Source organism: Schistocerca piceifrons, chromosome 7, assembly GCF_021461385.2.
Source record: "Schistocerca piceifrons isolate TAMUIC-IGC-003096 chromosome 7, iqSchPice1.1, whole genome shotgun sequence".
Taxonomy (NCBI): Eukaryota; Metazoa; Arthropoda; class Insecta; order Orthoptera; family Acrididae; genus Schistocerca; species Schistocerca piceifrons.
The window spans coordinates 413470624-413758981 of NC_060144.1; the positions used below are offsets into that span (position 1 = coordinate 413470624).

The window sequence follows — 288358 nt, forward strand, 5'->3', positions numbered from 1 at the left end:
TGACAGAAGTGCAACCCTTCCGCAAATTGCTGCAGATTTCGATGTTGGGTCATCAGCAAGTTTCAGCGTGCGAACCATTCAATGAAAAAGCATCGATATGGGCTTCCTGAGCCGAAGGGTCTCTCGTGTACCCTTGATTACTTTGTAATGTTGTGGGCCGTGTGCAGTTGGAGTAATATGGGAGCCCTGATACGTCTAGATGCGACTCTGGCAGGTGACACGTCCGATCGTCTGCATCCGTTCATATCCATCGTGCATTCCGACGGACTTGGGCAATGCGACACCCCACACGTCCAGAATTGCTACAGAGTGGCTCCAGGAACAGTCTTCTGAGTTTAAACACTTCCGCTGGCCGCCAAACTTCCCAGGCCTGAACATTATTGAGCATATCTGGGATTCCTTGCAAAATGCTATTCAGAAGAGATCTCAACCCTCTCGTACTTTTTACGTATTTATAGACAGCCCCGCCGGAGTCATTGTGTCAGTTCCCCCCCAGCACTACTTCAGACATTAGTCCAGTCCAGTCCATGCCACGTCGTGTTGAGGCAGTTCTGCGTCTTCGCGGGGGCACCACACGATATTAGCCAGGTGTATCAGTTTCTTTGGCTCTTCAGTGTGTGTTTTGATACTCGCAAACTCAGACATCAAAAACTACAGGTTACTTCCCGTTGACCTAAAATCATGAAATTTGCCAAGACTCAATATTTCATACTACAACCAAAGAAAAAATCCGAAAATTGTGAATTTGTAGTTATATCAAACGGAAAAGTTTTTGTAATTTTTTATCTGATTGTCTCGTCCGTGCCGGCCGGGGTGGCCGTGCGGTTCTAGGTGCTACAGTCTGGAACCGCGAGACCGCTACGGTCGCAGGTTCGAATCCTGCATTGGGCATGGATGTGTGTGATGTCCTTAGGTTAGTTAGGTTTAAGTAGTTCTAAGTTCTAGGAGACTGATGACCTCAGAAGTTGAGTCCCATAGTGCTCAGAGCCATTTGAACCATTTGTCTCGTCCGTCTGTTAAGATCCCTTTTTCTCCGGCACTGTTAGGCGTATCAAATTGAATTTTGTCACATACTAAGATGTATGATCCCGTGGCAGTATAATAATTGTTAGCTTCCAAGTCAATACAGTCAAAAGATAGGACCGTTTATGTCACATATTTTGATACTCGCAAACTTACTCATAAAAAAAATGTAATGTACTTTCTGTTGGTCTAGAATCATGAAATTTGGCAAAAAGCAAGGTTTCACAGTACAAGTAAAGGAAAAAATCCGAAGATTGTGAAATTGTGATTATAGCATACGAAAAAAAGTTTTGTCACTTCTTATCAGACTGTCCGTGTGTTACGCCCCTAATTTTCTCAAGAACGAGTAGCCATATCAAGGTGAAATTTGTAACATAATGAGGTCTACAGTCCTTTGGCTGTGCAAATTGTTTAGCTTCTACGTCAGTGCAGTCAAAAGATAGGTTATACATTTTGATACTAGTCAACTCACTCATTAAAACCTATGGGTTACTTTCCCTTGACGTAGAATCATTAAGTTTGACAAGAAGGAAGGTACACAGTACACATAAAGGAGAAACATCAGAAAATTAATTTGTAATTATACCACACGAAAAAATATTTCTATTGTGGGATCATGACCCACTCGTCTAACATAGGGTGCCTAGGAAGCTGTTTTCTCGGACAGCTAGACAACATTCAAGCAAATCTTATTAACGGAGTTTATAACAGTAAAATGAATTCACGAAACTTAGCGGATGTATAATGAGGTGTCGCAAGCAAATGGCGACATTCAAATAATCAATGTCCTTCGATACATGCAATTTCCATGTAAGCAAAACATAAATCACGATTAGAGAGTTAGGATGACGGCTCGTCTTCTAATGCGGCTCATCTTCTAGTGCTGTCGAGGCTAGCTGGAGCGGCGTATAGAGGCCGCTCCTGTCGTGGTGTCGTCCTAGTCAGCGCTCTAGTGGCTGATGTCTCACAGCCCTCTCTGCGGTTACGTTCCACGCCGACGCGCCGGCGCTTGATGTTATGCCGGAACATATTTTGTCATTTGTTATCCGACTTCAAACTTGAAACTGAAACAGTCTCGAAAGTCTTGGGATCACCGGGACCGATATCTTGCCAATATCAGTGTCGATAAGACGAAAATCGTCGAGATCGATTCCCGCATTTGATTAACTGCCTATAAACATAATTACGTGTATGGAATCCTCAATGCTCGAGTCCTATTTGCGTCTGGCCAGTTTTTGTACTTTGGTCGGCCTCGGCTAATATAGCGGTGCGGCGTAATTCAATGTGGCGCCTAACTTAACGGTAGCTACCTTCTACCGTGCGTACGGTTCTCACCAGCGTATGCTTTGCCGATTGGCAGGGATCTGGGAGACGCCTGGTTTGCGAAGGCTTTGATCATACTTCATTGAACCTAGTAGTGTCAGGGACCAAGGCGTGGGCAAAATTTATATTTAACATTATGTAGCTCCACATTCCTTCTGACTTGTCTGGAGGTATTGCCTACAGACAAGATGCACGCTAGTCGATTTGTGCTCCTCCTTTTGTTCTTGTTGTTGTCTTGTTCGATATTTGAGGGAGATAAACTTCCAGTTTTCAGTAGAACTATAGAATTTGTTAATAGGAAAACAGTGTTTCGCAATTTCGAAAACGGCGTCTCGACCTAACGGTTGGATGTGACTGGAAGAGCGGCTGCCTCAACGATGTTTCTTAACTTTCTCAAATGACTGTCTGTGCCAAGACTTGTCCGTTTGACCGATGCGAAACGCATCGCTAATGCCACTCGTACAGAAAGTGTGCCGTGGCTGACAAGACATTCCCTATCCATCGTGTGACCAGATTTTACCTTTTTTACTGCGATTTGCCCAAAAAAATCGAAAAAAGAAAGACTGTGGTATAACATCCCGTCGACATCGAGGTCATTAGAGACTGAACGCAAGCTTTGATGGAAAGTAGCTCAGTCATGTTCTACAAAAAGTAACCATCCCAGCATCTGCCTTAAGCGATTTACGGAAACTACGAGAAATCTACATCGGCGTGCCAGGATGCGAATTCGAAGCCCCGCCCATTCGAATACGAGTCCACCGCCACGCCACTGTTCCACCCGTCCTCGTTCGGGAAAAAATTTAAAAAAAAATCGTTAACGATCCAACCCGTTGTCTAGAAACGTCAATGATAGACCAGCCGTGCGTCGTTCTGTAGTCATTAAAATCAGAAGCAGGGTTTACGGTTACCACCTTTGGCAAGTCAAAAGTGGGGACACTTCAAACGAAAGGTGCAATTCCTATTAACATTCGTCAGTTGTTATCCTCTCACCAAAGCTGAACTACAAATACTATGTTTGAAACTTAAAATAAGTGAAAGTGTTTATGCATCGGTGAAAATCAAGGGCACTGTGATGTACAGATGTTTGGAATATAATATCCGTAGTAACTGTAAAATACTATCACTAAAAGTCACGAACTGTTTCACGTCAATTGAAGATGCATCATCAGATGATCTGTACAAAAATCAGTAAAATAAATTTACAAATAATTCTTAACAATAGTCTGAAGAATAAAGTGATACTTAAAATAATATCACGCTGCAATACTTTAAGAGCACTCACAGATTCTTTTCAATTGCCCACTTTCAATATTTTTATAAATGGGACTCAATCTTTTCTGTACTGTGCTACACACGTTTTAGTAGTTTAGCACATATACAGCCGCTCCCCGCCCCACCCTCCACCCCTTCTGTAACGACGGTTTTGCTTCCGTCGCCTCTGACGACGGTACCTGTAAACATCTTCCGCATTACAGAGCGGCCAGTACCACCTTGCCATCGGTTGCTCAAAGGTCATCTTCCTGCTCCTGCCTTACCTTAGTTAAGGTTCTTCTCGTTAAATGGGTTCACACATTGAAACTGTCAAGGCCCAGTACTAGTCTACGGCTTTGTTTTGTCTTCTCGGTTTTAATCCAGGTTTTTCCCTATACATTCTGTTATCCCCTTCATTTTAACTATGGACTACAGCTTTTACTGCGCTATGTTTCTATAAATTGACTTGAATGATGGGGAGTGGCTCTAAGGCAGTTTACCTTTCCGCTACGACTTGCTAAAAAAATCTCTGTGAGTACTCTTCACGTACTGCTATATGATACTGTTTCTGAGTATCCCTTCATTCTTCAGACCATTAAGAATCCTTTGTAAAAAAAAAAAAAAAAAAAAAAAAAAATAATAATAATAATAATAATAATAATTTTTGTACAGATCCCCTTATGATGCGTCTTCAAATGACGCAAAGCCGGTCTTGACTTTTATTAAAAGTATTTTAGACCCAGTGCGGATCATTTCATTCAAAATGTGGAAATTTCCGCCGGCCGGTGTGGCCGAGCGGTTCTAGGCGCTTCAGTCTGGAACCGCGCGACCGCTACGGTCGCAGGTTCGAATCCTGCCTCGGGCATGGATGTGTGTGATGTCCTTAGGTTAGTTAGGTTTAAGTAGTTGTAAGTTCTAGGGGACTGATGACTTCAGCTGTTAAGTCCCATAGTGCTCACAGCCATTTTTTGGAAGTTTGCCTGTGGTTGACCGGAGTTTAAATTAACGTGGACTTATAGACGTACTTGTTGGCTAGTGTAACGGTCCGAATACCATTAATTTTTTTTTAAAGTAAACTTTGCCATCCCTTCATTGCCACCTTTACTTAATCAACACACACCATCCGAACAGGTGTCCGCAGCTCGTGGTCTAGTGGCTAGCGTTGCTGCCTCTGGATCACGGGGCTCCGGGTTAGATTCCCGGCCGGGTTGGAGATTTTCTCTGCCCGGGGTCTGGGTGTTTGTGTTATCATCATCATCATCATCATCATTCATGACAGCAGACTGGACTGTGTACAAAAATTGGACTGTGTAAAAACTGGGACTTTATATGGGCGCTGATGACCCCGCAGTTGAGCGCCTGACAAACCAATCATCATCATCATCCGAACACGCCTTGAAGGCCCAACGATACCGCCCGGCCGCCGTGTCATCCACAGTCCTTAGGCGTCACCGATGCGGATAAAGAGGGGCATGTGGTCAGCACACCACTCTCGCGGCCGTTGTCAGTTTTCGTGACCGGTGCCGCTACTTCTCAATCAAGTAACTCCTTTATTGGCCTCACAAGGGCTGAGTGCACCCCGCTTGCCAACAGCAGTCGGGAGACCGGACGGTAATCCACCCAAGTTCAGAAGATAATATACTTTGAACTGTTTATCCTCTAACCATTAGTTACGAAATTAGCTAATAATTTTCACTTTTTTCTTTCGTTTTCATTCTTACTGTCATAATTGTCGTCACTATGCTCACTGTCACTATTAATTGCATTTCCACTTAATCTACTGAACATGTTAAATGTGCACCAGACTTCGGGAAACCTGAAAATCAACGTAATATTAGTAATTTTTTGCTCTTTATGAACAGTAAAAGTACGAAACATTTAAATATTCCTTCATTCTCTCAGTCCATAAATGGAATTGTCTCTTCAACACTTATGAAAAAGAGGCGGTGAAATAATCGACTTTCAAATCCATTCTTTTGTTGCTTCCGTCGCTAATGACCTCTTTCTCGGTGGAACGTTAAACCTAAATCTTCCTTCCTTCTTTTTGTTTGTCTCTCGTGAATGTTACACTTAAGAATATGAAAATTAAAAGTTACGCAGCTTGATATAAAAAAGTGAAACTGTAAAAATAAACCAGAAAAGTAGGGACTTCAGGGTGTTCCGTAATCCTCGTGCAAAGAACGGCACGGCTATAGAAAAGTAGGGACGATCCCTACAAAAACTGGACGAGTGGCGTTATGACCGGACGAAACTACAATCGTCCGGCCAAAACTCTCCGTTCTTTGATTGCTCTGGGAGATGGCTCGTCTGAACTACAACAGATGAATTATTAGTCACTTTATTACATGAATTATAATAAGTTTTGCTTAATTTGATTCAATCCTTTGCCAGAGGATGTCTTCATAATTTAAAACTGTCATTGCCTGCTAAAGTATCACTTGATGCACAAATTAACAAACTTTTCTCTTGAAGCGCGGTGTTCAACATTTACAAAGTACGTTTTCGTCTGAGACTTGAATAACTCTTTAATTCTACCTAATGATGTTTATTGCTTCAGCCGACGTCACGAACTGGGGAAGAGCGCTTTTTTTTCCTTCATTGTATTTTAAAACCTTGTACAAAAGGGAGTCCGGCAGCGGCCTGTCTACGCCGCTCTTCGGCCACAGAAAACCAGAGAACAGATAACATGTAGACAGATTTACAGAAAATATGAATATGAAAAAACAGGTGACACACACAATGATAATAACGAAGACGTTCGAACAGAAGACACTGAATTGCATAGGCAAGTGCAACCGAACACGAAGGCACAATGAGTACATTGTCGAATGGTGGAGGACACTGAAGAGACACAATTGCACTGGAACGGAGGAACACTGCACAGAAAACATTGACGATGATCTTCGACGCACTGTACATACTATTGCACGAAAAAATGGGGGTGTGGCTGAGGGAATAGGGGAGGGTAGGAGGGAGGTGGAAAGGACGCCAGTGGGAGATAAGAAGTGATGGGGAGAGGAGGGTAGGGTTGTGTGTGGAAGCCGGGGGGGGGGGGGGAGGGGAAAGGAAGTTAGGAGGGAGAGAAGGGAAAGAGGGGGCCCTGGAGGAAAAATTCATGAGGAGGAAGAGGAGGATCAAATCTGGAAGGAGGGGTAGATGGAGGGGACGAGGGCATCATCCGAAAGGTGGAGTTGACGGAAGCCACCTTGGGCAAGGGTATGGAGGGTGGTAAGATGGAGAGCAGGTGGGATGCAGGAGTACGGGAGATACAAGCGGGTGAGGGGGATCAAGTTTACGAGGCGGAGCGCATGACGTTCCAGGATTTGAAGGGACTTGTAGTAGCTAGGAGGAGCGGAGATCCAGGCGGGATGGGCATAACAAAGGATGGGCGGATGAGGGATTTAGGGAGAGCGCTTCCATGCTCGGCTCTATATTGACCTCTGTGAGGGCGTGGCTTCTTCAGCTTCTTCCATTCGTCGTCGCGGATTACCAGCGAGACATCGCTAATGTCTGTAATATCGACGTGTGTTGCCGACACCGATGTGGCACCGAGACCTCTGGACGGGGGCCACAGGTTGCAATGTAGCTGGGATACATTTGGCGATTACCCTGAGTGTCCAGGTTCTCGTGAAAATATGTAAGGCAAGGCTGTTGCCTAGCGTCGTTATAAAGAATATGGGACGTCTATTCTAAGGCCGCTATTAGCCGAGGGACTCTAGTGACACCATTCGTGACGTCAAGGGTGTCGGCGCTAGCTGTCAGAGGTTCCGGTGCGTTGTGTGTTGCGGGCAGTGGCCGAAGGCTATTAGCCGACGGCAATCAGCGCCGCCACTGATCCACTACCTGCCGGGCCTAACAGCTACGTCCATTTGGAGTGACTAGGCATTGAGGTATATGTAGCCCATTAGCCGTGGGCAGGTAGTGTCACCACCTCTCACCCGAAGTAACTACGCGCTTGACTCGAGCACGTGCTGTCAGCCCAAGTCCTTCAGTAACGTGTTGCTACAGTACAGTGAACACAGTTTTTGTTGCATTCCGTTACAGCATTGATATTTATGGAATATTCCTTCGGTTCTCGTAGGAACAGAGACTTACTAAAAACTTGAATACACAGTAGTAATGTTCCACAATAATATTTAACAGTTCGTTAGGAACTGGCTTTCGACTTCTTAGGCCATCGTCAGATAACTTAATACTACACAAATAGTCCACACAGCTTCAGCGAGAATTCGTAGCTGTTCACAGATTGTTGTACACAGATATGTGACATTTTATGAGTATATCGATACAAAACATAAGCATAAAATGCTCAAAGAGACTCGTAACAAATAAATCTTGTATTACAGTATATTCAAATATTAAAACCATGTGAATGAGTATGCCAATTATGTCATAAAAGTGAGTAATGGTACAGGCTACAACGTCCTTTGGGCAAACTGGTGAATGTGACGAACAGCTTTTTACTCTAGGAATTCTGTTGTCCACTTTCTGTTCAACAGTAATGATAAGATTCCACCTTTAGAACAGAGTGGAATTTATAGATTTTCCTGCAGTCTGTGTGGCAAATTATATGTTGGTCAGTCAGGTAGCGCTTTAACTACTAGACTCGCAGCATGAAAGGAGTTGGAGAGGAAAACAAAGATTCCACCTATGCTGAACATGCTTTGAACGAATGTCTTTCAAATTATATGAAATGTGGTGATCTCCGTAGACGAACTACAGACAGAAAACTGACATTACTCGAAATTCTAGCCTGACCCGATTCTTAATGACCATAGTTCCATTACTCACCTTGACTAAAGAAGCAGCAGCCAGTTGTTATTTCTTTCACCATTAGATTATGCTTGTTATAACTGCTCCACGCCCACATTTCGTAGACTGCCTTCTTTCCCGATTATTTTTTCCCGCTGTGAATGGTTTTCGGAAACACTTTTCTACAAACCGCCTTGTAACCCGATAACTGACTTTCCAGGGAACTTAGATGAACACTACAATAAAGTAGGCATCCCAGAGGACATTTTAAGCCAACATTTAAAAAAATCCATTTTCTAAATTTTCAAAGAGAACTACCCCTCTAACGCACAGCTGGTTGGTGGTTGATTCGGGGGAGGGGACCAAACAGCGAGATCATCGATCACATCGGATTAGGGAAGGAAGTCGGCCGTGTCCTTTCAAAGGAACCCCGCCATTTGCCTGAACCGATTTAGGGAAATCACGGAAAACATAAATCAGGATGGTCGGACGCTGGTTTGAACTGTCGTCCTCCCGAATGCGAGTCCAAGTGTGCTAACCACTGCGCCACCACTCTTGGCGCTCAAGTGGGATTTGTGTGCTAATCGTCATCTAACGCGCTCAAAACAATCAGATGTTTCACGAAAAACTGCTGCAGCTACGGCTTCAGCCACACGGAGAACCGGCTCTCTAGGAGTCCGTCGATGTCTCGCACACCAAACGCTCGAACTTCTTCCACAAAAAGAAATCCATAGAATGTCAGCGACATCTGCAAAACAATATTCATCACACGATAGCTTAAACGCCGTCTATGAACATCACTAGCGTCAAAACCTTCAAGGTCCCCCAGCGAGGGAAAAAAAATGTCCCCTCTAAATACTCTAAAATTTTGTATATCTAGTTCTTTTTTTTGCATCCTGTGTACCGAAGGGTATGAAGGTAATAATGAAACAGAGGTGGGCGGGAAATGTAGCTAGGCAAATGAATCATAGCTGGATCTTTACTAAATTCCAAGTGGTAATCAAAAATCGGGACGACGACGTGTTGGGAGATGGGTTTATCATACTAACAAATATATCTACATCTACGTGATTAATCTGCTATTCACAATAAAGTGCCTGGCAGGTTCAATGAACCACCTTCAAGCTGTCTCTCTACCGTTCCACTCTCGAACGGCACGCAGGAAAAACGAGCATTTAAATTTTTCTGTGCGAGCCCTGATTTCTCTTATTTTATCGTGATGATCATTTCTCCCTATGTAGGTGGGTGGCAACAGAATGTTTTCGCAATCGGAGGAGAAAACTGGTGACTGAAATTTCATGAGAAGATCCCGTCGCAACGAAAAACACGTTTGTTTTAATGATTGCCACTCCAATTCACTTATAATGTCTGTGACACTATCTCCCCCATTTCACGATAATACAAAACGAGCTGCCCTTCTTTGTACTTTTTCGATGTCATCCGTCAGTCCCACCTGTTGCGGATCCCACACCGCACAGTAATACTCCAGAATAGGGCGGACAAGCGTAGTGTAAGCAGTCTCTTTGGTAGACCCGTTGCACCTTCTAAGTGTTCTGCCAATGAATCGCAGTCTTTGGTTTGCTCTACACACATTATCTATGTGATCGTTCCAATTTAGGTTATTTGTAATTGTAATCCCTAAGTATTTAATTGATTTTACAGCCCTCAGATTTGTGTGACTTATCGCGTAATCGAAATTTAGCTGAATAACTTCACACTTTTCTTCATTCAGGGTCAATTGCCACTTTTCGCACCATGCAGATATCTTATCTAAATCATTTTGGAAGTCGGTTTGATCATCTGATGACTTTACAAGACGGTAAATGACAGCATCATCTGCAAACAATCTAAGACGGCTACTCAGATTGTCTCCTACGTCGTTCATATAGATCAGAAACAATAGAGGGCCTATAACACTTCCTTGGGGAACGCCGGATATTACTTCTATTTGACTCGATGACTTTCCGTCTATTACTATCTATCTATATAGTACCAATATGGGTGCGTACCGCTATAGTTGTAGAGGAGGCCTTTGTTTAGCAGTGGATATTTCTAGACTGGCGAGGTTGTCGACTTATTATTATTATTATTATTATAGTATTGAAGTTCTTGGGCTAGTAGAAGTGACGAGAGTAGCACCTGGAGTTCAGTGTAAAACCAGTCTAAAGATTGTTAAAAAAATCATGGTCACGTCTTTTTTTATTTATCCTGGTAGAACAAAGGCAAAGAGAGTATAGAGCAGAACGTAGAGGACAGTCTTTGTAACGGGTCGTTCTTAGCAAGGACAGTGGATGCACATTTAAACGCAAAATCAGCTGTCACGCAAGACTGCTGACGTCGAAGGTCTCATAAAGAGATTCAGCTGCGCGTCCGCAGTCGCCGTAGCATAAAAGAGAGTCTGAAGGTTTAAGCCAGCGGCGGCAGCAGCAGCACGGATGGGTGTCCAAGCTGCCAGTGAGACTGCCGACTTGGGGACGCGATTGGCGACGTCTTCTGGATTCTTTGGCACGGCCGCTCATCGTGACGCACCCGTCCAGCTGTTTAAGGATACTCTAGACTCCGAGCGGAGATCAGAGAACAGATGCATACCGAAACTTAACTGTCTACGGCATCCTTAAAGGTTATCGTCAAGAACATCTCACTTCCAGTCAACTCTGTGACAACTCTGCAGGACATTTGGCTATGATAGAAATAGATTTTCGACGAGAAACATTTGCTCTTAACCGACTATGCTAATTATTTGCAGTTGTAATTCTTTGGGGTACTATGGGGTTCAGCCTTCTGGCACGAAGTACGCAGATACTGTCTAAATCGCGTGATTTATTTATTCTGGCAAGACAAGGACCATTTGTCCTGGTATTCTACACACACCTTGAGAAAAAACAAGACGCTATAAGGTCAAATCAGGTAGGGAACGTTGAATGGAACATGATTTTCCAAATGACCGTAGATTGAAAATGCACCGTTGGGGAGTCACGTCCATAAAACAATAACTAATCAGCAACGGATGCCTGGAAGTCTGTACGGTGAGCGAATGTTTTTGACTGTGTCTAGCAGTGTGTTATCATAACACGTCGGAATTTGTGAGAATATACGCCAATCATTTCTTCGACAGTGTCAACTCTGCAGCGATGTTGCAACCAGGAACTTCGAGGATTTACTGTAAAACATTGTGATTCGTGATAAAGCATTTCAATTTCAGTTTTCTTTTTCACCATTGTCATAGTCCGCACTCACAGATCTACTGTACTTGTGAGAACACAGTTTCATTCGCCTTCTCTGTACATTAGCAAAAATCAAAACACGTGTATTTTAGATTTCATTACTAATAATATTGCACCTTACAGCACCACATATGGACTGTCATACTGTACTTTTTTCTGCAGTATACCCTATTACCTCAACAAATAAACTGCAGTGAGGTGCTATATATTCTCCAATCTCTAGACCTCGAAGGGGAAAGCTGGTAGTCCTCCTGAATGTTCAAAATGGCTCTGAGCACTATGGGACTTAACTTCTGAGGCCATCAGTCCCCTAGGACTTAGAATTACTTAAAACTAACTAACGTAAGGACATCACACACACCCTCCCCCGAGGCAGGATTCGAACCTGCGACCGTAGCGGTCGCGCGGTTCCAGACTGTTGCGCGTAGAACCGCTCGGCCACCCCGGCCGGCCTCCTGAATGTGATGACAGTATTTTATGCTCAGTTTAGCTACTCGTCCAAAGATACACCTTAGTTCTTCATCGTTATCTGACACGTTATTGGGATACTGTCGAAAGTTGTCTCCCATATTACGGTAATGCAAAATATGAGCAACCCCTAACAGAATTCTCATAGCTGAAGTAGAAACCTCATCTGCATGATTACTATCCATCCCACACATGTAGCGTTGCGTTATCCGGGGTCTAGTCCACTAGTCCAGAAGCTGCAAGAATGTGCCACAAATCGGCGTTAGCCTCGCTAGTTGGTATTTACGCAGAGCTGGTTCAGGATCAGAATCGATCCGTGCACGACAGAGCATGCAAATAAGGAGTGAAGAGTTTAGGATAGCCCTCTGCCTAGCGGTCATTTGTAAACCTATCGGAAGAACGGGCGTACTGTAGCTATTCTTCACTACCTGGTCAAAACGTAAACATCACATATTTCCTCCAGCCCAAGTAGATTGAGCAAACTGGTTGGTTCTTTTCCATTAGGTGTTGTCTAGGATCGGCCTTAGAAGTCTTATAAAACACGATTTGTTCGTGATTTCTGGATACGATGAGTACCAATTGTGGGGTGGCCACTTATATCCTTTCTATTCATGGCATATCGTCGAAATTTTTACCAAATGTTCTCAAGATGATGATGTTGAGGAACCCTATAGAAACATTTTTCGATATCATTATCTTTCACCGAGACTCAGAGGTTCAAAGTCACCGTACTTAGGCACGTAAAATATGCACGCAATATCCGGTCAAATGCGTCTGTATAGTTTTCACAGACTTAGTGAACACATTTTAAGGGTTCTGGAGTCATCGCAAGTGTTCTGAGGTCACCAACTATGTTTTTAGTCGCGATTTTTTCACCAATAAAACTTTGTCATGCGCTTTCTCTGTGTAATGGGAACTTCACGCCTATACAGGCTGTCTTGACCCTGAAATTATCTGTTGGTTCCACCTGTCGGCGTGAGCGCCCTATAAAAAAAATATTTTTATCGTACGAAATTCTTTGTAATTGTAAATCAAACACCGCATTTTTTTTATACTGTTGGTGTAGCCTAAGAATGTTGTGTATTTTTGTGTAAAGTAGCGTAAAGTGATCTTTCAGTAGATGGGAGACGATTTGTTTTAATTTTTACTGTGTGTACTTATTTGTTTGTGTGTAAAAGTATGTAAATGTGTGAAGTATATAAATATAGTGTCAAAAGTTTACTGATCTACAGAATTCGTTTTATGCAAGCAGTACACCTTTCTGTAACAGGGAAAAGAAGGGAACCAGCTGAAAAATGCTCCTGTCGGAGCATAAAAAAGGCGAATATGCTTCTCTTTAAAAGGCTCTTACAGAAAATGGGGAACCAGCTCCCTCCGTCCTCATTCCACCATCTTTCTTGCCAAAAAGTTTAGCGTGGAAACATATTCGCGCTTTTTTTCTGCTGGCAGAGAGATAGTGACAGAGTGAGAGAGAGAGAGAGAGAGAGAGAGAGAGAGAGAGAGAGAGAGAGATGAAGACAATAGCAGTGGGGACCAGAGACTTGAGATAGTGGTGGTCAGTGAGAGACAGTGGCTGGAGAGGGGAAAGAAGTGGATGGAGAAAGAAACGGATGGAGGGAGATCGAAGCAGTGGGAGCGAAAGAGAGAAGATACAGTGGATATGAAAAAGAGATGCGTGTAGACCCTTCATATGCTTGGCGTTTCTGGACCTGCCCCCCCTCCCCTCCCCAGAATATGTTCGCATGCAAAAATTTTTGATGTCGAAGGCGGAATGAGGACTATCTGAGTCTTTTAAAGAGGAAAATATTCGCCTTTTTTGTGCTCCGACAAGAGCATTTTTCAGCCAGGCGCCAGTTGCCACAGTCAACTGCAAATTAGGTCAGCGGCCAGTAATGTGACAAGTGATTAGTTTTCATTGTTTGCCTTGTTTCTCTCGGCTGCACGAGTGCCCCACACTAGATGTGAAAGTACGCAGAAACATTAGATTGTTACTACCCTGCTAAGCAAACCCAATATTGCACGCTAGCGGGTAGCGTGTGAACGTATCCGGAACGGAAACGCCCACCTATTGCTGCCGCAGTCATATTGTGTGCGCAGACAACATCGCCCCCTTCCGTGATTGAGGTATAGTTTCGAGAGAAAACCAAAAACGAAAACTGAGCGCAGTGATTAGAAGTTCGGAAAAAGCAGCACTCTGGGGGAATGAAAAATTATTGAAAAAACCGGAAACAAATCAGAAGCACTTATTTACTTGGTCCATAGGAGGCCCAAGTCGAATAAAGAAAACAATAATAAATCAATAGCGTAATATTTTTGTCTGTGTTGATGGCACAGTGTTGTCATCATCGTCATCTCGCTACTGCACAGGATGACTCACGGCTTTACGGGAGCAATGACATGAACAATGTGATACCCATCTCTTTTATACACTGCGGCCTTCGGCGTCGCCGAACTGAAGCGCAAAACACTCCTTTTTTGTGCGAACTGAATGTGTTTCGCGCTGCTCTGAATGGATGTATCAGGATCTGCAAGCGGTGCAGCGATTTCTCGACTGAATTTTTGTTCGGTTAGGAACGGAGTTGATTTATGACTCTTGCAGAAAGGCGAACAACTACTCCGCCCGAAGCTGCAGTTGTTAATGAGGTAATCGTGATCCCCCCAATAGCGAGCTGTTGTCAGCGAAAACATTTCCATTACTTAATGAGCAACTAAATTATATTTGAAAGTGTAACTATCGTGCTCATTACGGTCTTTGTTGCGTCTTCGTGTTGTCTACGTGTAGCGACTGGAAGAATCTGTATTTCATACTTTGTAATCTGTACCGTGAATCAGTATCTTTCATCCGTGGTCACTCAGGGTGAAAAAGCACACAAACTAAGAATGTAGTGGCAGTGTAAAACACATCATTGAGACATTTTATCTCATACTTGAGCTTGCAGTACTTTTTGTCTGCAATTTTCAGTACAAAGCCGCTTCCTTCGCAAAGAAGTGAATCATATCCGGATACAGAACGCTGCAGCCGGTAGACTCATTTTTACGTCTGTCGTGTCAAACGCGTTCGTTCTATTATAATGTATCATACTGACTAGCGATACTATGGAATAGATCTTGGTACCGATTTTTCTTAAAACAAGTGTTGAGAACGCGAATTTAATATGATTTGACGTAAAACTTTCAACCACAGTGGCGTAAACTTTGTTTGGGCTGCGACGTCACTGTTTTCTGTCACAGCGCTCTTAAATTTCAGCAGGGGAAATTTTGGTAGAGCATCAACAAAATAACGCTCCGTTGTGCTTTATTTTCAAATCAGATGGGATAGGTTTAATTACTTCAGTACACGATAGGTAGTGTAGTACCTGACAACAAAATTGAACAATGCTTGTATAAAGTGTTTGCGGACAGCTTTCCAGGACAAATTAGAGAATAAAAAAAACTATGGTTTCTACGACTGCCTGCGTCGTTTCTGCCATTGAATATCGTCGAAGAATCCAGTTGTCATTCTTGTTGCCGCGACAGGAAACCAAATATATTTTACAGTTGCAGAAGCGTGTACTGTTACGGAGTAAAGTGAAGCACCGACACGCCAGCCAGGAACGAAAGAGAAGAGATGGCTGTGAGAAGACGCCGGCCGACCCCTCTCCAAGACGACCGTCCGATTGGTCGCGGCCCAGTTGAATTGCAACTTCAAGATTAGCGAGTTCCACAGCAGTATCAACACTAGTCATTTCGCTTGTACTGTCTAAGTAGCACAGACGTGTGATTGTTTATACTGAAGACGACTGCTTATTTTGTATGTCGCTCTTTGCTTGCGACACTTCTGTGTAACTGTCTCTCTTCATTTTGTAATAAAACTCATTAATACGATTTGCTTGAATATTGTCTAGCGAACCGAGTACGCATTCCTAGACACCCCCTATTTGACGACGAGCATGGAGACATAATATACAGACATAATATACAGATGTATATCGCTCGGGGCTGTCCACAAGGCCGGCCGCGGTGGTCTCGCGGTTCTAGGCGCGCAGTCCGGAAACGCGCGACTGCTACGGTCGCAGGTTCGAATCCTGCCTCGGGCATGGATGTGTGTGATGTCCTTAGGTTAGTTAGGTTTAACTAGTTCTAAGTTCTAGGGGACTGATGACCTAAGATGTTAAGTCCCATAGTGCTCAGAGCCATTTGAACCATTTGTCCACAAGGTTACATTTCACCTATTATTCTTGTCTCTCAACATTTTCTTATGTAGATGGAGGAAAATGTCTCACTAGCAAAGAATACTATTTCCCTTACAGAAACCCTAGTGAACGTCTCACATTGAAGCTTCAGTTTTAATCGACGATGTTTCGTTGCTGTAACCATGGGAAAGGTGTTGAAGGAGGATCTCCCGCCAGATGTTTCTGTCTGTGAGGAGGGAGGGGAGGAGGAGTGGTGTAACTCGTGGCCCCCCTTCTCATATGTCCAACACTACTACACAATCCACCTTATGTTGCGTGGTAGAGGGTACTTTCTGTACCACTGCAACTCCCCACCCCCATTTCCTGTTAAGAGTCGAGCAGTTGAGATGGTCTGCAGGGAGAACGATCGTTAGCAAGCCACCATTTAAGTTCGGCTCTAATTTAACCTTGTGGTCTTTTCGGTAGGTATGCGAAGGATGGTCCGCAGCTCGTGGTCTTGGGGTAGCGTTCTCGCTTCCCGCGCACGGGGTCCCGGGTTCGATTCCCGGCGGTATCAGGGATTTTCCCTGTCTCGAGATGACTGGGTGTTGTTGTGTCATCTTCATCGTCATCATTCATCCCCATTACGGTCGGAGAAAGTCAAAGGCAAACCACCTCCACTAGGAGCTTTGCCTAGTTGGCGGTGCGGTTCTCCCGCATCGTCCCCCTACGCTCCTCGGGATCATCATGCGAAGGATGGATATATAAACTGATTCGTCTATGAACGTACTCTCTCTGAATTTTAACAGTAAACCACATCTCGGTGCATAACGCCTCTGTTGTAAAGTCTGCCACTGGAGTTGGATGAGCCTTTTCGTGACTAAACGAACCTATGCGGAAACATTCTGCTCTTCTTGATATCTTCTCTATTTCCTCTGTCAGTTCTATCTGGTAAGGATCCCAGAGCGACAGCAATACTCAAGTAGCGGGCAAACAAGGGTTTTGTGTAGTACCTGCTTCGCAGATGGACTACGCTATCTCAACATTCTTCCAATGTCAACATCTATCTGTACATACACACTCCGCAAGATTGCAGTCAACTGCAAATGCCTGTTCTCTAATGTTACTCAACTGTGTTTCGTCAAAAGAACGTCTTTCTTGCAGAGATTCCCATTTGATTTCATGAAGCTTATCCAGAACACTCGCGTTTTGATTGTACCTACTGGTAAAAAATCTAGTAGGACACTTCTGAACTGCTTCGATGTCTTCGATCGCAGTCCAGCATCTGCCTTTCCTGCGATAAGTTTTATTTTATCATCCTACTTTTCATCGCACTATACACATACTTTCAAGTATTGAATGGATGTGGCATTTTCCAGTGGATGGAAATTGAGAAATCATACAACAACGGATCTTTTTGCCTATTTGTGCGCGATAGGTACATTACACTTGTTTGAGGGCCAGTTACCAATCCCTGAACCTGTGTTGCTCGTCCTGCATTTCGCTACCTTTTTATAACCTTGCAACTTCTCTGTATACGATAATACCATTCGCAGACATCCTCATGGACTTTCGGCGTTATCCACTACGCTATTATGATATATTCTGAAAAACTTGTAAGGATGTCTTAGAAAGAAGAAATGGATACGTTGCGCCGTTTCCGAGTTAATTAGCACTCACGTTAACCAATCATGCCGTTGCGCGCGCAAATTCAAGCGACCCACCATAGAAAACATGCTCTTCGTTTGGTTTCCTAAAATCTAACAAGAGAGCGATGCAAATATTGGACATTGGATGGTTGTAAGGATCAAACAAGAGCCAAAGGCTGAGCAGTCCCGTGTGCTATCATCTACGCTGAAACAACGGGTGATACTGTGATAGTAATTGTATCTGGCGAGCCGTTTGAATTTGCGCGCACTCTGACCTCATTAGTTATCTTCAGTGCTAATTGACTCGGGAACAGCGCAACTATCGAATTTTTTTCTTAACGTGTATTTCTCAGAGCAACCTACCCTCCAACACTCTAACAAGGTTTCCGGACTGTTTCTTGGCGCTCGTATGTACTCCAGGGCCTAAGTCTTGACGTGGTAGGGGGGGGGGGGGGGTCGTAATCAATGATCCAGACGACCAATGCGGGACAGTCTACTTCCAATAGCTGGTCTTTTGGTAAGAGGTGAGAGGGAGTATGGTTGGAAGAGACTTAACCTCACAGAAGACAGCATACAGGACAGGGAAAATTTCAAGCTGATAAACATTACTGCAGTGTTCTTGTAACTTCTCCTTTGGGAGTGTATATCCAAAGCTCGTTTTACGTCTGAGGATTTCTCTGATACTAACATATCTCTTAGTATATCATTGTGAAATCCTTCTACTGTTTTTCTGGGCGTTGAGAGCTAATAAGTTCGTCATTAAGTACCAAAATACTACAGTCATTGTTCATTCACTAGCGGGATTCGCAGAGCCCCGTCCCCGTACCCTCACAATGTGTCGCCCAACAGTGGTGAGATGCAGGGTTTATTTTGAGATAACCTGTTCTCGGCTGCGGCCGCAGTACACTATCGCCAAGCTCGCAAGCGGCGCTCGCCGTGCTGATTGTGCGAGCATTTTGCGGCTGACGCCTGGGCTCGTGTAGCGGGCCAGGCGCGGCTGCCGGCGCCGTCCGCGCGTTGCTTGCCGATGAGCTGACTACGTCGTCACGCGGGTTGCCTGCACCACTGGCACTCCATGTCCTCGCCTGCGAGCGCCAGCCCATGTCGGTAGCCGGCAACAGTTTCACTCAAAAACGTACGTACCGGTCGCGGTCTTGCACATCGAAGCAGAGAGCATCCACGTGCACGAGTGAATCACATCGTTAGCAAGTCTCTATGCGAGCTCCTTCCGAGCAAGTAATGTCATTCACATCTACTATGGACTACGTTATGAGGATATAATTAGATAATACATAATTTTGCGCAAATCGTGAAGTTTGATTACATCTATTACTCGCGTCGATGGTCATCAGGTGCAAGGCGTCTTTTACGTGGTTATTATTAATGGAAAGCATTGGTGATTTAGTGCAGCATCACGTGACGCGCCCAAGAGGTTAGGTTGTGACTTCTACTGTTAACAGTTAAATATATTAGCCACAAAACTTATAGATGTGACATAGCAGTTGGTCTAAAGACAGTAAAGGTCTTTATATGACAAGAAGTGAAGTGTGTGTGCGCTGCATTCTTCCTCTTAAATTTGCACATGTTTCTCAGTGTACAGCAGTTACAAAACCATTGTTGTTATATAGCAAAGAAGGTACATAATTTTTTCGCCACAAGGTTGAAAACCAAAAGAGTTTATCCAGGGCGGTCAGAAATTGTCTGAAAAGCTTGTCAGGGTGTTGGGTTGGTTGTGTTGAGAAATCGTTGTTAAAAAAAAAAAATCGGTACGCTGCGCACTGTTTCCGAATTAATTAGCATTGAAGTTGGCCAATCAGGCCATTGCGTACGCAAATTGAAGAGGCCCGCCAGATACAATTAGTGCCAGGTGATCTCACAGCGCAGGTGATAGGGCACGACACTACTCATCCTGTGGCTCGGGTTCACTCCTTACCACCGTCCTATGTCCCATTTTTGTATCGCTCTCTTGTTCGGTTTGAGGAAACCAAACGAAGAACCTATTTGGCGACACCGTCTCTGGCAGGCAGCTTGTATTCGAGCGCGCGACGGCCTAATTGGCTATCTTCAATGCTAATTAATTCGGAAACGGTTCAACTTACCGAATTTTTACTTGACAATTATTTTCCAGCACAACCTACCCTGCAATACTTACAAACTTTTCAGGCTGTTTCTGACCACCTTGTCTAACAAAGTCAAGGAAAACATATATACATTTCTTGTGTTATTTTGGCACAGTGAGAAGGAGAATATTTTATGTGTATTTAACAACAGCAGTAACTGATTAGACTACTTCTACTGTTAAAAATGTCTGTTAATGCAATGAAATGGAATATGTAGTCCATAAAGCCATGTTTCATGTCAACACAATTTCTAACAGTGCCGTTGTATTATGCTCATAAGTAGGTTAATCAATTCCTACTGTTATTAAATTTATGTAAAACCCCACCTTTTAACTGTGCTTTAACTATACAACACTTGTACATGCATGTCTTAATGAAGTACAGGGGGTGTTGTTCCGCCTGTCCGGAAGTTCTTTCGATTTTACTTCACTTTGGCGACTTGTGGGCCGTTAACTCACTCTAGCAATCCTGCCGCGGAAAGGGGACCTATAGCTTAAAGTGGAAACCAAACCACTTGTCATTCCTGACATATGTTCACATCACTGAGAGGTGAAGGCTAGCGTAAAGGCAGACTGAAGAACCCCCTTTCTGATCGGAGACTACCAAATCCGACAAGTTTGCTATGGTTCTGTTATGTAAACTCTTTGGTTTTAGACTATGGAGAGAGAGAGAGAAAGAGAGAGAGAGAGAGAGAGAGAAAGAAAGAAAGAAAAAAAAGGAACTTCTTTGCTACATAACAACATTTTGAGACTGATGTATTATGAGTTTAGGCGCATTTCAGCGGCAGAATGTAGCACACTTACTGCACTTCTTAATAACTCTAGACCATCTTTTATGTCACATCAATAAATTTTGTACTAATTCGCTTTATTATTAACAATTCAAGTTACAACTGAACCTCTCGGTTACCTCATATGTTGCTGCATGAATTCTCCAAGGCTTACTCAATAGACACGGGTTCCCAGGTAGATGCCGTGTTTCTTGACTTCCGCAAGGCGTTCGATACAGTTCCCCACAGTCGTTTAATGAACAAAGTAAGAGCATATGGACTATCAGACCAATTGTGTGATTGGATTGAAGAGTTCCTAGATAACAGAATGCAGCATGTCATTCTCAATGGAGAGAAGTCTTCCGAAGTAAGAGTGATTTCAGGTGTGCCTCAGGGGACTGTCGTAGGGCCGTTGCTGTTCACAATATACGTAAATAACCTTTTGGATAACATCGGAAGTTCACTGAGGCTTTTTGCGGATGATGCTGTGGTATATCGAGAGGTTGTAACTATGGAAAATTGTACCGAAATGCAGGAGGATCTGCTACGAATTGACGCATGGTGCAGGTAATGGCAATTGAATCTCAATGTAGACGATGTAATGTGCTGCGAATACATAGAAGGAAAGATCCCTTATCATTTAGCTACATTATAGCACGTCAGCAACTGGAAGCAGTTAATTCCATAAATTATCTGGGAGTAGGCATTAGGAGTGATTTAAAATGGAATGATAATATAAAGTTGATCGTCGGTAAAGCAGATGCCAGACTGAGATTCATTGGAAGAATCCTAAGGAAATGCAATCCAAAAACAAAGGAAGTAGGTTACAGTACACTTGTTCGCCCACTGCTTGAATACTGCTCACCGGTGTGGGATCCTTACCAGATAGGGTTGATAGAAGAGATAGAGAAGATCGAACGGAGAGCAGCGCGCTTCGTTACAGGATCATTTAGTAATCGCGAAAGCGTTACGGAGATGATAGATAAACTCCAGTGGAAGACTCTGCATGAGAGACGCTCAGTAGCTCGGTACGGGCTTTATAACGACCATGTAAAAGAAATCTTCAATTTGGTACTGGTAATTAGCGATCGAAACGTGCTGTGAATGGAATAAAACTTCATGACTAACGGGGAATTGTGTGTTTTTTCAGAACAACAGCATGTACCCGCGGGATGTGGTTAGAGTGGTGTAGCATCTACCACGCGGACTTGTACGATGTACGACTGCGCCCTCCATTCACAAGCGGAATCTGGACAGATTACGGCCGTCCTTATACTGAATCGTTCTTATCGTCTCTGGTGCTTGAAGGGCGAATGAAAAAGTGAGAAGGAACACTACTCAACACTTCGGCAGCAGCATGCATACTGTATTGACCTAGCCTATACCGGACCGCTAGACGTCAGGATAGGTGGTAGAGATGGTGAGGGAGAGAGCAGACTTACGCCAGGAAGTACAGTGAGGCAGTGGTAGTATTTGGCAAATGCCGCAGCCGCTACCCAACAGTTAAACGCGTCTCGCCGGAGCTCAATGAGTCAGTCAGCAGGCAAGTAGTCAGCCGTTATTCACCATCAACGGTGGGTCGTGGTTTCTCTGGAACTCCGCGTCATTCTCTGGTTCAAGATGCAGACAGAATAGGGGCACTAATGAACGCCTTCGAGCTCCTGAGCTCGATTATTTATACTCTTATAGCTGCGCTTCTGACGTAGTAGTAGTGGAGATCTACGAGTAAATTTGCTTCGTATTACCAGTCCTGTCAGCTTTTCCTAGCTTTCTTTGCCCCGAGTACGTGATGCTAGGCCAGGTTAAATTTGCAACGTGTGAGTTTCTCGGTAGCAAGCAAGTGCCCGAGTTAAAATATTACTTCCCTCTTCGTCATACCGTATTAGCTGCACCATGCGCTCGACCGTTGACCGATATCGCAAACCGCCGTCTGCCCGGAGTCTTTTGTCGCAAAGTTCACCGTCCAGTGGCGTAACTGACTAGAACATCGGCCAGACTGACGTCTACCGTCTCGCTGCGGTAGGAAAAAAACTTTAAAAATTCGCATTCGTCCGCCGAACTTTCCCGGGGCGCTGCAATACATAAGGCTCTGTGCAATGATTGACGAAGGGTATTTCTAACCAATACTGTCGACATTGTCCCTGCCTATTCGCATATAGAATGGGCTGAAATGTCTATATGACTGTGCAGAACAGTTGCAATGTTTTCCTTGAGTATCAGTTTTTTTACAGTTAGGCAAGAGGATTTCGATGGAACAATGTCACATTTCTTCCAGAGGTTCTCATTTACGTCTGTCTGTGGGCTTCACCGACGTATTACGACCCAGAAGTTAATCAGACCGAGCGAGGTGGCGCAGTGGCTAGCACACTGGACTCGCATTCGGGAGGACGACGGTTCAATCCCGCGTCCGGCCATCCTGAGTTAGGTTTTCCGTGATTTACCTAAATCGCTCCAGGCAAATGCCGGGATGGTTCTTTTGTAAGGCCATGGCCGACTTCCTTCGCCATCCTTCCCTAATCCGATGAGACGGATGACCTCGCTGTCTGGTCTCCTCCACCAAAACAACCCAACCCAAAAGTTAACCACTAATGCTATAATCAGATACTGTCTATTTTTTTCTGTTAATTATGTGCATTATGCTGCGTTCATCCACATCCAGAACTGCAGTTCATTACATGAAATGGAAATTCCGTCAAATTATTTGTGCATTTCCTGAAGATCACTGACGCTAGCGTCACTGCACTCGCGGTTGGGAAGAGGGCGGTTCGAATCCTTCTCCGGTCATCGATAACTGTTTTCCGCGGTTGAGACGGAATTCCTTTCGATCCTTCCACTGTGCGATAACGTTTTCTGTTATGATCGCGTTGTCGACGGGACATTAACCGCCAATCTGCCTTCCTTCCAGGATTGCAAGTATCCGCCCACAATACTTTCCTGCAGTCTACACCAGTGAACAATCTGAGAGTGCCATTGCCCGTATTTGATAAATTGTTTGTGTGTGTTTAGAATATAAATGCTGCTCCTATACTTCCTTGGCCCACATCCGATGTTAATTTCGTATCTGTTTTACATACTCCGTCCAGTATAACATACTGCAGTCGATGAGACTGTCTGAATCTTGTAGGGATGTATGAAACCAACTGCAGTTGACATCCTATCAGATAGTTAGAATAGTCCCCCCCCCCCTCCACATTCTCCCCCCCCCCCCTTCCCCATTAGAAGGGCCGTTGCTGACGATGCAGAGAGGGTGAAGCAGATCAGTGCTCGCCGTCAACCCCCATATTATTATCAATCTGCAGCAGATTGAAATCGAAAAGTAGCTTCATCGTTTTCACGTCAACCAGTGGAGAGAGCACCAGGGTTTAACCACGTCACCAGATGGAAGAGTAAGCGGCCGCCAGATATCCCTGCAAAGGAAACGATATGCCCTTCCCTGTCCGCTCAATCGTCTTAGGCTGGGCGTTATCTCGCTTGCAAGAGCAACATGCAAAAATGGTGCAACCTTCCAGCTGATGGAGACATGTCCTGCGACTGCGGAACAACTCAAGATCCGGGCCACTTGCTCGTGTGGCGTCTTCTGGAACAACCTTGAACAACACAGAACTAAATCGAGGCACATAACAAGGCCACTGGAGTTGCGGCGTCCTGGAAATGCTGACCAACACGGAAATGAAATGAATGACATACTGAATCCTGCTTGCGAGAGGTAGTCATAAAGTTTAAACTATCGCGTCGCAAAAATAAAGTTTGGTGTTTTTTTTTTTTTTTTTTTTTTTTTTTTTTTTTTTTTTTTTTTTTTTTCAGCTGCATGTCTATAGCCGTGGAACATGTTGAAGACCCTGCACCATAGTACCGTAGCACGCCTCTAGTAGAAGAGTTAAATAAAATGGCGCAGCCCATCTCCATTCTATCAATGGGCTGTGAAAATTGGTTTTGACTTGTCTGTCGCGGGTATTTCATTGTGTACCAGGACTGCAGACGTGTACGTGCAATAAAAGAAAATTATTTTTTGTATCCCGCCTGGAAGGCGACGCGTGTGTCTGCTCCTGAAAACTGAAGGGTAGGCCGAATGTAGGAAGCTAGGAGTAGCAGGTGAGGTAGAACTCTCGGTACTGCAGTGTGAATTTAAGTCACCTTTACTTTAGCAAGAAGATGAATACATAACTTTGCACTGAGGAACACGTAGGTGCGAAGCCGGATGTCTCAAGCTCACAGAAGTAAACAAGTAAAATCTGTAGTGGCTCGCCCACTATGCAATAGAAACTATGTTGCTTGGTAGTCTACTCGGAAGCAAATGGGCTGAATCTGGCGCGGCGCTCGTAGAGCTTCACAGCGCCGGCTAGAGGGCGCTGTCGTCGGTGTCGTAGTGCCAACCTACGAACTTGCACCTTACGCCGTGGCATCGTAGCTATTGATACCACATTATTAGCTGAGTAACTTTTATTTTTCGACTTCGTAAACCGGAGTGTTGTCTGGTATGTACGAGGGGCGTTCAGTAAGTAATGAAACTACTTTTTTCCATGAAAGTAGGTTGGTTTTATTCAGGATTCCAGTACAACGCATTACTGCCTACTCTTTTGTCTACAAAACCCTGTTTTTTAACACAATCTCCGTTCAATGCGATGACCTTACACACCATTACTCGGACGGCCTGTATGCGCGCATGGAACCACTCTGCAGATCGTCATCGGAGCCAACGTCTTGTTGCATCAGTAACCTGCCCATCATCCATGTACTGCTTACCGCAGAGTGCATCCTTCACTGAGCCACACACATCGAAGTCGGAATGTGCGAGATCCGGGTTGTAGGGTGGATGACGAAGAAACGTCCAACGAAGTTTTGCGAACTCCCCTCAGGTGCATAGACTTGAGTGACGTCTTGCGTTGTCATGGAGAAGGAGAGGTTTTTTTCTCTTTTTGTGGCAACGAACACGCTGAAGTCGTTTCCTCAATTTTCTGACGGAAGCAACATACACTTCACAGTTGACCGAGAGGGAGAACATCAAACAGTATAACCGCTTAAGGTCCAAAAATCCCGTCGCCATGACTTTACCGACTGAGGGTGCAGCTTTGAGCTTTTTCTTCGGAGGAAAGTTCGTGTGGCGCCACTCCATGGATTGCCGTTTTGTTTCCATCTCGAAGTGATGAACCCGAGTTTCATCGCCTGTGACACGATATTCGACAAAAAATTGCCATGATTAGTCTCGTAACGCGCAAACGATTCCGCACAGATGGTCCTTCGTTGTTCTTTATGGTCTACCGTTAGGCGCCGAGGCACCCAGCAGGTACGCACCTCTGACTAACCCCAACTGGTGGACGAATGTTTCAACACTACCAACAGAGACGTCCAGTTTAGTAGCGATATGTTTGATTGTGATCCGTCGATCACCTCGAATGAGTGTGTCCTGTCGTTCCAACATCGTAAGAATGAGAGGTGAGTGCGGCCGGCCGGCCAGTACGCGGAACATCGGAATGGTTTGCGCGACCCTTGTTGCGTCGATGAAAGTCGCCTCGCCCAACGACTCATCGTGTTTTTGTTCACTGCCAGGTCTCCGTAGACGTTATACAAGCGCCTATGAATATCTACGATGCTCTTGTTTTCCGTCAAAAATTTTAGTGACAGATCTCTACGTGGAACGCACCTAGTTTACAAGACACCATTCTGAAGAGTACGTATAGCACCGTCTCATATCGTAACTTCATAAAACTATAGGGGCAATATTTCACGACGTCCTCTAACAAATTCTGATTTTTTTCAACCGAAATTGGTCGGGAAAAAATGTGTTGCATTACGTATTGAACACCCCTCGTATATATAGCTGCAGAATGTCAGTACGAGAGTGTTGCAATAATACTGAAAATCTGTACATTGAGTTGACATATTACATACATATATTACTATCTTTCGCGTAAAATAACAAGTGTTCTCGAACAAGATTTCAAAACACGTTGGGCAGACGTCTCCACCTTCCCCCTCCTCTTCCCAAATCTTCAATATCTCGGGAATAGGAGAACACTGATTATCCCTCCAATGTACAGTTCTTTGCACTCGGGCATTCAGCGGCTGAAGCAATGTGGGACGAGTAACAGACAACCAGTGCGCGGGAAAGTTTAAGAGCTGCTGAGCAACACCAAACTCCAGGGATACGCTCGTCATACTTGATCCTTTCTCTAGTATCCAGATGATTCTTCTCCGTGTGCAGTCATCTAGATGTTGTCTCCGGGCACCCTGTATTGACCGCCACTATCATAGTGCAGCGCCACAGCTCCGTGAAACACACACACACACACACACACACACACACACACACACACACACACTCCCGCGCGCGCCTTTTCCCGTTCCGTCAACTGCTTCGTGCTGCAGGGCCAGCCCCTTTTGGCGCTATAATCGCCCTGACCTCATGCAATGTAATGTCCAACTTTTTGCGCATGTCTGGGAGACCTCTGCTCCCGCACTTTTTCACTTCCTTCGAGTAGTTAATGTTAGAAGGTGCAACAAGTCTACCAAAGAGACTGCTTACACTACGCTTGTCTGCCCTATTCTGGAGTACTGCTGTGCGGTGTGGGATCCGCATCAGGTGGGACTGACGGATGACATCGAAGAAGTACAAAGAAGGGCAGCTCGTTTTGTATTATTGCGAAATAGGGGAGATAGTGTCACAGACATGATACGTGAATTGGAGTGGCAATCATTAAAACAAAGGCGTTTTTCGTTGCAACAGGATCTTCTCATGAAATTTCAATCACCAGTTTTCTCCTCCGATTACGAAAACCTTCTGTTGGCACCCACCTACATAGGGAGAAATGATCATCACGATAAAATAAATCAGGGCTCGCACAGAAAAATTTAAGTGCTCGTTTTTCCCGCGTGCCGTTCGAGAGTGGAACGGTAGAGAGACAGCATGAAGGTGGTTCATTGAATCCGCTGCCAGGCACTTTATTGTGAATAGCAGAGTAATCACGTAGATGCAGGTGTTATCTTACATCATCTATCCCGTCCGCAAGTTTCACAGAGCAGTGTACATTGGTTTCTCTAACTACTTGACCGAGCGAGTTGGCGCAGTGGTTCGAGACTGGACTCGCATTCGGGAGGACAACGGTTCAATCCCGCGTCCGGCCATCCTGATTTAGGTTTTCCGTGATTTCCCTAAATCGCTTCAGGCAAATGCCGGGATGGTTCCTTTCAAAGGGCACGGCCGACTTCCTTCCCCATCCTTCCCTAATCCGATGAGACCGATGACCTCGATGTCTGGTCTCCCTCCCCAAAAACAACCAACCAACAACAGCATCTAACTACTTGTCTGTGGTTTGTGGCTTTCTGCCTGTCCCTTTCTAATATCATTTATCATGGCAACTGCAATAATTGTAGTACGAAATGTCTGCACGGTCAGCGGACAGAAATTGCAACACTCAGGACAGCTGACACATCTACATCTAACCACATTTACTTCTAAACTCTGAAAACCACTGTGAAGAGCAGGACAGAGGGTACTTCTTATTCCACCAGTTACTAGGGCTTCTTCCAGTTCATTCATGTACGGAGGGTCGGAAGAACTACTGCTTAAATGTGTCTGTAACGTGATCCGTGCAGGAGCAATACGTAGCGACGTAGAGGGTTATATATGTTCAGACTCCTCACTCGAAGCTGGTTCTCGTAGCTTTGTAAGTAGGCTTCCACAGAATAACTTGCATCTACTGTCAGGTGTCTGCCAACTCATCCAATACCATCACACACACACTCACGGGTCAAGCGAACCAGTGACCATATTACCCTTCTCTAAGTACTATGTTCCCCTTGCTAGTCCTCTTTAGGAGGTCTTTCGTCATCGGGCCAAGGGGATACAGCGATCTGTATTATTTGTAATTTTTTTGCTTAATAAACATCTCTTCAAAATAACAGCACTACGAGGTGATTATTAATATTTACCACCATCCCTCTGACTTTCGGCCAGAGAGGCTATGACATAGGCAGACCTCAGCATTGGTATGTGTTTACTTTTGATCTTTATCGCTGTTCCGATACCTCAACTTTCTTCTTGTTTTTTATATACAAGTTTCCCTAAATCAGACCTGTAAACAGCGCCCTTGCAGCACAGGACGAGGCCGCGACTGCCGCCGGACGCTGCGGCTCCTCAGGAATGCCCTTCGCCGGAAGTCTGCCGCGTGTCCCCAGACGTCTGCCGCAGCCCCTCCCCCTGCTCTTCCATCACCCTGCGCACCGGCCGCGCTCTTGAATTATGCATCGCAAATAGGCGCCAGGGCCGCCGCCCCCACGTCCAGTGGCTTAATCTATGCATGCAGGTCCCACTACAAATTGTGCGATTATGTTGGCAATGTACGGCGCTGCCACTGCAAGGATTAGGTACTCATGCAGTGGTTGTTATTTGAATAATAAACTGTGAAGTGTTACCGACGAATGTCAATGTTCGTATTTGGACATGGTTCGTGTTTACCACAGCACTGTTTTGGTCGGCGCTATCATAGCACAGTACGTTAAAGTGCCTGCCGTCTGTAATGTTACTGACCCAGAGCTTAAGATGAGACGACTGGTATATATTGCACAATACTGGCCATTAAAATTGCTACACCAAGAAGAAATGTAGACAAACGGGTATTCATTGGACAGATATATTATACTAGAACGAACATGTAATTATATTTTCACACAATTTGGGTGCATAGATCCTGAGAAATCAGTACCCAGAACAACCACCTCCGGCCGTAATAACGGCCTTGATACGACTGGGCATTGAGTCACATAGAGCTTGGATGGCGTGCACAGGTACAGCTTCAACACGATACCACAGCTAATCAAGAGTAGTGACTGGCGTATTGTGACGAGCCAGTTGCTCGGCCACCATTGACCAGACGTTTTCAGTTGTTGAGAGATCTGGAGAATTTGCTGGCCAGGGCAGCAGTCGAACATTTTCTGTGTCCAGAAAGGCCCGTACAGGACCTCTGCAACATGCGTTCGCGCATTATCCTGCTGAAATGTAGCGTTTCGCAGGGATCGAAGGAAGGGTAGAGCCACGGGTCGTAACACATCTGAAATGTAACGTCCACTGTTCAAAGTGCCGTCAATGCGAACAAGAGGTGATCGAAACGTGTAACCAATGGCACCCCATACCATCACGCCGGCTGATACGCCAGTATGGCGATAACGAATACACGCTTCGAGTGTGCGTTCGCCGCGATGTCGCCAAACGCGGATGCGACCATCATGATGCTGTAAACAGAACCTGGATTCATCCGAAAAAATGACGTTTTGCCATTCGTTCACCCAGGTTCGTCGTTGACTACACCATCGCAGGCGCTCTGTCTGTGATGCAGCTTCAAGGGTAACCGCAGCCACGGTCTCCGAGCTGATAGCCCATGCTGCTGAAAACGTCGTCGAACTGTTCGTGCAGATGGTTCTTGTCTTGCAAACGTCCCCATCTGTTGACTCAGGGAACGAGACGTGGCTGCACGATCCGTTACAGCTATACTGATAAGATGCCTGTCATCTCGACTGCTAGTGATACGAGGCCGTTGGGATCCAGCACGGCGTTCTGTATTACTCTCCTGAACCCACCGATTCCATATTCTGCTAACAATCATTGGATCTCGTCCAACGCTAGCAGCAGTGTCGCCATACGATAAACCGCAATCGCGATAGGCTACAATCCGACCTTTATCAAAGTCAGAAACGTGATGGTACGCATTTCTCCTCCTTACACGAGGCATCACAACAACGTTTCACCAGGCAACGCCGGTCAACTGCTGTTTGTGTATGAGAAATCGGTTGGAAACTTTCCTCATGTCAGCACGTTGTAGGTGTCGCCATCGGCGCCAACCTTGTGTGAATGCTCTGAAAAGCTAATCATTTGCATATCACAGCATCATCTTCCTGTCGGTTAAATTTCGGGTCTGTAGCACGTCATCTTCGTGGTGTAGCAATTTTAATGGCCAGTAGTGTGTGTTTTCCAACATTCTTACCGACTTTGTAAGTAATTATGTTTATCAAATGAAATCTCGTTATGCCTTGCACTTTGTTATCGATACGTCGTTGGTTTGTTTTCACCTTGTAATCTCTATAGTAAAAATCAATAAATAACAATAACTTTCAAGAAGTTACGACAGGGGAGCCCAGTATACATTACATCTGATCAAAAGTATCCGGATACCTATTAATGGAAACTAATATGATGTGAGTCCATTCTTCGTCTTTATGATGGCTTGAACTCTGCCGAGGTGTCTGAATGTCTATGGAGGAATGACGGTCCATTCTTCCTCAAGAGCCGAAGCCAGAAGAGGTATTTATGTTGGACTCTGGGGTCTGGAGCTAAGCGCGGTTCTAAGTCGTCTCAAAGGTTTTCCATTGGCTTCAAGTTCAGGACTCGGAGAAGCCAGCCCATTTCAGGAATGTCGCTGTCTTCTAACCATTGCCTCACCGTTACTGCTTTATGACAAGGGCATTGTTATGATACAATCATCGTCTTCGATCTTCTCTACTGTACGCAGTACACTGTGCTGTAAAATACTTTCATATATTTCCGGATTTTACGTTTTCGTAAGTGCATTCAGAGGATCACGGTGTAACCACAAAACCGCCCCCATATCGTAAAGTAACAACACTTGTTCGTACTTCACTGTTGGTAATACATATGACGACAGGTAATGTTCTCAGGCATTTGCCAAACCCAAACCCTTCCATCGGATTGTGACCGAGCGAGGTGGCGCAGTGGTTAGCACACTGGAGTCGGGTTCGGGAGGGCGACGATTGTGTGATTTCCCTAAATCGCTTCAGGCAGATGTGAGGAATCCGTCTAATGACTTCGTAGTCGATCGGATGTTAAACTCTAATATATATATATATATATATATATATATATATATATATATATCGAATTGTCACAGGGTACAGCGTGTTTCATCACTCCAAATTTCTCGATTCCAGTCAGCCACTGTCCAGTGGTGACGCTCTCTGCACTTAGCAGTGACTACAGGAACTTATGGCTTATGAGGAGCTGCTCGTCCACCTTACCACACGGCTCTTTTTAACTCCTTACTCACAACCATTGTGATAACCGGCCAGCTGGTAGAACTTCGGAACTTACACTGATTCCTTTCATTGATGTGATTTTTTTACAAACACCATCTGCAATGCTCGGCCGTCCCTGTCCATCAGTACACAAGGTCTACCTGTTCTTTGTATATTGTGGTTCTTTCGCGTTTCCTCTTCACAGTCAGATCACCAACAGTCGACTTGGGCAGCTTTACAACGCTTGAAATATCGTTGATGGATATGTTACTCGGGTGACATCCAATGACTAATCTACGTTCAAAGTCGCCGAAATCCTCTGACTGATACATTCTACTGTGTTGTTTCTCTACTGACAATATCTGCCCCCCCCCCCCCCCCGCCTCCTTTTTTATATTGGTGGGATCGCCTCTCGTGTCAAGTAACGGCCAATTCCATGTTACATAGTCCGAATATTTTATATCAGATAGTATATTTCTTCTCGTCTGTATCGTTTATAGCCCCTCGTTGACCTCCATCTAAAGGTACATCGTATTCAGTGAATAAAAGTATTGTATTCAGGCAGTCTTATAACTACTGAGCTATGGGAAACGTTCAATAAGTTATGCAACACACATTTTACGGCCAATTTCGATTTAAAAAATGCGAAATTTGTTGTGGGACATCGTGGAATACTCCCGCTTCAGCTCCTATAGTTTCATGAAGTTCGGACAGGTGGTTGCGCTATACGTATACCGAGGTGCGTTCCAAGCAGAGCTGTCACTGAGTGTTTTTTGGCGGAAGACCAGAGCATCGCAGATATTTATACACGCCTGGAGAATGTATACGGAGACCTGGCAGTGAGCAAAAGCACGGTGAGCCGTTGGACGAGGCGTCTTTCATCATCACAAGGCAGCGCAAACCTGTCCGATGTCTCGCGTGCCGGCCGGTCGCACTCACAATCCTCTAATGTTGGAACGTGCGGACAGTCTCATTCGCAGTGATCGACGGATCACAATCAAATATCTCGCAACTCAATTGGACGTCTCTGTTGGTAATGCTGATACACTCGTCCACCAATACTCAAAGGTGTGTGCCCGCTGGATTCCTCGCCGCCTGGCAGACCACCATAAAGAGCAACGAAGATGATGATCGGCTTTTGGGGCGCTGAATTGCGTGGTCATCAGCACCAGTACATAGTCCCAATTTTTACGCATTCCAATTTTTTCACACTCCAGTCTAGTCACTGTCACGAAATCATGATGATTATGACAACACAAACCCCCAGTCCCCGGGCAGAGAAAAAGAGCAACGAAGGACCACCTGTGCGGGATTGCTTGCGCGTCACGAGACTGATCGTGACAATTCTTTGTCGAACATCGTCACAAGCGATGAAACATTGTTTCATCACTTCGAACTGAAAATAAAACAGCAATCCATGGAGTGGCGCCACGCCATCTTTCCCCCGAAAAAAAAGCTCAAAGCCGCACCGTCATCCGGTAAAGCCATGGCGGCCGCCTTCTGGGGCTCAGAAGCGGTTATTCTGTTTGATATGCTCTCTTTCATGGTGCACCTATGGTATCTGAAGTGTATTTTGCAGCCCTTAGGAAACCGAAAAAACGACTAGAGCATGTTCGTCACCACAAAAATGTAAACGGACTTCTCTTTTCGGGAGCAACTCACAAAACTTCATTGGCCTGTTCTTTCTAATCCAACCTACGACTCGGGTTTCGAACCTTTCGATGCAACCGTTTGGCCCTATGAAGGATGTACTCCACGGGCAGTAGCACATGGAAGATAGTGAGGTTACTGACGCAGCATGGCGTTGGTTTCGATGTCGACCATGCGGGCTTAAAAGTCGTCACATTAAACTGATATTATGTTGGAAAATAGGATTTTACAGCCATAATAGTGGGGAATAATTAGGTGCATTGTAACCCTGAATAAATCAATCTGCTTTCAGTAAAAGAAATGATTTTCATTACTCATTGAACGCCCCTGTATAACGTAATTGACGTGATCCTCGTTGCCTAAAATGCTGCGCTCAAGTTGGCAGTATTAGGATATTGCCATCTTGCGGCTATTCGCAGTAATAACAGTTCTAGCAGGAGCAGTGAAAAGAGGGGAGAGTCGACCGTGAGCAGAGCAAGACGGCGGGACCGCCGGTTCTCGGGACTGCATGCGGCCCATGTCCGCCAGGAGGCACGCGCGCGCCGCAGTTCTGCTGGCAGGGCACGCTGCGGCCGCGACAGCTGAACCAGCCCACTGGAGGCCGCGATTCCGGGAAAACACGGGCAGGGCTAACGCTGCTTTGAACGAGATGACCACAAGGCGCCTGCGGCCTATTTACAAGACCATCCAGAAATACTCAGTCAAAAAATGTTCTCTCTTCATTAAGCAATATGGCGAGCTCTTGCTTGCAACTGCGCCACAAAGATACTGTCACGGTCGCCAAATCTTCTGTTCTCCACAGATTTAAATTTAATTAAAGCAACTGTCATATTACGCTAGTTCTTTGATGCAAGGGTGGACAAAAATATGGAAACACCACAAACGCAACAAATTATCATACCTAACACAGTGTAGGAAACCTTTGGCATTCAAATAGGCTTCCAGTCGTTTCGGAAATGATAAATACAAGGGCATATTATGCCGTTCTTCCTCCAAAAGAGTGGCAAGTTCAGGCAACGATGATGAAGGGGGTGGCGATCACGCACTCTTTGTCTCCAAAGTAGATCACAAAGGCTCAGTAATTGTGATATATGATTTGTGGTGCGAGGGGAGATGTGAAAATTCATCCTCGTGCTCACAAAACCAGTCTTGCACGACGTGAGCTGTGCGAACAATGCCCCTGTCTTCTTGAAATACAGCATCACCATTGGGGAACAGACTGGGATGGACTCGGTCAGCCAAAATAGCCATATAATCCTTCGGGGCAATTTACGTTGCAGAATAACCTTGGCACCCATGGAATACCACGAGATTGCTGTCCACTTTATCACCGAACCGCCGCCATGCTCCACTCTTGGCACGTAAACTCGGCCAGAAGTTGAAAGCAGTGTGAAACAAGACTCATCCGACCAGACGACAGTCTTCTGTTTCCCCACAGTCCAGGTTTTATGACTTCGGCACCACGTCTTTTGCGGGCGAATGCTCTATCGACAGTGCTGTCCAACTCCGCAGCTCGTGGTCTTGCGGTAGCGTTCTCGCTTCCCACGCACGGGGTCGCGGGGGTTCGATTCCCGGCGGGGTCAGGGATTTTCTCTGCCTCGTGATGACTGGGTGTTGTGTGTCTTTCATCATCATTGACTCGCAAGTCGCCGAAGTGGCGTCAGCTGGAAAGGACTTGGAATTTCTGCGGCCGAACACCCCGCATGGGGTCTTCCGGCCAACAATGCCGTACGATAATTTCATGTCAGTGCTGTCCAAGCAAGACTCACGACCCGCCCTCACAGTTCTTCACGATCCGCCCTCACAGTTCTACATGCACCAGTATCTCCTCTCCTACCTTCCAAATTTCACACTTCACCTGCATACCTTGCGGGAATAGCACTCCTGAAAGAAAGGATATTGTGGAGAGATGGCATAGCCACAGCCCGCAGGAAGATAATTTATTCTGGAAGCAGTCCCCCCAGACTGTAGCTAAAAAGGAGGCCACACAGCAGCCGGATTTTTGTAATTTCATATATTTGTAGTACGTGAAGTTCTTATCTTAAAAATCAATATCCCAAAGCAGTTCGACGCAACTCTCAAGAATTCTCGAGCAAATCGACTTTGAAGTTTCCTGGGCGTCTTTATTTCACTCAATTTAGCACAATATTTTGATTGGCTGGATTGCTCTGTAGTAGAATGCTTCCCTCTTAAATGAGTGTTCCTGGTTAGATTCCTGGCTGACACAAATTTTTAAACAAAGGTGCATGTTCTGCGAACATTTCCGTGAAGCGTAACATACAGATAAAAAAAAGGGTAGCGCTCAAGATTGGTAATCGTTGGTTCGAGTCTCGTTCCGGTCACCATTTTTTTCTTTCAATTAAAATACCCTACAGCTTTTATATACAAAATTCATCAAATATATGGTAACTATCACATATCTAATTATTGTTTTTTATAAAAAAATCATGTGAGTTGAAGGGAAACGCGATTAAAGTGCAGCATATGTACGGTGTGTTCGATGCCGTGAAAACTGTTTTTCATGTTTTTACGATGCCTATCACTGTTGTTCCTGTGAGACTGCATCTATGGTACCAAACGACGAACGCAGGGCGAACAAAGAAGATTTTTGGTCCAAAAATTTGTAAGTTTTTAAATGTAAACAATCTTTATTGACAATCTATAAAAAATCTTTAACTAATAATTTATATATGCAATGACAACTGAAATTTTGCATGAGATATGTAATCAGAAATAAGACGACGTACATTTTTCATATAGAATAATTATATGCACATTAATTAGCATATATTTCATAAATTTTATATTTAAATGACATAGTTATTCGAAATGAACAGAAATAGCCCATTGACGGACTGCGGAAACGAGAGCACACACCAAGTCAATCTGTTCTTGAGGAATAGGCAGTCGATCTGTGCCGTGCAAATCCGCAGTCTCATTCCGATCGCGCGAAACGCCTTGACCCACCGTGGAAAATTTGGAAATTTGTGGTAAGTTCCTATGGGACCAAACGCCGAGGTCATCGGTCCCTAGGCTTACACACTACTTAATCTAAGTTAAACTAATTTACGCTAAGGACAACAAACATCCATGCCCGAGGGAGGACTCGAGCCTCCGACGGGGGGGAGCCACGCGAACCGTGGCAAGGCACCTTAAACCGCGCGGCTGGACCATCGTGCAACTCTCCTATACGGTAGTGCATTCTACCCACAGGCTTCATGTAATGCTCGATAACGTTCTGATGCGTTTTTGCCTCGGACAACCTCGATATTAATCCACGAACGTTGATCACCTTTTGAAAGCATGCTTAAGAGAAGTGAAAGTGCCACTCTTCACTTCATCACAACAGAGCCGCAACATTCTCAACTGGATGCCCCTCAAATGTACGCTACAGTGCCACTTGACCGCTGCGAATGTCTGAACTTTGTTGCCACCACTTTTACAGTCCTCGTACAGCAGGAAGCTAGGATAACGTGAGGCTATTCTTCCAATTTCAGACTTCCAATCCCTTTGCAAACGCGATTGATAGTATTAAAGCATTTAACTCGCATGTGTTGCTGAGCGATCAGCGTGCTGGTTTGCTGTAAGCAGGACCCGGGTTCGAGTCCTGACATTTGTGTTACGGGTCTGTAACAGTGTGCACTTGTCCTCGTAACGACCACCTTCACCAACTGGGATATACTTCAGCTATTTTAATGAGTCGAAACAACGCCCCGGGAGTAGACAACATTCCATTAGAACTACTGATGGCCTTGGGAGAGCCAGTCCTGACAAAACTCTTACCATCTGGTGAGCAAGATATATGAGAGAGGCGAAATACCCACAGACTTCAAGAAGAATATAATTATTCCAATCCCAAAGAAAGCAGGTGTTGACAGATGTGAAAATTACCGAACTATCAGTTTAATAAGTCACAGCTGCAAAATACTAACGCGAATTCTTTACAGACGAATGGAAAAACTGGTAGAAGCGGACCTCGGGGAAGATCAGTTTGGATTCCGTAGAAATGTTGGAACACGTGAGGCAATACTAACCTTACGACTTATCTTAGAAGAAAGATTAAGAAAAGGCAAACCTACGTTTCTAGCATTTGTAGACTTAGAGAAAGCTTTTGACAACGTTAACTGGAATACTCTCTTTCAAATTCTGAAGGTGGCAGGGGTAAAATACAGGGAGCGAAAGGCTATTTACAATTTGTACAGAAACCAGATGGCAGTTATAAGAGTCGAGGGGCACGAAAGGGAAGCAGTGGTTGGGAAAGGAGTGAGACAGGGTTGTAGCCTCTCCCCGATGTTATTCAATCTGTATATTGAGCAAGCAGTAAAGGAAACAAAAGAAAAATTCGGAGTAGGTATTAAAATTGATGGAGAAGAAGTAAAAACTTTGAGGTTTGCCGATGACATTGTAATTCTGTCAGAGACAGCAAAGGACTTGGAAGAGCAGTTGAATGGAATGGACAGTGTCTTGAAAGGAGGATATAAGATGAACATCAACAAAAGCAAAACGAGGATAATGGAATGTAGTCAAATTAAATCGGGTGATGCTGAGGGGATTAGATTAGGAAATGAGACACTTAAAGTAGTAAAGGAGTTTTGCTGTTTGGGGAGCAAAATAACTGATGATGGTCGAAGTAGAGAGGATATAAAATGTAGACTGGCAATGGCAAGGAAATCGTTTCTGAAGAAGAGAAAATTGTTAACATCGAGTATAGATTTAAGTGTCAGGAAGTCGTTTCTGAAAGTATTTGTATGGCGTGTAGCCATGTATGGAAGTGAAACATGGACGATAACCAGTTTGGACAAGAAGAGAATAGAAGCTTCCGAAATGTGGTGCTACAGAAGAATGCTGAAGATAAGGTGGGTAGATCACGTAACTAATGAGGAGGTATTGAATAGGATTGGGGAGAAGAGAAGTTTGTGGCGCAACTTGACTAGAAGAAGGGATCGGTTGGTAGGACATGTTTTGAGGCATCAAGGGATCACAAATTTAGCATTGGAGGGCAGCGTGGAGGGTAAAAATCGTAGAGGGAGACCAAGAGATCAATACACTAAGCAGATTCAGAAGGATGTAGGTTGCAGTAGGTACTGGGAGATGAAGCAGCTTGCACAGGATAGGGTAGCATGGAGAGCTGCATCAAACCAGTCTCAGGACTGAAGACCACAACAACAACAACAACAACAACAACATTTTAATGTACGTGAGTCCTCTTCTTTGTCATACGGGATGATTTTACGAGATGACTCGGTTCAAGCAGAAAACAATTTCCGACAGTGAGTACACCTTTTGGACGCTAAGGGGAAGGGCTAGAAATCTTTGCTCGGAAGACATTTACGCTCCACTGCAGAAAAGGGATAACATTTTGTTTAAAGAACCCACCCCGCCAATTGCTTGACGGTTTTTAGAAAAACCTACACTAGGCTTACTTTTTGTGTAAGTGGATCTAGTAGGCTAATGCAGTGTGTCTAAGGCAAGCTATTGAGACCCACCTTGTCGGTCGCCGTGAATCATCCTGCTGGAATGCGCGGACGTGCAACTATTCCTCGTAGGCTCTGACACATGCTTACAGATGTTCCTGGACAAACAGCTACGCCTTTAATGTTCCATTGTGGACGAGAACATAGCACATTATAGTACGCCCCCCCCCCCCCACACACACACACACTCTCTAAGGTGATACATTATTCACATTATGAGAGTATTACCTTCCAAGAACAATCAGGCAAAATATTAGTTCGTTCTACATACAGCGATGGGCAAATCAGACAAAATAAAGTTCATACCGAGGGCACTGACAATCGTTTTCTCAAAGCACCACCTACATCTACACCTACTCTCCGCAAGCCACCTCATTGTATATGGTGGAGGGTACTTTGTGTAACATTGTCATTTCCCACCACTACCAACAACACCACCCTCCCAAGCCGCACCTCCTCCCTTATCCTGTTAAAGGTGCGAATGATAGTAAGTTTCAGCATGAGCTCAGTCTCTCTAATTTTATCTTCATGTTCTTTTCGTAAGTTATACGCAGGTGGAGTCAATACATTGTCCAACCACATTAATGTGAACACCTCTCAAAGGCTGAATAACCACCTTTCGCTGCGCGGGCCGCTTTGAGACGTGCAGGAAGAGTGCCATTGAGTTTCTAGAAGTTACCGACAGGCATGTCCAGCAAAGCCGACTCCAGTGTTATGGCCAGCTGCGCTAGGTTTCCCGGTTCAGGATTCATGGGCGAATAGCCCCATAGAGATGTTCCCACAGATCCTCGACTGGGCTTAAATCCGGGGAGTTTGGTGTCCAGGGTAGCTTGTGAATTCATCTGGGTGCTCTTCGAACCACGCACGTACAACGCGAGCTGTGTGACACGTTGGACCGGCCGCTGTGGACGAGCGGTTCTAGGCGCTTCAGTCCGGAGCCGCGCTGCTGCTACGGTTGCAGGTTCGAATCCTGCCTTCGGTATGGATGTGTGTGATGTCCTTAGGTTAGTTAGGTTTACGTCTAAGTCTGAGTCTAAATCTAAGTCTAGGGCACTGATGATCTCAGGTGTTAAGTCCCATAGTGCTTAGAGTCATTCGAACCATATGTGTGATACGTTGCATTGTCCTGCTGGCAGATGCCATAGCGCCGAGGAGAAACGAACTGCATTTAAGTGTCCCCACGGCTAAATGCATATTTGTGTTGATCCATCGTGGCTTCCAGAATGACAGATCACCCAGGGCATGCCACAAAAACATTCGCCAGACCATAACGCTCCTACCTCCTGTCTGAACCCTCCCGACGATTTTTGCAGGCTGTCGGCCGTCTGTCCGGTGGAGCATGAAACGTGATGAATCTCAGAAGGCCACCTATCACCACTCAATGGACGTCCAGTCGCGGTACTGCTGTGCAAATTCCAGCCTTTGTCGCTGCTGTTGTCAGCATGGGTGGATGAACCAGGAGCCCGCTGCGGAGACCTATTTGCAGCAACATTCGCTGAACGGTCGCTGAGGAGAGACTGTTGGTAGGCTCTTGGTTCATCTGGGCGGTCAGTTGCTCAACAGTTGCGTGTCTATTTGCCCTTACACGTCTCCGCAGCCTTCGTTTACTCCTGTTATCTATGGGCCGTGGTGCACCACAGGTGCCTCTTTGCCGGTTTTGGACAGCGCCATTTTGCCATGCACAGTATAGTTTAACCACGGCAGCACGCGAATAATTTACAAACTTAACCGTTTCAGAAGTGCTTCCACAACCTCCTCCCGATATCTCGGCGAGAGGAGGTCATTTTGGCCAGGTTGCGGATTGGGTATTGGCTGTTTAGCCACCGCTACCTGCTATCCGGTGACCCCGCCTCGCAGTGCCCTTGTGGTCATTGACAGTGCGCCATGTTTTATTGTCGTGTCCCCGTTTTAATCGATCTCGTGTTGTCTTGTCTCTGCCATCTACCTTACAGAAAATTTTAGCTGATGACGCTCGAGCAGCTGCTCGTGTTCTTCGTTTTATTACTTTGACGGACTTGTCCAAAGACATCTAACTCTTTTAATTATTTTATCTGCGTCTTTGTAAGAACTTTCTGGTGTGTGCCCCCCCCCCCCCCCCCCGCCCCCTTGAGTTTTACCAGATTATATGTGCACTTACATTTGTGACTGGGCGCTAATGACCTTAATAGTCGAGCGGCCTAAAACCCCACAAAAACAAAACAAAAAAAGTGCTTCCGCCTTTGGCCTGAAAGCCGATGATCATGGACGTCAGACAATCGCTTTACGACAACGATTGCACTGTTTTCCGCGTCTTCCTAACACTTTACATGTTGTCCACTGGTAGTGCTACCACCTGCCGTCTGAAAGTGGTTATTGCACGTTGACGTCGTAGGCGGCGGTCACAATAGTGTGACTGGACCGTGTATACTGGATTATTTTCTAGGAAGGTGCGCTCCCTGAATTTTAACAGTAAACAACGCCATGATGTACACCACCTGTATTGTAGGGTGTGCCACTGGCGTTGAGCAATCTCCCCGTGGATCTCCGTCTGTTGTCTGCCTTTTCTACGATGTGTTTTATGTTGTCGTTCCACTTTAATTCTTTCCGCACGCATATCCCCACATATTTAATTGACGAGACCGTTTCCAGTGTTGGAAAATCGTGGAATCATACAGTAACGGATCTGTCCATCTACTTATACGCCATCTACATCTACATGGTTACTCTGCAATTCACACTTAAGTGCCTGACAGAGGGTTCATCGAACCATTCCTACTTCTCTACCATTCCTCTCTCGAATTGCGCGTGGGGAAAAGGAACACCTAAATCTGTCCGTTCCGGTTCTGATTTCTCTTATTTTATTATGATGATCATTTCTCCCTACGTAGGTGGGTGTCAACAAAATATTTACGCAATCAGAAGAGAAAGTTGGTGATTAAAATTTCGGAAATAGATCTCGCCCCAAAGAAAACCGCCTTTGTTTCAGTGACTGCCACCCCAACTCGCGTATCATATGAGTGACACTCTCACCCCTATTGTGCGGTAACACAAAACGAGCTGCCCTTCTTTGTACTTTTTGTATGTCCTCCGTCAATCCTACCTGGTAAGGATCCCATACCGCGCAGCAATATTCCAGCAGAGGACGGACAAATGTAAGGTAGGCTGCCTCTTTAGTAGGTTTGTCGCATCTTCTAAGTGTTCTGCCAACAAAGAGCCGTCTTTGTTTCGCCTTCCCCACAATATTATCTATGTAGTCTTTCCAATTTAAGTTGCTCGTGATTGTGATTCCTAGGTATTTAGTTCAATTGACAGCCCTTAGATTTGTGCGATTTATCGTATACCCAAAATTTATAGGATTTCTTTTAGTTCAAATGGTTCAAATGGCTCTGAGCACTATGGGACTTAACATCTATGGTCATCAGTCCCCTAGAACTTAGAACTACTTAAACCTAACTAACCTAAGGACAGCACACAACACCCAGCCATCACGAGGCAGAGAAAATCCCTGACCCCGCCGGGAATCGAACCCGGGAACCGATTTCTTTTAGTACCCATGTGGATGACCTCGCACTTTTCTTTGTTTAGTGCTAATTACCACTTTTCGCACCATAGAGAAATTCTCTCTAGATCATTTTGTAATTGGAAATGATCGTCTGATGATTTTACTAGACGGTAAAATACAACGTAATCTGCAAACAATCTAAGGGGCTGTTCAGATTATCACCTAGATCATTTGTATAAATCAGGAACAGCAGAGGGCCTATGACACTACCTTGCATTTGTTTGTGCTGAGAGTCAAATGCAGATCACTGCAACAAACGTGGACCCTCTACACTTATTCCCGCAGTTGGATATTGCTGTCTAGCGTTGCGATTTCTCTGCATGTAAGAATAGCCGCGAAAGCAGCCGAAAAAATGAGTAAATTGTAATGGTACAGGAAGTACCCTACGCCTCACACCTTAAGGCAGCTTGCTGAATGTAGAAGTGTAAGTGTACCAAAACGTAAACCCATCAGGTGCTCAGACTGTGATGAATATTATGTTCCGCAGGGGACAAAGAACTGTAAAAAGGCAGACTTCGTGTATATCTCGTTCCGGAATGCGTGCAGTGCGTTTGTTATTGTGACTCACGGTGCCAGGTCGCCAGACTGACGATAGCGCGAGGCAGTAAAGCAGCAAGCAGCTACCGGAATGCAGGTGTGTAAATCTCCGTCCCGGAGACTGCGCCGCGCCGCGCTCCGAGAGTCAAGCCGCACCGTCAAAGAACGGTCGCTGCTCCCAGGCCCTTAGCCGCTATCGATGCCGTCGGCTCAGAACCGCACTCCAGCGTCTCTTCTACACGATGATTTACGGCGGACTCTTGCGGAAAGACGTATTTCGTTATCACATCTACTGAGGTGAGAAGTTACAGCATGAGGGGAAAGAAAGCAATGCGACGATACGATATCAGTGATCTCACTCGACTTAGCACTCGAACGCTTTATGTTTCTTGCAAAACGACCTTCCTGTCCCTCTCCAGCGCACCAGTACACACACACACACACACACACACACACACACACACACACACAATATTCAACCGACGTCACAAGTCTACTGGGTGACTCAAACCTTTTGGGTCAAATTGAAACAGGTGATAGTGAGTCCACAACAGATTGTAGAGGCTGTTTCACAATTTTTTACACACTTCTAGAGTGTATAGAGGGGACTTAATATATCAATTTCCACATATAAACCCATGTCGGTAAACGCCATTTAACGATTTCAAAGTTATAGGCGCCGGCGCCTGGCAATGTAGTTACGGATAAATGTATCAATACGAAGAAAGGGTCTCTCGACCGAAACGAACAGTCGAAAGTTATAAGCGAAAATCATTCTAATACCTCTGACAGTGGAGTACATATACCGGTACTGTTGTTGCTAAGAACGTAGGGTATGCAACTTCCAGAGTTGGCAGTATGGACAAAGACAAGAAAGAATATCTAGTAAACCTGGCCTCTAAAATTCATACCTGAGGAGCTATGAGCGCTTGTTCATCTACATCTACACTCCGCAAGCCACCTGACGGTGTGTGGCGGAGGGTACATTAAGTACCTCTATCGGTTCTCCCTTCTATTCCAGTCTCGTACTGTTTGTGGAAAGAAAGATTGCCACCTGACGGTGTGTGGCGGAGGGTACCTTGAGTATCTCTATCGGCTCTTCCTTCTATTCCAGTCTCGTACTGTTTGTGGAAAGAATGATTGTCGGTATGCCTCTGTGTGGACTCTAATCTCTCTGATTTTATCCTCATGGCCTCTTCACGAGATATACGTAGGAGGGAGCAATATACTGCTTGACTCCTCGGTGAAGGTTGTTCTCGAAACTTCAACAAAAGCCCGTACCGAGCTATTGAGCGTCTCTCCCGCAGAGTCTTCCACTGGAGTTCATCTATCATCTCCGTAACGCTTTCGCGATTACTAAATGATCCTGTAACGAAGCGCGCTGCTCTCCGTTGGATCTTCTCTATCTCTTCTATCAACCCTATCTGGTACGGTCCTACACTGGTGAGCAGTATTCAAGCAGTGGGCGAACAAGGGTACTGTAACCTACTTCCTTTGTTTTCGGATTGCATTTCCGTAGGATTCTTCCAATGAGTCTCAGTCTGGCATCTGCTTCACCGACGATCAACTTTATATGAGCATTCCATTTTAAATCACTCCTAATGCGTACTCCCAGATAATTTATGGAATTAACTGCTTCCAGTTGCTGAACTGCTATATTGTAGCTAAATAAGGGATCTTTCTTTCTATGCATTCGCAGCACATTACACTGGTCTACATTGAGATTCAATTGCCCTTCCCTGCACCATGCGTCAATTCGCTGCAGTCCTCCTGCATTCCAGTACAATTTTTCATAGTTACAACCTCTCGATATACCACAGCATCATCCGCTAAAAGCCTCAGTGAACTTCCGATGTCATCCACAAGGTCGTTTATGTATATTGTGAATAGTAACGCTCCTACAACACTCCCCTGCGGCACACCTGAAATCATTCTCACTTCGGAAGACTTCTTTCTATTGAGAATGACATGCTGCGTTCTGTTATCTCGGAACTCTTGAATCCAATCACACAATTGGTCTGATAGTCCATATGCTCTTACTTTGTTCATTAAATGACTGTGGGGAACTGTATCAAACGCCTTGCGGAAGTCAAGAAACACGGCATCTACCTGGGAACCCGTGTCTATGGCCCTCTGAGTCTCGTTGACGAATAGCGCGAGCTGGGTTTCACACGATCGTCTTTTTCGAAACCCATGCTGATTCCTACTGAGTATATTTCTAGTCTCCAGAAAAGCCATTATACTCGAACATAATATGTTTTCCAAAATTCTACAACTGATCGACGTTAGAGATATAGGTCTATAGTTCTGCACATCTGTTCGACGTCCCTTCTTGAAAACGGGGACGACCTGTGCCATTTTCCAATCCTTTGGAACGCTACGCTCTTCTAGAGACCTACGGTACCCCGCTGCAAGAAGGGGGGCAAGGTCCTTCGCGTACTCTGTGTAAAATTGAACTGGTATCCCACCAGGTCCAGAGGCCTTTCCTCTTCTGAGCGATTTTAATTGTTTTTCTATCCCTCTGTCGTCGATTTCCATATCTACCATTTTGTCATCTGTGCGACAATCTAGAGAAGGAATTACAGTGCAGTCTCCCTCTGTGAAACAGCTTTGGAAAAAGACATTTAGTAATTAGGCCTTTAGTCTGTCATCCTCTGTTTCAGTGCCGTTTTGGTCACAGAGTGTCTGGACATTTTGTTTTGATCCACCTACCGCTTTGACATAAGACCAAAATTTCTTAGGATTTTCTGCCAAGTCAGTACATAGAACTTTACTTTCGAATTCATTGAACGCCTCTCGCATAGCCCTCCTCACACTACATTTCGCTTCGCGTAATTTTTGTTTGTCTGCAAGGCTTTGGCTATGTTTATGTTTGCTGTGAAGTTCCCTTTGCTTCCTCAGCAGGTTTCTAACTCGGTTGTTGTACCACGGTGGCCCTTTTCCATCTCTTACGATCTTGCTTGGCACATACACATCTAACGCATATTGTACGATGTTTTTGAACTTTGTCCACTGATCCTCAACTCTATCTGTACTTGAGACAAAACTTTTGTGTTGACCCGACAGGTACTCTGAAATCTGCTTTTTATCACTTTCGCTAAACAGAAAAACTTCCTACCTTTTTTAATCTTCGCTACTATGAAATACATCTCCGTTGAACAAGTTCTAATAGCTCTTAAGGTGTGTTTTAGAACCCATGTTTACTGGACTTTTTTTGTTGTTTTGGTCCATACTACCACCTGTGAAAGTTGCCTGCCCAACATTCTTAGCAATAACAGTACCGGTACATGTATTCCACTGTCAAAAGGTATCAAAATGGTTTTCACTTACAACTTTTGATTCGTTCGTTTCCGGTACACGGACTCTTATCTTAAATTGATACATGTATCCTTCGTCAGTCGAATCAACAAACCTGGTTGATTTTTCATAAGCTTGTATTTTGTTCTGTGGGCTACGATGCGGGACTGGTGAAAGGCTTCCGGAAGACGAACACGGCATCAACCTGGTCCGGTATCTACTGCCTTCTGGGACTCGCGGAAGAACAGAGCGGGATATCACACGATCGTCACTAGTGGAATCTGCGTTGATTCCGACAGAGCAGATTTTTGGCCTCCAGCACAAAAACTGTGACGTCACAGAATCACCCTGTATGTGCATTAATTTACAGGCGCCGGTGCCTATAACTTTGACGCTTTGTAGCGTCGTCGGATGACGTTTCTGGACATAGATTCCTGTGACAAAGTTGATCTATTAAGTCCCTTCCACAACACCTAGAAGCTTGTATAATGATTTGTGAAACACCCTGTATACTAAGACAGGGAACCAATGATCGGAGACATACCCAGAGAACACCGCGTAACAGCAACGCAGCTCATAGGAATTGTTCAAAGCGTCAACTGCCAGGTCAGACATGTAGTACACAACTTAGTTCTTAGTATGTGTGTCACGTGGCGGCCGCGTGCATTGTATCGCCACATTAACCTGTGCCGCACGCACACCACTATCCTTGGTGTCAGTTATCCATTGCATCGGACATCTTGTGATGTGCCCATGGTGAGATGTGTTATTGTGTACAGTGGATGACACGTAGCCAAAGATGGAACGAGAGTTGGCAGACATGCATTTAATTTACGGTGCGGCAGGACGTTAGTGCCCGTAAAGCAGCAGGAATCTACAAATCGTTCAGATGGCTCTGAGCACTATGGGACTTAACTACTGAGGTCATCAGTCCCCTAGAACTTAGAACTACTTAAACCTAACTAACCTAAGGACATCACACACATCCATGCCTGAGGCAGGATTCGAGCCTGCGACCGTAGCGGTCGCGCGGTTCCAGACTGTAGCGCCTAGAACAGCTCGGCCATTCCGGCCGACTCCGATGTTGCAACAGGTTGACGTCAGATAGTATACACTGATGAGTCAAAACATTATGACCATCTGCTTAGTAGCCTGTTTATCCGTCTTTGGAACTAAATACGTCACTGATTCTGCATATCAGAGATCAGATAGTTGGTTGGTAGGTTTTTGGAGTTATGTGGTATCTGCTGTCTACGTACAGGTAATGTAATTCGCGTAAGTAACGAGCGTCGATTTTCGTATGCGATGACGGGATCCAGATAGGTTTCGTAGGATTTGCATCAGACGAATTTGCTCGCCGAGGTATCAACATGAGTTCCCTATAATGCTCGTCAGACCAATGTAGCGCGGTTTTGACTCCGAGAAACGGACAATCATATTGCTGAAAGATGACATCGCCGTCGCAGAAGACATCAATCATGAACGGATGCAGGTGGTCCTCAGCTGTCACTGTGTCTTCGATTACTACCACAGGTCCCGTGCAAGCGCAGAGGAATGTCTCCCATAGCGTAATACTGCTCCCACCCGCCTGCGTCCGTGTCGCGCTGCACGTTTCGAGCCGCCGTTCACGGCGATGATGGCGTTGGTGGAAACGACCATCGACCCAGACTAGCAAAAATGTGATTCACACAAAGAGCCGACTCGTTTCCATGATCGACGGTCGAATCCCGATGGTCCCGTGCTCGTCCGCAGCTCGTGGTCTCGCGGTTGCGTTCTCGCTTCCCAAGCACGGTATCCCGGGTTCGATGCTCAGCGGGATCAGGGATTTTCACGTGCCTCGAGATGACTGGGTGTTTGTGTTGTCCTCATCATTTCATCATCATCCAGGAAAGTGGCAAAATTGGGCTGAGCAAAGGTTGGGGAATTGTACGGGTGCTGATCACCGCGCAGTTGAGCGCCCCACAAACCAAACATCATCATAGATCCCGTGCCCAATGAAATAGTAACTGACGATGTCGTTGGGACAACATGTGAACACGTGGTCAACCGTGGAGCAATACACGACGAACGGTGTGGTCCGAAACCCTTGTGCGTGCACCAACATTGTTCTCTTTCGGCAGAGATGCCACATATCACCATCTACCCTACTTTAGAGAGCAGACAAGCCTCTGAATCCCTTGTTCTGTGAAGAGTCGTGAACGTCCAACCATTTAGAGCCTAGCGATAGTTAACTCTCCTTCTTACCTTTTTCCACGCAAGCTCACGAAAGTAGCACGTGGACATTCGACCAGCTTCGCCATTCTCGTGATACTTGTTCACAGGCTTTGCGTAATAATAATTCACCCCTTGTCAAAGTCTCTTATCTCAACAGACTTACCCATTTGCAGCCCATATCTTCAATAGGGTGATCCCCCACTCGTGTCTGCTCCGCATAAATACTTTTGTTACCGCTTCCCGTGTCCGCAACGCTACCAGATGGCATCCAAGGTCGCGGTGGGCAGTGGTCATAATGTTTTGGCTTATCAGTGTATAAATACTGTCTCATAAAAGATATCGGACATCCCTATATAATGCGGAATTGACCATTAGATGTCACGAAATATGAACCCGACTGTGCAAAAGTAGACAGGGTGGAGTGGGAGGATTATTGTGGTGTTAGCAGAAAAGCGGTAACAGCAGAATGGGGTCGGTCAGAGTGGTTAGTGGCTTCGAATGTGGACTGGTCACTGAAATGTCAGTTGAGTAACTAATCCATGCGGGACATTTCAAGCCTTCTAAAAGAAGCTGTCCAAGTCGATGAAGCTGTCCAAGTCGACCATTGGTGGTGTGATTGTGAAATGGAAACGTGAAGGGACAACCACAGTTAAGCCAAGACCTCCTGTACTGATCGACAAGGACCGTCGATCAAGGTACTTGTAAAAAATCACCTGAAATCAGTGAAAGGAATCACTCGTGAGTTCCAAACTGTTACTAGCGGTCAAGCTAACATGATGACTTAGCAAAACGGGGTACAGTGGTTGAGCAGGTCCTCATAAGCCACACATTTCTATAGTCAATGATAACTAAGGTGGCGTAAACATCGGCGACAATGGATAGTGGATGTCAGGAAACGAGTGGAATCACGCTGTTCCCTGCGGCAATCCGATGGTTGGTTTTTGGGTTCGGCGAATGTGCTTAACAAAACCTAAATACGGAAGAATATGAATACATTTTACAGCGTTGTGTTCTGCGTACTGTAGAGCTAACAATGGTTTGTGGACAATGACATTCCTGAAACGGAATGGATTCCCCGAGCCCCAACCATGAACCGAACACCTTTGGGACGAATTAGAATGTTGACTTCGCTCCAAACCCCAGAGTGCAGCATCACTACTTTCTGTGGTTTCGGCTCTTATGGAAGAATGGGCTGCCATTCGTCCAGAGATATTCAGACACCGCTTTGAAAGTGTCCCCAGCGTAGTTCAAGCAGTCATAGAGGCGAAGGATGGACACCCCTCATATTAATGTCCACTAATGGCTGTTCGGCACTTCTAGTCAGACTGTGGTTTCGAACATTTTCCCGACGAACTTTTTTGTAAAGGGAATGACCTGCGCATTTTTCCTACCATCTGGAACGCTTTGTTCCTCCACCGGCATATATCGCCTGGTCAGAGCTACGAGCTTTTACGATCCCGTCGACGATGAGATCGTCAAGGGCTGCGAAGCGACTTTGGCTGCAGCTTCCGAAGCTTGTATCAGCAGGCATACAAAAGGAGACCGGAAGGACGTGCCTGTGTTGTGGCGTGATCTGGTATGGCGAGAGTGCGATGGGTCAGGGCGGAAAGACAGCTGTGTCGCTTCCTGCAGGGCAGGGCCACGCGACAGCTGCGCTGGTGTAGTCCTAGCCAGGTGTGCAGGCACGAGCCGACACGTGCGAGAGGCGCAGGGGCTGTGCGGCTGGGAATAGCAGCCCCCCAAGTCCAGGTGCGCCGTTCCGGCTGCTACTGCCGGATTCTGAGGCCAGACGTCAGGTCCGCACTGCTCTGCAACGGAAGGAACCGCCGAGACAGCTGGAGCGGAACAAACAACAGCAGCGGCAGCGGTGTAGGCACTGCTGTTTGAATCCTCATTCTGGGGGAAATGTTTAACGTATTGTAGCTCTGGAAATTCTGTGTCACTGGTGGGAGGATAAAGATACAATTGCTAATAGGCTGCAGCGGCGGCGGCGACCTTTCATTCTATGATGAAATTTGATTATTGTAAGCACACAGTATGAAGAAATGTGGTAGACTATTGGAAGCATACAGGACAAAAAAGCAGCCAGAATACCGCGTAACCCGCTCCAGCCTTGATAACGACTTCATGAGTTCGGAGAGGAAGTGAGTCGACAAGTTTCCTCTGGTATTCAGTATCCACCGGAAGCCAGATTACGGTTACGTTGATTGCTAAGTTTCGCCCGCTCCTCCGGATAGTTCCAGACATTTCCTGTAGGACCAAGGTCGGGTGATTCAGAGGGCCAGGAGGTAAGACAGGATGCCTGGTTCGTAAAACCAGAAACGTATGCGTGCAGCCCAACGAACACAGCTGTTGTCATCTTGGAAGACCAGTGCGTTCGCAGCATACGTATCTTCAGTATGTACACTGATGAGCCAAACCGTTATAACCACGTACTTAAAAGCGTGTTGGTCCACTTCTGGAACGCAATTCAACCGTGATTCTGCGTGCCATAGATTAGACAGGTTTTCAGAGGTTTGTGCCATCAGATGCCTAAGTACAGCTTACACACTTCAGGTAATTTACGGGCGGCTTGATTGTGGGCGCGGAGCTGGCACCCGACAGCGTCTCAGCTGGGTTTCATCGGATTCAAATACGCAGAATTTGATGGCAAATACATCAACGTGATTTCACTATCAGGCTCCTCAGCCCATTGCAGCACGATTCTGGTCTTGTGACACGGACAGCTATCCTGCTGGAAGATGCCATCGCTGTTGACGAAGACATCAGGCACAACTGGTTACAGGTGGTCCCTGATAATATTCACGTAGTCCATAGCTGTCATGGCGCCTTTCTATTACTACCGCAGGTCCCATGGAAGCCCAGGTGAATGCACCCCTTAACATGATAGTGCACGCACCGGCCCTCGTCCGTGGCGCGCTACATGTTTCGAGGAGCCGTTCGCTCGGTTGGTTGTTTTTGGGGAAGGGGACCAAACAGCGAGGTCATCGGTTAAGGGAATGATGGAGAAGGAAGTCGGCCGTGCCCTTACAAAGGAACCATCCCGGCATTTGCCTGAAGCGTTTTAGGGAAATCACGGAAAACCTAAATCAGGATGGCCGGACGCGGGATTGAACCGTCGTCCTCTCGAATACGAGTACAGTGTGCTAACCATTGTGCCACCTCGCTCGGGTGTTCGCCTAGATGACGGTGTGTCTGGACACGGACTTCGACCTGGTATAACAATAAACTCGATTCATCAGACCAGGCGACACGATTCGAATGATTTACGGTCCAATCTCGATGATCCTGTGCCCACTGTACTCATAATTGACGATGTTGTTGGGCCCTCTGCTGTGGAACACCATGTTCAACACTGTGCACTGTACAGTGTGCTCCAAAACACTCGTGCCTGCGCCAACACTGTACTGTGTTCTGTGATGAGGTATGGACGTCCAACGTCTTGTTGCCTACTCGTGGTTTCAGCATTCTTCAACCAGTTTCCACATATGCTCACGACAGTAGCACGCCAACAGCCGACCAGCTTCGCCGTTTCTGAATTGCTCGCCCCCCCCCCCCGGCACTGAGCCACAATATTCTGGCTTTTGTCAAAGTCGCTTAAGTCGGCGGATTTCCGCATTTGCGCCCACGTATCGTCGCTATAATGATGCCCTATTGGTCCATAATCCGCGTAACGTGTCCTCAGCGCCACCAGGCAGCATACAACCTCGTGGTGCGCAGTAGTCATAATGTTCTGGCTCATCGTCTGTACTTCGCAAGTCACTTTACAGTGTATGGTGGAGGGTACTTTGTGTACCACTGTCACTTCCTCTTTTTCCAGTTGCAGTTTTGAATTGTTTGCGGGAAGAATGATTGCCGGTAAACCTCCGTGTGGGCTCCAAGCTCTCACGTTTTACGTGCTTGCTGTTTTCGCAAGATATACTTACGCCGACGGAATAAGCTAGGCTCGCTGCACACGAGCGATAACAACCGCGCGTTTTCGCAGCGAGATCGCGGTGTCAAAAATTGTTTGAATGCAAACACGGCGACATCGCAGCGAACTAGTTTGTTCGCGTTGGTAGCTGCGCAGTCAGCGCGATTCCAGGCCGGGTCGGAGAATTTTTCCTCTCGAGGACTGGGTGTCGTGTTGTACTTACTTCCGTATCGTCTCATAAATGACACTCCGCTGTTGAGATGGGCTCGTCCCGGAAGAAGAAAAAGGAAGAAAAAAACGGTGAACTAGACTGCAGCAAACCATTATGACGTAGACAGAAGAAAGCAGGCAGTGTTTGCTTATTTCCATATTGGATGTATTAAAAAACGCAACAGGTTTTGGACTGACTCATTGGTTAGTTCACGTCTGCCGAAAGGAGCGTTCGTGACACTACACATAGATTTAAAAGAAGATGAAAGTAAGTTCTTCATTTTCGAATGAATTTACAGTCGTATGGTGAATTAACAATAGAACAGCAGCTGTAGTGTTAACTGTTCATATTTTCCAGATATCTGGGTAGTGGCCACACTCTGATTTGCAGTGTCAGTATAGAATCGGTCACACAACACTGTGTAAAATAGTAAGGATATTTTGTGAAGTTGTGTGGGAAGTCTTGCACAAAGAGTGCGTACCCAAATTCACACACAAGACGCCAGAAAAGTGTCAGGGGATTTGAAAAGCGTTTTATGTGACCTTGAGAATGAAATACTGTTAACCTGAGAAGGAAGTTATCTTAGTAACACAACAAATGTTTTCATTATTACTTTATAGACTGGCACAGTAGCATGGCTAGACGAATGTATCTAAATCCGGCCATTATCAATCGCACTGAACACTGAATCAATTATTTCCGAACTTGAAAGGCTGTTCAGTTTATATCACAGCTGAAATGTGTGTAGTTATGTATTTTGTGGCTGCAATACAATAAAGCATTGATTACCTTTCCTAAAGACAAACTGATCGTCATCTAACACACGCTCAATTTTCTTTTCCATTCTTGTGTACATTATTCTTGTGAGCAACTTGGATGCATAAGGTGTTAAGCTGATTGTACGATAATTCTCGCACTTGTCAGATCTTGCAGTCTTCGGAATTGTGTGGATGATTTTTTTCTCGAAAGTCAGATGGTATGTCGCCAGACTGCATACCAACGTGAATAGTCCTTTTGTTCCCACTTCCCCCAGTGACTTTAGGAATTCCGATGGAATGTTATCTATCCCTTCTGCCTCATTTGATCTCAAGTCCTCCAAAGATCTCTTAAATTCTGATTTTAATACCGGATCCCCGATCTCTTCTAAATCGACTCCTGTTACTTCTATTACATTAGACAAATCCTCGTCCTCATAGAGGCCGTAAGTGTACACTTTCCTCCTATCCGTTCTCTTCGTTGCATTTAACAGTGGAATTCCCATTGCACTCGTAATGTTACAACCCTTGCTTTTAATTTCACCGAAGATTGTTTTGATTCTCTTATATGCTGACTCATTCCTCCCGACAATCATTTGTTTTTCAATTTTCTTCACATTTTTCATGCGGCCGTTTCGTCTTAGCTTCCCTGCACTTCCTATTTATTTAATTCCTCAGTGACTTGTATTTCTGTATTCCTGAATTTCCCTGAACTTTTTTTTTACTTCCTTCTTTCACCGATCAACTGAAGTATTTATTCTGTTACCCATGGTCTCTTCGCAGTTACCTTCTTTGTACCTATCATTTTCTTTCCAACTTCTGTGATTGCTCTTTTTAGAGATGTCCATTTCTCTTCAACTGTACTGCCTACTGGCCTATTCTATATTGCTGTATCTACAGCCTTAGATAACTTCAAGCGTATCTGGCCATTCCTTGGTACTTAAGTATACCACTTCGTTGTTTAGGAACGTACGCTTTCGAAATTTTAACAGTAAAGTGCACAGTGAAGCACGTGCGTCTCTTGCGGCTTCCGCCGCTGGAGTTGGCTGAACATCTAAAAAAGGCGCGTGGACACTAGGCCAACGAACGACGGAGACTGGATTCGGCAGAACGTTGGTCGCCAATACATTGGCGATGGGCTTCTTGCGCACACCAAAGGAAGAGTTTGGGGCCAAGGGATTCGGCCATGTGGAATCGCACTTGGCTCTGATAATTTGCCATCGTCGCTCCCGTTTTGCTATTGTTATAAAGTACCATTTTAATTATAGTTTCGGTTTTAAACTGATTTTTTAATGTGTTTTAAGTGGTTGGCTTTTCCTCTTTTATTTCTATGGTCGGCCAACCACCGTCACACTCTGTGTGATTTTAGTTCGTTTTGTCTGGTCTTTGTCTCAATTTCTCTTGTTCTGTGTCGTCTGTGCTCTATTCTGTTAATCGTTTTTATTCTTTGTGGGTGTTTTTAGTACTTGGAAAAAGGGACCGATGACCGTAGCAGTCTGGTCCCTTTAATCCCACAAACCAACCAACCACCCATTATAGTTTCACCGGCCGATATTATGAGGAGAGAAAAGGATTTAGCAATCGTCGCATGTGCAGCAATTGTTTTGCTGCAAAGAGCTGATCTGAAGAAGAAGAAGAAGAAGAAGAAGAAGAAGAAGAAGAAGAAGAAGAAGAAACGACGTTGTTGTACGACCTCTATTTTTTAAAGAAATAGGAAGCAGTGCGATGGGACGACGTCTACCTTAAAGCTGAACTGGAATACGAATTAGTTCATAATTTTTTCCTAATGAAGGCTACAGGTTTCGACTTTTTATTGAGTTGTGTAGGCCCTAAAATTTCTAAAGGCAGCACTTCTTGTAGGAGAGCTGTACGTGCAGCAGAAGCTTAATTGTCACACCCAGATTTGTTTGTTTCCTTTTGTCTAGGTGAAAAAAGTCAATAAAGACATTTTCCTTTCACACCTGAGCTGTCTCCGTCCAAGCGTCTAGACTCTTCAGTTTGTTTTTATAATCGCAGGAGCCCGTAAATATTCCCGTTCACGATAAAACTTGTCAGCTTTAATGCTCTCTCCACATTCCACTCCATACTCCAATATTTTTAAACACAGTAAATACACACCCTTAGCGAGAGCTGATATTGCTTGCAGGGGAAACAGCGACTGTTGAAATTAACTGCGTTCGCTCTTTAATTTAACAGATAACTACTGTGCCTCAGACTATAAGTGCCAGACTTGCTGATGATGCTCTTCTGTTACATTAAGGAGCAAAACCGTCAGTAAAACATACCAAGTGCGAAACAGAGTGAAAATCTCATTCTGGATACCAAGTGCGACTTGTGGCTTTCCTGAAATAGAAAAATACACGCCTGTTGTAGAGACCCAACAAATCGTTACTGAACAAGTGAACATTCGACCTGGCGTCCACACCAGGAGAGGGGTCCCAACGCCAACCACCAACGCTTTGATGTTACCGCCAGCAGATCGAACCGACTCAAGGCCGCCCGTGCACACTAGTCAATTCTCTGCCAACGAAGCGGTTGGGTGACGTTCATTGGCCTTGTGTGTCCGTGCCTTTAAATGAACCTCCAACCAAACGCACTGTTCTTCTACGGGTCTTCTCTGTTTCCTCTTACAATCCTTACTGGTACGAATACCAGACTGACGAGAAACATTCCAGTATTGGCCGAACAACGGTTTTGCAAGGTACCTCCTTTGCAGTTGAAATACACTTCCTGAGGTTTCTTCCGATGAATGTCTGGCACCTGCCTTACCTGCAATTTCTTATATGTGATCGTTCCAACTTAAATCGCCCCGTAAGCAATTCCTAGATATTTAATGGATGTGAGTGCTGTCGGCATTGTTCTGCAATCGTTTAACCTTAGAATAATAGATCTTTCTGCCTATTTATGTTACGAGTCAACTGCCAAGCCCTGCACTAAGGTTGACCCCCTGTAGGTCTTTCTACAGTTCAATGCAATTTTCTAGCTTAGAAGCGGAAAAGAGAAGGCAAAACGTCGTCACCAAGAATATTGAAATAAACATCGGAGAGGGGGGCGGCATGTTCACGGTAATCTGAATGAGTGGATCCAAGTCATGATAGGTAAAACACCCCGAAATATCACCCGCTGCTGTTGTCTTTCGAAAAGGGAATGACTACTTCTCTTTCAAATATCACCTCAGTAACTCTCATATTGATGAGAGGGTCCCTGAGGCAGGGGTCCTCCGTATTGTCACAGAGGCGGTTGAATGTTTTGGACAGGTGTGAATTGTTTCGCGAAGGAGGAAGGACGTGCCTGCCGAACGCTTCAGCGCATTGCTTATGCAGCGCGCGGTGTCTGGCGGCTGCTAGCAGTCTGCAATCAGCTCGGACACGGTGACCTCCGCGCTGTGGTTGGACGCAGGCTGTTGTGTGCTGACGACGTCGGGTTTTGCAGGCGTCACGCCACGGGCTCCCTTTGTAGCGTCGAATTAAGTGCCTCGATCGTGGGACTCCTTTTTGTTGCGAAACTCGTTTTATTACTTCGCTGGTCGGACACTTAAGTAGCCGCCGGAATAGGCTATCACAAGTCAGGCTATGGGCGCCTTTAAAGCCAATGCAAACAGCTGAGTCAGGCCCAAGGAGCCGATTTGTGGGACCTGAGGATTCCCCCTGCTGCAGTCATTGACCCATAGCTTTATCATCAGGGTATATAAAAAGAGCTTCGTCTCCTCAGCTGCTAACCCCACCCCACCACAGCTGCTACCGCTCCACGGCCCTCCTCTTACATTTTTCCGTATATATATTATAAAAGTGTGTGTGTGTGTGTGTGTGTGTGTGTGTGTGTGTGTGTGTGTGTGTGTGTGTGTGTGTGTGTGTGTGTACTAAACCATTGGATCGATTTCAAAACTTGATGTACATTTATCTTACTGTCAAACGCCAGTCACTGTGGAAGTAAGAACTACCTGCCTATCAAACAGGTGGGGGTGAAAAAGAAGCGTAGTACGCGACCCGGGAATTCCCAGACTTCATTTACACAGTATTTGAGAAGGAGAAAGCTTAGTGACTTGCAAAAAAAAAAAAAAAAAAAAAAAAAAAAAAAACTCCACACACAGTTTCTACGTTAATGTCATGTAATCACTCTCCATCCAATCCAGATAACTATAGCTGTAATAACCGCGTAATTATCAGTGTAAGATCGAAAGAAATGCCTACCATAGTTGAGACTTTTTGGTAGGGAGATGTTATCTTGGATGGAGAGTCATCGTCATATGTAGAAGGAACTTCGGGTGTACTCCAGGGAAGTGTGTTGGGACCCTTACTGTTTATGTTGTGTATTAACGACCTGGCAGACAATATTAACAGTTGCTTCAGACATTTTGCAGATGATGCATTTGTCTGAAATGAAGTACTATCTGAAAGGAAGTGCATAAAACTTAAGTCAGATATTGATAAGACTTCGAAGTGGTGCAAAGGTTAGCAACTTGCTTTAAACGTTCAGAAATGTAAAATTCTGCTCTTAATAAAGCGAAAAAAATAGTACCTAAGTATCACTGAGTCACTGTTGGAATCGACCAACTATAGAAATACCTGGGTGTAACACTGTCCAGTGGTATGAAATAGAATGATCACATAGGCACAGTTGTGGGTGAAGCAGGTGTTAGACTTCGGTTTATTGGTAGAATAATGGGGAAGTGCAATCAGTCTAAACGGGAGATTGCTTACAAAACACTAGTGCGACCATTTCCAGAATATGCTCTAGTGTGTTGGACTAACGGGGGATATTGAACGTTTACAGAGAAGGGCAGCACGAATGGTCACGGGTTCATTTGATCTGTGGGAGAGTATCACAGAGAAACTGAAGGAACTAAACTGTAAGGCTCCTGAAGATAGATGTAAACTATCCTGAGAAAGTCTGTTAACAAAGTTTCAAGAGTTGGCTTCAGATGATAATTCTAGGAATATACTACAGTCCCCTACGCATCGCTCACATAGGGATCGTGAGGATAAGAATAATTACTGCACGCACAGAGGCATTCAAATAATCATTCTTCCCGCGCTCCATACCAGAATGCAGCGGAAAGAAACACTAATATGGTACATTGACAAGTACCCTCTGCCATGCACCTCACGGTGGTTTGCAGAGTATAGGTGTAGTTATAGATGACCATGGAGATTTGCTCCTCAGTTAGGTTCTTGGGAACCAGAGGTGTAAAACAAAGTAAAATAAAAAGATACCAAAAGAAGAAGTCCTAAACATCCTCCGAAATTGTTTCGGTAGAGTTCTTGTTCACCCTTTTATACCCTTGTTCCGTTGATACTATAACCGTTCATAGCTTCTTAAAGCATGAACCTTCCTGATAGATTACCACAAGTGTCAAACAGGGGGTGGACCAGGTTCTTTATCAGTCGTGGCCAATACTGTTAGTTTACGAGCTATCCACGCACACGGCGCGGTTTGATTCATAGCTTCTGTCTGCGAGTATTGTATATCTCTTACTCTCCATTATTACGAAACATCTCCTACACGGCAAAAATCCAGAAAGTTCCACAACAGCGACCACCCCGCTCCGATGATGATGATGATGATGATGATGATGATGATGATGATGATTGGTTTGTGGGGCGCTAAACTGCGCGGTCATAAGTGCCCGTAGGAAGTCTCAGTTTTTACATCATTTTTTTTCACATTCCAAACTGGTCACTGTCACAAATGATGATGATGATGATGATGATGATGATGATGAAATGACGAGGACAGCACAAACACCCAGTCCCCTGGCAAAGAAAATCCCCAACTCGGCCGGGAATCTAACCCGGTACCCCGTGATCCAGAGGCAGCAGCGCTAGCCACTAGACCGCTTCAAAGAGGAAAGATTTGTAGGAAATTACTATTTGCACTCTTTGCGAACTGCATGCCGAGAAGAATACTGGAATGCTTCCTACACGGATGCCAGTGCCATATGGTCCCCTACGAGGCCCCGCTGGCTAACGTCTCCACTGCAGTGGGACGGGAGAAGATACGCAGAACAGAAATCTTCCGAAGCTCGTTGTGTTGGCAGCGGTACGTGAACTTCAAGACAGCTTATTAGGTTCAAATGGCTCTGAGCACTATGGGACTTAACATCTGAGGTCATCAGTCCCCTAGAGCTTAGAACTACTTAAACCTAACTAACCTAAGGACATAACACAAGTCCATGGCCGAGGCAGGATTCGAACCTGCGACCGTAGCGGTCGCGCGGTTCCAGGCTGAAGCGTCTATAACCGCTCGTCCACTGCGGCCGGCCAGCTTATTAGGCCTCTGGGTGAAATCACAGTTACCACGCCGGGAGAAGCCGATTCGTTAGGCCCAAGCTGTTTACTACTGAAAACACTGCCAGCAAAAGAACCACGAAAAAAAAAAACTGTTGCCCCTTCGTCGTATTCTGACATGAAGTCCTGTACAGAGAAAGAGTAAAGCAAAATAATTTAGTTCAGAGCTACGCAAAGCATATTTCTCAGAAATCTATAGAAACTTGTGAGATTTATTATAGTAGTAAAACCGCTATTGTCGGAGTTTCAACGACACTTTTTTAACAATATTCTTCACTTCACCTATGTTCACATCGAAACTTCGCAAGCCATCTGACAGCGTGTGGCGGATATACTTCTGGTGTCAATAACTGATCCCCCCTTTCGTGTTCCACTGGCGGGTAGACGTTGGAAGAATCATTTTTGGTAAACCTATACATTAGCTTCAATTTCTCGAATTTTCTCGTTGTGGTTATTTCGCGAGACATATGTGGGAGGAAGTAATATGTTGTTCCACTCATCCCAGAGAGTACTCTCTCGTAGTTTCAATAGTTAACCGCTGCGTGATGCACAACTCCTCTCTTGTATCGTCTGCCACTGGAGTTTTTTGAGCGCCTCTGTAACGCTTTCGACCAGACTAAAAACATCCCATGACGAAACGCGCCGCTCTTCGTTGACTTCTCCCTCTCCCTCTCCCTCTCCCTCTCCCTCTCCCTCTCCCTCTCCCTCTCCCTCTCCCTCTCCCTCTCCCTCTCCCTCTCCCTCTCCCTCTCCCTCTCCCTCTCCCTCTCCCTCTCATCTGTCCTACATGGGAAGCGTCCCAGATTAATGAACAATATTCAAGAACCGGTCGATAAGTGCCTTGTAACCCACTTCTTTAGTGGATGAATGACATTTCCTTAAGATTCTTCCTACAAATCTGTGTGGCATATGATTTGTCTACTGCTTGCTTTATGTGGTCATTCCACTTAAGGTCGCTCCTGATAGACACCCTTCGATATTTTACGGTGGTTACCGTTTCCAGTAGTTTGTCACCAATAGTGTGGTAGTACAGTAGTGGATTTCTTCTCCTATGTACGCGCAATATGTTACATTAACTTACATTCATGGTGAACTGCCAGTCCGTGTACCATTCATCAGTCCTCTGTAGGTAAAATTTCGAGGGAAAGACCGACTCCAGTCGCAATCGGGCATCGAAAAAAATCAGTCATGAAAGTTGAAAATTTTTTGAGCCGGACCGAGACTCGAACCCGTACCTCCCGCTTAACGCGAGCGGTTACCTTAACCACGTCGGACATCCAAACATGTTTCCCGTCCGAACCAAATTCTTAACTTGTTACTCGCGAGTAGCGCGCACTGCCCAATGACCTACTTACTCTCTGCGAGTCCTGTGTTCCCGAAAGAGGCACGGACCCTGTTGTGCATTCGCATTGAAGTATCGAGGCTGTCTCGCATACAGATATACTGTATAGTACGTCTGTTTGGTCCTTCTGCATATCGTTATTGTCTTCTAGCGTCGCTACCTTCATATAGGCAACCACATCGTTTGCGAACAACCTTAAAGAGCTTGTGACGCAGTCTACTAGATCATTTATATTTCATTATTAACAGTAAAAAACGGTCCTGTCACACTTCCCTGCGGTATGCCCGAAATTACCTTTACGTCTATCGATTTTGTTCCGTTAAAAGCGACATGTTGAGTTTGTCTGCAAGAAACTCTTGAATCAACCTGCGAATCTGGTCAGACACTCGGTAAGCTCGCATTTTTTTGCTAAGTCCATGTCGTTGCTTCGTTCCCGCCAGTAGATATCACGAGGCGAGCTGTGCGTTGTTCGTAACAGACCTCAGTGGATCTCCGTAAACAGGATCTGATGATAGTAGCAGGCGAAACGACGTAATAAATAAAGAACTACATTAGCGATCGAGACGGTTTTATTCAAAAAATGTTCACTATGGTTGCGGAGTGACACGGAAAATTTATATGCTTTATTAACGTCATTTAGAGGAAACTACATTTTAGCTGTGAGGCATCTGTCTACAGCGCGTGCGAAAACCGAGGCGGCAGCGGCACTGGATGGCTCGCGACCTTCCTCAGGCCGGGAGGCCAAGGATGGGAACGGAGGCATTCCTGGCCGCCGCCACACGGCGGGTAACAACAGGTGCGGCGAACGCACGCAGGCTGGCGAAAGCGGGGCTCAGGTGGCGTGAATTCCGTACCAGCGCTGGAGGCGGCGGCTCTCCTGTCTTCTGGCCAGCGACGCACTGAAATAAACTGCCCAGTTTTGCACCACCTTCACGACTTGCTTAGTTTCTCTTTTTGACGTGGAAAAAGAGTATTTGCTCGTCGGTCGAAATTTCTTGTGTAGCAAGCTAATAACTATGAGACTAATAATTTGTAAACAATGGTAAAAATGAGAACTGTCACGACGTCAAATACTTGAAGCATACCTCCACCGTCTTCGTTACCCCCAAAACATTACCTTCAGGTCTTTTTCTATTATTTCGAGTCTTGAAAGCTCTTTGATGAAAAATGGCAGCTTACGTCGTTAAAGGGTTTACTACTCGTGATTGTAGTCGAAGGTCTTTGTTGGGAACTGTTTCGTCATAGGTATAAAACTAATTTTTCCCGGATGAAAGTAAATGAATATTGAATGAATGAAATTGTAGCTGCCTGCGGTAATATGTTTCTTTGATTGAAATATTATGAAGAGGAGGATTTTTTTGGTAAATCACACAGATTACTTTCTTAACCATATATTTTCTGTACTGCAAACATTCTGAACGTTTAATCTCGTAAAACTTGTGTGCTTTCCTCTTGTATAATCGATTTCAAATAGTTTGTACCTGAGTTGCATCTTCTTAGTTGTTTGTAAAGCAAGCTTAGAACAATCGGCTCTGAAATTTGACACACACTGAACATGTCAGTTCTGGGGTACCCACAACCTATGTTGTAGAGTGTCTCAAAACTCAGTCTATATTGTTTGCACAGGATTTGGAGGAGTTGTGTCTGAATATAACAAGTGTAACATTCGTGAGTTAAGTTCTTCTGGTAAATATAACCGTTTGCTATCCTGAATGACAAACGTGATTTTGCGCGTCTCAATGACTACATATGTTGATGCACTTTAAAAACAGTTTCTCCTTTAAGTGTGTTTGGTCTAGTGTATGTTTTTCTCTGGTTTCCACATTTTTTTCCCTGTAGTAGCCAATGATTTTTTAAGATAAATCGGTTCTGCTCCTTCGACATTTCCAGAATATTTCAGTTTGTTGACATCCACAAGTCACGCTAGGCATGCCTGCCTTACTTCTTTCCGCATTGCACACATTTATGAGCTAACGAAAAAAACGTAAGGAAGTTTTTTTCTTGTTCATCCCAGCCCCAAGGGTTAGTAGGGCTTTCTTATTCCTACAATATTTTTTATATAGATAATGCGTCGTGTATATACCAAATTCGGTTGATATTGCTCCAGACCCAGGCGTTCCTGAATTGTACATTTATGTAACCCTTTTTCACCTCCACCCTCAACCATAGAGGTCTTAATGTCACAGTAATTTTTTCCATATAGCAAGTAATTCGTGTGCGAAAGTCCGTAGAAATTGCTTCAGACGTTGCAGAGAGATGCTAACATGTCACCGTCCAAGCACCGAACCCCCTCACCACCACTGGGCGTAAAACGTCATCTGGAATGTCACCGATGACCCTAGCGACGCTGGAAAGATTGGATTCTATACTAATACCGGTCGTTATCAATATTTTTATACACTACATCTCTCTCTCTCTCTCTCTCTCTCTCTCCCTCCCTCCCTCCCTCCCTCCCTCCCTCCCTCCCTCCCTCCCTCACTTCCCCCCCCACTCAAACCACACCGCTAGGGGTGTACGGTTACATTAAGCCGACAGTATATTTTATACAAATAGTGAGTCATGTGTATACTGCAATTTGCATGAAAATGCTGTGAGGCGACGCGGCCATTGGGATGCACTTTTAAGAACATGTTTTGACCATTCTTTTATTTTTCAACAACCTTTGAAACTGACGGAGAGTCGAAACGCTAAGTTTGTTGAAAAATAAATGTGTGGGCAAGACAAGTAAAGTTATTAAAAGGGCATCAGATGTGTACAATATTTGTTTGTTTCCTTCAGACGTTCCTGAGTTGTGGTTCTATATCATCCGCTTTTCACCCCCACCCCTATAGGAAGTAAGTGTATCTTACCCCCATATTTTTTTTTTTTTCTTTCGAGATAGTGATATGTGTACCAAGTTTGGCTGAAACAGACCCAGTGGTTTACGAGATGTGCAGCGTACATTTATACATACAATTGTTTTTGTAAATACGAAATGTATAGACGTACGGCAGCAGAAATAATAACCACTGTGCTGCTTATTAAGAAACTCTGAAACATGCGCTAGTAAAAGTTTGTTTTCAGAAGGCAGCTGCCTATTGAGGTGTGTCAACTCGTCCCGCCACTGGAATGCTGACTTAATTCGTAAGGCATGAGTCATGTCTCGGCTGAGCGCTGGTTTTATCTTCTTAGGAGGCTGTGCCAACTACTTCAGATTCAGCAGGTCCCGCTGGTACGTCGGCTGTAGCGCCACTTAGATATGGATGAGACGGCACAAAAGTGGCGTCACCTCTGCTCGTCGCCACCGCACGCGAAGTGATCGCCGGACTACCAGGAGAGGAAAGGGCACTACATACCCGGCCGGCCTTCCGGATTCTCGCTGCCGGCCACCTGCTGCGACACACGCCGACCCTGGACAGGCTGTTGCGTACGGCTTCTCGTGGGAAGCCTCTCAAATTACGCAGCCGCTCTTCGGACGGGCATATACTGTGCACCAGGGCGACGTTCCGCTTCCGTTCCAGCTAACGGACTTTATATAAAATTCGTAAGCTACATTCGACCTTGCCGTCGCCGCCCCAAAACGAGATTCGCAAGGGGTAAAATTCATGTGACTGGCTCTAATGTAGGCGATCGCCTTAACTTGTAACCAGACTTCATTAGCAAGGCTGTTGCTACATCAGTTATTTAAGGATGATCGCAGTGATTTATTGGCAGTAGAGGGTTGTTGAAATCAGTACCCGCCTACAAGCGATTATAAGCTTTGTATTTAGACCAAATGTGTAACATGTTAAAAAAAAAGCACTAAACAATCATTTTTCGTGTAAATGTGTCAAGCGGTCGTCGAGTGGGGGGGGGGGGGGGGGGGGGGGGGGCGGGCGGGCCGGGCCTGGCTTTTACTGCAGATACAGTATAAAGAGCCTTTGATAGATATCAATCGTGGAAAATTCAGAATCGAAGATAGGAATCAAAGAAATTTCATATCACCAGAGCCATTCCTAGCAACTCTAGAAGAAAAATTAATTACACAAAGAAGGGATCGTATATCTTTTCGCTAATTACGATGTACTATTTGTCCCTAATGCAGATAAACATCAGCTTCTAATGGAAGAGTAAATTTAAAAATAATCCCGAATATAAATTACGGGCTGTAAGTATTTTATACAAGCACATCGACAAGGAAATAGTTCAAATGAACGGTGAAGGTGCAGAATCTGTTCATGAGTTTTTGTATTTATGGCAGTGGAAGAACGACTGAATTGTCTGCAAAGGAAATGGCAAAAATAGTGTGGAATACTGTCGGTAATCTAGACAGTAATCATCTTGAGGTTGAAGCTCTTCTGTGCGTGTTCGCTTCCAAATAGATTTCTGGAGAGGGTCCGCCTTGAGCAAAACATAATTTTAATTTTTATTTCCCAGACATATTTCGCTGGAATTTTTATTACCTTTCAGTAAAACAGGAAAAATGTTTTTTCTACTTGTACAATTAAAATTTGAGTTTTTAAGGCAGTATTTACATATCTTAAAAACCCAGTTTTGTACATTTCCTTGTTACCACAAGCTGTGGATTTCCTGGATTTTTGTGTTATTTAATGCAGTTTTGTTGCACAATTTTTCATCTGCGAACATACGGAACTGTAGAACAGTTATGTGCAGCAACTTCAGCGAAACATGACTGGGAAATAAAAATAGAAATTGTGTTTTGCTCAAGATGGTCCCTCTCCAACAACAAATAAATCTAAACAGTATTTTGAAAAATTTAAGAAGAGTTTAAACTGGAAAAATTTACAACTGGTGTGTATTTTATTTACGGCAGTAAAACTTCGAATAATAATTCAAAACAGATGGTTGATCAGCAGGCGTGTTGGACTTACAGGAGGACGCAGCAAAGTAAAAATTGAATCAGGGCACAGGTTGCAGTGGAAGGTGTAATTCCGCGTACAATGAATATGCAATGGAGACAGACAGGGCATGCAGCAAGGAGAATGATAGTAGATGTAGGTCTTGGAAATTCTTCTCTGGATACAAAGAGATAAGAAAATACCGAGACGATGACCTAATGGAAGGTGAATAGATGATACTGAAAACATTTAGGAGAAACATGTATGTATATGGGTGGCGACCACTGTGCATGGTAAAAATCGGAAGTTTTTACCCAGTAATGGATGTCATGTAGCTGTTTCTGCTTGTGGTTGTGGTGGTGGTATGATGATGATGATGATGATTAGATGATGATGATGATGATGATGGTGCATTTGCCAGGTCGTCCTGTATAAGCTTGATGAGTCCATGTTTGTACGGATCTAATGTAGGGGTATCACACTAATATCAGTTGCATACAAAATTGTATCCCAATGTCTTCTCGGTAGAGCACAGAAACGACTTGTACCAAAAATTGGAAATCATCATGCAGGATTCATACCAGGCCGCTCGTGTCCAGAGTAAATCTCGAACCTAAAGCTAATTCTAAGACATGTGACAATTTGTAGCAAAAATTTATTCTGCACTTTGTTCATTTCAAAAAAATCTTATGACTCAGTTGACTGGGAATCACTTTTCTGAATATTAAAACCAACAAGTTCTAGAACTGAAAACACAAGTAGTGATAAAACACTGACAGATACAAGTTCAGGGTTAAATTTACGGCCGAACTCTCAGATCCGATCCAAATCGAAACGGGAGTAACACAAGGAGATGGGCTGTCCCCATTGCTTTTCAACTGTTTCCCTGAGAATGTGATAAAAAAACGCGTACAGAAATCAGTCCGCAGTTGATCAACTAATCACATTAGGTAGAGTCAACTTACCTATAGATTTCTTGGCATTTTCCCTCGAGGGAAGGAGTGGTTTCATTGAAGCTGTGTATGCCACCTTCTGAGGCCTTTTCGTGTCAGTTCCGAGCGGTGGTTTCAAATGTCTCTGGGCGTCTGAGTTCTGGCCTCCATCGCAGACTCTTCCAGAGAAGGGGTGTAACGTGGTACGAGGGGGTGTGACAAATTTCCCATCGTGTGCGGTGACATTTGGTGCCAATGTGACATCGTTAACCCATCCCTTAAACTTTTCCGCATTTGTCGACACCTTGCTATTTGAAGTTACCAGAGGGTGAAGCAGCAAGGCCGCACACTTTTGCATTACTACAGAGGAAGGGTTGTACGCACCTACGAGCGCCATATTTCGAAGTTCTGTGTCGCAGTGGGAGACAGCTAGGAAATTCCGAAAAAGTAACCCTTTCCAGAATGAGATTTTCACTCTGCAGCGGAGTGCGCGCTGATATGAAACTTCCTGGCAGGTTAAAACTGTGTGCCGGACCGAGACTCGAACTCGGGACCTTTGCCTTTCGCGGGCAAGTGCTCTACCAACTGAGCTACCCAAGCACGACTCACGCCCCGTCCTCACAGCTTTAATTCTGCCAGTACCTCGTCTCCTACCTTCCAAACTTTACAGAAGCTCTCATTCTGGAAACATCCCCCAGACTGTGGCTAAGCCATGTCTCCGCAATTTCCTTTCTTTCAGGAGTGCTAGTTCTGCAAGGTTCGCAGGAAAGCTTCTGTAAAGTTTGGAAGGTAGGAGACGAGCTACTGGCAGAAGTAAAGCTGTGAGGACGGGGCGTGAATCGTGCTCGGGTAGCTCGGTTGGTAGAGCACTTGCTCGCGAAAGGCAAAGGTCCCGAGTTCGAGTCTCGGTCCGGCACACAGTTTTAATCTGCCAGGAAGTTTCAAAGTAACCCTTTATTTGTGATGCGCAGTGTAGTGGTGGTGTGGAATGGTACGGCTGGGACGCGGCCAGCAGGTGGCAATGCTCAGGTGTTGATGGCACAGTGGCAGGCGTGCGTTGTTTGCCGGCATTGTGGGTGAAGGGCGCGTCCCGCCCGCTGACTCACTGCCACAGGAAGCTCTGCGCGCTGTCCCACGGGCGGGCGCGTTATCTCGCGCAGCGCCGGTTATGCAACGCGCGCATTCTCCTCGCCGCTCCCGTTACGTCTCACAGTCTTCCCTGCTTTATCTGAGTGGCGTCTCGCGTCAGGACCACGCGGGAAGCAATGCGAGCCGCCCACACAGGCGACACGACTCTCACCTCACCACAAGCCAAGCAGCATGCTCTACAAATCACCGTGCCCTTAAGGACACGGAAGAAGTACAGATTCTTCTTCGTATCGAGTACTTCTTTCTTTTCAGCCTCGGAAAAAAGTGTCGCAAATACTGACTCAGCAAACAGAAAACTCTAGACAAACCTTCGCCGAAATTAGAAGCAAGGGCGGGAACATTAAGAGTGCAATGGGAATTCCAGTGTTAATTGCAGAGGAGAGAGCGGATAGGTGGAAGGAGTACACTGAAGGCCTCTAAGAGGAGGACAATTTGTCTGATGGCGTGATGGAAGAAGAAACAGGAGTCGACAGGGAAGAGAAAGGGATCCGGCATTGGAATCAGAATTTTAAAGAGCTTTGAACGAATTAAGATCAAATAAGACAGAAAGGATAGACAACAATCCAACGCAATTTCTTAACTCTATAGGGGGGAGTGGCAACAAATCGACTATTCACATATTGGTGTGTAGAATATATGAGCCAGACGGAGTAGCCGAGCGATTCTAGGCGCTACAGTCTGGAACGGCAAGTCCCATAGTGCTCAGAACCATTTGAATATATGAGACTGCTTTATACCGTCAGACTACGTCCACACAATTTCGAAGATTGCAAGAACCGACAAATGCGAGCATTACTGCACAATGAGCCTAACAACTCAAGCATACAAGCTGCTGACAAGTGATATATACAGAAGAATGGAAAAGAAAATTGAGAATCTGGCCTGCCGCTGTGGCCGAGCGGTTCTAGGCGCTTCAGTCCGGAACCGCGCTGCTGTTACGGTCGCAGGTTCGAATCTTGCCTCGGGCATGGATGTGTGTGATGTCCTTGGGTTAGTTAGGTTTAAGTAATTCAAAGTCTAGTTAACTGACGACCTTGGATGGTAAGTCCCATTGTGCTTAGAGCCATTTGAACTAACGCAAGCGAGACTGAAGAAAAATTACGACACGTTCATAGGATTTGTCGGCCTGGAAAAAGCATTTCGCAATATCAAATGGTGCAAGATTTTCGAAATTCTGAAATAAATATGGGTAAGTTGTATGGAAAGACGGATAATATACAATATGCGCAAGAACCAAGAGGAACACTAAGACTGGAAGACCGAGAACGGAGTGTACGGATTAAAAAAGAACGTAAGACAGGATGTAGTTCTTCACCCCTATTGATTAGTCTATACATCGAAGAAGTAATGACGGATATAAAAGAAAGGTTCAACAGTGAAATTAAATTTGAAGATGAAAGGATATCGGTGATCAGATTCTCTGATGACATTGCAATCCTGAATGAAAGTGAAGAAAAATTACATGATCTGCTGAATGAAATGGACAGTCTAATAAATACAGAATATGAATTCAGAGTAAATCGAAGAAAGACCAAAGTAATGAGAAGTAGCAGAAATGAGAACAGCAAGAAACGTAACATCAGAATTGGGGATCACGGTTTAGACAAAGTAGTTCTGCTACCTAGGCAGCAAAATAACCCATGACGGACGGAGCAAGGAGGACATAAAAAGCAGACTAGCACTGGCAAGAAGGGCATTCCAGGCCAAGTGAAGTCTACTGGTCTCAAACGTGGACCTCGATTTGAGGAAGAAATGTCTTAGAAAGTACGTTTGGAGCACAGTATTGTATCGGAACAAAAGAGAACCGAAACATTTGAGATGTGATGCTACAGAAGGATGTTGAAAAGTTGATGGACTGATAAGGTCAGGAATGTGGAGGTTCTCCGCAGAATTGGCGAGGATACGAATATGTGGAAAACAGTGAAAAAAAGGAGGTACGGGATGATGGGACATCTGTTGAGACATCAGGGAATAACTTCCATGGTACAAGAGGGAGGTGTAGAGGAAGGCCTGAATTGAAATACATCCAGCAAATAATTGAGGACGTAGGTTGCAACGGCTGCTATAAGATGAAAAGGTTGGCTCAGGAAAAGAATTCGTGGCGGGCCGCATCAAACCACCAGAAGACTGATGACGAGGAAAAAAAAAAAAGAATCTAGACCTTCATCTCAATATGTTTCAGTTGATATTTTCACTCACGTTGATACAATCGCATCGAATGATACCGGTTGCATTTTTTACTGTTGCATTCAGTCTGAAGACTGGTTTGATGCATATCTTCGGGCTACTCTATCGTGCAAGCCTCTTCATCTCCCAATAACTACTGCACTCTGCATCCTTTTGAACGTGCTTACACTTCCCTCCAGTACTATATTGATGACCCATTGATTTCTGAGAATGTGTCCTACCAACAGATCCCTTCTTTTGCTCCAGATGTGCCAGAAAACTCTTCTCCCTAGTTCGATTCAGTACCTCGTCATTTGTTTCAGCTAAACTTCTGCATTCTTCTGTAGCGTCACATGTCAGAAACCTCTATCCTCGTTTTATCTGAATTATGAGGGATAGTCAAATGATAACAGAGTATCCGCTACATCGGGATCATGGAATGGTTCCATTCAAAAGCAATCACCGCGCGGCGCGCATTAAGACATTTATCCTACTGGGAGATGAAACGAGCCGATACGATCAGTTCCTGCTCGTAGAATATCGGCGGCTGTTGAAAGATCCACAGTCGCACCCACTCTTGCACTTCTTCGTCTGACGTCCACGCATGTCTATCTTCGGGTCGTCAAAGATATGAAAAACCACACGGTGAAAGATCCGAACAGTGTTTCCCAACCAATTCGCTGAAGCGTGGCCTTCGTCTAATTGGTAGTGTGGGGGTGGGCGTTACCGTGCAACAGAATGATTCCGACAGCCCACGGGCAAATGGCAAAGCCAGCAGTGGAAACATCCCACATCTTCCCCGGCAGATAAATCCAAAGCTGTTCACACAATTTCCGGTAAGGGCATGATGGCCGCCGCCTTCGAACGTAGAGGCCCCACTGTTCGTCGAGGTTTTCGAGCGTGTGTCTAGCCACAATCACTGCGCAGCACTATGAAGACAATTTGCAGAAACTTCAACACTTCATCCTGATGCACCGTAAGGCTCGCCTCCACACTGCCAATCGGACGAAGGCTACGCCCCAGCGATTTGATTGGGAAACACAACATCCTACTTGCAGCCCAGATTTTTCTCAGTGTGATTTTTTTCAAATCTTTGGCGACCTAAAGAAAGACATCCGTGGACGTCGGTTTCAGACGGACGAGGAAGTGCAAGAGTTGCAGCGTTCTACAGCAACTGATCCTCTCGTTCCCCAGTGGGATAAATGTCTTAATAAACATGGTAATGACTTTTGTATGGAACCATTCCACGGTCCCATTGTGACGGATATTCGGTTTTCATCCGACTGCCTCTTATACTTATCGTCCACGTTTCACTTCTATACAAGGACTCCAGACAGATATCTTCAAAAAAGACTTTCTACAACTTTTTTTTTAAAATTTCAGATTATTATCTTTCGGTTCGAACCCATTCAGTGATCTGAGTAATGGAAAGACGATAAGACAGTGTATTTGAGACAATGTTCTTGTCAGCTACGGCGATACGAATGTAAGGACAACACATCTAGTCCCCGAGCGGAGAAAATCACCGACTCGACCATAAATCGAACCAGGGCCCCTTCGGGTAGCGATCAGCCTCTCTGACCCCGCAGCTACCGAGGCCGACGTTTTTTCTAACACTTGAATTTATATTCCATGTTAAAAGGTTTCTCTCCTTTAGGAACATCTTTCTTGTCCAGCCAGTGTACATCTTAAATCGTATCTGCTTCGCCGTTGTCAGCTATTTTCTTGCCCAAGTAGTATAACTCCTCAACTACTTTTAATGTCTCATTTCCTTATCTAATTCTCCCCGCATCGTTGTTGAATTCGGTTACATTCCCTTATTTTGCTTTTGTTGATGTCCATCTTATATCCTCCTGTCCAGACGCTGTCCATTCCATTCATCTAATCTTCTAAATCTAAGTGATTACTCTGCTATTTACAATAAAGTGCCTGGCAGAGGGTTCAGTGAACCCAAGCCCCTTGCTGTCTCTGACAGAATTCCAATGTTATCAGCAAACCTTTGATGACGTTTACAGTTTTGTGAAGGTTAGATGGAGAAATCAGATAATTACTGACGAGGACCTGAAACGAATCAACCAAAAACACTTGCACCTGTGAGGTCCGCGTGACTAACGGAAGGTAAGGTAACTGAAGTTACCAGATTTCAAACAGCGTTATGGTCTCCCCCCACCCCTCCACCTCTTTCCAGGCCTTCATAATACAATATTTCATGTGTGTCCTCAGGCCAGAGCCTGAACCCAGTGTCGACACATAGCTTTTTTTCTGTTTGTTATATCTCTCAGTTTGCAGCACATTCCATTTTCAGTTCTCATTGTGCTACTTCCTTCCATAGCCACATGTCTGCCAATCTATCAAATCCGAGAGAGAGAGAGAGAGAGAGAGAGAGAGAGAGAGAGAGAGAGAGAGATTTGCGACTCCAAATCTTCAAATTTTCTTGATGTCTTTCATCTCACTTTTTTGGTTTGTAAATAAGGTGAATGGAATATTGTTTTTAATTTTTTCTGATACAGATAGATAGAACTTTATTACTTAAGATTCTGTGTCATCCCGATTAAAAGCAATATAGCCGTCACAGACTATTACGAGGCAGATTAAAAGGTAGTTAATTTTACGTAGTTAAGAGTGACGATGTCCATGTGATTTACATTGCAATACTTAAAGCTTTGGGTAGTAAACAGACTGAATCTCAGTTCACTGCACTTTTTGAATTTTTGAGACAGAAACAGCCCAAAGCCACAGAAAGAAAATGAGAAGTGCTGTCAATTTCTGACACGTATTAAAATCAACGTGAGGCTATGGGAAGCAGCAGATTTACGTGAATTAGCTACGCTGACAGTTTTAGGAAATTCGGAAGTTAAATACATTTTTTAAGAATCCATATTGTGCCACTTCAAGTATATTTGTCGTGAAAGTAACGACGAAAATGATCACGCGCTGAAAATGGGTATGCTGCTTCTTGAATAGCCAATATATTAGCGGCATCCCGCAACCGAAGAGACAAGTCGATGGTACATACTGCTTGCTCTTAGAAAGCATTTCATTCCGACATCGACTGATGAAAACAATTGAAGCAGTCGTTAGAGAAACCCAATTTTCCATCATTAACTAGCATTACGTTTCCACGAAATCGTTTGAAGATTGATTTTTTTTTCACAATATAAAAAACTTACGGGCTCAAGCATACGCGTACGTTAAGTGTGCAGAAATGATAAATTATATCACAAAAATAAGTTATCTGCTTGAATCAGGAGCGATATTCAGCAACTGCAGCCATATTTCGGTATCATTTTACGATTTTATTTCACCACAAGATTTTTAGTCAATCCAAGCGTATTCATCCTCTTAACATCTCCTTACTGCCCGTTAGACATCTTTTGTGGAATGTCACTCAGATACTGAAAGTCTTCCACTTAATGTTCTCATTGTAATTACAAACTCCTATAATATTTGATAATCCTCTGAGCTGAAACTGATTTCTGTTATCATACGCTAAAGAAATATCTCCCTCCCTCCACCCCCTCACGTATATTAGGTCATGTGATAACCGCGCATTGTCACACTCAATAATATAGAGAATTTTGGTGCTGGAACCTACGAGAATAGACTTCACGAAGATGCTCTATTAGAGAAATCCGGTAAGTTTCCAGTTTTTCAGCACTTACTTGTAAACAGCAAGCGTATGCCATATCGGTTCCCACACAGAATAATCATTGTCTTCGACTGAAGTAATCAAATATATCGATAACAAATGAGCGTCTATTTAAAGGGTGAGTACGATATTAGAGCAGAATCGGTTATTGCGCCATCGATGTGTGTTCGCTGCACAGCTGCATGCATCATGGGTTGCTGTTGGCAATGGATAAGATTCCAATCAACTTCGCTTCGGTGTGTTCACAGGTAACGTTCATGATGTTTTGTACAATTTGAATCGTAAACGAGAATTTGAGATTTTCATTTCGTTTGCTTTCTTCTGGGCCGCAACATATTTTGCAAAAGTAAAAAAAATAACGCCGTCGTTTGTTAAATAATTTTCGATTTTGCAAACTGTATATTTGTTTCTAGGTTTCTATCAATTTTTACATTGCATCGTACCAGTCTATTGTCATATGCAAGTCGAAAACGCTTTAGGACCTCCAAGTCGTGCACAACTTTTTGCTTACTGAGATGTAGTCATTTAGTTTTTAGCTCTATTTGGTCCTTGAACAGTCTAATTGCTAGTAGTGGGTCAAGCGGATTTAGGATACTATACGTCAACTTCGAACAGTGTTGTAACGTTTGTTGTGACGTTACTTCTTAATGTGTATTCGAGCTGCATTTCTCTATATAGCGTTGTCCCGTTTTATATTTTCTCTGGTTTTGAAACTCGTTTTTTATCTCCGCTGTACATTAGAAAAGGAATATTGCATTTTCTGGTTCGGTGGTAATTATGAAATTTCGCAGAATTTTCAGTTTCGTAAAAATTAACACCATTTTAAGAAGCAAAAAAAGAAAAAAAAACAGACAGCAATAGTTTTTGGGGCTCGCCGTTGCGAGAAGTACAGTAATAGAGATGCAAGAAATGAAGTAGTTGCTTGATTGTTGGAAAGCGAAGTGAAGTATTTTATTTGTTCAATACTTCTAAGGGCCAATTGTGTTACCACCACTGAGTGGACGTCAATTTTGACGGTAGCTAAGAAATTGAATTTTTTAGGACTTTTCCCCACCCAACAAATTTGTTTCTGGAAATCGTGTTGGGCCAATGTAAAGACACAATAGAATGCAAACAAAATCTGATTAAGTTACTACTGCCAGCAAGGAAAAGGCGTTAACTCTTTTTTATAAATACATTTTTAATAAATTCCACACCCTTTGCACTGACTCGTGTTACTTCCTTTTCTGCTGTTTTGGAATTGATTTGTAGACAATGTTTCATCACGAAGTTCCGTTGGATGCTTTGTATACATTTTAATACTCTCTGATTAAGATTGGCGTCTGAGGTTGGTTGTTACCCTTAACGAAAACTATCCGTGACGATTCCAAAACGTATCTGCACTTTTGCCACCAGGAGATACGATGGAGATGTGATCACAGTCCATAGCGCATAGAACATCGGCAGAACGTGCTATTTGATAAAAACCACACTGGGTTTTCATCATATCATTTTTCTTAATTGGGCATTTTGATCAGCCCTTTCTTCAGATAGGTAATATAGGGCGATACCTTGTGGACAGCTCTGCAAGCTGTTTGCTCCATCTTGTTTTAAACAAAGCGCTACCATCATCTGAAAGCTTGCTATAGCATTTAATCTTAATGTTAGAAGTAGCTTGCACGCGTTGGAGTCAGTGGCTGGTTTCTTTTGGTGGTTTCAGCTAATACATACGTACTCCCTCAACCTTTGGTCTAACTGCTGCTGCAGTATTTTTGTCCAAGGGAAGTTTCGCCTTGTATAATTTACAGTTCAATGTCGAGAGTGAGTTCGCCGTTTGCCGTCGTGGTAAACACATCGGAATACTCAGATATGTGTAAAGTAAACGAAGGAATATTCACATCGCGTATGTTTCTTGTTCACGGAATGCTGCCCACCACAGTGGCCCAGAACGCTTAAAAATAATTATTTTTATTACCATTACGGTGGGGAGCGTAGTATCCAATAGAAAAAAGTCTTAGCAACATACGTAACTGTTCACAGAAAATATTTCGAATTATCCTTTCTTACTCTGCTGCTGAGTGTCTATAAAATGGCTCTAAATTAATCACGTAAATTATGAAAGGTCACCAAGAACTGTCCCGAAATCAGTTATTATCTGCACTCTGCATATAGCTGAAAAATGACTTAACCTCTCCTGGCAGATCGAAGAAAATATTTCGATCTTCAATAGTGCGGAGTGGCGTTATTTACGTGTCAGCAACTTCTGTATTATTTCAGTTTGTAGTTGTACACAAGAAAAGCGTTGTTTTGTAAACTGGTGATTACATTTGAACCTGTCTGCTCCATGAATTTTCCTCGGTCAGAGTTGATTTTACTTCACGACGATAGGTTACCAGACGTTGTGTGTTCATTTGGTTCCAAAATTCATGTGCCAGAACTTTATATGTAAGAATAATTTCTCGGCTCGTTAAGAGACATAATTAATGCTTAAATCTGAATGGTGATTCTGTAGAAAAGTAATACATAGTTGTAATTTTAAATTTTTTCTAATGTTTACTGTCTAATGCCCATTTTACTTGAGCGACTTTCTGGTCAAAATCGATTACTCGAAGTGCCTGCGTGTAGATCAGCAACCAGCCACATCGCGAGTGTGTCTGACGTCAGTGACTTCAGCTTGTGCCGAGTTTGGAGTTGTGAATTTCCGAGTATGGTTTTTCTATACAGGGTGTTACAAAAAGGTACGGCCAAACTTTCAGGAAACATTCCTCACACACAAAGAAAGAAAATATGTTATGTGGACATGTGTCCGGAAACGCTTACTTTCCATGTTAGAGCTCATTTTATTACTTCTCTTCAAATCACATTAATCATGGAATGGAAACACACAGCAACAGAACGAACCAGCGTGACTTCAAACACTTTGTTACAGGAAATGTTCAAAATGTCCTCCGTTAGCGAGGATAAATGCATCCACCCTCCGTCGCATGGAATCCCTGATGCGCTGATGCAGCCCTGGAGAATGGCGTATTGTATCACAGCCGTCCACAATACGAGCACGAAGAGTCTCTACATTTGGTACCGGGGTTGCGTAGACAAGAGCTTTCAAATGCCCCCATAAATGAAAGTCAAGAGGGTTGAGGTCAGGAGAGCGTGGAGGCAATGGAATTGATCCGCCTCTGCCAATCCATCGGTCACCGAATCTGTTGTTGAGAAGCGTACGAACACTTCGACTGAAATGTGCAGGAGCTCCATCGTGCATGAACCACATGTTGTGTCGTACTTGTAAAGGCACATATTCTAGCAGCACAGGTAGAGTATCCCGTATGAAATCATGATAACGTGCTCCATTGAGCGTAGGTGGAAGAATATGGGGCCCAATCAAGACATCACCAACAATGCCTGCCCAAACGTTCACAGAAAACCCGCGTTGGTGACGTGATTGCACAATTGCGTGCGGATTCTCGTCAATTGGGCCAGCTGGTGATGAATCGAGAGAGTGCAGTACATACTGACGAAACTAAAATGAGCTCTAACATGGAAATTAAGCGTTTCCGGACACATGTACACATAACATCTTTTCTTTATTTGTGTGTGAGGAATGTTTCCTGAAAGTTAGGCCGTACCTTTTTGTAACACCCTGTATACACTGCCCATGCGCAGAGACAAGGGCCTATGGCGGCGTCTGCTAACCTCAGAAGTTATAACCTATTCTGGTCGTGCTCAATCCCATTTCAGAAATGGTTTTAGTGCTTCTGTGTCTTCTTAATCTTTATCATTTCGTTTGTTTTGTTTTCATGGCAGAGTGAAAGGTTACACAATGTCCTATAATTTTTTTTCTACTAGTGTTCTTCTGGTCTTCAAGAGCGACGAAATATTCGATAGCAAAAGTATTTATGATTAGCAGGGAAAAAATCTAATACAGACGTAAATAAGATCATAAGTAGATAAATGTGTTAAATGAAAGTTATTGGACGAAATAATTTCCGTTGTTGTTTACACTTAGCAAGAAAACAAGATTCAAAGGATAATGCAGAAAAGGCACTATTTACTGTGTCCTGCGCATTGTCTGATGTGTTTGCAAGTATGTACTTTCTACAGCGATAAATGTATATGTTCTGATATGTTTGGATGATACTTTTCGTATCCTTTCAGTGATTAAGAGTGTGAACAATTTATCAGACGACATTTGCCAAGAACTTACACTATGAATTCTGCTTATATCATTAATAAACTCCATTGTCATTGCTTGTTACTACATTTTGTTACTATATTTCGATTTTTTCGTAAAAAGGATAGCCCTCATAACCTCGCTTTCAGCATTCAGATGCCAAACTGCGCACCGGCAATTTTGGCGCTGATGTCTAAATGAAAATGACCACTCGAGAAGACTCGGTACGACAATAAAACGCCATGGGCGCTACAGTAGACGCACTTGTTTAAAGTATTCAATTGAAACAAGAAAATCGATCGTATAAAAGGGTACTTTCCGGATAGCCCACGTGTGAATATATGTAGCCATTCAACAAAAGTGATACTGGTTACGATGGTTCTTTTAGGACGCCAATCACTCTCGTAATTTGAGAGCAATCGTAGTTAAAATAGCGTCGCAAATGCACGTTGTTGACTTACAACATAGTGTGAGATTCAACACCAGTTTCTCGACGACTTCTGTAGTGGACACGAAATGATCCGTCAGAGGCTTCCTGGAATTTTCGTGAGCCGTCTGCGAACGGCGGGAAATCGGTTCGGCGGAAACGTGCCGCTTGCGCGTCGGCCTTGTGCTTTGATGAATCGGAAGCCGCGCCGTTGCCCTCGTCCCTGAGCAACCTTTACTCAGCAGCTGACGCGTGAGTCAGTCACAAGCAGAGCTGTCGCCTTCCTGGTAAGCTGCTGACTGCTGCAGATGCCGAACCCCCTCCGCTCCCGCGGCAAGGCGCACGTGTCTCTCCGCTTGCTCACGCACTGCGCTCTACGTTTGTATGTGTGCGCTCGCGCACGTAGAGCGTCTCCGCCGTGCGTTGATGTCTTATACAGTAGCGTAACCCTAATAGCTGTGATGCGCTGGTGCGCTAGTAGATCAGTAGTTTTGTTATGATGAAATAAGCTGGTAATTTATAAATTAGATTAGATTAGTACTTGTTCCATAGATCATGAATACGACACTTCGTAATGATGTGGAACGTGCCAAGTTAATAAAATGTGTCTATACAAGATATTACATTACACAAAATATTACATGACACTCAACTGTTTTTTATTTATTTATTTATTTATTTATTTATTTATTTATTTTTTGAGGTTGGGAAATTACCCACTTACTATATCCAAAAATTCATCTAATGAGTAGGAGTTGCCATTAAGAAATTCTTTTAATTTCCTTTTAAATGCTATATGTCTATCTGTCATACTTTTGATGCTATTAGTTAAGTGACCAAAGACTTTTGTGGCAGCGTAATTTACCCCCTTCTGAGCCAAAGTTAGATTTAACCTTGAGTAGTGAAGATCATCCTTTCTCCTAGTGTTGTAGCCATGTACACTGCTATTACTTTTGAATTCGCTCGGATTGTTAATAACAAATTTCATAAGTGAATAGATATATTGTGAGGCTACAGTGAAGACCTCTAGCTCTTTAAATAAGCGTCTGCAGGATGATCTTGGATGAGCTGCAGCAATCATTCTGATTACACACTTTTGTGCAATGAATACTCTTTTACTCAGTGATGAGTTACCCCAGAATATGATGCCATACGAAAGCAGAGAATGAAAATAGGCGTGGTAAGCTAATTTACTGAGATGTATATCACCAAAATTTGCAATGACCCTAATAGCATAAGTAGCTGAACTCAAACTTTTCAGCAGATCCTCATTGTGTTTTTTCCAGTCCAACCCCTCAGCAATAGATACACCTAGAAATTTTGAATATTCTACCTTAGCTACCGATTTCTGATTGAAGTCTATATTTATTAATGGTGTCATTCCATTTACTGTGTTGAACTGTATATACTGTGTTTTGTCATAGTTTAATGAGAGGCCATTTGCAGAGAACCACTTAATGATTTTCTGAAAAACATCGTTTACAATTTCACCAGTTAATTCTTGTCTGTCGGGTGTGATAGCTATACTTGTATCATCGGCAAAAAGTACCAGCTTTGCATGTCTGGGTATGTAGTGGCGTAGATGTGTGTGTTAATGTATATAGTGTAACTCTTCAGGCTTTCCCGGCGAGATCTTAACATGTGGAATAATCGGGTCTACTGCCGGATGTTTGTGTCGCTCTGGCACAATATTTCGGCCACGTAACTCGTTGCCTTCTTCAGGTGCTACCTGTATATAGTGTACATAACGAATGTTTCTATTGTTTCACTGTACACCGAATTTTGGTTAAAATAGCTAAAAAATTCTTTCCAATTAATTATTTACTGTATGATCTTAACACAGTTCTATAAACAACGTTCCTGATCTTGCATTCTTTCGCGAGAATGTAAGGATTTAATGGATTGGATGCACCTGTGCACACCACATAGCATTGTCCACATTGTACACATAGCACGAGCTCTATTTGTGCTCATTAGTGGAAATTGCACCCTTTTAAAATGAAAAGACAGATCCGTCGGTTATAATTGGGATTCGTGTAATCAAAATATTTTCCCTGTTGATGTGCCTCTGACCGCTACGGTCGCAGGCTCGAATCCTGCTTCGGGCATGGATGTGTGTGATGTCCTTAGGTAACTTAGGTACTACATCTACATCCATACTCCTCAAGCCACCTGACGGTGTGTGGCGAGGGGTACTTTGAGTACCTCTATCGGTTCTCCCTTCTATTCCAGTCTCGTATTGCTGGAAAGAAAGATTGTCGGTATGCCTTTGTGTGGGCTCTAATCTCTCTGATTTTATCCTCATGGTCTCTTCGCGAGATATACGAGATATACGTAGAAGGGAGCAATATACTGCTTGACTCCTCCGTGAAGGTACATTCCGAAACTTCAACAAAAGCCAGTACCGAGCTACTGAGAGAGTCTTCTGCAGAGTCTTCCACTGGAGTTTGTATCATCTGCGTAACACTTTCGCGATTACTAAATGATCCTGTAACGAAGCGCGCTGCTCTCCGTTGGATCTTCTCTATCTCTTCCATCAACCCTTTCCGGTACGGATCCCACAGGGAGCAATATTCAAGCAGTGGGCGAACAAGTGTGCTGTAACTTACTTCCAGTAAGTATGTAACTGCCTAGGTTTAAGTAGTTCTAAGCTCTAGGGGACTGATGACCTCAGATGTTAAGTCCCATAGTGCTTAGAGCCATTTGAATCATTTGATGTGCCTCTAATTACATAAGGGGTGACCAAAAAGTTGTCGTTGTAAGGCCGTACAGTCCAGAATCGGTACACCAATGAGGCAAAATCGCCGCGAACACTGAGGCAGTGATCCCTTCAACGCACCAGGCTGAAGAGATCTGTTTGGTAAAACACAGTGTCCTGCTGCGTGAAGAAGTATGTAACTGTCTGCTGCACATCCTCGTCCAACAGCAATCGTCGACCCTTCGAGGCCTCTTTTAAGGGATTGAAGGCGCCATAATCGCGTGGGGAGAGACCAGGACTATAGGTGGATTTGTGGGTGGGGAGGGGGGGGGAGGGGAATGGTCGAGTGTCTCCCAGCGGAGTTGACGTAACTTTGCTAGGCCCTATATGGGAATGTGCGTTATCTTGAAGCAAAAGCACCTACTTGTGGCAGTTTTCGACAGACAGCCCCATACGCATTCTTAATTTTCCGATGAATGTGGACCGGTGTTGGTCTTCGGCATCCAAGAAAAGAATAACAGCACGTTCGTCCTGTTTAGATGCATTTGATGATAACGTCGCGATAGTTCGTTTCCGCATTTACCGCACGCTCTTCGGAAAGACACGAATGCCACACTAATCCCTCGTCTACATGTCGGTGCTTATATACCCGCACCGGAGTCGCGGTACATTGCATATACTCTGCAGCAACGCCCTCAGACGGAAGTGTGTTGATCGCTCATCGTCCTCCCCCCCCCCCCCCCCCATAATAGCCGTACAGTATTTCGGCCGAGTTACGAAATTTGTAAGTGTGTACTATTACACAATCTGGTCGCATCAAGATTTCACAATAACAGGACCGAAACACCAACCTTTAACCTCAGTTTATGAGAAGGCACTCCTGACAGTTACGGAGTGTAAAGAAATTCAATAGCGTATGTGGAGACTTGCTCAGTATTCATAATAATATCGACAGATAGTTAACAACGGTCAGGAGCGCGCATCACTGCACCTTGTTACTGATGTAGCTGTACATTATATAACAAATTTAATAATTTTTTAACATGGTTTTGTGTTCACTATGTAAAAAGTTTCATTCCCTGCTTTATCCTGAGGTAAATCGTTTTTAAGTGGATTGAAGCTACCTCTATACCAAATTTCATCGAAATAGCTTCAGTGCTTAAGTCGTGAAAACGTAGCACACAGTTACTTTCGCGTTTATAATATTAGTATACATTTCATGCTAAAGCTCTGTTCAGAGCTGTGATGTCGCTAGTTCCTCGCAAATTTTCTACCAGTTTACCTCAGGCTCCGCTAAATAGAAACCCGGTAATAGATATGTCATGTTATCAAAAAGCTCCCGAAATTAGAATTTTCCGCGTAAATCCTGACGAGTACACTGAAATGCCGCTAGGTCTCTCTCCTGACATCCTTCTTATAGAGAGCATACATAAACATAGTAGTATATAGACTCTCTTCCTTGTTGGATACGTGTGGCTGATCTGAAACTTGGAAAAACCGCCGAAGAAAAGTATCAAATGCTGAAACAAGCTTCAGGAGACAAGCTTACGACTATATAAAAGCGTTTCGAAAACTTGCGTACATCAGCTGAAGATAACGACCGTTCAGCTCAGCTATCGACACCGGAAAATGCTCAGAAAGTGAGAGATCCGATTTTGCAAGGTCATAGACATACCATCCAAGACGTCTGCAACACCTCGGGAGTTCTTCATGGTACATGTTACCGTTTTCTGTCGGAAGATTTGAACATGAGAATGATTGCACTGAAGTTTGTGTCACGTCTGCTTCGAGGCCATTAGGAGCAACATCACCCATAAGTCGGTAGGGAACTGAAACAGCTGCTTCAAGACGATCCAGACTTCCTTTATAAGGATGTCACTGGTGACGAAAGTTGTGTTTATGGCTACAACCTTGCAACGAAGCAACAGTCATCGCAGTGGAAGAGTCTTTCTTCACCTCAGCCAGAAGAGCCTAGAGACGTCAAGTCCTTATATATATGTCCATAAAGAGTTTGTCCCTCCTGGTCAGATGATCACAGGTGGTCAATACAGATTTCTACCGGGCTTTTATGAGAAACAGGGCATTGGGAGGAAACGTCCACAGTAGTAGCATAACAACGACTGGGTAATCCATGCATACGGACATAATTTATCACGGAAAACGATGGGTTATGGGAAACGAGACTGGAAGGGGCGGATGAGTCAGTGTGAGTAATGCACTGAATTTGAGAAACATGATTTTTAGACACGCGTTTCCTTCCTGCCCCTCTTTTTTCCGCATCATACTGGCGAGAGAGGAAGAAAGTACACTATGTCGATTTCCGTCGAGTGAACAATCATAAATAAGAAAAGTTCACAGAAAGCTTGGATGGAAAAACCATAGTGTTATTAACTAGTCAGTACTCGTGTAGTTAGCAGCCACATACCTGAGTTTTGCTCGTATGATTGTAAGAAATTGTTTTTACATGTACAGAACAAGTGAGGTACACAGAAATTCTGAGCTTACTTTTATTCAAATAAGACCTAATGCACCGGCTACCTCTTATAGTATAACTACTACAGAAGAAAAGGCGACATGACACAGGATTGATCGGAGTCTGGAAAAGGAACGAGTTGGAAAATCTGCGTCCAGCTAAAATAACTGTTACATGGTCACAAAGCGGTCATTCCTTATTAATTATGAGCTCTATCCAATTATGTGGCCCAGGCTGCTTAGATGAGGCAGTAACTTCTCGAAAACGCTTATCTGTGACTACTGACGATGCTAAGCAGCGCACTTTAGACGACGAGATAAAACAGGTCCCTTCTGGCTGCCGGGCCCGCCGTCTTAAGAGGGAAGCAACTTTATTTTGCCTCTCGAGCCTCTTTAGGAGAGCCGTAGGGAAGATAAGCTTGCTAGCAGCAGGCGTAACTTCCAACACCCACATAAATGTTGGTGGTGGGGGGGACGGAGGATGGGGGTGGAACAAGTGGGGAGTGTCAAAAAAAATGGCTCTGAGCACTATGCGACTTAACTTCTGAGGTCATCAGTCGCCTAGAACTTAGAACTAATTAAACCTAACTAACCTAAGGACATCACAAACACCCATGCCCGAGGCAGAATTCGAACCTGCGACCGAAGCGGTCGCTCGACTCCAGACTGTAGCGCCTAGAACCGCACGGCCACTCCGGCCGGCGGGGGAGTGTCACTGGGTCTCTTACGAAGGACATGGTGACCCGCAGTCAACTGTTGAAACACGTGAAAGAATGCGAAGGTTTTTCTAAATAGTTGCGAATCGTGTCGCTGAAGCGGGAATTCATTTAGTGGGGATGTGCGAAACCAGCTTACCACCACATCCAGACTGGCCGCCACACTGACCCTCGTAGTTAATCCTCCGAGAGGATTCGATTCCCAGCCGACGCACCTGCCCATACCGGAAGCATCTCTGTAACACACGTGGCTACTTGGGCGGGTAATAAAATTAATTGCATGCCATGTGTAAGTTTCATTTTTTCGATCGAATGCTTTTTGACCTGTACATTTCTCTGAAATCTACAAGGTGTAAAACTTTGATTCCGCCGTTTTTCCCCCAACATTTGAGGCTTTAATAAAAAAATTGGTTACACATGTATCATTCAAAGTATTTTCCATCGCTGGCCACTACTTTCTCCCATCTTTCGGGCAGTGTACGAATCCCGCGTCGAAAAAATTGTTCATATAGTGAAGCGATCCACGAATCGGTCCAGTTTGTGACTTCCTTATGAGATCGAAACTGTTGGTCAACCAGGCCATGCGCCATTGATCTAATCAGGTGATAGTCAGAGGGAGCAATGTCTGGAGAATACGGCGGGTGGGGTAGGACTTCCCATTTTAACGTTTCCAAGTACGTTTTGACCTCTTTTGCAACGTGGGGTCGAGCGTTGTCGTGCTGTAAAATCACTTTATCGTTCCTCTTGCTGTATTGCGGCTGTTTGTCTTTTACTGCTCTGCTCACACCTCATAATACACGACGCCGAGCTAGTCCCACCAAATGCAGAGCATGATCTTGGAGCTGTGAATATTAGGTTTGGCAGTCGACGTGGAAGCATGGCCGGGATATCTCCATGATTTTTTGCGTTTAGGGTTATCGTAATGAACCCAGTTTTCGTCCCCGGTCACAATGCGCTGCAGAAATCCCTTCCGTTTTTGCATCTGAAGCAACTGTTCACAAACACACAAACGCCGTTCAATGTCTCTTGGTTTCAGCTCACACGGGACCCAAGTTCCTTCTTTCTGAATCATGCCCACAGCCTTGATGTTTTGAAATAGCTTGCTGTGTCATTCGCACTAATCGTGCCAATTCTTCTTGAGTTTGACGCGAGTCTTCACTCAGCAATGTCTCTAACTCAGCAACTTTTAAAACATTCTCTCTTCCACCACTATGCCGGTCTACGACGTTAAAATCACCGTTCTTGAAGCGCTGAAACCACTCACGACACGTTCTTTCACTAATAGCGTCCTTACCATACGTACTTGAGAGCATTCGATGAGACTCAGCCACTGTATTCTTCATACTGAAACAAAAGAGTAACACCTCCCGCAAATGACGAGAATTAGGCTCGTAAACTGACATTTTCAATCAAGAACAACTTTGTGATGCAGACACAAATCGACTAATGTTTGAATGAGTATATGTTGACCGAGGTCCAAGCTAACTGCCGGACGTCTACGATCTATTTCTTCCGACCGCTACTTACCGTTGTCGCCACCTGTCGGCACTGCACTGTACTAACAACTAGTCTGAACAAATTATAAGCGAGGGTTACAGCAAGCTATAACTGGGGAAGGGGGAAGAACCCAATAATAAACTCTAACCCCTTCACAGAACCCAATCCTTGATCCACACATAAACTCCATTTGTAGATGCACCTCGCTAGGGGTATACTCCTCCAGTGAATTGGTCTGGCATATGCCTTCCCGACAGCTGGACTCGATGGGGTCAGTGCTCCTTAAATCCTCTGGATGAATCCCTCTAGATATTTGAGACTAAAGATTCACGCCAGTGTCACAACGGCAATTGACTGATAAAACGATATTTGATGTCTTCGGCATTTTGCGTATTCGCTTGTGTTCGCCAGTCCGCTGCATCATTGTCTCTGGCCGCCTCTCCGCATTGAAGACATTTCTCCTACGCGAACCGTACCGCGGCTGACGACGTTTGTACTATCGTTTTTAACGGACGCAAAGATGCCAAATAGATGGTGTAGAGACGTGCATTTTCGTCGGGGACATAAATGCCGTAATTTGTAGTTAGGGATCATCAGCTTCGAGCTAGATCTTTTATGTTTTCTCTCTCACGATTAGGGTTGGCAGACCCAAAAATAGAAATGCCGGATTCAGCGTTATATTTAACCGGACATTTTCCCCTAAAAATCAGACTATCTACTTTAAAGAGGAGTAGTCAGTTGTGTATTTTCAGTTATTAATAATTAATTGTCAGTTTCGTGCTTGATCTAAAAAAGTCAGTAAGCAGTCTTATAATTTGGCGGCTATGATAGCAACTAAGTGCTCAGGTTTCTGAATTGCTCACTCTTGCTCGTAAGATAACCGTATGTCGTAATAAACTAAAAGATCTTCGTTAAACAAAATTGCCTATTCCTGTGGGACAGAAAACGAAAAGATACTCAGAAATATTTTGATTACTTCATTCACACTTATAAAGAAATAACGCAGACTTAACACTCGTTCGCAAAAACGTAATGGGGCATGACAGGTTGGCATCGGCTGATCGGCACATCTATTTTTTCCTCCCTCGCTCGCCCTGCGCCTAGGGTAGTTGTGACATTGTGTGTTAGGCTCTGTCGGCCTACTAACAAGAATGTATGAGAACAGTATTGGTTTCTATAACTATATCCTTGTCGTATATTTCCTTATTCCTCGCGTTTACGTCATTAGCTTCGAACGGGCCTTAGTTGTGCTTTCTCTACGTCATCGCTTAAAAGCCTAACACAAGCGGGTCTTGGGTAGATTTGGGCGGAACAACAGACACCTGGCAACCCTACTCACTATAGTATTTGAATGTTCGAATGATGTCGCTAGTTCGACAAAAAACTTCCTGTGCTGACAACCCTTTTGTCGTAACTGAAAATGTGCTCACGGTCACAGCCTGCAATGACCTTTTGAGCCATGTTGACAAACAGCAGTGCACACAAGCCGTATTGTAAGCAGTTTAGATTAGGCTAAATGACGTTGTTTCAAGACACAAATGACCTTATCTCGGAGAGAGAAGTTGACTAGTGTGTTGTTGCATTCATTTGTAACCCAACTCCACCCTCTCGTAACCCTCGTCGAAATCTCCTCCTCCCTGCTTTTATACCACCTCCGCCCTGGGAACCTCACCCCAGTGAGACCTGACGCATCCGCACTCCGCAGTCCTTGCGAGACGACGTGAGTCATGTGCCACATGTTGCGGTCTCGCGTTCCATCGAGGGGACGCGTCTGTCCCGGTTGCCGCCGACACGTCACTGTATTAATCATCAGCTGAGTGTGCGCTCTCGTACTCAAGTGCAATCACTCCTGCGGCTCCGTGCTTGTGCGGATGTCCTTGAGGTACGGGCACAGTGATTCGGCAACTCGTGTTGTGACGTAACGGCCCACAGCGGCTGCCAAAGCCGCGAATTTCATGATGTGACCTGCGTAGCTCTCTTCATTCCTGCGATGGACTGTGGCATCTGTATTGGCGTCATAAAACTCGACAGTACCATTACTGCTATTAGTATGGTGCTACTTTTTTTTAATACGGGAAGAACCCAAATTGCACCGTCTCAATTTGCTCCTTTTACTGCCGGTGCTCGTTGTTATACGTCCCCGTCTCGGTAGCTGCACTGTCAGCGCGGCCAGCACGGCTGATTGCCAACCGTAGGGTCCCGCGTTCAATTCTCGGTCTGGTCGGAGATTTTCTCCGCTCGGGGACAGGATGTTATATTAACGTATCAACGTAACTGACAAGAAAATTGTTTCCAGTACGCTATCGTATCGTCTTTCCAGTACTAAGATGACTCAATGGGAACGACGCGAAAGCCAAAAATTGAAATTAAAGAAAAGTTACTGTTGAAAATAGTTGTGCCCGCTTTGTTCTTAACCCTCAAACTTACATTCAATAAGGACTCGTTCTGCCTCTTTTTTGTTACGACAGTGTTAGTTGTTTGTTTATGTGATACTCAGAAGAATGGTAGGCTTGCTTACAAACGAAGGCCGGCCGCTGTGACCGAGCGGTACTAGGCGCTTCAGTCCATAACCGCGCTGCTGCTACGGCCGCAGGTTCGAATCCTGCCTCGGGCATGGATGTGTGTGATGTCCTTAGGTTTAAGTAGCTCTAAGTTCTTGGGGACTGATGACCTAAGATGTTAAGTCCCTTAGTGCTCAGAGCCATTTGAACCATTTAGAAACGGAGAGTTGTCCGAAGTGCACCTCGTACATGCGTTCACTGAATGCAATGGAAAAAAATGAATAAACGTTACCAAAATATCGCTACGCTGAGCTTGTTTCCACAGCGATGGCAGTCATCTTACAGTGTACACGTTTCGTCTTACTGCAGGCGCGGATCCTGTTTTGAGTTCTGGGATGACGATTTACAGTTTATTACTGTCTCCTCCCCTCCGCTCCATCTCCCCTACCCACCGCAATATTAAGGAATCTACTGCTTGACAGTACCACGGCGATTGACTGCTGCTTCATCGTTACATTATACGTCATTGGAGCATTATATGGTCACAACACAGATTTCCGAGATACACATGCGAAACAAGGATACTGATCGATAACCCTTTTCAGTCCACTGCTGGAAAATGCCAATTTTGGAGTTAGGTCGTAAGTCTGACAATCTTTAAACGCTCCGAGTATTTTCTGCCGTTATTAAACTCTGAGTATTCGACGTATATATATATATATATATATATATATATATATATATATATATGCTTATTGTAAGCTCATCGGACAAAAAAATTGATCTCCCCTAGAGAAACTAGAGAAACCAGTACAAGCATTATTCAGTACCTTGTAAATCCGCCTCTGGAATTGATAACAGCCTGGATTCGTTTACGAAGTGAGCCCACAGGGTTGTGCAGGTACGTCGCATCCAAGTTAACCCACTCGCTGAGGATTAGATTGCGTAATTCCACCAAATTGCGCAGATACTGATGTTTGCGTTTTACCGGCTATTTCACGTTTCTTTCTGCGTGATTCAAAGCAGTGCAGGCTAGCCGAGATTCAATAGGAAGGGGGAGTGTTCAGAAAACCAGTCACATATTCTTCCAGACCGATGAACTTTGCTGTGCCTGTGTGGGCAATGGTCTCTTGCGAGGTGATCGAGCCCAAGCATGCAGTTCCCGTCGCAATGTTCTGTCCATTACAGGATGGGATGGTCTTCCATTCACTGCCTGCATCAATTCCTGTCTGGTTTGGAAGCAGTTTGGATCACAAGCCGTGAAATGCGTCTCTGTTCTCTCTCGGTCAGGATCTTTTTCCGACCACCGTTGTGACGTCGTATTTCGTGGCCACGTGTGTTACACCACTGCTTGTACTTGCGCTGAACAGTCAGCCGCGAAACACCAACAAATCCAGGAACTTCACACACCGTATGCCCACGTCCTTACATTTACCTGTGTTTATGCACAATGCCCGCCTGAAAATTGTCTCACTAGCTGGCACTCTCCTTACGTTCACGTAAAGGCAATACGAGCCGGCTGAGCACTTGACTCGACTGCTGGGCCATCCGTAACGGCTTAACAAATGGTTCAAGTGGCTCTAAGCACTATGGGACTTAACATCTGAGGTCATCAGTCCCCTAGACTTAGGACTACTTAAACCTAACTAACCTGAGGACATCACACACAGCCACGCCAAAGGCAGGATTCGAACCCGCGACCGTAAGCAGCAGCGCGGTTCCGGACTGAAGACGGCTAAACATTTCATCTGTGCGTGTGTACTGGGACGACTAATGTTTTGTCCCGTGAGCTTATTTTCCTACAATAAAAGTCGATTATTTACTTGCAATTTAGGAAAGCATGTCTGGCACGCCTAGAGGGTGCGGTTTACTCCTCTTTTAATTCTTATCTGTGATATTCCAAAAGCAAGAACTCCTTGGGCATTGGGCGATTAGAAATAAGCGAACATAGGAGGCAACTAACATGTCACATCTGATTTTAGTAAGTGGATAAATGTGAACGTCTGTTTTGTAAGCCCCGGAAACATGAAGCACTTGCAGAGCAGACTAGAATATCGATTATGCCTCGCATATAGGGAAACCTTGCAGTGCCGTTCCGTCTGCAGTCGGATTAGGGGGAGGGGGAGAGGGCTTCAGCGGAAGTTGTTGGGGGCGTATGGGGGACTGCAGACAACGATGAGTCACACGTGGAAACCACATATAGCACAGGGAACACGACAGCCTGTGTTTAAAAATACGTTGCAGACTTGACAGAAGTACAGTAGAGCCCCGATAATTCGACCTAGTTGGGACTGAAGCTACCTCGAATTACAAAAAGTCGGGTAATACGGAAATATCAATAAATCAATGGGTAAAATGTGAATAAATGTTTAATGAGCACAATAGTGATTAAAAATAAATAAAAACCGATATAGTACATACCTGTGTTATATGTACATATATGGGCACACATTTCCAAGTTGTAAAAATATGAGTTACATTTTAAAGAAATTGTTCATAGTCGTTTTTTAAATAGAATCTCGGTTTTTAGCAGCAATGTCGCTCCATCTTCTAAGACGCATGGTGTCAGTTGGAGTAGCTTCCTGTAGCTGCTTGCCACATGTAGCGCTGCCAAAGCGTCGGTGTGAGTGATCACTGGTACAACTTCTTCAGGCAATTCCTCGTTGTCACAGTCTTCAGCGGGTTCACTAACCATTTGAACAATCGCAAGATCGGTCACTTCAAACTGTTCATCTATTCTGAAATATCACTCGCATTCACATTTTCACAGCCAGCAAGCGTTTTCATCAGTTCCGCTAACGGTAGGTTATCTTCGTCTGTACTGTAGGTATCCTTTTGATTCTGTAAAATCTGGTTCCAAGAGTTTTTTTTTTTTTGTGTCTCCGCCTTTATGTCAGACAATGAATCGGCTGTCCAGTAAACTACGTCTTTTCTCGTAGTTTTTTTTTTTAGAAATTGTTAGAAATTATATTCACCATCTGTTGCTCGTGGAAGTGTCTGAAAAACGACGACGGTACTTTTTTATTAAGCATTGTAAAACGCCTTGGTCCATAGACTGCACTAAACTCGTAAAGTTGGGATAACAACAGTGCGCAAATACCGTCACATTGTAAATTTTCCTCATCAGGGTGTGAATCAGCGTTGAGATTGCTTTGGAAGGCAAGCACCCTTTCTTTAGATATCTTTTGGTCTATGAAAGAAAATCTTCGAAAAACCACTTCTTAAAAATATTTTTGCTCATCCAAGCAGATTTTTGCTTGATGTACAGTATGTAACAGTAAGTGCGGAAGCAGTGATAATTTTTAAAACGCTATGCTTAGTGGACTTCTCTACTACCAGCAGCTTCAGTTTATGGTCTCCACTTGCATTCAGTGCAGCAAGAACTCTACATTTATTGTTGCCCGGGGCTGCCTTTTCTTCTTTTGAAGCTAGAGTTTTAGATGTAAGCACTTTATAATTTAGCCCTGTCTCACCACAGTTACACAGTTGATAAGGAGTAAGATTTTCATCTTGTACTATAATTTTTATTAATTTCTCATAAAACTGTGTAACGGCTGAAGAGTCCATAGAAAGCTTTTCACTGGAAATTTAAAGCCGCCTTGCGCCATATCGATTCTTCCACCTATACAACCATCCCGAACTTGCACTAAAATCATCCTTACCTTTCTTTAACTCGTTTCTAAAAAACTCAGCTGCTTCCTCCAGAATAGGCCCTAAAATTGGATTTCCTTGTTGTCTTTGTTGAGTAAACCAAACGTACAAAGCTTCATTCGTTTTTTTTTCAGATTCGTTCATTGACTTCCAGTTCAGCTGACGAAATAGAACACCTGTTTGAATAACACCTTTCAATTTTGCCCATGTTTCTACGCCAGTCTCCAACTGTCAAGATACCCACTCCATAATCAGCAGCAAGTTGTTTTTTTATGTTTCTCCATTGTATAGCCTTTCCAAAGTCTCCAGTTGCACAGTCAACACCAGAAATTATCACTTACTTCTAGTACTCATTGTAATGTACAAGGTGTACAACTTTGCTACCGCCGTTTGCCGATAGGTGGCGACAACGGTAAGCAGCGGTCGAAAGAAATAGATCGCAGACGTCAGGTAGTTAGCTTGGACCTCGGTCAACATAATCTCATTCAATCATTAGTCGATTTGGGTCTGCACCATAAAGTTGTTCTTAATTGAAAACGTCACTTTACGAGCCTGATTATCGTCATTTGCGGGCGGTATTACTGTTTTGTTTCAAAATGAAGAAAACAGCGGCTGAGTCTCATTGAATGCTCTCAAGGACGTATGGTAAGGACGCTATTACTGAAAGAGAACGTGTCGTGAGTGGTTTCAGCGCTTCAAGAACGGTGATTTTAACGTCGTAGACAGGCACAGTGGTGGAAGAGAGAATGTTTTCGAAGATGCTCAGTTAGAGACATTGCTGAGTGAAGATTCGCGTCAAACTCAAGAAGAATTGGCACGATTAGTGGGAGAGACACAGAAAGCCATTTCAAAACGTCTCAAGGCTTTGGGCATGATTAAGAAAGAAGGAACTTGGGTCCCGCGTGAGTTGAAACCAAGAGACGTTGAACGGCGTTTGTGTGTTTGTGAACAGTAGCTTCAGAGGCAAAAACGGATGGGATTTCTGCATCGCATTGTGACCGAGGACAAAAAATTGGTTCATCACGATAACCCTAAACGCAAAAAATCATGGGATATCCCAGCCATGCTTCCACATAGATGGCCAAACCGAAGATCATACATTTGGTGGGACCAGCTCGGCGTCGTGTACTTTGAGGTGTTAACACCAAGTGAAACAATCACAGTTGTTCGTTGTCGAACGCAATTAATGCGTCTGAGCAGAGCAGTAAAAGACAAACGGCCGCAATACAGCGAGAGGCACGATAAAGTGATTTTGCAGCACGACAACGCTCGATGCCACGTTTTAAAAGAGGTCAGAACGTGCCGTCAGTGTTCCATCAGTCACTATCAGTCGTGGTCTAGAGCCATACCAGATAATGGGGCAAGGAGTAACAACCCTGTGCCTATTCAAAACTTGGAAGAGTTGGACCTCTCTCCAGGTGGCCGTCGGCCGCCATACCCGCTGACGCAGTGCAGAACCGATTCTCGCTTATCACAGTAGGGAGCCACTCAACAGTCCAACCCGTTCTCGGCATCTCTACTAATTCCCTAGTTCGGCTACTGTTATTCTCCGACGAGTGTTGGGGGGGGGGGGGGTGACATAGAACGTTACGAATAGTTTTTGGATGGCAAACACGGATGTGAAGGGGTTATCGATGTATTTTCTGTAGAGTACGGCGATACCCCCTTGGGGTCGTCAGAAATGATCGCCGGGAGTCTTGACGACGTATATTCCTGCCCTCACATTTCCAAACAGTTAAACATCGTGTCTGTGTCTCGTTCGAATGCCCCACAAATCTGAAGATTGCAAGATTCGCCATCCGGCGAAATGGAGACTCAAAATGAGATACCTTTGAAACTCTGACAGGTACTGATAACACGAACAGCACTAATGCTCTCTGGTAGCCGTTTTACGTTTACTGCAAACTGGAACTCTTAACCATTTACATATTCGCCTATAGTGTGTACATATACGAATTTACATTAACTTTCGACAATTTCTTTTGGGCGCTTCACATTTTTTGACTGGTAGCTTAGTTCTTTTCGAAAAACACACAAATTGTAATTATTTTCACAGAAATTTTGAGCGGATATTGGAAAAAAAACCGTGAGTTTTTCGCACTGAAGTAATCAATAAATTCGTATGTCGTTTATGTGTAGCACGATCACGCAGGCTTTTCACCAGCTTTACTTCGACCGAAGTTGTTTCTGGCTGAAGTTCCAAATAAACCATTATTTTGTGCAGCTGCCTTTGTTACCTTTGTAATTAGCACAGTGTCTTTGATCGCAAACTTAGTCAGCTACTGCATCACTATCGTCAGTCTTTGCAAACGAACAAAAAGTGATTATTACATCATAAATCACACCGTAACCAGTGTCATTGTCATGCAGCCAGATATTTACGTGTTAACGCCGGTGTATGATCATTGTGGAATGTTTGCAAATGCTTCAACGAATTCTGACGTACCAACATTGTCATCAGTTGCTGTCTTCAGTGTCTGAGCTGCGTTAAAGGGCTTACAAAAGGCCGGCCACATCGTTCCAATTTGACACCTTTGAAGCTTCAACAGCAAATTCAGCAGCATTTTTCAACAGTTCTTTGTCCTTTTTATATAGGACATCCAACATTTTACTTTGGACATTGCCAACTTCTTTGTCTTTGACACATCTCGCAACAAGCAGAGGCAGTACAACACAATGATATACTGTTAAATTACAATAAAAATGTTCAAATGTGTGTGAAATCTTACGGGACGTAACTGCTAAGGTCATCAGTCCCCAAGCTTACACACTACTTAACCTGAATTATCCTAAGGACAAAAACAGACACACACACACACACACACACACACACACACACACACACACACACACACACACACGCCCGAGGGAGGACTCGAACCTCCGCCGGGACCAGCACAGTCCATGACTGCAGCGCCTAAGACCGCTCGGCTAATCCCGCAGGGCTGTTAAATTAAATCCTATAAGGCGGGTCCACACAGCGCGCCACGCCGCGCAGCATCGCTGCACCCCGCGCACTGTGTTCCAGTCGGAGCGCGCGCGCGCGCATGGTCTGAAGATGGAGCGAGCTGAAGCCCCGTCTATAAACTTGGCGTGCGCAAACGCGCCACTTCCTTTGATGTACCGACAACAGCCGGAAAACTGCGCGGCGCGGCACGGTTCGCCGTCCACTCTGAGCGCGCAGAGCCGTTTTGCGCAGCGCTGCGCGCTCAGTGTGGACCCGCCTCTACACCGATACGCGTATGGCGGTTGGCTGAATTCATTTATTGTTGTCGTCGATTAGTGCTGTTATTACTTCTCGGATGTCAGATTCTGCTTACTCATTTATTTATCCAACGGTCACCTGTAGAACGTGGATGTCGTAAATGCGTTGCGCTAACAATGAGCCTCCACTGCTTTCTCTCTGTTGCTGATTCGCTGTACTGGCCCTATAGAGAACAGCTGTAGACAATGCGTTGTGTCATCAGTCTCCATCCGTTCTGTCTGTTGCCGATTCCTCCCAGTTGATTACATTCATAGCTTCCGCATATTCTTTACGTCGTCGTTTTTTATCCTGCCCACGGGTCTTTTTGTTGTAACGTGGACAATGAAAACTTGCTTAGGAAGTAGTCTCTGGCATACAGATTACATGACCTGCCCATTGTAGTCGTCCGCTCTCTTAATACGATGTCACCAACTGAATTATTCTTCCTTGCTCTCAAAGTACATCCATCTTTCACTGGCCCCAGATTCTGCGTCGCCTTCCTTTCAAATGTTAGAAGCTTTTGTGTCCCTCGTTTAGTTAGTATCCAGCTTTCAGAGCCATAGAGGAGAATGAGGCTTATAACGGCATTTTATATCCGTATTTTCACAGCGTGTAATACGGCTTTAGACTTGAACGTGTCTCTGGAGCCAGTGGAAATTCTTTCATTTACATGTATAGGTATTTGAGTGTAAGAATCGTACCAACTTTTCAGGTACTTGTAATGAACAACAGACTTGAACTTGTCTCCGTCAACATTGAAGTGCTCTAATCAGCTCAGTGAGTTTGTTTGGGATTCAAAACTTAACTGTACGTAAAATACTCCGGATGAATTGGAGATTCGTATTATGAAGGCAATATAAAAGGGCATATTGCAAAAACAGTTTAAATGAAGATAATAGCAGAGGAATATTTTATCTGGCGTTCATGTACGCTACGTGCCAGCAAGGAGGAGGATTTAGAAAGTGGGAAGCAACTAAACGCTTGGTAATAATAGCACAGTTAACGTGCGTGCCCGTTCCAGATGTGAGAGAGACCGCGACTGTTTGTATACAGATAGCGAGCAGGAGATTACGACTGACTTGACTATGTGCCGAGTCCGGCAGTATCGGCGGAAGGCTTGAAGACGCGGGGACAACTCTTAGGAGATGGTGCGTAGCCGCTTGATGTGTTGCCCTTGCTGCAGAGTGCTGCTGCCGATTTTGACTTATGTCGAAAGGTAAACCACTGTTGTGTGTGTGTGTGTGTGTGTGTGTGTGTGTGTGTGTGTGCGTGTATGTGTATGTGTAAAATCCCATTCTCCCCTCCCCTCCTTCTACCCCATCCCCTCTTTCAACAGTTCCACCCTCATCCACTACTCTACGCTACTGCGTTCTCCATTGTTTTCTCCGTTCTTTTCCCACGGTATCAAGGCTCGGAAGGAGAAATACTTAAATGAACAAAGCGCTCTTTCTTATCGTGCGTTCTTTCTTTCAGAAACAAGCGTAGTGAACAACTCCAACCTCGCGGAAGCTGGGAACGGTATTTGAACATTTTAAAACGTGACTTTTCTTAAACAACTAATATTGGGTTTTGATATTTGTGCTTCGAAGTCACGTAAGTTTCTGACACGTCTGCTCATAAGAGATCTAAACGCTAGCATGGCCTTAGACTTAAAATAGTTGTACTGGAAAGTTTCAAATGCGGCCGGTAGGTTTCATTAAACTTTCCTAAGGTTCTGTCGCCATGTCCGTCCACACATCACACGGCAGCCGCGGGTGTCATCTTCAGGTCATCAGACGGACTACAGAAAGGATGAATCCCTCACAATCCTGCATTCATCCGTTGAGGGATACTTTTTTGTTTTGTAAATAGTAACTTTATTTTATGAGTTGGCTGCTAACCAATTTCAACCCCTTGGACATTTTTCACTTGCATCACAGTAAAAAATTGTAATCATATAGCAGGTAGATTCCAATCGTCTGTATGGAGGAAGCATCTGATGACGTCCTTAGTAACAGTTTGTTATGACCATGGTAGTTACAGGCACAACTACCTCAGACTACTGTTAACTCATGCATCCGCACCGACTACAGCCTATGAGTTGGAAAGATGTCTCCGGTGAAGGATCACCTATTTATTTCATATGGTTTCTTTGTTTCCACCTCGACCAATTAGCGACGGAAGTTGTGATCGATGTGGACTGACGACACAGGGGTCACTGAGACGAAATTGTGTTGTCTTGTGGATTGCGCCTGTTCAGAATGTGAGGTCATCATCATTCACATTTGGCATATTTCGTTCTACATTTAATACGTCCTTGGTTATAAGGAATACTTACCATTGGCAGTTCTCAGCACCTGGCAAAGAACACTCGTAAACGCTACTTTACCGCATGGCGATAGTGTTTGTTGACATTAAGGTTGCAACACCGCGGAGAAGGGAGCGGGAGGGTGGGAATACAAAGATATTCCGTTTTAAAACACTAGTAAGACGCGTGAAATGTTGAAGCCTGGCAAGCTTGTAAGACGCTGGAACGAACGTGTTATTTACAAAAATTGGTCATTTGAATCCTATACACTGTATTAATATCTATACTAATTTCGTCTTTTTAAATTGCTGTATCATGAACTGCTATCAGTAGATTTTGTTGCTCTATCGGTAGAACTTCGTTCCTATCAGCTGGATGCGACAGCGTCAGTGTCCTGATCACACACAACTACTTTCTAGTCTAATCTGTACTGAAACTTACAAGTTGCTGCTGCACTGGAACATAGTTCCCTTTGAAATATTTGAAGGTGTTCACGTCCTTTCGGCCTGTTATCTACTGTCAGTAGTTTCACGTTGCTTTTTCTGTCCCTTCGTAATTTTCAACAAAACCTATAGATAACGAGTACAGGGTGCAAACGATAATTGTTTACAAGGTACCTCAGTGGTGTAGGTGAAGTCGGGACTCCTTGTTCTTGTAATAATAAAATTTAGAAGCGACTTTATCGCCAGGGTAGTGAAAGAAGACTTCTGTAAACGGAATGGAAAAACTCTAATAACGTGTAACCGTAACTCTTACAAGCACAGTGGTTTCATTGTTAGAAGATCAGACAAACAAAACGATTTAATTGTTAATTTTATGCTGTAAAAAATCACAGTATTTTGAGGTAAGATTTACTAAAACGTGATTTTATGTTTTGGAAGTGCAAGAACGTGAGGTATTTAATATTCAAGGACGATTTTAGCCAAAATCTCGCGAGGTACGCGTGCGTTGTAGCATGGGTGGCTTTTGCAGGCCAGTATGTTTCCTGGTTTTATGGACTAAAAGTGTCTTGCATCAGTTTGTACGTTTCGAATTCACCAGCACCTCTGTGGCACGCTGTAAACAATCATCGTTTACACCCTGATAATTTAGTTACGTTCCGAAACAGTTCTTTTGGGTTCCGATCGCAGTTTCAGTTAAACAATCACAACACAGAAAAGTTGTTTTTCTTTTATCATTAGACCAGAGTAACGCTCGGTTTTTGGTACCGATATTCATGATTTTTTTTCAATAAAATAGCAAACAAATTACAAAACTGCCTTTAGACCGTTATTGCTGCACACCATTAAGATTATATTTTGCATCTTTTTTTTTAAGTGAAAAATGTACAGTACACGACATCGACAGAAGACCTTCGCGCAGTGCGGGCCACAATTTTGAATCTAGAACAAAATTTCAAAAAATTACATTGAAACTGATGATATTGTCTAACATATTATGTAGGATATTTTAAAAAAGTGGTTCTTAACAAAATGGCGGCAGTTTGAAATAGGAAATTAAAGTATATCTCAAAAATCCTAGGTACTACAATAGAAAAAACTTAAAACTCACAAAAAAGTATAATGTAATTGCAAGTATATTTCATCAGTTATACAAGCCACCAACTTGAAACATGTTTATTCAAAATAAAGTTTTAACATGCCTTTTTTAATATTTTAATGAAACAAACCTTTGATCAGCGGTGCCAACACCGTACAATTTTCCTTCATTTTTGCACAATTGGAATTACTTTTCGAACCTTTTCGATTAGAGTAAATATATTTGTTATTTTCAAGCACTCGCGTTTTACTTGGTATTAAAAGGAAGCACACGCAAGACAAGCACGTTCTTTCAGATTGTTTACCATAAACGAATCATGTTACATAGAGAAAACTTGTTTAGAAAAGTATGTTAGTTGATACTAATGCGCTCTGTCGTACTATCCGAAACTAACAGGATCCCTATTCCGTCGGTAACTACTATAGTATTATATCGTTTCCATTCGAGCGCTCGGGTACGCCAATCCCCCATGCAGTAAATTGCGATTTTAACCTATTTTAACCTTTATGACACACTTTATATGAATGAATCTAAAATAGACACCTTAAGGAATAATTTAAACCGATAAAAAATTAGGCAAAAAAGTTCTACCCCAGTCTGTCTCCCTTAAATAATTTTAAAAAATCTCTGTATTTAGTAAGTAACAAATCTCGGGTTTTTGTATTCATCTGCCCTAAAAACCCTTAACGGTGGCACTGATTTGTACATTTCGATCGATCTTGTTTTGAGCTCATATTAGTAGAGTAACGCAAGACCAAAAGCGAACAAACAAGTTTCAATCAATGACCTCTATATATTTTCGATGTCGGACTCCAGCTTTCAATCAATGATCTCTATATATTTTCGATGTCGAACTGCAGCTGTCTGAAGGTGCCGGCCAAAGATAATCGTAATTTGTTTCTTGCCAGATTACGACATAGCTGGCACGAAATTTCACTAGAACACATTATGAAAGTACTTTGGATTCTCCTCTTACATAAACCTATTACGTCGCACATTGATATAAGATCAAAGACAGAAATAAGTAAAGAATTCTTTATAACGTACAGACCGATGGATTTTTTCCTAACTGAACCATGGCGGACTATGTAGAGGGCAAGAATATGCTGGGGCACGTCAAAAAGTTCCATGCTCTGAGAGAAGAGATCTACATCCCAGGCAGTACGGAGCTCACTGGTTTTAGTTATTGAAAACCCACATGAGAACACGTCAGGCGAATGTGAATGTTCTGTCTGTACAAGTGTCTTAGCTCCACAATGTAGACAGTAGTGAGCTAGAGCACCATCAGGTAGTAACAAAGTTACCCTTGGTATCACCAAAGGCTAGGCTTGCCATATTTTTGTGGGTCCTACCCGGGGCATATATTTTAAATTATTTAAAAACCTTTTATTTTTCAGTTGTATTTTTCACTGTACAAGTCCTTTTTACAGAAATGGTTTGTATACAAAGTGGGATGAACAACCAATACCTAAAATAGGTCTTTCTGAACACATTTTCGTTACCCTTTCTCTTCGCATCACAAAAATTACTTTTGGTGTTACCAGCAGAACATCAAACCAATCTTTCGTCAACTTTTTACTTTTTCACACTATACGGAAGATACCGAGTCAAAATTTTAGCTGTTTCATCGAAATTTAAAAAGTTTCACTTGGACAAGATTACTTCACTTCTGTTCGATACTGGTATGTAATCAACGTTTTGCAAAGACCGTAACACACGGTCAAGTATAAATGGCGAAATAACGCTAACAATAATTGCCTCGAATTTGTTTATAGTAGATTGAACTTTTGGGCCATACAACGTTTTAACCAGTACAGATGTGTAGTCTGATGTTTTAAAACTGAGTTCTTGTGAAGCAATGAAAATTTTTGGCGGAACCGATAGCCACGCCTCCCCGACGTTAGTGCTTGCTTAAAGATCGACTGAGAGAATGTTTAAGAACGCCATGTCGAATGTACAGGGCTGAAATTTAAGTAAGTCCTCGGCAGTTGTAATAATCTCAATCCTCGGACATATTTGCAACCCCCAGAGAGCATTAAAAAAAACTAGGACTGTCTGGACTAATCCCGAACATATGGTAAGCCTACCAAAGACACGCCTTCCAACAGGGGAGGCAGGGTCACCCTTCAGGAAGTGCGTATATACCTCACCTGTGAGGCATTTAGGGAGAATGAGTGATCCCACGAGACGGTGACCGGTAATACCATCCCGCACGTTATGTTGATGGTTCGCTGCCACCATACCATGGGGACTCTTCACAGCCCACAGGTGGGTGGGCGTTGTGAAGGTTGATAATACCGCCCCTCTTAAAAATAGCCTCGTCTTTGAATGGGATGGATGATAAAAAGTGATACAGATAGTGGCAGTTCTTGTGGAGAATGATACACATGTTGGCGAGCCACCTGCCTGGTGTTGATATTGGGGTATCTGTCAAAGATCTTTTATCTCCACCTTAAAGCGTGTGTACCACCACTGGAACACATTTCTGGTCATATGCCCACATGACCTTATTTGCCCCTACTCAGGGATCTTTTTCTGCAGCCCACACACGTTTAATATTATTGTACAATATTGCCCGTCTACAGGACGCTCTATTGCCAACCCTGGGAGGTCCAACAGTCCAGGCAAAGAGCGTCCAGCGCTCAAGTCGCGCCGAGGGGCAAGGAAGGTAGGATGCGTGCTCCCGCAGATGGCACGCAAGCACGCACGAACTCCTCGACATGGCCGCCGACAGCGGACAATGGGCAGGGCAGCTGGGCTATTCACGGCAGGATTGTGTGCAGTCTCGCAGGACCAGCCGCCGGTGAAACGACGACCGACCTTGTGGCCGGCAAATGAACCGAAGAGGACGGATACTGCCTGCACGCAGGCGACCTCCGCCAGACAACTCAATGTTCCATTGCCGAAAAATACATCCCAATTATTTTAACTAATTATTTACCACACTGCTTAACCTCTGTGGTATCAGACTTGCCTGTATGACTTAATGACAGCGAACCAAAACAAAACAAAAAAACACACTACGCTTGATTATTGCCTCAATTAGGCGAGGAATAGAGTCCAGGAATTTCTTTAGGGGTGCTGTTTCCAGCTGAAGCTACAGACTAACAATTAGAGCTACCTCTTTCATAACTACACTACTGGCCATTAAAATTGCTACACCACGAAGATGACGTGCTACAGACGCGAAATTTAACCAACAGGAAGAAGATGCTGTGATATGCAAATGAATAGCTTTTCAGAACATTCACACAAGTTTGGCGCCAGTGGCGACACCTACAACGTGCTGACATGAGGAAAGTTTCCAACCGATTCCTCATACACAAACAGCAGTTGACCGGCGTTGCCTAGTGAAACGTTGTTGTGATGCCTCGTGTAAGGAGGAGAAATACGTACCATCACGTTTCCGGCTTTGATAAAGGTCGAATTATAGCCTGTCGCGATTGCGGTTTATCGTATCGCGACATTGTTGTTTGCGTTGGTCGAGATCCAATGACTGTTAGCAGAATATGGAATCGGTGGGTTCAGGAGGGTAATACGGAACGCCGTGCTGGATCTCAACGGCCTCGTATCACTAGCAGTCGAGATGACAGGCATCATATCCGCATGGCTGTAACGGATCGTGCAGCCACGTCTCGATCCCTGAGTCAACAGATGGGGACGTTTGCAAGACGACAACCATCTGCACGAACAGTTCGACGACGTTTGCAGCAGCACGAAGTATCAGCTTGGAGACCATGGCTGCGGTTACCCTTGACGCTGCATCACAGACAGGAGCGCCTGCGATGGTGTACTCAACAACTAATCTGGGTGCACGAATGGCAAAACGTCATTTTGCGGATGAATCCAGGTTCTGTTTACAGCATCATGATGATGGTCGCATCCGTGTTTGGCGACATTGCGGTGAACGCACATTGGAAGCGTGTACTCGTCATTGCCATACTGGCGTATCAGCCGGCGTGATGGTATGGGGTCCCACTGGTTACACGTCTCGGTCACCTCTTGTTCGCAATGACGGCACTTTGAACAGTGGACTTTACATTTCAGATGTGTTACGACCCGTGGCTCTACCCTTCATTCGATCCCTGCGAAATTCTACATTTCAGCAGGATAATGCACGACCGCATGTTGCAGGTCCTGTACGGGCATTTCTGGATACAGAAAATGTTAGACTGCTGCCCCGGCCAGCACATTCTCCAGATCTCTCACCAATTGAAAACGTCTGGTCAATGGTGGCCGAGCAACTGGCTCGTCACAATACGCCAGTCACTACTCTTGATGAACTGTGGTATCGTGTTGAAGCTGCATGGGCAGCTGCACCTGTACACGCCATCCAAGATCTGGTTGACTCAATGCCCAGGCGTATCAAGGCCGTTATTACGGACAGAGGTGGTTGTTCTGTGTACTGACTTCTCAGGATCTATACACTCAAATTGCGTGAAAATGTAATCACATGCCAGTTCTAGTATAATATATTTGTCCAATGAATACCCGTTTATCATCTGCATTTCTTCTTGGTGTAGCAATTTTAATGGCCAGTAGTGTAGTTCCAGACATTTCTACGGGATTAAGATTGGGTGAAGGCCTGAGAGTTCCTCAAACGGGAAACGTATGAGTGCAGCCCTGCAAACAATGATGATGTCATCGTGTATGATGATAGTATGGATGAAAGTCTTGTCTCCGAGAATGTTGAAATCAACAACCCAGTTCACGTTCTCTATAAGCTGAATTTGTTGTCATAGCTCCTATTCAAAGTAGTGGGTGTGAGATTTTGGTGTGTTTCAGATTGACGTGGTCACCCATCATTTTCGAGTAGTCTCCCAGCCACAGTAATCTGGCGCCATTTCAGTGTATTTGTACTGGTATTTTACAGTTGATTTTTATCTACAGTTATTTTATCTACATTTTAAGGTTACAGGCACGCCAGACGCTTGGCGCGTAAGTACTAAGCGACTCACCTGGTGCCTCACCTTGTTAAGCAAACAGCTGTTGAACTTAACGAGAAAGGCCGCACTGGGCGCTAGGTGACCAAGCCAGTCTATCTGGCGTGTCGCTAGACGAACGATCGTGTTCGTTCTTCCTGGCGTGTCGCCTAATAGCTTCGAAGATTATACTACCTGATAAACACTGCTGATCACGTAATTTTGTTCGTTTCTTCTCTAATATCGGCAGTTTTCAGAACGGAAAATCTTCAATTTCTTGGAAATGTAAATTAAGTTTTAGAAAGTTTATTTTTACTTACTCATTTTGTAGTACGCATTCGTCCTGTAGAACTCCTTTAAAAATATAAGACGAATTTATGTTTAATCACCCTAATGTCACCACTAGACGCTCCTCAGGAGATATGCTAGCACTGTAATTAGTAGTTTGTTTTTGTAGTTTTCCTATAATAGCCGTGAGAAAGATGTCGACCGATTTTAAAGTCTTTCGCAAATAACCAAAAAAATTGTACTGAACGTCCCCAAAGTTGTTTGTACAACACACACACCTGGTTTACATGGGCCTCCCAAAACAGGATTTTTTAAGCCGATTTCCCAATACCGTTTCTAGGACATCATGTAAATAATTCTAAATCGATCCTGCAAATCCGCCTGTAGTTGCCAGTTTTCCAACTCAGCAGTCGATTTGCGCTCCCATATAAACGCAACCGGTTGTGAAACGCGCTTGGGTTGTCAAGTTACGTCTTACTTTCAGAATACTCTTTTAAAAGGGACTTATTGTGCAGTGAAGGAGAAGCAAACATATTAGACGGAGCATGAAGGGGTCTACTTGTAGTAAGTGAAGAGAAATAACAACTGTGTTGACTGAATCAGAAACTGGAACAGCTGTTTTCCGGACGCCATGTTTAACTGTGCTAACAAGTCCGCTTCAGACGTTGACATGTAAACGCAACAGCGAAAAACGGTTTTCGAAATTCGGTTTTCGTCTTTCGAAAGATGTGTCGCATGCAAAGATAGTGATTAAATTCACCACATTCACTTCTCGCACAATTAATATTATGTACCCAGTGTGATGGCAGTTTTCGTAACAGTTCAAATTTCAAATATTCCAGGAGCGTTTTCCGACTCAGTATTTTCCAACTCTGCATTGATACTAGTAATCACACTATCAGTATTGATACACTCAGGCAATAATTTACTTTGAGCGGTACTTTGGCCAACAAGTCGTAAGTTGTATTATTGTAACAGAGCTATGAAACCGTCCGATTGTCGCGCCACTTACACTAATTGTCAGAACAGTTTAGTAGTTGATGTTTCGTCAGACAAACTGCAATAGTTTTTTCTCATATTAGTGGTGTTATTGCTGCAGTACTGTGAAACGCAATGCCGAAACGTGCCTGCAAGTTCAGTGACTGTTATTCCAAGGAATGGAATTTCATTAAGGTCGTTTTGATTACGAAGCAGAGTGTTCCGTATGTAACTGTTTTATTAGTATAAGTCATGGTGGACGTTTCCACATAGTTGATCACATCAGGTCAAAGAAACACATTAACAGATACAGTGGTGCCGGCCGGACTGGCCGAGTGGTTCTAGGCGCTACAGTCTGGAACCGCGCGACCGCTACGGTCGCAGGTTCGAATCCTGCCTCGGGCATGGATGTGTGTGATGCCCTTAGGTTAGTTAGGTTTAAGTAGTTCTAAGTTCTAGGGGACTTATGACCTCAGCAGTTGAGTCCCATAGTGCTCAGAGCCATTTGAACCATTTTGATACAGTGCAGTAAAACTCTACAAAATTATTTAGTGAAACATCAGTCAAGTGAAGAGATGAAAGTTCGAGCAGCCGAGCTTACACTAGCCTACCACACGGTAAAAGATCACCAAACTTTTAGATCTAGTGATTGTACTAATAAGCTTAACAGCATTATGTTTGATTATTCTTCCACTGAAAAAAAGTTTAGTTCAGCAAGAACTAAAGTGTCAGCCTTAGTGAAAGGAGTTATTGCTCCCCAGAGTGTAAAGGAAAGCCTTGAATACATCAAAGTCTTCTTACTACGGGATATCCACTAATGCCAGCAATCATAAGGCCACTAAAATCTTTCCGTTTGTTGTTCAGTTTTTCGATATTAATCAGGGAATACAGACCAAACTTTTGAAGGTGAGTTCCCTACCTAATGAAACATCTGACGAAATTTCAAGATTTTGTATGAATACTATCGAAATGTTTGATCTTGAGAAAAATAAATGTGTGGCATTTTGTGGAGACAACACCAACACAAAGTTTGGTGGTTTAAAAAGACAAGGCAAATTCAACGTATTTACCAATTTAAAGGCAACATTGCATGAAAACATTGCAGGCATAGGGTGCCCTGCACATGTTTTACACAATAGCGTGCAGACATCTGCTGACAGTTGAAGCTGTGATGTTGAAGCTATCGTCATGAAGGTATACTCACAGTTCTACATATATACTGTTATAACAGAGAGGCTTAAGGAGTTCTGTGATTATGTGGGATCTGAATATATGAATGTAATGTGTCATTCGAAAACTCGCTGGTTTCATTCACAGTCAGCTTAGAACTTTGCAACATGGGGTAAAGGAAATTGAGGGAAGCACGAAAAATGTAATAGAGGTAAATGATGTTTTGAAAAATACTCTGGAAACTGTTCCTAAGAGGAGAGAACAGCAGTTCATTTCTTTTAATGTTAAATGTGTCCTTAAAAGAGCAGAAGTATCAGAAGCAGCGGAAAGGAGTTTTAGAGAAGAAGTTAAAAAGTTTTATAACACTTGTGTAGAATATCTCAGCAAGTGGAGCGCCTCATATTTACTCTCATCGCCGGTGTTTAATTGGATGCTACTGAAGAGAGTGCCAAAATGGGAAAGTGTTGAAGAGACAGTTTCTTATTTGAAGAGTAAAGAGATTGAAATCGATGATTCCATTCTCTTTGATCAGTTCGGCATACTGACAAATTTTGTTGAAGAAAGCCTTCACAAGTGGAATGATGAAAAAAAAAAACACCATTGGAATGTCATGAGAATTGGGTGATTTTTTTTAAAAGCTGTGACTATTTTCAGCATTACTCTGAGTTGGTAATAATTGCATGGTATTTATTTGCAATCCTAGCCCATCATGCCAATGTGGAAAGAATATTTTCGTTCATGAATATCCAGTGGACTGATGAAAGAAACAGAATGGAGGTGGACTCTCTTGAAGCAATCCTGCAGATCCTGTACAACTACAAAATGGATTGTGCCGAGTTTTATCACTGTGTCTCAAAGAACAAAGACATGATCAAGAAGGCTGGAGGCAGTGAAAAATACCCTTTTCTCCAAGGACAGTCAATTCCATCTACAAGTGCTCAGTAATATTAAAGCTCATGTTAGTATTAATTGATTAAAAGTTGAATGGCTGTAAAATTTTGTAAAATCGTAATGCATTTCTTTATTACTGTATACGTTTATCAAATGCATTAATTATACAGATAATCTAGATATATATCAATCTTTTGTATCCTCTTATTAGTTATAATAATCGTGTTAACCAAATGTATCAACAAAGCATTAATATCTAAAATTAGGAAACCTGGGTACATGTGGAATGAGGTGTCCATTGGCACCCGGGTGAATGTGTCCCGGTTTTCACCGAAAATAATTTGGTCACCCTAGCGTAGGGGGTGCGTCCGGTCTGGGCCTTATGGATGGTTTTTATAACCCTCCCAATGTGAGTGTTGCGTGTTAAATGCTTGTTTGATGACAGAGCGTGATTTCAAATTGATGACAGAGCATGATTTCAGAATATATTATTGTTTTCATAAATTTTAACTACCGTCATCTTTCTCTGTTTCACGCACAGACGCTGACGAGCTCGCAGGTTAGCCCCCTAAAACACTAAACAGAAAACCGTGGTAGGAAAACATCTCCAAAATTTCACAGAATCTTCCCGGGTGTAAAGTATGCCCTCCACACAATGCGCCTTAAACGCATAATTGAGTCGTTGGTGCACTCGACGCCTTTCATCATTTGAAAACGAGCAAAATCGCGACTCGTCGGAATACACCACACGCCTCTAGGCAGCCCCAGTCGAATCGCGACTCGTCGGAATACACCACACACCTCTAGCAAGACCACCTACAATGAATGTATTGTAGGTGGTCTTGCCTCTAGGCAGCCCCAGTCGAATCGGTGTCGTTTGTCGTAATGGAGATTTGAAACTAAATGTGCCGCCGTAACAGCGGATAATGTGAGGTACCTGACTGCAAATGTAGAGTAGAAATTGGTTGAGGTGGACCTACATTCGCTGACAAGAGCAATTCATGTCAGATTTGAATCCGATTCTCATTTACAATGTGTAACAATCACCTCCAGTCCCTGTTGGAATCTTCTTGTGACCACTGTTCCTACGCTGTGTTAATGGATGCGGGTGATCAGCCATTTCTTGTATGCACGTTGAACAGTTCTTATTGAAACAACGATAGATTGGACAACTTCACTCAAGGCATGGTCTTGAGTATGCCCAAACATGATAGTGCCATTCTGCTACTGTTTCACGCATCACATGATACATCTTACTAGGATAATTCCGTACAACCTAGTGTCGCATGCATGCATGCATGCATACATACATACATACATACATACATACATACATCACTTCACTACCACGGCTCAAGTCACTTGTGGAGGGATGAACGGCTGATACCAGTTTACACCATGTACAGGGCTCAAAAACGACAAGCGTGCTATTTTGTGGGTGGGGGTGGGGACAATATGCAGGTGAGGTGATCTACCGACGGCAAGCACTGGAATCAGCCAAGCGTGATTTCAAGGATTGAGTAGTTAGTTACTGTACACTAAATCCACGTTAGAACTTCGCACATATCGTAATGGATAGGAACGAAGGAATGGGTAGCAGTTGGCTGGCATTGACTTGTTTGCCTTCAGTTCCAACAAAATTAGGAAACATTGCCGTATGCAGTGGTATTGTGTAGTAGTATTCTGTAAATTGTAGCCACAAAATAACTTTTACGGCTGTATAAAATCAGTTAAGCAGTCTTCAAATCTTCTTTCTTGTGAACAAAGGGGTCAATGTTTATGTTATACCTGCGTGCAGGACAGTACTAAATGTGCAAGACAAGGATCGTTTAATTAGCTCCCACCAATCCCCGTGTGAACTGCGAACTTAAATTACGCGTGTGGGCCTACTATAGTCCAGGGGCTTCCAAACCTTTCCTCTGACGGAACAATTTGAGGAATCTGGTACTTTGATGGAACCCCTTGCTTATTTTGAAGGGTAATAAAAGTTTTAAAAATGAGAAAAAATAGCTTTATTCAGTGATTACTTCAATTTTAAGTCGTAACTAATAAATCAGAAATCATCATAAAATAAAAACGTTGTATCGTCACTCGGAAAAAAACCGTCATGTTATTAGTAGTTTCTCGCGTATCGCTTATTCACTAAGAGTACCGTGGAAGACAGTTTGGGAAACTTTAGTCTAATGAGTCTACCGCGGCTGTTATTCCTATACACTGCAGAACATCTACAATATTTTTTCGTTGGATAGTTAGAAAGGAAATATTTCAAAAGAAATTGCCACGTATCATGTAATCGCAGAGTAAAAAGGCAATTTTCAGAATAACAGGGAGCCCTTACCGTTTCGTTACAGAACAAAAAAATAAAAAAAAGAGAATACAAGCTACGGAGAGCGGTTGTAGAAACGGCATATCTCAAAAATTCCGTACAGATATATTGTTGCATTTGACTATGCACCATACCACACACTTTAGACAGTGAAGCTACGAACCAAGCGAAAATACACTTTGGTGTTTGGAAACAACAATCTCTCACTGTCAGAAGAAATGACCAAGCAAGAACTGTTGGAAATTAAGAACAGACTTCAGGAATAAAATTCGACGTTTAATGACAAATGGGCTAATGCTCGGAAGGAATTTTGATTTTACACGCAGAGCATCATTATTTGAAAATCAAAGACAGTAACCTATACCATTAACCAATGTAGCGAATTTGACCATACTTTATATCTTCTTGAAGAAATACAAGGTATTAGTGAATGACGTTTTCCAAGCCTGCAGTTTTGTAGAGACTGACATAGTGCGCCAGTTTCGGCCAGGGAGTCATAACTGGAAATGACAAATAAGTCACCTCAGCTCTAGATGTTCGACGTTATCTGCTCCTCTCTTTCAATGTCATGCGAATTGGAGGATTTGTAAATAACATGAATAACCTAAATGCCTGTTTATTACGCCTCTGCTAAGCTGTGCATTTAGACCGCTAGCCTAAAGGAATGTTTCTTACGCTTCTGCTAAGCTCCGGGTATCCAGACCGCCTTTAGTTGATATGCAAACAATGGTAACTTCCGGACGCAGGATCACACATCGCAGAAGAATATGCTGGTATTTGCTGTCCATTTCCGATTTGTGGCGAGTGGTTGTTAGTCGGGCTAGTATTATGATGCCTCCTCCCGTTTTCTTTTCCTAAGCTACTAGCGAATTGTGCGCTGGAACATAAAACCATGTGTGGGAACAAGTAATATGTTGCCTAACTCGTTCTGGGTCTTATGGCTCATGAATTTTATGGCACAACATGACTAAAAGGAGGGCTCGGTTGGCGGGACACGTACAGGGGCATCAAGGAGTTGGAGAGAGACAAGAGCCAGAACACAGTAAGCAGGTCCAAATGGACGTAGATTGCAATATTTACGCAGAGATGAATATTGAACAGAATTAGGGTTGCCAATTGTCCGGCTTGAGCAAGATGTTAGCAGGCTCTTTTACGGTCGTATCCGAGCAAACACATATTTACAAGTCTGAACAGACCGGCTGTTGTTTAGCTTTTTATCGATGAGAAAACGCCCGTTCCAAGCTAAGCGCGAGTAACAGGTATTTAAGGAGGAATAATGAAATACACCATAACGATATACAAATATACCAACAATTGCTATTTTAAAAAATCTCTCTTCTTTGTTCACTGGCGAAATTTCTCGAAAATCGTGGAACATATAAAGACGACTGTGCCATTAACCTTTTCGGTCATGGCGTCCGCATACAAGAACATACTAAATAAATGCTTAGTATATTAAAATTCGTTAAAATTTCCAATTGTAATTGTTGTCCTCATATCGTCACAAGCAGAGTGTTTATTTGATAAGTGTCGACACCTCCTGTACACACATGGTCGCTTCCCAGTAATCTTTGTACCTCCCATCAGCGGGCTAATATCTTTTGAGTCTAGGCAAAATATATAATTTGCGTAGAATGGTGCGTTCTTGAATATAAAAACTAAAGGTGTCTTTCAGAACGAAAGGTGACATACTTATAATTTTATACATGTCTCCAAATGAGGACATTGTGATTGAAAGGTTGTAATAGCATAGAAATTTAGGACATTATTTCGCTGTCTTTTTAGTAATCTTACGGTGACTTCACAATGCCCCGTGTCCAAGACAGATGAAGGCCACTTACGGGAGAAGTTTAGAGCTCCTTAATTAATCTGAAATTGACAATCCATCCGATGATCCTGGCGATAATTTTGAACAAGAGGATAATGATGGAGGTAGTGTTGGACGTTTCATATCATACGGTATATAGTAAGCTGAGTAGCCTAGACGCAAAATCCACTAAGTGCATGATAAATGACACTGAAATAATCCCGAAACACTCGTCCCATCCAAGTGACAATGCATTGGCAGCAAGAACGTTATTGTTGCATAAGAATTTGTTACAGCGCAGCCAACATAAAGCTGAATAAGAAAAATATCCATTCTAATCGTAACAGACTAAAAGGTAGCTTTGAATGGCCAGATTGGTAAGTCTGATATCTGTTCACGTGCTTTGTATCCGGACATGGCAGGGCGACAGCCACGCCTATTAGGCATTTAGCAAGCTTTGCACCCAAAGACAACATGCAGTTGGCTGCTTATGAAACCGAACACGATTTTCGACGGTTTATAGCCGCTTTTGCAACCTGAAAGTGGACGCATGTTTGCTCATGCAATTGATATTTCATATACAGGGTGTTACAAAAAGGTAAGGCCAAACTTCCAGGAAACATTCCTCACACACAAATAAAGAAAAGATGTTAAGCGGACGTGTGTCCGGAAACACTTAATTTCCATTTTAGTTTCGTCAGTATGTACTGTACTTCCTCGATTCACCGCCAGTTGGCCCAATTGAAGAAAGGTAATGTTGACTTCGGTGCTTATGTTGACATGCGACTCATTGCTCTACAGTACTAGCGTCAAGCACATCAGTACGTAGCATCAACAGGTTAGTGTTCATCACGAACGTGGTTTTGCAGTCAGTGCAATGTTTAGAAATGCGGAGTTGGCAGATGCCCATTTGATCTATGGATTAGCACGGGGCAATATCCGTGGCGCGGTACGTTTGTATGAGGCAGATTTCCAGAATGAAGGTGCCCCGACAGGAAGACGTTCGAAGCAATTGATCGGCGTCTTAGGGAGCACGGAACATTCCAGCCTATGACTCGCGACTGGGGAAGACCTAGAACGACGAGGACACCTGCAATGGACGAGGCAATTCTTCGTGCAGTTGAGGATAACCATAATATCAGCGTCAGAGAAGTTTCTGCTGTACAAGGTAACGTTGACCACGTCACTGTATGGAGAGTGCTACAGGAGAACCAGTTGTTTCCGTACCATGTACAGCGTGTGCAGGCACTATCAGCAGCCGATTGGCCTCCACGGGTCCACTTCTGCGAATGGTTCATCCAACAATGTGTCAATCCTCATTTCAGTGCAAATGTTCTCTTTACGGATGAGGCTTCATTCCAACGTAATCAAATTGTAAATTTTCACAATCAACATGTGTGGGCTGACGAGATTCCGCACGCAATTGTGCAATCACGTCATCAACACAGATTTTCTGTAAACGTTTGGGCAGGCATTGTTGGTGATGTCTTGATTGGGCCCCATGTTCTTCCACCTACGCTCAATGGAGCACGTTGTCATGATTTCATACGGGATACTCTACCTGTGCTGCTGGAACATGTGCCTTTACAAGTACGACACAACATGTGGTTCATGCACGATGGAGCTCCTGCACATTTCAGTCGAAGTGTTCGTACGCTTCTCAACAACAGATTCGGTGACCGATGGATTGGTAGAGGCGGACCAATTCCATGGCCTCCACGCTCCCCCGACCTCAACCCTCTTGACTTTCATTTATGGGGGCATTTGAAAGCTCTTGTTTACGAAACCCCGGTACCAAATGTAGAGACTCTTCGTGCTCGTATTGTGGACGGCTGTGATACAATACGCCATCCTCCAGGGCTGCATCAGCGCATCAGGGATTCCATGCGACGGAGGGTGGATGCATGTATCTTCGCTAACGGAGGACATTTTGAACATTTCCTGTAACAAAGTGTTTGAAGTCACGCTGGTACGTTCTGTTGCTGTGTGTTTCCATTCCATGATTAATGTGATTTGAAGAGAAGTAATAATATGAGCTCTAACATGGAAAGTAAGCGTTTCCGGACACATGTCCACGTAACATATTTTCTTTCTTTGTGTGTGAGGAATGTTTCCTGAAAGTTTGGCCGTACCTTTTTGTAACACCCTGTATAAATGCATGGACTGAGTACAAGAAAAACGCATCAGAAATAGGTGCTCCTAAAAAATAAGACCCTTGATTTGCTTCACTTTACGGCAAGTGTGGCCAAAGTACTGACAAAAATAGATAATCTAGCTGCCAGGATAAGGGTGCGTGCCATTATTGAGAGTCCAGGTACTTCAAAACGAGCCAATGCGGAAGTTCGTCCATAAGCTGAAGTTCGTTTGGACAACGGTGGGCGTCTTCCAGTGGTCAATGACAAAAAATCATTTGACAGGGGCAAGAAACCGGGTTGCAAAGGCAAAATGACATTTTATTATGTAAAACGTAACATTCACTTATGTCTGTATAGAAAAAAATTCTCTCTTTGATTATCGTTCTTCACAAGTGTAAAACCATAGTTTATGTAGATAATGATTAAGTAAGCTTTGTGTAATTTATGCATGTCGGTGAAATAAAATCAAATAAACCATGATTTTTTTTCAGGAAAAAAAAAATTTTTGACTGAAAGGTTTAAAAACCTCTTTGTTCATGAAAAATGGACACCTTATTACAAAACACGTAATAATAAAATTTTATTCGAAATTAGTGAAATTGGAAGAATATTACTTTGCAATTTTAGGCCTTAATGCCAACGTCGAAAGTGTGTTCCGTTTCGTAAACGCCGAGTCGATAAAGGCGTGTAATAAACTGCAAAGCGACAGTCACAAATATGTTTTTGTTGTTATTGTGTAATTTAAAATTGTGCACTCAACGTTACAGAGTCCGGAGTTTCACGAAATGATTTCCAAAATAACATTTTTGATAAAGAGGGTTCAAATCAGAGATATTAATGCTTAGCTACAGATTATTGTTATTGCTTTATAAATCTAATTTAAATGGCCAGAGTTAATTGAATATATTTTCGTTTTCCGTGCCATAAAAACAGAGGATAGTTTCTCGTGGAATAAAAACCGCAAACAGCTGTAAGCAAGCTCCTTTATTTGGAACCACAACCGTTTCTTAAAGCCATATGTTTAGTGGGCGTATACTGTGAATTACGTCGTATGAGGCCCAACGTGAGGATGGATAGAAGACCAGACATTCACTGTCCAAATAATAGTGATGCGCCAAATGAGCGCGTACTGTTAAATAGTAAATAGGCGAATTGTGCCATCAACATCACCCGAAAATAGAGCCGAAACCAAAATTCAATAACATGATCTCATTGCACCGTATGAACTCTAGCAACAACATGTTAGTACTCGTATGACATAATTTATACATCCTCCTGAAGATATGGCTCTAACTTGTGAAATCGGTTATGGTTCGCAATAAAGAATCTTACGTACAGCTGTCTACGGTTTTCATTCCACAAGATATACATTCCTAGCTGGGGTTGCCCTGAACAAAAAGTTGTTTGGAAGAGATTTGTCTATATCCTTTCACGAAGAATTTTTAGTTTATTTCGACATAAAATTATTATAGAAAGAAGACTGAGCACTTAATTCCATCATAAATGCCAATTCATAAGGCAGTTTACAGAGTTTTTACTTTTTAGGTTAAGCATGTTTGAGGGTGAAGAGTTGCAATACGACGGTGAACCCCGAAGGGGATATCCCGGCCTATAAATGCCATACGATCATTTCATTTCAAGGATGAACTTGCGAAAAACAAACTGATTGTTGATAAATGATTGAAGATACCCAACTGTGACTCTGTTTCTATTTAAAACATTGCCCTGGTGCAAGTAGGACTCACGCACGGAGGTTCCGTACAAATTTGTGTATATAGGCAGTTCATCCATTTCGGAATTCAAGAATTTCTATCATTTTTGCCTGTTATCGACATAGATAGAAACCCCCCGGATTTTCGAGAATGTTTTAATTTCAATAATATAATTGCGACACAAACTCATGCAGGAGGAAGGCGGCCGTTATAACAATCAGTAGTTCTGCATTCAGGTTGACAGGTGAAAGCCAAACATCAGGCAAGGAATGACTATTGCTCATATGACGTATTTCGGAATGTATCCATCATCAGATATTCAGGAGCGATTGCTCCACGTAGATACGGTGTTTCAAGTTGTATGTGAAACAATCATTTGCAGACTAGTCTTGATATGCCGTATCTACGTGCAACAATCGCTCCTGAATAGGCCGGCCGCTGTGGCAGAGCGGTTATAGGCGCTTCAGTTCGGAACCGCGCTGCTGCTACGGTCGCAGGTTCGAATCCTGCCTTTGGCATGGAGGTGTGTGATGTCCTTAGGTTAGTTAGGTTTAAGTAGTCCTAAGTCTAGAGGACTGATGACCTCAGATGTTAAGTCCCATAGTGCTTAGAGCCATTTGAGCTTCTGAATATCTGAAGATGGATGTATTCCGAAACACGCCATATGAGCAACAAAGTCATTCCATACCTGACATTTGCCTTATACCATTGCGACACAATCATCCGGAATGCAGAACTACTGATTATTTTTAATTCAAGTTAGACGTCGGATAAATGATTTCAAAAGAAATATTTTTTTCGTGTGACTTGGTTACGAATTCACAATTTTCGGATTTTTTCCCTTTATTTGTAGTGTTAAATCTTACTTCACCCCAAATTTCATGATTCTAGGTCAAAGGCAAGTACCCTATAGGTTTTGATGAATGAGTTTGCGAGTGTCAAAGTGAGACAAATGGCCGATCTTTTGATTGCATTGACTTAGAAGCTAACTGTTATTGTACCGCCAAGGGTCCATTGACCTTATGGGACATAAATTTCAGCTTGATATGTGTGCCCATTCTTGTGAAAAAAGGATCTTAACCAGACAGGAAGACAGACAACAAAGTGATCTCATAAGGGTCCCGTTTTTAACGGTTGACGTACGGAACCCTACAGATAGATAGTCTTGTCTTTCAGGGAAACATGTCCGCCTAAATATGACGCTGAATTTGGCTTTTCTATTTTTGGACCTGGCAGCCTTAAACAGGACAGTCCAGCGTGGAGTGGGCATCGAACCAGTCTTCCGACTGAGCAGTGCAGCAACGACGAACAATAAAAACAACAGTTTTTTATTACTTTGTGTAGCTAGAACAGATTGGCCCGTTGAAAGGATTGACAGGGAAATATTGGTGGAACACCTTATGCTACACCACCACCACCACCACCACCACCACCTGACTAACATGTCATTACGTTGCAGCAAAAACGTTTGGCCGCCTCTCCAGCTGGAGAGGAGCCCCGCCTGCTGCGCTGGCCCGCATCCCGCAGTAGCAGGGTGTGCGACCGTTAGGGCAGCTGCGCCATTGGGCGTTCCAACGGTCTCCGGTGACGCAGCCACGCGCCGGGCTCTCACGGGAATGTTGCAGCGCCGGCGCCAGGGGGTGGGGTCATTCCCCACGCCCAGAGTGCCATACTGGCTTAGGGAAGTCGTCCTGCCCCTCACGTCTGCGACCTCCGTGTATACAGTAGACACGATGGAGCGCTACTTGCTCGTCTTCGTCCCCCCCTTCCCCCCAACACGCCATCCCTGCCCTCAAACGCGAAGTTCTCATGCGCAGAGACCAGTCGATCCGCAACACTCAACTGGAGCGTGCCAGTTTCTGTTTGCTGTTTTTATGTATCCTTAATTTTTATTAAATTCGGTGCAGAATACATCGCTCATATCAACAGTTAGAGGCGTCTCCTGAACTAGTTACTGGACTCATGTGCAACGATGTGGTGAAATCTCGTAATTTCTCTGCGCCTTCCTACAATAAGATCCGTGGGGGGTGGGGAGGGGGGTAGGTGGGCTAAGGACGACGTGGATTTCCGTGTGTTGCCGTGCGTTTGGTTCATCGTGGTAGTTGTACGACCAGCCACAGGTAATACTTCACTGTGTTCTCTGTAATTTAAATTCAACAGTTCTTTACAATGTATCAACTTCCGCCAAGAATTTTCTCTTTGTTGGAGAGTAGGTATAGGTGCTAGCATGTCTTGTGCGGACAAGTGGGTTATGGTGGTGGTGAAGGGGGGTGGGGGTGAATGATCAAGAACAGTACGGTTCAACACCATGTCGACAAAGTGGTAGTTAGGTATGCGATAGGAAACACTGCCCTATCCATTTTATTCATCCAGGTATTTGCCTTAACCGAATTAGGGTAGGTACAGTCAACATTTCGCACTCACTGTAACGAATCACTGACGGTGCGTCACTCCCAGTGTCAGCTGAGCTGACAAATGCACATTAAAACGTGACGGTTACAAAACTATTTGCGGTTTTAGCGGAAACAGAACAGTTTGTGGAATGCGTTCTACTCCTTACCTTAGCAACATGGCGAAGGGGATCTAATTTTCGACTGTGCACGTCGTTTGTTCTATAAACTATCACAGACGGCCTCATAAAAGAAGGGTAGGCCATTCGAATTGTTCATTTTACCTTTCAGCTATGGTAGTTCGTTATTAACTAGCGTTCCAGGTTCACTTTCATTGTTCGTTATAATGTTATCCACTGACTGATGCCGTTTAGGCACCTGTGTGTCAACTAACTTTAATAACCACGGAATGGGGAACGTAGCACATGGTCCATTTTAAATCGTTATTTGGGCTCTTATGACAGCGCTAATGACACCCAAACATGAATGACAGTGCGAGGTGTCGAAGCATGGATCTATCCGAAGGCGAGTTTTATGTTTGAACCACTGTGGCGTCTTGCTTGGCATGAGTATTACGAAGCAGCTACTTGAAGTTCAAGTACCGACTAAATTTTCGAAAGCCGGCTGTAGGGACTGGAAAATCTCGTGCCAGTGTGACTGGCACATCTCTTAAATCTGTGGTGCGTAAAAGTTATGATGAACGAACTTTGTATTCCCACCTGACCATCGACATTTAGATGCTCTCTGGTTCCTGTATATAGATTTACTCGAATGTCAGGACCTTTACTTTGAAAAGGGCACTGCCAATTTCTTTAGCTATGCTTCAACAAACCTAGCATGTGTCACTAATGACCTCGTTGTCGTTGTCAGGAAATTAAAACGTATTCCTCCTCTCTTTCCTTCTGGCGTCCAGGCCTTAGAAAATGAATAAACGATTGTTCTGCATCACGCAATCATCCACGGCCTGATAATTGATTTTGAAATTTGAAATTGATTTTTCTATACATTCTCTGTTAGATGCAGCCTAGAAATTAAATCCGCGATCTAATACTAGAAAAATGTGGCCCAGAAGAGTAAGTCCCCGTCTTAACATTTAGTGAAACCACGGACTGCTCTAAATCTGGATGTCGGACGGAGTCTCGAGCCGCACACAACCCCAAAGGCGAGTCCAGAATTTTAACCACAGTGCCAGATTGCTGAACGTGTTGAACAAAGAAGCTGCTTGAAAGAGAAGTATCAGTTACAATCTCGAAAACCGAAGTTGTTGTCTTCATGCCAAAGACTGGTTTGATGCACCTCACCATGCTAAAATAGTCTGCCATTTGCAAGTCTTTTCATCTCTCCCTAACTGTCACAACTTACATCCATTTAAATCCGCCTGCTGTATTCAAGTCTTGGTCTCCCTCTACTGTTTTACCCCCCCCCCTCCCCCTAATTTCCCTCCAAATACTAAACTGAAGAATCCTTGATGCTCAGAATGTGTCCTGTTAACCGATCCCTTTTATTCAAGTTGTGCCGTAAATTTCTGTTTTCTCCAATACGATCCATTATCTCCTCATTACTTATTCGAACTATCTATCTAATCCTCAGCATTCTTCTGTGGCAACACATTTCAAAAGCTTGTATTCTCTTATTGGACGTACTTTACATAGTCCACACTTCATTTACATACAAGGCTGCACTCCAGACAAATACCTCCACAAACTTCCTAGCACTTAAATTTATATTAGATATTAACAAATATCACTTTTTCAGGAATGCTCTTCTTGTTGCCAGTTTGCGTTTTATATCTTCCCTGCTTTTGCCATGATCAGCTATTTTGCTGCGTAAATTATAAAACTCATCTACCACTTTTAGTGGTTCATTTCCTAATCTGATTCCCTCCGTGTAGCCTGATTTAATTCGACTACATTGCATTACCCCTGTTTTACTTTTATTGGTGGTAATGGCGAGAAAGATTGATTACGGTTTTGTCAGGTACGCTGCAGGAGTTTAGTCTCAGTGGTTGATTATGGGTCTAGGGTTCGATCTCCAGTCAATCATAGGAATTTTTTTTTATCACCCTTGTGACAATGATTTTTATTAATGTTGAAAGCGTCATGTTGTGTCTTGGTTCAAGGCCATTTAAGAGCGCTGCAAAGGTTACACGAAAGAAGTGAGAAGCGTCGTACCATTTCTCTTAGCCAACCGCTCACAGCTTTTGTATGACGACAGTACGGATATGACTGACTTTATCAATATTTTCAGTCAGGAAATATGAAACGCTGCTTAGGCGGCCAAAAATGTAACTGAAAGACCGACCAGCATGCATGATTAAATACTTTCTGCAGGCGTGCTTGACCTTCTCTGTCGTATTTTGCTCAAACATTACGGTTGTTTAAGCTGCTGATCGATTTACAGTAATACAAGCTTATGCAAGCATTTCAAAGCAACAACGCTTGAGCATGTGTACCGACAATGTGCAGGCTCGTTGTGGCAAACGTCAGTTGAAGCAGTCTTCGTAGCGGTCTTAGTCGATCGGAATGAAGAAAATCAGTAGCTTATTCGCCTGTACGAAAGGTAGCCATGTTTCTACAGCATTAAATCGGGAGCTTATTACTTTAAGGCAAAGAAGAATGTTGTCTACGTTATACTTGTAATAAAATACAAAGCATCTACCCCTTTCGTAAACATATCATTATCAATACGATTGTCCCAGAATCAGTTACAGGAGGGGAAAAAATGGAAAGAAGGGATGAAGTAAACAAGTCAACTCGAGTGTGTTACATGCAGTATCCACTGAGTCGTCAGGCACATTTTCTCTAGTGCTTCGGCAGATATTTGCAATTTCGTTTTTGCAGTGTGGAGCTGTAGTTAACCCAAGCAAATACTGTTAATCACGTCCAGTATCAACGGAAGGCGTGGGTTTGTTTCCTGGTACCAATAAAATTATTTTTAAAGCAGAATTTTACGTGCCTATTCGATAGAGGGGCCCCAAATAAGTCTCGGGCGATATTCGTTTTACCGATACGAATTAAAGGGCGCGGTGACTGCTATTGCCATGCTGCAGCATCTCGTTGTCGCCTCAGGAGTACTGGTTATTCTTCGTATTTTACGAGGCGTGTTTTTCAAGTAAGTACCGTTTTGAAATTAAAAATAGACGTGCTAAGATATCGCAATGATTTTATTTTTACATGAAAGCCTGTACCTTAATCTACTTTTCTACATAATTTCCGTCAATATTGGGGCACTTGTCATAACGTTGTACCAGTTTTTGAATACCCTCCTCATGTAAGTCTTCCGCCTGAGTTGTTAACCACTGCATCACCACTGTTTTGACTTCGTCATCGTCTTGAAGACGCTGACGGCCCAGGTGTAGATGGTAGTAACTGGGCGCAAGATCGGGGCTGTACGGAGGATGATCTAGAGTTTCCCATCGAAAAGATGTGATGAGATTGTTGGTCTGATTCGCCACATGTGGACGGGCATTGTATTGTAGCAAAACGATGCCCTTGCTCAACTTCCATGGACTGCTGCTTTGGTTCTGGTGTGACGTAGGCCACCCATGTTTCATCGCCCGTAACAATTTGGCTTAAGAAATCATGACCGTCGTTGTGGTACCGCTCAAGGAATGTCAATACACTGTCTTAACGTTTGGTTTTGTGCACATTCGTCAACATTTTCGGTACCCAACGTGCGTACAATTTTCGGTAATTCAAGTGCTCGGTCACAATGCCATACAAAACACTACGATGCCATACAAAACATTACGAGAAACGTTAGGAAAGTCATCCCGCAAGGAGGAAATCGCAAAGCGTCTGTTTTCTCTCACCTTATTGTCCACTTCCTGCACCAAAATTTCATTAAAGACCGAAGGACGCCCACTCCGTTGTTCATCATGCACATTTGTGCGGCCATCTTTAAATGCTCTCACCCACTTTCTTACCATTCCATCACTCATAATGTTTTCTCCGTAAACTGCACAGGTCTCACGATGAATATCGATCGCTTTTAGGTCTTTAGCACTAAGAAATCTTATAACAGGCCGTACTTCACAGTCGCCGGGACTCATGATTATCGGAGGCATCTTAAACACTCAGTACACAACGTAAAAAAGGAAGAATCAGACTGTAATGGCGCCAGTACGTAGATTAAGGTACAGGCTTCATGTAAAAATAAAATTATTGAGATATCTTAGCACGTCTTTTTTAATTTCAAAACGGTACTTACTTAAAAAAACACGCCTCTTACTGTTCCTGTTAGTTCATATCGGTAAGACGAATGTCGCAGTAGACTAATTTTGGGTCGCTCCATCGAATGGGCACGTGAAAATCCGCTTTAAATATCGTTTTATTCGTAACGGGAAACAAACTCGCGCTTTTCGTAGACGCTGGACGTCGCGTGAATGACATGATGAACAGTGTTTGTGATGACTCCAGCTGCACATTGCCAAAAAAGAAATACTGCAAATATCTGCCGAAACACCCGAGAACAAGTACCGGACGACTCTTAGGAGACACATCCTGTATAAGCGTATTTGATCGTTTTCATAGCCCGTTCACTGCGCGAGAAATGGCAACATTGGTGTCAGTTTTTGTGCGATGTTGCAGTTTCTACCATAATTGCATCTTACTTCTTAATCAAAGATGTTGCGAACAACAGGAGATTCGAATAATTACTCTGTTTATTCTGAAATAAGTACGCCAGTCATGTAGGTACTTCTTAATGTGAGAATATGTTTCTCGCTTCATCAACCGGTCTTTCTCCAACATATCGCGTTTCTTCTTCTGCTTTTTTTCGTCATAGAGGCAAAGCCTTAAAAACTAACAAATCGTCTTCGCACGAGCTCCAAATAGTCGAATCACAAACTGACGCTAGTACAAGCGTGCTTGTTCTGTGTAGAGGCAAAGGGTATTTCTGAATGCTTGAACAAAACGCGCGTTTGACAATCTTGCATTTACATCTGTGATACACGTTTAGACCACGCGCTGTACGCACATAAGTTCTTTACCAAAAACTAAATAAGTTATGAATGGAAAACATCTCGATGACAATGAGGACGTTATTTAAACTTTCCTGACATTAGCTTGTAGTTTCTCTGAGGTAAGTGCTTCGTAAGTGGCGGTACTGGCATTCAGTGTGAGGTATACATCATATTTTCAAGGTGGACTCACCACCATTTCTGTATGCATTCTGACACCGTTTCCCAGTTTTTCCGTTTCAAAATAATTACCGTAACTGCAAACTCGGGTGTTTCCAGAGGTGGAAGTTCCACAGAAATGATCCGAAAACTGGAATGGGAAACGCTGTGCGTCGCCGACTCTAAATTCCGAGTGCATTGATATTGAGAAATTGAGACAACATATTAGTTCCTCCAGCATAAATCTGACGTAATGACCATTAAGGAAAAATTAAATAAATTCTGGCTTAATACAGAGGCGTGCCGACAGTATTCCGCGTACGGTCAGCAAGTGGAATAGAGAAGAGGGGAAATGGTTAGTACACTTTGTACCCCCCGGCACACACCGTACCGTGGTTTGGGAGTACATCTTTAGAAGTACAGACGTAATCGTGTTCTTCATAGTTTTGAGAAAGCGTCCAGTCACTGTCAATGTAGTGATAAAACATTTGTATTGCATTATCGCCGAGCGAGGTGGTGCAAATTTAACTCGCATTGGAGAGGACGACGATTCAAATCCACGTCCAGCCATCCAGATTTAGGTCTTCCGTGATTTTCCTAAATCCCTCGAGGCAAATGCCGGGATGGATCCTTTGGAAGGGCACGGCCGATTTCCTTCCCTATCCTTGGCACAGTCGGAGCTTGTGCCCCGTCTCTAATGACAGCGATGTCGACGAGTCGTTAACGCTAATCTTCCTTCCTGGAGCAATATGTACACTTGACAAGGGCAACTTGAAACGTGTTACGTAATTTTCGGTGTACCTGCACCATAATAGTCTTACTTCAAAATCCACGGTGCTCACATTGTACGGATCTTTTCCACGAGCTGTTCCGTTGCACAGTGATTTACTCTTTACTGAAACTCCACACTTCCACTTAGCTGACAAATAAGGGAAGGACGTAGGAAAACAATTTGTTTTGCGAATTGTGAGTCCATAAGTACTGTGTGTGTTAATATACAATAATTTAAACAAATGTTCAGCATTTGTCAGAGATTACTTCCTTTATGACCTATGAGAATCTACGGGACATATCTGCTTCAGCGACTTAGGCTTCTATAGTCTTCAGATTCGTTAATGTTCAAACATTGAATGTACATAAATACAGAGCTTCATAGATATACGGGTTGGACAAAAATTTGGAAACACCAACAACGCAACACAGCAGCATGCATAATACGGTATAGCAAAGCATTTGGCATTTAAAACAGTTCCAGTCGTCTCGGGTTGGTAAATACAGTTCATGTGTGGTTTTCATGCGAATCTTGTACCATTCTTCCAGCAAAACAGTGGAAAATTCCGGTAACGATGATGGAGGTGGATAGCGATCACGGACCCTTCTCTCCAAAGTAGACCACAAAGGCTCTATAATACTGAGATCTGGTGACTGCAGTGGGCGGGGGATATGCGACAGTTCATTCTTGAGCTCTACAAAAAACAGACCTGGACGATACTAGCTGTATGAACAGGGCCTTGTCGTCCTGGAACATAGCGTCACCATTGCGGAACAAACATTGTACCATGGGATGAACCTGCTCAGCCAAAATGGTCACATTATCCTTAGCAGTTATGCGACCTTGCCGAGTAACAACGGTGCCTATGGATTAACACTATATGGCTGCCCAAATCATCGAACCCCCGCCGTGTTTCACTCTTGGGCGTAAACTCGGCCCGAAGTTGAGTTTGCATCACTATTTTTTAGTGAGGGGTTGTGAATTTCAGCTCTCCCGCAGTTCTCTGCTCATGGAGCTCCCTTCGTGTTTTTTCCTGTGCTGACAGGCTTCGCGAGTGTGACATTCATTTCTGCTGTGATATTTGCGGCTGTCGTAGTCTTATTTTTTGTCACAGTCATAGCGGAAGATGTTTTTCCGCTTTCCCTGTATGCGGTATAAATCTTCGATACGATGCCTCTTCAAACACCAAACACTTAAACTACCTTGGTTACGGAAGAACTCACCATAGGAGCACTAACTGTTTGCCCTCGTTCGAATTCACTTAGCTCCGACACGGTCACTCACAACTACACAAAACACTGTTCTGACCAGGACTGACATTTGCGACGTATTAAGGACATTGCAAAGATGCTGTTTGCGGTCAAATACAACAGCGCGATTCGTAGGCTCGGCTAGCATCTGCATTTATGTCAAGCAAGCATTTCTCGCTTTGTTTGCATATTTTTGTGCAGTTCCAGTAAATCATCTTGATCGGTGGTAGAACAGCCGAGTTTCCGTAGTTTAAACTAATTTTTATTCAGTTTTAGCCATTCGAGTTTAGGTACTTCCTTGTAAGAAACTCGTCACTTCCGCCATGGAATGACCCAGAAGAAAACTGCCGTCTTTTGCCGGTGTGTCGCACCGGCCTTGTGCCCCCATGTTACACATGGTGAACTATACGGGCACTATCGTGCTTTATCTCCATGGGTGCTTGCCAAGTGACTAATCGTTTTGTCCAGTGAGCCTGTCTTCGTGTGTGAGAAAGATATTGTACTTGAATTTGGCAAAAAAATGTTCTCATAGTATTTGTCATCCAGCTCAATGCATTTAGTCCAAGGAAGCTTCTGCTATATAGAGTAATAGAAATTTGTTTCAAACTCTGCATAGTACTCGTTTAGATCAGAAATGTCCTCTGAATTCGACGAAACTTTTTTCTGTAAATCTGATTTCTCGTTAGGGTAAAGAACGTATTAGTTGGTGCTAAATCTGAAGAATAGAGTTAGTGGGAAATATTTTCCAAGCTGAACGCATATACTTTAATTCAAATAACACTACGGAGCAGTCGCTTTGGTGCTGTGTAGAAGTCTAGGTTTTCGCTGTAATCTCAGTTGCTAATTTTGCAGATCACCAGTAACACGTTGCCTAATACAAGGAAATAACTGATTTCCCCTTTCTCAAGTAGTCAACCGTGATGATACGCTGTCTCCCGCCGTCCAAACTATTTTCATGTGTTTCCACCAACCCATACACTGTCTTCCGCCGTCCAAGCTATTTTCATATCTTTCCACCAGCCGTTGCTGCAGTTTGTCTCCAGGGTGTAATGACGGATTCACGTTTCATCGACAATCACATAACTTTGCTAGAAGTCTGTAGAATTATTCAACTACTTTAGATGATGTTTCCAAATGTGTATATATGAAGATGGTATCTGTTCTTTCGGACATGTCCGAAAGAAAAGATACCATCTTCATTCATATATATATATATATATAATCTCACCGGCTATTTGACCATCTTTATCTGTGCGGATGCACAAACAGTGCCTGAACTCCTGCGGGAATCGGAAAAAGCCGCGAGTAATGAGTCTAATGGGCAGGGGCAGTATGAATATAGTGCGAGACAATAAGTTGAGAATTTGGGTCTCACGGGAGGCGTGTCAGAGATAAGTCCCTGCAGTCGCACTTTCTTGTGTGTCCTCTTTGGTTCAGATGGATAGAGCGTCTGCCATGTAAGCAGGAGATCCCGGGTTCGAGTCCCGGTCGGGTCACACATTTTCAGCTGTCCCCGTTGACTTATATCAACGCCTGTATGCAGCTAAGGGTATTCATTTCAAAGTAATTTCCAAATGTGCTTCCTTAATCGGGTTTGATCTGGAATCGAACACGCCATTAACACGCAGTCTACGTCACCAGATGCAAAAATTTCGTATGTCATCGTTCGTGTGAGACGGCTGCCATCTTGAAAATCTCGCAATGCCCTTTTGCGTCCTCCACAAATTTTATAAACCATTTCTTTATAAACCATTTCTTTATAAGAAAATACATTCGGGATTTCAAATACTTTATACTTAGATTACCACATTTGACACCGCTTATCGTCATCGTCTTCAGTGCGAAGATTGGTTTGATACAGCTCTCCATGCTAGTGCATGCCGTCTAAGTGTCTTAATCTGCGTAACTATGGCAACCTACGTCCGTTTTCTTCTGCTTATTGTATGAACCACATTATTTCCCTACAATTTTTACACCATACATGCATCTTCATTAACAAATTAACTGTTTGTTGATGTCTTAGGATGTATCTTAACGACCTATTTATTCGATTCAATTCAGGACAACATCAGTGGCCCAGTCTGCCATCCAGTCTTCAGCATTCTTCCGTGGCATATTTCTGTCCTGCTCTTGTCTGTATTGCTTATCGTTCGCGTTCCATTGCCATTTTAAGTTAAACCCCAAATACTGCCTGAATGTTTAAAACATTTCTCAATTTTAGGAAAGCCCTTATTGCTATTGCCGACCTGTGTATTATATCCTTTTATTTCGGCCATCGTCAGATATTTTGATGCTCAAATAACAAACCTCAGCTGTATGGTACCTTCATCGTCCCCTTTCCACATTAGCTCTCAGGGGCGGTTGACTTCGACTACACTCCATTATCCCTGTTTTACTTGTACTGATGTTCCTCTTATAAACTGTTTTCAAGACAGTATTTACCCCGTTCAGCTGATCATCAAGGCCGTTCGCCGTCTCTCACAGAACTACAATGCCTCGGCATAAGTTCATCTATCCTGTAAGAAACGATAATAAGAGCTGGTGTGGTGTCCTTATGAAGTTCTTCGAAGTTGGTCTCTATATTAGTCAGGGGCGCCTATACCCGGGGGAGGGGTATAGGGAAAGGGAAAAGTAAAGTGTAATTAAATGTTTTTCTTTAAAAAAAATTAAAATTGGTAATACACACCCTTTTAACATGGTCTGAACTGTAACTTTTTTAATGGCTATTTACAAGTCGGCATTCGTCTCCCAGAATATTAAAAATACTGCATACCCCCAAGATCTAGCCCCTCCCCCCTTACAAACTATTGTATGGATGCCCTTGATGTTAGCTGCAACCCTCTTATTTTCATCAATATGTTTCATCCATGCTCGAAACTGGTGTTCACTGATTTATAGGAAAATTGTGACACAGATCGCTTACCATAGGGCCATAACTGTTACGAAGTTCGAAAAAACAATCGAAATAATCATATTTTAACAATATTCATGTCTCTTAATAACATTCCCCTCTACTTCGTAGAAATTACCGTATCAATACTTGCGTTCGCATGAAAAAAGGAACATCTTAAATAAAAAGGCAGCCTGCGTGTTAATGATACGTTTGTACATGGACTATGGAGATGGAAAAGTATACCAAAGTGAGGCTAGAAACGTTAATCTGGAAAGGAATGAGTGGAGAATTAATAAACCGATTGTTATGGGGTAACTCTGACAGTGTAATACCAAAAACGAGGAATCGTTCGTAGATGCAGAAAGTTCTAGTTGTTAACTTCGCAGTATAGGTAACCCTCAGCCAGACTTTATGCGTATATCATGAGGGATTTGGAAAAGTAATTTTACAAATTCCCTTCGTGTGGTGTATCGTGGACACACACATCGTTAGTCCTGGGGTGAATATCTGAAAAACTGCGGTGTTTGTTTAAAAGTGGAAGTGTACAGTCCATAAGCCATAGTGAAATGGCATTGTAGCCACGTACGAAATCAGCAGGAACGATTTTCATATACAGATATCCTAGTGGAAACTGTCTAGACTCTGACAAGCTCTAGTGTTGAAAGTGTACACAAAGGATGCACCCAAAGTACACCCGGTCCCAGCCTGCCTCAGGTCTGCGAGAATAAGAAAAATACGATCTGCATCCACAAGTCCTTGATCCGTATATATATTCCAAGTCATTTATTCGCATCCACGAATATTAACATATTGTAAACCACTTTAACACGTTCGGTACGCTGTAGTCCTGATGGTAGGTTTGCACCTGGTCTGGATTTTGTCTGCCGAAATCGGGCCTCATAGTCATCATTCCATAACACAAGAACGTAGATGCCGATCACGTCCACATTTTAATACAACATGATTTGTCATAATCTTTCCCCGAAGAACTTTGTCGTAATTATTGGATAGCAGTCCTTTAATACGGAATTTCCTAAAATTTCTGCAGAATATTTCCTCATCAGTAGAAAGGCAAACGAAGTCGTTTTACAAGTTATTACACCGTGTATACTGTTAAATGCTATTCATGTACTTCATTTGTCTACGGTAGCTGACCATCATGTGCTATACTTCTCAATATAATAAACACTGCATTATGTATGTGTAAATATATGAGATAAAAGTTGGTGTTATCACTGATTTTAAACCGAATATGATCTGTGTCGTATGTGATATAAAAGTAAGAACATAGAGCGAAGATTACAGTGGTGTCTCAGAAGAATGTATATATACTTTGAAATGTTGTAGAAAATTTGTCCAACATCGACACATTCCTGGTTACTATCCGCGCAAACCAAGTTGACACTTGGCGCGGTGGCTGAAGGGAGCTACAGTAAATGGAAAATACCTTTACGGTCGTTCCCATCTGCTGCCGCGCCGAATATCAACTTGTTTTGTGCAAACCATACGAGTCACTATTGATTCCGTTTTCGCACCAAAGTGTCTAGTGTAATTTCTGTCCACACTGCTTGAATCGCAACCCTAGTTCGTCCAAGTTACGTGGTTTACGACAGTACACCACATCTTTTACTGTGCCTCATAATATTGATGCTTTTCTTCAACTTGTAAACACGAAGTAATTGTATGCCGGATACTCACATTCGCGGATGTCCGCATCGGGGCAGGTTTTAGTCTGCAAAGTCAATACTGCAGATATCCGCATCTGTGCACAACTCTAGTTAAGGGAAATATGGCAAATGGTATCACAAAACGACTAGGGAGGACAATACAAAACCGAAACAAATTCTGGTCATCTGCAAGGTCTGTTAGTGACATCAGTATTAGGGTCCAGATATTCGTGGACGAGACAGGAACTAAAATTGAGGGAAGCAAAGCAAAGCTAAGCCGAAATGCTGAACCCTTTTTTCAAAGTTCCTTTACAAAAGAAAATCCAAGAGTACTGCCACAATTTAAATATCGTGCACTGTAAAAATGAGGAAAATAGAAATTATTGTGAGTGACACTAAGAAACAGCTGATATCGTTAAAACTTAGGCCTAACGGAACCCATGTAAGACACTACACAGATTTGCCGTTGTGTAAGCACATCTTTAAACCATTGCTTACCGCAGATCACTGCAAGAAAAACGGTACCCAGTGATTGGAAGAATGGGCAGGTCATACCTATCTACAAGAAAGGCAGCAGAAGTGATCTGCGAAACTACCGTCCAATAACCTTTACATCCATTTGTACTCAAATGTAGTGACGTGTCTCCAACAGAAAGACCTCCTCCAGTCCAACCAACATGGTTGGCTTTCAATGAGTGAAAGTTTAATTATAACCCCCCTGCGGTCCAGAGCCTCGGAAATGTCACGGCCGCCACGTGAGGGACCCATCTGACTCACTTATTAAGCATTTTAACCATAAAACATAAAAGCATCGTTTTATAGCCAAAAGAAATTAACAATGGATATTACACTGTTTAACTTGATAGAATAACTTGAAAGCGTTGTGAGGAAAGGAAGCAGAGGTCTTGCAAGACTGCAGATCCGTAAGAAATTATGTGGATGTGGTGTCAACCATCTCAGAAAAGGATTAGTTGGAAAACGCGTACCAGACAGGACAAAGGGGAGTGCTATTAATTACGCTGAAGTTGTTGTTGTTGTTGTGGTCTTCAGTCCTGAGACTGGTTTGATGCAGCTCTCCATGCTACTCTATCCTGTGCAAGCTTCTTCATCTCCCAGTACCTACTGCAACCTACATCCTTCTGAATCTGCTTAGTGTATTCATCTCTTGGTTTCCCCCTATGATTTTTACCCTCCACGCTGCCCTCAAATACTAAATTGGTGATCCCTTGATGCCTCAGAACATGTCCTACCAACCGATCCCTTCTTCTGGTCAAGTTGTGCCACATACTTCCTCATTGGTTATGTGATCTACCCATCTAATCTTCAGCATTCTTCTGTAGCACCACATTTCAAAAGCTTCTATTCTCTTCTTGTCCAAACTATTTACCGTCCATGTTTCACTTCCATACATGGCTACACTCCATACAAATACTTTCAGAAATAACTTCCTGACACTTAAATCTATACTCGATGTTAACGAATTTCTCTTCTTCAGAAACGCATTCCTTGCCATTGCCAGTCTACATTTTATATCCTCTCTACTTCGTCCATCATCAGTTATTTTGCTCCCCGAATAGCAAAACTCCTTTACTACTTTAAGTGTCTCATTTCCTAATCTAAAACCCTCAGCATCACCCGACTTAACTCGACTACATTCCATTATCCTCGTTTTGCTTTTGTTGATGTTCATCTTATATCCTCCTTTCAAGACACCATCCATTCCGTTCAACTGCTCTTCCAAGTCCTTTGCTGTCTCTGACAGAATTACAATGTCATCGGCGAACCTCGAAGTTTTTATTACTTCTCCATGGATTTTAATACCTACTCCAAATTTTTCTTTTGTTTCCTTTACTACTTGCTCAATATAGAGATTGAATAACATCGGGGAGAGGCTACAACCCTGTCTTACTCCCTTCCCAACCACTGCTTCCCTTTCATGTCCCTCAACTCTTATAACTGCCATCTGGTTTCTGTACAAGTTGTAAATAGCCTTTCGCTCCCTGTATTTTACCCCTGCCACCTTTAGAATTTGAAAGAGAGTATTCCAGTCAACATTGTCAAAAGCTTTCTCTAAGTCTACAAATGCTAGAAACGTAGGTTTGCCTTTCCTTAATCTTTCTTCTAAGATAAGTCGTAAGGTCAGTATTGCCTCACGTGTTCCATTATTTCTACGGAATCCAATCTGATCTTCCCCGAGGTCAGCTTCTACTAGTTTTTCCATTCGTCTGTAAAGAATTCGTGTTAGTACTTCGCAGCTGTGGCTTATTAAACTGATTGTTCGGTAATTTTCACATCTGTCAACACCTGCTTTCTTTGGGATTGGAATTATTATATTCTTCTTGAAGTCTGAGGGTATTTCGCCTGTTTCATACGTCTTGCTCACCAGATGGTAGAGTTTTGTCAGGACTGGCTCTCCCAAGGCCGTCAGTAGTTCCAATGGAATGTTGTCTACTCCGGGGGCCTTGTTTCGACTCAGGTCCTTCAGTGCTCTGTCAAACTCTTCACGCAGTATCATATCTCCCATTTCATCTTCATCTACATCCTCTTCCATTTCCATAATATTGTCCTCAAGTGCATCGCCCTTGTATAGACCCTCTATATACTCCTTCCACCTTTCTGCTTTCCCTTCTTTGCTTAGAACTGGGTTTCCATCTGAGCTCTTGATGTTCATACATGTGGTTCTCTTATCTCCAAAGGTCTCTTTAATTTTCCTGTAGTCAGTATCTATCTTACCCCTAGTGAGAGAAGCCTCTACATCTTTACATTTGTCCTCTAGCCATCCCTGCTTAGCCATTTTGCACTTCCTGTCGATCTCATTTTTGAGACGTTTGTATTCCTTTTTGCCTGCTTCATTTACTGCATTTTTATATTTTCTCCTTTCATCAGTTAAATTCAATATTTCTTCTGTTACCCAAGGATTTCTACTAACCCTCTTCTTTTTACCTACTTGATCGTCTGCTGCCTTCACTACTTCATCCCTCAGAGCTACCCATTCTTCTTCTACTGTATTTCTTTCCCCCATTCCTTTCAATTGTTACCTTATGCTCTCCCTGAAACTCTGTACAACCTCGGGTTCTTTCAGTTTATCCAGGTCCCATTTCCTTAAATTCCCACATTTTTGCAGTTTCTTCAGTTTTAATCTACAGGTCATAACCAATAGATTGTGGCCAGAGTCCACATCTGCCCCTGGAAATGCCTTCCTAAATCTCTGTCTTACCATTATATAATCTATCTGATACCTTTTAGTATCTCCAGGGTTCTTCCATGTATACAACCTTCTATCATGATTCTTAAACCAAGTGTTAGCTATGATTAAGTTGTGCTCTGTGCAAAATTCTATCAGGCGGCTTCCTCTTTCATTTCTTAGCCCCAATCCATATTCACCTACTACGTTTCCTTCTCTCCCTTTTCCTACACTCGAATTCCAGTCACCCATGACTATTAAATTTTCGTCTCCCTTCACTATCTGAATAATTTCTTTTATTTCATCATACATTTCTTCAATTTCTTCGTCATCTGCAGAGCTAGTTGGCATATAAACTTGTACTACTGTAGTAGTACGCTGAAGGTAGGTTCACAAATACGATATTTTATGGTGTTCCGGAGTGTGCTAAAGCGAGTCTCACATATCGCTATGAGACAGTGCACGAAATAAACAAACTGGGTCGCATGATTAACACGGATAATATACTTTTATACTTGAAAGTACAGATAACGTTTCACGTCCGCAGGCATAAAGCAAGTCGGAGAATATACTTCACCCGAGAATGTTCTCAGAAAGCTGTTTAAAGTGAGGTCTGTAGCATACCGCGAGCAGAGTAAGTTCTGTCGAGATTAAGTTTTCGGAGCTTTACTTAGCAAAAACGGCAGAATTTATTTTGCTTGGAAGGCAAAAACAAAGAAAAAACTACTTCCCGAATGTCATGAACAAAGAAGGGGCGGCCTTTCAAACGACTTGAGAATAAAAACATTTTTGTTGTTATTTAGCAGACCCATGTTTTCTGACTGATGTACAAGAAGACTTAGGTATATACTAGACAACTGTGTCACTGATATTTTTACATGTTCATCATCATGCTTTCTCGCAGCATAAATCTTATATTGTGTTGTATCTGATAGAAGTAGACGTGTAAGAAAAATTAATAACTGGTTTGTTACAAACCAGCGATCTGTTTCTCGAACGAACCGCATGGCCGAACGCATACTTGACGCGCGAGACCATTATGCATAGTACTATCTGGTGTTAGAAAACTCTGACAGAGTTCCGGTTTGGAGTCGATGTAAATGTCACGTAATCGTAAGATTCCGCTCGCATAATTTTCCCCGAATGTCGAAAATTCGATAAATACGCAAGAAAATGCATCTACATCTACATTTATACTCCGCAAGCCACCCAACGGTGTGTGGCGGAAGGCACTTTACGTGCCACTGTCATCACCTCCCTTTCCTGTTCCAGTCGCGTATGGTTCGCGGGAAGAACGACTGCCGGAAAGCCTCCGTGCGCGCTCGAATCTCTCTAATTTTACATTCGTGATATCCTCGTGAGATATAAGTAGGGGGAAGCAATATATTGGATACCTCATCCAGAAACGCACCCTCTCGAAACCTGGACAGCAAGCTACATCGCGATGCAGAGCGCCTCTCTTGCAGAATCTGCCACTTGAGTTTGCTAACCATCTTCGTAACGCTATCACGTTTACCAAATAACGCTATGACGAAACGCTCTTCTTTGGATCTTCTCTATCTCCTCCGTCTTCCCGACCTGGTGCGGATCCTACACTGATGAGCAATACTCAAGTACAGGTCGAACGAGTGTTTTGTAAGCCACCTCCTTTGTTGATAGGCTGCATTTTCTAAGGACTCTCCCAATGAATCTAAACTGGCACCCGCCTTACCAACAACTAATTTTATATGATCATTCCACTTCAAATCGTTCCGTACGCATACTCCCAGATATTTTACAGAAGTAACTGCTACCAGTGTTTGTTCTGCTATCATATAGTCGTACAATAAAGGATCCTTCTTTCTAGGTATTCGCAATACATTACATTTGTCTATGTTAAGGGTCAGTTGCCACTCCCTGCGCTAAGTACCTTAAGTACCTATCCGCTGCAGATCTTCCTGCATTTCGCTGCAATTTTGTAATGTTTGTAGTGTTCGTGAGCGCGTTCATAAGTTGTTGCCGCACATAAAAGTAAAATCGAAACGTAGTGCAACTCTTCCAGAACAGACTGCCGGACACGACAGACGACACATCGACAACCTTCTCAAGAGGGAGGGGATGCAGTGAGAAGAAACTCCGTCAGAGAATACCCTTCGATTTTTTTTTATCATACGAAATTGAGAACTTTCTCAGAGAATGTTCTTTTGCACTGACAATCTTCTGCGGAGTATTTTTTTTTTCTATTTTATTCATAGGAGCCAGTGAGTGTCCTGTGGTATATCCTAGTTTATCCAGAGTAAAGGTTGAAACCAGGATCGAAATTGGTCTGAAATGTTTAGCAGTGTCGTGTCACAGGATAAGGTGGAAGAAATGAATGGTTCAAATGGCTCTGAGCACTGTGGGACTCGCTATGGTCGCAGGTTCGAATCCTGCCTCGGGCATGGATGTGTGTGATGTCCTTAGGTTAGTTAGGTTTAAGTAGTTCTAAGTTCTAGGGGACTGATGACCTCCGAAGTTAAGTCCCATAGTGCTCAGAGCCATTTGAACTATGGGACTTAACTGCTGAGGTCATCAGTCCCCTAGAACTTAGAACTACTTAAACCTAACTAACCTAAGGACATCACACACATCCATGCCCCAGGCAGAATTCGAACCTGCGACTGTAGCGGTCGCGCGGTTCCATACTGTAGCGCCTAGAACCGCTCGGACACTCCGGCCGGCTGAAGAAATGAATGATCTGAAAGCAATTAAAGGTGTCAACTCGAGTAACTGTCTGACTGCACTCCGGCTCCTATATACAGTTTTTGAGCGGAAACTGAACGCTTTGCAGGGTGGAGTCTCCCGGGTGCAGAGCGGCGCCCGGCGCGCCATCTAGCGGCGAGTGGCGGCGCCGGCCCAGCAAGGCGTGGGCCAGCGAGCCGCCGGGCCTGGTGGTAGGGGCGGGCCGCGCCGCCTCCGCCAGCCCCGGCGCCGCCTCGCTCGACTCGGGCTACTCGGACGCCCAGCTGCCGCCCGCCAGGCCCGCCACTCCGGAGCCCGACGCCTACGCGGACATCCTCAAGACGCCCGAAGCCTTCAACGCCTCCTTCTCCCCGCTGCGCACAGACACGCGACTCAGCTGGCTGGCGGAACTAGAGGAACCGGTGAGTGCGTTACGAAGGTCATCAAACTTGTCGTAACTAAACACACCGGGCAAAAAATTAGTCACCCACAGGTGACGTCACGCTGACGCTACGTAACAGTACTTTGAGCCTCGATAATTGACTCAGTTCGGCAAGGAAAGGAACTCACAAACTTCTTCGAGTTTGTTATGTAAATTGGTGGTGGAAGGAGGGGGCGAGGGGGGGGGGGGGTGAGAAAGGAAAAGGATGGAAGGAACTAATGATATAAGCTGTACTGGAACTTCATGCTGAATCAGGGGCATTCAAATCTGGGATCTGTTGCTTACCTGGCAGTTGTGTCAACCTCTGCACCACCCGGAGACAGTATTTATCACAAGTGCACAGACTTTCTCAGTCCTTATCCGTGTCCTCTACACTTGCTAATATTAGTTTCCTGCTGGAGGTCGAAAGTAAATATGCGTCTGCACTTCAGGTTCTGGATTCATTACCCATCTTTTGGACATGCCCAAAAGAACATACACCATGCATTCATATAATTGATTCTCCTTGATGGGCAATGAACCCATACACTTCAGTGTGGGTGCACATTTATATTCGACTTCCAGGGGGAATCTAAAATTAAAGAGCTTGGAGGATGTGGATGGGTACTGTGGATCAGTGGCACTGTGTGAGAATGTGACTCCGCGTGGGGTATTTCTGAGATAGTCCACAGCTTTTTGGTAAACACTGTGTCTGGGTAGTGCAGAGGTAAATGCAACTGCCTTGTAAGTGGGGGATCCTGGGTTCCGAGTTCTGGTCCAACACACACTTCCACTCATCACCACTGATTCCACAAAAAGTCCCAATGTAGCATGTAGCTGATATCATTAGTTCCTTCCTCTGCTTTTCCTTCTCCCCCCCCCCCTCCCCCCTCTTACAAAAAAATGGTTCAAATGGCTCTGAGCGCTATGCAACTTAACTTCTGAGGTAATCAGTCGCCTAGAACTTAGAACTAATTAAACCTAACTAACCTAAGGATATCACACACATCCATGCCCGAGGCAGGATTTGAACCTGCGACCGTAGCGGTCGCTCGGTTCCAGACTGTATTGCCTAGAACCGCACGGCCACTCCGGCCGGCCCCCTCTTACAAGTTGAGTTTTCATAATGTGTATCACAGCTGTTCTTTCGGACATGGCTAGAAGAACAGAGACCATGCATTAATATAATTCTTCAACTTTGCCATATCCAGCTGAAGCCACTCATATATATTTAGATTCTGTAGAGCTACCAAATTGCAGGGGTTGTTGATTGCTGCATTTCACTCATCAGTGCAATTTCTAAAGGACTTGGATCGAGTGATTTAGTGTGCAAATTGAGGTGGACAGTGTGCCGGAGTGTTTCTGAAACCAGAAATATTTGTATGCAGTGCTGTCAAAATAAAGTTGTCACATTAGAAGAGGGAGTGTTCACAACATACTCATTATGAGGGTTAGGATTAAAGAGCAACACTTACCATGGGACCGCGTCTGCTCATCACCACCAATTTCATCTAGATTTTTAGCATATGTAGGGCTTGGCCAGAAATGAAAGTGACAGTATTGGGAGCTCCGGATGGCCAGGTATTTATGGAAAAAAGAAGAAGAAAAAAATAGCATAATAGCAGCAGAATAGCAGCGGCGAGTGTTTATCAGAGCTAGAGTATCAACAGGAGTGCCACAGGGAAGTGTGATAGGCCCACTGTTATTTTCTATGTACATAAATGATCTGGCAGACAGGGTAAGCAGCAGTCTGCTAATAATGCCATGGTGTTTAGGAAGATGTCATCATTGAGTGATGTAGCAAGATACAAGATGGCTTGGACAAAATTTCTAGTTGTTGTGATGGATGGCAGCCAGCTCTAAATGTAGAAAAACATAAGTGAATGCAGTTGAACAGGAAAAACAAACCCATGATTTTTTAATACAGCATTAGTAGTGTGCTGCTTGGCACAGTGACGTCAGTTTAATATCCGAGCATAACTTTGCAAAGCAATAAGAAATGGAATGAGCATGTAAGTACTGTAGTAGGGAAGGCAAATGGTCAGCTTTGATTTATTGGGAGAATTTTAGGAATGTGTGGTTCATCTTTAAAGGAGACTGCATATAGGACACTAGTGTGACCCATTGTTGAGTACTGTTTGAGTGCTTGGAATACGCACCAAGTCACATTAAAGGAAGACATTGAAGCAATTCAAAGGTGGGCTGCTAGATTTGTTACTGCTGGTCGTTTATGCTAGTGGCATTTTCAGGCAGCTGTTAGCACAGTGAAAAGATTGCAGAATGGTAATTGGAGGGTCATGGATTTGAGTACATCTGCAGAAACCTTTATCAATTTTTACTGTACTTATACTGTAAATGAACTGATACACACAATAAACATTACTTATTATAATTTTCATAAGAGGCATGAAAAGGAAAGGCATAGGAAAGTTTGGGATTGCAGATAAATTTGAAAGAATGAATTGCACTTTTAACATCCACAAGACCTATGAATCCTGCCTAACTCAGTTCACTCCTCCATCCAACCGTGATCCACCCCCACTGCCCCCAAATCACCCCTGTTAACTTTCCAGAATTTCTTAACCTCGACCTTGCTTTACCATCATTCCCCAAATCCCTCATCGTGCAAACTAACCTTACATCCACAGAAAGAACCACAGTCTACCATCTAAAAACTGATCCCAGCCGTATAATCTTACTTGCAGACAAAGGTTCCACCAGAACCACAAGGATTACTTGGCAGAAGGACTCCACCAGCTAAAATCCTTGCCACAGTGGCCCCATTCCAGAAATCCAGCAGGTTCTCCAGTTACTCCTCAAATCATTAAGCCCATCCCAGAACCTCTTCCCAGAGTCCATCTTTCTGCTCACCCATACCACTCCCCACACTCCTACCTTGTAATGCTTCCTAAAGTCCATAATCCCAACCACCCAGGACACCCCATTGTGGCCAGTCACTGTGCCCCCACTGAGAAAATATCTACTCTAATAGACCAACACCTTCAACCCGGAACCTGACCTCCTATATAAAAGATACCAGCTATTTCCTCCACTGACTCTCCCACAGTTCCCATCCCTTTACCACACGGTGCCCTTTACATTAACATCCCTAATACCCATGGCCTTACTGCTACTAAAAACTACCTTTCCCAGTGCCTGAAGGATTCCAAAGCGACGATCTCCTTCCTAGTCACCATGACCATCTATATCCTCAATTTCTTTTCCTTTGAAGGCATTACCTACAAACAAATCCAGGGTACAGCTATGGGCACCCACATGGCACCATCTTAGGCCAACATATCCTTCCTAAACACCCATAATCATAAACCCCTCACCTGGTTCATATTCATTTATGACATCTTTGCGATTTGGATTGAGAGTGAGGACACTGTGTCCGCATTCTTCCACAACTTCAAGAACTCCTCCCACATTTGCTTCACCTGGTCTTTTTTTTTTCATCTGTCTACTGACTGGTTTGATGCGGCCCGCCACGAACACCTTTCCTGTGCTAACCTCTTCATCTCAGAGTAGCACTTGCAACCTACGTCCTCAATTATTTGCTTGACGTATTCCAATCTCTGTCTTCCTCTACAGTTTTTGCCCTCTACCGCTCCCTCTAGTACCATGGAAGTCATTTCCTCATGTCTTAGCAGATGTCCTATCATCCTGTCCCATCTCCTTATCAGTGTTTTCCACATATTCCTTTCCTCTCCGAATCTGCGTAGAACCTCCTCATTCCTTACCTTAGCAGTCCACTTAATTTTCAACATTCGTGTGTAGCACCATATCTCAAATGCTTCGATTCTCTTCTGTTCCGGTTTTCCCACAGTCCATGTTTCACTACCATACAATGCTGTACTCCAGACGTACATCCTCAGACATTTCTTCCTCAAATTAAGGCCGGTATTTGATATTAGTAGACTTCTCTTGGCCAGAAATGCCTTTTTTGCCATAGCGAGTCTGCTTTTGATGTCCTCCTTGCTCCGTCCGTCATTGGTTATTTTACTGCCTAGGTAGCAGAATTCCTTAACTTCATTGACTTCGTGACCATCAATCCTGATGTTAAGTTTCTCGCTGTCTCATTTCTACTACTTCTCATTACCTTCGTCTTTCTCCGATTTACTCTCAAACCATACTGTGTACTCATTAGACTGTTCATTCCGTTCAGCAGATCATTTAATTCTTCTTCACTTTCACTCAGGATAGCAATGTCATCAGCGAATCGTATCATTGATATCCTTTCATCTTTTATTTTAATTCCACTCCTGAACCTTTCTTTTATTTCCATCATTGCTTCCTCGATGTGCAGATTGAAGAGTAGGGGCGAAAGGCTACAGCCTTGTCTTACACCCTTCTTAATACGAGCACTTCGTTCTTAATCGTCCACTCTTATTATTCCCTCTTGGTTGTTGTACATATTGTATATGACCCGTCTCTCCCTATAGCTTACCCCTACTTTTTTCAGAATCTCGAACAGCTTGCACCATTTTATATTGTCGAACGCTTTTTCCAGGTCGACAAATCCTATGAAAGTGTCTTGATTTTTCTTTAGCCTTGCTTCCATTATTAGCCGTAACGTCAGAATTGCCTCTCTCGTCCCTTTACTTTTCCTAAAGCCAAACTGATAGTCACCTAGCGCATTCTCAATTTTCTTTTCCATTCTTCTGTACATTATTCTTGTAAGCAGCTTCGATGCATGAGCTGTTAAGCTGATTGTGCGATAATTCTCGCACTTGTCAGCTCTTGCCGTCTTCGGAATTGTGTGGACGATGCTTTTCCGAAAGTCAGTTGGTATATCGCCAGACTCATATATTCTACACACCAACGTGAATAGTCGTTTTGTTGCCACTTCCCCCAATGATTTTAGAAATTCTGATGGAATGTTATCTATTCCTTCTGCCTTATTTGACCGTAAGTCCTCCAAAGCTCTTTTAAATTCCGATTCTAATACTGGATCCCTTATCTCTTCTAAATCGACCCCTGTTTCTTCTTCTATCACATCAGACAAATCTTCACCCTCATAGAGGCTTTCAATGTATTCTTTCCACCTATCTGCTCTCTCCTCTGCATTTAACAGTGGAATTCCTGTTGCACTCTTAATGTTACCACCATTGCTTTTAATGTCACCAAAGGTTGTTTTGACTTTCCTGTATGCTGAGTCTGTCTTTCCGACAATCATATCTTTTTCAATGTCTTCACATTTTTCCTGCAGCCATTTCGTCTTAGCTTCCCTGCACTTCCTATTTATTTCATTCCTCAGCGACTTGTATTTCTGTATTCCTGATTTTCCCGGAACATGTTTGTACTTCCTCCTTTCATCAATCAACTGAAGTATTTCTTCTGTTACTCATGGTTTCTTCGCAGCTACCTTCTTTGTACCTATGTTTTCCTTCCCAACTTCTGTGATGGCCCTTTTTAGAGATGTCCATTCCTCTTCAACTGTACTGCCTACTGCGCTATTCCTTATTGCTGTATCTACAGCGTTAGAGAACTTCAAACGTATCTCGTCATTCCTTAGTACTTCCGTATCCCACTTCTTTGCGTATTGATTCTTCCTGACTAATGTCTTGAACTTCAGCCTACTCTTCATCACTACTATATTGTGATCCGAGTCTATATCTGCTCCTGGGTACGCCTTACAATCCAGTATCTGATTTCGGAATCTCTGTCTGACCATGATGTAATCTAATTGAAATCTTCCCGTATCTCCCGGCCTTTTCCAAGTATACTTCCTCCTCTTGTGATTCTTGAACATGGTATTCGCTATTACTAGCTGAAACTTGTTACAGAACTCAATTAGTCTTTCTCCTCCTTCATTCCTTGTCCCAAGCCCATATTCTCCTGTAACCTTTTCTTCTGCTCCTTCCCCTACAACTGCATTCCAGTCGCCCATGACTATTAGATTTTCGTCCCCCTTTACATACTGCATTACCTTTTCAATATCCTCATACACTTTCTCTATCTGTTCATCTTCAGCTTGCGATGCCGGCATGTATACCTGAACTATCGTTGTCGGTGTTCGTCTGCTGTCGATTCTGATTAGAACAACCCGGTCACTGAACTGTTCACAGTAACACACCCTCTGCCCTACCTTCCTATTCATAACGAATCCTACACCTGTTATACCATTTTCTGCTGCTGTTGATATTACCCGATACTCATCTGGCCAGAAATCCTTTTCTTCCTTCCACTTCACTTCACTGACCCCTACTGTATCTAGATTGAGCCTTTGTATTTCCCTTTTCAGATTTTCTAGTTTCCCTACCACGTTCAAGCTTCTGACATTCCATGCCCCAACTCATAGAACGTTATCCTTTCGTTGATTATTTAATCTTTTTCTCATGGTAACCTCCCCCTTGGCAGTCCCCTCCCGGAGATCCGAATGGGGGACTATTCCGGAATCTTTTGCGAATGGAGAGATCATCATGACCTCCTTCAATTACAGGCCACATGTCCTGTGGATACACGTTACGTGTCTTTAATGTAGTGGTTTCCATTGCCTTCTGCATCCTCATGTCTTCTGCCTTTAGGGGCAATTTCCCACCCCTAGGACAAGAGTGTGCCCTGAAACTCTATCCGCTCCTCCACCCTCTTTGACAAGGCCGTTGGCAGAATGAGGCTGACTTCTTATGCCGGAAGTCTTCGGCCGCCAATGCTGATTATTTATCAAAATTTAGGCAATGGCAGGGATCGAACCCGGGACCGAAGACGTTTTGATTATGAATCAAAGACGCTACCCCTAGACCACGGGTACCCTGGTCCTACTCAACCCAAAAAACTACGTTCCTAGATGTTGACCTCTTCCTCGAAGATGGCTACATCAAACCCAGCAATACCTCCACTTCGACAGCTGCCACCCATTCCATACCAAGGAGTCCCTTTTATACAGCCTAGCAACCATTGGTCATTGCATCTGCAGTGATGAGTGGCGCCTCTCGAATTATACCAAGGGTCTCACTGAAGCATTTGCTGACCATAGTTATCCTCCCAACATTAAAAACAAGTATTCTGTGCCTTACCTTTCCAGTCTCCCACCACCTCCCCAAAGTCCCACTGTCCGGCTACAGAGGTGCACCCCCCCCCCCCCCCAGACCCCCCAACCCCAACCCCCAACTCAACACCACCCAGGACTGGAGCAATTGAATTACATTTTCTGCCAGGGTTTGGACTACCTCTTGTCGTGCTCTGAAATGAGAAATATCCTGCCCGCTAAGAAATATCCTGCCCACTATTCTCCCCACCCCTCCCACAGTGGTTTTCCTCTGTCCACCTAACCTACACAATATACTTGTCCATCCCTACACAACACCTGCTCCCAACCCCTTACGTCATGGCTGATACTCCTGTAATAGGCCTAGATGCAACACCTGTCCCATACATCCTCCCACCACCACCACCACCACCACCACCACCACCACCTACTCGAGTCCAGTCGCATTCACCTATCCCATCAAAGGCAGTGCTCCCTGTGAAACCAGTCATGTGACCTACAAGCTGAGCTGCAACCACTGTGCTGTCTTCTATGTGGCCACAACAGCCAACAAGCTGTCTGTCCGTATGAATGGCCACCGACAAACTGTGGCCAAGAAACAAGTGGACTACCCAGTTGCTGAGCATGCTGCCAAACATGACATCCTTCATTTCAGTGACTGGTTTACAGCCTGTGCCATATGGATCATTCCAAAAAACACGAGCTTTTCTGAATTGCGCAGGTGGGAACTTTCGCTGTAATATATCTTATGTTCCCTCAACCCTCCTGACGTCAACCTTTGTTAGTCACTGTCCTTACCCAGCCAGCCTCCCTGTTCCTATTCCAGCACTATACACCCCTCATTCCACCATTTTACCCAGTCTTTTTACTTCTCTCCATTTCCACTACCTCCCCTCTCCACATCTCCCCTGCCTTCCGTCTAACCTGCAGCATTTCACTATCCGCCACCCCTACCCTACTATCCCTTCCCTTCCCCACCCCAGCCTCCTCCTTACCTCCACCCAATCACCTCTTCCATTGTGCACAGGTGCTGCTGCTTGCAGTGTTGTTTCAGTTGCCTGAAACTGCAGTCACGTGTGTGAGTTGGCATTTTTGTGTGTGTGTGTGTGTGTGTGTGTGTGTGTGTGTGTGTGTGTGTGTGTGTGTGTGTGTGTCTCACCATCTGTGTTATATGGTGAATAGCAACTTTCCTTCTCATAATACTGTTACATTCCCTCCTCGATTTTCCATTGTTTGATACGTAAATATAATAATGCTACTTTGGTAGTATGTACTTCTCAAGGATTTTCAAGACAACTAGGTTCGAATTTTTATGAAACATTTAAACAACATATAAGTTATTGGAGCACCATCAGCACGATGATCTATGTTGACAGACCATAAAGTGTGCCATATGTCCTGCATTTGATTATTGTCCTTTTTTCACCCTACCAAACACGTTTATCACTTCAATGTATCATGTGCCTTTGAGAATCATCGTCATCGTCATCATCATCACCATCGTCATCTTCTTCTTCTTGTTCTACATCATCATCATCATCATCTGACGACAGTGAAGACAACGATGATAATGATAATAGTGGTATACATTAGTGGTGAAATATAATGGAGATGAAATAAGGCATCTCATGAAATTACATAAATCCCTTTGGTACACCCTGTACAGTGAACTGGGTGATCAAATGCTTCTCATAAATTACAGAAATACCTATTCCTAATTTTTTGTCAAATTAGTCAGTTTCATTCACAGGAAAGACATTAAATGATGCAAAATTTTGATTTGTGCATGTGATGAGCTGTTATGGGGGCCTTTGCTGATTCAAGAGAGGATGTTTCTGTGGCAGGATGCGGACACCGATAGTAGTTCCCGCAGGGACAGCCGGCCAGAGGCAGAGCAGAGTCCCGTGGTTGACTCTCCGCTTGACTGCCAGCCTGTCTGCACGTCTACCCCCAAAGGACACACTGAGGCCCGCAAAGCCGCCAGGCCTCAGCGCGTGCGTCTGCGCCCACCACACAACCTGCTGCCAGAGTTCAACAGGTGTGTAGTTAATTGTCATATCATTGTTGAGTGAAGGTGCAGCTGTTTGTTGGTTGTATGTAAAGCCTGTTAATGGCACCAAAGGTAGTGCCCAGTCCCTAGTGAATGAATGAGACAGGAACTGAAATTGAGGGTAGCAAAGCGAAAGCTGAAATGCTTAACTTCATTTTCATATGTTCTTTTACAAAGGAAAATCCAGGAGAATTGCCCCAACTTAATCCTTGTGCGACTGAAAAGATCAATGACATGAGTATTAGTGTCAGTGGTGTTGAGAAACAGCTGAAAGCGTTAAAATTGTACAAAGCTCCAGGCCCCAATGTAATCCCTTTCAGATTTCAAACTGAATGTCTGGTTGCGCTAGCTGCTCTTCTAACTGTGATCTATCATAGATTCCTTGAACAATGGCCATGGCACATTATTGTCTGAAACCTAACTCACACTTTTCTCATGACGTACTGAAAGCCTTGCATCAAGGCATCCAGGTAGATGCTGTATTTCATATGGGGTATCAAGTGAAATTTGTGGCTGGATTGAGGACTTTTTGGCAGGGAGGACACAGCATGTTACCATGGATGGAGAGTCATTGTCAGATGTAGAAGTAACTTCGGGTGTACTGCAGGGAAGTGTGCTGGGACACTTGCTGTTCATACTGTATATTAATGATCTTGCAGACAATATTATTAGTAAAATCAGCCTTTTTATAGATGATGCAATTATCTCTAATGAGGTATAGTCTGAAAGAAGCTACATAAATATTCAGTCATATCTTGATAAGATTTCAATGTGATGCAGAGATTGGCAACTTGCTCTAAATGTTCAGAAATGTACAATTTTGCACTTCACATGACAAAAAAAATGTAGTATCGTGTGATTATAATATCAATAAGTCACTTTTGTAATCAGCCAACTCATACAAATACCTGGGAGTAACACTTTTTAGGGATATGAAATGGGACGATCAGATAGGTTACATTGTGGGTACAGATGTAGAAGTAAGTTTGTTTTATTGGTAAAATACTGGGGAGGTGCAACCAGTCTACAAAGGAGATTACCTACGAATCACTCATGTGACCAGTTCTATAATATTGTCCCAGTGTGCGGGACCTGCACCAAATAGGACTAACAGGGGATATTGAACGTATACAGAGAATAACAGCATGAATAGTTACAGGTTTATTTAATTCTTGGGAGAGTGACACAGAGATACTGAAGGAACTGAAATGGCAGACTCTTGATGACTATCCCAAGAAAGTCTATTAACGAAGTTTCAAGAACCGGCTTTAAATGATTACTCTAGGTATATACTACAACCCCCTATGTATCGCTCATGCAGGGATTGTGAGGATAAGATAAGAATAATTAGTGCATGCACAGAGGCATTCAGATACTCATTCTTCCCTCACTCCATATGTGAATGTAACAGGAAGAAACCTTAATAACGGGTACAATGGGACGTACCCTCTGCTATGCACCACAGAGTGGTTTACGGAATATAAATCTAGGTGTTGATGTAGACCCTTGCGAATGATGGAGAACATAACTACAAATATAACTGAACTTTCAGGAGATATTCCTTATACTGGGGTGGTTGCCTTTCCTAAAAGAAATGTGGATTGAGGATTGAATTTAATTAAATTTTATTCAGTGTCACAAGCAAGCAGAGACCACTTGTCTCTTATACCAATATACGCAGAAATATCCTGGGACAACTCCTGAAATTTTTCAGCTGAGTTTGGGTTCATGCTGTGGAAAGTCTTGTATAGTGCACTCTCAAGTGTCCATCAAATATTCAAGGAACAGTGCAACTGTATTGGCTGGAGAGCCATTTTTCAAGGAGCCAGAAAAAAGCTGTGCAATTTATGAGCTTAATACAGCCAGTTCAGTTATATGAAGGTAAGTTGCTGCTCACCATATAGTTGAGATGGTGAGTCGCAGGTAGGCACAACAATGAGCCTGTTCTAAACAAAGCTTTCAGCCTGTAAGGCCTTCATGAAAAATAGACCACACACACACACACACACACACACACACACACACACACACACTCACACACTCTCTCTCTCCCTCTCTCTCTCTCTCTCTCTCTCTCTCTCAGGCAACTGTAGTCACACTCACTGTTGCCTTAGACTGTAGTGTGTGTGAGCTTTTTTAGCGCACGTGTGCGTGTGTGTGTGTGTGTGTGTGTGTGTGTGTGTGTGTGTGGGGGGGGGGGGGGGGTTATATTTTTAATGAAGGCTGGGGGAGAGCTTTATTTGGAACAGTCTTCATTGTTTAATGTTTGTGATAGACAGGTATTGACTTTACCTATCTATAGACAGCCATAGTGTAACGGAGTTATGTTAGATACATTCATAACTTGAAATATTGGATAAAAGCAACAGCTGAGTAGCAGAAGAGCAGCAGCAGCAGTGGCTTTTATTTCTTTTTTCCCCCTGTCTCCGAAGTAACTGTTTACTCTTAATATACATAACAGTAGTAGTTCCCATAATCATTGGTATAAGTAGATTAACACTAGTTCTACTTTGTTGTTAGCATATTTTAGCACTGTTCATAATTTGTTGTTAATATACTTTACGGTAATAACCTGCTGTGCTCCTTGTCATTTTTAACGTATAACTTGCCTCATAACATGTTCCTGAAGGCTACTCGTCATGATGGGATTTACAGAACATAATATCTGAATATTGTTGTAACTTGGACACACAACACAACCAAGAATGTTAGTTCAACTTTATTAGGCTGTGGCATGTATGCCATCCACTATAACATACACTGAACACAATAAGATAAGGCAAATGCATGCAAGCAGTAATAACATGATAACTGAGTGTGAGCATAGTGCAGCAGGCTCTATCGGAAGTTCACAGTATTGTTCTCTCATGATGCACTCTGACAGATGCCAACACATTGCTAATGCACATGGCTTTCAAGTGTGTACGCATTACTTTATTCCTCTTTTCTTGGGGAACAACTCAGATTTGCGAGATGTCCATGATGTCTTCCTCTGTGTGGCTCTGACTGAGGTGTCATGCTGATTTGGTGCATATGGTCGTAAGTACTTGGGGCACAGGCAGCATCACAGTCCGCCTTCTCATGTCAACCCATACAGTAGGATGAGTGATGTTGGAACGAGCTCCATGTCCACATCATGTCCACAGCCTGATAGTGGTGGTGTCCCCCTGCAGTTGGAGGCTGAAGTGGAGGAAACAGCTCCAGTGTGGACAGAAGCTGCATTGGTACTGTTAGTGGTATTGAAAAAGCTGTGCCACGTGACAAGGGGTACCCTCGTATGTCATGACAGTGACCCACCCTCATCAGGTGATCCGTCAAGCAACACAGACTGCTGTGGCAATGTCAGTCTTCCGGCCAGGGTTGTCTGGTCATCCACGTGCAGGCAAAACTGATGAAAATGATGTGCACATAGGTCCTCCTCTGTATGGACATCGTGATGGTGACCACGGCATCTGGAGGTGACAGCAGGAATCCATTTTGGGTGACGACCAAACCCGCATGCCCAGACAGCCATCCTGGGGCGGAAACGTGTCAACACCTGCACAGATTGGCATCCCTAGCTGGGCCACAGGGGATGCAGGAGTGTCCAGTGTTGACGCTTGTGGAGCATTGCGACAGGGCTGTTGTTGCCGAATGGCATGAACTGATAGGATGACAGAAATTGATTTAAGGCAATGTTGGATGGGGACCGAGTCATGTACTCCTTCATTTTCATGTTGAATGTTCTAACCTTTCAGCCTCACTATTGGACTGCAAATGGGAGGACAGGGTGGAAATGTGGCAAATCCCACAGTTGTTGCAAAAGGTGGCAAACCCCTGCAACACAAACTGAGGGCTGTTATCAGAGACAAGTGTTGCCGGAAATCCTTCACTGGAAAAACTTTTCCAACAGGGCTGCTATGGTGGCAGAGGCTGAAGTTGACAGGCAACAAACAATGTATGGAAACTGAGAGAATGCTTCAATTACTATTAGCCAGTATGCATTAATGGAAGGGCTGGTGAAATTGATGTAGAGATGGTCTCAGGCCTGCGAAGATCGCAGCTGTGGAGATCACATTGCCTGCAGACCATCTTGCTGGGCAGTGCATCGAGAACATGCTATAACCAAACAAGTGACGTTGCCATCCAAACCAGGTGGGCTAATACCTTGATGCTTGACATCCCCCAGTTATCAGACTACAGCAGTTGCAAGAGCTCCAAATGGAGAGGCAAGGGAATCACAGCACGAGAAGCTAAATGGTCTGTATCAAGGAGTAGAACACCATCAATGACACAGAAACATTGCCGAAACACATAGTGATTATGGAGGGGGTCGAATACCCACAATGGGGGTACCTCAGACCAGCCATGTTGTATGAAATGTATTGTTTCTGTAAATCAGATTGGTAGCGCTAGCCTGTGCAACCCAAGTCCTGGCGATCGGAAAGCCATTGACAGTTTGTTGAGCTCATTCATGAATGTGGAAAACAGAGTAACTACTCCTGATCAAAAATTGGGTCTGGACCGACTGGAAGATGGGAGAATGCATCAGCAATTGCATGTTTAGCTGTGGGGAAGAAGTGAATCTCGTAGATGTACCAAGAGAGGAACAGCACCCAATGTTGAAGGCAATGTTTTGCTTTTTCTGGCAATGATGCTGAGGGATTTGACACCATAAAGGAAAACATTAAACTTCTTTAAGGTGTAAACAATGGCGAGGGCTTCTTCCTCTATTTTTGAATATCTAGTTTGAGCCAAATTAAAAGTCTTCGACATGTATGCAGTAGGCCGCTTGGAGCCATCAGAATATTTATGAGCTAACATCGCACACAGCCCATGCTGGGAAGCATCTGCTGCTAACACTAAATGTTGACCTGGTTGGTAGGTTATGAGGCAAGGTGGAGATTTTAACATAGACTTCAGTTTGGAAAACGCCGTTTCACACACCTGCAACAAGTAGAAAGACGCCCACTTATGGAGCAAGGCATGGAAAGGTTGTACAACCGGTGCTGCCCCAGGCAAAAACTGATGATAATAAGTAGAGACTGGATTATATGCATCATAAAAAATCTTAAACTATGCATGAAAAGTGCCGAAATATGCAATATCAAATAATATAAAAACATGGTTGTTACTGCATGCATTATATCTCAAAGTCGAACCTATGGACATCAATTATGAGGAAGAGCACCAGCCGCATGTAAAATCTGTATATTTAGAATGCTGATATCTTTTTCTGAATATTTTTTGGTAGAAGTTAGGAAGGGGGACTTTCGGGGATTATTTTCTAAAAATTTGCAAAATGGGGACGCATTCCGTGTTTCAAGAATTGTTCCTTCTTTGCTATTGTCGGTAACAAGCGGATACGATGTGAGTGAGTCGCAGCTAAACAATCAATATGTACAGGACCAACTTCGAGATATCACACGCAGAGGGGCATGCTCAAAAACTCCGTAATATTTTTTTTTTTTTTTTTTTTTTTTTTTTTTTTTTTTTTTAAAAAAAAGTATAATCATGAATTTTTTTTGAACAGCGTTAACTTCTAATTAATGCTATTGTACCAAAGCATCATTTACAGTTTATTTTACATTGTTTCTACTATTGTAAACACAAGCGACCAAGTACTGTTCCAAATGTTCAGTAGGAAGATTGTCTCTTCAATCACTCAAAACATTTTTATTAGCAAAAAAGGACCGTTCTACATCAACTGAGGTAACTGGACAGTATTCTACGTTGGCACTTATTCTTAATAAAACTATCAATTTGGCACAAAGGTTCAAAGCCTGTGTTATTGTTTAAAACATTTTCAAACTTTTCTTTAAGTTTTCTTGGAAATAGCTCCGGCAATGAAGAGTTCATTAGAATAATTTTATTCATTAACTGAATAGGGGCAGATGTGGACTCTGACCACAATCTATTGGTTATGAACTGTAGATTAAAACTGAAGAAACTGCAAAAAGGTGGGAATTTAAGGAGATGGGATCGGGATAAACTGAAAGAAGCAGGTTGTGCAGAGTTTCAGGGAGAGCATAAGGGAACAATTGACAGAATGGGGGAAGGTTGGTTGGTTGTTTCAGGGAAGGAGACCAGACAGCGAGGTCATCGGTCTCATCGGATTAGGGAAGGACGGGGAAGGAAGTCGGCCGTGCCCTTTGAAAGGAACCATCCCGGCATTTGCCTGGAGCGATTTAGGGAAATCATGGAAAACCTAAATCAGGATGGCCTGACGCGGGATTGAACCGTCGTCCTCCTGAATGCGAGTCCACTGTCTAACCACTGCACAGACTGGGGGAAGGAAATACAGTAGAAGAAGAATGGGTAGCTTTGAGGGATGAAATAGTGAAGGCAGGAGAGGATCAAAAAGGTAAAAAGACGAAGGCTAGTAGAAACCCTTGGGTAACAGAAGAAATATTGAATTTAATTAATGAAAGGAGAAAGCATAAAAATGCAAAGGAGAAAATATAAAAATGCAGTAAATGAAGCAGCCAAAAAGGAATACAAACGTCTCAAAAATGAGATCGGCAGAAAGTTCAAAATGGCTAAGCAGGGATGGCTAGAGGACAAATGTAAGGATGTAGAGGCTTATCTCAGTAGGGGTAAGATAGATACTGCCTACAGGAAAATTAGAGAGACCTTTGGAGAGAAGAGAACCACTTGTATGAATATCAAGAGTTCAGATGGAAACCAAGTTCTAAGCAAAGAAGGGAAAGCAGAAAGATGGAAGGAGTGTATAGAGGGTCTATACAGGGGAGATATACTTGAGGACAATATTATGGAAATGGAAGAGAATGTAGATGAAGATGCAATGGGAGATATAATACTGCGTGAAGAGCTTGACAGAGCACTGAAAGACCTGAGTCGAAACAAGGCCCCAGGAGTAGACAACATTCCATTAGAACTACTAGCAGCCTTGGGAGAGCCAGTCCTGACGAAACTCTACCATTTGGTGAGCAAGATGTATGAGACAGGTGAAATACCCTCAGACTTCAAGAAGAAGAATAATTCCAATCCCAAAGAAAGTAGGTGTTGACAGATGTGAAAATTACCGAACTATTAGTTTAATAAGTCACAGCTGCAAAATACTGATGCGAATTCTTTACAGACGAATGGAAAAACTGGTAGAAACTGACCTCGGGGAAGATCAGTTTGGATTCCGTAGAAATATTGGAACACGTGAGGCAATAATGACCCTACAACTTATCTTAGAAGATAGATTAAGGAAAGGCAAACCTATGTTTCTAGCATTTGTAGACTTAGAGAAAGCTTTTGACAATGTTGACTGGATTACTCTTTCAAATTCTGAAGGTGGCAGGGGTAAAATACAGGGAGCGAAAGGCTATTTACAATTTGTACAGAAACCAGATGGCAGTTATAAGAGTCGAGGGGCATGAAAGGGAAGCAGTGATTGGGAAGGGAGTGAGACAGGGTTGCAGCCTATCCCCAATGTTATTCAATCTGTATATTGAGCAAGCAGTAAAGGAAACAAAAGAAAAGTTCAGAGTAGGTATTAAAATCCATGGAGAAGAAATAAAAACTTTGAGGTTTGCCGATGACATTGTAATTCTGTCAGAGACAGCAAAGGACCTGGTAGAGTAGTTGAACGGAATGGACAGTGTCTTGAAAGGAGGGTAGAAGATGAACATCAACAAAAGCAAAACAAGGATAATGGAATGTAGTCGAATTAAGTCAGGTGATGCTGAGGGAATTAGATTAGGAAATGAGATGCTTAAAGTAGTAAAGGAGTTTTGCTGTTTGGGGAGCAAAATAACTGATGATGTCGAAATAGAGAGGATATAAAATGTAGACTGGCAGTGGCAAGGAAATCGTTTCTGAAGAAGAGAAATTTGTTAACATCGAGTATAGATTTAAATGTGAGGAAGTCGTTTCTGAAAGTATTTGTATGGAGTGTGGCCATGTATGGAAGTGAAACGTGGGCGATAAATAGTTTAGACAAGAAGAGAATAGAAGCTTCTGAATTGTGGTGCTACAGAAGAATGCTGAAGATTAGATGGGTAGATCACATAACTAATGAGGAGGTAGTGAATAGAATTGGGGAGAAGAGGAGCTTGTGGCACAACTTGACTAGAAGAAGGGATCGGTCGGTAGGACATGTTCTGAGGCATCGAGGGATCACCAATTTAGTATTGGAGAGCAGCGTGGAGGGTAAAAATCGTAGGGGGAGACCAAGAGATGAATACACTAAGCAGATTCAGAAGGATGTAGGCTGCAGTAGGTACTGGGAGATGAAGCAGCTTGCACAGGATAGAGTAGCATGGAGGGCTGCATCAAACCAGTCTCAGGACTGAAGACCACCACAACAACAACTGAATAGGCTCATTCAACACCAAACCTTGAGTTTGAAGCCTTTTAATACTTGCAGGTATATGGGAAAAGTGAGTGCTAATCGCAGCAATGTCTTTGCTTCCTTGCACTGTCAAACTGCCAAAGCGTCTGCACTAACAAAGTTGTTTAACACCTCCAATGGCCATGAAATGTTCATTGTAGAACAACACAGCATCGACCCACATACCCCAATGAGTTACCACTGGTTCAGGAGGCAAAGGCACATTTGCTAGTTTCTCTTTGTAGGTCTTGATGTGAACAGGAGCCTTTAGAAACACTTTCTTTGTGGGTGAAATCAGTTTATTCAAATTCACAAATTTGGAATGAGCTCCTTCAGCTAGGCGATGTACTCCATGAGCAAAACACATCACATGAATCAAATTGGGGTAAAATACTCTGAGGCCTTTTCCTGCTTTGATTGTATAGGGAGCAGCATCTGAAATACACACACAGCCTTTCATCTGCAGAAGATTCTGGAAATATTTTTCTAATACACTCATTCACAAATCTGATGTTGGTAGAATGATTTATTTTTTCGAGTTATTTGTAGGCCGCTGAATAGGAAGAAGTAGGCTCCTCTTTTAAAGCACCAACAATTAAATTTGCAATGTAACAGCCACAAGTGTCTGTGGTTTCGTCAGCTGAAATCCGGATAATGCTCTCCTTGAGTTCATTGCATATTTCTTCCAGAACATTTACGAAAACTGTCGGTATGTTATTTTTACGCAATGTTGATTCATCTGATAAATTCTGATTTAAGTAATATTTGCACAGGAAACCTTTGAGGATAGGATTTGTAAGTTTGTGAAGAGGAATATTGCTTGCAATAAATGCTTCACATAGGTCCATGTTAAACTGACTTTTTTGGTTATTTGTGGACAAATCCCTGCTACTGCAAACTTGCTGTTGTCAGAAGTTGTTGTTGTGGTACTTTCTTCTGCATTCCTGCAATATGAAGACTTGTCTTGTCTTGCTGGTCTATTTGAAACTTATTTTTGCACGGAATGTTTTTCTCGCAAACTCAATAATATAAAACAGTTCCGTCATATGTAAATGTTCCAGGGTGGTCAGCTATCCACGAAATGACGTTTTCTTTTTTGGGCGGCATGGCGCAGGACGTGTTACGCGGTACACATTGTAAATACGTTTGACTGTGTAGAAGTAGATAGAAAGCTAAACTGAAGCAATGGACGTGCAACTAAAAGCTTGTGTAGTTTAATTTAATTGTTGCTGATACATATGGTATGACAGTGACAGTGGAGGGGCCCAGGGGTAGGTGCGCAGGAGCATTGACTCTGTCTGCCTGTTCCTGTTCCTCTTTTGTAATGATTTTGCTAGGCAGTGGCCTCTCGGTTAGCAATTGCATACAATTCTACGTCGTGGTCAATCTTTGAGACATCAAATCTAGATTGAGCTAGAAACTGCCCATCTAAATTTTTAAAATATTATAAACATAGAGTGAAAATATGCATCGTCACTAGTTTTTAGCATAAAATATGCAATGACTGGTGAAAAGGAGCCAAATATGCAAAAGTATATTCAACATGCAAATGCATATAATTTGGTCTCTAATAATAAGCAAACTTATCTAGAAAAAACCTGGAGCTCATTGACTAATGTAGGATACGGAAGACCCATAATGGCAGAGACATTCTGTTGAAGGGGTTTGATGCCAGCACTAGATACCTCACCCTCAAGATAAACAATGGAAGGCTGAAAGAAGCAGCACTTTTCCAAATTGCTTTTTAATCCAGCAGCCTGTAACACCAAAAAGAGCATATATAAGTTCCTGAGATGTTCAGCAGTGGTGCAGCTGGAGGCCACAGTGTCATCAAGATAGTTGGCACAGCCAGGCACAGACCAGGTGAGTTGTTCGAGAAACCGTTGAAAAAATGCCAGGGCACTGGCCACACCAAATGGTAACCAGAAGCATTGATATAAGCCAAAAGGCGTGCTAATGGCCAAGAGCTGTTGAGAGTCCATATCAATGGGAAGCTGCAAATACGCATCAGAGTGGTTGTTCTTGGAAAAATACTGACCACCAGCGAGCTTAGCAAAAAGTTCATCAGAGTGCAGCAAGGGATATGTGTAAATGAAAGACTGAGCATTGACAGAAACTCTGAAATTGCTGCAAATGTGTAACCATCCTGATGGCTTCTTAACAATGACTAAGGGGACAGGCTATTTGCTGGATACATTCGGTTGGACAGCCCTGGAGGCAGTGAGGCAATTGATCTCCGCCCTGACTTGGTCACGGAGTGCCATTGGAGCTTGTTAAGCCTGAAAGAAATTGAGTCAGGCCAAAAGTTTCATGGTAATTTGGGCTTTGAAATTATTGGTACAATCCTAACTCACAGGAAACAGGGCAGAAAATTCAGAGCATAAAGAGATGAGTTGTGTTTAAGACACTTTATCAGAGACTTCATTGGAAATAGTTAACCGGAAAAGGTTAAAGGCATCCAAATCAAACAAATTTTCAGTGTGTGCATTTTTCACCACTAGAAAAGGCAGTTGATGAACCACAGATTTGTGTGTGACTGGGGCCAAGAAACTACATAAAATCAGAATGCTTCGTTTATTGTAGGTGACTAATGTACTTGACACTGTTGCTGAAGGGGGAGAACCCAAGTCCATGTATGTTTGCTGGCTGAGTAATGACACGGCAGCACCAGTGTCACCTTGCATGTGTAAAACCTTCTGATAAACCTTGACATCAATAAAAAGCTTATTGGATGCAACAGAGATTGCTGATACACAATTGCATCCATGTTAGTATGCACCATAGGCTTTTGAATTTTGCATTACAAACAGGAGCACTGTCATTGCACTGGTGGCAAATGGCCCACTGCATAGGACTATCTGACCTATCAAGAGTGACAAAACACGACATTCAAGAGGGAAGCGTTGAGCTGTTGGGTTGTTATTCATTACCGGGCTTGTACTTTAAATGCAGCTGTGGCTGCCGTACTGAGGTAGGCCAGCTGCTATGATGTTTTGCTCGCACACAGACTGCTGCCACCGTATCATTCCCCTGCGAACCATCCCGAAAATGGTGGGGGAAGCAGGTTGAACTTCTACAACCTCACACCACAATTCAATTTGAGTACCCACAGCCCTAAAAAACTCAAATGATCGTGCAATAGTCAGAATGTTGGAGAGGGTGGGGTTTTCACATTGAAGGGCTCGCTCACAAACCTCGTGATCAGTGGCCATCCGAATGATTGCACCACAAACTATTTGGTTGGCATACGACTCCTTATGTACATCATTTCTTGCGAGACCAATAGGGCTCAACTCGAGGAGCAGTGACGTGCGTCTGTTTACATTAGTATTTCGAAGGGAGGTCACACTTGTTCTCAAAAGAGAGTGAAGACAGATCCTGTGTGGCGGCCACTTGGCAAAGGAGTTGATACGTGCAAGGTGATAACCAAGACAAAAATAGAAAGAACGGCATAAGGTAACATCAGTAAAACCAAATGCATGAAAATGCTACCACAACCATTTTTCATAGGCTTCCCATTTTTCGACAGACTCATTATAAGCCGAAAACAGCCGGAGATAAACGACCATGGTAGCGGCAGGTGACATAGGTTGAGACAGATTCCAAACTGGCCAAAACGGAGGCAAGTGTTCATAATACCTGGATTTGATTGCGCTGTGCTGTGGCAAACACATCCTGCTGTTGACTGAGGTGCTGCAACATCTCAGTAAGTACCCCTTGCTGATCAACCAGCTGGCATAAAAACTAATCAGCAGTACCGTCAAACATTGTAGACACAACAGAGGACCAACCAGAGACTTAAAACCACACAGAGAACAATCCCACACTTGTCGTCACGTATGTTATAACTTCGACAAACAACACAACGGAGAATGTTAGTACAACTTTATTAGACTGTGGCATGTACAGCAATAGCTATAATGTACACTGAACACAATAAGATAGGGCAAATGTGTGCAATCAGTAGTGTGGCAGGGTTTAAGTAGGCAGTCATCTGTGGCAGGCTCTGTCGGAAGTTCACAATATTGCTCTTTTGCAGTGTACTCTCACAGATGACAACACACTGCTAATGCATGCAACTTTCAAGTGTGTTTGCATTATTTCAAATGCAGGTACAATATTCTTCAAATTTTGCAGTTTTGTCACCCTTCTGCTTTATATTTATAATGAGGAGCTTTGCAAATGAATTTTACTTTTCACATTCTAATAATGCATAAAATTGTGAAAAGCTCCAGATTTTTGAACAATGTTTTGCATTGATTTACATTTAAAGAAAATTCATTTCAGTGCATGCTCCGATACAAAGTGATGTCCAAGTTGGGTTAAACTTCAAGGCTGTGACTAAGCCATTCTGTGAATGTTTGGGATAGTGGTGCTGACAGATATAAATTCTGAGTGATCCATAAGCATGAACTGTGTGTAAAAGTTAAATATCCACTGTTGAAGCCATATTTGATTCTCAGTGTTACTCTTTTGAAGTCATTGACGTACAAATCATTGTCAATGTTGTTCCTCCTTGGAGAGTTGTGCACCTGATTCCATCCTGCACTTTTCACAAACTAAAATACTGAACCTATTTTTAATATTACTGAAGTTTGATCACAGCATTAAAAATTGCTGCACCTGTGTGTAGAGCACAAAGTTTTGACACATGGCAATGTAAACATAAATTATAACTTGTGAAAACCCTCCCTGTTAGAGACTATAAAATTGACTTAGATTTACCTCTATCTTGGTGAACACCATAACTGCAATAATATTTTACAGAAGAGGAAAATTTTACTCCTAAATTTTGCTTCAGCAGTTTGATTAGTTTGTGGCTGCAGCCCAAGAAGTTATCCAATTATCATACAATGTTGAATTACTGGAGCACCAGATATTCACAGTACAGCACAGTAATTGTTACCAACTTATTTCAGTTTACTTTACTGTTGTAGAGTCATTGAATTGTTTGGGCTGAATGATATGCTGAGTTTCTTATAAGCAGATTCTTATAAATTTGAAAGAAAAATAATTTAAAGGTTAATTTGTGAGTAGGCTGGAAGGAGCCGAAGTGAACATTTTCTTACACATTGTTAATTTATATTGCATGGCAAGGCTCAGGTTACATTACAGCTCCATGTCAGAAATTATTGCTCCTGGACACCTGTTTATTCAAATTGAAGAGTATAGGGTACAAATGACAGAATGAAATTCAGTAATGTTTCCCTTATCTTTCTATCTCTACTGCACATCTTGTATAATATCAATCCAATGCTGGTAATGGCATACTTTCATGATGTATCCCCCCCACCCCATCTCCCAACCCTCCTTGTACTGCAGTTTTTTGGGAATATCTGATAACCACTTAGCCACAAGTGAGTCTTTATTATGTAATTTTTCTTTCCAGAAGTCAATCTCTAGAAGAAAATGCAGAACCACATAAAAATTTGGCTGTTCACTGTTGGCTGAAAGATTTAGCTGGTATATATGAACCAGAGTGCACAACAACACTGCAGAGCAAGTCATTATCAGCAGAAATCACAAAAAAAGTGGAAAATATGGCAGAACTTCTTTCACATGCTAAATTTCGCCACTTACAGCAACAAACAACACTTATTTCTACAGAGCTTTCAAAGTTCAGAAGGTGAGTTCTGAGACGAAAATATAAATGTTAGAATTAAATTTGAGCACATCTTGATATTGGTGTCCTGTAGTAAAAAACCAATTTTCATTCTTTTACTTAAGAGATTAAATGTTACAGTATTCTTCTTGAAGTACTATAGTTTTTGAGGAGTACATTGTGGCCTAGCTTTTGACAAAAAATCTGTCTACTCAAAACCTTAAGTGAGCAAAGGTTCAGTTCATTAGGACCTGTAGATTGGAGAGCCTTAATTTCTAAGGCGGTTAGTGCTCATATGAAACTAGCCTTAAGCAAAGCTTTTCAGTGTTCCAAATAAGAGGTGCGACACAGAACTTTCCAGAGATTTTTTTTTTTATAATTTTTGGTCATTGATACACAGTGATCAAAAGTATCCAGACACTCCCAAGAACATGGTTTTTCATATTAGGTGCATTGTGCGGCCATCTACTGCCAGGTACTCCATATCAGTGACCTCAGTAGTCATTTGACATCGTGAGAGAGCAGAATTGGGTGTTCCGCAGAACTCACGGACTTCGAACGTAGTCAGGTGATTGGGTGTCACTTGTCATATGTCTGTATCCGTGATTTACACACTTTTATACATCCCTAGGTCCACTGTTACCAATGTGGTAGTGAAGTGGAAACATGAAGGGACACATGCAGCACAGAAGCGTACAGGCTTACCTTGTCTGTTGACTGACAGAGACCGATGACGTTGAAGAGGGTCATAATGTGTAATGGGCAGACATCTATCCAGACCATCACACAGGAATTCCAAACTGCATCACGGCGCACTGCAGGTACTATGACAGCTAGGTGGGAGCTGTGAAAACTTGGATTTCTTGGTCGAGTTGCTGCTCATAAGCCACACATCACGCCAGTAAATGCCAAACGACGCCTCGCTTGGTGTAAGGATCGTAAACATTGGATGATTGAACAGTGGAAAAACATTATGTGGAGTGATGAATCATGGTACACAATGTAGCGATCTGATGGCAGGGTGTGGGTATGGCGAATGCCCAGTGAACGTCATCTGCCAGCGTGTGTAGTGCCAACAGTAAAACTCGAAGGCGGTAGTGTTATGGTGTGGTCGTGTTTTTCATGTGGGGGGGTGGGGGGGGGGGGAGGCGCTTGCACCCCTTGTCATTTTCCGTGGCACTATCACAGCACAGGCCTACATTGATGTTTTAGGCACCTTCTTGCTTTCCACTGTTGAAGAGCAATTGGGGATGGCGATTGCATCTTTCAACATGACCAAGCACCTGTTCATAATGCATGGCCTGTGGCGGAGTGGTTACAGGACAATAACATCCCTGTAATGGACTGTCCTACACAGAGTCCTGACCTGAATCCTATAGAACACCTTTGGGATGTTTTGGAAATCCAGCTTCGTGCCAGGCTTCACCGATCGACATTGATACTTCTCCTCAGTGCAGCACTCCATGAAGAATGGGCTGCCATTCCCCAAGAAACCTTCCATTACATGATTGAAAGTATGCCTGCAAGAGTGGAAGCTCTCATCGAGGCTAAGGGTGGGCCAACACCATACAGAATTCCAACATTGCCATTGCCGATGGAGGACACCATGAACTTGTAAGTCACTTTCAGCCAGGTGTGCGGATACTTTTGATCACATAGTGTATATAATTGCATACCATACTGGTACTTGCTCGCCAGTGGAAAGAATTACAGTAATTGGCTGCAAGCACTCGGGCCCTATAGGATATATGTGAAGGATGGTCTTTTAGACGGGTGTCAAAAATATGAAATTTTTACATCAAGGTTGGAGCTTTGGCTCCAAGGAGGCCCAACAGTTTTTTAGACTCAACGTGTTGTAAGAAAGCTTTTCGAATTTAATATTTAAATTTTATCTTATGCTGTTTTAGACAGACATCATAAATTTAAAATAATGTGCAATGATAATTCAAAGCAATGGGACTTCTTTATCTGTACAGTCATTTTTCCCTATTGTGTCTTCAGGATTCACCATCCAAATCAATACACCATATTTGCTGAAGAGCTTCATGCCATCTTGAAGGCATCAGAACAAATAAGGCATCTTCAGAATAAAATGTTAATCGTGTGTTCCAATTCCATTACTACTCCATTGGTATTGCAACGAATGCACTGAGCAAAGAAAATGAAACGAAACATATTGGACACCCTTATCCTTCTTCAATAGGAAGAAAAATATCTTTCATTCTGCTGGGTACCAGTGCATGTGGAATTCTCGAGAAAACAAGCAAGGAGACAAACAGTCTGTCAGAGTTCACTATTCTCAAACTGACATCCTACACACACACACACACACACACACACACACACACACACACACACACAGAGAGAGAGAGAGAGAGAGAGAGAGAGAGAGAGAGAGAGAGAGAGAGAGAGGAATTTCCACTGTTGTTAAACTGTGATGGTCATTATTTAAATGTTGGTGCATTACATGTTTTGTACCTTAAAGCACATGTTCACTTGCATTCCTCAGTTTGTTAAATATAATGTTTTTATCATTCAGTGTTTCATGAGAGACATACAAACATTGATGAATGCCATCTTCTTCAAATAAGAACATAGATCTCAGCTCTCTTCCATGTGGAACTGCTTCTGTGCATTCCCATTCTCAACACACATTGAAGAAGTCTAAACTGTTTCACACTGAGAATGCTAAATTTTTTGTATTTCATCATATAATCACTTACACAAACTAATGATTTTGAATGTTCAGGCAGCTGGATTATGGTGGTCTGGAGCATGTAGGACCATTAGCGCAGAGCCTGTCTGGACACATCTTGGAATTCTGCCAGGAGGTATCCCCCACTGATACCAACGTGGAGCAGCAACTGGAATCAGCATGTGACAGGTTAAGAAGTGTAGCTGCTGCATCACAGCTAGATGCTGACCAGATTGCCGAAAAGACAATGGAACTGGAACATCATCTAAGTGCTTTGCTTGATCATACATTGAAGCAGCACATACTGGTAAGCAGCATTTGAAGAAAATATGATAAACTGTGTTTAGAAAAACATAGAGAACATCCAGTTAATTACTACAGCTTATGATTCATTGACATTATATTGCTATTACCCCCCCCCCCCCCCCCCCCTCTCTCTCTCTCTCTATCTCTCTCTCTCTCTCTCTCTCTCTCTCTCTCTCTCTCTATTTCTGATTTGATAGAGTGATGGACAAGTAGCTATCAGTGCAAGTAGCAAATTGAAGATTGCAAATACGACTTAAGTATCTGAGAAATGCAAAACATAGCAGGTCAGTGAATACTGTCTGCACTTCAAACAAAACCACATGTGAGGAAAAGTTTTGGAAAAAAATATGTTTAATGTATCAATGAACTGATCCGAAAAGCATGTTCAGCTTCTCTCACCCAGTAGCCATCTTAGATTGTTAGCAGATGACCTGTCATTTACTGTCTTGTAAAGTCATCAGATGACCAAAATGAATTGCAAAAAGATTTAGGTCAGATGTCTGTATGGTGTGAAAAGTGGCAATTGACCCCGAATAAAGGAAAGTGTGAAGTTATTCACATGAATACTAAAAGAAATCCTCTAAATTTTGATTACGTGGTAAGTCTCACCAATCTGAAGGCTGTAAATTCAACTAAATACTAAGGGATTACAAGTACAAATATCCTAAATTGGAACGATCTCATAGATAATGTTGTGGGTAGAGCCAACCAAAGACAGTGATTCATTGGCAGAACACTTGGAAGGTGCAACAGATCTACTAAAGAGACAGCTTACACCAACTTGTCTGCCCTATTTTGTAGTATTGCTGTGTGGTGCGGGATCCACATCAGATGGGACAGACGGATGACATCGAAAAAGTACAAAGGAGGACAGCTCGTTTTGTATTATTGCGAAGTAGGGGAGATAGTGCCACAGACATGATATGTAAATTGGAGTGGCAATCATCAAAACAAAGGCATTTTTCGTTGCGATGGGGTCTTCTTATGAAATTTCAATCGCCAGTTTTCTCCTCCGATTGCGAAAACATTCTGTTAGCAGCCACCTTAATAGGGAGAAGTGATCGTCACAATAAAATAAGAGAAATCAGGGCTCGCACGGAAAAATTTAAGTGCTTGTTTTTTCTGTGTGCCGTTCGAGAGTGGAACGGTAGAGAGACAGCACGAAGGTGGTTCATTGAACCCTCTGCCGGGCACTTTATTGTGAATAGCAGAGTAATCACATAGATGTAGGAATAACAAACCAGTAGTTCCAGTTGCAAAATGGTTTGTTCATATGGACAGTTTCAATTAGCAGTTAATAAAATCATTTGTTCATAGATCATGTTCCATCAATAAAGTGATTAGTGCTAATCTGTCCACATGATAGTTCCGGGAATTCGTTTGTAAGTGTACACCTATGCATATCAGGAGAAAAGAGAGAGCCACTGTTGTCCCCTCATCAGGCGTTAGGTGAAATATTCTAATGAGATCACCTGGGTGTGGGGGAGGGGGGAGGAATGACACTCCAGCAGTGGCCTTCTCCATACTAACATGCAATTTCCTCTCTTTTTTTTGCTGTGTTAATTTTATCTCTATTTTTAGATATCTATTTCATCTTTATCCTATCTTATGTAAGTGACAGATAATAACAAAAAGTAATAGATTACAAATTTTGGGAACCCCTAAACCTTTTCGCTGGCTATATTAATCTTCAGCAAGTGCATGAAGATCCCGGGACTGAAAATTCCACAGTTATTATCATCAAGATTATTTGTAATCCACCCCTCCATCCTTTCCTTCCCACCTCTCATCACCAAGTGAGGCAGCACAGTGGTTAGCACTTTTGACTCACATTTAGGTGGATGATGGTTCAAATCTGTCTCTGGCCATCCTGATTTAGGTTTTCTGTGATTTTCTTAAACACTTATGGCAAATGCCTCTGATGTTTCATTTGAAAGGGCATGGCCAATGTCTTTCCTTAATCCAAGCTTGTGCTCCAGACCTTATTGTTGATGGGACATGAAAAACTAAGATTTCTTATCACCATGCAACACAAAGATGACACTATAACACCACATACATATCCATAACAGTCACCTACACTCAACAGAAGACTAAACTCTCACACACCTTGAGGAAACTGGTCATTGTGCACTTAAAGAGTAAACCCATTCCAGTTAAGCAGTTGAAGCTACTGGTCTCCCTGCCAGTAATGCCATATAATTCCTTATTTCTTTTTAACTGCCAACACAGAGGGGTGTCATAAGTTTAACATGTGTATCTCTCTGTGGTACTTTTGCTTCCAAATGAAAGGTCTGATTTTAATGCAGATTTTTTATTTGAAAACTGTTTTAATTGGGATGGTTTTTAGCTATGTTCCATGAATGTCTGTTCTGCCATTTAAATTTCATCAGATAAATTAAGTAAAAATGTTTACTGCCAGCACACTCTCTTGATATATGCTGCGCAATATTCACGAGCTACATCAAGCTACATAGTACCAAATTGTAGAGCTCAAAAAAGACACAAATAAAAGTCCATGAGAACATATGTTTATCTTTTGTGGTTGACCAACAATGATGATTTTTGTCTTTTGAAGTCTCCCTCTTCAGTACACACAAAGCAGAAAAAGGGTGATCATGACTCAACTGTAAAAGATAAAGCTATCCTCTCACAGCCTTTTTGTATTTCTTTTTTAGGTCTACAGTTCACTATTAAATCAAATGATTGTGCCCTAACAGTTTAGGCATCCTATTGCAAGAGAGCTCAATGACACCCCACCTTCTTCAGACTTGATTTAGAAATATCACCTCTGCTTATTGCTTATGTTACCTAAATTAGCTAAATATATACTAAAACATAGTCAGTAAGTTTGTGTGTGTGTGTGTGAAATAAAGAAAGACACATAAATCAAACAAGTGACAGTGGTAAAATATGATGAAAACCTTAAGTGTTATAGACGAACATATTCCTGAATTAACCACTATCAGCGACAATAATAACTGTACTTGATTGCCAGTTCATAAGCCGTGTAGAAAAACGGAACCACCTTTACAAATTATGAGGAAAAGAAGAGCAGAACAACTGTCTTGGTTCCACTTGGTCCCTCATGGCAGAAACGGGCTACAGGAAAATCGGTTTCATCTGATTTCACTATTAGATTGTCGACAATACCATGTCTACTAGTAAAATACAAAACGCATGAAGTAAAACTGAAATTAAAAATTTAAAAAAGACCTTGACACAAAAAACTTCTAAAAGTAAAAAAAATAATATGACATATTGCCCCTTTAAGTTAAATTTAAGTCATAATTTTTGGATCCTAGCATCGTTGCATTGTTGTAGCTAAGTAAATAAAATAAAAACAGAACATATCTAAAAATGATAAAGTATGAAATTTAAATACAAGTAAGCTACCTGGGCAATGTAGGTAAATATCAAAACAACAATACGGAGTTATTAATTAATTTATTCCAAAAATTCCACAATATAGACATAACTGTAAATGATGACTGCCCATTTGGGTCGCTGCGCTTGATATCACCTGACATGGCACATACTGCACAGCACACAACTTGGATTCATGGTTCAGTGAAGCATGAGTCAGTGCACTATCATCAAACCACTGCAGGACTTAGGCCTCATAAGACAGATTAATGCATGAAACGAAATTCATATGTTAACTATTTAAAAAGATTATATAAGACAAATAGGTAACTCTATTCTTTAACAATGTTAGGCTAATAAAGCTAGATTGGTTTCATATTTTATGTAATAAATAATTATGCTTCACTACCTATTTTGAGGTGTGGATATGAGACACACAGGACTGGAAGAGATGACATGAAACAGAAGAGGCTTATATTTTGTGTAGAGGTTTTTTAAATTTTTAATTTAAGTTTTATCTAACAATGGGATTAGTTACTAATCAAAGCTGGTAATGTCAACATACCCTTAAGCAATTGGAGCTGTTAAGCAAGCAGTATCTCATTTCCATTAGAGCTTTTCTTGCTAACTGTGTGAAATGCTTCACTATAACTTTTCATAGTGCAAATAGAATAAGACATATAACCAATATTTTATTTTAAAAATCTGTCTCATTCTGTATCCAGAGGTATATTCTCAAATGGATCTACAGAACTCAAAATAAATAAATAAATAAATAAATAAATACCACAAAGAAATTATCTCGTGTGTGTGTGTGTGTGTGTGTGTGTGTGTGTGTGTGTGTGTGTGTGTGTGTGTGTGTAACTGTGTGCCAAGCCGAGACTTGAACTTGGCACACAGTTTTAATCTGTCAGGAAGTTTCGTATCAGCGCACACTCCGCTGCAGAGTGAAAATTTCATTCCGCAGAAATGAAATGTCATGTCATAATTTGAGCTGATGATTACAGGGTTTATTGGCACGTGTGGAGGAACCACCAAATGACTTAGTACTGCGAGCTGCTCTTTCTGGCCTAACAACACTTGGACTGGAGAGTCCAGGAGCAGGACAGTTGGTAGCTGAATGTGGTGGCATTCATAGTTTGCTTACCATCACACTCGATTCTCATTCAAGTTTTGTTCGCACTGCATCACTAAGAGCCCTTGCTGCAGTTTGCTGTGTTGCAATGAGCATACGACAGTTTGAACAGGTGAGTAACACTAATGCCATGTGGAATTCAGCTTTGTTTTGTTTACTTGAACTCTGTATTCCATTGCAGATATTTAGACATTGTTTAAGAAAGATGAAGTGTTCAATAATTTGAGGGAGGAAAGAAATTGTATTTACCATGTGTCTCCTTGTTATTGCAAATAGCTTTTGTTCATACTCACCTCATAAATCGCAGATAGGCACAACAAAAAGACTGTCACAAATATGCTTTCGGCCACTAAGGCCTTTGTCTACAATAGACGACAGAGACAGTGTGGTTTCAGTTGCCTGAGCTGCAGTCGAGTTTGTGAGTTGAGTTTGCATCAGTGCGCGTGTGCGTCTGTTGACTATTTTGACAAAGGCCTTAATGACGGAAAGCTTAATTTGTGACAGTCTTTTTGTTGTGCCTATCAACGACTCAGCATCTCTGCTACATGGTGAGTAGCAACTTTCCTATCCCGGATTTTCCGTTGTTTGATTTTCACCTCATAAATCCTCTGTTAAAGCCAGTACATTGTCCTTGAGTTGTTGCACTTCTTATACAGGGTTATTACTCTCGCACCTTTAGCCCTTGTTGATGATTAGTCATAGTTTTGAGCACCTGCACAACTGATGTTTTAGGTAACAGCAGCAGCAGCAGCAGCGGCGGTGGTGGTGGTGGTGGTGGTTGTGGTGATGTTGTTTTAGATTCTGTAAAAGGATGTCTAAATTTGTAAAAGTAAATGTTGTATAAACATAGATTGTAAGAATATGTACATACTTACTTTCACTTCTTTTCTGTTGATACTAAATGTAACTGTATCCTCATTTTGTTGACCTGCATAATATTACATGTACAATTTTTGCTCCAAGATAAAACTGGACCAATACAAATCAATGCATCAGAAGTGAAACCAATGTCAAGCAAGTTGCTCAGGCAAAAAATCAGTTCGTAGTTTAAATGTGTTTCACAGATGCTGTAGAGTATTTATTGGCCCAGAAAAACAATAGTACAAGGGGCAATCAAATGAAAATGAGACATGTGGAAAAAGTAAGTAAATTACGTATTATTTTAAAAGCTATCATCATAACTATTAATACATTTATCTCACTGTGAGACAGGATAGTCAGTGCCTTTGTGGGGAAAATGTTTGCTGTTGCATACAGAACTGTGATTGTACCCAGGCAAGCACCTCTTCTCCAAAGTAAATCGACAATCGTGAATGTCCTCCTTCAGGTCTCCACAAATACAGAAATCTCATAGGGAGATAGCACCACAGTTACTGCACCAGTGGTACGTGGACACTTTGCATAAATTGAAATGCACCCTCAGGTCCAAATACCCAGGAATGTTGACAAACACCACCATTCTGTTGCAGGTTAATACCTGCCCACATGTTGCCAAGGATGTTCCGACTATGCTGTAGAAATTTTGCTGCATAGCCCTTACACATCCTCCATACAGTTCTTATGTCTCCCCACGTGATTTCATATTTTTGAGCCCTCAAGAAAGACGTTTGTGGTTTGCTTGGACAAAGTAGTGCACACTCGGGTACAACTGCGGTTCCGTAAGCAACAGCAAACATTTTTTTATGAAAGCACTGACCATCTGGTCTCTCAGTGGGACAAATGTATTACCAATTATGGCATTTACTTTTGAAATAATAAACAGTGTACTTACTTCTTTCCATCTGTCTCATTTTCATTTGATTACTCTTTATAGCATACTGACCGTAAGTGTTTCAGCAACTTAGAAATATCTTTTCAGGCAGGTGGTGTTGAAATTTTATCTGAACTGCTAGCAGATGAATCGCGCCCTATATCAGAGTTGTCTGAAGCTGTTGGAGTTTTGGCTCAAATTACTTCTCCTTGGGTAGAAGATAATCACAGTGTCCATGGTTTGGCTGAACATTTGCCATCACTAGTCAAATCCCTCACGAGTAAGTTGCTTTAACTTCTTAAGTTTTTTTCCAATACAGTTGCTCATTGTTGTTATTTTTTTATTCTCATTAGTGCAACCAAATTTGCTGCCAAAACAAAGGTAACACAAATTGGCATTTATGTAAATTATTGCTAATTATTTGTGTCAGTGGTTACTAAACCACCACCTGCTTTGTCTACACAATTATTTTATAAATACCTTCTTCCTGTTACACAATTCATTTAACACAGAAATTTTATAGAGCACAGTGTTACTTTTAATAGTTTTATTTACAGTTTGTTAGATCCTGAATGTGCACCCACATATGAATTTTTACTTATTTTGTGTGAATGATCAGTGAGGTACTGGTATTTCATAAAGTCTTGTCATAGACATTTCTTTCTGTTACTTATGAACTTCTATTATATATGAGGCATTGCATGTTTGCATGGTTTGACATAAAACATGTAAAAATCACCTTCGTGTGGTGCAATCTAGTATTACAGATGGCTTGAAAACAGATGAAAATAATTTATTATTTCACTGTCAGACTCCTAATGAACAAGCAAACAAGTAGTTAGAATATCAAAGAAAACTCTACTGCTTTCAGAGACATACTACTGTAGGGAAAATAATCGTTAGTAATTGATGGTATAAGATAGCATATAAGTGCATTATTTAAAAGATTCAAATATATTTGTAAACTAAAGTCTAATTTCAGAAAGTGATGCCTCCTAGCAAAACATTTGTTACATTGGATTAGATTGATGTGAATGTCTATAGGGGCTGGAGAATATTGGAAAGGGGGGGGGGACCCATAGAGAAAATTGCTGAAGTGTAAATTCATGTGTTTCAGATAGTGGAATGTTATAAATTACTAAATAGGACACCACGCAGCCAAACTAAACTGGTGGCCAAAATTAAAGCAACAAATGGAAAATTTGCAAAGTTGCATTCGTTTTGCCACATAAAGTATAAACGTGATAGTAAAGTAGAAACATTTTAAATAATGCAGAACGTAAACAAATGCAACATGCATAATGGTAGACAAAAATGTTCTTCGTGTTTTCAAACTTAATGGATCTCCTCACACATTCCGACAACTAGTTAATGTGCTCATTATGGGATGTGACCACCCCTGGCAGCAACACAGGCCTGACAATGACAAGGCATGCTGTGAAATATGTCATCAATCTCATGTTGAGGCAGTAAGAGGCAGTAACCCCCATACTTCCTGCAGAGCTTCTCGCAAGCCTTGGAGAGTGGTTGGTGGATGCTGACGTTACGCGACCCATCTCCCAGTGCATCCCAGACATGCTCTATGGGATTCAAATCAGGATAGTAAGCAGGCCACACCATGCATGCAATATTTTCCGTATCCAAAAAAACATCAACCACCCATGCTCTATAAGGTCGAATATTAACATCCATCAATATGAGGTGTGGGCCCACGGCACCTCACGGCAACTGCACATGAGGTCCCAATATCTGGTCACAGTACCTGATAGTAGTTAAACCTTGCTGATTTATGTGTACAGTTTCATGAAGAAGTGTTCAAGTGATCAGCATAATCCCTGTCCACATCATTAGAGATCCTCCTCGAGATTAGTCTCTTGCCACACTGTTTGGGTCCAGAAATTATGTTCAGCATTCCCTCCAGATGCAAATCCATCAAGAATCACTCTCCAGATCAAATCATGACTCATCTGTGAAAAGACATTGACCCACTGTTCAACCATCCAGGTGTCATGTTGATGACTCCACTCTAGATGTTCCCTCTGTGAAGAAGCATCAGAGATACACACACAGCAGGTCTCTGACAATAATGGACACACTGCTGAAGCCTCTGCCGAAGCCTAATGTACACCATTTGCCTCGATACAAAGTGTCCAGTGGATGATGTGAGGCCGGATACCGGTTGTCGTGCAGTACTAAGACGGTACCATTGTGCCTTTAAAAATGGGTGTCCATTTCATTTTCATTGAAAAAGGGGACATTTCAAATAAATTAGAGAAAAACCTTGGACAATGAAGGGGGGGGGGGGGGGGGGGGGGAACGGGACATAAATATTGTATTGACTAAATTTAATACACATACAACTTTAACTTTACATCGTGCACTCAGATGATCCCAAATCACTTTTTACAATTATTCTGCCACACTATCACCGTACTTTTTACTTTTATGTACATTATCAAGAAGTGCATTTTCGTTTGAAATTGTATCATAAGTCAGTACACGATACACCATTAAAGTGTGTTCTGACAATGAGCAAGGCCCTCACTGTTTCAACTTTCATTCTGTTTTTTTCATCTGACCACAGATAGTTCACTAATGAAAACACACGTTCCACAGCAGCATTTGACCCAGGAATTGCCAGACAAAACTCCACCAAATGAATCCTGTTTTTCATGTTAATGTTTTTACTTTTGAAATAAGCAAATATTTTACACCACGTTGCACCAACACTTTCTTTCTATCCTCCTTCACTTTTAATGAAGTTCTGTGCACATGAAAATTCATCGAACAGTTCGTCTTCATCAACAGGAAAATTTGGTACAATACTTTTAACAAAAACACAACAGTCCTGAATATCCTTCCACTGTAGCTGCTCCTTTTCAGTATTAACCCAGTCAAATGCTTTAAAAGGTGTGAGAAATGGTAAACACCATTCTTTAATATACTCTATGCAAGAGTCATAGAAGATGTCAGCATAAACATGAAATTTTTCTACAGTAACTTCACTCTCTTCTTCCAGCTTTCTTAGAGTCTCATGTACAAAGGATGTAAGAAATCTTCCAGATTTTCTACATTGTAATTTGCCCAATAATTGGTTTATTTCTTGATAAACTTCCACTATTGTGATTTCTTGTTTCTCAATACATTTAATTGTTGTGGAGAAAGGTTTTAGCTGGCTAACAAGAAACCGTAGAAGAACAATAGACACAGGGTTATCAAAGAATTGTTTAAGGATAACACGACACTTATCAAGGGAAATGAAATATGATTTCAAAGCAGGAAATATCGCTACAATTCTTTCCAATGCTGGTAGCAGAGATAGCCACCTTGTCTTGCTGTGCCAAAGTACAGTTTTGTATTAAGTTTCAGTAAACTTACAGAGTGACTTCAGAGATTCAACCCTTACTGTATATGTATGTGTGGAAATGATGGTAGATTTTGTTTACAATTAACTGGCAGTCGATGGGTAGGCAATCTGAGTCAGATCTGAGTCAGTTGGTAAGGAATTGTGCACCACATGTGCTGGCCAGTCAACACCTACTATATTATTCACTGTGTTCCGTTGCAGTTTATAGAACAACTTGTTTTTTCCTTTACCCTGCTTACCACCAAAATTGGTGTTACTGTTGTCTGCAGAAACTGCAATCGGCTTTCCCTCAAGATCACATTTCTTTAAAACCCCCAGCACATAATTCTGAAGTAAATCTGAAGTTTCTCCAGGTAAATTAACCAATTCGAGCACTTTCACCGTGATGCTATTTTCAGGGTGAAAATACCTGATAAGGAGAGGAACCAACTACAAATCCAGATGATTTTGATGTATCAATCATTACAGAAATGAATCGAGCACTTTTCAGTTCATTTAAAACCTGCTGAGCTGCATACGGTGCAATAACATTTGAAATGATTGCATTACATTTTGTGTGTCCACATGTGAATTTAGAATTGAAAAGTTTTTTAACAACTGCTTTAGTACAGTCCGTTGACTTAAAGCTATGGTTATGCATTGCACTGTGGTATGCAAATGTAGCTTCTTGTGCTGCCAGCTGTCTATCCATTTCTGTTACTGATTTTAAGTTTACATAGCAGTCACTCACGCATTTGTTTGCTCTTTTCGTTTGATCACTCATGCGATGTTTCTTCGTCTTAATGGGATTCACAATGTCAGACCTTCCACCATGACCAATAGCAAATTTTGATCTGCACAACGTACATTCTACAGTTTCTCCACTACCAGTGATAAAAGGAAACTCGCTTTTTATATTGCAGTTAAAATTACACTTTCGTTTTGGCACAGTGAGACAGTGATTGCACAGTGCAAAACATTAACAGTGTGGTGACGAAAGCCAGAGAGCAAGTATCAAGGTGTAAAGTATCTCTGGACTGAAAGGACGGATTCAGTGGATCGATTTAGAAGAGAAGAATCTTCGTTGTTATTCGTAACCTATAGTGCGTTTAAAATTACTTGCGATTTCTGACAGCTCGATACAGGTTTTGGGTATGCTGAAAGTCATCACACGCTTCCTAGGGTAAATAATTGCGCAGTTAATAGCAAGTCAAACAACCAGTAGCGTAAAATACTCTAGCCAAGCGGAATCTTAAGAAAACGGGACATTTGAGCGTCCCCAAAAAAACTTTCGGGGCAGCGGGACATTTTGGTAAAAAACGGGACTGCCCCGGGAAAAACGGGACGAATGGACACCCTACTTTAAAACAAAATAACGATCGTCTATTTTTGATGTCACTTACTGCATTGTCTGTAACTGTGTTGATGTGGAACTACCCGGCAAACATTACCCTGTTTTATAGTTGCCCTGACGGCATCATTGTCATGTTTGTTCATTGACCGGAATGCCATCTTCCATGAAGAATGCAATCAAAGGCACATCTGTTGACAGTTTATATGATTATGTTGTGAATTAGACATAGGTTGGGTAAATAGCGGTTTGTGGCTTTAATTTTGACACCAGTGGATGATGTTCACAATAAGTGAAAATATAAACTACTGATATGACAGATATTACTAGAGAAGTGATAGGACTCAAGTAAACTAAGAGACGACAGGTATTACTAAACAAAAGTCAGGAGTGATTGAGGAAGTGGAGCACTGCTGCTAATTTTGATGAAATTAGCGGCAAAGAGTGTGTATATGGGTGTTATCTGCAGAGAAAGAAAATTCATACAATTGCTCTGTTACCTCAGAAATATGCTGCAAAGAGTGTTGATTACACAAATGTCTAGTGAGTTGAAACCCAAGGCAGGTTGTCCAGAACCGGAAAAAAGACCAAGAAGTTCCTTTTTTAAATAATATTTCACTACCTAACCACCTTTGTTCAACAGTCCAATCCAACTAAAGTTTGTTACAATTCATATTTTATCTGCTTTGTGTAGCATAATTTTTTTTTGCATTGGTCGTACATTAACCCTTTCGTGGCTTCTGGGGCCAAGTGACCTACCAGCCCGGCTGGATGAAGGGGGTGGATGCATTGTGTGCCTCGCCGGTGGGCAACTGACTCAGCCCTAAGAATGCTGCAGACTGCAGCCACAGTTGGCTAATTGCAAATTCCGGAGCTGATGATGTTGTTAAAGTGTGGTGCAGACCCCATGGATCCAAATTGTCAGCAAGGCACCGTCTAAGCTGGTGGTGGGTCCATAATGATGTGGGCTGTCTATACATGGAATGGACTGGGTCTTCTGGTCCATCTGAACTGATCATTGACTGGAAATGGACTACTTGGAGACCATTTGGGACTTTGTTCCCAAACAATGATGGAATTTTTGTGGATGATAAGGTGCCATGCCAGAACATTCTGGACAATTCGAGCCAATTATTTGGCCACTCACATAGATTTGCATGTCTCACATGCCTCAGTTGTCAAGTATATTAACACACAGAACAGGATAGAGACAACTGAGTTGTTTACCACTAATTTGGTCCACCTTATCTTAGTCTTTTCGTGCATCAGTCGGCTACATTTTGTGTGATATACCTACTGCTCATTTGAACATAAATTAAGTTTTTGATGTACAGTGTTTAGAAGAATGGGAGAATTTCTTGATCTCTTAAGAAAATCTCCAACACTAGTTAGCAGCTGTGAAGTTAAATTTGTTTGTAAATAATTAAATTTTATTTTCAATAGTTGGGAACTCAATTTGTTGTTTTTTATGTTTTTCCAATAATAACAGACATATAACTAAAACTGGATAAATAATTTCAGTGAGTACTAATATTATGTTTTAGGGATGGCAACTCCAAAAGCTGATGAGCAGACCTTGCTGTTAGTAGCCGCTGCACTTGCCAATATGAGTCACCTTGAGCCAAGGTGTGTCTGGCCCCTATTGGAATATTCAACAATAGGTCACCTTCTGGCAGCAGTAAGATCCCAAGGGCCAAATGCTCCTGTTTTCTTAAGAGAACAGACTGCTACTTTACTTGCAAATGTAGCAGCAGTTCCTGAAACAAGGCATTCATTGGCATCACAGGGAGCTACACTTGCTCTTGTGTGTTTTCTTCAAGTACGTTCCTGCCCATTGCAGACAGGAGCAGAAATTACAGCTGCAGAAAGATTACAACAAAAATCTGCTATTGCACTGTCCAGGTAAGTGGTACACTATGTGATTTATTAAAAAGTTCTGAAGTTTTCATATGTATGTATGAGCAGCAAAATCTACTTTCATGAATGTTGACTTATTAAGATACTCTATCACCATCAAGCTGGCTGATGATTACATATCATCATAAATTTTAGAACAAGATAGTTAGTCATACCACAGTATCATGTATCATTCTGGTAGATCCAATAAATATAACATGTATTTTTTGTTTTGTTTAGCACACCTATGTTTTGAAGAAAGCAAATACATAAGGAATTTTGTGCTATTAAATAAGAGATGTTTATGATCAGTGTAGGATAAAAGAATGAAAGCATTATAACTATTGTAACTTTATTAGAAATCTAGATGGAGTTACTACTGTTGTAGACAAGACTTACATTATTTAGGCCTGAAAGTTGAGAGAGATTATGGCAAATCCTGTATGTTGAATCTGAAAATGAATTTATTGTTGGTTTACTAGAGAGAGAGAGAGAGAGAGAGAGAGAGAGAGAGAGAGAGAGAGAGAGAGAGAGAGAATTGCCAGACCACTTATAAATGTACATTGTGGAAGTGGAGGGAAAAGTTACCACTAACCATTTCATAATCATTCTATAAGAAATAGGCATATCTGATTCCTATTACCTGCCAAGCTAGAAGCATCTCAAGGAACTTGCTGAGCAATAGCTGAGTGAATTTGATAAAGAAGTGCCTCGAGTGCCAAGATTTCCAACACCACCATTTCTCTATCACTAATAGAATACGAGTATGCTTAATCCATTCATCACATTCTGTAGCTTCCATCATGTAGGAAAACCTTCAGGGTTGTGGAACAAATCAAAACATACATTAACAAAGGGGAGCAGCTATTAATACAGCAGCTGTGTACTGTTTTAAGGATGAACCATCACAACTTTGCCATTTACTGTTTATGCTTATACAGGCTAAAAATAAAACAGTAAAAGTAGTTACTTTGAAGAAAAAAATGAAGAGTCCGGGATGGAATAACAATATTATGAAAAAGCCTGATTGCTATTCACTTTGAAAAAAGCTGCTGCTTGTTCAGATGACTGACTTTGTGTACAATAGTGGAATATTGGACATTTCAGAAAATGGAAATCTGACTGGAAGTGCATGGATTGCATTGTGAGAAACAGAGAAGTCTCCATAACTGCTTTTGTTAAAAAATCAGTATAGGGCTACATGTAAGAAAACTTTATTTCAAGAGGTGGAGGTGCTAGATTGTAGACAGTCACTGTATCTTGCAAGCCTTGTTTTGGTTGCACATACAACATGGTTGTTTTTGACTGGCTCCTGTCCCTTGTCAAGGCATAAAGACCACTGCACACTTCATGCAGCAGAGAGACAGTGCCGTCACACAGCAGACCCTCTGCAGGTCAGTGCATAGCACTCATGCAACACAGCGCTCTTGAGTTTGAAAGGAATTGTTCATTTTATAATTTTATTGGCGCTGTTGGTGGGTAACGTTCTACAGTCAGAGAACCTCTGTTATCTGTTTCCCCTTATTTAAATTATAAACGGCATTGCTTTGTAGTCTTAATGGCTATTTTATACATTTACTTCTATAGTTGTGAGTTAAAAGAGCAGGTTTAGTGATGAAAACTTTTTTTTCAAATCAAATATTAGAAAAAAAGCTACATAATGGGATTCTACATATCCAGTTCCTGGACGATAGAATGGAACTTCTCACCATATAGCAGAGATGCTGAGTGGCGATAGGCACATCAAAAAGATTCACACAATTATAGCTTTCAGCCATTAAGGCCTTTGTCAGCAATAGATACACATACACACAAGCGTGCACACACTCACGCAAATGCAACTTGTACACATGTCTACAGTCTCAGATAGCTGAAACCACACTGGCTGAAGTTACTGTCCTTGGTACCTGTATACAAATATGGAGACAATATAATAATTTAAGCTTAATCAAAAGACTAAGTTTATCATCTGTACAGATTCCCTGTTGAACCAATGTTCTTGATAGGAAAAAAGATCCAGTACATAAGGAATAAAGTATAATTATGCTGGATATTAGAGTATGCAGGGATTCAGGGGAAAACAGAAATTAAAGTAACTATTTAGGAATAGATTCAAAAAAGTTGCTCTAAAAAGCTAAAAACATGTGTTTATCTCTTACATAAGATTATCTTCTGTGGTGAAAGTGGTGACTTTTCATCTGTGCTTTACCAATCTCTCTATGCAGTTTTATTAACCACTAGCATTTAATATACTGATATGGAAACCTATTGTCCATATTATGTTTTTATGAGATAAGTGTGGTGTGAGAGTCACATTCCTTTGCAGAATCTGCAGTGTCCCCTAAATTGACTGAAGGAAAAATGAGGTGGTTGAAGTGTCTCTACCCCCCATGCCCCCTCCTGCCAAAAAGGCAGAGGCCAACTGTCCACAACAATTACAATATGATAAAAACTTGTATTCAGTTTTTAAAGACTTTGTCATAATTGGTCCATAAGGCCCCAACCATCCTATTTTTCGTCAATCAGCCATCTAGCTGTATGTATTTTTTCTTCTAGAATGAATTTTAATCTATAAACACTTCATAATTTTAGAAAAGTTTATTTTTCACTTGTTCATTTTTTTAAACCTACTTTTAATTTAATTCAGTTTGAAGGTGCTGAAGACTAAATTTTTAGTACCCAGAAAAAATTTCTGTCTCCAGTTCTGGAATTTTGGTATGCTGTGGTAGCAATAGCTTAACACAGTCCTGTGAAGTACTTTGTTTTCATTGTATCATGCCCCCATGCTCCCCTCCATTTTCTCTCCCATTCTCCATTTCCTTCCCCATTTGTCAGCTGCAGAATATGTTACTGACTTCTATCTCAGATATTATTTATACATACTCTATTGTTTCCACTTTTTTGTTTACTTGGGTTTGTGTCCAACCATTACATAATTTTGCTGGATTTTCCATTCATATTTAAGATTGTTGCCATAGTGTTCGTACAGTAATGCTAGTCTTAAGTAGAATTGGTGTAAAGTTCTTCTTTGTCTTGTTCTTCAAGAATTACAATTGTATATTGTTGTCTAATGTATTCAGACTGCTGCCTCAATTGGTCTTTATTTTCTGTAGTTATAGTATATGGCAGACACACACACACACACACACACACACACACACACACACACAGAGAGAGAGAGAGAGAGAGAGAGAGAGAGAGAGAGAGAGAGAGAGAGAGAGAGATTTCATAAAATTTCCTTAGGATTAAAGCATGTTATTGTTTAAAATTTCTATATTTTGAGAAGAGTTTCTCCCTGTCATCAACTAAGTCCATTGATAATCAATGACAAAAAGAATGTTATTTGGTCTGAGATCACTTAATATGAAATTTTTACACAAGTTAACATTGGCACGAGAACTATATTTAAATTTTACATAAAGTTGTTAGCTTGATCTTGATTTTGCTGTGTCCTAAAATAATGTATACCCATAAGTTTCAAAGATATTATATTTGAAATTGCTATTTACAGGCTTTGCACCGACAAAGCTGTGGCTCAAGAGATAGTAGATCTGCAAGGGGTAACACGACTGGTGAGGCTGTGCCGGGAAGATCGTGAAAGGAATCACAGTGATGGAGTTCTTGTTGCCTGCTTGGTAATAACATCATTTCTCCTATCCCAAACATATTCAAACAAATTAGGTCTTATAGTCTTAGGCCTATTTCCTTTAGTGTTATGTACACTCATCAGGTATTGTATTAGAGGCATCTACCATGCTGCGTATAATACTCCTTTCTGTCTTTGTAATGAGAATGATGTATAATGGTTTCTACAAGACATCAAAAGAATTGGGGAGCCATTCCAATCCATGACCACCTGCATCTAGTAATGAATTGGTGCCTTGTCGCACTGAATGTATAATTCACCTGTTGGATATAGTATGTGACAGGTGGGGATGGATGATGGAACAGTAGATTCTGTAACATTTGTTGGTGAGATACAAAGATTAGCACATCAGGTGCCACAATTTCATCCTATGCATACCCCCCTCACATGAGAATCGCTTCACCAGCTAACAGTATACTGTTCGCAAGGAGGACATCGCCTTTTGTAGTTTCATTGTGCTCATATCCTGCCTTCAATGTGTCTCAAGAGCCAACAGTACAGGTGACCTGTGGTTATGTGAGAGACCCAGTGGTTGTTTTCTTGACCCATGTTGATGTCTTTGCTTTGTGGAGTGCAATCTCTAATTCAGTTGCTCCATGGGTGTATACAGTTAATGACCTGAAAAAGTTTCTCAGTGGGTCGTAATTAAGAAACATGTTAATGCAGCTATTGCTACAGGGGAAAAAATCAAATTTAATCAGTAAAAGAAGATAAACTTGCTGCACTCCTTAACTGTAAAATCGTATAACAGTGTAGGCTTCTGTGGTTGGTGTCAAAATGATTAAAATTCTTCTAACCATGTCATTGTTTAAAATACTTTATAGTTTAAACTATTAAACTGACATTTGGGCTGTATTACAATGGCCTTCCTCTGGGCAAGAAAGGGTCTTGCCCTGAGAAAGACTATTGTTATACAGCCAAAATGTTGGTTTAACAGTTTAGAATAGAAAGTATTTTATACAATGACATGGTACAACATTCAGGAGCATTTTAATCATCTTGTCCAGTCATAGATAATATTAAACACTTCATATATTTTGTGTTGAAGTAACATTAAAACATACTATTTAAATTTTTAAATGCATTTATAAAATGCACAATGAAAGTGCCATATATTTTCCCAAGTGTAGTTTGTGTACTGTTAAGAATTTTGTTTTTGCATTGGCTAATTATGTTGTGTCTACATTATTGCAGCACATTATTTATAATTTTAATTACAGCATAGTGAAAATTAAAGTTGCATTCTGTGCCAGGTGTGTGCGCACAACCACATTCATGCTCTCTCTCTCTCTCTCTCTCTCTCTCTCTCTCTCTCTCTCTCTCACACACACACACACACACACACACACACACACACACACACACACACACACACACACAGAGTTGAAAACTTCCTTATTTCCTGTTGATTCCATATGATAGACTCAGTGACAAAATCACATGTAGTGTTCTTGGTATTCTGTAGCACTCTGCATGTTTCCCAGTAAATCTACCTCATTATTGTCCATTGTATGAATGCTAGCGAGGCATGCTCTCTGCTAGGTGCAACTACTGTACATCGTAACTGAAGACAAAAGGTATAGGAAAGAACCTCTGGTTAGCCTACAAGCAGTATTAAAACACATCTAGTATAAACATAATTTACTTCTGGAACACAGTGACCACCAGAAAATGTGTACATAGTAAGTAAAATGTTTCAACCAATTCTATACCTAGCAACATACCACTGTAGCACCACCACTATTTTTTGGCACTACTGAGTAAAATAATGATGCTGCCACAGCTGTTGCAAAAGGCTATGGGAGTGGGCAAGAATGAAGCAGAACAAAACACCATTACATCAGATGCAGCTATGCCACCAGATGATTCCAACTTCACAGGCTGAGCCAGAGGCAGCAACACATTAACAGCAGCAAGTGGAATGGCAGAGCAACTGTGGCATAAGCTGGATGTTTACGATACACCCCCTCCCCCCAAGCTATGGGCCTGTTTTGGCTTACGTGGTTGGAAGCAGTGCTTCGGCGAAACAAGTAGACACCAAACTAGCATAAAGCCAATCATTTTTACCCAAAGAGATCACAGTCTGGCAGCACTATCTACAAGGGGATGTCTATGCCTGTCAGCAGGAGACATGGTCCTGCAAGCAGCCACTATGAGACTTTGCATTTACCAACTGGTGGCACTAAATCCATTGTGGACTTAGCACCCTCCAGCCAGTGGACTGGACTAACTACACCCACAGCAAGCCTTCTACCCAGGGAGCAGCTGTTAAAGGCTGGATGGTGGAGCTGCTCAACCAAGGCATACTAATGTAAACTTCTGTTCACAAGAGCAGACACCGTTACTGGGTGCTGTCTTCAGCTGCAAGTATCATGGTGAGTTTCTGTGCCTATTAGCACACTCTGCCCAGAAAGTGCATGTGCTGCCATGGCCTCTGCACATCAGCATTCCCATCTAGCCACTGGCATCATAACATGTGCCACCAAATGCTGTCTTTGGCAAACGCCCAGAGGGGACTGCCACTGGAGAGCGTTTCCCCGCCCCGCGTAGACAGGTAGGACACGTACGTACCCCCTGGTAACGACCAGGACCAGGGAGGGGTGATTACCCGAGCTGATACCTTCCGAAAGTGCCGATTGGTCCCTCCGTCCGTTTGTCGGGAGGTGTGACCTGAGGTGTGAACAATCACCTAAGGCGGGAGTGCCCTCAGAGAGGGCCCCCACAAGGGAGGAGCGCGCCATCGGAGACGCTGGTAATCATGGGGGATTCTTCCGCAATGGTTTCCTCACCTTCCACTATGTCTGCTCACAAACGTAAGTTCACTGAGTCTCAGCCACAGTCAGTTCCTCCATCGTTGCCACAGTTCCTTGTTGTTTCTCAGTCTGACGGTCACTTCTTCTCCACGGTCAACCCTTTCATTATTCAGAAAGGTGTCGACGCAATTGCAGGTCCTGTAAAGTCTTGTTCCAGATTACAGAATGGCACCCTGTTGTTAGAAACACACAGTGCCCTCCAGGCACAAAAATTGCTGCGTACTTCTCTGCTCCACACCTTCCCTGTCCAGGTGGAACCGCACCGTACCTTAAATTCCTCGCGTGGAGTTGTTTATACACGCTCCCTCGATGGATTGTCTGACGAAGAAATTCAGCACTACCTGTCTGACCAGGGCGTAACGGCTGTTCATAGGGTTATGAAAAGGGTTGACACGAACATCATTCCAACCCGCACTGTCTTCTTGACATTTGACAAAGTTCAACTCCCATCGAAAATCAAAGCAGGCTATGAGATAATTTCCGTTCGCCCTTACGTCCCAAACCCTACGCGTTGTTATCGGTGTCAGCGGTTCAATCACACCAGCCAGTCCTGTTCCAATCCGGCCAAATGTGTTACGTGTGGCAAGGATGCCCATGAGGGTGCTTGTCCACCTCCATCCCCTCGCTGCATCAACTGTATGGGTGACCACGCTGCTTCCTCTCGAGATTGTCCCATTTTTAAGGACGAAAAGCTCATCCAGGAAATTAGAGTAAAGGAAAAGGTGTCGACCTTTGCTGCTCGAAAATTATTCGCCAGTCGACAGCCCACCGTGCCTCAGAAAGGAAAATACAGCACTGTCCTTGCTTCTCCTCGGCCAACAAAGGAGGCGGCCAACAAAGGAGGCGGCCACGCAGACTTGCGACCTCACCTTTAGTGCCACGGTCGTCAGATCGGCCAGCGCAAAGATCGCCCGTTCAACCTCACCACTTTCACCTGCCCGCTCTCTGGCGCACCCTTCGTCGAGTTCTGCTAAATCTCGAGCCCAAAAGTCAGACACCAAGACTTCGAAAAAAGAGCATACTCGTCAAGAGTTTTTACGTACGGCAACTTCCCAACCATCGGTTCCTCCTTCCTCTAAACATCATACTTCCAAGAAGGCTACAAAGAAACCCAGTTCCTATCCTTCTTCGCCAAGGCGTGTCCCATCTACAGCACCACCTGGCGGAAATCGCCCTCGGCCGTCTTCTGTGTCGCCGAGGCGCACTGCTGGCGGCCGATCAACCGGCCGATCGCTGGTGGCAGGAGCTGCTCCTGACCAACCTATGGATCAGGATCTTCTGCCTTCGGCTGAATGCCATTCCATGCTGTCGATCGCAAGCTCAGGGCAGTCGTTGAGTTGACAGCGACCTTGGTCACATTCCTCCATTTTCTGTTCACCCTATGTCCATTATCCACTGGAATATCCGCGGTATTCGAGCCAATCAGGATGAACTGTCGATCCTCTTACGATCCTACTCACCGGTCATCTTCTGTCTTCAGAAAACAAAGCTGCGTCCCCATGACCGCTTTGTTCTCCCTCATTTTCAGTCCGTCCGATATGATCTCCCCTCTGTAGAAGGCACTCCAGCGCATGGAGGACTCATGATTCTTCTCCATGAAACTCTCCATTATCACCCAATCCATTTAAACACTTCCTTCCAAGCTGTCGCCGTCCGTCTTTCCCTTTCCGGATACACGTTCTCTCTTTGTACTGTATACATTCCATCGTCCACACCAATGGCACGAGCTGATCTCCTTCATCTTCTTGGTCAGCTTCCACCCCCATATTTGCTGGTTGGGGACTTCAATGCCCACCACCCGCTTTGGGGATCTCCACATCCTTGTCCACGTGGCTCACTATTGCTAGATGTCTTCCACCAAGCAGATCTAGTTTGCCTCAACACTGGGGTCCCTACATTTTTGTCTGCCTCCACGACAAATTTATCTCATTTGGACCTTGCGGTCGGTACTGTTCCGCTAGCTCGGCGCTTCGAATGGTTCACCCTTGATGATACACACTCGAGTGACCACTTTCCATGTGTCCTTAGACTGCAGCCTCAACTGCCCTACATGCGCCCGCGACGCTGGAAGTTTGCCCAAGCCGATTGGACACTTTTTTCGTCTCTAGCGACATTCGATGACCGTCACTTTCCCCGAGTCGACGATGAGGTCACACATATTACCAACGTTATTCTTACAGCTGCGGAACATTCAATACCACGCACTTCCAAATTGCCCCAGCGCCCCCCAGTTCCTTGGTGGAACGAGGCATGCCGTGATGCAATACGTGAGCGGCGATGTGCTCTCCGCGTTTTCCGCCACCATCCTACTTTGGCCAACTGTATCCGCTATAAGCAGTTCCGAGCGCGATGCCGTCGTGTCATCCGCGATAGCAAGAAGGCAAGCTGGAAATTCTTTATTAGCTCATTTAACACCTTCACTCCCTCCTCGGAAGTTTGGAGTCGGCTTCGACGGTTCTCAGGCGCGCCTAGTTTCTCCCTGGTCTCTGGGCTCACTGTCGCACATGACACATTAGTGGACCCCGTCACAATTTCTAACTCGTTGGGTCAGCACTTTGCTGAGATTTCGAGCTCTTCAAATTACCCGCCAGTGTTTCTCCCGAAGAAACGTGCAGCGGAAGTCCGACCTCTTGCTTTCTCCTTTCAAAATTGCGAAAGCTACAATACTGTTTTCTCCTTGCGGGAACTCCAACATGCACTCTCTTCTTCTCGCTCCTCCGCCGCAGGACCGGATGGTATCCACGTCCAAATGTTGCTGCATTTATCAACCCATAGTCTGCGTTACCTCCTTCGCCTTTATAATCGAATTTGGACCGACAGTACTTTTCCCAGACGATGACGGGAAGCTATCGTCGTTCCTGTTCCGAAACCTGGAAAGGACAAACATCTCCCCTCTAGCTATCGCCCCATTTCTCTCACGAGTAGTGTCTGTAAGGTTTTGAAGCGTATGGTGAATTACCATTTAGCGTGATGGCTGGAATCCCGCAGTCTTTCAACACCTGCCCAATGCAGATTCCGAAAGCATCGTTCTGCAGTTGACCATCTTGTTGCTCTCTCCAATTATATCATAAACAATTTTCTCCGGAAACGCCGAACAGTAGCAATATTTTTTGATCTGGATAGAGCATACGATACCTGTTGGAGGACAGGCATCCTCCGCACACTGTTCTCTTGGGGCTTTCGAAGTCGGCTGCCCCTTTTTCTTCGCGAATTTATGGCAGAGCGCACATTTAGGGTGTTGTCTTGTGACAGCCAGAGCGAGAGCACCAGCAGCAGCGAGTACTGTTTGTATAAAGCGTTTATTTTGCATTTTGTTTACGACCTTCCACTAAGGAAGGGATTCTATTTGTGTTTATCTGCTCTGCATAGTAACTAACAGTTCTTGATAAAACTTTACGTAGTTTTCGTGTTAGATTTCTTAGTGTTTTCTTGATCGTTTAGAACAGAAAGCGCCCTAAAACCGTCTTTTGTTTGTTTCGCGGCCGTTAGCCACTAGTCACTTGAATCAGCAGTTGTCTTGTGACAGCCAGAGTGAGAGCACCAGCAGCAGCGAGTACTGTTTGTATAAAGCGTTTATTTTGCATTTTGTTTACGACCTTCCACTAAGGAAGGGATTCTATTTGTGTTTATCTGCTCTGCATAGTAACTAACAGTTCTTAATAAAACTTTACGTAGTTTTCGTGTTAGATTTCTTAGTGTTTTCTTGATCGTTTAGAACAGAAAGCGCCCTAAAACCGTCTTTTGTTTGATTCGCGGCCGTTAGCCACTAGTCACTTGAATCAGCAGTTGTCTTGTGACAGCCAGAGTGAGAGCACCAGCAGCAGCGAGTACTGTTTGTATAAAGCGTTTTTGTACTTATTTGCTGCGCTTAGCTTTTAAATAATTTTTCTGGGAAAACCTAGCGTAGTTTTCGCGTCTCGTATTTCAGTGAGTGTTTCTTGATTATCAGAGTAGCTCATCAGAAGATTATCTTGGGAATTTGTCACCGTATAGAGTAGGGTAAACATAGTCATGTGTAGGGACTGTGGTTGTTGTGAGCGGACGCAAGGAGAATTGGCCACTCTTCGGGGGCAGGTGGAGGCTTTGTCTGTTAGGCTCATCGAGCTCGAGGCGCAGGCGTCGGCTCGTAGTGGCGTTGGGGCAACTGTGGTGAGACCTATGCCTACTTCGGTGGCCTTGGAATCACATGGAACCCCTGATGTCGCTGCGTCTTCCGGCAGTGAGCATCTTACCGGTCAGCCATCACTCCAGGGTGAATGGCGGACAGTGGTGGGCTCGCGCGTGCCTGGCCGAAAGGCGAAGGTGGGATCTGGCCGCGTGGCAGCTGCCTTACCCCTTTCCAACAGGTACGGGGTGCTTCCTAGTGGTGATGACACGGTTTCCGAGCCACCACAGGATGCCTCGCCTGTTGGGCCAGTGGCCGATTCTCCGGCAAGGTCCCGACAGTCACAGAGGGCGGGCCTATTAGTTATAGGGAGCTCCAACGTTAGGCGGGTTATGGAGCCCCTCAGGAAAATAGCGGGTAGGTCGAGGAAGAATGCCAGTGTGCACTCGGTGTGCTTGCCGGGGGGTCTCGTCCGTAATGTGGAGGAGGCCCTTCCGGCAGCTATTGAACGCACTGGGTGTGACCGGCTGCAGATAGTAGCACATGTCGGAACGAATGACGCCTGCCGCTTGGGTTCTGAGGCCATCCTTGGTTCCTTCCGGCGGCTGGCTGATTTGGTGAAGACAACCAGCATCGCACGCGGAGTGCAAGCTGAGCTTAATATCTGCAGCATAGTGCCCAGAGTCGATCGCGGTCCTCTGGTTTGGAGCCGTGTGGAGGGTCTAAACCAGAGGCTCAGACGACTCTGCGACTATAATGGTTGCAAATTCATCGACCTCCGTTATTGGGTGGAGAACTGTAGGGCCCCCCTAGACAGGTCAGGCGTGCACTACACACCGGAAGCAGCTACTAGGGTAGCAGAGTACGTGTGGCGTGCACACGGGGGTTTTTTAGGTTAGAGGGACCCCCCCTTGGGCGAAACGATAAAATACCTGACGGCTTACCAGAGAGGACATTATCATCGTTGATAAAGAACGTCCGTCCTCAGAGACCAAAAACAGGAAAAGTTAACGTAATATTGGTAAACTGCAGGAGTATCCAGGGCAAGGTTCCTGAATTAGTATCTCTTATTGAAGGAAATAGTGCGCATATAGTATTAGGAACGGAAAGTTGGTTAAAACCGGAAGTGAACAGTAACGAAATCCTAGACACAGAATGGAATATATACCGCAAGGATAGGATAAACGCCAATGGTGGAGGAGTATTTATAGCAGTAAAGAATTCAATAATATCCAGTGAAGTTATTAGCGAATGCGAATGTGAAATAATCTGGGTTAAGTTAAGTATCAAAGGTGGGTCAGATATGATAGTCGGATGCTTCTATAGACCACCTGCATCAGCAACCGTAGTAGTTGAGCGCCTCAGAGAGAGCCTGCAGAACGTCGTGAAGAAGTTTCGTGATCATACTATTGTAATAGGGGGAGACTTCAATCTACCAGGTATAGAATGGGATAGTCACACAATCAGAACTGGAGCCAGGGACAGAGACTCTTGTGACATTATCCTGACTGCCTTGTCCGAGAATTACTTCGAGCAGATAGTTAGAGAACCAACTCATGAAGCTAACGTTTTAGACCTCATAGCAACAAATAGACCGGAACTTTTCGACTCCGTGAATGTAGAAGAGGGTATCAGTGATCATAAGTCAGTGGTTGCATCAATGACTACAAGTGTAATAAGAAATGCCAAGAAAGGAAGGAAAATATATTTGCTTAACAAGAGTGATAGGGCACAAATCGCAGAATATCTGAGTGACCACCATCAAACGTTCATTTCTGAGGAAGAGGATGTGGAACAAAAATGGAAAAAATTCAGAAACATCGTCTAGTACGCCTTAGATAAGTTCGTACCGACTAAGGTCCAAAGCGAGGGGAAAGATCCACCGTGGTATAACAATCATGTATGAAAGGTACTACGGAAACAAAGAAAGCTTCATCATAGGTTTAAGAGTAGTCGAATCATAGCTGATAAGGAAAAGCTGAACGAAGCGAAAAAGAGCGTAAAGAGAGCAATGAGAGAAGCATTCAACGAATTCGAACATAAAACATTGGCAAACAATCTAAACAAGAACCCTAAAAAGTTTTGGTCATATGTAAAATCGGTAAGCGGATCTAAATCCCCTATTCAGTCACTCGTTGACCACGATGCCACCGAAACAGAGGACGACCGAAGAAAGGCAGAAATACTGAATTCAGTGTTCCGAAACTGTTTCACTGTGGAAAATCGTAACACGGTCCCTGACTTCAGCCGTCGCACGGACGCCAAAATGGAAAATATTGAAATAAACGATATCGGAATTGAAAAACAACTGCTATCACTTAGTAGCGGAAAAGCATCCGGACCAGACGAGATACCCTTAAGATTCTACAGTGATTATGCTAAAGAACTTGCCCCCTTTCTATCAGCAATTTATCGTAGATCGCTGGAAGAACGTAAAGTACCTAGCGACTGGAAGAAAGCGCAGGTCGTTCCCATTTTCAAGAAGGGTCATAAATCAGATGCGAATAATTATAGGCCTATTTCGCTTACGTCAATCTGTTGTAGAATAATGGAACATGTTTTGTGTTCTCGTATTATGACGTTCTTAGATAATACAAATCTCCTTCATCATAACCAACATGGATTCCGCAAACAGAGATCATGTGAAACTCAGCTCGCCCTATTTGCCCAAGAAATTCACAGTGCCGTAGACACTGGCAAGCAGATTGATGCCATATTCCTGGACTTCAGGAAGGCATTTGATACGGTTCCGCACTTACGTTTAGTGAAAAAAATACGAGCTTACGGAATATCGGACCAGCTTTGTGATTGGATTCAGGATTTCCTAGAAGAAAGAACACAACATGTCATTCTTAACGGTTCAAAATCTGCAGATGTAGAGGTAATTTCGGGAGTACCGCAGGGAAGCGTGATAGGACCTTTATTGTTTACAATATACATAAATGACTTAGTTGACAACATCGGTAGCTCCGTGAGGCTATTTGCAGATGACACGGTTGTCTACAAGAAAGTAGCAACATCAGAAGACTCATACGTACTCCAGGAGGACCTGCAGAGGATTAATGCATGGTGCGACAGCTGGCAGCTTTCCCTAAGCGTAGATAAATGTAATATAATGCACATACATAGGGGCAGAAATCCATTCCAATACGATTATGCCATAGGTGGTAAATCATTGGAAGCGGTAACGACCGTAAAATACTTAGGAGTTACTATCCGGAGCGATCTGAAGTGGAATGATCACATAAAACAAATAGTGGGAAAAGCAGGCGCCAGGTTGAGATTCATAGGAAGAATTCTAAGAAAATGTGGCTCATCGACGAAAGAAGTAGCTTACAAAACGCTTGTTCGTCCGATTCTTGAGTATTGCTCATCAGTATGGGACCCTTACCAGGTTGGATTAATAGAAGAGATAGACATGATCCAGCGAAAAGCAGCGCGATTCGTCATGGGGACATTTAGTCAGCGCGAGAGCGTTACGGAGATGCTGAACAAGCTCCAGTGGCGGACACTTCAAGAAAGGCGTTACGCAATACGGAGAGGTTTATTATCGAAATTACGAGAGAGCACATTCCGGGAAGAGATGGGCAACATATTACTACCGCCCACATATATCTCGCGTAATGATCACAACGAAAAGATCCGAGAAATTAGAGCAAATACGGAGACTTACAAGCAGTCGTTCTTCCCACGCACAATTCGTGAATGGAACAGGGAAGGGGGAGATCAGATAGTGGTACAATAAGTACCCTCCGCCACACACCGTAAGGTGGCTCGTGGAGTATAGATGTAGATGTAGATGTAGGGTGCGGGTGAACACTACTCTCTCCCGTACTTTCTCCCAAGATAACGGGGTACCCCAGGGCTCCGTGCTGAGTGTTGTACTGTTTGCCATTGCCATCAATCCAATTATGGATTGTCTCCTTCCTGATGTCTCGGGCTCCCTCTTTGTGGATGATTTTGCGATCTACTACAGCTCTCAACGGACCAGCCTTCTTGAACGACGTCTTCAAGGATGTCTCGATCGCCTCCACTCTTGGAGCATCGAAACCGGCTTCCGTTTTTCTCCCAGTAAGACCGTTTGTGTTAATTTTTGGCGACATAAGGAGTTTCTTCCGCCCTCCTTACATCTAGGTCCTGTCAACCTTCCGTTTTCAAATGTCACTAAATTCTTGGGTCTTATGTTTGACAGAAAACTGTGCTGGTCCTCCCACGTTTCCTATCTTTTGGCTCGCTGTCTGCGATCCCTCAACACCCTCCGTGTCCTGAATGGTACTTCCTGGGGAGCGGACCGAGTGGTCCTTCTCCGCCTCTATCGCGCCTTAGTGCGCTTGAAATTGGACTATGGAAGCATAGTCTACTCCTCTGCTTGGCCGTCTATTCTTCGGCGTCTCGACTCTATCCACCACCGTGGATTACGTTTAGTGTCTGGAGCTTTTTACACCAGCCCTGTGGAAAGCCTTTATGCTGAGACTGCTGAACCTCCGCTGTCCAATCGCCGAGCAGTCCTTCTGAGTCGTTATGCTAGCCATCTGTCTTCCATGCCTGCTAATCCAGCCCATGACATTTTTTTCGACGCCTCCTTTGATGTAGGGTATGCAGGCCGCCCCTCCTCCCTACTACCACCGGGAGTCCGCTTCCGTCAACTGCTCCATTCTCTTTCCTTCCGTTTCCTAAAACCTTCTTGACAACTTGGGGTACAGCACCGCCTTGGCTCCATCCCCGGATCTGCCTGCTCCGTGACCTTTGTCGATTTCCCAAGGATGGTACCCCTTCACTTGTTTATCGTCGGGCATTTGCTGCTCTATGTGCACAAATGACGGACGCCACATTTATTTACACCGACGGCTCGAAAACATCGTTAGGTGTAGGGAGTGCCTATATTGTTGGCGACACCCCAAATCACTTTCGGCTTCCCGACCAGTGTTCGGTTTATACTGCGGAGCTTTACGCTGTTCTCCAGGCTGTCCACTACATCCGCCGCCATCAGCGGATACAGTACGTTATCTGCTCAGATTCTCTCAGCTCTCTCCTCAGTCTCCAAGCTCTTTATCCTGTGCACCCTCTGGTCCACCGGATTCAGGACTGTCTGCACTTGCTCCACCTGGGGGGCGTCTCGGTGGCGCTCCTCTGGCTCCCGGGACACGTTGGTGTCTGTGGAAATGAGGCGGCCAATATTACAGCCAAGGCTGCAGTCTCTCTTCCTCGGCCAGCTATTCAATCGATTCCCTTCGCCGATCTACGGAGCGTTCTATATCGACGTGTTGTTCATTTATGGCACACGCATTGGTCGACACTTACCCATACTAAATTGCGGGACATGAAAGCTCTTCCTTGTGCTTAGACCTCTTCCTCCCGAACGCATCGTCGGGAGGAGGTAATTTTAACTAGACTCCGGATAGGGCACTGTCTTTTTAGCCATCGACATCTTTTAAGCGGCAATCCTCCTCCACTCTGTCCCCACTGCTCTCAGCTGTGGACGGTAAGACACCTTTTAATTGAGTGCCCCTATTTTAATCCGTTACGCTCCCGTCTACAGCTATCACCTGATATATCGTCGATTTTAGCAGATGACACGCACTCAGCCGACCGCGTTCTCAAGTTTATTAGTGCCAGTGAAATGATGTCAGTCATTTGAAGCTTTTTTTGGGGACAACCAACCCCATTCTGTAGTGGATTTTTAAGCTTTCCTTCTGCTTTTAGTTTGTCCAATTTTATGACTTTCGTTCCCATTGCTACTGGTTTTCAATTTCGGTTTTTTACTGTTTCCTAAGTCACGGACTGGGCGCTAATGACCATAGCAGTTTTGCGCCCTAAAACCAAATCAAAACAAAAAACTGCAGAGCGTAACTACGAGTCTTGTAGCTGTTCTCCTATAAGTGTGTGAGTACGACCAATGACATTTCTGTGATCGACCATCAGTCATCATCTTGATGACAACCCACCACCTCAGTTCAACCCTGCTACTGTAGAGATCATTCACCCTGGGCATTTCCATTTTGGTGTCAGATTTGGGATCAAGATCTGCAGCTGGACCAGGAACCTCGTCTAGAGCCACAACTTCCAGTGTAAACACATAGTAATGTTTAATTTTGTTTTTGTATGTGAAATGTGTCAGGTGAACTCTGACAAGTTTGAGACTGTGTAAATATGAATGTTGGTTTTCACCTGCTTAATACAGGAAATGTGCCTTATCATGAACAAGAGGTGTGACTTATTGTCTAGAAGTATATAGTGTATTAATGTGTAGTGATTCTGGAGGTGAAGATGAGTTTTATCAAGAAGTACTATGATAGAGTTATAATTAAGTCATTGCATTTTTGTTGTATGTACTGAATAAGAGTTTCCATGATGTCAGAGTATGAGAATTATAGGAAATATGTGCTAGTCAGTGTCATTTAATAGGGTTAATTATCTCATTGTTGATACTACAGAGAGATCCCTGGAGGGAATGTTTGCTAAGAGTAGCAGCTGAGATAGCTCAAAGTAGTAACATCGTAGAAGTTAAGGCGAGTGACAAAGAATCATAAGCTCCAATATCGTGTGAAAATGTGGAGTCAGGATCATGAGGAAGCCAGACAGTAAGTGTATGTTCAGGGTGTAGCCGGCCGGAGTAGCCGAGTGGTTCTAGGTGCTACAGTCTGGAGCCGCACGACCGCTACGGTAGCAGGTTCGAATCCTGCCTCGGGCATGGATGTGTGTGATGTCCTTAGGTTAGTTAGATTTAAGTAGTTCTAAGTTCTAGGAGACATGATCTCTGCAGTTAAGTCCCATAGTGCTCAGAGCCATTTTTCAGGGTGGATACGACCCGGGACAACCGGGAGATCCGGGAATAACCCGGGAATTTTTTCATCCGGGAGAAAACCGGGAAAAACCCTGGAATTTTTTAGAATTCTGGGAATTTTTCAATGTTTTAGTTTTCCGTTAAAGTTCTGTAATTTTGACTGGTAAGAACCGTTACTCTAACAAAGGATATTACTGTATCCTGCTACTGCAGAATAATACTTCAACAATAAAACATAAACGAGATAAAAAAAGGAAAATAACTGAAATTGTAAAGGAAATGCACCGTATACAACGACGACACATAGTCCTCATGCAAGCGTCTGCCAACAGCAAATGTGTCAAAGGCTTTATGAAGACTATGCAATACTTCATAACAACAAATTCCCTCCGATGAGCACGAAGTCACAACTGTTTACATTTGATTCGTGTTAGCAATTACAAGTGGGCTCATGCGCATGCGCTGTTGAGGTGTGTTTGAGTAGTAGATTCTTCCACTTCTGGCTACGGGAATGTGGCCGTTACTGTGCAAGCAGTTGCAGCAAGCAGCTAGACGCTACCGAGAAAAGGGGGCACCAAATTCATATTCTCGAGGAAAAAAAAAAACTTGTTTCACAAAGTGCCCAGCATCCAGCACACGTTCATCTATCGATCATTTATATGATTTTGAAACACATCCCTGTTGGTTTTTGTATATTTTTGAACACATTTTAAGTTCATTTCTGAATGAATCATAAGTTGATTTTTGAATATGTGCATAGTGCACGTGATGTGTCTGTCAGGAGAATCCCCATCGCATCTAGAAATAAACTTTCCACAGAAAAGGGGATTGGGCTATATGAGCTGAGCGGAGTAAAGCCAAATGGATGAATGCCAATGCTGTCGTGTTATATGGTTGACTGGGTTTTCAAATGATCAGTGTTGTTATAATTATTAGCGAAATCCATAGATTCAGTCTACCAGAATGGAAATAAATGACTACAGGAATAACGAGTGAGAAAGATTACGTATTATCTTCTTGTTGTATCCAAGAAAATGAAATTTTGACAGAAAATTTTTAGCCAGATCGCTACACTAGTAAGGACCAATTGTACAGTCACCGGCTAGCAGCCGCATAAGTTCTATTTTGGAACTAACACAGAAAATGTTTTGTACGCCTAACCGCAGAATAGTCGCGGGGTAACTAAACCGGTGATTGTGGCAGGGTTAGTGAAGTTAATCGGCAAAGAGATTTTGAAAATGGCAGGAATAGCTACAGAATTGGTGATGACAAGATTGTTAGAATGAGGAAGCAGGTTAGAATGAGGAAGCAGGTTAGAATGAGGAAGCAGAAGAAACGGGGACATTACACAAATTATGGAAGAATAAGACGATTCCAAATTTATATAAAAATTTCGTAATACTACTTTTCGATTTCATGCTTGAGAAACTGGTGTGTATGAATGAAATGTGAAACTATTTCCTAACATAAAGTTTTTTGCTTGTAGTAGGCCTAATAGGCATTTGATATTGGTACTTTGTGAATTATATTCTGTTGTGTTATAAAAATGACCATTTGTGCCAAAACAGTCTCACTTATTTGGTGTGTGTTACAAAATTGCTGCAATATTACAAATGCCTATTTTGTTTTATCTAGCATACAGTGACAAAATAGACGTAATCAGATCGAGAAACCACACCAGTCTTGGGTATTATTAATATTAACAGCTTTTTCACTATTAGATAGCAAAATTTCGATTTTCATGTAGCAAAACGTTTGATGAACTTTGGTGAGGTAATAGATTCTTGCACAGAAAGGAAAGCATGCCATGTAACAAGATTAGAGAGGTAAAAATGCTAGGAGCTAAGGATTGAAGAAATTTGTACTTTCTTGCTTGTCTCTTGTCTATATTGGTGTTATGTATCCTATATTTAATTTTATGTCACACAAAACAGCAAGTTATTAGCTAATAGGCAATAAAGAGTGCAAATTTTCTGAAGAGGTCTTGTTCTCCTGATTACAAATAATCCCATCCGCTATTAATGGCGAGTTAAAAAAAAAAAGAGAGAGAGGGGGGGCAGGCTATCAAACCGGCTGACTGGGGGCAGGAGAGGTACCACAGGACATTTCAATTTCCACTGTCCTGAATATAGTTTGATGGCATCGCTTACAAAATATACACGTTTCAATTCCACAGAGCGAAATAGTGACGTGCGATACAAGAATGCTGTATGATGAGGCGTGGCATTGCACTTTGGCACACTTAAGACCAAATAACATGTCTTACATTTTCTCGAACACACGTTTTATGTTTCAAACTTTTCAGAATTATGTGCCCTACAAGATGCACATGTTTTTGAAAATTCAATTTCTTTTAGTACTGACTCGGTTCGCAAATATCGTAGATCCGGGGCTGACGCACAGAGCAGCCTGAGTTATAGTGAGAAGTCTCCACGTGACCCGTGTTTACGTTTAGTGATGTTGCTGTTTCCCCTTCGTTTACTCTCACATCAAATGAAAACAAAACAGATATCTGTGGCTGGGAGGTATCAAGTGAATTAAAATACATTCACATAATTACGGAAGGCTAAAATATGTTATTAGTTCAGAACCATTAACTTGTGTGTTACCGCTACTTAACAATGATGTTGCTATTGGATGACTACATCACGCATCCTATGCTCTAAATATTCGCTGTCATCGGCTGGTGAGATCACGTGACATAAGCTATGACATCCACATCTACGTGATTACTCTGCTATTCACAATAAAGTGCCCGGCAGAGGGTTCAATGAACCACCTTCATACTGTCTCTCTACAGTTCCACTCTCAAACGGCACATGGGAAAAACGAGCACTTAAATTTTTCCGTGCGAGCCCTGATTTCTCTTGTTTTACCGTGACGATCATTTCTCCCTATGTAGGTGGCTGCTAACAGAATGTTTTCGCAATCGGAGGAGAAAACTTGTGATTGAAATTTCATGAGAAGACCCCATTGCAACGAAAAATGCCTTTGTTTTAATGATTACCGCTCCGATTCACATATCATGTCTGTAGCACTATCTCCCCTACTTCGCGATAATACAAAACAAGCTGCCCTTCTTTGTACTTTTTCGACGTCATCCGTCAGTCCCACCTGATGCGGATCCCACACCGCACAGCAGTTCTCCAGAATAGGGTGGACAAGCGTAGTGTAAGCAGTCTATTTTGGTAGACCTGTTGCACCTTCTTAAGTGTTCTGCCAATGAATCACAGTCTTTGGTTTGCTCTACCCACAATATTATCTATGTGATTGTTCCAATTTAGGTTATTTGTAATTGTAATCCCTAAGTATTTGGCTGAATTTACAGCCCTCAGATTTGTGTGACTTATCGCATAATCGAAATTTAGCTGATGTCTTTTAGTACTCATGTGAATAACTTCACACTTTTCTTTTTTCAGGGTCAACTGTCACTTTTTGCACCAAACAGATATCTTATCTAAATCATTTTGCAAGTCGTTTTGATCATCTGATGACTTTACAAGACAGTAAATGACAGATCATCTGCAAACAATCTAAGACGGCTACTCAGATTGTCTCCTATGTCGTTAATATACATCAGGAACAATAGAGGGCCTATAACACTTCCTTGGGGACCGCTGGATATTACTTCTGTTTTACTCGATGACTTTCCGTCTATTACTACGAACTGTGACCTTTCTGACAGGAAATCACGAATCCAGTCGCACAACTGAGGCGGTACTCTGTAGGTATGCAGTTTGGTTAGAAGACAGTTGTGAGGAATGGTGTCGAAAGCCTTTTGGAAATCTAAAAATATGGAATCAATTTGACATCCCCTGTTGATAGGACTTATTACTTCATGAGTATAAAGAGCTAGTGGTATTTCACAAGAACGATATTTTCTGAATCCGTGCTGACTATATGTCAATAAATCGTTTTCTTCAAGGTACTTCATAATGTTCGAATACAGTATATGTTCTAAAACCCTACTGCAAATTGACGTTAGTGATATATGCCTGTAATTCAGCAGATTACTCCTACTTCCCTTTTTGGGTATTGGTGTGACTTGAGCAATTTTCCAGTCTTTCTGTGAGCGAGTGGTTGTATATAATTGCTAAATATGGAGCTATTTATCAGCATACTCTGAGAGGAACCTGACTGGTATACAATCTGGACTGGAGGCCTTGCCTTTATTAAGTGATTTAAGCTGCTTTGATACAGCGAGGATATAGTACCCAAGATCGATTGACAACGACAAGGGATCGTGCTGTACCAACGTCTCTGTGCCGTTACTGCAGAATATCCTGTTGCGCATAGTACTTAGGCCACCAGTCGACCACCACACCTTTAATTAGGTACAGTTTCTTATTTTTAACTAGATGTTAAGACTGCAGAACGCTATCTAATTGCAGAAGATTCCAGTTGGAGAGGAGCCTCTGATGACAACAAGAATCTAGTCCGCGCCGCAATCACACTGGCAATGAACCAATCGGACATGAAATCAGCCTTAGTACAGTTAATATTGCAGCCACCTCAACCGCTGACCGTACAAACAGCCTGTCTGCCAAATAATGGGAACAACATCCTGCCTAGACACGACGCCGAAATCGTACCAAGCCACAACAGAACTGCGAATAATCACTTAACAATATTCACACACCAATGATTACTGAAGTTAAGCAGTAGTGAATAAATGGGCCCTATTTAATGAACCACTCTCGTTGTCTATGATACTGATCTCGTCAGAGCAACAAATTACTTTAATTTCAGTACCTGATTATCTTGCGTGATGATAAATGCGACATCCAACTAGCAATTGTTATCTTTCGCAACGAGCTTTTCACAACGCAGTACGTACTCTCTGACATAAACTCAGAACTATTTTATCACTTGTACTAAAATACCAATCTGTCTACCGTCTTGAAATGATTATTCTGTTTATGGACACTTTCATCACTACTGTTAGGAATTAAAACATTTTTAATTCTCCCTTAAATAGTTTTCCAACTCAACGCAGCGATAATATGTAAGTGATGAGACTTCGCATGTGTTGCAGAACAATGAATCTTTGTAAGTAGCAACATCTTTGGCCTTTCCGTAAATAATTCAATTACTTCAATTAAACTTATTCATCATTTAGAAAACTTTTTTCCTTAATTGAAATCTTTTCTTTAATATTGAGTAGATCTACTTTCAGTAGCTTATTTATAATTTCATTCGTTCAAGAACCTTTTACCAAACACATTTAAAAACACCACATTATACGTGATATCGACTCCACTGTATCAATATCTCTAAATTACACTCTTTTATACTTCCGAAAATTGTGTAGATATATTCACACTAGATACCAATTAAATAGACTGGGAAGTTTCCTTTAACCCCAATGAAATTGGATTTATTTTCCTTCTAGGTATCTCAATACACGTTGGTTATCACCAGTGAATGAGTCCAGCAAATATATTATCAGTCCCCACAATACGGAAACAAGTCATAAAAAAAATCACCCACAATACGGAAACAAGTCATAAAAAAAATCAATCAAAAATCCTAATTGTCACTGCCACCTGTCAGCTAACCTTAAGTTACAATTTGAAAGCAAATCTTGACCTCTTCAGGCGTTGACCACACACGACCCGCTAAGTTCCCTAACATTTATATCGGCCACTCGTCACCTTGATGAATCAAGTTTTGGTTTAGCTACGTGTAGCTCGTTAAATGGTTCCTTCAATTTACTATCGCTTGTCTACTCAGTGATACGTGCACACCATCACCATATAGTGAAACAGTTCATTGTTCTATGAGCCAGTTCGCTGTCTGCTGCAAGCTAGTGGTCTTGAAAATACAACTACCAACATGTGTTCGAGGCTTCCCTTCTCGATACACACATGCACAATAGCCAAACCACCTCCATAAAAACGACAAGCAACCCAATTACCTCTCGTCGCGACCACTCAACATACAATGCAGGCGGGATATCGGTCACACTGATTCCACAAAACTCAGCACCTAATAAATCAATCTCTCAATTAAATCAGGCTCACGCTGGACTCACCCCAGCAAATTTTACGAACAAAACTGTTCCCACAACTATAATCGACAAAATTCCGTGCACTCTCCCAAGACTTAGGTGTCAACTGAGTAGCCTCACTACACCACGCAGTGAAATGCCGTAAGACCAGACCCGATATACACCACTACCACCACTTGGTCGGTGAGAGGTCTATCTGGGAACTAACCAACCGTTTTCATTGTACAGTAAGAACCATTTAAAATGAACAAACACGCAATGCCTCGCCAACTTTTAACAATTAATGTAATAATCATCGATGCTGTCGATTCTTCGCAATAGCGGCCGGCTGCTGCGCGTCGCTTAGGCAGCATCTCTGGACGCAGCGAGGGCAATACGGTATATCACTGCAGTCGCACATACTCGTCACCTGCTATTCCGTAGACGCTCTCATATCATCTAGAACACAATTTGATTTTGGTTTTACCACATCATACACATATATTATCGTGACCACCAGGTGTTATCATTGATTTATCACGCAGGACACTCAGAACCAGTGAGGGTGAACGCACCTCGTGCATTTTGACACAGCACAATATCTATGAGGGTATTTCGGAGAGTAAAGATACACCGTACGCCAGAGGAACAGAAGAGTTTTGGTGAACAAGTTGGCAACACTGGTGTTAACCTTGAAGCGTTAGCTTTCTCCTCGCGGTCATTTGGCAATGGAACGTTGCTTCTGGTTGGAGTAGGTCACGTTTAAAATGGCTGCGCCGATTCAGAATCCCGCCAAATGCGAAGTGCGCTCTGTCTTAAGTTTTCTTCATGAAAAAGGTCAACGACCAGCGGATATTCACAAAGAAATTGTTTCTGTTTATGGGAACATTGTGAATCGACAGAATGTAATGAAATGGTGTCATCATTTCTCTGAAGGTAGGACCGATGTTCATGACTATCTGTGATCTCTGATGCCCTTCTTCGGAGAATGGAGGAAGTAATTCGTGTGAATAGACGTCTCACACTGAAAGAATTGCTTCAGATCATACCGGACGTGTCAATGACAACTCTTTATGATGTTGTGACTGTCAAGTTAGGGTACAGGAAATTGTGTGTGCGCTGGGTCCCAAAACTGTTAACGGAAGAACACAAAAAGAAAAGGATGGGCTTCGCACTCGACTTCCTCACACGCTATGCTGAAGCAGGTGATGAGTTCCTTGATAACATTGTGACAGGTGACGAGATGTGGGTTTATCATCATACACCTGAATCCAAGCAACAATCAATGCAATGGCGCCATTCAAATTCACCAAAAGCCAAGAAATGTAAAACGTCGATTTCAGCGAAGAAAATCATGGCTTCTGTTTTTTGGGACAGACAAGGCATTCTTCTGTTGGAATTTATGCCTCCTGGAACGACAATTAATGCTGCTGCATATTGCCAGACTTTGAAACGTCTTTGAAGGGCAATTCAAAACAAACGCAGGGGAATGCTGACAAGTGGAGTCCGCCTGCTTCGTGACAATGCTTGGCCTCACACAGCACTCGTAACCAAAGCACTACTCAAACAATTCAAACAGGACGTATTGGACCATCCACCATACAGCCTGGACCTTGCGCCCACCGAGCGAGGTGGCGCAGTGGTTAAACACTGGACTCGCATTCGGGAGGACGACGGTTCAATCCCGCGTCCGGCCATCCTGATTTAGGTTTTCCGTGATTTCCCTAAATCGCTCCAGGCAAATGCCGAGATGGTTCCTTTCAAAGGGCACGGCCGACTTCCTTCCCCGTCCTTCCCTAATCCGATGAGCCCGATGACCTCGCTGTCTGGTCTCCTTCCCCAAAACAACCAACCTTGCACCCACAGGCCGCCCGGTGTGGCCGTGCGGTTAAAGGCGCTTCAGTCTGGAACTGCGTGACCGCTACGGTCGCAGGTTCGAATCCTGCCTCGGGCATGGATGTGTGTGATGTCCTTAGGTTAGTTAGGTTTAATTAGTTCCAAGTTCTAGGCAACTGATGACCTCAGAAGTTAAGTTGCATAGTGCTCAGAGCCATTTGAACCATTTTGAACCTTGCGCCTACCAACTTCCATGTCTTCTGTTACTTGAAGTCACATCTTGGTGGAAAATCATTCCACAACAATGAAGAGATCAAAGATGAAGTTGAAATGTGGTTCCAACAACAGGCGGCAACCTTCTATGACTGTGGGATACAAAAGCTTGTGCACCGACTTAACAAATGTTTGGATAATGGGGGTGATTATTCGAAAAATAACAAATAATCCAGTTAATAAGATGTAACTGACGTTTTCTAAGTAAATGTTCTATTTAAGGACTGCGAGCCATTGTATCTTTACTTTTCGAAATGCCCTCGTACTTCTATGTTTCTCATCTTGGCAGTTGTTCTTGATTGGAATTCAGGAATACTTACTTCGTCTTCTTTGGTGAAGGAGTTTCGGAAAACCATGTTTAATAACTCTGCTTTAGTGATACTGTCATCAATGAATTCACCGTTGTTATCGAGCAGTGAAGGTATTGATTATGTCTTGCTATTGGTGTGCTTTATGTATGACCAGAATCTCTTTGGGTTTTCTGCCAGATTTCGAGACAGAATTTCGTTGTGGAAATTATTAAAAGCATCTCGCATTGAAGTGCGTGCCATATTTCGAACTTCTGTAAAACTTTGTCAATCTTGGGGATTTTGCGTTCTTTTAAATTTGGCATGCTTTTTTCGTTGCTTCTGCAACAACGATCTGACCCATTTTGTGTACTATGGGGGATCTGTACATCTACATCTACATCTACATCTACATCTACATCTACGTCCATACTCCGCAAGCCACCTGACTGTGTGTGGCGGATGGTACCTTGAGTACCTCTTTCAGTTCTCCCTTCTATTCCATTCTCATATTGTTCATGGAAAGAAGGATTGTCGATATGCTTCTGTGTGGGCTCTAATCTCTCTGATTTTATCCTCATGGTCTCTTCACGAGATATATGTAGGAGGGAGCAATATACTGCTTGACTCCTTGGTGAAGGTATGTTCTCTAAACTTCAACAAAAGCCCGTACCGAGGTACTGAGCATCTCTCCTGCAGAGTCTTCCACTGGAGTTTATCTATCATCTCCGTAATGCTTTTGCGATTACTAAATGATCCTGTAACAAAGCGCGCTGCTCTCAGTTGGATCTTCTCTATCTCTTCTATCAGTCCTATCTGGTACGGATCCCACACTGCTGAGCAATGGGCGAACAAGCATACTGTAACCTACTTCCTTTGTTTTCGGATTGCATTTCCTTAGGGTTCTTCCAATGAATCTCAGTCTGGCATCTGCTTTACCGACGATCAACTTTATATGATCATTCCATTTTAAATCACTCCTAATGCATACTCCCAGATAATTTATGGAATTAATTGCTTCCAGTTGCTGACCTGCTATATTGTAGCTAAATGATAAGGGATCTTTCTTTCTATGTATTCACAGAACATTACACTTGTCTACATTGAGATTCAATTGCCATTCCCTGCCCCATGCGTCAATTCGCTGCAGATCCTCCTGTATTTCAGTACAACCTCTCGATATACCACAACATCATCTGCAAAAAGCCTCAGTGAACTTCCGATGTCATCCACAAGGTCATTTATGTATATTGTGAATAGCAACGGTCCTACGACACTCCCCTCTGGCACACCTGAAATCACTCTTACTTCGGAAGACTTCTCTCCATTGAGAATGACATTCTGCATTCTGTTATCTAGGAACTCTTCAATCCAATCACTTAATTGGTCTGATAGTCCATATCCTCTTACTTTGTTCATTAAACGACTGTGGGGAACTGTATCGAATGCCTTGCGGAAGTCAAGAAACACAGTATCTACCTGGGAACCTGTGTCTATGGCCCTCTGAGTCTCGTGGACGAATAGCATGAGCTGGGTTTCACACGATCGTCTTTTTCGAAACCCATGCTGATTCCTACAGAGTAGATTTCTAGTCTCCAGAAAAGTCATTATACTCTATCATAATACGTGTTCCAAAATTCTACAACTGATAGCTGTTAGAGATATAGATCTATCACTTATTAATTTATGTGGTATACACTCCTGGAAATGGAAAAAAGAACACATTGACACCGGTGTGTCAGACCCACCATACTTGCTCCGGACACTGCGAGAGGGCTGTACAAGCAATGATCACACGCACGGCACAGCAGACACACCAGGAACCACGGTGTTGGCCGTCGAATGGCGCTAGCTGCGCAGCATTTGTACACCGCCGCCGTCAGTGTCAGCCAGTTTGCCGTGGCATACGGAGCTCCATCGCAGTCTTTAACACTGGTAGCATGCCGCGACAGCGTGGACGTGAACCGTATGTGCAGTTGACGGACTTTGAGCGAGGGCGTATAGTGGGCATGCGGGAGGCCGGGTGGACGTACCGCCGAATTGCTCAACACGTGGGGCGTGAGGTCTCCACAGTACATCGATGTTGTCGCCAGTGGTCGGCGGAAGGTGCACGTGCCCGTCGACCTGGGACCGGACCGCAGCGACGCACGGATGCACGCCAAGACCGTAGGATCCTACGCAGTGCCGTAGGGGACCGCACCGCCACTTCCCAGCAAATTAGGGACACTGTTGCTCCTGGGGTATCGGCGAGGACCATTCGCAACCGTCTCCATGAAGCTGGGCTACGGTTCCGCACACCGTTCGGCCGTCTTCCGCTCACGCCCCAACATCGTGCAGCCCGCCTCCAGTGGTGTCGCGACAGGCGTGAATGGAGGGACGAATGGAGACGTGTCGTCTTCAGCGATGAGAATCGCTTCAGCCTTGGTGCCAATGATGGTCGTATGCGTGTTTGGCGCCGTGCAGGTGAGCGCCACAATCAGGACTGCATACGACCGAGGCACACAGGGCCAACACCCGGCATCATGGTGTGGGGAGCGATCTCCTACACTGGCCATACACCACTGGTGATCGTCGAGGGGACACTGAATAGTGCACGGTACATCCAAACCGTCATCGAACCCATCGTTCTACCATTCCTAGACCGGCAAGGGAACTTGCTGTTCCAACAGGACAATGCACGTCCGCATGTATCCCGTGCCACCCAACGTGCTCTAGAAGGTGTAAGTCAACTACCCTGGTCAGCAAGATCTCCGGATCTGTCCCCCATTGAGCATGTTTGGGACTGGATGAAGCGTCGTCTCACGCGGTCTGCACGTCCAGCACGAACGCTGGTCCAACAGAGGCGCCAGGTGGAAATGGTATGGCAAGCCGTTCCACAGGACTACATCCAGCATCTCTACGATCGTCTCCATGGGAGAATAGCAGCCTGCATTGCTGCGAAAGGTGGATATACACTGTACTAGTGCCGACATTGTGCATGCTCTGTTGCCTGTGTCTATGTGCCTGTGGTTCTGTCAGTGTGATCATGTGATGTATCTGACCCCTTCCTGGGACAATGAATTCACGGTGTTCTTATTTCAATTTCCAGGAGTGTATATCTCTCAATTGCTGTCGATACTATCTCTCTGAAAGCATTCCACAACTTTTTTGCACTTACATGATCACATTGTAAGGAGTGAAGACAGTCTCTTAAAAAGGCATTAAGAGCATTTTTATCAGCTTTTGTAATTAGATATATGTTGCCTTTCTTTTTCATAGTTGTAGGTGTTTACGGTATTCAGCCTAGCAGCAACTACCTTGTGGTCGCTAATCCCTGTATTTGTCACAACACTCACTATTTGTCAAGGATTATTTGTTGCTAAAAGGTCAAGTATGCTTTCACAACCATTTACGCTTCGAGTGGGCTCACGAACTAATTGTTCAAAATAATTTTCTGAGAAAGCATTCAGTACAATTTCGGATGATGTTTTATGCCTGCCGCCGGCTTTAAACGTATAGTTTTGGTTGTGAACTGACTATAATTGTATGGGCGGGGTACCTATTTGAAATGAGACTCAAGTTTTTTTGAACTGTTCAGCAGCTATGTCTTCTGAGTCGGGGGTCGGTAAAATGATCCAATTAATAGTTTAGTCTGATTGTCAGGTATAACCTCTACCCATACTATTTCACATGAACTATCTACTTCAATTTCACTACAAGGCAAACTGCCTCTGACAGCAATAAATACTCCACCACCAACTGTATTTAATCTATCCTTTCTGAACACTGTTAGATCATTTGAAAACATTTCGGCTGAACTTATTTCCGGCAACTGGCTTACAAAAGCACATCGCAATCTGAAAAAAATTCGGCTGAACTTATTTCCGGCAACTGGCTTACAAAAGCACATCGCAATCTTGATTTCAGTGATTCAGAAAGTAACATGCAGTGTTTGGTGGAATTCCAATGTATACTTTCATAATACGAAAATACACAGCATACATGTTGCTGCACATCAAAGATATTTCCAAAACGTGTCTTTTTCCCTGAGTTTCGTTTTCTAAAGTGCCGGGAAATTCTACGCCCTTGTCCAAAACCATAACAATTTAAAGGATTGATAAGTTTTGCAGTTCTGAGGGAAAATTACTGTCACTTAAGATGGAAAAAGTGTGTTTTCATCTGGGAGAAAGTGCATTTTTAACGGGGAAATCCGGGAATTTTTTTTTCCTTGTCCGCATATACACCCTGATGTTGCACTGAAATAAAAAGTGTGTGTGGATAACCACAAGGGTGAGCTAGATACTTACAATAGTATCTACCACATTAGGTGATAATGGGAGTTATTTAGAGGCCATGAAGCCTGGACCAGATGTACAGGGAAGTGCATGTGCCAATGATTTTGTATCATGTGGAGTGGAATTGCAGACAGTAATTTTGCTACAGATACTCTGAAGAATGCACAACAAGCTGTTATTCAGGTTGAGTGTGTTGCAGGCGTTGTGAGTAATGAAGTGAAGTGGTACAGATGTATTTATTTCTGAAGGATACATATTTGTCACCATCTGAGGTAGTGCCACCACCTCACAAGGAGGAAAACAAAATATATTTGTAATGTTAATGATTGGACTTAGTAATCTAAATTCTGTGAAGTATGTGTACTTGAAGATGGGAGATTCACAGATGTGAAGTTTTTGCCAGTGATAAATAGCTGCAAGGTTCATCTGTCATGTAGGACAATCCAGTTTAACTGGCGGTAAAATCATTAAGGCTAAATTCGTGTGATGTAGTACCTCAAGCTGCAAGGATATGTAACATCGCAAGGATGATTCAATCTGTCATTAGCATTGCAATGAAGGAAGTAAATGGAACAACTTGTCGATGTATTGTGAGTGATAGTACTGTATGTGGGTTTGCTTTAGCATAGTTTAGGAGTGTGTTATCTAGGAAAACGGAAGGGGAGCCATTGCTGTAGAGACAAAGTTCTGAATGATGTAGCCAAACAGGTAAAGAAACTACTGCATAAACAAACAGAGGTGCCAAGCATAAGAAATAAATGGAGTCAGATCATTTACTGGTAAAGATGATTTGTCAAGAATAACGTGTTATGTGAGAAAGAGGGTTTTCCAGCATTATTTTTTATTTGATCTGTTTTTATTGGTGACGGCATTGGAATGTTAGACTGGGCCATCTGCCGAGCATAAGATAAAACTAAATAGAGCCAAGTGCTGTGGAAAACAAGTTGTGAAGCAAGTTTGTTCAGAAGGAAAGCATCATCATTGTACAGTTCCAATTTTCTTGTTACTGTTAATGAGCCTCTTCTACTTTCTTCTATCTGTGCATAATCTGTCACGGAGGACATTATCCATTTTCCTTCTTCTGGCAATGTAGTCTTCCTTCATCATGTCCAACCAGCGGGTTCTGGGTCTTGTTACAGGACGTTTTCCTTCCACCTCTCTTTTTTTATATATATATATATATATATATATATATATATATATATATATATATATATATATATATATATATATATATATATATATATATATATATATATATATATATATATATATATATATATATATATATATATATATATATATATAATAGAGGGAAACATTACACGTGGGAAAAATATATCTAAAAACAAAGATGATGTGACTTAGCAAACGAAAGCGATGGCAGGTCGATAGACACACAAACATACACATAAAATTCAAGCTTTCGCAACCAACGGTTGCTTCATCAGGAGAGAGGGAAGGAGAGGGAAAGACGAAAGGATGTGGGTTATCTCCAGTTGCTTTCCAGTTCACCTTTATCTCTCCCCATATATTTTTATTTTGATTTCAGCCTCATGTTACACTTTCCACCTTCTAATACCATGTCACCCTCACACCAACCCCACAACGACCCCATTAAGTTTTATTTACATTCCCTCCGCAAACATGCCTTCGTCCTAGCCAGATTACACTCCCATATTTTATTTTCTTAGGATTGTCTGACATTTGGCACTACCCCCAAAGGCCTCACACTTTAAGTTCCCATCTCTGGTTGTAACCCTTCTTTCCATCAGTCCCTATACCAGTTCCAAACTGAACAATCCATTGCCGTCACCCACCTAATCCTTCACCTACACATCAACTCAGCCAATGAACACACCCGTCAACTCCTATCCTTAATAAAAATCCTCAGTCTTTCCTCTCCCACATCCACACCGGCTGTTCAGAGCATCCTCCTACAGGCCAACTGCAAATTAGAACAGCATGCCACCCTCCACCTCAAAAAACTATCCAATCTCCTGGTTTCCCACCTTCGGAAAGGCAACTCACTCACCCTTCACAACCTTTCCAGCAAACCTCAACCTCCTCTCATTGCACACAAACCCAGTCTCTCCCATCTACTCAATCTACCACTTCCAGTTCCACTCCCCCCAAAACCTCAAAATTCCAATCAACACAATCTGGAACCACAACACCCTAATTCAGTAGTTAACCTTTCCTCCAAACCTCTCTCCCAATCTGAAACCTCTGTCCTATCCAAAGGCCTCACCTTCAGCCCCATTCCCAGATTCAACCAAACAGCCCTTGTCAAAGATTTACTGTCCTACACCCGTACTCTCTGCTGGAAATATCACTTTGCCACGAAGAAAAATGATCCTAATCCTACTCCTAATGATCCAACTCCCCAAGACACTATCCAAATTGAACCCTGCCTGGAACAGTTCCGTCCTCCGTCACAGCGGGACCCACCTCCTCTACCTCAAAACCACCCTCTCCAACTTTCCAGGAATTTCTGACTTCCAGCCTTGCCTCTCAATCCTTCTTAAAAAACCTTAATCCTACTCCCAACATCACCACTGGCTGAAGCCCAGGCTATCCATGATCTGAAGGCTGACCGGTCCATCGTCATTCTTCCGGCGGACAAGGGTTCCACGACCGTGGTACTTGATCGTCGGGAGTATGTGGCTGAGGGACTGCGTCAGCTTTCAGACAACACTACATACAAAGTTTGCCAAGGTAATCCCATTCCTGATGTCCAGGCGGAGCTTCAAGGAATCCTCAGAACCTTAGGCCCCCTACAAAACCTTTCACCTGACTCCATCAACCTCCTGACCCCACCAACACCCCGCACCCCTACCTTCTACCTTCTTCCTAAAATTCACAAACCCAATCATCCCGGCCGTCCCATTGTAGCTGGTTACCAAACCCCCACAGAACGTATCTCTGCCTGCCTACGTAGGTCAACACCTTCAACCCATTACATGCAGTCTCCCATCCTTCATCAAAGACACCAACCACGTTCTCGAATGCCTGGAATCGTTACCCAGTCTGTTACCCCTGGAAACCATCCTTGTAACCATTGATGCCACTTCCTTATACACAAATATCCCGCATGTCCAGGGCCTCACTGCGATGGAGCACTTCCTTTCACGCCGATCACCTGCCACCCTACCTAAAACCTCTTTCCTCATTACCTTAGCCAGCTTCATCCTGACCCACAACTTCTTCACTTTCGAAAGCCAGACATACCAACAATTAAAGGGAACAACCATGGGTACCAGGATGCCCCCCTCGTACGCCAACCTATTCATGGATCGCTTAGAGGAAGCCTTCTTAGTTACCCAGGCCTGCCAACCCAAAATTTGGTACAGATTGATGACTTTTCATGATCTGGACTCACAGTGAAGAAGAACTCCAGAATTTCCTCTCCAACCTCAACTCCTTTGGTTCCATCAGATTCACCTGGTCCTACTCCAAATCCCATGCCACTTTCCTTGACGTTGACCTCCACCTGTCCAATGGTCAGCTTCACACGTCCGCCCACATCAAACCCACCAACAAGCAACAGTACCTCCATTATGACAGCTGCCACCCATTCCACATCAAACGGTCCCTTCCCTACAGCCTAGGTGTTCGTGGCAAACGAATCTGCTCCAGTTCGAAATCCCTGAACCATTACGCCAACAACCTGAAAACAGCTTTTGCATCCCTCAACTACCCTCCCGACCTGGTACAGAAGCAAATAACCAGAGCCACTTCCTCATCTCCTCAAACCCAGAACCTCCCACAGAACCACCCCAAAAGTGCCCCATTTGTGACAGGATACTTTCCGGGACTGGATCAGACTCTGAATGTGGCTCTCCAGCAGAGATACGACTTCCTCAAATCCTGCCCTGAAATGAGATCCATCCTTCATGAAATCCTCCCCACTCCACCAAGAGTGTCTTTCTGCCGTCCACCTAACCTTCGTAACCTCTTAGTTCATCCCTATGAAATCCCCAAACCACCTTCCCTACCCTCTGGCTCCTCCCATTGTAACCGCCCCCGGTGTAAAACCTGTCCCATGCACCCTCCCACCACCACCTACTCCAGTCCTGTAACCCGGAAGGTGTACACGATCAAAGGCAGAGCCACGTGTGAAAGCACCCACGTGATTTACCAACTGACCTGCCTACACTGTGAAGTTTTCTATGTGGAACTGACCAGCAACATTCGCATGAATGGACACAGGCAGACAGTGTTTGTTGGTAATGAGGATCACCCTGTGGCTAAACAAGCCTTGGTGCACGGCCAGCACATCTTGGCGCAGTGTTACACCGTCCAGGTTATCTGGATACTTCCCACTAACACCAACCTGTCAGAACTCCGGAGATGGGAACTTGCCCTTCAGTATATCCTCTCTTGTCGTTATCCGCCAGGCCTCAATCTCCACTAATTTCTAATTTGAATTTGCCGCCGCTCATACCTCACCTGTCTTTCAACAACATTTTTGCCTCTGTACTTCCGCCTCGACTGACATCTCTGCCCAAACTCTTTGCCTTTACAAATGTCTGCTTGTGTCTGTGTTTGTGCGGATGGATATGTGTGTGTGCGCGAGTGTATGCCTGTCCTTTTTCCCCCTAAGGTAAGTCTTTCCACTCCCGGGATTGGAATGACTCCTTACCCTCTCCCTTAAAAGCCACATCCTTTCGTCTTTCCCTCTCCTTCCCTCTTTCCTGATGAAGCAACCGTTGGTTGCGAAAGCTTGAATTTTGTGTGTGTGTTTGTGTTTGCTTGTGTGTCTATCAACATGCCAACACTTTTGCTTGGTAAGTTACATCATCCTTGTTTTCTTATATATATTTTTTCCCCCCTCCAACTTCATTATATGCCTGTAACGCTATAGCTTGGGAGCACGGATTCAGTCTAAAACACGTGTCTTGATTCGGGAATTCTTCCTCACCTCCTCATTTCTTACTTTATCCTTCTCAGTCTTCTGAATAGTAAATCTAAGGAATTACATTCTTGATGCCTGGAGTCTCAATGTCTCTCTCTTTGTGAGGGCCCATACTTTGATACTGTAGGTCAATATTGGTGTGTCATAGCTGATGAATGTCACTAATTTTGCTTTTTCTGGAATTTTCTTGTCCCATAGTAGGGTTTTCACTTGTTTTTAGAAATCGGCACTCTTTTGTTCTGTTAGTAATCTTGCGGCTAATCGAATTATCGCTGGTGATTATACTCCTGAGGGCGGAAAACTGTCCACATGCTCTAGCTGGTGGTCTCCAAGTTTCACACTTACAGGATTCCCATCTCTGTTGACTGTCTTCATCTCACTGATGTGAAGGTTGAACTCCTGGAACTGGGATTTCCACATGTTTGGTCTGAACTTTGTCTTCTGTTTCACCCCAGATCATGACATAATCACAAAAACAATTGCATTAATTTCACCAAAGCTTTTCCTGGTGTTCTTTATATCATACATAATAGTGGTGAAGAGTAGTGGAGACAGTGCACTGCCTTTTTGAACTCCGCTCTTGGTCTTAAACCTTGAAGGTCATCACTCTCCAACTTGTACACAGCTAGTGCAGGCCTGAAATAGCATCTGGATTTTACTTACCTGTCCTTCAGGTACATTCTTTTTCCTCTGGCACTCCAAGATCTTTTCCCTTGCAACACTATAAGATGCCTTTCTTGTATATAAGAACACAGTTAATGGGCCTTCACCTTTCTCCTAGCGTTTTTCCATCAACATGCTGGTACTGAAAATTAGATCCACTGTTGATATGTTATTTCTGAAACCAAACCACTCCTCTTTCAGCTGTGGCTTATGATAATTCTCAATCTTTACTCTATGATCTTCTCTAGAATTTTCAGCTCATGTGCCAACAGAGTTATTCCTCTATAATTAGCGGGCTTTCATCTACTGATGTTCTGGAACAGAGTAATTATGACACCCTTTGCTCCAGTCTGTGGGCATCTTGTTGTCTTTCCACGTTGCATTGAATGAATGTTCTGTGCAGCCATTGTAAGTCTTGAATGCCCACTGCCCTTTCTTCTGCACCTGGAGATTTTCCTTTAGACACAGATTTTAAAGCTGTCCCTATTTCTGTCCAGGTGGTGGAAGGGTCCTCACTGTAGATTTGAATATCTGGTTCTATGTTATGTTCTTCAACTGGTCCATTCAGTAGTTGATAGATATGGTCTTTCAGGACTTTTCTGACATTAGAACATTTTCTAAGCAGATTTCCATTGACACCTTAATGCACCTTTATGACATATCTTTGTTTCCTCTTCTGTGACTGCCAGTTTTTTTCCCCCGGTGTAAGTCGGTGTTTAAAGAAAAGTGGCCATGGGAAAATGTGCAATGAGCTAATACCGTAACTGAAGTACACAGTCAATGAACCCAAGTATGCAGTCTGTGAACCTTGCGAGTTAACTTGACTGCATCATTAATGGCTACAGTGCCTGTTTTTATACAGTGTCTGTATCTTCACAATACAATGTTCTTTGGACATACATGTATATTTGTCTCCCTGTGCAGGACTCACAAATTGTATGAGCATACGTGTTGTGACTATGTTGCAAATGGAAGTTTGGATCCATCCTGGAGGTGTGATCAGATAGCCAAACTGGTTAATGTGACCACCTGCAATTTGTGAGGTCCTGGTCTGGCACAGATTTTCACGTGTTGCAAACAGCCAATGTGAGTGCATAGTCACAGAATGCAAATCTATTTCATAATTAAACTGACTGGTCCTAAGAAAAATGTACTGTACGCAACTGGAAAGTAAACAATAATGCAGCACAGCACTGATTGGGTTGGAACACTTCATGTGATTGTTGGATAATTGTGTTTGCTCCTGTGTGTTAATTTAAGTGCCCTGACAAGTGCACGCGATATAGCTTCACAACCTTTCCTTTGCTATACCTCTGTCAGTAATTGTCACACTTTCATGTGTATTTCACCTCAATTTTTTCCATTACTGTGTACATGATCTGAGTGGATGTAACTTTAGCAAAATTTCTAATAATGCTAATCCTTATCATAACTAATCTCCTTTTGGTAGACAGTTCTTACGTTTTTTTTCTTTTCAACATAATATTTTCCACATGATTCACCTCAAATTCATTAAAAGATTGTATCAGTAATGTTTTATTGTTCACAGGCTGCTCTTCGCAAAATAGCAGCCAACTGTGGTACAGAGGTTATTGAAGAGCTGGATGCCATGGAACTTGTGGAACCCCGTCTGCTGGACTCTTTCCTCTTGTATTCCTCTCGTCAAGAAAGTTATGTGTGAGTGAAGTAATTTTGGCTGTGATTAGCTCTCTATGGAGGAATAGAAACTGCTCATATTGTGTGTGAGGGTAAAGAAATGTGAACCCTTTATACTGATACATAGTGTCAGAATGTAGGTGGATGCACAAAGCGGTAAATGGATTTGCTGGACTGAATGGAAGAGTCTGAATGACACAACTTTGTGTGTGAAAAGTCAACATAACATCATCAGTTAAAAGCAAAGATGTGTTCTAATTAAGTCTGAGGATTGTGATGTTTTATATGTTGTCCTTAAAAACACTATTTTCACACAGTGAATAAATAATTGCCTGAGCTGTCTCCAAAGAAGAGTTTCTCTGTGTGTCATATAAACTCAGAAAAGTCTTGTTTTGACACAGGCAGATGTTTGTCTATTGGCTGTGAAGGTGTGTAAATGATTTAATTGTTAATGATTCAAAAACAGTAAAAAAATTACCAAACAGAAAACCCACCAAAGACTTGAATCATAATATTTTAATAAAGCTGTTGTGTTATCAGTATCATCATGCAACAGAGGCTCAAGACTTTTCTCCAAGTTTATACAGGGACCAAAGAGTTTAGTCAGACCATAGTTACTGGAAGAATGAAGATTGTAGTTATTAACTGGATTGTTGCAAGTAATGTGACCTAAGTGTACAGTTATAAGAAACATTCAATTATGACATGAACATTCATCTCATTTTGAGTACACAGTGTTCATGATGTGTATAAATAAATGACAGTTGCTGTCTAATAATATTCGTACACAATGTACTTGTTTGTGTAAAGCTGTTCACTTAAGAGAGTTATTGTAAATTTTAGGATGTGTCAATGTTTCAATGTTTTTATATAATATTCTAAGTCATGTGAGGCATTTTGTTGGCTTGACAATCTTGAATACTCAATGAGCAAGCATATGTCTATGGGTGAACAGAAATTGGATTATGTCTTCAGACTGTGTAAAATTCTTAAAAGTCTCTGATTTGTTAAATCAGCTACTCTTTTTCTTTTAGACTGCAAATAATTCCTCTTCTCTTTTGTTTTAAACTCTGTATTACTGCACTGATTGTGGAGTGTACTGTGAAATAGGCAATCCCTTAAGATTAAGACATTGTGCTAGATTGAGATTTGAACCCTGATCATTGCAGGCAATACTTTGCCAGCTAATGCACTTGGAGAAATTTTATGAACTGTTTGAAACCTCCAGTCTAACTGTAAGTAAAAAGGCAGCTTGAAGTCTGAGTCCTGCACAAAGTTTTAATCTAATGAGCAAGCTCAAGGTATAAATGTAAACAAGTGGTAGACCTGATTAATGTGCATCTGTTAAGTATAAAGAAAACATTTGACACATTGTTACTTATAAAGCTGTTGTTATGTGACATCTTAGTATCACAGTGATTTCTTAAATTAATTATTTCATTCATACTTTTAGGAGATTAATTGAATAGTTTTTTTTACAGTTTTGTATTAGTTCCATTATATTTGAACTGGGAAGATGTCAGAGTTTTATATGAAGCACTTTTTAAAATTCACAATTTCTGGTAACAACTCAGTTTAGCTGGTTCTGCATAGTTCTGACTTACAAAACAGTGACTTGATGAATGCCCATATCTTCATTTCACCGCTGCACAATTGTACCTACCCATTATTTAAGCATTTTTAGTGCTGCCTTGCACTCGTTAATGATATTTTTCTCTTCCTGCCAGTTAACTGAGGGATTCTTTCCTTTCACTTTGATAAAGTAGTTATTTCTTCATGTATCGTATACCCAGTGGAATAAAGTATCCCCAAAACTCTCTCTTCTGTATGTATATCCCCACCACAGCAGCAATACCACTCAGTAATTCTGCTTTCAGCACACCACCTGTCAGCTCCATGGCTATCAGCAAACTTCATTACATTTTGATACTCACTATGAAGTCAAAAGGAGGACTTTCTGCACAAATACGGTGCAATAAATTGATTAGGTAGGGAGGATTCATGTCTAATATTTGCAGAGCAGCCAGAAAATAAGTTATGATTGGAAGGAAATTTGGAGGAACTTCTAACAGAGAGAGTTGTGATACAAAAAATGTAAATATAGAAATCAGGGAAAACAGCAAATATATGAAATGCATGATTTTTGTGAATAATGGAAGTAGTCAATAGTGAAAGTCACTCTCACTTTAAGGGTCTTTATGCTTATTGTTCTCATATGACCTTTTTAAACATGAAACATTCATGACTATTGCAAACACTGATATCAAACACACATTTAATGTACTCAATTGTATTATAGTTCTTATTAGAGGGACTAGTGTGTGGTCTTCATAAAAAAGTTTGCCTACACTTAACAAGACACAAAGTTTGCGAAGTTTGCGCTTCAACATGTGTAAATTCAAACTGTTTTAAGAAGCATCTGATGTAACAGTGGTCACATTTGTTAAAGTGATCCAAAGATTGTGCTGTGTCCTGGTACTTCTTTTTCATAAAAAGAAATTGTGATATTAGACCTTAATAAATCTTAGGAAGTCACTATTGCACTCATTAACAAGATCATCTTTTACTCTGCACAAATTATGTTTGTCTTATAATGCAGAACACTTCGTTTCTCAGCAGACAGTAAGCTCCAATATACTATTCTAGTAACTAGATGGGAATGGGGATAGGCATAAAGTCAAAAATAGGTTTGCTCCTGATGTGAAGCATGCAGAAACTGTATTTTGACATGTTTTACTGTTGATGTTGTCACAAAATAAAAGTGTAGCGTTTGTTTTCTTGTGTAGAAATGACTATTAGAAGCATGCTTTATATTTGCTGTCTGATGATTTACAAAGAGCAAATACTGCAGAAGATGAATCCTTCTCTGACCATTTCCGGCCTAAAATACTGGGAGCTTTCCAAAGTCATAATACAGTGTAGTATATAGGAAGGCCATAAGCTAAAATTGAAACTGTGGGTACGTAATCACAGTTGTTTTAAATTGTTAAGTAGTTTGAAGAAATTTAAAAACCTTTTACTGAGAGATTAATGATAATGAAATGCCTGGGATAATTGAAAGACTGTGTGGCTAAACCATGCAGAAAATGCACTAAGTTAATCAACCATTGTAAACACTGTTACACACAGACAAAATGTTCATAAAATGGCATACAAATTAATGATGCCAGGTTTTGTACCAGCGAGTTGGTGTCCGATTGCTGACACTGTAGGAAATATCAGTGGATAAAAAGTACAATATGTGTGTTTGTATTCAGTCTCTGCATATGTCATGAATGTGTGATGATAAAAAATGAATTCAGTGTACGTAATAAGCATATAAATCACTTAATATAAGAAATAATTTCAGGTCCTAAGAAAATTAGTTTCAGGTTCTTTTAATAGAGGGAAACATTCCACGTAGGAAATATATATCTAAAAACAAAGATGATGTGACTTACCAAATGAAAGTGCTGGCAGGTCGACAGACACACAAACAAACACAAACATACACACAAAATTCAAGCTTTCGCAACAAACTGTTGCCTCATCAGGAAAGAGGGAAGGAGAGGGAAAGACGAAAGGATGTGGGTTTTAAGGGAGAGGGTAAGGAGTCATTCCAATCCCGGGAGCGGAAAGACTTACCTTAGGGTGAAACAAGGACGGGTATACACTCGCACACACACACATATCCATCCACACATATACAGACACAAGCAGACATATTTAAAGACCATAAGCTTATGTCTGTGTATGTGTGGATGGATATGTGTGTGTGTGCGAGTGTATACCTGTCCTTTTTTCCCCCTAAGGTAAGTCTTTCCGCTCCCGGGATTGGAATGACTCCTTACCCTCTCCCTTAAAACCCATATCCTTTTGTCTTTCCTTCTCCTTCCTTCTTTCCTGACGAGGCAACCATTGGTTGCGAAAGCTAGAATTTTGTGTGTATGTTTGTGTTTGTTTGTGTGTCTATGGACCTGCCAGCGCTTTTGTCTGGTAAGTTTCATCATCTTTCTTTTTAGATATATTTTTCCCACGTGGAATGTTTCTCTCTATTTTTATATATATATATATATATATATATATATATATATATATATATATATATATATATATATATATATATATATATAAAACTTACCAAACGAAATTGTTGGTATGTTGATAGACATTCTATCAACGTACCAATGATTTCAAAAAACAAAGATTAAAATTGAAATGTTCAGTTGTCTTTTTAATCACTGTTGAATACAACAACCAATATGCAGACATGACAAAGTGAGTGCTATATCAACTTACTGCACTGTAAGTCAGTGATACATGGTTATGTTACATATGTGGCATTATTTCAAAATCATTGTTACCAGAAATTGTCCCTTATAGCATGTCTGCTGCAAAAAATCTTTTAATTTCACTCTGATAGCTCCAACTTGCTATCTGTTTATGATGGAAAAACATAGAATAATTAATTAATTAATTAACTCTCTCTAATTAAAAATAAGACTATAGTTCATAGACCTTGGCCTCAAGTTTCTTTGAAGATGACACATAACAACAACAACAACAAAACAATTGACATAAGGTAAAATAGCCTTGAAACCTAAATGGAAAAGACTGTACTGTACTGGCAAAGGATAACTTAAGTTGAAAGTATGTCAATCTCTCATTATTGCTGTAAATTTTTGTACTTTTGTGTGTACATAAAAATGTTGACTGAAATTTAATTTGTATCTATCATTCTAATGGCCAAAGAAATTAAAATGCAATTATAGTGAAAACTAATGTATATGTTTGTAAGTTGGCAAAGCCATAAATCAGAAAAGTTGCCAGTTGGTTTTTCACATTACTTTGATGCATGCAATTGTTCAGCTATCTCTTCACCATGTCAATAGACAAATCTTCTGTGCCTTTTTCTCATAAAATAGATATCCAACACTTCTTGAACAGGTGCTGTCCAGTCACAGAATAATACCCCCAGTCATTTCGTTCCATTCAGGACTGTAATAAACAAACCACATTTTCTGTGTAGGCTTCTGCGCCATATTGCTCTGAAATGAGGAAGATACTGCTGATCCCCCTTGAACTATTATTCTGCCCGCCACCCAATCTACTCAATGACTTGCCCAGTTCTAACATGGAAAGGTTGCTAGTCATGGGATCAACAATTTGAAATCATTTATATGGTGATATATTCTGGAATTTTGTGTTACTCTCAATAGCTTTAAAAATAGTGGTGTAGTATGGTATAAATTGGTTGTGTAGTGTAATAGCTAAGGTAAGGGTCACAAATGCAAAAGGTTGTGGGTGCGAATCTCACCAGGTGCATTAAAATGTATTTTTAATTTCAATCAAAATGACTTTGATCATTATTTTTGTTCTGTTAAGTGACATGAATGTATTTTTTTTTAAATTTCTGTACCTTTGCCTCAACATTTTAATTATCATATCAACTTCTTCAATCATTCTTGTTTTTCTTCGTATCATTCTTTTTCCACTTGGCATTTTTGTGAATGGGAATTAAATTATATTTATTTATCTATTATAATATTTAAACATTCGAAAATGTCAGTCTATCAGTTAAAAAACAAAAGTCAAGATAATCTATTTATATTGAGTGTACAATGGTGTCAAAAATGTATTTTTCATTACAAGATGTGTATTTTTTTGGATAGTAATAGTAATACAATCATTTCAAACAATAAATTCCTTTTGCTCTACGGACAAATTATGAGGATGAAGATTTAAACGAAAGAGGAGATTGTAAATAAGATGAAACCAATCAAAATAGAAATAATGAATGCAGTAATGTGGATGAAATAATAGAATGACAAAACTAAAGAAATTAAAGCAAACATAAAAATAATTAAAATCACATGAACAAAGATTCCAAGTGGAAAAAGAAAGACGGGAAGAAAAATAAGGGCAAATGAAAAATTTGATACAAGAGAGTAGGAACAAAAAATTACCCTTAAAATCAGGTAACTGAATAAAAATAATGAACCAAGTAATTTCTTTAAGATTTAAAAATAAAAATTAAAACACCTGATGAGATTAGAATCCGAAACCTTCTGTATGTGAGGCCTATACCATCTCCATTGTGCTATGCACCATATTTGTATAAATTAATTTGTTTCGAGCTACTGAGATTTGCACTTTTTTTTTTTCTCCACTGATTACTCACGAATGAGTGCCCACCAGGGTGAAGGGCTGCAGGGTGTGTTACATGGGATCTTAAACTACATCACATCTTAAACTACATCTAAAAGTCGAATCCCACATCTCCTTTAAGTCACTCCTTCCACTAATCCCATTTGCCCATAGGTCACATCTGTGTGAAAGACACAGGTAAAAGACATGTCCTACACATTCACCAGTTTCTACTTAGCCCTTTCATTGGCAGACCCCCAAGTGAAAGCAGAGAGGTTATCTACCAACTGTGTGACCACAGTGCAACATTTTATAAACCAAACATCGATCTGTGTGAATGGCCACTGTTAAACCACAGCTAAGGAACTGGACCACCAAGATGTGAAACATATTGTTCAGAATAATGTGGTCCACTTGTCAGTGGATGTGACACATGTTGTGCCTAGTAATGAAATGAAAAGGGCTACAGAATTCATTTTTTTGTTTGCTGGTAAATGTTTGCAGCCATGGTACATACGGAAATCCTGCTGCTAAATGTTTGCAGCCCTGGTACACAGTGAAATCCCTCAATCACAGTACTGCATTACATCACTAGAGGAGCCAAAACAAGACGGCTCAGCCTGTTGATTAAATGGCACCATTTTGTTTTGATTTCTATAGTGGCATGCTATGGTACTGTGTTGATGGAACTTCAATGTGTACCAGGATTGCAGGCCGGTACCTGCTTACTTTACTGACTGTGTAGATCATGCACTGCATCAGCAGTCTGCCTCCATTGCATTCTGGCTGTTGCTGTTACCTCCCAGTTGACCACATTCAGAGCTTCAGCATCTTTCTATGCATCATCTTCCCATGTGTTTCATGGTCTACCCAAGGGCTTTTTGTTGTAATGTGAGCAATGAAAACTTGCTTAGGTAATCGGATCTGGTATATGGATTATGTGACCCGTCCATTGAAGTCATCTGATATTGTAAAATGTTGGGCTGGTTCACGATCTTGTGTACCTGCTAATAAACAAAAAAATAACTTGAAAAATGTATAAAGTTCTGATTACCACATCCAAAAAAGTGATTGCCCCACATAAATAAAATGGCTGTATATCTGTGCTTTTGCAACAGAAGCTGAAAGGGGGCCTGTGTATATCATAAATTCTTTATGGGAATTGGCTGGTAAATTATTTATTTGTTTACAGCCATATGTGCAAAAATTAGAGACTTTCAGATGGGAATTTATTGAACAGGTAACTGATTAAATGCTGTCTCTCGATCTACCTGTCGTGGATTTGACAGTTAATATCGTCTGAGTGTTCGACTTAAGATTCAGTACATGTTTAACACAAGACAAACAAGAACACACAGAACCATGTCTTTTGGTACTTTACTGTTATAAATAAGTAAAAAGTTGAAACTTCCTGGCAGAGAGAGTTGCAGGAGAGCTTCTGTAAAGTTTGGAAGGTAGGAGACGAGATACTGGCAGAAGTAAAGCTGTGAGGACCGGGCGTGAGTCGTGCTTCGGTAGCTCAGATGGTAGAGCACTTGCCCGCGAAAGGCAAAGGTCCCGAGTTCGAGTCTCGGTCGGGCACACAGTTTTAATCTGCCAGGAAGTTTCATATCAGCGCACACTCCGCTGCAGAGTGAAAATCTCATTCAAGTAACAAGTTGTCTCTTAGACTTTTTAAAATATTTGTAAACATCGTTATTTACTGTTTTAGAGGTACCAAAATAACTAGGTTGTGTGATGAGCTTACACTGGCATGAGAAAAACAAACTTGCCTCAAGCCAACTGCAGTCAATATGAAAAATGCATGCTAAGAGAGAAAATTTCAGTCTCTGAAATTCAAAGAGCATATCAGTGGCAACAAACTGATTAAGGCATGAACAGTTTCCCCCTTGTGCAAGTCCAGTAAAAATAGTGGCCTCCGCTACTTTGTTATGCAGAACTTAAACTTGCGTCCAAGAGCCATTGTGATGTTTCAGCAGTGTTTTCACTGGTGTGCCCATAGAAATTATAAGCCTATGGGATTGGAGCTTTGATAGTTTTAAAGTATTTACATGTTCTACAGGGTGATGAATGCCATCATCTGTATTTATTAACATGCCTACTGAATTGTACACCAGTTCTTCTTTTGCTTCAGACTATTTCAGGAGCTTATGCCAATGACAGCACTTGGTCATTTTCGAGTAAGAATGGCTCTGTCTCAAAACCATTCTCTAATCTAGTCCTTAATTTGGGGCAATATCGGAACAAATTATTTTTGGAATCCTGAACTGGAGTCACTGCAATACAGAAACAGTTTAGGATAGGTATCCTATGTCTCCAACTTGATCAGAAGGTGTGGAGTATACCCATCTGAACTGAAGGTAAGATTTTAAAATACTATTGAGTGATCCACATCCACATCTTCAACTTCCTGTCTCTGGATCTGAAATGTGTATACACACACCACCACCTACATCTACATCATACTCCGCAAGGCATCTAATGGTGTGGGGGGGAGGGTACTTTCGGTACCACTATCTGATCCCTACAATCCCATTCTACTTGCGAATAGCGTGTGGGAAAAATGATTGTTGGTAAGCCTCTTTATTGGCTCTAATTTCTTGAATTTTCCCCTCGTGGTCAATATGCGAGATGTATGTGGAGGGGAAGTAATATGTTTTCTGACTCCTCCTGAAAAGTGCTGTCCCGAAATTTCAAGTCTCTCCGTGATGCACGTCTCTCTTGTAATGTCTGCCAGTGGAGTCTGTTTAGCATTTCCATAACGCTCTCTCGCCAGCGATCTCATGATGAAATGCACCACTCTTTGTTGGATCTTCTCTATCTCCTCTATCAGTCCTACCTGATAGGGATCCCAGATAGATGAACAGTACTCAAGAATTGGGCGAACAAGTGCCTTATAAACCACTTCTTTTGTGGATGACTTAATTTTCTTAAGATTCTTCCAAAGAATCTGTGTCTTGTGCTGCTTTTCCCATTATCTGTTTTATATGGTCATTCCACTTAGGGGCACTCTGGATAGTTATGCATAGATATTTTACGGCAGATGCTATCTCCAGCTGTACAGTAGTGGATTTATTTCCTATGTATGTGCAATATGTTATATTTATTTACATTCAGGGTCAACTGCCAGAGCCTGCACCATCCATCAATTCTCTGCAGGTCGTTCTGCAAATTCTTACTATCTTCTGGCATTGCTACTTTGGTATAAACAACTGCATCATCTGCAACTAGCCTTAAAGAGCATTCCACACTTTCTACTAGATCATTTATATATATATTGTGAACAGCAACGGTCCTATCACACTTCCCTGTGGTACTCCGAATATTTACCTTTACCTCTGTCGATTTAGCTCTGTTAAGAGTGACACGTTTAGTTCTATATGCAAGAAAGTCTTGAATCCAATCGCAGGTCTGTTCTGATACTCTGTAAGCTCACATTTTTTTTCATTAAACGGCAATGTGGGATGGTGTCAAATGCCTTACTGAAGTCAAGGACCACGGCATCAGCCTAAGTGCCATTGTCCACTGTGCTGTGGATCTCGTGGAGGAACAGAGCGATCTTAGTTTCACACGATATCTGTTTGCGGAATCCATGTTGATTTTTATAGAGGAGCTGCTCATTTTCCAAAAATGTTATAATTCTTGAGCATAAAACCTGTTCCATAATTCTACAACAGATTGACATCAATGATAAAGGTCTAGAATGGTGTGGATCTGTCTTACCGCCTTCCTTAAAAACGGGAATGACCTGTGCTTTTTTCCAGTCATTAGGCACCTTTCATTCCTCAAGTGATCTGCGATAAATTACTGCTAGAAAGGGAGCAAGTTCTTTTGCATAATCTTTATAGAATCTTATAGGTATCTCATCTGGTCCTGAAGGCTTTCCACTACTAAGGGATTGTAGCTGCTTTTCAATTCCGTGATCAGTTATCTCAGTATCTGCCATTTCCACGTTCGCATGATGATTGAAAGTAGGGACAGTGTTATGATCTTCCGTGGTGAAACAATGATCGAATACTTATCTTCCGTTTCGGTGCTGGTGTGGTCGCTGAGAGAATGAGTAGATGATTTTGACCCACTTACTGAATTTACATACGACCAAAATCTCTTGGGGTTTTTGCTCAGGTCAGTCAACGACGTTTTACTTTCAAATTCATTGAACGCTTCTCTCATTGCTCTGCTTACACTCATGTTCACTTCTTTCAGCTTTTGTTTGTCAGCTAGGTTTTTACTTCTCTTGAATCTGAGATGAAGTGCTCTTTGTTCACGTAGTGCTTTTCTAACATGGCCATTAAACCATGGTAGATCTTTCCCATCCCTTAAAACCTTACTCATAACATTCTTGTCTAGGGCATATTGAACAATGCCTTTGAAATTTTTCCATTTGTTATCCACATCTTCGTCCTCATCACTGAATATTTGATGCTGACTGCTGAGATATTGTATCCTGTCACCTTGGCTGAGCAAATATATCTTCCTACCTTTCTTAACGTTCCTAGTAGGACCTGTTCGCATAGTGTAGTGATTCGAGAATTTCTGTGTAAATTCTAGAACCACTCAGCCTTCTATCGTCTCGAACACACGATATTCTGGATATGAGTGTGGTATGGTAGCATCCTACCTTCTGCACATCACATGTTTGTGTGTGCACGTTTAAAATCAGTCGCAGGAAGAAAGTAGACATGGCGGTCGGACGGCACTCCCAGGTACCTGTCGGGCAATCCATAGATGTTTTAGTGAGTGTTTAAGGAAGAACCATGGAATTTATATGCAGCTTCGTGCTTATTTTGTCATTGACTATTGTTATTAAAACAAGAACAGTTGAAAAAGTACTCTTGTAGACTCTTGACGCAACCTTGTTAGAGGCAAGTCTCATTTTATGATTCATGTTAAGAAAGGTCTTGGTATCCAAGCCAACTTTCTTTTAACCGTAACTCAATTTGTTTGTAACGTCTGACTATATGAGAGACTTACAGGAAGTTAAATATTCATGTGAAAAGTGAAATTTTTATTGTGTATGGAGGTCAAATACATTGTTAGTTAATGAAAAGTAAAGTTTGTATGTCTACTTATTTCATAAGTAGAAAGAGTCAAAAAATTCCTGTACCTAGCATTATTTGACGGAGAAGAAGTCAAGAGGGTTTCCATCAGCCGGCTATTCAGTAAAGAAGAGTGGCTGCAAATTCCAAGTAAGTCACCTCGTAAAGAAGTGGAAGGTGGTTTGGGGGAGTAAGCCGATATAACCCTATGATCACTGATACCTTCCTCTACGTTAACTGATCGGTAAGTTCAGGTCTCTTTGTTGCCAGGTGGTCTAAGACGTTACTCTCATGAGTTGGTTGTCTATCTATCTGCTAAAGGTAACTTTCAGAGAAGACATCCAGAACAATGCCACAGGATTCTGTCTCTCTGGCACCAGTTTTGATGGCATAACACTCCAAATCTATACCTGGTAAGTTTAAGTCACCCCCTATTACAACGGTATGATCAGGAAAATTACTAATGATATTCTGCAAGCTCTGTCTGAAGTGCTCTAAAACTAATCCTGACCCAGGTGGTCTACAAAAGCATCCGATCACCATTTTTGATACTCAGTTTCACCTAGATTAATTCACGTTCAGAATCCGTGATAACCTTGCTAGATTTTCTCAAATTTTTTACCCCAATAAATACGCTGCCACCATTGGCGACTAACCTGTCCTTATAATAAACATTCCAGTCTGAACTTAGGATTTCGTTATCATTGATGTCTTGCTTCAACCAGCTTTCTGTTCCTAATACTGTCTGTGCATCATAACCTTCAATAAGCTGTACTAATTCTGGGACCTTTCCTTGGATGCTCCTGCAATTTACTAAAATCATATTAATCTTTTCTATCTCTGATCTGCGAGGACCAAGGTTCACTGAGGTCGCTGTGGTTGATTTAACTGGCAAATCATGTTTGTTCCCAAGGGAGGGGTCCTCTAACCTAAAAAAAGCCCCGTGTGCTCACCACATGTACTCTGCTACCCTACTATTCTGCAGCCGATAGTGGCTGGGGAAATTTGCGTCCAATACCATTATAGAGCCATCTGAGCCTCTGGTTTAGACGTTCCACTCTGCTTCAGACCAGAGGACCGCGATCAACGCTGGGTTCATTGCTGCAAATAAACAGCTTAGCCTGCACCTCGCATGAGTTGCTAGCTGCCTCCACCAAATCAGACAGCCGCCGAAAGGAGCCGAGGATGGCCTCAGAACCCAAGCGGCAGCCATCATTTGTGCCACTACATGCAGCCAGTTGCACCCTGTGCGCTCAATAGCTGCAAGCAGGGCCTTCTCCACATCATGGATGAGACCTCCCGGCAGACATTCTGAATACACACTGGAATTCTTTTTTGCGTTGCCTGCTGTCTCCCTGAGGGGCTCCATTACCTGCCTAACATTGGAGCTCCCAATGACTAGCATACCCACCCTCTGTACTTGTCTGGACAGGGCAGGAAACTCGACTGCTGGCCCAACAGGAGAGGCATCCTGTGCTGGCTCAGAGCTATCAACACTGGGAAGCGCCTTGTACCTGTTGCTAAAGCGTAGGGAGCCAGCCGCATGGCCTGCTCCCTCTTTCACCTTCCACCCAGTGACAAGCGAACCCACCACTGTCTGCCACCCACTCTGGAGTGAGGATGGACCGATCAGATGTTGCGTATTGGAAGCCACAGTGATGTCCGGGCCACCAGGGGATTCCAGTGGCACCAAAGGTGTCACAGGTCTTGTCACTGGCACCCCAACATCATCACAACTTCGAGCATTAGCTAGAAGCTTGTCGACGGTAGCCAACGCAGCTTCCAGCTGTTTATGGATAGCAGCCAACTCTCCTTGTGTCCGCTCACAACAAGCACAGTCCCTAGCCATATCGTACTGTGTATAAAATAGATACAAGGTCTCAAATGGCACTACTGAGTTTGAAAATATACCAAAGGCGAAGAAAGTAACACTAAAAGTTGGTGTGCAGATTTCTCATTGAACTCTGAGATCTCAAGCTATTAAACAGAAATAAATTTCTCTACATGGAAAATTTACACTAGGAAGCTGCCTTACACAAGGATATTCTCAAGACTTGTGCAAAAAACAAAAACTACGATTAATTTTCTAACCGCTAGTCTACACAGTAAAATACGCACGTATGAGACTAAATTAATTTACAGTTTATCACACAAGTGCTGCTTATGTTGCACATCCGCTCAGCTTGGCGGCTGCCACTACACTCCATACTGCTCCTGATTCTTCTATTTGCTCTCATGGTTCCTTGTAGGTCCTAATGTTTTTCTGAAAAATTGGCATTCTCTGAGCTCCAGTGTATTGAGTAGGCATTCCTGATCTTGTGTGTGTGTGTGTGTGTGTGTGTGTGTGTGTGTGTGTGTGTGTGTGTTTTGTAGCACAAGTACCTGAAGCCTTATTACAACAGTGTAGTGGTGGATTCTGTCATTTTTCCTCATATTTCTCATGTTTAATATTATATTGTTCAGTGATAGTGCTGTATGCTGTTTCCAGTTTAGTCAGTTAGTTATTTAGTTAATTAGTTTGTTACATGTTCCATGGATCATTTTGCATGATGGATCATAATGATGGGGAAGGTGCCATTTTCAATTCACAACTTTGCAAATTAATTTGTACATACGATTACATTCTGAACATTTCTAGGTTTTTCAAAAAGGAAAAATATATACATAGATGTGAGTTAGTAATTCCTATCCGTCACCTTTTACGCATTACAATAATAGAAATTCTTCTACAGAGTAGGAGTTGTCATGAAGAAACTGGAGGAACTTTCTTAGTTTGTTATTTAATTTTTCTCCACTCTCTATCATACCTTTCACATCACTGGGTAAGTGATCAAATATTTTTGCTGCAGCATTGTGCACCTGTTTTTGTGCTGAAGACAACATTAATGTGGAGTAATGAATGTCATTTTTCCTTCTGATACTATAATCATGTTCCCCATTGTTCCTTTTGAACTGTAGAGGATTATTCACAACAAACTTCATTAGAGGTCAGAATGCCTAACTGCTTAAACAGATATCTACAAGATGATTGTGGGTGAGCACGACTTATTAGTCTTATAGCACTTTTTGCACAATGAAGACTTTCTTTCTTAAAGATGAGTTACCCCAGAACATTATTCCATTTGACATTATTGAGCAAAAATATGCAAAATATGTCAACTTACTGATTTATCTCTCCACAAGATTGGCAAAAATTCTAAGTGCAAATGTGGCTGAAGTAAATTGTTTTAGGAGTTCCAATTTTTTTCTTTTTTTTTCAGTTTAAATTCTCATCAGTATGGGCCCCTGAAAAATTTGAAGTTTCCACTCTATTTATTATTTCCTCACCATGTTTATTCTTGGTGTAGTACTTCTAGATGTGCAGAACTGAATATGCTGTGCCTTTTTGAAGTTGAGGGTGAGACCATTCACAGAAAACCAGTTGATGATACTTTTAACAACTTTGTTCACCATTTCTTCTGTTTCCGTGTGTATGCTTGGATTGATTACAATACCAGTCACATCTGAAAAAAGAACAAATTCTGCTTGTTATTTACTAGATGAAGATTGTTTACATATGTGAGGAACCATAGTCGACCTAAGACTGAACCTTCGGGAACCCCGTACGTGATTTCTCCCCAGTCAGAATTATGTCCCAGGGCTATACTACTTGGATTACTAAGTACAACTTTCTGCTTTCTTTCGGTTAGATATGACATTATCCATTGGTCCAGTCCCATAAAATGTCAATTTATCTAGGAGAATACTGTTATTCACTCAGTAGATTGCAGCAAATACCAGCTGGTGTTTTTTTTATTATTTAATGCTTGTCAAATCTGGTGAGTGAATGTGTAAATGGCATTCTCAGTAGTGCAACCCTTTCAAAACCCAAACTGTGATTGCTAATGCTACTATTGTTGCTAAGGTGAGATACTATTCCAGAATACATCACCTTCTCAAAAATTTTGGAGAATGATGTCAGCAGGGAAACAAATGGTAGTTATTGACATCTTTTTATCACCTTTCTTAAAGAGGGGTTTAACAATGGCATTTTCAGTCTCTCTAGAAAAATGCCTTGACTCAGCGATGCATTACATATTTCAGATATGACTGGGCTTTTTACATGTGAACAAATTTTTAACACACTATTAGAAACACCATCAAAACCAGATGAGCTTTTATTTTTGAGAGAATATATAAGTTTCTTAATTTCAGAAGGAGAAATTGGTGACACATTCATATGACTGAATTTTATGAAAGGTACATTTTTATCATACTGATGTGATTTTGTTCTTGAACTGTTTGTTCCTATGCTTTCTACTATATTTAAGCACTGATTAGTAAATGCATTTGCTACCTCTGACTCATCATTTATAACCCTTCAAATCAGTCAGCTGTGATGTTGTTGTGTTCTGTACTGTCTCTCATTTCACTACATTCCCATATAGCCATAAGTCTGTAGTTGGAAGGACTTATTTCTGACATTATACACATGTTATTTTTTAAATAACCTTTCTCAATAATTTTGAGTAATTTTTGTAATGTGCAACTAATGCAGGAGCCCTTCTTATTCTTGCCAGAAGATATATTTCCCTTTCCTTTCATAAGATACTTCAATCCCTCTAGAGATCCATGGTTTTTTACTGGCTGTTTAGTGTCTTTCTGATTAGCTTTAATAATGTGAGTCTTAGTTGTCTGTCTTTCTATGATCTCTGAAATTATTCCACCAAAAGTACTTAAACTTTGGAACCCATTTGGTTGCAAACTAACATGTTCGGGTTCACACACAGTTCCTTTTAGTCAAAATATTCTGGCTCAAGCTCGTCTAAGGGTTGAACCACACATGTTGCATTACACGCCCTAAATTAGACACTTCTGACACTTTGGTTAAATTGTCTGGCTGATGACAAGTTTGCGAAGTACGAAGTTAACATAACATACAATAACAGTAATAATAATATCAGGAACTACAATGACGACCCATAGATGATGTACGCCACACAGTTGCTATTTAGTTAGAATAATGTTTATTCAGAAAGCAAACTAATAGCGAAAGTAGTCGTGTTTAGAGTTACTGTTACACTTTAATGTATATCCATTTGACACAGTTCGATAATTCACAGTCTCATTGTGAAATAAAGGTTATCTACACGAAAAGTTAAGAGTTCACACCAGGTGCTTGGCTGCTCACCAATCAGACTTAAGTCCCACGATACCAGACAACATGAAATTTTCTAAGTCATTTCACTTCCTAACTGCCTAAAGACAGTCTGTCTGTTCCAGCACTGTCTCTCTGCCTGAACCCGGCTGTACTTCCATGCGCCGAATATCCTCGCTCAACTGACTAGGGCAGTTCCCTTTCCTGAAGCCATCCATCTGATTAGCTACAGCTTATTTTACATTTTAACATATTTAAATAATCAAAGCTTAACCACTTTCACGTTCTAAATAAAGTAACAATAATATCCATTGCATGTTGTTGTTGTTGTTGTTGTTGTGGTGGTCTTCAGTCCTGAGACTGGTTTGATGCAGATCTCCATGCTACTCTATCCTGTGCAAGCTTCTTCATCTCCCAGTACCTACTGCAGCCTACATCCTTCTGAATCTGCTTAGTGTATTCATCTCTTGGTCTCCCTCTACTATTTTTACCCTCCACACTGCCCTCCAATACTAAATTTGTGATCCCTTGATGCCACAGAACATGTCCTACCAACCGATCCCTTCTTCTAGTCAAGTTGTGCCACAAACTCCTGTTCTCCCCAATTCTATTCAATACCTCCACATTAGTTATGTGATCTACCCATCTAATCTTCAGCATTCTTCTGTAGCACCACATTTTGAAAGCTTCTATTCTCTTCTTGTCCAAAATATTTATCGTCCATGTTTCACTTCCATACACTTGACTACACTCCATACAAATACTTTCAGAAATGACCTCCTGACACTTAAATCTACACTCAATGTTAAAAATTTCTCTTCTGCAGAAACGCTTTCCTTGCCACTGCCAGTCTACATTTTATATCCTCTTCACCTCAACCATCATCAGTTATTTTGCTCTCCAAATAGCAAAACTCATTACTACTTTAAGTGTCTCATTTCCTAATCTAAATCCGTCAGCATCACCAAACTTAATTCGACTACATTCCATTATCCTTGTTTTGCTTTCGTTGTTGATCTTATATCCTCCTTTCAAGCCACTGTCCATTCTGTTCAACTGCTCTTCCAAGACCTTTGCTGTCTCTGACAGAATTACAATGTCATCGGCAAACCTCAAAGTTTTATTTCTTCTCCATGGATTTTAATACCTACTCCGAATTTTTCTTTTGTTTCCTTTACTGCTTGCTCAATATACAGATTGAATAACATCGGAGATACGCTACAACCCTGTCTCACTCCCTTCCCAACCACTGCTTCCTTTTCATGTCCCTCGACTCTTGTAACTGCCATCTGGTTTCTGTACAAATTGTAAATAGCCTTTCGCTCCCTGTATTTTACCCCTGCCACCTTCAGAATTTGAAAGAGTAATCCAGTCAACATTGTCAAAAGCTTTCTCTAAGTCTACAAATGCTAGAAACATAGGTTTGCCTTTCCTTAATCTATCTTCTAAGATAAGTTGTAGGGTTATTATTGCCTCACGTGTTCCAATATTTCTACGGAATCCAAACTGATCTTCCCCGAGGTCAGTTTCTACCAGTTTTTCCATTTGTCTGTAAAGAATTCGCATCAGTATTTTGCAGCTGTGACTTATTAAACTGATAGTTCGGTAATTTTCACATCTGTCAACACCTGCTTTCTTTGATATTGGAATTATTATATTCTTCTTGAAGTCTGAGGGTATTTCACCTGTCTCATACATCTTGCTCACTAGATGGTAGAGTTCTGTCAGCACTGGCTCTCCCAAGGCTGTCACTAATTCTAATGGAATGTTGTCTACTCCCGGGGCCTTGTTTCGACTCAGGTCTTTCAGTGCTCTGTCAAACTCTTCACTCAGTATCGTATCTCCCATTTCATCTTCATCTACATCCTCTTCCATTTCCATAATATTGTCCTCAAGTACATTGCCCTTGTATAGATCCTCTAAATACTCCTTTTCCCTTCTTTGCTTAGAACTGGGTTTCCATCTGAGCTCTTGATATTCATACAAGTGGTTCTCTTTTCTCCAAAGGTCTCTCTAATTTTCCTGTAAGCAGTATCTATCTTACCCCTAGCGAGATAAGCCTCTACATCCTTACATTTTTCCTCTAGCCATCCCTGCTTAGCCATTTTGCACTTCCTGTTGATCTCATTTTTGAGACTTTTGTATTCCTTTTTGACTGCTTCATTTACTGCATTTTTATATTTTCTCCTTTCATCAATTAAATTCAATATTTCTTCTGCTAACCAAGGATTTCTACTAGCCCTCGTCTTTTTACCTATTTCATCCTCTGCTGCCTTCACTACTTCATCCCTCAAAGCTACCCATTCTTCTTCTACTGTGTTTCTTTCCCACATTCCTGAGTTGAAAGGTACTTTCTTGTAAAGAGCTCCCTGGAGTCCATCACCTCATCACATTCTGGTGTCAACTGTTGGTGTTTCGTTGTATGTGAATTGGTTATGGTCTCTGTGCATTTTGTACGACCTTTCCATTGAGTACCCTCCAGCAGTTTGCCTGTTTCTCTGCTAGCTTTTGAGTGAATATGCTTGTGATGACTGATAATGTTGTGTCAAAATTTGTATTGGTTCTCTTGGATCTTGGTATGTGTTTGATTTTGAGTGGATCTATCTTCACGAGAATGAAATAGTGGTCTGTATGTAGGTCAAGCCTTTGTTTGACTGATACATTATGAATATCTCCATAGTTCTTAGCAGAGATGGCAACATGGTTGACCTGGAATTTGTCTAGAAGATTGTTAGGTGCTTTCCACACGTCTCTTGCATAATGGTTTACAGAAAATAGTGAGCATACCTTCAGGTGGTAATTTCTACAGAGTTCTACAATCTCACTCCATTCTTATTGGTGCTAAACTGTGCTGAAAAATTGCCTATAATGTCTTGTTCATATTGTTCATGTCCAAGCTGAGTGTTGAAGCCTCAAAGAAAAACTTTTACATGATATTTTGGGAGTCTATTCTAGCAAAGTCCAACACACTTTTACTTGTTCTGGATGCTCACTGTTGTCTCTGTTAACAAGTGCATGCTCATTGATTAATGTATGCAATTTGCATTCTTCTAAGTATACCTATAGGACAGGGTGGGGATAGTGTAGAAGTTTTTTTTTTTGTTTCATGCTTTATCCTGAAACCATTTGAGGCATTTTTTTTTAAAATTCAACATCTTTGGATTCACCAGTTTTAACACTCCCGGAATCAGTAAAGCAATTCTTTGTACCTTCAACATTTTGACCACCAGCTCTTCTTTTTTTTAAAAAAAAAAAAAAAAAGGAAGAAAGAAAAAGTATGCAATCTGTCAACATTTGCCCCGTGGTGGGGCATGATTGTCCAGAAATATGAGTAGGCAATTATCTTTCGAACAGCTCATCTGCATGCTTCAAAACAATTCGGTTTTCATGTATCGAGTTTTGTTGGCGAATCCAATACAACCACTGGTGCGCCATCCACAAATTTGTCTTTCATATGAACTCGTGGAAAAATGAACACTGGTGAGTATGGCCATCCCTGAGGCTGAACAGAAAGCACACATCGCTTGTGATGCGCCCATTCCCACTTGCTGCTTACCACATTCTGCAATAACTTTAGGAGGCTGCATTCTGGTAGGAATGCCACACTCGCCCAAGTTCATTATCCTGTCTGGAGTTAACTTAACTTTGTCCAATACACTAAAAAAATTGTCAAAGAAAGGGTTAACATTTACTTTGTTAAATGCTGCTTCTCTTTCGAAGCTCATATTTCAGATCTGCGAAGAGACAGCTTCTGTTTCCTATGTAAAAATCCATACAAACAGTCCTTTCCTGCCATATGCCTTCTTTTTTTGCAGTTTTTTTACTATACATATACGCTAGTTGGTGTGCTTGGTTGTCTGTCAGTCCATAATGTAAATTTGAAACCTTCATGAAGTATTAAACTACTAATTTCTCTTGAGGATCTGTAAAAACTTTGCGAACTCTGTAATTGGACTCTGTCGTATTAAGTGTTTAGATTTCTTCATCTGAATTTCCAGAATCACTTCTATCACATGGATCTGAAAAAAATATATAACGTAGTCTGCCACAATGTGATTTTTGCAGTTACATAACTGTACCTGTTATTTGCCTACGACAGATGGTTTACAAAGGACAATATAATTATTATATGGTGGCATGATTGTTTGGGAACTCACCTGGACAGATCTGAATGTGTTCGGCAGCATATTTCTTAGCTGTGGTGACGTGTTTCTGTAGGATAGACTTAATCGCTTTCTGAACTTTTTCGTCATCAATATTAGCCCCGTCATTTTTCCGGGTATATGTCCTCACCATCTACAATATAGATAATTTACTAAAATCATTTATAAACATAAAATTATGAAACTAAAAGTTGGCCTCTGTCCTAAATCAGGACTGGGGTAACAGTGGACACCGTCCACACTTGCCCATCTTCAAGTGTCCACACTTGCCCCAAGGATCCATGTTGTATATGAAATCAAATTGTAGCAAGTGTGTTGTATTTAGATGAAACATTACACAAGCAAAACTTAGGGAAATCTTTATAAATTTATAAACCACAACTGATAATATGTTCAGTACTAACCTTTTGAATGAATCTTGAAATTTGTTTATGACAAAAATCGAATAGAAAGGACAGAAATCAAATTTTCACTTCTCTTGCTTGCAAAAATAACCAGACTGGCGCCAAATTTTGTTTGATTGTTTACTACATCCTACAGAACTATGAATGTAAACACACAAAAATCCCAAAGATTATTTCTTTAAAATAATTCCGTGTCCACTCTTACCCCACGTCCACACTAGCCCCTCTCTCCCATATCTGACAGTAAGTATACCTAGGTGGTTATTGATGCTGTTGTACCCAGTACTCCACAGACAATTAATTTATGCACTAGAAATCCAGTCTGCAGATGTGCTTTACATTTATTATTGTCTTGTATGTACCTGATTTGAAGAATTAATAATTGTAATGGTCCTGCAGCATGTTTTACATCAGCACTGTCTCCTGCAGAGCAAATATCTTGACTTCTCTCTCTTCAATAGTTTTAATGAAATATCTCAGTGGAGGTAGATTGGGCACCACTGGGGCAATCTCTTGTGAATAGTATTGTCTCATGCTTGTGAGGTAGGTAAGGGTGTATGAGTTAATGACTGTATCACTAAATAAAATAATGGTCAGATGCAGAGTATGTAGACAGTAACACCACTACGTGAACAGACACTGGTCGGTAGCTGCTGGGTATCAGCAATGATGTTAGTGGATTTAGGTGTGTGTAGCTTTCATTTGGTCCTTAATGCAGGAGCGCCACTTCTTCCAGTTTCCCCCATACTGATGATTTTCATCTCCACCTTCACTGCTGTTGAGGTCTTTTCACTATGATCCTGGAATTGGACCCTCAAAAGATGCTGTCACCAGGGCTAGATGAACTAAGGTTTCTTTTGCAATGACCTGGGGAGGCATCCAGCAAAGCAAGCTCTATCTGGATTTTGAGACAATCGTGGCAACTGACGTGTTATTATGGTTACAATAATGAAATATTATTTCACACTGTCTCACAGGCTAACTTCCTGCACCACATATTTTGAAGACTCAAAAGATCCAGCCAATTTATCTCACTGCTGTTCACTGGCAAACAACAGTTGTTGGTGATAGTCATTGCTGTATAACTTCCATGGAGTGAAACAGAATACACTCATCTGAACAAGTTCTATCCACCTCTATATCTGATTGGTCAGTGGCTGACTGCCATGCAGAGAAGCCGGGTTTGATGCCCACTACTGCCAGAAATTTTTCCTTGATTTTGGGGGGAGGGGGTTGGTTGGGTGGAATGGTGTGCACTCAGCCTCATAATGCCAATTGATGAGACCTTGATTGAGTAGTAGTGGCTCCAGGTCATGAAAACTGACAACACCCCCGAGAGGTATGCAATCCCCTACCCGTCCATACTGCATTCAGTGACACCACTGGCAGAGGATGACGCAGCAGTCAGTTGGTACTGTTGGACCTGCCAGAGCCTGCAACAGAGTATCAGCCTTGAACAGCACCTGAATCTAGCAAAATCCATATCCAAATACGCTGGTAATCTCATACTGCAATACTGTAATGGCATTAATGATTGGATGTTCATGGTAAACAAATCCACCACAGTTACAAAATACTTTATTGACCGAAGTCTTACACCATGGAAGTTGCCATACACTGCCATATTTTGAGGTCTTAGCCCCATCATCGGGTACATCTGAGATGTAGGAGTAGTAGGACATCATGTTAAGGCCCTTACAACTATAGGCTAACATCAACTGTAGGCAGACTATCAAATGACATCCCAAATCATGGCTGCAGAGAACCCCAACTTTCAATCATGGCCTGGGAAAATACCTTTTATCCCAAAATTGCCACCAGAAATGCATGCAGTCAAATGCTGATACAGTGCACCTATGTGACCCATGAGGCTATGCTCAGGGTCACACAGGCGCACTGTATCAGTGTTTGACCAAAATGCATTCCCGGTGGCAATTTTGGGACAACAGGTATTTTCCCAGGCTATGATTGAAAGTTGGAGTTCTTTGCAGCCACAATTTGTGATGTTATCTGATGGTCGACCTATGGTAGACATTTGCCTATAAGTCGTTAGGGCAGGTGATGTCCTGTTGCTGCTAGATTTCAGATACACCTGATGATTGGACTAAGACCCTGAAACCGTGGTGTGTTTAGCATTCCGACCCAAGATACTGGAGTTGGCGGTCCTGTGAGCATGAGGTGTGCTTGCTTGTATGTATGAATGGCATGTGTTTCTCTTTTGCTAATAAAAGCTGTAGCCGAAAGCTTTATGTAAATATCTTTTAATTGTGCCTATCTGCAAATTAACTTGCCATCTTTATGGTAAGTAGCACTCTATCTTTTCCTGCATTGTTGATATATCAACTTCTGTCATGAAAGACTTTGGTCAATGAAGTATTTTACAACTGTAGTGGATTTGTTTACCATGAACATATTGCAGAAGAGTTGTGGATGTGCAACAAATAAAAATTTATAGTAACTTTTGGCCTGTGTCAGTTGAAAGTACATCCATCTAATAACTCCATGACCTATGACCCACTGGCTATTTGACCTATAGCTTTCTCTTGAGCTAGCCTGACATACACTCATTGTGCTGTCATTTCCTGGGCGAACCTTAGTGCAAAGCTGCATATGATGCCTTTAGTTGGCTCTTTTCCAATTTCAAGAGGGAGTGAGTCTTTAAGACTTTTTGGATTGAACAACACTTAATGGAAAATTTATGTACATTACTATTCTGTGACATCTATGCTTACTGTGTTATACACATGTATGTGAAATACTGCATGATATGTACAACAGTAGGACATATTTTTACCAGTGTGACTACTAAGTTTGGTAGCCCTCTTTGCTAATGTTTTCAGCATGCAGGTTCCTAGTCAAGCTTGTTAAATCTTGTCCACAGTTATTAAATGATTTATTTCCAGTGCCTTCTTTATTCAATGGGGGAAAAAAAGTTATCAAGAGAAGGATTGGAACTTGGGTGTTTGGGCAATGAAGCCGTACTGTTCTTGACGAGCAGGCAAGTATTGCCACACACTATGTTGTGGTGCAGTAACCAGTTGGCACAAATGTCTTTTCCAGCACAACTGATCCTTTGTTTCGGTCTTTTAAATATTTCAACATAAAAAGCATTATGAATGTCCACCCATCAGTTAACAAGCCCAGGAAGGCGCACTTTCATTCATCAAAGAATTCACTGAGATTGTCCTTTGCCTAAGAGAGGATTACAGATGCCACTTCAAAGTCTGGTGTTTTATGCTCAGATCAAATTCATATAACCAAAACAACTGGTAATAATTATTTTGAATGTACTTTAGGAACAAGCATGTGGTTCTAATGATCTCCAGTTAACTTTTTGTCAACTGGCTTGGCATACACCCTCATCATCCCCAAATGCTACGTAAAATTTTTGTGTGCAGTGGTTTTGTCTATCTGTATAGCCTGCTATCATTTGTACATTTAATCAACCATCAGTATTAAACAGTTTGCACACTCCTCAGGACAAAGTCTAGATCAGAGCCAGTGTCAGTCATCGTGCTGTTTCTCTGCTCCTCATAGGCTGGTAATAAATTACTTTCCTGTAGCCAATGGGATGATATTTTCACATAACAAATGAGAGCCAAGGAAAGAGGCAATGAATTTCTAGCACCAAAATTGAAACCATTCTCTTCTTTGTCATTACAGCAACTATTTGACATATTTGGAAAACATGTCATGAGTTGTGAGGTTGTGGTTAGGTTGGGCTCTAATAGCACAGCTTAAATTGCAGCATGTGAAATGATCAGCAATTAAATTTATAACCTTGGTTGTCATAAATTTTGGCCTGTTTCTTCCGAATATGTTAATATTTCCAAGGCTGTGTTATACTGGTGCGAGACTGTGACATTATCCCTTTGTGCTTTGTTTCAAAATATGTCAGCTGTCCACTACTATGTCACTGACTGCAGAGAATCAGCATTTGACACAGCCCCTTTCATTTCCATAACACATCATGGTGAATGCTGACAACTTTGCTGCACAAAATGCATTAGTGCACCACTGGCACTAATCTTGCTTGCTTTATCTTGAGATTTTGACAGGCTCTCACCCTTAAAGTCTGACTAAAACGTTGGGACTGTCACAGTTAGAGATCTGCCAAGCTAAACACAAAACTGATGGCGTATTGTTTCTGATGGAAAAGTGCATTGTGGTCTTTGTGCATGTGACAAAACGTGTCCACTTTATTCTCAATCTTGACCAAGGGAGAGCACATGGGGCAAAGCTGATGCTGAGACAGATTCCTACCACTACTACTGGCCAAAACAAGTGTGCAGTGAGCAATAGGAAAGCCAAGAAAAATTTGGCTGCATTATGTTCTGGACAATTTACATAAACAGCAGATATCTGAATTGTGATCTCACATTTATTTGCTTTGTTTCCATCGGTTTTCTCTTTATTTACGCATTTGTCTTTTAACACACTATTATCAGACCACAATTTCTAATTCTCTCCCATGCAGCATAAATAAATAGCCTGCTATACAAATGAGTAATGTCTGGTCTTAGCCCTCAATTGATTGCTGCTACCATTTGGCAACAAAAAGTTTACATATAATTTTAAGGAAACCACTTGCAAATGCATGATGTTACCCTCTGACAAAAAACACAATCTCGCTGCATCAAGCTAAACTTTGATTGCTGTCATCAGGCTAGCAGAAAAGTTGAAAATCAGTCACATTTGCTGAAGGTCAAATGTATGTAAACACATGTGAAAGCAGCTGAAAGTGAATAATTTCTGCCACTTAGATCAGATCTAGATGGATTTTTGAGGTATTTAAAATGATGCTTAATGAATGATTAATAATTTTAACCTGAAGTACTGAATAAATCAAAATTGAATCACAATATCTATTTTCAACCTGTTATATAGTATTTGGTGTGCCAGATCCTACCCCAGATATCTTTTTCACTGAAACTGGTTTCCAAAAAAGGTCATTCAATATGGGGTTAGTGTCTAGTCTTTTCCTCTTCCTAAAATTCAACTGTTGATTAAAATTCCTAAATTTTACAAGGTATTACTCCAAAACATTGAAAAATATAGCTAATAAAAATTAGACTCTTCAACTTTTTTTTACAATAAATTGTAACATTTATTCGACAAAAAGTATTAAAAAAATCTTTTAATATTACAGTATGGATCCAAAGTCCCACATGACCTTGTTAAAATTATATAAGTACACAAGCTTCAGTCAACAGACCAAAAAGCTGGCAACTGAAGTAACAAATATTTAAGTTTCAATATAAATGTTTCATTCGTAAATAGCTGAAGCTTCCTCTGTGCATGTTTACCAGATGTGTGCTACTAAGTCTTGGTTTAGTCCACTCGGTCACTGTTACTCAGTTTAAACTTGCATGAAAGGACAACTGTGGGAACCAGCATTTTGTTTTCTGAATGGAGTCTAGCAAATCTGCTTTAAGGGTATGATTACTAACACACTTCCTACCTACCCATCATCATTTAGGAACTCCAGATAAAATATAATTAAAGTTAACAAAAATGTAAAATTCACAATTCATGTACAAGCAATACTCCTTAAAAATACATGTGGTCCCTAAATATTTTAAGGTTTTACATTGTAACACTTACACAAAGATCATTATTGGCACAAAATGTAAACTTTGGGCAAGGAACTGCTATTATAAAAAGGTGTCTGAACGTGAATCAGTGTGGCTAGCTATCAGCACCAGTTTTCTTCGACAACAGGCTCACAAACTGATGGAAGACATTAACTTGCAGTCAAACACAGTAACTACAGTGCCATTGTCAAATAATGACAACTTTAAATTTTGTACTTTTAGTTAGTTCATATAAATACAAACCACTGTGTGTGTAAATATGATATTCAAACACTGTTTTCATGTGTTTGTTTCAAATAATATTCATGATGCAGAAATAGTATTTTCTGACCTGAACTGAGCAGTCAGTCTCTTATCTAGCTAATATCAAGTCATACAAAAAAATTTAACCACAATTATGTTGTAATTCTTCAAGCTTTCCCAGCGAGGCATTGTCATGTTGATTAATCAGGTTTCTGCTGGTTACTCACGTCTTCCCTGCAGTCTTCTTCAGGTGCTGTTGTTTATCCCCTGTGAGGAACTTCCATCTATATGTGTGTAAGTCACCCAAAGGTCTCGGCTTTTTTTCCCTCTAACATAGTGAACTCCACATCACTGTATGTGCCATAAATAATCAAATTCAGTATAGAGTTCAATGTTCTATCAGTAATTAAACTGGCCATGAAAGCCCACAGACTTACGTAAGAATTAAATAATTCACAAATAAATACTCTCTCTTTAGATTGTACGCTTCTGAAGAGTTCAGCTTATACTAAATTGAAATAACACCTTCTTTGTGCACTGGTTGATTAAGTAAAAGACAAACACAGACATTTCCTGAGTGTCAGCAGTCATTATTCTGCACTGTGGCATCCTGGAATGTGACATGGGACATCTGCAACATTTGAGATGACATTAGAACATTATATTACAATTTGTACGTCACATTCATTCCAAATGGTATGAGTAGGGCTTGGATATTGTGTAATGATCAATGCCTGAAAATGAGAATATTGATCAAGACACATTGGCAGACAAAATAAAAAAATCCAAAGCATACAAACAATATCTCAACTTTTGCATTATGTCTCACTATATACAATTCCAAATCACAGTAGAACTTAATGTGATTCAGACCTATTTTACATGGTATTAAGCATTGGTATGAAAGCAGTTTTATGTTGAGAACCTTGTATCATACTTTTAATCCATGTCAAAACTGCAAACATTCTTAGCAGAACATCTTTAACTATTGAAGGCCTTATTTCAACAGTGGTACACCTCCAATTTTGATCATTTCAAGATACTGAATTAAACATAACCAAGTGATAACAATTTTCTGTTCGAGATACCTGAAATACTGCAGTCCATCAACTGCTGCAAGAAATTTCTTTCTATTGGCTTCACTCAATTTTGTTTAAGCCTCAAATATGTCGAAATGAATTAAATTGGAGGAGTACCACTTTTTAAATAAGGACTTCAATTGATAAAGCACATTTCCCTTTCTCACTAAGCTCAATGAGTCACAGTTCTCAAAACAGTACCTGAAATAAGGTTTTTTTCTAGTTCTGAAATCTTTGGTTGATTGCTATTATTAATAAGTTTGTATAGATTTTTAAAATCCATGTTCAGCTAAGATCAAATGAGACAGAACCACAACTTTCCAATGCAACTAACAGAATGCAGGCAGGCATTATTGTGGAGTAGCATCACTTCACACAATCCTTATGTTCACTGTTCCTGGATTGCACCTGCAAGACTTCTTCGTTGTTAGCAGTAAATGTTAACAGTGACGGTTACAATTTTCCTTAATCACCAGTAATGATACAGGACAGGAATGGTTGGCGTTGTTCATGAGCCAGCTGATGATAAGCAGGCAGAGATGCTCATGTGGCCACCCACAGATTTTTTGACACTTTTGCTTAGAACGTGTGATACCCATACACCCGATTTTTGGACCTTCCCCATTGCACGCAAATGTCAATGTGGAATGATCACAGTTCACTACATTTGCCAGTTCTCTGGTGTGGATCGTTGTGGATTAATGTATTTAAATGATCTTCATCTAACCATGAATGCCTTCTTGAACTTGGAGAGTCACTAAAGTCAAAACGATCCTCCCTAGAATGAGAAAACCATTTTATTCGCATACTCTATATAATGGTATTATTCCCATACACAACGGAAATGTTTCTGGCTACCTGTGCTGCTGTCAGCCCTATACTGAACTCAAACAGAAAAATATATTGGAAATGTTCTGGTTTCTCCACTTGGCACTCCATTTTCTATTGTCAACAGCTCCACTCACTACCTCCAACTGACAGTAATGACAGTATGTTAACTCAAATGGCAACAGTGAACTACAAATGAAAAATGACAACCAATGAATCAACCCATAGCAACTGGGATGACAACATGCAAAACCAAACTGCTACAAACTTATGCACCAAGCTGATACTTTCTCAGTCAATTGATACAAAATGCAAAAATGTGGAATTTATAGTGATGATGATGATGCAGCAAAGGTACATTCATCCCCTTCTTTATAGTCTCAATTTAGTGGCAATTTATTGGCATAATTTCCAAAAGTTGTAACTTTTTAATACTATCACTCAAGATATTTAAAAAATATTTTGTACAATCTATTCTCTGTAATACATTTCTGACTCATCTATGTGGAGAGAGAGTGTTGTATTCAGAATACACATAGCTCAGACTTAGGTGAAGTAGGTAGCAGACTTTGGTTCATAGGTAGAATATTGGTAAAATGAAATTAGTCTGCAAAGGAGATTGCTTACAAAAAATCATACAATCCATATTAATACTGTTCAAGTGTGTGGATCCGTACCAAGAAGGGATACTGAGGGCTGCATGAATAGTTACAAGTTCGTTTGACAAATAGTAGTGTGTCGCAGAGAAACAGAAAAACATGAACTGGCAGATACCTTCCAACACTTAGTATTACAGACCTAAAAAATCCAACTAAGGTGAGATGCAGTCAAAGACAGAATAGAGCTAGGAGAAGCCTTAATACTGGTGAAATTTTAATAAACCAAGTGCTAGAAATCATGTATTGTTTAAATTAAACCTCTGTCCTAGTTTATTAGGTTTTTTGACATTGATTTCTACAGACTCAGTTACACTGTCCCAGAAACTTGGCACTTACACCAACTGTTGTATTTTATTTCTTGATTATTCATCTACCAGAGCTGGATGATGATGATGATGATTGGTTTGTGGAGCGCTCAACTGTGAGGTTATCAGTGCCCGTACAAATTCCCAACCTTTGCTCAGCCCACTCTTGCCACTTTCAGGAATGATGATGAAATGATGAGGACAGCACAAACACCCAATCGTCTCGAGGCAGGTGAAAATCCCTGGCCCCGTCGGGAATCGAACGTGGGACCCCGTGCTCGGGAAGGGAGAACACGACCGCGAGACCACGAGCTGCGGACTACCAGAGCTGGAAAACACAGAGACAATGTGTGTTACATGGACTAGAAAACAAAGATAAGCACTGAAGAGCACAGCAGGCTCAGGGAGTTGAACTTGGCTATGAATAGCAGTGTGAAACTAACAGCACTTCAAATTCTGGTAGCGAGAACACATAACAAGACACCTTTGCAGCACTTGAAGAAAATAACTGTTTCAGTTGTCAAAACATCATACATAAAAATGGAATCAATAAGTTGGTCGAAACACAAAAGCACTCCATAACTTGTGAAGTGAGTCTCCTGTAACACTTCAGTCTTGTACTTGAGTTTACAGTCTGTTATGGGACAATATTTTATAGCTTTCTAAATGAGCAATGAAATTATTTGAAATCAGTTCTAGATTGCAACACAATATGCTATTGTGATTGATAACTGGTTTAAAACTGTTTTCAAGCAAGCCACTTTCAATTGGTGATCCTTCCAGAAACATCATGTGTACTGTCTTTATACGAATTATGTTATGTAGTTCACATATGTGGTAACAGAAAATAAGAATGAATTCCACAATTTTGCCATAATGGCAACTCTTATTTCAGCCACAGTTTCCTATGGTATGTTGTTGTTTTATTATTATTATTTCCTTCACTTTCTCAGACGTTAAGTCCGGTTAAAAATGGAGTGACGCGGACCTTGATCAAGCGTCACTTCCTTTTAACTGTACGGTATGTGTTATATTGCATTTAGGAACTTTCGGGTAATTGAACATGTATCAATAATTACGGATTTCTGTAGTTGTATATATATGTTTGGATGTAGCTGTATTGCATTGATGTACTGGTGGATATTGTGTGGTATGACTCCTGTAGTTGATAGTATAATTGGTATGATGTCAACTTTATCCTGATGCCACATGTCTTTGACTTCCTCAGCCAGTTGGATGTATTTTTTAATTTTTTCTCCTGTTTTCTTTTGTGTATTTGTTGTATTGGGTATGGATATTTCGATTAGTTGTGTTAATTTCTTCTTTTTATTGGTGAGTATGATGTCAGGTTTGTTATGTGGCGTTGTTTTATCTGTTATAATGGTTCTGTTCCAGTATAATTTGTATTCATCATTCTCCAGTACATGTTGTGGTGTATACTTGTATGTAGGAACGTGTTGTTTTAAAAGTTTATGTTGTAAGGCAAGCTGTTGATGTATTATTTTTGCGACATTGTCATGTCTTCTGGGGTATTCTGTATTTGCTAGTATTGTACATCCGCTTGTGATGTGATCTACTGTTTCTATTTGTTGTTTACAAAGTCTGCATTTATCCGTTGTGGTATTGGGATCTTTAATAATATGCTTGCTGTAATACCTGGTGTTTATTGTTTGATCCTGTATTGCAATCATGAATCCTTCTGTCTCACTGTATATATTGCCTTTTCTTAGCCATGTGTGGGATGCATCTTGATCGATGTGTGGCTGTGTTAGATGATATGGGTGCTTGCCATGAAGTGTTTTCTTTTTCCAATTTACTTTCTTCGTATCTGTTGATGTTATGTGATCTAAAGGGTTGTAGAAGTGGTTATGAAATTGCAGTGGTGTAGCCGATGTATTTATATGAGTGATTGCCTTGTGTATTTTGCTAGTTTCTGCTCGTTCTAGAAAGAATTTTCTTAAATTGTCTACCTGTCCATAATGTAGGTTTTTTATGTCGATAAATCCCCTTCCTCCTTCCTTTCTGCTTAATGTGAATCTTTCTGTTGCTGAATGTATGTGATGTATTCTATATTTGTGGCATTGTGATCGTGTAAGTGTATTGAGCGCTTCTAGGTCTGTGTTACTCCATTTCACTACTCCAAATGAGTAGGTCAATATTGGTATAGCATAAGTATTTATAGCTTTTGTCTTGTTTCTTGCTGTCAATTCTGTTTTCAGTATTTTTGTTAGTCTTTGTCTATATTTTTCTTTTAGTTCTTCTTTAATATTTGTATTATCTATTCCTATTTTTTGTCTGTATCCTAGATATTTATAGGCATCCGTTTTTTCCATCGCTTCTATGCAGTCGCTGTGGTTATCCAATATGTAATCTTGTTTAGTGTGTTTTCCCTTGACTATGCTATTTTTCTTACATTTGTCTGTTCCAAAAGCCATACTTATATCATTGCTGAATCCTTCTGTTATCTTTAGTAATTGGTTGAGTTGTTGATTTGTTGCTGCCAGTAGTTTTAGATCATCCATGTATAGCAAATGTGTGATTTTGTGTGGGTATGTTCCAGTAATATTGTATCCATAATTTGTATTATTTAGCATGTTGGATAGTGGGTTCAGAGCAAGGCAGAACCAGAAAGGACTTAATGAGTCTCCTTGGTATATTCCACGCTTAATCTGTATTGACTGTGATGTGATATTATTTGAATTTGTTTGGATATTAAGTGTGGTTTTCCAATTTTTCATTACTATGTTTAGGAACTGTATCAATTTAGGATCTACTTTGTATATTTCCAATATTTGTAGTAACCATGAGTGGGGTACACTATCAAAAGCTTTTTGGTAATCAATGTATGCGTAGTGTAGCGACCTTTGTTTAGTTTTAGCTTGATATGTCACCTCTGCATCTATTATCAGTTGTTCTTTACATCCTCGTGCTCCTTTGCAACAGCCTTTTTGTTCTGTGTTGTATGTGTCATTAATTTCTGTTTAATGACTGAAGTTAATATTTTGTATATTGTTGGTAGGCATGTTATGGGGCGATATTTAGCTGGGTTCGCTGTGTCTGCTTGATCTTTAGGTTTCAGATATGTTATTCCGTGTGTAAGTGTTCAGGGAATGTGTATGGGTCTGCAATGTAACTGTTAAATAATTTATATATAAAAACAAAGATGAGGTGACTTACCGAACAAAAGCGCTGGCAGGTCGATAGACACACAAACAAACACAAACATACACACAAAATTCAAGCTTTCGCAACAAACTGTTGCCTCATCAGGAAAGATGGAAGGAGGGGGGAAGACGAAAGGAAGTGGGTTTTAAGGGAAAGGGTAAGGAGTCATTCCAATCCCGGGAGCGGAAAGACTTACCTTAGGGGGAAAAAAGGACAGGTATACACTCGCACACACGCACATATCCATCCACACATACATGTGTATATGTGTGGATGGATATGTGCGTGTGTGCGAGTGTATACCTGTCCTTTTTTCCCCCTAAGGTAAGTCTTTCCGCTCCCGGGATTGGAATGACTCCTTACCCTCTCCCTTAAAACCCACTTCCTTTCGTCTTCCCCTCTCCTTCCCTCTTTCCTGATGAGGCAACAGTTTGTTGCGAAAGCTTGACTTTTGTGTGTATGTTTGTGTTTGTTTGTGTGTCTATCGACCTGCCAGCGCTTTTGTTCGGTAAGTCACCTCATCTTTGTTTTTATATATAATTTTTCCCACGTGGAATGTTTCCTTCCATTATATTGATATCATTATGTTAAATAATTTAGTTAGATGTGAATGTGTTGAGGTGAACTTCTCTAACCAGAAATTTGTTATTTTATCATTTCCAGGGGCTTTCCAATTGTGAGTAGAATTAATTGCTTGGGTGACTACATGTTGCAAAATTATCACTTCAGGCATTTGTGGTATCATCTTGTACGTGTGTGTTTCTGCTTGTATCCACCGTGCATGCCTGTTATGTTGTACCGGGTTTGACCATATGTTGCTCCAGAAGTGTTCCATGTCTGTTAGGTTTGGTGGATTGTTTATTTTAATGTGTGTGTTATCTATTGTCTGGTAAAATTTCTTTTGGTTTGTGTTGAATGTTTGGTTTTGTTTCCTTCTATTTTCACTTTTTTTGTATCTTCTGAGTCGTTTGGCTAATGCTTGTAATTTCTGCTTCTTTTCGTCTAATTGCTCTGTCGCTTCTTGTTGTGAGATTTTACCTAACCTTTTTCGTTTTTTTTTTCCGAGATTTTATTTCTTATAAATTGTGTTAGCTGTCCGATGTCTTTTCTCAGTTTTTCTATTTTGATCTGTAGCCTGTGTTGCCATGCTGGTTTTGTGGGTTTCTTCTGTGTGTTGGTTGGTTCTGATCTCTGCCTAGTGTGTATATTTAGTGTAGTGAGTGCTCCTATATAAACCAGTAGTTGTAACTCTTCCATAGTTGTGTTTTCATTTATTTTGTTGTGTATGATTGTGTTGATAGTTTTTATTGTTGTTTCGACTTGTGGGTTATTTGGTGGTCTATGCAAGAATGGTCTAATGTCTGTATTTGTGTCTTTGTATTCTATATATGTTAGCTGAAATTTTTCTTCTATATCTAACATCTGTGTCACTTCGTGTTCTATTTGTGCTTGTTCTGGTGGCTGTCTTAAGATTTCGTTTTCCTCTGATTGTTTAATTGGTGCATGTTGTTCTTTGTTTGTTTGCTCTGGGATGTTTGAGTCCATTACTGTATTTTCTTCTTCTTCTGATTGCACATTATTTTGTTCCAATATTAGTTGTACTTGTTGTTTGATGTTTTCTAATTCTGACTGGGGTATCCTGTTATTTTTTATTATTACACAGATCTGATCAGCTAGTCGTTGTTCTGTTAAAAATTTTAATTCTGGGTATCTGGTAATAAATGTTGTGTATACTTGTGATCTGTATCCAGTTGTGTTGGTTCCTAGGTTTGTTGCTTGGTAATAACAGAACATGAGGTGTCGATTAACTTCATCTGACCATCTCATCCTCTGTCTTTGTTTTCCTTCTAGGGTGGTTGCAGGAAGCATATCCTGCAAAACACCTCTATTTGGATTTAAATCATTTTCCAGTTGGCTAGCAGTGTCGTTACCATTGTGGGCGGGCATAGGGTTCAAGCGTCGTCCCCGACCATGACGGCGCTTGTCCGAGGCTTCTTTAGTTCTGTCCTGAACCAACTAATCACACTAAAAGGGGGGTTAGCCCTATTAGTGGTTTGTTCTTTTCGTCGCCTTTTACGACTGGCAGAACATGCCGGAGGCCTATTCTTTTCCCGGGCCTCCATGGGATTTATTATTATTATTATTATTATTATTATTATTATTATTATTATTATTATTATTTCATTAGTGAGTCATCTTACAGTTACAACTGTTATAATAATTATTCTTGTCTGCTGTCTTTTTCATTTGAGACATTTACTACATATGTCTAACACAATGTTCATCTGACCATTTCCCACAAGTTTTCTGTTTCTAATCTAAGGAAGTCCCACACATCTTGATAGCTCTTTTGTGTCTCCTGGTTCTCCTATTTCCTTTATGCATTATGTTGATTGCATTTATGTTTTATATTATAATTTGTCTCCAGAACTGCCACTAGAGCACTGAGAAATTGTTTACAACAGCAGTATCTTGCTGGCCATGTGATGCAGCACTGATCTGTAATGTTGTAATAGCCAGTCCAAATCTTGCTTTCTAAGCCAGTCTCTTTTTTTTTCATGAAGTTCTAAATGGCCAGAATGGTATCCAGTAACAAAATCTTTGTTCTCCTACTTGCTGTTGCGTGAACTGAATATCGACTTTTGCTAATAGTCAACCTTTTGCCTGATTGATAAAATAAATTCATTATTTCTGGCATAGTGATCCCATATCAGTAAGCTGACAGTTCAAGTCGATACCAGTGGATTTCTAGGTTAACATCAGTTTTGTAATACCTATCACCAGAAGTGGATTTATTTATAGATAAGTTACTGTTTCCTCTAGTGTGGAAAATCAACAGCACTTTACCATATAAGAGGTATGTTTTCCATATAGAGTAAAGGAAGGCATTACAGACAATCAATTGCCAAGCCAGAATAATGTTTCTTTACCACAGTATTAGGGAAAAACTAGTGTCAAACCTGCAACCCTCACCACAAAAAGTTTCCATAGTGTGTGTTAAGTGTCTCCTATTCAGTTGACGCACTGTGTATCTTCCATATCTTCCAATAATGACAGAATATTCTATTGCTAGGAAAGTTGTTATGTCTCCTCAGCAGAGGCCTACAATACTAAAAGGACAATTTTTGCATAAGATTTCTGTAACAGTGTATGTCTAGCTCGGACTGGAACACTGATGTGTTGCAATTCATCTACATCAGTCCTGTATAGCACTTTAATTATGGCTGTGATTTCTGCTGAAGCACATTTGTATTCTTGTGTGTAGAGTGCTCTTGAATTTTATCCACTGATAGATCAATCTGCAACCAGTTTGCTGACATGATTATTAAACAGAAATAGCTTCCTGAACTGACACTATACCAGCTCTTAAGGTGATCTATAAAAGCACTCATTTATATGTCTGAATGAGGTGGCACAGTGGTAAGACCCTTAAGTCACATTCGGAAGGATAGTGGTTCATATCGCTATTGGGGCACCCAGATCTAAGTTTTTTGTGTTTTCCTAAAATATGTGTTAAACCCTAATCTTTCTTATGATTATAATGTTTGACTCACCTTTAATATTTACTTTCATCCAAATAATCTGCAATTACTTCAGTAGATATTATATAGTGATTTATTACAATACACATGTTGCTACCACTGGTGGCCAGCCTAGCTTTGTGATATGAAGTCCAAATGAAATTTCTGATTTTCTGGTATCGGCCAGCTTTCTATTCTTAGTAATCAGTGGGAATTATTACTGTTTGGAAATGACACTTATCACAGGACCATATCATGGATGCCCCTGCAGTTAATTAAAATTCTCTCTTCTTGCCATAAAATGATGAATGTTCTCCTGCATATTTAATGTTGGTGGTCTATGCCCCTCTTCAAGCACAGTAAACAATTGATTGTCAGGTCTATTGAGCAGTTTCTCTACCCTTAAAAACTATGTGAGCACCCTACATTTAATTTGTAAGTAAGTAACCATTTACTGCATCTCGTACACACCTGAAATTTATCCATGCAATAGTAGACATAACAAAATCCACAAAGGAGTGTGAACTTGTGGTTTAAATCCTCCACCTGATTCGAAAGAAGGAACTGTGATCATTTGGTTATAACAAATTCCAAGATATGCTTACACTATACATCTGAAGCTAGCTCTCAACATCTATTCAGAGAGTGATAAAATGGAACTGAAGGCATCGAATGAACCCAGGCAGGAGGATTCATTGCCCACCTAACACTGAAACTCCTATTGACCACCATATCAAGCCTCAGCTTGTTTGAGGCTGCTATAAAAAGACATCAAACTATATGACTGTGGCACTGCAGATGGTACAATGCTAAACTGTCAAATTTACAAACTACTAAGAGTGAAAACAAGAAAATAAATACTGGCCCTCGTGTACTTTAGATGGTGTTAACACACACAAACTTTCTATGGAAGCCGGACAGCCAGTACAGACATAGTACTGGGCATTACAGCACCATACTTGTGCAGTCAACTCCCTAGAGTTAAAAAACATGTATATAACATACAATAAGTCTTTAGTAAACAAAGAAACTTTTATAGCTGGATGGAGAACTGATCATAATGCCAACAGCAATAATGATTAAAACAGATCTCTGTATTAGTTACATATTTATTATACCACTACATATTAATGGAACATCCATAGTAAAATAATCCCCAGCTCAGATCTTTGAGGGGAGGGGTGGGGAATATGCTGAAAGAAGGAATCAAAAATCAAGGCAGAAAAGTATAAGACATGTAAACAGGAAAATGGCAAAAATGCTGTGGCTTACATAAGACATGATTTTGAGAATGGAGGAGACAAGAAAATTAAAAAATAGGAGCAATGAAGATGCAAGAAAGACAAAAGGCTGAATAACGAACTGCATAGAGAAACAGTGCAGGCTAAAAAAAATGGCTTAAAAAGGAGAGTGATGCAACTGACTTGGAGAGGAAGAGAAAATATGATTTACTATAAAACACAGCAAAGACTACAACATGGGATCAAAACAGGCCAGGAACTGCTACTTTGGAAATTGCCAGTAAAGACAAAAATGTAGTGTGCAAAGATGGGACAGGAATTTTTGACATCAGTAATGATTCCAATACTAAACAAACAAGGAAGCAAGAAATGCAGTGAGTACATGAAATCAGCATAATTTTATATGCAATGAAGTTATGTTAAGAATTGTTAACAAAATATCGGAAAAGGTAATGGAGGAGAATCTGGCTGAGGAGGAATTTAGTTTTAGATGGAATAGAGGCAAAAGATATGCAATAGGATTCTTGTGAATTTCTGAAGAGAAATTCATTGAAATGAGAAGAGAACCACCACATATGTGTGTGTCTAACACAGAATTAAACAGCCAACCGGTTGCACGTAAATGGTAGGTACACTGACCTAGGTTTCGAAACCTACTAAGACTGTCTTCATGAGGATAAATGTTGCTAAATCCTATAAAATAATACATGGCAAATGAGGTATAACCAAAAACACAATAATGAAAATTACAATTTTCATGACACAAAGATTACTTAACATAAAATTACATTGCTAAAAAGCAAAAGTCAGAATTTGGAGCAGCTATGCTCCTGTCAAAAGTAAAATAAATATAACATTATAGGCTTTGCCACGTGTGGCCAGCTGGGAACATCATCAGACTGATTGGCCCAGAGGCTTATATTGCTGCCACGCAAACAATACACGTGGACAGTAACATGTGCCCATTTGAAACATTATAACAGAAATTACTACTAGGCCGTAAATCCTAACAGATGGCTCTACTATACTTAATTGCTTGACTACTGTGTATTTTCAAACAATGGAAAATCCAGGATGGAATGTAACAATATTATGACAAGGGAAGTTGCTACTCTAGATATAGTGGAGATGCTGAGTCAGACTCAGATAAGCACAACAAAAAGACTGTCACAAATAAGCTTTCTGCCAGCAAGGCCTATGTCAAAAATAGAACACACATACATACACGACTGCAGTCTCTGGCAACTGAAGCCACACTGCAAGCGGCAGCACCAGTGCATGATGGGAGGGCCGACTGAGTGGGGATGAGGAAGGACTTGGGCAGGGAGGGGGAGACAGTAAAGTGCTGCTGGGGAGCATGCAGAGGGTAGGGCAGCTATGTGCAGTCGGCAGGTGGGGTTAAGCGAAAAGGCTGGGTGCAGCAGTGGAATAAGGCTGTGTAGTGCTGGAATGGGGACAGGGAAAGGGCTGGATGGGTGAGGACAATGGCTAAAGAAGATTGAGGCCAGGAGGGTTATCGGGATGTAGGATATGTTGCATGGAAAATTCCCATCTGAGCAATTCAGATAAGTTGGTGTTAGTGGGAAGGATGCATATGACACAGGGTGAGAAGCAGTCATTGAAATGTAGATCTACCTCTCACCGTGGCCTGAAATGAGAAATGTCCTGCCCACTATCCTCCCCAACCCTCCCACAGTGTTATTCCACTGACCACCAAACCTACACAAAATATCCAGAATGAGATTTTCACTCTGCAGTGGAGTGTGCGCTGATATGAAACTTCCTGGCAGATTAAAACTGCGTGCCGGGCCGAGACTCGAACTCGGGACCTTTGCCTTTCACAGGCAAGTGCTCTTCCAGCTGAGCTACCCAAGCACAACTCACATCCCGTCCTCACAGCTTTACGTCTGCCAGTACCTCATCTCCTACCTTCCAAACTTTACAGAAGCTCTCCTGCGAACCATGGAGGACTAGCACTCCTGCATGGTTTGCAGGAGAACTTCTGTAAAGTTTGGAAGGTAGGAGACAAGGTAATGGTGGAAGTAAAGCTGTGAAGACAGGGCGTGAGTCATGCTTTGGTAGCTCAGTTGGTAGAGCACTTGCCCGCGAAAGGCAAAGGTCCCGAGTTCGAGTCTCAGTTCGGTACACAGTTTTAATCTGCCAGGAAGTTTCATGTCAGCGCACACACTGCTGCAGAGTGAAAATCTCACTCTGGAAACATCCCCAAGGCTGTGGCTAAGCCATGTCCCCGCAATATCCTTTCTTTCAGGAGTGCTAGTCCTGCCTGGTTTGCAGGAGAGCTTCTGTAAAGTTTGGAAGGTAGGAGATGAGGTACTGGCAGAAGTAAAGCTGTGAGAACAGAGCGGGAGTTGTGCTTGGGTAGCTCTGTTGGTAGAGCACTTGCCTGTGAAAGGCAAATGTCCCGAGTTCGAGTTTCGGTCCGGCAGACTGTTTTAATTTGCCAGGAAGTTTCTACACAATATACTTGTCCATCCCTACACAACCCCAGTTCCCAACTGTGGTATACACCACTTCTAACAAACACCGAACAACGCGCTCCAGTAAGCGGCCGCCAAATTCATCGCTGGCCGCACTTCTCTGGGCGGCCCGCTGCGTCCATCGCTGGCCGTCTTCACACGCACGCTCCCTTACGTGGCCGAGAAATACATCGCTGGCCGCACTTCTCTGGGCGGCTCGTGGCTACCATCACTGGCTGCCTTCACACGCGCGTGCGCATTTGTCAGCACACAGCAATTGGCTACGCCAGGAAACATTGCGATTGGTTTGCCCTGGAAAACAGTGACCCCAGCCGATGGCTCCATTAACTAGCAAGCCTTATATAAACCCGGCCGCCGCCGCAAACGACAGTTCTGATCAGGAAGTGCAGTATGCCGTGTTCCAGCTGCTTGTGGATGACTCGCCACACCACTCGAGGTTACCTGGCTGCTCGGCGGAAAATCTTGCGACTTCACTTGGAGAGACTGAACTTCACTGGACTTGGGAATAATTACGGGATGTGCACCCCACCATGCACATTTGGACATTGGTATAACCAAATTTTAATAATGCATTGCTTCTGAGTGTGAACCTGGGTAGACGCTTGGCTAACATAATTGTTAAAAAGTGATTTGTGATGTAATAAACCAGACTGACGAGGTTATTGTGTTATTCCTGATTATAATACAATAAAATGGCGACGAGCACGCACCAGGAGATGTTGGAAGATCTCCTCAAAAAACTTCTCCAGCAGCAGGACGAGAACCACAGGCTGCTACTCAACACCCTCCAGCCACTTATACAAGGGTTCATGCAGACGCAGGCCACGCAGCAAGTACCGCCATTTCCGTCTTTTGCAGAAACGTTAGAGGACTGGGAAGCCTACGAATCCCGAATGCTGGAACATTTCCATGATTTCAAGGTAACTGACGTTGGCCTCATGAAATCTTTGTTTTTGTCTTGGTCTAAACCTGAGATTTATCGGCTCTTGTGCATACTGGCCCCCTTATCAAAACCTTCGGAGCTGACTTTTACCAAGATTCGCTCGTTGCTCACTAAATATTACCAGCGCCATACCCATGTTGTTTCATCTCGAGTCGCCTTTTACCAATGCAAGAAACAGCCAAATCAGACGCATAGAGAGTGGGCAGCGGAATTGCAAGGCTTGGGGCGACGATGTCACTTTGTTACCTCTAAAAATAAGTACTCCTACGCCGAAGAAATGATCCGGGACATGATAATCAGGGGTACGCCAGACAGGGAGTTCCAACATGAGGCCCTTCAGCTCATTGACCCCTCATTGGATAAAGTCTTGGACTTGGCACAAAGCTTCGAGGTGACCCGTGCAGCAGGCAAGAAACTAGAATCATGGGTCGACATTGCAGCCGTCAATGTAAACACATCAGAGCCGGTGGCTAAGGCCCACCCGAGTGACGATTCCGAAATAGCGATAGTGCGGGCAGGCCGCTGGTCAACTCAGCAGAACCGTCCGCCACCTCGCTCCAACCACTCAAACCAGTCGTGGGTGCCAAAATGTTTGCCATCATGTCCTGCTTGTTTTAAAAAATATCAACGAGATGACTGTCCTGATCGATGGGCCTTTTGCTACAAATGTTCTTCCGAGGGCCATTTAGCTTCTGTGTGTCGAAAGTCCTGCCGGCTGCAGCAACCTTCGGATCTTCCGATGGATATTAATCTGATCGCCGCTATTGATCATCAGGAGACCACCAATAGGCTTTTTATTGAAGTCCTGATTGCGGAAAAACCGATTCAATTACAGGTCGATACTGGCGCAGCCGTGAGCATTCTAAATTACGCCACATATTTGAGACTTGGTGCTCCTCCCTTGCACGACACGCAGCGACGCCTCATGGCATATGGTAAACTTTCCATTCCAGTCCGCGGTCAAGTCGACTTGCCAACGACATACCGGAATGTCACCCGCCAGGTCACCTCCTTAGTCATTAACAGGGATTCCTCTGAGAATTTATTTGGGCTGGACGCATTTTGGAAATTTGGTTTTTCAATCGACGATTCTGTGAATTTGGTGTCTGATGAGGTTCTGTACTCGGATCTGGACAGGCTTTGCCAGGATTATGCAGACCTGTTCACCCCCGGCCTCGGTTCCGCAAAGAATTTTGAGGCACACATCAGACTGAAACGGAATGCGCGGCCTCGATATTTTCGTGCCCGTGCCGCTCCTTTAGCTCTCAGAGATCAAGTGAAGAAGGAGTTGGACCGCCTCACGGCAAGTGGCGTTCTTGAGCCTATTCCTTCTAGTCAGTGGGCTACTCCCCTCGTCGTTGTTCGGAAGCCGTCAGGGCAGCTCCGTCTCTGCGGCGACTTTAAAGTAACAGTTAACGCCCAATCAGAGATCGAGACATATCCTATTCCAAAGCCGGAGGAGTTGCTGTCCAAATTAAAGGGTGGAAAATTCTTCTCAAAAATAGACCTCGCTGAAGCATACCTACAACTCCCACTTGATGCCGCATCTCAGCAGTTCCTGACCCTCAACACACCGCACGGGTTACATCGTCTGAAACGCCTTATGTTTGGGATAGCCAGTGCCCCTGCTATTTTCCAGCGGTTTTTGGAACAATTAGTCCTTAAAGTGGATAGATGCATTAACTATTTGGACGACATCGTGGTGACGGGTCGTACGACACAGGAACACCTTCACAATCTGCAATCTTTATTCCATGTCTTACGGGAGGCTGGCCTCAAATGTAGGAAAGAAAAATGTTGTTTTTTCCAACCTGAAATTGAGTACCTGGGCCACGTCATTTCCTGTTCGGGTGTTCGTCCGTTAGAGAAACATATAGAAGCCATCATCAAGCTGCCACGACCTACGATGATGACACAAGTTCGTTCCTTTCTGGGGAAGATTTCATATTACCGAAAATTGTTACCCGCGGCTGTGACGGCAACTGCCCCCTTGTCTCAGTTATGCAAAAAAGGGGTTCCTTTCGAGTGGACGCCGGCATGCGATCACACCTTCCACAGGTTGAAATCCCAATTACTGCAGGCCCCGTGCCTCGCACGTTTTGACCCTACTAAGCAAATCGTCATTGCAATGGATGCCTCGGATACAGGCATTGGGGCAGTCCTGGCTCACAGGAAGGCAGATGGGTTGGAGCACCCTGTGGCCTATGCATCGAAAACATTAACCGATACGCAATGCCGGTATTCCCAAATTGAAAAAGAGGCACTGGCCATCATCTTCGCCTTAAAGAAGTTCCATGTTTTTGTGTATGGTACAAAGTTTCACCTCATTACAGATCATAAACCCCTCATATCATTATTCAATCCTGCAGCAAAGATCCCCGACCGGACTGCACACCATCTTCAGCGCTGGGCTTTGTTTTTGGCACTATACCAGTATGAAATCCACTTTCGCAACACAACCGAGCACGCCAATGCTGATGCCCTCTCCTGCCTTCCATGGGGACCGGATTTGGATTTCGACAAAGAGGAAATTCTGTGTTTTCACATAGATGAAGAAGCACAGGCCGCAGTAGAGGTGTTTCCCATTACCAGCTCTCGGGTAGCGGACGCAACCAGTCACGACAAGGTGCTCCGACAAGTCTGTCATCACGTGCGTAATGTATGGCCCAAACGACCACCTCCCACGGCTTCTGCGGCGTTTTGTCAGTTCTTTACTGTCCACCATCAGCTTCAGTTGGTTGACGGGGCCCTTCTACTTCTTTCGGACGACGGACATCCACGGGTCGTCATTCTGCAGTCTTTACGTCAGCACGTTCTGCACCTGTTACACCAAAGTCATTGGGGGATATCCCGGACGAAGCTTTTGGCTCGCCGGTTCACATACTGGCCCGCAATGACTCAGGAGATTGAACGCCTCATGCAGATGTGTCCCTCCTGCCAACGCCAGCAGGCAGCTCCACGACATTCCTTTGCCTCTTGGCCACCATGTGCTCGCCTTTGGGAACGGGTGCACATTGATTTTCTGGGCCGGTGTTTAATGCCATGTTTTTTTATTGTCGTCAACGCATATTCCAGGTTTCCATATATTGTCCGCTGCAACTCCGTTTCCACCTCCACCACTATTGCAGCCTTAGAAAAAATATTTGCCATTGAAGGTCTGCCGGAGGTTCTCGACTCGGATAACGGTCTGCAGTTCCGCAGTGAGGGTTTTCGGATTTTCTGTGCCCGGCATGGCATTCGCCACATTCCGACGCCCCCCTTCCATCCTCAATCTAATGGCGAGGCAGAGAGGATGGTCCGCACCTTCAAAACACAGATGAAGAAATACCTCCAGAATCACTCCCCGACGCATCTCTTACTTTTTTCTTGAGCAGTCACAGGTCCACGCCAATCGGGGATAAAAGCCCGGTGGAACTTCTTCACGGACGGCAGCCCCGGACCCTCTTGAATTTGCCTCTGCCGACACCTCGGTTGGCTCCGTCGCTGTCTGCATCTCGTTTCCGCCCAGGTACTCTGGTGTGGGCGAAGGGATTCGGCCGACAACCAGCCTGGATTCCGGCCACCATCATCCAGGGCAGGGGCAGGAAAGTCTTCCGGGTTCAACTTCCCGACCGGGAGGTTCTTCGACATGCCAATCAGCTTCGCCCTCGCCTGCCTTCCCAATCGTTTTTCTCCTCCCCCCCCTCGGCATATTCTCCTCCCGTCCCCTGTTTCCCCTGATTCCCCACGCCAACCAGAGGAGGACACGCCAGGGTGGTTCTCGCAGTTGGCCCCCGGTCGGCTCACGGACGACGCCTCCCAGCCAGGGCTTCTTTCCCCGGACGTGGACCAGACCCAGCCACAGCCAGCCGGGGTCTCCCCCGATCGCCACCCCCAGGTCACTCTGGATGCTGATGAAGACATGCCACTGGTTCCTCCTGCACTGCCTCCTCTGCTGCCGCGGTCCGCACGCTATAACCTTTGCCCCCGGCCGGGGCGTTTTCACCCGTATGCTCCTGTGCCCAGTCTCACCGCCGACGCTGAGGTTTCGGAGGGGGAGGACGCCATGGACGTGGCGTTCATTCGCAGCCAATGTTTCCACGCTTCCCCACGAGGGAAGGGGTGTGGTATACACCACTTCTAACAAACACCAAACAACGCGCTCCAGTATGTGACCGCCAAATACATCGATGGCCGTCTTCACACGCACGCTCCCTTACGTGGCCGAGAAATACATCGCTGGCCACACTTCTCTGGGTGGCTCACGGCTACCATCGCTGGCCCCCTTCGTGCGCGCGTGTTTGTCATCACACAGCAATTGGCTACGCCAGGAAACATTGCGATTGGTTTTCCCTGGAAAACAGCGACCCCAGCCGACGGCTCCATTAACTAGCAAGCCTTATATAAACCCGGCCGCCGCCGCAAACGACAGTTCTGATCAGGAAGTGCAGTACGCCGTGTTCCAGCTGCTTGTGGATGACTCGCCGCACCACTCGAGGTTACCTGGCTGCTCGGCGGAAAATCTTGCGACTTCACTTGGAGAGACTGAACTTCACTGGACTTGGGAATAATTACGGGACGTGCACCCCACCATGCACATTTGGACATTGGTATAACCAAACTTTAATAATGCATTACTTCTGAGTGTGAGCCTGGGTAGACGCTTGGCTAACATAATTGTTAAAAAGTGATTTGTGATGTAATAAACCAGACTGAAGAGGTTATTGTGTTATTCCCGGTTATAACACCAACCCTTTATCTCATTGCTCATATCCCTGTAACAGATACAGATGCAAGAACTGTCCCACACATCCTCCCACCAACACCTACTTCAGCCCAGTCAAACATCACCTATCCCATCAAAGGCAGGGTTACCTGTGAAACCAGTCATGTGATCTACAAGCTAGGCTGCAACCACTGTGCTGCGTTCTTTCTGGGCAACCAACAAGCTGTCTATCCACATGAATAGCCACTGACAAACTGTGGTCCAAGAAACAAATGGACCACCCTGTTGCTGAACACACTGCCCAACACGACATCCTTCATTTCAATGAGTGCCTCACAGCCTCTGCCACATGGGTCCTTCCCACTAACACCAGCTTTTCTGAATTGCATAGCTTAGAATTTTTTCTGTAATATATCCTATTTTCCGTAACCCTCCTGGCCTCAACCTTTGTTAGTCATTGTCCTCACCCATCTAGCCCGTTCCCTGTTGCCATTCCAGCATTACACAGCCCTCATTTCACAATTGCACCCAGTCTTTTTACTTCCCTCCTTTTCCACTAACCCCACCACCTCTACTCTGCTCTTCATCTAACTTTCCAACTGCACATAGCTGCCCTACCCTCTCTCCACCTCGTCTCTGTGTGCTCCCTAGCAGTACTTCAGTGTCTGCCAGCCCTTCCCTACTATCCCTCCCCCTCCCCCCTCCTCCTTACCCCCATCCAATCACCATTTCCATCGTGCACTGACACTGCCATTAACATTGTGGCTTCAGTTGCCAGAGACTGCAGTCAATTGTGTGTGTGTCTCATCCATTTTTCATCAAGAAGGCCTTGCCGGCCAAAAGCTTATTTCTGACAGTCTTTTTGTTATGCCTATCTGCGATTCAGCATCTCTGCTACATGGTGAGCAGCAACTTCCCTTTTCATAATACTGTTCCCCCCCCCCCCAAGTATTTCTGTTATAATGTTTCAAATGGGCACATTTTACTTGTCCACGCCTGATAGGTGGCGCAAATTGTATTGTTTTCAGCCTGATGTTGTTCCTAGCTCTGCACACATGGCAAAGGCTGCAAAGTTATATTTTACTTTTCACAGGAGCATAGCTGCTCCAAATTCTGTCTTTGGTTTTATAGGAATGTAATTATTTAATAACTTTTGTGTGTCCTGAACAATGTCATCTTGATTAATGTGTTTTTGGTCATATCTCATTTCCTATTTATTATTTTATACCATTTAGCAACATTTATTCTGATCAAGACACCCCTAACAGGTATCGAAACCTAGGTCAATGTTGTTGTTGTGGTCTTCAGTCCTGAGACTGGTTTGATGCAGCTCTCCATGCTACTCTATCCTGTGCAAGCTTTTTCATCTCCCAGTACCTACTGCAACCTACATCCTTCTGAATCTGCTTAGTGTATTCATCTCTTGGTCTCCCTCTACGATTTTTACCCTCCACCCTGCCCTCCAATACTAAATTGGTGATCCCTTGATGCCTCAGAACATGTCCTACCAACCGATCCCTTCTTCTGGTCAAGTTGTGCCAACAAACTTCTCTTCTCCCCAATCTTATTCAATACTTCCTCATTAGTTATGTGATCTACCCATCTAATCTTCAGCATTCTTCTGTAGCACCACATTTCGAAAGCTTCTATTCTCTTCTTGTCCAAACTATTTATCGTCCATGTTTCACTTCCATACATGGCTACACTCCATACGAATACTTTCAGAAATGACTTCCTGACACCCAAATCAATACTGGATGTTAACAAATTTCTCTTCTTCAGAAACGCTTTCCTTGCCATTGCCAGTCTACATTTTTATATCCTCTCTACTTCGTCCATCATCAGTTATTTTGCTCCCCAAATAGCAAAACTCCTTTACTACTTTAAGTGCCTCATTTCCTAATCTAATTCCCTCAGCATCACCCGACTTAATTAGACTACATTCCATTATCCTTGTTTTGCTTTTGTTGATGTTCATCTTATATCCTCCTTTCAAGACACTGTCCATTCCATTCAACTGCTCTTCCAAGTCCTTTGCTGTCTCTGACAGAATTACAATGTCATCGGCGAACCTCAAAGTTTTTATTTCTTCTCCATGAATTTTAATACCTACTCCGACCTTTTCTTTTGTTTCCTTTACTGCTTGCTCAATATACAGATTGAACAACATCGGGGAGAGGCTACAACCCTGTCTTACTCCCTTCCCAACCACTGCTTCCCTTTCATGTCCTTCGACTCTTATAACTGCCATCTGGTTTCTGTACAAATTGTAAATAGCCTTTCGCTCCCTGTATTTTACCCCTGCCACCTTTAGAATTTGAAAGAGAGTATTCCAGTCAACATTGTCAAAAGCTTTCTCTAAGTCTACAAATGCTAGAAACGTAGGTTTGCCTTTCCTTAATCTTTCTTCTAAGATAAGTCGTAAGGTCAGTATTGCCTCATGTGTTCCAGTGTTTCTACGGAATCCAAACTGATCTTCCCCGAGGTTGGCTTCTACTAGTTTTTCCATTCGTCTGTAAAGAATTCGTGTTAGTATTTTGCAGCTGTGACTTATTAAGCTGATAGTTCGGTAATTTTCACATCTGTCAACACCTGCTTTCTTTGGGATTGGAATTATTATATTCTTCTTGAAGTCTGAGGGTATTTCGCCTGTTTCATACATCTTGCTCACCAGATGGTAGAGTTTTGTCAGGACTGGCTCTCCCACGGCCGTCAGTAGTTCCAATGGAATGTTGTCTACTCCGGGGGCCTTGTTTCGACTCAGGTCTTTCAGTGCTCTGTCAAACTCTTCACGCAGTATCATATCTCCCATTTCATCTTCATCTACATCCTTTTCCATTTCCATAATATTGTCCTCAAGTACATCGCCCTTGTATAGACCCTCTATATACTCCTTCCACCTTTCTGCTTTCCCTTCTTTGCTTAGAACTGGGTTTCCATCTGAGCTCTTGATATTCATACAAGTCGTTCTCTTATCTCCAAAGGTCTCTTTAATTTTCCTGTAGGCGGTATCTATCTTACCCCTAGTGAGATAGGCCTCTACATCCTTACATTTGTCCTCTAGCCATCCCTGCTTAGCCATTTTGCACTTCCTGTCGATCTCATTTTTGAGACGTTTGTATTCCTTTTTGCCTGTTTCACTTACTGCATTTTTATATGTTCTCCTTTCATCAATTAAATTCAGTATTTCTTCTGTTACCCAAGGATTTCTACTAGCCCTCGTCTTTTTACCTACTTGATCCTCTGCTGCCTTCACTACTTCAGCCCTCAAAGCTACCCATTCTTCTTCTACTGTATTTATTTCCCCCATTCCTGTCAATTGCTCCCTTATGCTCTCCCTGAATCTCTGTACAACCTCTGGTTCTTTTAGTTTATCCAGGTCCCATCTCCTTAAATTTCCACCTTTTTGCAGTTTCTTCAGTTTTAATCTACAGGTCATAACCAATAGATTGTGGTCAGAGTCCACATCTGCCCCTGGAAATGTCTTCCAATTTAAAACCTGGTTCCTAAATCTCTGTCTTACCATTATATAATCTATCTGATACCTTTTAGTATCTCCAGGGTTCTTCCATGTATACAACCTTCTTTCATGATTCTTAAACCAAGTGTTAGTTATGATTATGTTATGCTCTGTGCAAAATTCTACAAGGCGGCTTCCTCTTTCATTTCTGTCCCCCAATCCATATTCACCTACTATGTTTCCTTCTCTCCCTTTTCCTACACTCGAATTCCAGTCACCCATGACTATTAAATTTTCGTCTCCCTTCACAATCTGAATAATTTCTTTTATTTCATCATACATTTCTTCAATTTCTTCGTCATCTGCAGAGCTAGTTGGCATATAAACTTGTACTACTGTAGTAGGTGTGGGCTTCGTATGTACCTATCATTTATGTGCAACCGGTTGGCTGTTTAATTCTATGTTGAAACCAATATATGGCTGCTGAATAACAACCATGTTCAACACTGATAAGAAGCAGCAAAATGATCTTACAGTTTTTGCTGCCACATGGTTGAGCAAGTGGTTGGTGAGGGATGGTGTGGATAGGCGCGTTTCACAGCATACACATGGACATTTGTAGTCGCCATGGAGCAGTGGTCAGTTGAGCATTGCACATTTGTTGTCGAGGCGTTTTTTTAAAAGTGGTGATTCCTGTGTTGGTGTGCAGCAGTAGTTCCATAGGTATTTTAATTTAGGTATGCGAGGAAAAGTTCTGACATGCAACACAATTATGCTGTGGATGAGTAACTTCAGAGCTACCAGTTCAGTGTTGAAACAGAAGTTGGCAGGCCATCCAAGGACAGCCTGGACACCAGAGAATATCGATAGAGTGAGAGCTGTGGAAGCTAGTCCTCAGGGCTGACCCTTAAACAAGCTGCTGCTTTGCATATGTCTGACCGCTCGGTAAGATGAATTTTGTGGTTTGATCTGCATTTCCATCCATACAAAATGGCTATTGTTCAGCAGTTAAAGCCCAATGACTATGTGAAGCGAAAAGCATTTTCAGAGCAAATTACTGATTTGATGATATACGAGGTGCATTCAAGTTCTAAGGCCTCCGATTTTTTTTCTCCGGACTCGAAGGAGATAGGAACATGCGCATTGTTTTAAAATGAGGCCGCATTCATTGTCAATACGTCCCAGAGATGGCAGCACCATACAGCGGATGGAATTTTACCGCCAGCGGCGAGAATGAGAATGTTTTAAATACTTAAAATGGCGACGTTTTCCTTACTTGAACAGTGTGCAATCTTTCGTTTTCTGAATTTGCGTGGTGTGAAACCAATTGAAATTCATCGACAGTTGAAGGAGACGTGGTGATGGAGTTATGGATGTGTCGAAAGTGCGTTCGTGGGTGCGACAGTTTAGTGAAGGCAGAACATTGTGTGACAACAACCTTGGGCTTGCACAAGCCGGTCTGATGACATGATCGAGAAAGTGGAGAGAATTGTTTTGGGGGATCGCTGAATGACTGTTGAACAGATCGCCTCCAGAGTTGGCATTTCTGTGGGTTCTGTGCACACAATCCTGCATGACGACCTGAAAATGCGAAAAGTATCATCCAGGTGGGTGCTACGAATGCTGACGGACGACCACATGGCTGCCCGTGTGGCATGTTGACGCGCAATGACAGCACGAATGGGACTTTGTTGTCGTCGGTTGTGACAATGGATGAGACGTGGATGCCATTTTTCAATCCAGAAACAAATTGCCAGTCAGCTCAATGGAAGCACACAGATTCACCGCCACCAAAAAAATTTCAGGTAACCGCCAGTGCTGAAAAAATGATGGTGTCCATGTTCTGGGACAGCGAGAGCGTAATCCTTACCCATTGCATTCCAAAGGGCACTATGGTAACAGGTGCATCCTACGAAAATGTTTTGAAGAACAAATTCCTTCCTGCACTGCAACAAAAACGTCCGGGAAGGGCTGCACATGTGCTGTTTCACCAAGACAACGCACCCACACATCGAGCTAACGTTACGCAACAGTTCCTTCGTGATAACAACTTTGAAGTGATTCCTCATGGTCCCTACTCACCTGACCTGGCTCCTAGTGACTTTTGGCTTTTTCCAACAATGAAAGACACTCTCCGTGGCCGCACATTCACCAGACGTGCTGCTATTGCCTCAGCGTTTTTCCAGTGGTCAAAACAGACTCCTAAAGAAGCCTTCGCCGCTGCCATGGAATCATGGCGTCAGTGTTGTGAAAAATGTGTACGTCTGCAGGGCGATTACGTCGAGAAGTAACGCCAGTTTCATCGATTTCGGGTGAGTAGTTAATTAGAAAAAAAATCGGAGGCCTTAGAACTTGAATGCACCTCGTATTTAAAAAAAATTCATGATGAGTGATGAGGTGCATTTTCATCTGGATGGTTATGTGAACAAACTGAACTTTCATTATTGGTCAGCCACAAATCCTGAAGAACTGCATAGTCCTAAGGTCACTGTGTGGTGTGGTGTAACAAAAACTTGTCACTGGGCCATACTTCTTTGAAGAGGGTGGTCAAACTGTTATGGTCAATTCGCAACATTATCTGTTGATATTACAAAACTTCTTGATCCCTGAACTTTGGAGAAAATGGTTAGTGCACAGTAGAATGTGGTTCCAGCAGGATGGGGCAACTGCCCGTACAGCCAGCAAGGTGATGGACTTTTTGAAAAGTAAGTTTCATGGTCGAGTAATCTCATGTTTCCAGGATATTGCATGGTCAGCACACTCCTTTGATCTAAGCACTTGTAATTTTTTCTTGTGATCAAGAGCCGACACAAACAAGCCTTGCACATTGGGAGAACTTAGGGTGGGCATAACTCAAGAAATCGCCAACCTGCCTTCTGCAATGTTAGGGAAGGTATTTGACAGTTTTGGTGCGAGATTAGAAGAGTGCTTCATCACAGAAGGGCACTGTTTGAAGGATGTCATCTTCAAATCTTAAAGTGATGAAATTACTTGTTCCAACATTGTTTTCTTTAATTTCCATTAACACTATTCTGTAATAACCAATAAAATATTTTTATCACTCTTAATATTTGTGTTATTTGTACTTTAAAACTGTCAGATCATTTTGCCGCTCCCTATATATGTGTTTTATACCTGGAAAACGCACTTGATAATGTGTCTTGGGATAAGCCTGCAGCTATAATGTGGGAAAAGAGAGCGCACTGGAAAACTGGATGACTGTATATTATATTTTAATAAGGAAGCACTGATGGAGGCAAAAGTACCACCTGGCTAGGACTATAAAAAGGAGTAAGACAAGGCTATTGTCTGTCTCGTATTCTTTTCAATATTACTGACCATTACCCACTGAGTGACAATTGCTTAACAGTCAGAGGATGAAAAATACGATGTTTGAGATTAGCAAATGATATGGTCCTTCTAGCAACAGATGAAAAAGAATTACAGGATATAGTGGATTCCATTAAAGCTAACAGAAAGATTTACAGAATGAAAACCAATACTATGATGAATGTGCATGTGCATTGCTGTGAATATATAAGAAGCAGGATACAAACTTTCTAAAAGAGTAAACCAACATTAGACTGTGTTTTACTGCATTTATCTTCTACACTTTCTAGATTTCTGTTTTTATGCTGTTATCAAATACAATTATGAAAGATGTTAGAAAAATGACATAATAATGGTCTAACAACATTTAGCATTGTACTTGATAATGGCATAAAAGTTGAAATCTAGAGAGCACAGAAAATAAATATAGTAGAACACAGTCAAATGACAGTTTAGTCTTTTAAAAAGTATTGTGTGACTGTGGCTCAACACCATTGAAAACTTTTTAGGATAGAAACTGACTGGAAGAACAGCACAGAAAACCAGGATAACAATAGTGAAAGAGGCATTTTGTAAAAAAAAGGAAAACTTTTGTAACAATATGGACAAAGACTTGAGGAAAATATTAGTAAAATGTTTTGTATGGAGTGTTCTCCTGTATGGTGCTGAAACATGGACACTATGGAAGAAAGCTAAAGCAAGGCTGCAGGCCTTTGAGATGTGGAAGATGGAAAGAATAAGAGTGAAAAATGTAGATGTACAAAGATGACTGGAAGACCAAAGACAATACTTGAATGTAATAAAAGGAAACTGGATTGGACATATATTGAGAAAGAAGGAACATCTTGTAAAAACAGTCTTAGAAGGGTAGGTGGATGGGAAGGGAAGCTGAGGGAGGAAGAGATTTCACATCCTGGGTATTGTGGTGGATGGCAGCACTTACAGTAACATTTAGAAGGAAGCAATGGATCACAGGAGGAAGCTGCTAATGCAGCTGAGAACTGATGACGACAGTGGTGATGATGATGATGATGATGAGATTCTTCTGTGTTTCACACCTTTGTCTTCGAGTGGTAAATCACACAGTTACAGATGTGAAATCAATGAAGAACACAGATGCCTTTTCACAGCAATTGGAAAACTGAAAACCAGGTTATATTTTGACTTCTGAGCAAAAGATAAAATATAACCTAGTTCCCTCTTGGTTTGCTCCTGTGCAAAAGCATCTGTGCTCCTCACCAATACCATAAGGAAACTACATAATTTTCCACCAAAAGATGATGGTGTGAACCACTGAAATGTGCAGTGCTAAAATAAATACACAAACGATACAAAAATGTTTCATTTGTGTTTAATAAATTAACAGTAAGAGACAGTTAGCATTAAACCATTTTTCTGCCAGGAAGCTGCAATAAATTTTATAATAAGGTTAGAAGGAAATTACTGTACAAATCTTACCATTTAGCTTTTATTTCTTTGAATGATAAATGTCAACTGTGGTCTGGTAGCAATATCTGAAGTCAAGTTCAAAGTTCCCAACTGCAAATTTATTTTCTGGTGGTTTGAAATAGTCAAGTCCTCGACCAATTTTAATGATCCACCCATTGTCCAATCTGAAAAAGAACAGCACAAGTATAATGTGAGTACAAAGTTAGCTAAAAATAAATATTTTATTTTGCCTTTTTTATAAAAATTGGTGGTGATGCATTGTGCGGCACTGTCATCATTCATGTAATTTATTTGTTCAGTTTTTGTATTGGGCACCTCATTAGTGGCACAATGTTGTAGAGTACTTAATAATATGCATACAGTATAATGTACTGAATAACAATAAAACATGAAATGTCAGAATGAAAATAACAATAATATGATATGATAAGGTTAGTGACTGAAATTAGAGAAAGCAAGTCAAAATTTTGACATTTTCATCTCCACTATCTGCTGTTATCCTCAACACAAAAGTCAGAGTTCTGACATCTAAAGGGATCTGTAACAGGATACTTTCAGATCAGATTCTTACTGATATAAACCTCCAAGAATTTAGAATATTCTCTTTCATTTATTCATTTTCCTTCATGTATTATTATTAACAGTGTGTCACACTTTGGGCTGTATGTAATTGCAAGTACTGTATTTTATCTAAGTTCCAGTTGCAGAGAAACAGTAAACACCCCTCAAGAAAATTTTCTTTGCATTTCCAACTTTTGAAGTCTAATAGACTTTGTTATAATACTTGCAACATCAGTGAAGTGAACTATTTTTGCTTCTTTGATATGCCATGGCAACTAATTTACGTATAACAAGAATGTGAACCATAGACCTTGTTGTGGTGTGGTGGCTTGTGTGTCTCAACGCATACCCGAACCCTAGGTGCAACCGCAGTAGAGAGAGATCTGATGAGAGGCCAGAAAAACATGTAGTGACTAAAGAGGGGCAGCAGCCTTTGGGCAACAGTCTATATGATTAACTGATATGGCCCTGTAACATCAACCAACACAGCCTTGCTGTGCTGGTAATGCGAATAGCCTAAAGCAGTGGAAGACTACACTCACTATCTTCACCAAGGGCATGCAGCTCTACTGTATGACTGAATGATGATGGTATTCTCTTGAAGAAAATATTCTGGAGGTAAAATAGTACCCCATTTGGATCTCCAGGCAGGGACTTCTCAGAAGGATGTCCCCAACAGGAAAAATAAAATGCATCTACAGGGTGGAGCATTGAATGTTATGGACAGATAGGTTGAAGTTAGATAGAGTGGGATTTAGTGAAGTTTGTTGGCAGGAGAAACAGGGTTGTAAATACAAAATTAAATACGGATAATGCAGGAGTAGGCCTAATAATGAAGATCAAAATAGAAATGTGGGTAAGTTACTATGGACAGCACAGTTAATACAGTATCATATCCAAGACAGACACAAAAGGAACACCTGCCACAGTAGTACAAGTTTATATGTCAACTATCTCTGGAGATGATGAAGAGATTGAAAAAATGTATCATGAGACAAAAGGATGAGTTAAAGGAGCGAAAAATTTACCTGAGATGAGGGACTGGAATTTGATGGCAGGAAAAGGAAGAGAAGGAAAAATAGGTAAATACGGACTGGAGGAGAGGAATGAAAGAGGAAGCTGCTTGCTAGAATTTAGCGCAAAGCATAATTTGATAATCGCTAACACATAGTTTAACACATTCAACACTGTTATCTCTCCTTTTCAATTGCATAGGTGAACCAGCAATTTTCTAGCAAATTTAAAGAATAATTACATAGCGGTCAAGCATCTTAAGGCACACATCTAGCATAATTTTAAACTTCTTACTTTATAAATTAGGAAATATGCTTGCTTATATATATATGTTCAGATCAGTACTGGTGCATTAGCATTTCCTAAAACAAGGAAACAACTCCCCCCCGCCCCCTCCCCCCAGAAACATTTGCTCACAAAGATATTGATGAGACATAAAAAAAATATCAGAAGTGCATATTTATTTCATATCTTATAACAAAAAATTATTACATGTAATTTATATGTAATTTTCTTCCTAATGGTAGTCTTGAAAACATTGCAGTATGCAAAACCCATCATTGCGGCTTTGAACAACCCTTTGCTTCCTTTCCTTATCCGCCTGCCAGTCTCTTTCTTTACTTTGTTGGAGCTAACCTCATAATAGCATGTGGCATTTCTTTGTTGGCAGTGGAGGATCTATTCCAGAAAATGGCGACCAAAATTTCTATCTAGGCTAGCGGCTGTTGTTGGTTCCAATGATCAAATGTCTCCTTCTGCAGCTTCTTTTATAAATTTCACCAGATAGTACTTCTGCTTGGTGACACCCTTATACAAAATAAAATGATTCACAGCAGACATTAGGAAAACATGAAAGAATAGTTTTTTCCACCACTTGACTGTTTTGCTTGCAAATGGGTAGCAACTGTAAAGCTGATTGATGCTCTATACCAGTCTTGCTCATGTTATAATCTATGCCAATATTCAGTTTTACTGTTCTTGTAAAACTTTCTTTTGAACATACAGAAACCTCTTTGGTAATTGCCTGATGTTTTGTGGAGAGTCAACATACATCACATTTACTTTTGCATTGTATCTCTAGAATAGGTCCCTTCCCAAAAAAATGAAAATTCATTTTGCTTCAGCTTCCTTGTTTTGATACTTATTGGTAGGCCCTTTCTGTTCTTCATGACAGTTCAGCCAGCTAGTGTCAGATGTTGCTACAAAATGTTCAGTAAAGACACACTTGTAAATTAACTCCTGTTGCATCTAGTGGACAAAATATGAACTGCTATGGCTATCTTACAAGTGTCAGTTGTGTAGCAAGTGGTAGAAACACATTTCAGTGAATGGAAAACCTACACCTGTATGGGACACAGGCACTGTCCACATGGCTGATAAATGCGTGCCCATATTACATAGGGGCATAGTGCTGAATGTGTTAAGAATCATGAAAGAAGGTTCTGTATGTGGACCTAGAGAAACTGAAAAGTTTCAGTAAGACAGAGATTCTGGAAACAGATTTTAAACTGTTAGACATTTCGGGGGGTGTATGTGGACTGTGCTGAATGTGTAAGAATCATGAAAGAAGGTTCTGTATGTGGACCTAGAGAAACTGAAAAGTTTCAGTAAGACAGAGATTCTGGAAACAGATTTTAAACTGTTAGACATTTCTGGGGATGTATGTGGACGGTGAACACAATTTATTGGTTATGAACTGTAGACTAAAACTGAAGAAATTGCAAAAAGGTAGGAAATTAAGGAGATAGGACGTGGGTAAGCTGAAAGAACCAGAAGTAGTTGAGAGTTTTGATGGAGCATTAGGCAACAACTGACTGAAACAGGGGAAAGGAATATAGTGGAAGATGAGTGGGTTGCTTTGAGAGATGAAATAGTGAAGGCCTAGAAGAAATCTTTGTATTTCACTGGAGATACTGAATTTAATTGATGAAAGGAGAAAATGCCGCAACTGAAGCTGGTGAAAGGGAATACAAAGTCTAAAAAATGAGATTTACAGGAACTGCAAAAAAGGCCAAATGGGAATGGCTATAGGACAAATTAATGAGAAGCCACTGTATTAACATCAAGAACTCAGATGGAAAACCAATATTAAACAAAAATCAGAAATCTGAAAGATGGAGTGAATATATAAAGGGCCATACTAGGGAAATGCACTTGAAGGCAACATTATAGAATAGAAAGAGGATTTAGATACAGAGAAATGGGGGAGTGTGAGAAGAATTTGACAGAGCACTGAAAGACCTAAGTTGAAAAAATGCCAATGGAGCAGACGACATTTGTTTAGAAATTACTGACATCCTTGAGATAGCCAGACATAAAAAATCTATTCTACCTGTTGTGCAAGATGTAGACATAGGCAAAATACTCTCAGACTTAAAGAAGAATGTAATAATCCCAATTCCAAAGAAAGCAGGTGCTGACAGAAGTAAATATTACTGAACTGTCAGTTTAATAATTTAGGATTGCAAAGTACTAACACAGATAAGAAGAATGGAAAAAGTGGTAGAAGCCAACCTTGAGGAAGATAATCTTGGGTTCTGGAGAAATGTAGGAACATGCAAGGCAATACTGATGCTATCATTTTTCTTAGAAGATAAGTTAAGGAAGGGAAAACCTACACTTATAATAGTTGTAGGCCTAGAGAAACCTTTTGACAATGTTGACTGGAATACACTCCTTGAAATTCTGAGGCTAGCAGGAGTAAAAGCCTATTTACGACTTGTACAGACATCATGCAGCGGTTATAAGAGTCGAGGGGCATGAAAGGGAAGCAGTGGTTGAGAAGGGAGTAAGACAGAATTTTAGCCTATCCCCAGTGTTATGCCATCTGTGCATTGGGCTAGCAGTAAACTAAACCATTTTGTTATGGACTTAAAGTTCGAGGAATTGGAAGAACAGCTGAACAGAATGGACAGTGTCATGAAAGGAGGATATAAGATGAACATCAACAAAAGCAAAACAAGGTTAATGGAATGTGGTCATATTAAATCAGGTGATACTGAGAGAATCAGATTAGGAAACAAGAGACTAAAGGAGTACTAGGTGAGTTTTGCTATTTGGGCAGTAAAAAATCTGATGTTGGCTGAATTAGAGAGGATATAAAATATAGACTGGCAATAGTGAGAAAAGTGTTTCTGAAGAAGAGAAATCTGTTATCATTGAATGTAGATGTAGATTAGATTAGATTTACTTTCATTCCAATTGATCTGTAGTGAGGAGGTCCTCCAGGTTGTAGAACATGTCAGAAAAACAATAATACATGACAAATATTTACAACTCAAACAAATAAGCTGATGTACCATTCCACAGGTCACAAGTGGAATGATCATTATTTTTTTTTAATGAATACTATATGAAAGAATCATTTTACAAACACTAATGTACATTGCAAACAGGGATTTGTTAAGATGCTTCAGCAGTTCTGTGGTGTGCTCCTCCCAGTTGAATTTATCATCAAGCTGTAATCCCAAGAATTTAACACTGCCCACTTCTTCTATCTGCTTTTCATAGTATGTTAGGCATATACTCGTGAACTGCATTTAGTGTGTTTTTTCAAAGTTTAGTGACAAAGAATTGGCTAGGAACCAGTGATTAATGCTCACAAATATTTAATAGCCGATCTTTCTAAGACTACACTTGATTTGCTATTTATTGCAATGTTTGTATCATCGGCAAACAAAACGAACTGGGTATCTGGTAATGTTACTGATGAAAGGTCATTGATATACACCAGAAAAAGTAAGGTCCCTAAAATGGAACCTTGTGGGAACCCACATGTAATTAGTTCCCAGTTGGATGATGCCTGATAGCTTAATACATGTCTCTTTCCTAATAACACCCTTTGTTTCCTGCCAGAGATATAAGATTTGAACCATTTTGCAGCATTTCCTGTTACACCATACTATTCTAATTTACTTAGAAGGATATTGTGATTTACACAGTCAAATGCCTTTGACAGATCACAAAATATACCAGTTGCTTGCAATTTTTTGTCTAATGAATTAAGCACATTTCCACTGTAAGTGTAGATAGCCTTCTCAATATCAGAACCCTTTAGAAATCTGAACTCCGACTTTGACAGTATGTTATTTGAGGTAAGATGGTTATAAAGCCCATTGTTCATTACTTTTTCTAAAATTTTTGAGAATGCTGGCAAAAGTGAAATGGGATGGAAATTTGATGCTATTTCTTTGCCACTTCTTAAATAGTGGCTTAACTTTAGCATATTTCAACCATGCAGGAAATATTCCACTTATAAATGACTGGTTACACAGATAGCTTAATATGTTACTTTATTCAGAATCACATTCTTTAATTAACTTTGTTGATATTTCATCATACCCACTAGATGTTTTTGATTTAAAAGATTTTATGATGGACATTATTTCTGCTGGGTTAGTGAGGGTCAAATTCATATTATGGAAGTTACTTGAAATGTCTGGTCTGAGGTATTCCATAGCAGCATCTACAAAACTCGACAACCCCATCTTTTCACTAACAGTTATAAAATGTTTGTTAAAAAGTTCCGCAACACTATAAACTTCTGTCACCAATGTATCATTTACTCTTAATGCTATTTGTCCCTCTTCATGTCTGGTTCTACCGGTCTCCTCCTTCACTATATCCCATATTGTCTTTATTTTGTTATCTGACATGACTGTCTTTTCCTTGTAATATATTTGCTTTGATGTCCGTATTACAGTGTTTAATATTTTGCAGTATTTCTTGTAATGTGCTATAGCATCAACATCAGAACTGTTTCGGAATGACAGATGCAGTTTTCTTTTTGTTTTACAAGCTACCCCTATTCCTTGAGTAATCCATGGCTTCTTCGTAGACTTTGCTCTAACCTTGGTTAGTTTTGGGGGAAAACTGTTCAAATAAGGTAAGCACTTTATTAGCAAAAGTGTTATATTTTTCATTCATGCCATGAGCACTGTAAACATCAGTCCAGTGAATGTCTCTGAGGAGTGTCCTAAAATAATCAATTTTTGGCTTATTGATTAACCTCTTGAGCTCAGATTTAACAGATTTTATATCTTGTTAAGTATTAACATTTAACAGAAGGTCTCAGAGGCCACTGACATTAGGAAGTCTTTACTGAAGGTATGTGTCTGAGTGTAGTCTTGTATGGCAGTGAAATGTGGACAATAAACGCTTTAGATAAGAAGAGAACAGAAGCTTTTGATGTGTGACACTACAGAAGAATGCTGAAGATTAGATGGTTAGATCATGTAACTAATGGGAGGTACTGAATAGAACTGGAGTGAAAGAAAATTGTGACGCAACTTGATTAGATGAAGGGGCTGATTGATATGACACATTTTGTGACACCAAGGGGTACTGGAGGGAAAGTGAGTGAGTTAGTGAGTGAGTGTGTGTGTGTGTGTGTGTGTGTGTGTGTGTGTGTGTGTGTGTGTGTGTGGAGGGGGGGGGCAATTATAGAGGAAATCAAGAGATGAATACAGTATGCAGGTTCAAAAGGACGTAGGTTGCAGCACTTATTCGGAGATAAAGAGCTTGCATTGGATAGAGTGCCATGGAGAGCAACATCGAACTAGTCTTCGGACTGAAGACCACAACACAACAAGAACAAAAGAGATATTCTCTGACACCATAATATTTGAGCTTCTCAAATGCTTTTGACAAACTTATAGAAGTTCAGAGCCAGTTAAATAGGGCTGCCAATGAAGTATTTTTATGTTGAATTTGTTCCACTGTAAGGCAAGTAAAGTTGTGCACAAGCCAATGGTTGGTTTGAACATTGCAGTGCTTTATTAAGCATGGTGTTTTGCTCTGGACTTCCTCCCACCTCTGAATTGACTAACACAGCAAATTAAGAGGAGACCTGCAGTTCAGCATTTACTCCAAAAACATGGCACAACTTGACTTGGCATTTTTCTCATCGTGAGAGGTGAAAGAAGCAATAAGTAACAGAAAAAAATCATAGAACTAACATGTGTTTGAATGCAGAACTTTTGGCTTTGTGATCTGGAACTTAACCCACTGCAGCACTGAAGCGCATTTATGTACAATCCATTAATAAATTATTTCTCAAATAAAAACTGCACTTATTCAAGGACAGTAAAAACAGAAAATACAATGGCATTCTAAGTTATTCATTATTTAACTCACAAATACTTTATTTGCAAATAAATTTGTTTGAATGATCTACTTACTTGAATAATTATCTAGATAGAAATTTATTTGACTAATACTCGTCTCTGCTTTACCTCCACACCTGTTCTTTCTTCCTCTTTCTGTTCACTGCAGTTCATATTATCAACAGTACCAATCCTATTAGTCCATTTGCTTGATTTATGCACAACAGCCTACAGTGAAACTATTGAATTTTTTTGTCAATTATAAACAAATTTGACAATTATAATCAGTTGTTATGCTCATCGGTATAAATCTGTTTCATTTGTTCTGTCTAAAATGTTTCTCAGTGTCAGTACAAGTTTAGCAGCAAACTGAATATGAACATGATTTCATCAGCTATTCTTTCATGCAAATTTACAGGTCCCAGCTAAATCAATGACCTTCAGTTTTCAATTATCACTTTAATGTTTGTTATATATGATCACACCCAATCAGTGTGGTAATACTCCATGAATCTCAGGTATATAACATCCACTTCCCTCCATAGAAAACATGGAAAATAAAAGCTAAAAGGAAATTAGTGCCACTACATTGTGATGAAGCTGTATTTAGTCTATGTTTCTGTAGCCATGTGGCAGGGGCAGTCAATGACAGCACACTTCTCAATGACTGTGAGCTGCCAGCTCCATGCTTCTGCAATGCATGCAAGTGAGTTATGGTAAGTCAGTGCTGCTCATGTGGTTTAACCACGCAGATGGATTGCTCTAGTTTAGAAGGGCTTGCTAGTATCTTAAAATCTATTAACCAGTTGTCAAATGATTTCCTCCTGGTCAAAACTAATAGTTCAAAGCAAGTGAAACTTCTACTGAAGTCAAAAAAATTGGGTGACTATGACATAGTTGTTGAGATGCACACCTTCCTTAGTCAGGCAAGTGTGTTGTCAGAGCCCTTGGTGGAAGTATGAACATTGTTCTATAATCAGGGACAGGAGGGCGGCTATGTGAAGGTTGAATCAGTGCCCTTCGGATGAGAATCTTGCAACCATTTGGATGGTGAGGACAAAGGAAAAGAATTCCTGAACTACATCAACAGGTCCATACACACACGTAAAGTATGAGAAGCCATTAGGAGGTTTTCCAGGTGGAACTCATGACCATCAATAGCAGCTACATGAGAACATAGGTGCCTCATAGTGTTGCTGGGAAATGTCACTTGGACATTGGCTGAATCCTATAAGAACATTATGACTGATTATGGTTAGGATCCAGGTTTTTGATATTATCAGGCAACACTGGAAAGGGTTGGTCTTGATTTCCATTCCACCAATATGGAGGAATAAACTCTTTCTTCTTTGGGAGTTGGAATCTGCATAGCTCATGACACCTCAAAATGATGCTGGATGGGGTTCACAAGGATAGTATTAAGCTGTCAACAGGAGTTTACCACATGAGTCCAATTACTAACTTGTGTGCAGAGGTTGAGGAGTCTCCATTGTCTGGGAGGTCTCTTTCCTGTGGTATGCCGAGCATATAAATACATGCTATTTCTGTTCCAAAAAAAACCAGCATCCATCCCTATTGCTGACATGCCACTGGAATGTCTGTTCCATAACTGTCCATGAGCAATGAGGTCATTTGGGATCAATGTAAGGGAGAGCCTTGAGGTATTATATGTGGACAGCATTAAGGTCCAAAGCCAGGGTTGGAGTAGGGAATCCACTTGGCTACTAAAGAGGCCCAGGTTACTTTTTGAACTGACTGGATAAAGGGTGAACTACGTACCAGATTATATTTTCAAAATTAAATTTTACATTGTTTTAAACCATCACCAGGATTTTATTAATATCTACACTGTTGTGTCTATGCACGGGGACTTTGTCAGCTGCTCCATCATTTTCCCTGAATTTGTTCTTAGGATAGGGCTCCCAGGGCAGTTTTCTGTTTATTATGCAGAACTGTTTGCTATCCTGAGGGTGCTGGGGCAGTTGAGATGGAACTGTGGCAAGAATTTCCTCATCTGCCCAGATCCACACAGCACACTTTTTGCTATTGATCAGATTTACTCAGTTGATAGCTTGGTGCAACAAGTCTTTGTTTTGCAAAAGCAGCAAAAACAAATAATTTTCTGCTAGGTTCCAGGGTACATAGGGATCCTAGGAAACGAACTCCCTGATGTGGCTGCCAAGGGGCTCGCTCCCTTTGAACTCATGCTCACTGTTCAGTCTTTCTTTTACCACAAATGTGACCCAGATGATCATGTGTTAGTGGGAGGCTCAGTGGTTGGAAGCAATGAATAATAAGCTGTGGTCAGTGAAATCTTCAGGGTGACCACGGCTTACCTTCTTCCAGCCACGACAAATTGAAGAAGTAGGCCTTACAAGGCTTAGAGCTGGACATTTATCATTGAGACATGGCTTTCTCTTATGTCGAGAGAAGCCACCACCGTCTCACAGACGTGGAACACAGCTGTCAATAAGACGTATTTTAATTGAGTGTGTTTTATGTGACAACCTGGGGCAGACCTGGACCTTCCTTAGGATCTGCCCTTTATTTTAAATGATAATGAGGTAAGTGTGGCTTATGTTTTAAGATTTTTTTGCTTATGTTTTAAGATTTTTTTGTGATGTCAGGACTACTTTCCAAGATATTGGAAGTGAGATTTTAATGTTTCCCCTTGGCCCCTATCTGGTTATTTTGCTGTGTTTTGTCTGCATTTTATGGTACATATTTTACGAATCTCAAATGTCAGTTCTTTATTTTCAATTTTTGTTTGGTGATATAGCTTGGTTATAAAATGTATTGTTATTTTTTAATACAATTCACCACTTTCATGCAAGGGAGCTGATGACCTTGCTATTTAGTGCCCTACCAAACTAATCATCATCATTATCCAAATACCTAAGGGAACAGAAATCTAGATGTCTTCCGGTATTTTAAAATGAATCATTCCTTCCGCAGCATTGCCTTTATTTTTTTTTTTTTTTTTAACTTTCCAGAAAATTAAAACTGTGTGACAGACTGGGGCTTGAACCTTGAACCCTTCTTTCATGGACAATATTCTTACTGACCGAGCTATGCAAGCTCAATTCGTGAGTGACTGAAATTCACAGGTTCTCTTCTGCTAACACCTCTTTCCCATTTTCCAAACTTCACAGAAACACTTCTACATACACTAAGTGATCAAAAGTAGCTGGACACCCCCAAAAACATAAGTTTTTCATGCTAGGTGCTTTTTGCTGCCACCTACTGCCAGGTACTCCATATCAGTGATCTCAGTAGTCATTAGACACTATGAGAGAGCAGAATGGGGCACTCCGCTAAACTCATGGTCTTCAAACATGGTCAGGTGATTAGGTGACATTTGTGTCATACATCTCTCAGCAAGATTTTCACACTCATAAACATCTCTAGGTCCACTGTTTCTGATGTGATAGTGAAGTGGGAATGTGAAGGACACGTACAGCACAAAAACATAGAGGCCAACCTCGTCTATTGACTGACAGAGACCGCCAACAGTTGAAGAGGGTCATAATGTGTAATAGGCAGACATCTATCGAGGCCATCACACAGGAATTCCAAACTGCATCAGGATCCACTGCAATTACTATGACAGTGAGACAGGAGGTGAGGAAACGGATTTCATCGTCGAGCAGCTGCTTGTAAGCCACACATCATGCCGGTAAATGCCAAACGCCGCCTCACTTGGTGTAAGGAGTGTAAACATAGGACGATTGAACAGTGGAAAAACATTATGTGGAGTGACGAATCATGGCACACAATGTGGTGACCCGATGGCAGGGTGTGGGTATGATGAACACCCGATGAACGTCATCTGCCTGTGTGTGTAGTGCCAACAGTAAAATTTGGAGGTGGTGGTGTTATGGTGTGGTCGTGTTTTTCATGGAGGCAGCTTGCACCCCTTGTTGTTTTGCATGGCACTATCACAGCACAGGCCTGCATTGATGTTTTAAGCACCTTCTTGCTTCCCACTGTTGAAGAGCAATCTGGGGATGGTGATCACATCTTTCAACATGATTGAGCACCTTTTTGTAATGCACGACCTGTGGCAGAGTAGTTACACGACAATAACATCCCTGTAATGGACTGGCCTGGGCAGAATCCTGACCTGAATCCTACAGAACACCTTTGGGATGTTTTGGAATGCTGACTTCATGCAAGGCCTCAACGACCAACATCAATACCTCTCCTCAGTGCAGCACTCCATGAAGAATGGGCTGCCATTCCCCAAGAAACCTTCCAGCACCTGACTGAACATATGCCTGCAAGAGTGGAAGCTGTCAGCAAGGCTAAGGGTGGGCCAACACCATATTGAATTGCAGCATTACTGATGGAGGGTGCCACAAACTTATGTAAGCCATGTTCAGCTAGGTGTCTGGATACTTTTGATCACATAGTGTAGCTTGCTGCACTATCATTCCAAGCAGAAAGAGAAGTTACTTCAAAAGAGTGACTCAAATGTAGTGATGAAGCAAGCATTACCATTTTTATTTACAAAAATTATGTAATGGAACAGAATCAGACAAACAAAATGTGTCACAAGTACTGCCACTAAGATGCCATAGTTGTGCACAACTGAGTAAGGCTTCCCAAAGTTTGTAGAGTACATAGTTGTGTTAGAAAAAGGAATTGATGAATATGTAATTAATTCATTTGGGGAATTAGTACTTGTGACTTGCATGACATGTTTGAGAGAGTCCTGGATGCTGGGGAGTTTAGAGCATGCAACCAAGGATTGCGGAACGGGTTGCTATTAACTCTGCGTTACACTGTGGGTTTGGGCCACTGAGGATCTGAGTCCAGAAAGTCATTAATAACTAACAATAAGAACACAAAAGAATATCTTACTAAATAATGATTCTTGTAACAGCATATTATCAGTTTCATGTTTTTTCATAGTTATCCTATCTGTGTCAGTGCTCAAGTTTGTGTTTTATGTGTACAATGATTCCACACACAATCAATAAATGTAAACCGTATCACATAGCAGGGGCACTGAGTTGCATACAGGCACAATGGAAAGACTAGACATTCAAGTTATTGGACAAGAGAGCCATTCTTTGAAAATAGAATCCACACACACATTCACAAAAGCACAACTTCACACACGTAGCTACTTATCCAGCCACTGTGGCCCTGCTGTGGACTACAATAGCATCTGATGACAGCAGAAATTCGGTGAGATTCCTGTTCACATCAGATGTGGCTGCAGTCTGTAGTTGGATCACAGTGGCTGGAGAGAGTGATAATGGGTGTGTTTTCTATTTTAGAAGAAGGACTCTTTCTTACCTGAAAGCTTAAATGTTTAGTCTTTTCATTGTACCTGCCTGCGACTCAGCACCTCCTCTTTGTAGTGAGTAGCGACCCAGCCTTTTGTAATATTACTGTTATTCCATCCTGGACTTTCCATTGTTTGACAACCATTACCTGTATTTAATGAAAATGTGTGTGTGTGTGTGTGTGTGTGTGTGTGTTTATATATCACCCCCACTTCCACTTGATTGTGTTGATAACATTAATATAATGACTCCTTCTTCCTTTAATTCTTTCTTTATGCCAGTTTAATATACTCATATAATCTCCCAGTTAATGAAAAAGATACAAAAATCTTTACACAGAACTGCGTACTTCACAATTCCAGTGGCGTTGTGTTTGGCTGTTGTGCACTTATGCAGATAGGAAGCAGCACTCGAGGCTGCAAATAGGTGAGAGCATTGTTGCTTGTGCATTCCCGATCAGGCATGCTGACTGCTGGGGAAAGGTCATTCCTTTTTATTTATTCCACTTGTGTTGGGCTTAAGAACTGTGTACCATATTGTTGAATGTGATAACAGGTAGAATAAGATTATTATCCAGCTTCCAGCTATTTGATTCATTTTTCAGTTCTTTTGTTTTATAGAAAACTTTAACTATGGTCTTGCATCCCTAATAAATAAGTTCTGTGGCTGTAAGTGAACTTCAACACATTAGGTTTCCACAGCTGTCTCACCACAAGAAAGTTACAACTAAGAAAGAGAGGTCACCCAACATCTGATATTCTAACATCTCAGTCACACATAAGCAACAATAAGAAACATATTCATAGCTTTAATTCTGAATGTTACCAATCGGAAGCTTGCACAGGATAGGGTAGCATGGAGAGTTGCATCAAACCAGTCTCAGGACTGAAGACCACAACAACAACAACAACAACCAATCGGAAAGTTGACTTTGTAGCTGTGAAAATTGTTTTTCTTTCCATGTCTACTATTTGGAGATGATATAACACAGATAAAACACAGTTTTAGAAATATAAATAAAAAGAAAGAAAAAAAATGAAATGCATGAGACGTCAAATAACAATATTATGAAAAGGAAAGTCGCCACTCACCATATAGTGGAGATGCTGAGTTGCAGATAGGCACAACAAAAAGACTCTCACAATTAAAGCTTTTGGACATAGGGCCTTCGTCAACAACAGACAACAGACACACACATGCACACACCCTCACAAATGGAACTCACACACACAAATGAAGACTCAGGCAACTGAAAGCACACTGTAATAAGTATGCTGGTAATGTAGTTTCACTGTCACTTTTAGGAAATGAATGTATTCAGGAGAAACTTAGTGAGACATATAGGCTTTCAATCAATGAGAATAATATAAATGTTAAAAAATACTGTGAATTTTTTTGCAAAATAATATATTGCATTTTCTTTTGTGGAAACTTCGAAACTCCCTTAACTGGACATGGTGAAACCAACTATTCAGTGAAGCCATCTAACTTAGATTCAGATTTGAAGAATTATTTAGAAATCAGTGCAGTCTTCCAAGGTGTTTCTAACACCATTCAGAATTGGATATTTCACCACCTGTTACAAATATACCAGGAGGAGATAAGGATGGAAATTAGAAAAGTGTCCTTTGTATCTGTCATTCGTAATGACAACAGATGTTTCAGAACATACTCAAATGATCCTTATTCTATGGTATGTACTGAGTGGGGAAATATCTGAGCATTTTTTGGGACTCTTTGTTCTAGAACATAAAACTGTAGACGTCATATCATAACTTATTTTTGAACAACTGGACATGATCCTTCAAGGAAAGAACACAAACTGATAGCTCAGACATCTTTGGTTGCGCCAATGTCACAAAAGGCAAAGAACAGGAGTTGAAGTAAAAATAAAAGTAGTTTATAGTAATGCACATTTCACCCAACTGTTACGCACAATTTAATAATGAGATATGCATCAAGTATTACATGACGTAACACAAGAATATTTTCCTGTAACACTCTGGCTATTCGAACATTCTTCTTAAGAAATACATAGACATCAACATTCCACATCCAGCTTCTACAAGGTAAAGCTGAAACATAAGGACCATAACCAGACTTCATGAAAATTGGTAAACTTAAAAAAAAAAAAAAAACCCTGACTTACTGAAATTCAGTCAACATCAAATGCAGATCAAACCACTACAGAAGTAACAGGAATTTTAAAACACCTGATTAATGATGATTTCAAGTTTTGTTTGGAGCTTTTGTAACAGACTGTGTTGAAATAATTTACAATCAAATGCAGTCTCAAGAAATTAGTGTTTTCAATTAATAAATATGTAACAAATTTCAAAACTATTATTTTAGAATTAATAAATTCAATGGTGTTCATGGTGTGGGTTCCTGTAGTCATGTCCTAGCTCATGAACCACGGGCAACGTATGAGTGGCCAAGTAAGTGGTCCCGACAGTCGGGATACCAGTTACTTTGGAATAAGGCTGGGCATCTCAGACATATTCTGAGTTGTGGTCACCTTTGTGCTCATACGGCAAAGACTACCAAATCCACCGGTTAGTCCCTCAACCGTTAGGGGTAAAACTCAATGGGACTCGGGGCAAGTAAGGCTAGCAACCTGCTTCCCTGGTACTTTAAATATGATGCTGGCAACAATCAGAGCAAAATGCCTCGGACCTTTGGAGGTGACGGAGTCCCACCTCTAACTGACAAACCAGGGACTCCTAAGATACGACTCGGCAAACAAATGGCAATGAGATGGGGAGCTATTAATATCAATGGGGGCTACTCTGGGAAGAAGGTAGAGCTGGCAGAGGCTGCAAGTAAGATGGGGCTGGATGTTTTAACTGTTAGTGACATTCGGGTAAGGGGTGAGAAAGAAGAGGAAGTGGGAGAATACAAGGTCTACTTGTCAGGAGTCAAAGCAGGAATAGCACAATGGGGTGTAGGGCTTTACATCAGGAAAGAAATGGAACCCAGTGTAGTTGCAATAAGGTATGTAAATGAACGACTGATGTGGACAGATTTGACAGTGTCTAGCAAGAAAATTAGGATTGTGTCAGTATATTCGCATTGTGAAGGGACAGATCAAGATAAGATGGATAGTTTTTATGATGCACTCAGTGATGTGGTTGTTAGAGTAAAGGACAAGGACAGTGTTCTGCTCATGGGTGATTTTAATGCCAGGATTGGAAATCGAACAGAAGGGTATGAAACGGTTATGGGTAAATTTGGAGAGGATATGGAGGCCAACAGGAATGGGAAACAACTCTTGGATTTCTGTGCCAGTATGGGCTTAGTAATCACAAACTCCTTTTTTAAACATAAGAACATTCACCGGTATACTTGGGAAGGCAGGGGAACCAGATCTGTCATTGACTATATAATAACGGATCAGGAATTCAGGAAGGCTGTGAGGGACACAAGTGTATTCAGGGGATTCTTTGATGACACTGATCATTATTTAATCTGCAGCGAAATTGGTATTGTGAGGCCAAAAGTGCAGGAGGTCAGGTCCATATGTAGGAGGATAAGATTGGAGAAACTTCAGGATAAGGAAATCAGGCACAAGTACATAACAATGATCTCAGAAAGGTACCAGTTAGTTGAACGTAGTCAATTACAGTCATTGGAAAAGGAATGGACAAGGTACAGGGACACAGTACTAGAAGTGGCTAAAGAATGTCTTGGAACAGCAGTGTGTAAAGGTAGGATGAAGCAAACAGCTTGGTGGAATGACACAGTCAAGGCAGCCTGTAAAAGGAAAAAGAAGGCGTATCAAAAATGGCTACATACTAGAACTCAGGTAGACAGAGAAAGTTATGTTGAAGAAAGAAACAAAGCCAAACAGATAACTGCAGCATCCAAGAAGAAATCTTGGGAAGACTTTGGAAACAGGTTGGAGACTTTGGGTCAAGCTGCTGGAAAACCATTCTGGAGTGTAATTAGCAGTCTTCGAAAGGGAGGTAAGAAGGAAATGACAAGTATTTTGGACAGGTCAGGAAAACTGCTTGTGAATCCTGTGGATTCCTTGGGCAGATGGAGGGAATATTTTGAAGAGTTGCTCAATGTAGGTGAAAATACGATCAGTAATGTTTCAGATTTCGATGTACAATGGGATAGGAATGACGATGGAAATAGGATCACATTTGAGGAAGTGGTGAAAATGGTCAATAGATTGCAGTGCAATAAAGCAGCTGGGGTGGATGAAATTAAGTTGGAACTCATCAAATACAGTGGAATGTCAGGTCTTAAATGGCTACACAGGATAACTGAAATGGCCTGGGAGTCGGGACAGGTTCCATCAGACTGGACAAAAGCAGTAATCACACCAATCTTTAAACATGGAAACAGAAAAGATTGAAACAACTATAGAGGTGTATCTTTAATCAGCGTTGTGGGTAAAATCTTCTCAGGTATTGTTGAAAGGAAAGTGCGAGTACTAGTTGAGGACCAATTGGATGAAAATCAGTGTGGGTTTAGGCCTCTTAGAGGTTGTCAGGACCAGATCTTTAGCTTACGGCAAATAATGGAGAAGTGTTATGAATGGAATAGGGAATTGTATCTATGCTTTATAGATCTAGAAAAGGCATATGACCGGGTTCCTAGGAGGAAGTTATTGTCTGTTCTAAGAGATTATGGAATAGAAGGTAAACTTTTGCAAGCAATTAAAGGTCTTTACATGGATAGTCAGGCAGCAGTTAGAGTTGACGGTAAATTGAGTTCATGGTTCAGAGTAGTTTCAGGGGTAAGACAAGGCTGCAACCTGTCTCCACTGTTGTTCATATTATATATGGATCATATGTTGAAAACAGTAGACTGGCTGGGTGAGATTAAGATGTGTGAACACAAAATAAGCAGTCTTGCATATGTGGATGACTTAGTTGTGATGGCAGATTCGATTGAAAGTTTGCAAATTAATATTTCAGATGGACTATGGGATGAAGATTAGCATCTCCAAAACAAAAGTAATGTCAGTGGGAAATTGATATAAACAGACTGAGTGCCAAATAGGAGGAACAAAGTTAGAACAGGTGGGCAGTTTCAAGTACTTAGGATGCATATTCTCACAGGATGGCAACATAGTGAAAGAACTGGAAGCGAGGTGCAGCAAAGCTAATGCAGTGAGTGCTCAGCTACGATCTACTCTCTTCTGCAAGAAGGAAGTCAGTACCAAGACTAAGTTATCCGTGCACCGTTCAATCTTTCGACCAACTTTGTTGTATGGGAGCGAAAGCTGGGTGGATTCAGCGTACCTTATCAATAAGGTTGAGGTAACGGATATGAAAGTAGCTAGGATGATTGCAGGTACTAGTAGATGGGAACAATGGCAGGAGGGTGTCCACAATGAGGAAATCAAAGAAAAACTGGGAGTGAACTCTATAGATGTAGCAGTCAGGGCGAACAGGCTTAGATGGTGGGGTCATGTTACACGCATAGGAGAAGCAAGGTTACCGAAGAGACTCATGGGTTCAGCAGTAGAGGGTAGGAGGAGTCGGGGCAGACCAAGGAGAAGGTACCTGGATGCGGTTAAGAATGATTTTGAAGTTATAGGCTTAACATCAGAAGAGGCACCAATGTTAGCACGGAATAGGGGATCATGGAGGAATTTTATAAAGGGGACTATGCTCCAGACTGAACGCTGAAAGGCATAATCAGTCTTAAATGATGATGATGATGATGATGATGATGATAAATTCAAAGTGCTGTGAGAATCCTTCAAAGATACTCAAGCCAGAAGCTAGTGTGGAGTTATATATGTGCTGATACAATGAACCAATATTCATCCACTAAACACATTTTAGCTCCTAAGTTGTTAAACAAGAAAAGTTTGACTAGTTATTTAAAAAAAAACAAAAAAAAAAAAACCTACAGATGACATAGTACTGACCAGTGAAGCATAAATTGTGACTGACAAAGAAAAGCGTGAACTGCACTAAAAGTATTCTGCTGTAGGTATAATATTCCTGGTATGCAAATTAATCGAACTGCTGAAATTTATCTTCAAAAATAATCTATATGATGTTCTTAGTGGGTCTATGAAACTGAGACAATCCTCTTGACAGTTGCCATGACTACATCAGATGCAGAACATTGCTTTTCAGCACTGAAAAGAATAAAAACTTTTCTAAGAAACTCTATGAATTAAGAAGGACTAACTGCACTTGCAATGTTTTCCATGGAGAGAAATTTCCTTAGTTGTCTTCCAGAGATCAAGAAGAAAAATACTGATCTTTTCATGCAAATTGAAACAAGAAGAGTGGATTTAATTTTTAAATGCACATATGAAGCTCGAATTGTAACAATTTAGGTTAAAGTAACTAAAAAATATTTGATTTTCTTCTTTTATGCAAACTGACTGAGAGGTAGTGGCTCTGAGGTCGGAATGTAGACAAGGGATAGGAGTATGGTGTGTTGACCCAATGCTCCTCCATACTGCATCCAATCATGACTGCAGATGACATGGTGGCCGGTCAACTATTCATGATCTTCAGGGCCTGGTCTTGGGGTTTCCTTTTCCTTTCCTTTTACATCTATACTCTGCAAATGACTGTGAAGTCCATGGCAGAGGTTATGTCTCACTGTATCAGTTATTAGGATTTCTTCCCGTTCCATTCCCAAATGGAGTGCAGGAAGAATGATTTTGTAATTAATCATTTAACACTGCTAGGAAAAAAATAACATAAAATAAAAATGATGGTAGCAGCTGGCATCAAACCCGAGCCGACCAATTGCCAGGTGGTGTGCACGATACATGAACTGTGCTCAACAATCCCCAATACTCTAGGCATAAATCTTTAGAGAGCATTTTACCTCTTCCTATGACCCACTCAGGCGAAATATCTAGGAACTTGAAAGGTGCATCTGCTTCTATTTACATAGTTTGAGCCAAATCAATGAGCCTCATTCCAGGTCTTCCTGTTGGAGTAGATCTATGTAACTCTTTAAATATCACTTCCTCCTCCAAAAATCTACTGGAAAAGAGACTCTTTAGCAGACCATCTACAGAAAAAAATTTTATATTAAATTTCCTCATACACTTGCTTTTTTATCACCATCTATAGTCTTTTGACTCGGAAGAGTAATAATCATAACTAAATTGAATATATTAATTTTAAATATGTAAATTGAACTGTTTAAATGTATTTAACTTTTATAATTAAAAGTTTAACATTGCAAGTGACAGAAAGGGGGGGGGGGGAGGGGGGATGGACAGAAAAATGATGGTGGCAGCAGCAGGAATTGAACTCAAATTGACAGATTGCCAGTCAGTGTACTTGACCACTTGGCCACAGCAACATTATGTCAACTGCTCCTCAAAAATCCCTCATACTCTATGCTTGCATAATACGTTACATGCACTGTCAAAGACACATACTGACCTGTTGCTGTGAGCAATGTGGAAGGAATGACGTCACATGAGAGCATGAGTAGTCAAAAACAGACAGCTGTGTCCCTTCTCCGAGTTGATCATCATTTTCGTTCTCGGCACTGGTTTCTAATTATCATGGAGAGAGTGCTACAAAACATGTTTTCGTCCCTTTTATTTGCATACCAACACATATTTGGAGAGAAATGGCATAATTTTAGTGTGATTTCCAGCTTGCATTCGAAAAGAAGTGGCTAAATTTTAGTGCGATATCTACAGTGAGCTATAGCACATTAGCACTTGATAATCGGGTACCACTGGTTGTTAAAGATGTGGGTAACTATTTTTCTTTTAATAATGCCAAAGGCGATAAACAGCAGGTTTTTTTTTTTTGTTTTTTTTTTTTTTTTTTCAAGCTAGTGGCTTCTCTTCTTATTTACAAAGTTAAATTAACCTAGCATAAGGTCCAAATACAAGAGGTACAATGAATCTTTGTTGTTAATACATTGTACAAATTAAGTTTCTGAGAGTTAACCCTATTTTGTGAATGCATATCTTGACTCTTTCTGCATGCCTGAAGGTTCTCTTTCTTTGCAGGATCAGTGGATTAATGGTGTGGGAAAGAGCATGTATACCATTATCAACACTTGAAGCCCACTTTATGAAAGCAGATTAGTTTTTAAGCTGTTAGCTAGTACCATGATAAGGTGCACTGGACACAAAATGCTGAAAAGGAGGACCCATCGAAGAAAAAGAGGAATAATGTAACAAGGGTGTTCATTGCAAGTGCAAACATCAGCACATTAGGTAAGTGTTGTACCGCATTTCACTGAGGACATAAAAAAATACATTGTTGATAGAAGACACCCAAATGGGAATCACTTGTTTGACTTTGAGAACACAAAGAAGTTGATAAAGAAAAAAATGCTACATTGCTTATGGTCTATAGGATTAATTTAGTCAAGTTAACTGGTTTTCATCTTACAAGGTCATGATCATTATTGTCACCAAAGAGGTTGCAGTGTTTGCATAAATATTGGAAAAGATGTTACTGATCTAGACTGAGGCACAAACATCCAGTAAATGTCTCTTTGACAATGCACTGGCAATGCAAAGTCAAAGCATTGTCGAAGATGTCATTTATTGGAAGTTTGTGCCTCGATCTAGATCAGTAACATTTTTTCCAATGTTGTATATAAACATTGCAACTTATTTGGTGATGATAGTTAGTTAAGGTCTGATGATGGCCTTGTAAACTAAGAACTGGTTAACTTGAATAAATTAATCCTGTAGAACAGAAGCAATGTAGTACTTTTCACTTACTATTATGTTGTTCTATCAAGAAGTGACGTAAGAATCAGTTAGCATGACAGAGATGCTGGGTGATTAACCTCCTGAGAAAACATAACAAAAGAAGGCACATAATTAACTAAAAATATTTTAGTCAACTGAAATTAAGGCTACTAACTCAGATTCACAAGTAATTGCATGGAAATAAAAGGTACTTCAAAAATTACATAACATATGACATAGCTAGTTCTCTGCATCTGATAGTATGACTGCTAATGATAGGCATCAGTACTACATGAATATCATACTTTACTAAGACAGAAAGATAAGTAACATGCAATGACAGACTTACCTAATCTGTCGATCATGAAGTGTTGGAGAAAGCTGTACAACAAGTTCAACATTCTCTTTCAGAAGACTTGTTCTAATATCCTGCAGCCACTTCATCTGATTAGTATGCTCATTCACTTGAAGTGGAGATGATGTAACCAACACAATACTCTTCAAATTGTTGCAGGATTGTAGCAGCAACTCACATAAACGAAGAAAATTCTGGCACTGAAATTGGAATTTAAAGTGTACAGATCAGGGTGACATGTGAAGCACTTCATGGAAAGTATATCAGAACAGAAACCCGCTAAAAGGTTTTAAGATTTTTCAGGTATCATTACTACACAAATATGTACCATAGCAAATCTGTATTATTACAAAAGTACTTTGTATTACATAACACATAAACTGTTGTGCCATTGGCATGCAGAAATTCTTCCATTTCATTAATTAACAATAACTATTGTTTTGCCAGTACAGTTGTTTTGTTGCAACAAAGCTTTGTGCAAGTACTTCATGAGAAAGCAAATCAGTCAATAATATTTGTTCCGCATTAATGTCGAATTTCTGGAGCAATAAATCACAAGAATGATCCAACATTAATTAATGAAGCACTTGAATAGCATAATATTTCATGACTCCTACAGATCATATAGCATGATGATCACTGCCCCTAAATCAGTACCAAGAAGCAGTATGCGGAGAGCTACCACTATATAAATGCCAATGAGTAACTTTGGCATAGTCTCAAAAGACAGAAATTTAACGTTAACAAGCAACACTGCTGCATTTTAGAGAACACAAAATAATTTACAAAACATGACATTAATAGCTTGCCATTATTTTATCATGACTTTCTGGTTAATGGCATTATTGAGCTTTATATTTTTGTAATCTGAGAATAAAAAACACCATGATGGTAAAAGCAGAACATTACTGACATACTTTTATACAGAGTTTAT

At 42.1% G+C, this 288358-nt stretch overlaps 2 protein-coding genes across 7 annotated transcripts in view; one reads left to right on the top strand and one right to left on the bottom strand.

The window, feature by feature from the left end:
* Positions 1 to 61720: 61720 nt before the first annotated feature.
* LOC124805745 (protein inscuteable homolog) lies at positions 61721 to 214938 on the top strand. The gene is made up of 10 exons (XM_047266313.1): positions 61721 to 61809; positions 135179 to 135491; positions 144326 to 144519; positions 158244 to 158480; positions 161206 to 161458; positions 165831 to 166070; positions 167817 to 167988; positions 173950 to 174307; positions 177813 to 177936; positions 211439 to 214938. The coding sequence occupies exons 1-10, from the start codon at positions 61721 to 61723 to the stop codon at positions 211568 to 211570; spliced, it is 2112 nt and encodes a 703-aa protein (XP_047122269.1). The 3' UTR covers positions 211571 to 214938.
* A 22600-nt stretch (positions 214939 to 237538) lies between these two features.
* LOC124805212 (MIT domain-containing protein 1-like) overlaps positions 237539 to 288358 on the bottom strand; it is a 115282-nt gene continuing 64462 nt past the window's right edge. For all 6 annotated transcript variants that reach the window (XM_047265715.1, XM_047265712.1, XM_047265711.1 and 3 more), the window contains 3 exons: positions 287419 to 287624; positions 265444 to 265598; positions 237539 to 238882 (listed from right to left, as the gene is read on the bottom strand). In XM_047265715.1, the coding sequence (XP_047121671.1) occupies positions 265454 to 265598; positions 287419 to 287624 (351 nt within the window). In that variant the 3' untranslated portion in view covers positions 237539 to 238882; positions 265444 to 265453. The remainder of the gene's footprint in view (positions 238883 to 265443; positions 265599 to 287418; positions 287625 to 288358) is intronic.

Coding starts and splice junctions, on each gene's coding strand:
- LOC124805745 (XM_047266313.1), top strand. CDS start 61,721: ATGGGAACGGAGGCATTCCTGGCCGCCGCCACACGGCGGGTAACAACA. Junction 167,989..173,949: donor ACTAGTCAAATCCCTCACGA/GTAAGTTGCTTT, acceptor ATTATGTTTTAG/GGATGGCAACTCCAAAAGCT. Junction 177,937..211,438: donor GAGTTCTTGTTGCCTGCTTG/GTAATAACATCA, acceptor TATTGTTCACAG/GCTGCTCTTCGCAAAATAGC.